This window comes from Harpegnathos saltator, unplaced genomic scaffold (assembly GCF_003227715.2).
Source record: "Harpegnathos saltator strain DR-91 unplaced genomic scaffold, Hsal_v8.6 scaffold45, whole genome shotgun sequence".
Classification (NCBI taxonomy): Eukaryota; Metazoa; Arthropoda; class Insecta; order Hymenoptera; family Formicidae; genus Harpegnathos; species Harpegnathos saltator.
This window is the reverse complement of record NW_020230261.1, coordinates 1168212-1456569: the sequence shown is the minus strand read 5'-3', so window position 1 is coordinate 1456569 and position 288358 is coordinate 1168212. Positions and strand designations below refer to the sequence as shown.

Below are 288358 nucleotides of genomic sequence, written 5' to 3'. Positions count from 1 at the left end.
GCGGCGTTGGGGCAGGGAGGGGGGGGGGCGAACACGCGCGCGCGCGCGCGAAATCTTTTTCCTTCTCGATTAATAACAACAATAATAACGTTTCGTCGAGTATCGCCGACGTCGGCCCTCCGATACCGGCGACCGTGGAAAGTGTCATTTATTTGTAATCGTTCGACGAATGAGAGCGCGAATCTTCTCCCGCAGCACCCTCGAGATAAGACCGACCGTCGGCGTCGCGGCGACCCTTCACCCTCAACGTATCGGTGATACATGTTCGCCGCGTGGTCGTCTTCCTTCTTCGACTTTACACGGGGCAATTCTGCACGGTGGTCTCCCTTTTTCTACCTCTCTCTTTCTTTCTCTCCATGTGCCGGATCCGCAGATCGAACGATGCATTATTTATCCGGAATCAGAAGCGAGAGTAATCAGCCGCGTCGGGGAATCGCGCGCGAGAGCATTCCGAGGGAAGAAAACGATTTCCGCAAATCGGAGCCTCCGTTGCATGTGCGTGTTTGCTAGTGAGTGTGTGTGTGTGTGTGTGTGTGGTCTCGCGCGATCGTGTTCAGGAACGAAGGTCCGGACGGAAAACGGAGAACGGAATTCCCGGCTCGGTATTGTTCGATCGATCGCTTGAGAATTACAAAGCACCCTCGCGTCGCGTATCATAATCCACGCGATAAGTATTATACGCGCGAGTTGCGCCTCGGGTATACGCTGCAATTCGCCGTTTAATGGAAGAACGAAGCTGAAGGGCGATGGGCGAGAAGGAACGGCGATTGTTTCGATATCGCCGCTCCACGGCGTCGCCGTGGCGATTCTGTGTGTCGCGAAAGATTGAAAATAGACGAATGTTTGCGAGTGGAAACATCCATAACGTGTAGATCGTATTATTAGCTTTATTTGATGAGGGAATTTATGAAGTGAAATGTCAGTTTCGCGGCTTGTATGTGTCATGCTTTTCACAACTTTGACTTTTTATAAAAAAGGAAAGATAGGAGAGAGAGAGAGAGAGAGAGAGAGAGAGAGAGAGAGAGAGAGAGAGAGAGAGAGAGAGAGAGAGAATCTGCGAACTATTTCCACGGTATTTCCACGGTAATTCTGCGCTACTTTACACAAGCATAGAATATTTGGTGACGGACGTTTTATCTCTCTCGAATATAGCGTCGATGATATTAGAATCTCCGATTATACGAAAACGCGAGAATACGCGCGATGTTATTGCTGTATTTTATCCGCGACATAAATTGGCTGTAAAATACGGTGAAACGACCCGGATGTTCGTCCGTGCTTTATGCGTTCCAATAGGAAGCGCTTCGAACTTTCCGAAGATACTTCGACGGTCGAATAATGCCGCGCGATCTCTTTCTCCTCGGAAGAAGCTTATCGAACGATGAATCGAATCGACGCATGATTCCATGCGAAGTACAAGCGGGCTGTTTTATTCTCTAACGAGCGACTATACCTGTCCTGTCGCTTCACGAAATCTCGCATTTCAAGATTCCTTTCTCGAAATCACCGTTCCGAACGAACATCTCGGGCATCTCTGGCATCTTTTACGCATTCCCATATTACTCGTTCCGGTCGCGTCTTCGCCGTTAGAACCGTAATTTGGTATAAAGTCTCTCACCGACACACGGAAAGTTCTCTCTTTCTCTTTCGGACTCAAAGTCCTTTCGTGTCCCTTCATGTCCTTTCGTGTTTACCGAACGAAAATACAACACGCGAAAGAACGAAATTCGAATATCGTTCGTAGAATATTGATAAAGCAGAAATATATAACTCATTGTTAAAACGTTGCACCAGAATCAATGGAACATTCATTCGAGAGATTTAGCGCTTTAATATTGCAAGATAAAAATATATCAGCATACATCTCATTAATCTCCCAAACGTGATAACGAAGTTATGTTTATCCGCGACTTAATTAACATCATTAAAAGTCACGTTGTGAAATAATGACGAAATCGATTGTTCAAATATACGAGAAGTATCGTCTCTCTCACATCTCTCGTCTACCTCGAGACTCGGAAAAATTGAAATCATTTCTCAAGCTTTGTACTTTATGACTCATAGATTATTAAAATAGAGTAAGTTACATATATTAGAAGTCGGTGCGATAGACACTCTCTCTCTCTCTCTCTCTCCTCTTCCTCTCTCCCTGCTTTTAAATGAAGACAAAATGATGCGTTTTTCCACTGCAGAAATCCCCTACAAATCTCGCTGAAAATAAAGAAAGAGAAAAAAAAGAAGCGTATATGGGCAACACACGTACATTCGACACTTTTCTAAAAATATATACGTTTATATATTTTTATAAGGATGTCGTGATCAAATTTTCAACAGCGGGTCTACTTGGGCTCGTAAATACAATTTTCACGGAGTTTGGTGAAACATTAAAGAGAGCCCTTTTATTTCTCCCTGGAAAGGGCAAACTCCGGCGACGGCAGGCGCGAGCTTAAGCCAGCCGTGCCGAGCTTCCGGGCTACACGGAGGGTATCAGCGCGGCTTATATTCCCTAGGCAGATACAAATTCATATGGATGACGAAGTAGGGGCCCATTACGTACTCGCGCGGCCTAACGCGCTTTCGCTCGCTTTCTAACCGAAAGCCGGCGCGAATCTTTTCATCTGCATGTTTACGGCGGCTCGTATTTATCGTTCGACAAAAAGTTCGCGCGGCTGCTATCACCCCCGGGGACGGTCGAGGGGTAGCTTGGCACTCCGGCGATGCCGATGAGGGGTGAGGATGAGTGGGGGACGCATTTATTATCGCGTGACACGGGACAAACGATTGGTTGATTACAGGTGCATTGTACGCGCGATGACCCGCGCAGCGCGGCGAATTTCACGTAAACGTTGTTCGAGCGCCGCGCCCGATTTATGCGTTTGTATTAAAAATTTTCATTGTGACAATCCACGCGCAAACGAATCGGGGAAACGTGCAACAAAGTTTCGCGATACGTCCAATCTTGATTTTAACCGGGAGACTTTCATGCCGACCTTCGCTGTTCGAGTTTCTTGTAATCAGAAATGCCGAAGAGCATTTTTGAATTATGAAAACGAGTAATTGATATGAAGCTTCTCGTGAATCGGGCCTTCAGAATGAGAAAGCGCCGACGCGATACCATCCGTTCATTAAAATTCAAGTAGGTTTTATTCCTGCCGGATTAGAATATAATCTATTTGCGTGCTGTTGATAATGAGCTTCTTCTACCTGAATATAACGAAACTTTTAACAGCGTGAATTCTAACTGAATTCTGTGACCGATTATAGATATTGTATCACAATTTATTCTTAAGTTATTAATTATTCTTAAGTTATTACTACTATATTATATATTTTCATCGATTTGTCATTTATTTTTAATGCATATACCTCGGGCGCGAGCAGAGTCTTTCTTCCTTTCTCTCTCTCTCTCTCTCTCTGTATAATATTTAGTACATGATATATATTTTCCCGAAGAATCCCCGAAGAATATCTAAGCCACATTGAATACCCGCGTAATTGCTTGTCAATACTGTAACATCGCAAGGACACAACGATGCGTCCGGCGATACGTGGACGTGACATCGTCATGCGGCGGATTAAAGCGTTATTGTACGGGGCATAAATTCCTGTGGATATTACGAAATTTCCCGTCGTAAGAGAAAACTGCGACGGCGTTTTCTCGCATCTCACGTGCGTCGCGATACATTTTACATTTAGCGCTCCTTAGCGAGTGTCTTACCGAGTCGTGAGGAGAAAAGAAGACCAAACCGAAGCGCGCTAAACGCAATTATACGATACAAAGTCAGTTTTCCCGGAATATTTAGGCGCCGCGGCTGAAACCGGAAATTATCTCGATCGGACTGGCCAGTTAATTACAAAATCCAGCGCTCTCACGCGCCGTCGGGCGCGTTTTTCGTTTGCCTTTATTACTGGCTTATCGACTACGATCTAGAAAATCCGGCGGCGCATCTGTTCCCGAAAAAAGCGCGACCAGGCGCTTCCCGGAGGCGAGGAGAGAGCGAGGAGAGCGATTCACGCAATCCGAAGCACGCACGGTTCATTTGGGAAGGTGCAATCTGGTGGACCAATCGCGACGTCGAGTCCGATGATTCCTCTCTTCGTTCGCTCTCTTCTCTCTCTCTCTCTCTCTCTCTCTCTCTCTTTCTCGTCGTGAGCGCGCTCGGGAAAAATTCTATCAAGTCTATATGGCTCTATGCGGAGAAAATGAGAGAGAAGAAGAGAAAAAGAGAGAGAGAGAGAGAGAGACAGAGAGAGAGAGATGGCGGGTAAGAGGATCGTCGGTTATCGAGCGGTTCGATCTACCAAATGCTGGTTATCGATCGGATCGATCCGCCGTCCGCGCCTTGGCGCTTGTTGCGGGATCGGGGGAAGCCGGTGTTCTCGGTGCCTCGAACAAGATAAAACGAGCTCTGCTTTTGTGCACGAGCGAGTTTTGTATGTATGTGTGTGTGTGTATGTACATGTGCACGTACCGCGCGTAACTTCCTCCCTTCGTTCGTCTATTGATGCGTCTCTCGCGAGTTAAATAATCTCCCAAACGAAGAGTCTCGCCCTTTCGACGAACGTACGACACGTCGTTGTCTCTTGCGCTCTCCTGATCTCTTATCGCCCATACATATTCCCTTAAAGTGAATCAGTGAAAAGGTTTCCGAGCGAGTCAGCAGTAACGGCAGCATTTCACCGATAATTAACGAATATATTCTATAATTCTTGTAAAAACACTCGCAGCCGAGGCAGCAGCTCGGCTCGTATAAGCGTAGCACTCCATCCAGCGATAGAAAAACAGCGATTTTATTGCGATCCTTAGAGAGCAACGCCCCTCGCCTAAACCGACGATAACTTGCACGGTATTTCATTAACGTAAGGTTACGTCAGCAGACCCGCGACGCGCGTAACGTTCCGCGCGCCGGTTGTGAGAAAACGTTGCAAATTGGCGAAATAACAAACTCGCACAGTTTTAAACCTTAATCTGATTAACTAACGTCATTAGCTACGGCAAATGGCTACGTCGTACACGCGTAAAGAGGAATCCCCGTCTCGCCTTCGGGAATATCCTTGTTTCCTCGGAACGGGAGAATCCTTGTTTTTCATCGCGCCGGCCAGGAGAGAGCGAATTAAATAAAACGACCTTTCGGCGAAACCAATAGCAGCCGCGCGACATCGTGCATACGTCTAATTAGCTCAAGTTTCGCCGTGATAAAATTGTCACGGTTCTCGTCGTCGCAGGGTCCTGGCCATGCGAGTGAACGCGTTATCAAATATTCCCGCGTCCCTTTTATACACGAACGTGCAACGCGGAACCGGGGCGAGCGTGCTCGTATTATTATTCCGGCGTCTCTCACGACTTTCTCTCTTTCTCTCTCTCTCTCTCTCTCTCTCTCTCTCTCTCTCTCTCTCTCTCTCTCTCTCTCTCTCTCTCTCTCTCTCATTCTCTCTCTCCCCATCTCGTTCTCTCTTCTCTCTCGGGTCGATACGTTCTCATGCCGGCGAAGGGAAGGCACGCGTATTTATTATCGTTTAACCGGGCGTTTCGATCTGAAAGCGACCGGGAACGATCGGCCATTATCAGCGCCGTGGCGCGGTAAAATTGGGACCGTAATACGAAAAAAATGGAAAAGGCGAAAAAGAAAAAAAGAGGAGGCGAGAGCGGAACGTCTGAAACAGCCGCTGGGTTATTTACTCATCCGGTTCGCGCGTTTAGGGCGCCGCGTATATAAAATCACGCTCGCGTCCTTGTCGTCGGCGCGTCGAGTAAAAACGAATCTTATTTTCCGCCTAAATGGCGGAGACAGAGAGAAAAGCGAATGAGACCGGCCGACCGCGGCTGGCCGGCCGGCGCGGCGCGGCGCGGCGATCCGGTCATCGTTACCGCACTGGATATAATGCACTGCGACGCCACAGACTTTTTACGACGAAGCGTACGAAATTTATGTGCAATATGTGGCGCGTCCCGTCCCGTCCCGTCCCGCTCTTTCCGACCTGAGGAGGGCGGGGAAAAAATCGTGGTGCGGGGCAAGTCGTACAGGGTCCTGTATAATATCGTCGACGAGAACATTTGGGGGGAGAAGAGGGAAGAAAAAAAAAACGAAAAGGAAAAGAAAGAACAGCGGGAGCGAAACCGAATTATTGCGACTGTCGGGATTTATGCGGCGGTAAATAGATCCGCGGACGCGCTCGTACACTTAATTGGATCCTTCCCGTGCGGCCATGTCGAATTACATCGCCGATTTTACGCTGATAACTCGCGCGTAACGAGCCTGCCGTCAGATCTGTCGATCGTTTCGCCGAAAATGTTCTTATCTCATCGTCGCCAGCGATTATTTAGATAGAGGATTCCGTTCGGAAACGGCGGGAGAAACCGCGCGAGGAGAGAGATAGGATCGAGAATTAATGTCTGCCGCAGCGCGTACGACAGCCACGTCTCGTATACTCTCGAGTCGAAGTGTCTTACTTCTGCATTAACATGTGCGAAAAGTCGAGTATTAAATAATTCTTGAGTAAGTCACCCTTTTGGGCGAACTCTCGGAACAGTAGTAAGTGACAATTAGTGGCATCGAGCGATAACAGATCTCGAGCTGCTTCTCCATTGGCTCTTGAGGCTCTTGATAAAATTCGCGGCGTTAATATGTAGAACGAAAATTTCAACTCACGCTTTTATCACCATGTATAAATTTTGCACGAAGAATCTTTATTTAAATCAGAGAGAAGCGGGAATGCCCTTTACATATTCGCGAGGTAATTGCAATTAGAGCCGCGGTAAAGATAATGTAATTACGTCGTCAGGAGGAGCGCTAAAGCGCGGTACAATCTGCGAGTAGTTTTTACCTACGATGGAAAATATATACATATAATGCGGAGTCCGTGCGTTGTGTAAATTTAACGCGTATAAATTTAACGTGCCCCCGCCCCCGCCCCCGTCCGTAGCCGGCGCGGCGCGCTGGAGTATGCAATAGACGATGCCGGGGATAAGAATCAAATCATAGCGGGATAAGGAACGACGTACGTATCTCTGGGTATCGAGAGACGCCCCGGCGTACCGATATCATTCCGAGATACTACAGTCCGCTACAGTCGAAAATCCGGATCCCGAAGACAAAGTCCTAAAAGCGCTCGTAAGCACAGACGGTGCGCGGCCTTGTGTACCGTCCGCACGTACGCGGGGACGGCTATTTGCACGTGTATACACGCACAGCTCGCACATCCACCCTCGAGACAGTCGTGTACGAGCCGCAGTCGACGGGGGATAATATTATCGCGCGAGGAGCTACGTTTTTCGACGCGGAGCGGAAAATGTCCCGGTGTCACGTAGCGCATCGCGCGCGCACGGCTCCTCCGTATTTCTTTTTTTAAATCGCGCCAGTTATCTTTTTCTTCTTTTTTCTTTTAAGCACATCGGAGAGAGAGAGAGAGAGAGAGAGAGAGAGAGAGAGAGAGACAGGGTTAAAACGAGGTCTCTTTTGTTTTATCGAGCGGCGGTCTTTTGTTTCATCCTCCTCGTCGTCGCGCGATTCGAGCGTCGGCGTCGCCGTCGCGAGGTATCCGATTCGCGGAGGAGGTCTGGAAGTCGCGCGAGGATATTAATTGTCCTCAGCGCTAAACGTTCTCTCAATATCGATGCGATGCAGTTCCGGCGAGAAAGATTCACGATTCTCCCGTGGAATTCTCGTGGAATACGTGTCTCGGCGCGAGCAAGAGCCGAGCCACGCGGTCGGCTCTTGCTCGTCTTATTTTATTTAATTCTCTCGACTCCCCCCCCCTCCGAAAGGACCGTTCGGAAGTCGCCGTGACGTTATTCGGAGATCGTTGCCGTCCTCCCGTACGCAAAAGAGAGACTCCGTCTGTCGTTATATTGACTCGGGGTAGGCACTCGCTGCCTCGCGCACCCTCTCGTTCATTCCGCCGTCTCTCTTTCCGCCGGTCTTTCGCTAGAGCAGTTCCGAGGATCGGGATTGCGGCTCAGCTGTTACTTCCCAGGCAGAACAAACAGCCATAGCGACCGTGCCATGACTTCCCCTAAACCCCATCTACCGATAGTTAATTCCCGGGGTGCGGAATATTTGCCTGGCTTTTTACATCGTCGATCTCTCTTCGTGACTGACGCGAAGCGGTCGGTTCGTGTCGGCGCGCGATCGATCCTCGTGTTCGTGGGGCCACGTGTGGTCAAGTCGCGCGGAGAATGCGCGAGGGGCATCGAAACCCCGTTCATTAACGAGAACGTTATTAATGAGCGACGGCGATCAGCCGGTCTGAAACGCGCGAAGCAACCCAGCGATTTGTCGCGTCGCGTCTCGCGTCATCGATCCTCGAACTACGTAATAACCACGCGCACTAATCTCGCCCCCGAATATTTATTTCTCTCTCGCTCCGCTTTGGAGAATTCAATGCCGTCCGGGGGGGGCGGCAACTCAAACGAGTCGAAAAATCGTCAGCCAGCCCGAAAGAGAAAGGGAGGGAATGACCGATGGAAATATCACTTAAACGTCGAGAGCAATATGCCGACAAAAATGGTTTATCAAGCGAGCTACGTGCAGAAGAGAGGATGTGCAAATGTTTGTCGGATCACAGAGACCGCACGTCACCGGTTAAGGGTTCCGCTCTCCGAGAGAGTGGAGAAAAAACATATACACACACTCACACAGGTGGAGGAGAGGGAAGGCGGTTGGCGGAAAAAGGAAGAAAAATATGCGCGTAATATAGCTCGAAATTGCGCGGGCGAACATGCATATTCTATATGCAGTTTGGAGCGTATACGCGAATACGTCATACATTACTTGAATATGCGAGCTTTGAACGCGGTTCTCTCACACGTTATATATGCATATTCGACATTTCTGCGGTTACACGGCGCATGTACCACCGCGACTATTATACATGCAGTTTATATACGCGCGACATTCTTCTCGAACGCGGAAAAATACGTCCGGCGTCTTGTTCGACGACGACGACGACAACGACGACAACGACGAGGAGAATGACGACGGTAGCGGCGACGGGAGGATTTGTCGAAAATGGTGTGCGTTTCATTTTGCAGCAGCGCTGCAACGTTTTGTTTGTACGACGATGCGGCGAGATGATGTTTATCGAGAGCGAAAGGGCCGCATTATAATGGAATAACGTGCCGCGAATAAATCGCCGCGGAGAGATATACTTCCGAGCAGCTTGCTTGCTCTCGTTTACCCGGGTGCGGTGTGCGTTCGCGAATTTATCTCGGATTCCTTTTAACCTGGAGGATACCTTTCGCCTTGCCTCTCGCTTCGCCGCTCTCCCGATCGATCGCACGGCACGGTTCCGACGTTTTTCGGGCCCGCGCGTTTGTAGGCCTCGTAGGCCTAAATTAGCCAGCTCCTTCTCCTCCTCCTTCCTGCCCTTTTTTCTCTCTCTCTCTCTCTCTCTCTCTCTCTCTCTGTCCATTTTATTGGATCGGCGAAAGGAATTTTTTTTTCCGGCCGGCCGATGGGAATATCATTGACATTTTGGTAGCCGCGCGAATCTCATGAGTTTAGTTATTTACGACACGATTTATTTTACAGCGGCATAAGTGGTACAAGCATATCGAATACTCGAGGAATACCCGCGACTTAAATTTAACAAGGGCGGAACGAGCGACTCCGAGGGAACCGCGCTCAAGTACTGATTTGTCGAATATGTGCGACCTGGGAAATAAATAAGCGATCGCGAAGATGCGTTTAACCGTCCGGAGCAACGCTTTGATTTGATTCTACGATAATCGTTCGAAAATTATTAAAAAGAATCAGCACCGTCCTCCCCTAAGCTTCTTGATTATTACCTAGTTGTGGAGAAAAAATTAGTTTCGACTGACGAAGAAAAATACTGAGAGATATAAATTATTCGCATACAATTTTCCGGAGAGATATCATTACATATGTAAAGTGAAAAATATACATTCAGTTTGGCGGATAATAAGTTTGAACAATATAAAAGAGATATAAGAAAAATTTATTATAAAAAACATTCCGGATCGGAATTTTTCACGCTCTTCGAAATTCCGTCCAATTTGAAGGAAAACTCATCCTTGGCTCATCAAACAACCATTAAAATCGAAGACGTTCCTTATAATAAAATTTTTCACGTACCTGGAAGTATACGACACGTCGCTTTCCGCGTCTCGGTGTCCTGCGTTTTCAGTTCTGGCTCTCCAATGTAGTGTCCATCGTGGCACTAATACTCGCGCAAGCACGATGATTCGATCAGAGAAACACGTTAATGAACACGACGCCGACGAGTGTTCGCTTAAATATCTCAAAAGTCGCGACGGAATAATTGAAAAAAAAATCATAACATAGCGCGTCGATGCACGTATTTCGCGTCACGATATCGTTCGTCTGCTTGAATGATTCGATTGTGGACAAATGCGCGACCTCTATATTTGGCATCTTTGTCATCTCATTCTCACCGGGTAATATTACAATAAACAATATTTTGTCAGATGCTTTGAAGCTACGTAGGCAGTCTGAAAATTTCTCGGCCTAACAATGAAAGAAAATTTCTTTTGCCGTGAAATATGTTTTATTTTTCAATATAATCTTCTGAAACTTCAATACATTTATTCCAATGTTGTTCCAATAATTCAATATCATTATTAAAGTATGATTCCGGAAGGTCTGCAAAATATCCATCCACGGCTGCAATAGTTCGTCATTTGATGTAAAACGCTTTCCAGCCAGGAATTTTCTCAAGTTTGGAAACAGATAATAGTCAGAGGGAACCAAATCTGGTGAATACGCTGGATGTTCAAGCAATTCGTACTTTAATTCGTTGAATTTTGCCATTGTCAAAACACTTGTGTGAACACGTGCATTGTCTTGATGGAAAACGATTCTTTTCTTCTTTAAAGCAGGTCTTTTCTCACGAACTTTTGCATCCAATAGATCCAAAAGGTTACAATAATATTCAGAGTTAATTGTTTTACCTTTCTGAAGATAATCGATCAACAAAACACCTTTGTAATCCCAAAAAACTGTTGCCATAACCTTTCCCGCTGATGGAACCGTCTTTGTCTTCTTTGGTGCACTTCTACCGGCTTCAATCCATTTCGACTTTTCGACTGTTCTTTTCGCTCTGGTGGATCCAAGTTTCATCAACAGTTATGAGAGGGCGCTTGAAATCCATTTTATTTTGCTTAAAACGATCCAAACACGCTTGAGAAATACGCATCAAATGCGTTTTTGGTCAATTGTTAGCAAATGCGGCAAATGCCCATCTTGCACAAAGCTTTGTGCAATTCTGTGCAATATGTAATTCTTCATGCAAAATATTTTCAATTCGTTCTTTTGAGATGCCTATGGCCTCAGCTATTTCACGCATTTTCACTCGCCGATCATCTAACACCATATCATGGACTTGTTGAATGTTTTGTGGTGTTGTAGCAGTTTTTGGACGACCTTCGCGTGGATCATCTTCGAGACTTATACGACCAGATTTAAAAACAGTAGCCCATTTTTTCACAGTGGAAAGTGAAGGTGATGTATCCTTATACACTTTTAACAATTTCGGAATTGAATTTCTGTTGGTGTTAAACCATCCAAAACAAAAAATTTAATCACTACACTACTATATTCAATTTTTTCCATTTTAAAAAAGACAATGACACGTCAATATTAAACTGGTGCTACTACTCGAATGACTTGACAGATCGAAATAAAATTTTACATGGGTTTATATCAGGGATGCCACTTTCCAATACAATTATAGTTTGACAGTTTCTAATGTCATCTATGTGTCAGGCCGAGAAGTTTCCAGTCTACCCTCGTACCGACCTCTCGTCAGCAGCGCGCTATTTAATATGCGTTTACTGGTCGAATTTTCGGTCGTCTCTATGCTAATGATGGGCGATCTCGCTTCGATCTTCAGAAAATCTTTTCCTCCAAAAATCGATTTTTTTAATCGAACAGAAGAAAATCGATTTCAAAAGATCGGTTTTGGGAAGAAAAAGATTGATTTTCTGAAAATCAAATCGAGATCGCTCGTGATTAGTCTACGCTAGTTTTAGTGTTAGTGTTAGCCGGAAGTAAGGATCTCTCGGGAAACCAGGATGGAGAAAACACAGGACACTGCGATACATTATAAATTTCCAGGTGAATCGAATCATTTATTACACGAGAGATTTCAATTGACGTTTGACGAACTCACCGAGAGTAAAGAGATAGCCGAGTCGAAATGCAAACCGATATTCATTGTCCATTATTTGATAGACAATTATAGTTCCATTAATCTTCGATTATTCGCGAGAATGTACAAAATTCTGAAATCTGCAAGTTAAATTGAAATTAACTGTGAAATTTCTAAAATTTAAAATTTTTATTCGGATTAATTCTAAAATTTACGTGACGCGAAAGCGGCAGTAAATGATCATTTGCAGCATCAAGCTTGGAGTTAATAGTCCATGCGGTGTTGTATCTCGAAATGCTGCACTGAAATAAAATCCCACATTGTTTTTGCAATTTCGCAGCGGAATTTGCTAGTTCAATGTAAAACTAAAATTTTGATTTAGGTCTACATTGTGAAGCTAAACGAAAAAAAGATTCCTGATTGATAGCTGCGCGACATATAAATTTCGGTTCTACCGTGAACACGTCCCAGCACCGCGAAACATGAGTATGATCATTTTTACTATTAGCACGTTATATTATTCAACAAAAATTCTCGCCACCCGTGTACCAGCAGTAACGTAAAACGTTATTTTATCTTGTACCAAAATATCCTACGGTGATATACATCCAGGAGCGGTGTAGTAATGGCAGAGGTAGATGATAACGCGAAAGCACGTTATTATTTACAAATAGAGACACGCGCGCGCGCGTGTGTGTAGTATCACAGTCGCACTTAGCGCGCAGGTCGTGCGTCAGTTATCACCGCTAATTCCTTAATCACACACACACACACGCTGAGTGAAATAGAGACGCGTTACATAAATCGAAATTGGCGTTGGCGTTAAGAATCCGATAGAGGATAATTTACGTCGCGGCGCACGGTTATTTTATTTCACACACACACACACACACGGCGGCGCCCGACCGGCTGTGCGAAGGCGAACGTTAGCGGAATAAATTGGACACCTTTAAAATTAACAAGCCGGCGCGATAAGCTTTCGTTCGGGAAAATGAGATATTTACGATCGAGCGGCGCACACGCGGCTGGTCGCGCGCGCGGATGTCCTGCTCTCGCCGAGATTCGGTGTCCTAAACGGGTTTGAGAAACGTCAGATCAGACGCCAGATAAAAAACATCGTCGTCGTCGTCGTCGTCGTCTTCTTCTTCGGTCAGCGGTACCCGGGCCGAATCGGCGCGAGTAATACGACGAGTCACGACGAGTCGCTCGGTGCCGCGACGCGGAATAGCTAGACTCGCGAACCCGAGAACCGGTTTTTATCGAGGCGGTAACGGGGCACCCCTTAACAATCCATTCGCATGGAAATGTTTTATCGCGGCCGGATTTGGGAGGATACCGACAACGCGTATTGACGGCCCACCGACGGCGGTTATCCTCCTCGACGCGTACACGTCGGATAATTAACCCTCCGTAACCTGACGTAAATTCTCGATGTAGCGTATCAATCATAACGTATCCGACGAAATCTCTCTCCTCTCGTTCCTTTTTTCACTTCCCCTTTTCTCCCCTTTTTTCGCCTCGACGTCGCGAGAGGGATCATTAATTAAGGGACTCGATATCGCGCGAGCGTGTCTTCTTCAGTGTCTTCTCACGAAGACATCGCCATCGCGTCGTCTCGCGTGTAAAGGACGAAGATAATAATGCTCGTCCGCGAGTCATCATCGTTAGCGCCCGCTACACCGATCGGATTATAATAAAAAATCAGCCGTGTCTACGACCTGACGACGTCCCGGTCGATTCACGGGAAAGAGGATCTGTCGGCCTTTTCCTCCGCTGGACGCACACTCGTCTGTTTACTTCGCGCTTGTCTCGTCTTAAGTAACAGACTCCGCGTGCGGTAACCGTATCCCGCTGTCACAGAAACGACGATCCGGAGACCCTCACGTGCAGACGCCCCGGGTCTCTTGGGTGGGCCCACGAATAGAGGTGAATAGAGGTAAAGAATGGGACGAGGAAGAATACTGTGTGCGTTGCGAACGCGCGTCGTCACTGCACGTCATGCGTTTTCCAGCCATTTCGTAACGCCGAGCGGAACGTTTCTGCTAGTTGTCCCGTTGTCGGACTCTTCGACAACGGGACCGTTCTCAAGGTAGAGCGAACCGAAGCGAGAACTTCAGAGGCGCGTTGTGCTAGGAAAATGAGAAGGCAGAGAGAGAGAGAGAGAGAGAGAGAGAGAGAGGTAGAGGGAAAAGCAGCGATGAATTCGCGGACATAACGGGTCGGGTCGTTGATGATCAATTTCGTGCGGAGAGATACGCTCCATTGAGCGGGCCGATCGCGAGCAAAATGTCTCTAAACACCGCCGAGAGCCGGCGTTGCGCTTCCTCGGCTTTTATGAAATTCAAATCGCTCCACGGAGCAGCCGGAGGTCCCTTGGGCGCGCGCGCTCCCGTGGGAAGCGCTTGTTATTATTTACGTTCGACCGAGAGACAGAAGTATAAGAGACGCGCGACAGCCTGTAATCAGCGACGTATCACTTACCTGGAAATTGCACACGGTCCAAGCGCGGATTGAAGGGCGGGGGAGCGCTATCGCGAGGCCCGATAGGAGCCCGCGCGAGCCTCGCGAGCCGTAATGAGCACTTGCGGCGAGTTCGCCGCGGATGAATTATCGAATGATCACCATGGGCTTTTTATCGCGAGATCCTACCGCGACCGGCGGAGGAATCCTCCCTCCTCCCCTCATCGTTCTCCTCGAGATACCCCCGAAAGGTTATTCGTAAATTGATCATCTCTCGTCGAGCCTGCGAGGCAGGCGTACGCTTCGAGCAACTCGAACTAATTCCGTCGCTCGTTAAACCGGTATGTTCTCGTTGTAGGATTTTCACCGTCGCCAACTCTCGAGCAACGCAACAATGCGATCTCGCTGTTTCGTGTACACCGCGCGACACCACGGAAATTTCTGCCAAGCCGAAAACTTGCAGCGAGGAAAAAGTTAACGAGGGAAGAGACGCGCGTAGAGGGAAGTAGGACGCGCGAAATTTATTCGCTCTTTGTCAAGATTTGGCAGCAAACCGTGAGGAGTTTTCGTAGCTTACCGTAACTTAACTAGGAGCTACCCTCGAGTCTAAGCATTACGAGCTTCTCTAGAACAAGGCTCGCTCTTGTTCTGATTCGAGCGATCGAAGCGATATCGAGCCGCGTACGATTCGCAGATTCGCAATTAAATTTTCGCGGCACAGCGGATCCTTCCGCCAGCTCTGCTCGATATGATACATTCAAAATATGATAAGAGTGTCATCGTTAGGTATATCGTTCGTTGCAAGTTCACGGGCGCGTGATCGGCGTTGCCTCGCTTCTCCAGACCAGACATGTCGTCGGCCGATTGATCGCCGACATGCCGCTCTCGAGAGCGACTCTCGAGAGCGTGGAGGACGGAAGAGTTCATTTTTTCCCTTTCCCTTTCCTCTCTTCTCGTTCCCGAGCCACTCGCGTGTGTCGATGTCCTCTCTCTTTTTAACGCGGCGAATATCCTCGCGTCGCACAGTGGGGGTGTAGCCGGCCCCGTAGCCGTTCACAATAAATGCTAAATTCAACGTTCCTTCCTTGCTTGCCGCGCGGCGAAGCATCACGGCGCGATTCGGATACCGTGCGCGGGAAGATAGTCAGATACGGGTGCATAAAGGAGAAGGAATCGCCTACAATGAGCTAACAATGAAGCATTCGTGCACCCCGCTGCCTGTCAACCGCCGGTCTTCTCCGTCTCCTGTGGGGGGAAACCCATTTATATATTTTTCCTAACGTACCTGACTCCGCGCGCGATCACAGAGTTTCTCAAGCTCGCTCCTCCCTCGTGGCCGCTCGTGAGAAAGCCATAACTCTAAAACGTGCGTATCTCTCACGCGAAACGCGAAAGTTCGTATCTCCCCGGCACGACACGCTACGCATAAACTGCTCCAAGTGCAGCGCGATTGCGTTATTTATTCGGCGCGTACGCGCGCATCGGGGGAATTATCATACCAAATCAAAAAATCCCTCGCGCACGCGAACGATATAACGATCGGAGCGCGACCAATAGTAGACGACAGTTGGCGCGGGAATATTTTCGACTGGAATTGTCCTCGCCGTGTCGTTGGAGCGCGCTCACTTCCCGCGCGATCCTTTCGAGTGCGCTCGGCCAACGGCGAGTCACAATCGTCAAGGATGCATTAATTACGCCGGCACCGCAATCATATTATCGAGCGAAGAGAGCCGCTTGTCGTTCGCCGACAGAATGAGCATCCCTGGGAATGTTTCTTGAGCGGCACAATACGGAATAATAGGATTACATAAACAACGGCAACAAGGTATTGTGGCCGGGTAGGTAGGTAGGTGGGTAGAAAGGTGGGTAGGTAGGTAGGTAGGTAGGTAGATAGGTTGGTTGGTTGGTTGGTTGGTTGGTTGCTTGCTCGCTTGGTAGGTAGGTAGATAGTTTGGTAGAGAGAAGATAGTCGCCTTAGGTGCCAGTTCAGAGGTGCAGTTGGCCGGGAGACATTTGCCAGATTGCATTCCGCATTGAGCTGATACTTTGTGGATTTCGGACAATAAAACTATCCCACCACCGACACCACCACCACCACCACCACCGCCACCGCCACCGCCGCCGCCGCCGCCGATGACGACGACGACGACGACGACGACGACGACGACAACGACGACGACAACGACGACGACGACATCAAGCACGTTGTCGCGGGGACTCGCACGACCCTCCACCGTGTGCGGTTTCATTCAAACGGCGACATGACGTTTCCCCCAAAGGGAAGAGCGTTACCAACAGCATTACGCGCACGCCAGCCACCCCTCGCGAGGATCCATACGGTGGCTGCGTCCTTGCGGACCCCGGCCTGACGTCAATGGCCGCTGCATTGTCAAAATATTGCTGGCGATCGGATTGTGCTCCGGCTTTTGTATCCCGTCTCGTGCCCCGGGCTGACTTTTTGTAAAAGACGCGCGGGACCCGCCGCAATTTTCCGAGGAGCTTTCTACGTGCAGGAAGGACCAAGTGTGCGCGCTCACACAACGCGGCTTTTCGTGGTCTGCGGTCTGCGGCTCGCCGCTACTATCTCCCTTACTTTACCTTACCTTGGCTCACTCATCGTGTGGCTGAAGGATGCGCCGGCGCTTTTTCAATTTCACCCCGTGAACCCTCGTCCATTCGAGGATCGGCGAATGCGCGATCTCGCGCGACAATGGCTACTCGGGGCACCGCGCCGGTCGTACGCGCACCGGCAAAATGTGAATATGCCACGACGGCAATCGCGATCAAATATTATGCGGAGCGTGAGAATACACGCGAGAGGGAACCGAACGGTGGTCCGTAGCAACTTTGCCCGATGCGCGATGTGTTCTCGCGAGAATCGAAACCGCAGATCGCGAACGACGTCGGTGGTTCTCGACGTGCGCGTAATAAAATTTCCGTGCCAATAGGCACGGGCACATTTTCCCCCCTTTTGCAAAATTTGCGCATGTCACAGTTTAAAGGAATTTTGCGGAAAACGATCTCTCTCTCTCTCTCTCTCTCTCTCTCTCTCTCTCTCTCTCTCTTTCTACTGTTATCACTCGCGATGAAAAGAGTTGCGCCTCGGTTAGTTTTCCAGTTTAATACGCGATGCGTGTAATAAAAGATTCCGGCGCAATGGCCGAAATAGCCGCGCGTATTTATTTTCGAAATTCATATATATGCAATCATATATGAAAAATACAGAAATGGAAAATAAATAAACCGATAAAACGGCACGAGGAATTCCCCAAATTCGGGAGCGCAAGGCGCCTCGTCGCGTGTCCCTGGGATCGATGTACGCAAATATTGGTGCGCTAGCATTTACAAAATTTGCACTCGTTCGCGGCGTTGTTGCTCCTTCAAGCGAGATAATCCTTCTCGTCGAATTCGCGTTCTCCGGAGCTTTGATACGCACTGCAAATACTCCCGTTTTATTGACCGACGGATTGTATCCTCGCCGCAGGAACGCGTGGTCTGTCAATCAAACGCATATCATATTTATTTAACGCCTACACATTTTCGCGCACGAACACTACACGCGAGAGACGCGCGACTTTTATTCGATCGTTTATCTATGTATTTATTTTCAATACTACGATGTATACAAAAGAGGGAGGTGTGGAGGGGGGAGCGAATGTTGGCTGTCGAAACTAGATGGTACTCTTTTTATTCACCGTTTGAAAATTGTATGTGCGAGAAGTAGTACGAAACTCTCCGCGGCGTTGATAGAAGCGCTGTAGAAATATTTAAGAAACGACGTTAAGAAACGATGAGAGAGAGAGAGAGAGAGAGAGAGAGAGAGAGAAAGAGAGAGAGCTTCCGGGAGAGATTTCACGCCAGAAACGTAAAGACGAATCGAACGTTGAAATAAATCGCCGAGGCACACACAACGTATCCCTCAGCTCTTTCGATCTTTCTTCTGAAAAGACAGGCTTTCGAAAAAGCGTCAAATCACGCATCGGCTTCACCTGCCGGTTATGCATCGCGGCGTTATCGCGGTTCCGCGATCCTTAGAGTTCAAAGCGGCGAGACGTCGTCGCCGCCGTCGTCGTCCTCCTCCTCGTCCTCTTCGGATACATACGCGTTAAAAAAAGCAACATAGAGTCGCTCTTATCGTCGATCGTCGAGCGACGTCCTCCGGCGAACCGCAAACTACCCGACCATAACCGCGTACGCGATACGGGCACTTTTGAAAAACGCGCCGGCGAAGAAGCTGAGCACTCTATCTGGAATAGGCATTCCTCCAGCCTGCGCGGGCTGGATAATCACACGCATCAATTACCCGCGAATTATGATGCGCATCTGCGGCAGCGGCGGGCGGCAGCGAGCGATTTATGATGAAAATTGGACGTGCGCTTTATCTGCGAGCCATCTTGCATGGTCTCCCATTTTTTACGCGCTGTAGACCTAACTCATCGTTTTTAACGGATATTCATTGCAAAAATGTCCGTAAATGCCCGCACGAGTAAGGGAGAGAGAGAGAGAGAGAGAGAGAGAGAGAGAGAGGGGGGGGGGGGGGGAGAGAGAGAGAGAGATATCATCTTGCGCTTCTTTTTCTCTCACACGTTATTCCATAATCATGAACGTTGCGTGTCTCTCTCTCTCTCTCTCTCTCTCTCTCTCTCTCTCTCTCTCTGTGTGTGTGTGTGTGTGTGTGTGTGTGTGCGCAAACGCGTAATTTACACGAAAAATGCGCCGCACGTGCATCGTCCAAATTGCCTTAATTGACAAGCAAAGTGGGCGAAGTTAAAAAGCGGTTCGAGTGCTCGAAATGTGCAAAATAACAGTTGAAAAATGTTATATATTCCCGTCGTCATATTTATCGACCCATTTTCGTCCCTACCATCTCGTTGCCGATAATTTCGTAAAGCTTTCATAAAAAATTGTTCCGATGCGTGGCACGTGGTGAAAAAGAGAGAGAGGAGAGCGAGAGAGAGAGAGAGAGAGAGAGAGAGAGAGAGAGAGAGAGAGAGAGAGAGCGGTAATGACGAATCCTTTCGCTTCTCGGCCGTTATCGCGGCCAGAATACATGTTTTATCTCTCTCGCACGTGATGCAAAGTTACCTCCGTAGGAGCGAAGTAACGCCGCATTACGGTGTCATATGGGACGCGGGGTGTCTCGGGAGAATACGAACCTGTTTTTGGTTTGACTCTCTTCGGTCGTTGTCCCTTTAGAAACTTCCGAAACCCTCCCTCCTACACCGCCCGGCCGCTTCCGCGGAAGTTCACACCGGGTAGCCGTTTGCGCGCGGAATGTCTTAATTATGAAGGCTAATTTCGCGCGGGTCGCGCCTCGCGACGCCACTTACGAATTGAATAATCATGGAATGATTCGCGAGACCGTGGTCATCTGCGCGAGCCTGCAAAGTGTCCTTGCTTTTGCGTCCTTGCGTGGACGAACGCGACTCGTTGCGAGAGAGCGGCGGTGCGCCGGATCGGCTCGGCTTATTAATGAGCGACGAGGCGTTTAATTGGCTTCGCGAGCCGCAGCGCGTCTAACAATAAGCGCTTGCTCGGTATCGTGAGGCCAGACGAGGCAAAGGGCTCTCTCTCTCTCTCTCTCTCTCTCTCTCTCTCTCTCTGTCTCTCAGTCTGTCTCTCCCTTCGACGTCGATCGTGGTGCTCTTCGCCGATCCTCGATACTAAGCGGCTTCTCGGCGCTAAACGCGCGCGTGTCCGCCCCGTTTGCCGAGAGTATTAGCAGCATTAAGAGCGGTTTCGTAAGCGGTCTCATCTGCATGAACATCTGACATACGGCGTGCACAAGCGATCGCTGCTCCCATCTGCTGTCCTTTGTACCCCGTTCCTGTCTCTTGAACGTTCTCGAGTACACGCGTACGCGAGCATTGCGCGACGAAACCCCTCGTGGCTCTCTTCTGTCGTAGCGCTGCCTTCGGATACATCGGGTCATCTCAGGAGCACAATGTTGTTTCTCGAAAGAGTAAAATATTTACACTTGCATTTCCTCTTCAGTTTGATGTGAGTAGCAGGTACAATATTCTTATATGTATAGCAGCGTAAGGGAAAATTAGCGTATTGTCACTTTTCCTCAATAATCCCGTCAAATTTTCGTCGTCAGATTGTCCCGACGTCCGGCGACTAACGAGATTAGGCTCATTTTTCTTCTTCTTCTTTTGTTCCCCGGCCATTGTCGCGTGAAAAATGTCGCTGCGTGAGATTTCCTTCGCGTCCGGTCTGTCGAAATCGCAGGGAGGAAAGTTTCCAAATGTGTCCCCGCGCGACACGGTCGAAGAGCGCGAGGCTCCAAGCGCGCTCTCATCGAAACGCCGTTTTCGACGAAAGCGGGGCAAGGGGGAGAGAGGCGGGGTGGTATCGTCAGATACCGAGATGATACAAGTATACGAGATATGATGAAATATATACTAGTCGTCCTCGCCTACGAGGGTCCGTTCCCTTGACTCTACGGCGAACTTAAGCGCCCCGGGGGATGCGCGACACATCCGAAGGAGGTGTCCTGCTTCTCCTCGGACTCGCCACACGCGCAGATCCTCGTGCTTCTTTGTTCGTGGGAGATACATACGTATGAGAAGCGTGACAAAACGCCGCGGACTCGAGAAAGTCTACGCGCTCTGTCACGCGGCCACATTCGTCGGTGCCGACATTCGTGGCAAACGAGTCGTGACGAACGACGAAGACGAAGATGACGACGACGACGACGACGACGACGACGACGACGAGGACGAGGACGAGGACGAGGACGACGACGACGGCGGCAGCGGCGACGACTCCGAGACCAATTCCCGCGTTGAAAAGAATATTCACAATGGGGCACATTCCGGTCGAGACGGCCGTGCCTTTATTTTTCTCCGGTGTTCTCACCGCGAGCCTCTGTGAATCAGCCGGTCTACTTACCAAAGACATACGCGCGGCGCGACGCGATAACGAATTATTGTGCGGCGGCCGAGCGCGCTGTAACGCGCTGTAAAGCGCGTAACCGGCGAGCTGCGATTCGTTTCCATCGTCCGTGACTTTGTGCTTTGTCGCTCGAGAAGGTGCATCACCGGGCCACGGTGATGTAACACGGACGGGTGACGCTGACATCACACACACACACACACACACACACACACACACACACACACGTGGTGTGTCGCGCGCTTAATCTTCGCGTAACGAAAGAGTAATAACAGAGCGCGACGCGACGATACCACACGCGCCCGTGTACGCTCGTTGCGGCCGGATGTTCGAATTACGCGCGACAATCTTGGAATCTCGCGCGGAAAAAGCGCGCGACGCGACTAATTGTTCGTCGATTTCGTCGTAATGAATAATGAATGCGTACGAATGCGCGAGTGTTGTGCGAGAATAGGATTACGCTCGCGATTATTATACTCGATTAGTTGAGTCGTATGATTTAATCATTCCGATCGCGCATGCAAATATATGCGACAGAAATTTGCGGACGTTTTAGAAATTATACGTGACAATGGTATAATGGCGGTATAATCGCATAATCGAATGACCGAATGGGGGACGTGCACGCACACGCCGCCACGCGCGCCGCACCGGTCGGGCGTGGTTTCAACGATGCGCGAGCCGAGCGCGAGGTAAAAAGTACTCGCGGAACAAATGTCCGACTAATTTTCGTCCGTGACATAAGGTCGATGATACGCAGTGTGTATGTCGGGGCCGCGTGTGCTCGGTGCACCAAACGTTAAACAAGTAGCAACCCTTGGAGCAGCGGCTCGAGCACACCCCACCACCGCGGTGGCTCCCTTTTTTCGCCCCCCCCTCGACCCTTCAATTTAATCAGCTTCATTCAGTCTACCGCGAAACAACCTGCCACATGGTGGCCATTGTAACGCACTGGATATATATTAACGGCGGTGCGCTCCGAGAAAAAGAGAGAGAGAGAGAGAGAGAGAGAGAGAGCGAGAGCGGATCGTTCTCTTTCCACACCGCGCCGCTATCACCGACGTGAATAAACACGGACGACGGGCCATATGCACTCGTATACCGCTCCTTCTCTCCTTTTCTCTCCTCTCACGTGCGCCTCCTTTGTCGGCGCGCGGTTATCGTCATTTATCACACGACAATTTCTCGCCCGCCCGTCGGCGCGGACGAGATACGCCGCGGAGAATGGAATCGTTTTCTCGGCCTCTCTTCCGCTCCCGCCCCTCCCCTCCCACTCTCTCTCTCTCTCTCTCTCTCTCTCTCTTGTCGTTCTAACGACGCGTCGATAATGTGATTCGCGGTGGGGCAATGCAAATCGCTCTCGTCTATATATATCGTACGGGGCGCGAAAACCGCGATCCCTCGGCGATATGAGAAAATTTGATCGCTTTCTCGCCGTAAATATATATCCTCGTGGCCCGTTACAAGCCCGCGCCTCCGTGCGTTCTCGTTGAAAGTACCAGTCTCTCTCTCTCTCTCTCTCTCTCTCTCTCTCTCTCTCTCTCTCTCTCTCTCTCTGTCTGGCCTGGCGAAGGGCCAAAGACGCGCGGAGATCCCCGACGCGCCCTTCGCGCGCCGAGCGAAAGTGGGGCAGAACTTAGCAAAGCGCCGGGTACTTCGATAAAACTTGCCTCACTTCGATAATGGATTTTCGCTGTGTCCCAGAAATTTCCTGGAAATAAATGCGCTGCATATTTAAATCGGCCCCGTCTTGCCGTTCGTTCAGTGGATAGACGGCTCCCTCTTCGGTAATTAAAAAGGATAAACCGCGCGCGCGACAGCGCGCGGTTTATCGATCGTTCGGATTTATGAGGTCTCGATTTAAGAATTCTCGCACTTGCGTCAACATTGGGTCCCCGAGCGTCTCAGGACAGCTCTTCGTCTTTATTTTCAGCAGAGTTTGTTCTCCTCCGTTTTTATATAACTATACTCTCGTAACAATGTCTCGCGCGAAAAGACGCTCCTCTCGAACTTTGACGAAACTCGTCATTTTAACGACTCGAGAGCGCAATTCCCTCGACTATCGGTCGCACAAACTGTTATTGGTTATTCTAGCTACAAACGTTAAAATCAATCGGAAAATAGCCGCGAAACGACGGCGAAATACTCGCACAATCGGCCGGGTGAATTATTCTTAAATTTTGCTCACGTTAGATATCAGAAAAAAAAAAAAGAGAGAAAAAGAGAAGGACCGTCGAGACGATCGGCGGACACGCTGAATGAGACGCATAATGACGGGAATCTTGACGAGGCCCTTTACGAACCTGATTGAAGCCACGGCCGAATATTGAATTCGGCAGAATGCAGCGCTCAAAATCGACGAGTCTATCGAGCCATTCGAGGCAGACAGCACGCCCGCGATAATGACGCGAGATGACTGTGGCAGTTTCAATGATTAACGACCATCGACCGCCGCTCGATTGAATTCGATTTGTCTTCCCGGACGCCTCCAGGTAAAGCTATCCCCTTAATCGTCCCGCCGCGCCGGCGTTCTCGATCCAAGTAATGAGGTTTACGCGGCGACCGACTCGGATTTTATGCGAGAGAGCGTAGGGATTGCGGGGGGGGGGGAAGAAGAGTAGTAACGCCTAACTCGATCGTGATCGATGAATCGCGGGAGGAGGGCATCTATAAAGACATCATCGCGTCGCCGGTAAAAAGCGAGCGGGTCGGGACGAGAGAGAGAGAGAGAGAGAGAGAGAGAGAGAGAGAGAGAGAGAGACGCCAAGTCGCCGGCTGATTAGTCGGTAATGCGGTTTTATTGCGCGCCCGTCGCGATAATCGCCGCCTTTTCATCGCGTGTGTACGGACAGTTGAGAATCCCAGAATTCGTACTCCCGTTACGAAAAAGGGAGAGAACGTATGAATTCGCGTCCGCGGGATTTTACGCGCGTTGCGCATTCGCGCTGGCGCTTAGCGCGTCAGTCGCGGAGCGGCCTTTATCCCGTCGCATCGAGCTCCTAAAGCAAAGTCTTATAGCGTCCGATAAAAAACGTGAATCGATCATTTTGACTACCGGTGGTTACCGGCCCGCGCGCGCCGCGCCGCGTGGCGGGTATATCGATCAGTCAGCCGCGGAGACTTTTATCGCGGCCCGGCGCGATGGCGCGTGGTTGTTCGAACGGAAGCGAGGCAAATAAAAGAGGAAAACCGAAGGAGAAAAGGACAAAATTTATTTCACAATCGCCGGCGCGTCCGCCATCTCGCGGCCGTTAACTTTCACGGGACGCAGTTCCGGAATGTTAATGTCAGATACATGTCCCCGTGCGCCTAGGAGGCAAGTCCTCGTGCCGTGTAGTCGAAACGCTTACACGACGACTGGAAATTGTAAATACTCACGATCGAGCGTACTTTATCGCTCGGTATAAATCAATTTAACGATTTACCGTAACCGCGCGCCGCGACGCGCCGCGCCGGTCTGTCCGAGTCATACGCTCGGCACGTCCCCGGTGTCCCCGAAAATACGTCCAGCCGTGACGAGACTCTTTGATCCACGCTCTGGCTTGACTCTTGTTGGCCCGCGATTCAAACGTTTCCCTTCGCGGGGACCTTTGCTTTTCTCGTGCCGCACGTATAATCGCAGCTGCCAGATATCTCGTTTGATAATCAGATTTTAAATCGCCAGGACAATGGGAAATCGCCGTTCGATCGAGGCCAGATATTTATCTCGATATCGGCTCCATTCTCCACTGGTTTCGCTACTTATAATTCCTCCGTTACGCTTTTATTTACCTCTCTCTGGGCAGTTCGTCGGTGAAGCTTCTAATTAAATGTTTCATTCACCGGGGGCTAAAAAAGAGAGAGAGAGAGAGAGAGAGAGAGAGAGAGAAACGGGATCGTTTGGCAATCGTATAAAGGGTAAAGCGCGCAGCGACTCTCTATATTTTTAAAACATTTATGTCACAGTGTTTTTTTTTTTCGGACCTCGATTTTCGCGGATCGGACGATATTGCGGCGGTGGTGGCGGCGGCGACGGCGGCGATGGCGAGCAGACGGCCGGGCGGGCGCGCACGCGAGAATCGATTAAGCGCCGATACGATTTCAGGGGGAAAAAAATGGTAATGTATTCCTGAAGGCGATTGGACGGTGGCCCACATCTCCCAGCGAAACTGCATTTCCACGCGCAACAACCGCCGGCCGGTCAGCCGGCCAGCCGTCTTTCGCTCGACTTCGGCTCCGAAAATAGAGCGCATTCCACCCGCGCGGAGTTTATAACTGCACGGATATAAACCGGAGGAATCGATCTCTCGCCAGGTAAACACGTACGCGCTCATATCCGGCCCGGTGTATCCTCCTAAATTCGGCTTTGTGTTATCGGAGAGCCGGAGAGAGAGAGAGAGAGAGAGAGAGAGAGAGAGAGAGAGAGAGAGAGAGAGAGAGAGAGCTATATTGCAATATTCCGGCCGCGGCGAGGGGCAGAGCGAACGTGGGCGGGCGATAAAAAAGATGGTAATGTATTCCAGAAAATGCAATAGCGCTCGCACACGCGCGCGGCGCATTAACTGGGACATTCGGCGTCGTCCGCGAAGGAAACGACAGCACCGCGCGTGACCGCGACCCGGGGGTTCACGCGCGCGCTCTCGAAAGGGGACGTCGACGTCGACGACGACAGTTGGTGCTCTCTCTCTCTCTCTCTCTCTCTCTCTCTCTCTCTCTCTCTCTCTCTATCTCCCTGTCGTTGGGGTTGCACGCTGAAGAAAACGACAGGGAAAGAGAGAGAAAGGGAGAGATCGGGGAACCGTCGCGATACCACGTTCGACACGTTCACCGTCGCTGTTTGTCGGTGAACCTCGCCTCGAAGACGAGCCGCGGGACGCCGTGTATCCCGCGGCGGAACATCGGCTTCCCGCCGCTACTCCTCGTGCGCTCCACAGTCCGGGACAGACTTTGAAACACGCGGAAACTCTTGTACTACCTTACACATACGGCGTGACTCCGATTCCGGGGCAGGGTGACGTTCTCTTCTCTCCTCTCTCCTCTCTCTCTCTCTCTCTCTCGTGATGGATCGGGTCGGTCGATACGCAAACACGGCGCGCGTATACGCACATACGCGGGTTTAGGACCCGGGCTCGACAGGAATCCCGAGGTCCTCCGTCTGTCTTGCTCATCTCGTCGTCGAGCGACGGGTCAATGTCGCGGGTCTACATGGTCGCGAATTCGACTGCTCGTTGCGAGCGGCAATTTTTCTGGATGCTGATCCGACGTGTGTCGTCGCGCTCGGACATGGATACGGGTCATCCGACTCGCTCCCCGGACACGCACAGTCGGGCACACGAGTAGCGTAATGCGCGCTCACAATTAACGCGTAATTCGATTTAAAACAAAGGGGCGATAACTGAAAGTTGAAATATACCGGTGAATTCCTCGTTACAAGTCAATGCAATTAATTTGCCGTGAACGAATAAATTAATGAAATTTCGCCGAACGAGTGGGAGCTGCGAACGGCGAGCTCCGTTGTTGCGACTAATTAATATATACATGTATACGCGTGTACATATATCACGACGACGAATTTACTAATTAAATTATCCGAAATTGCCGCGCGTGTGTGTACGCAATTAGTTCCGAGTGCTTTACTTTTCGCACGAGCGCGCGCGCGCGCGCTCACGCGCGGAAACGAATTCGCGATGATAGAACGATCGTCGGGGCGATCGTAAAACTTAATTTGTATAATGCGACCGCATCTTCGGTAATGTCGCCCATCGCGCCGGGCACGCTCGCCCGTTGTTATTATATAATATACACGTGAGCGGATAACACACTCAATGGGAAATATCGCGATACGCCATCGATTTCTCGCTGCGTTTAGGACATTTTATCTTAATTACGAGCCCGCGCGCGGTCCGTTCGCCGGTGTATTATTAGCTCGTTAATACGTTTTATAGGCCGCCTCTAACGAGCCTTTGTCGTTTACAATGCGAATTTACAGATTAAACTTAATTAAAATCTCGCCAGGATCGTTACAATTATTTTCATAATCATTCCGCCATTGCTCTAATTATCGTGCGCCGTATGCGCGCGCTCGCGACGCGCGCAATACGCCGGAATGTAATTTTGCCCGCTCGCTCCCTCGCTCGGCTGTCATCGAGAAATTTGCATTTTGCAGGTAACAATTGCGCACGGTTTGCAAAACGCATTCGGCCGCGAACCATCGATCTCTCCGGACGGCGTGCGTCGCCGTCGCGTCCGTCCGGTGTTCTCAGATTTTTTCAAAATGACACACGCCGTGACGTGGCGTCGATTCTCGAAATCGCGCGATCGAGATTAAAAGCGGCAAGTGCGATGACAAATTCACACGATGCGGGCGGCTCTCTGTTCTAAGAAGAAAAAGAGATAAAAAAGATAATAAGGATATCAATAAATAAAAACGTCGCGGCGCGAGGTGTCCTTCCGAACTCCACTCGAGCCTCGTGGAGAAAACACCAGCTCGTCGCTTCGTATCGAACGCGGTATTTAGTCGAATTCCTCGGATATTTCGCATAGCCTACGAGTCTTGGGAAGGTCGCGTAGCATGGACGGCGGTCGTTTGCGAGGACTGACCCCTAAGCGAAAGATACGAATCAGTAAACGCTAACATCGCCGTCGACAAGCGTCGGATTGCGAAATGCCATACCGGGTGGCGGATTAATGGCATCCACCCTATCGCCGGGAGGGTACGGGAGGGTACGGTCTCGCCCTGCACCCCGTCGTCATCTTGGCCGTCGTCATTGGTGCGGCGGAGGGGTGCGGGTCTCGCTTTGATTCGCGGAGGGAGACGCGAAATTCGTCGCGATACTCTCCCGGGGGGATCGCGCGCGTCCAATGCGAATCCGCGCCGCGCTGCGCCGCGTGTTACATACAAATCCACAACGGAGATTTAAGTGTCGCGCGCGCACACATTGTATGTCGACGAAAGGGGAGAGGTCGAGCGGCCGGGATTTCGACAGAAATCCCGGCCATGAAAACGCCTATTCCGGAGGGCCGACGCTCCATCGCGATTACACACTCCCACCGGATTCGCACGTGTGTGTGTGTGTGTGTGTGTGTGTGCGTGTATTCATCGACCCTGCGGGATCCCGCGGATATCCGCGATACGCGATCGCAAGCAGCTATCGCGGATATCTGATCGACTTCTCGCGGTGTCCTGTCAAATGGTCAGGACGTAACCGGGTATCTCGTGCGTCAAAGCTATCCGCAGATATATCCGAAATGGCGCTCCTCGTGCGCCGGCGAGACGGCTGAATATCGAGGGAAGAACCGTAGCAATTACAGTAATTCCCTCGAGCGAGACACGAGAGAGAGAGAGAGAGAGAGAGAGAGAGAGAGAGAGAGAGAGAGAGAGAGAGCGGCAGACCACACGGCGGCAATTTAGGAAATTCGCGTGTCACCGCGCTCGCGACGTCTCGTCAATCTTCGTAAATTAGAAATCATCGATTCCGTCCGCGCTCGCGTGCTCGCTGTTGTCCTTCGCGCGAAAGATCGCGGCGAGAAATTTGCTCTCCCGGTGTCCTTGAGTCTCATTAGCCTCGGGCGGCCGGGATATTCGCTGATAGAGGATAGCTGCTGGCGACTATACGCGATAGGAGATTTACTTTCGGGCACGCCAGGAATTTCTGAGATTACCTGAAATTTTCAAATATCCCGGAACATTCTGGAAGTCCGCCGCGCTGCGCCGCGCGCGCGGGCCAGATCTCGCAATCGATTGGCGGCAAGTCGCCGTGGGCTAAGGCGGTCTTCAAAATCAATTCATAATACCCTCCGAGGTATACTCTGCGTTCTGCGGTCGTGATCTCATTATAACTGGCGAAGATTCAGTTACCAATATCCGACTATAACTTCTGCCGGCTGAAGGAGATCTTATATTTGCAGCTGCTCTCTTGTCCGCGCGATCTCTCTCTCTCTCTCTCTCTCTCTCTCTCTCTCTCTTTCTCGCGTTCTCTCTGCTGCTACCGAGCATTCCAGTCTTGATCGCGGATATTTTGTGTTGCGTAAGACTATATTGAGACGTCGCAGCGGAGATCGAAGGAAGACGGAAACGGGCGCGAGAAACGCGCAAAGATGAAGTCCGAAGCCGGCGGTTGTGCAATCGGACGACGAACGCGCCGAGTCTGAGGGATGATTCCAGCGCTTGCCCCGGGCGAGAAAACGCTCCGCGTGTTCTTCCTTTCGTTTTCTCTCGCGTAGATTTGAATGTGCGCTTTCCAGTGCGTTCCCATTAATCCTCGCTACGATACGGCCCGACCGGGCGATTACGCCGCGCGAGTTCGCGAATCAAGAATATAATTCATGACAACTCATCCGTTGCATGCATCTTCATATGTAAACTAGTTACAGTGACAATTAATCCGGCGAATTGGTTGCGAACATAATGCGAAATTAAAATCCTGTCCCCCGTGCCACGGGCGCGAATCGAGACGAATAATTCAACGCGTGAATAATTCAACGCAACACAATTTATGTAAATAATTCGCATCTGACGGGGAAACAGCGACAGGTATCAATCGCCTCGATAATTGACCGACAGCCTCGCGACAGGTGAGACATTATCGCGATGAGAGATGCTCGAGTTCCGGATGGTTCAAGAGAAACGGAAGAAAAAAAGCCCGCGTTTTATCTCTTGCGAGAAGAAAAAATCCCCTCGAGACAGACGTCGCCGAAGTGTCGCTCGACAAGTTCGCCGTGCGCGCGACACTTGACTTGGTATATTTTTAAGCGCGCTCCGGGTATCCCGCCGAGCCGAGTACTTCCGCAGCCGACGGACCCGGCGAATCTCGCGCGCGCGAAATCTCATTCAAGTCGTCCATTCCGCAAATCCGTCGGCGACTACTACGCCACGGAACTCCTCTCCTTGCTGTGTCGCGGACGTCACGCGGCCGTGGATTTCTGCGGGGGAAATCGTCATCGCGCTCTCGTATACGTTCGCTCGTTCCCTCGTTCTTTCGGCTCGGCGGACCACTGCGAGCGGCAAACGCGACCGTTGACCGTTCACCGTGTGGCAGCCGGTAACACGTTAACCGCCATCCGGGAGCGCGCGTTTATTCGCAGACCTTCTTGCACGCCACATTGACGACGATGAAACGAAACACACAGGGGCGGTCTGCAGGCGGTCTTTCCAGCGCGAAAGCTCCGCCTGCGAAGCCGGCCTACGGTGCATGCACGAGAAACGTCAACTTCTTCGTGGCACCTACCTACCTACCTACCTATCCGCCAACCTCTTCGTCTTCCCATCCGTCCATCCGTACGTACGTATGTACGTATGTACGTCCGTCCGTCCGTCCGTCCGTTCGTCCGCTCGTTCGAGCGCGACCGGCGAAGGTACGCGCGAAGGTGCGCGCCCTTCGGTCGTATGCTAATGCACACGGCGTTTCGTGACGCGATACAGTTTTCGTCGTTAACCCCGGCTAACCTCTCGTCGCCGAGCCGTCGAGTGAAAGTACACGCGGCCGGGTCTTTTCGACGGCCGCGGAACTCGCCGATCGATCCCGGCCGCCGCACCGTCGCCGTCTTCCACCACGACGACGAGACGGAAATCTTTGTGACCGATGTCGTTCGCACTCCTGAGAAGGAATACGACTCGCCATCATGCCGCCCGGCCGCGGATTCGATTATCGGTTTTACGAGCGGCTCGTCCGGTACTCTCTCTCTCTCTCTCTCTCTCTCTCTCTCTCTTTCTCGCCCCGAGTCCTCCCGGTGCGTCGAACGGGATTCACCGCGGACGTCCCGCCGCTCTCCCTCTTTGCGAGCGCGCGCGTTGTGTGGCTGGGACTTTTTGCATTTGCGAATGTCGCAAGACGACGGAATGTATACGAATTTCCCATCGGCCGTGCGAATAGCGCCTCTCTTTCGTTCTCGCGTTCTCGGCGGACGCTTCATCAGCGCCGAGCGGATAATTGATAAGACACGTACGGTGGAATCCTACAGTAGGAAAAAAAATTTAGTATCTCTAACAAAACTGTTTAGTTGAGACATTTTTTAATAGCAACCAAATATCTTGTTTCATATAATAAAATATTTTGTTGTCTCAACTAAATATATTTTTCTGCCTTGTTCTCTGGACCAAATGATTTTGTTCTTAGGCTTCATGTACAAAAATTGAGCATTTTAGTTATTTTACCCATAAGAATTACATAATAACGAAATATTATCTTATATAAACTAAAATAATGCCCAATCGGTACTATTTTGTCTTTCTGTGCTACACTAAAAGATTTTATATATTAAGAAAAAATTATAGTATTTTTAACAAAATTCATATGGTTAAAGCTTTTTGGTTGCTATAACAAAAGTATTACGTTATACGAACAAACCGTAACCAAACAAGATATTTGTTTACGACAAAATTTTGGTTCACGCAACAATACATTTTTCCTAGTGTACGATGAATGCTGAAACACCACAGCTTCACCGAGCTCGTATGCAGCTGATTGCGTCCGGATGAGACGAGATTGTACAAGTTGGTGGAGAGGGAAATCTTATTGTCGAGTAATCGCGTGAAGCCTGTATTTATAGTCGCTGTTCCAGACTCGAGTGAGATATTTAAAATTTCAGCCTTTCGCTTGAGTTACGATCGCAAATGAAACGCCGTGTATATCAAAGCAACTCTCTTGAAATATGTCTATTGTGAATCGTCGCGTCTCTCTCAAAATAGATCTCAGCTGACTCTTCGGTCGAAACGCGGCTGTAAATAACAGTTTGACTGTGAAATCTATTACGAAGAGCTTGTCTCTGCTGTAATGCAAAGACAAGCAGAGTGTTCACTCTCGCTCGTAACGTTCTCGTGACTGTGATTCTCTCTCTCTCTCTCTCTCTCTCCGTTCTCTCTAGTCGACTTCGATTATTCAGATAAAAGAGCGACACGCACATACATATTTCGGTGATAGGCTTAGAATTTCGAGGCTACACAGCGTACCTTTGATCCGCGAACGATAACGAGTGATAATTTATGCACCAATGCCGCTTCATCGCCGACACTCTCCCAAAGACATGTCTTTTTCGAAATCGAGTCCTCCACGGTCCACGTCCAACGGCCGACCGTTTCATCCTCCGACAGTGAAACGAATTCTTTCTTTCTTTCTCTTTCTCCCTCACTCTCTCTCTCTCTCTCTCTCTCTCTCTCTCTCTCTCTCTCTTTCTTTCGCATGTGATACCGTACACGAGAAAAAATACTTATTCAAATAAGAGAGCGCAAGCCATATTCAAAGGAGCCCCGGGACCCGCGCTCCTCCTCGTGTATTCGTGCATGGAACTGGCGCGAGCATAAATTTCAACAGATAGTACGCGCACGCCACTAAAAACGTAAAAGACTCTCCGGATTTTTCTACGAACGCCTGCGCGCGCGCGGCGTTACTTAGGTCTTTCATTCTCCCGCGGACAACTGAAGGACTTTGTGTCGTCCATCGTCTAAATTATTTCCCCGGTATTTCCTCGAGCAGGAGAGGGAGGGGGGAGGGGCGATAGCGAGCGAGAGAATAAAAGGGCGTTCATTTACATAATCATGAATTTTTCCTCGGCAGGGGAAGATACGTCGTTCGTAGATACTCTCTTTCCTCACCGGTGGCTAATGTCACGTCGTTCCCCCCGTTGTCACCCCTCCCTCCCGTGACCTCCCGCGATCCGATCCTGTGAATTTCGTGTTCCCCGCAAGACCGAGAAATCCGGCCTGTGGAACCTCAAAGAGACCGCCCGGCCGCGGAAATTCGTGTGTGACGAAAGTTCGCGCGCGGCGATAACGATACGTACGCGCGGGCGTATACCGGTCGGTGTAGCTCCCTCCCTCCCTCCCTCCTCCCCGCGGCACGCAGCGCCGCTGGTGCACTTAGTCACACTGATAAAATATTCCAATTGCAACGCGAGGCGGTTAAGCGCCTCGGCAAAAGTGACGCGGGAATGATATCACGCCGACAAGCCGTAAATACATAATGAAGCGCGGAAACCCCCGGTATGCTCGAATCCATGAACGCCTCCATCCGTCATCGCGTGAGCGCACACACGCGCCCGCGACTTCGAATTTATAATCCCGTATCCCTCATCTAGTGTGCTCGCGTGATTCATCATTCTTACACACGGTCGCTCGCAGCTCGGAATATAAATCCAAAAGGAGAAGGTAGCTAGAGGTAGCCGCCGAGGCAGATGCAATTAGCGTTGTGCGCGTCGCAATATTGATCGTTCAATTAGCCAATCTCTCTCTCTCCCTCTCTCTCTCTCTCTCTCGCGCGCGTGCGCGCGCGCGCGCGCGCGCTGGATCTCTCGATCCAGACGATATTCTTCTTGTTGTTGTTATCAATGAGATCGAGATCATTACTTTGTTACGGGCTTGTAACGCTGTGAGAGCTTCAGGGGGAGTCCGAGCGCCAATCTCTGGCGATTCTAAATACCTCGGAGTGATCGAGAAACATCTCGTCTGCGTTTTGCAGCAACGTGCATTGGGCAATCGGCAAAGCTTGAGGACTTGGAACTGTCGAAATTTGTTGAAGGGATTGAAAAACGCTCAACTGACGAATGTCAGGCTTCACTTTTCGCCTGATTGTTACTCACACGGACAAATTTCGCACGCCCGTGCGGGGATACGGTAGATTTGTCAAGAGGAAGAGAAAGAGAGGAATCAGCTGGATCGTCGCGTACGGCTGTAAAACGTGCATGCACGGATATACGGTCGTTGTGACGATAAAATCAAAATTCTTGCGACGTCCATTCTTCAACACAGCGGAGGGATCCCTAAAACCTAAACAAGGAGATTACTATTACTCTCTCTAAAAACCCGTTTCAGTTCTCCAGCTCATGCGTAGATGACGTTGAAAGTCCCATCCACTTTCAAGGGGTAGCTGGTCGCCGGCGAAGGTGATGGATACTGCAAATGATGTCGCAAAATTGGCGCAGATCATTCAAACAAGTCAGACGGGTCGTCCTAGAAACGTAAACATATCGATGAAAAGTTTCCTTCCTTACAACCTCCGACGTATGGAATTCCGAGTCTTTCATCTAGTTTGCAAATCCACCGTAACATTTTCATAATCTGCTTCGTGTTATTCGTGGAAAAAGGTAATTTCTATCATCGAGGCATTTAAATGTTCCGACGATGTAACCTACTTTCTTTCAACTTTGCGCTGTCACATCTCGCAATTAGGATTGTCGCAATACGTCGTCTGTCATACGCGCGCATGCCACACGCCATGCGTTTATCGCTATTGTCGGGGGAAAAAAGAGAACGAATAAAACGAGAGAAAGCAAGCAAGCAAGCAAGCAAGCAACAAAGTACAATACATCGCGAGTTATTCATCCCGCATCTGCGAACGATGCAATCGAGAACGCGGCGTCGTCGAGCGCGCAAGAAACGCACCAGCGCATACAAATAGGCGGACTCGGTCGGAAAATAGCCGAATATCGAACATATCTGTCCCGGAGTTTCCGCGACAAGAAAACCCGCTCACGTTCGATTCGCGGCAACGCGAGAACGAAACAAATTCTCTCTCGGGCCACGCGCCCGGTTTTTCGAGGAGGGGCGGAGAGGCAAAGAAGAGAGAGAGAGAGAGAGGGAGAGAGAGAGGGAGGAGAGGGAGGAGGAGGGAGGGAGGGAGAGGCACAGAGAGAGGAGGAGGGAGAGGGGGAGGGAGGGGGAGAGAGAGAGAGAGAGAGAGAGAGAGAGAGAGAGAGAGAGAGAGAGAGGCCGGGGCCGCGGGAGCGGACGGCGATCGAAGATTCAAAGCGCAGAGTAACGGCAACAAATCACGCGCGGCGAGAACGAGTGTTTATTCTGCAAAAGTTCGCCGACGGGCGCTGTGGGACACCGCGCGTCGCCTATTAGACCGACGGTCGAGGACGGTACGCGCCCGGGGGCGAAGGATCTCTCGGCGTGAAGGAAACGCGGTAGGAAAAGAACGCTCGTTCTCTCTCTCCGGTTGAAAGAGAGGGAGAGAGGAGTCACTTGATAAATGCGTGCCGGTGCGTCTAGGAACCAGTTTGGTGTTTACCTAGTAAGTAGCGTTGTCAGTCAGCTGGTTTGTTGCATCTTCGGGGTAGGCAGGCAAGCAGGCAAGCAGAGGCAGGCAGGCAGGCAGGCAGGTAGGCAGGCAGGCAGCAGGCAGGCAGGCAGGCACGCAGGCAGGTAGGCAGGCAGGCCAGGCAGGCAGGCAGGCATCAGCCGCCTGTGGCATGCAACGTTGAGCGAGAGAGAGAGAGAGAGAGAGAGAGAGAGAAAGAGAGAACACGCACAAGAGTGCGGCTGTATTGCGTGCGCGTGTGTGATATCCGTGTACGCCAGTGTGGGACAGCGCTTCGGCCACGGTGGAGGGAGCGCATCCTGCCGGTGGTGGGGCCAACGTCACGGTGGTGGAGGTCGCGCGGCAGCCAGAGTGGGGGTGGCAGCCGCCGCACGGCGCACGCTGGCAGTTACGCAGGGTGCTCCGTGCATCGTCGATAGAACGGTGGTTCCGTCGCGCAGTCAGTTGCATTCCGGCCGCCGCGGTGGGATGTCGTCTCGTCGCGTCCGGGCCGCAAGTGACACGTTGCCAGCCGCATTCGTGGTGATACCGAGTCGTCACGCTGGTGCATCCTCCTCCGCGGTGATACTACGCTCGGCGGTGTACTAGCTAGTGATATCCGCGCGCCGTGAACGGAGCGAGAACGCGAGCTCGCTAGAGCGCGCGCGCGCGCGCGCGCATCCGTCCGTTGGCCTGCTGCTGCCCGCGTCTGGTCTGGCTTTGTGCGCGCTGGTTTATCACTCCTCCGCGGGATCGCCTCATTGGATATGAACGATCGGCGCACGAGCGATCCGCGGGAACGGACGACCACGGGGTCGAGGGTCGTGGTGATCGCCGTCGCGTCAGTGCCGGTGTTGTCGGTGTGAGAGAGCCGCATCCGCCGGGATACGGCGGGAGAGAGTACGGCGCGCGGCGCGGTTCGCTTCCCTCTCTCTCTCTCTCTCTGCATCTATCTTGCAATCGCGCATTCTCTCTCCGTATCTCTTTTCTACTCTCTGTACGTGGCATGGAACGGAGTGTGCACAACAGTTGAACAACGGAGCAATGCCGTGGCTATGAGTGCGTGACGGCTCCTCGAGCGTTCTCGAGCAGCCGCGCTGCGAGAGTATCTTCCGGCCAAGGAACGCGTCTCATGGGAGAACGATGATGTCGTCGTTGGGAATAATGCAAGCGTGTCATCATCATCGTCGTCGTCGTCGTCGTCGTCCTCGTGTTGACGGTGTTGACGTACGTGCGTCATCGTCGTCGTCGTCGTCGCCGTCGTGGTGGTGGTGGTGGTGGTGGTCGTCGCCGCGTTGGCCGACCTTGGTCGTACTGTGCTCGTTCTTGTTGTCGTTGGATCGTCGCTCGTCGGTTTACGGACGCAGCATCACGAGTCTCGAGGCGCCGAACGGTTGCGAATGGCGAAAGGACGACGAGGACGGCGAGCAGGCGTTGGCCTGCAGAGTGAGGACGATCGCGAGCGTGCCCGGGCTGATCGGCAACCTCTCGACGATACAAGCGGACACGGTGACGTCGTTGGGATTGGAGTGCAGCGACGTGCTGTTCTTCGAGAGTCAGCTCTCGAACGGGCCGCACGGCTTCCTGTCGCCGTTGCCGCGGCTGGCCAAGCTGCGCGTCGATTACTGCAAGATCCCGAGCCTGCCGGGCGGCGCGTTCGCCGCCGTGCACAATCTACGCAGTCTGTCGGTGCGGACGCACAACGGCGACTGGTCGGCTATGACCCTGGAGCTGGACCGGGACGCGTTGCGCGGCCTCACGAGTCTGCGGCACCTCGACCTCGCCGACAACAATCTGCTGACGCTGCCGCCGGAGCTGCTCTGCCCGGTGCAGAGCCTCGCGAGTTTGAACCTGACGCGCAACAAGTTACAGGACATCGACTGGATCGAGTTTTGCACGGCCGGCCTGGAGACGCTCGACATGAGTAACAACGACCTCAGTAGCTTGCCCGACCGCGCGCTCAGCGGCTTGCGCGCGCTCAGCGTGCTGAAGATACAGGAGAACGCGATCGCCGCCGTCGGCGACCACGCGCTCTTCGGTCTCGCGTCCCTGCAGGTGCTCAACATGTCCAGCAACCGGCTGGTCGCACTGCCACCCGAGGTCTTCTCCAGGACGAAGGAGCTGCGGGAACTGATACTCAGCAACAACTCAATCTCGGTGCTGGCGCCCGGGCTGCTGGACAGCCTGGAGGAGCTCCAGCTGTTGGACATGAGCGGTAACGAGCTGACGAGCCATTGGGTGAGCCGCGACACGTTCGCGCGGCTGGTCCGCCTCGTCGTCCTCGACCTGTCGTTCAACGCGCTCGCGAGGATCGACGCGCACGTCTTCAAGGGCCTGTACAGCCTGCAGATCCTCAAGCTCGAGCACAACGATATCGAAACGCTCGCCGACGGCTGCTTCGCCTCACTCGCGAGCCTGCACACCCTCACGCTGTCGAGCAACAAGATCGCGAGATTCGACGCGGCGCACACGACCGGCCTCGGTCAGCTCGGGCAGCTCTTCTTGGACAGCAACAGGCTGCGCGCCGTGCCCAAGCGTGTGTTCGCCAATCTCACCGAGCTGCAGGACCTGGCGCTCAGCGGAAACTCGTTGACGGAGGTGCCGAGCGCGGTGCGCCTGCTGCACTCGCTCAAGACCCTCGACCTGGGCAACAATCACGTGACGAGGGTCGACAACGAGTCGTTCGCCGGGCTCAACGAGCTCTACGGCCTGCGCCTGGTCGACAACAAATTGGAGAACGTGTCGCGCGAGGCGTTCGCCTCGTTGCCGGCGTTGCAGGTGTTGAACCTGGCGAACAATCTCATCCGTCACGTGGAGCAGAGCGCGTTCGCGAGCAATCCGGTGTTGCGGGCCATCCGCTTGGACGGCAATCAGCTGACGGAGATCCGCGGCGCCTTCACCAGCCTGTCGACTCTCGTCTGGCTCAACGTGTCCGACAACAAGCTGCTGTGGTTCGACTACAGCCATCTGCCGACGAGCATCGAGTGGCTCGACATACACGCCAATCAGATCGGCGAGCTCGGCAATTATTACAACGTGCGCGGTAACCTGCGGATCAAGATGCTGGACGCCAGTTACAACCTCATCACCGAGATCACGGACGTCAATGTGCCGGACAGCGTGGAGACGCTCTACCTCAACGACAACAAGATACGCGCCGTCGCGGCCGGCACGTTCCAGCAGAAGGCCAGCTTGGACAAGGTGGTGCTCTACGGCAACGAGATCCGCAATCTGGAAGTGGCCGCGCTCGGTCTGCAGACCGTGCCGGACAATCGGGAGCTACCGACCTTCTACATCGGCGACAATCCCATCCTCTGCGACTGCACCATGGAGTGGCTGCCGAAGATCAACGAGCGCGCCCGCCAGCGCCAGCACCCGCGCGTCATGGACCTGGACGCCGTAATGTGCGACATGGTGCACGTCCGCGCGACGCCGCGGCGCAAGCTGCTGTCGCTCAAGTCGAAGGACTTTCTCTGCCGGTACGACGCGCACTGCTTCGCCCTCTGTCACTGTTGCGACTTCGACGCGTGCGACTGCGAGATGACCTGCCCGGACAATTGCTCGTGCTACCACGACCACAGCTGGTCCAGCAACGTCGTCGACTGCTCAAACGCCGGCTACAAGCGCGTGCCCGAGCAGATACCGATGGACGCCACGGAGATCTACCTGGACGGCAACGAGCTCGGCGACCTCGGCAGCCACGTGTTCATCGGCAAGCGCCGGCTGGAGGTGCTCTACCTGAACAACAGCGGCATCGCCGCGATCCACAATCGCACGTTCAACGACGTCGAGGCGCTGCGCGTCCTCCATCTGGAGGACAACGCGCTGCGCGAGCTCCGCGGCTTCGAGTTCGAGGAGCTGGAGCTCATGTCCGAGCTGTACCTCGACCACAACGCCATCGTCACCGTCGGCAACACGACCTTCAAGAAGATGCGGAACCTCGAGGTGCTGCGGCTCGATAGCAACCGCATCGTCGACTTCCGACCGTGGGAGGCCCTGCCGAGCGGCCTCGGCGGCAGCGCCAAGGTCGCGCTCGAGGGTAACGCCTGGAGCTGCGAATGCGGCAACGCGGTCCGGCTGCGCGCCTGGCTGGCCGAGCACCGCGGCGACCCGGACAAGATGTACTGCCGCGACGGCGTCGAGACGCTCGCCCAGGCGATGGAGCGCTGCGGCGACCCGTCCACGGAAGCCGTCAGCCGCGGCATCCAGGAGATCCCGCTGTTGGGCGGCAATTTCGTGCCGCTCCTCGCCGGCGCGCTCGTCGCCGTAATCGCCGTCTGCCTGTTCGTCGCCCTGGCCTTCGCCTTCCGCCAGGACGTGCGACTGTGGGCCCACGCGCGCTACGGCCTGCGACTCGGCAAGATGGCCGCGCCGCCCGACGAGGAACGGGACCGGCTCTACGACGGCTACATCGTTTACAGCGAGCGCGACGAGGACTTTGTCTCGCGGTTCCTCGCGGCCGAGTTGGAACAGGCCGGCCTAGCCCTCTGCCTGCATTGGCGGGACTTACCGCCGGCGAGGCCGCAGGAGGCGCTGCCGCCGGCCGCCGCGGCCGCCCGGCGCATCGTCATCATCTTCTCGCCGGTGTTTCTGGCGAACGAGTGGCAGCACGCCGAGTTCCGCGCCGCTCTGAGGACCGCGCTCGAGAACATCAGGCCTACCTCGCGGAAACGCCGCGTCGTCGTGCTCCTGGCCACCGAGGCGCCGGCGCGCGACCCCGAGATGCAGCTTTTGCTGCAGACGTGCACGGTGGTGGTCTGGGGCGAGAAGAGGTTCTGGGAGAAGCTGCGCTTCGCGATGCCGGACTCGGTGGACAAACGACGCGATAGCAGTAACAACGCCGGCGGCGGCGGCGGCGGCGGCGGCGGCGGCGGCGCCGGCGCCGGCGGTAGCGGCAGCGGCAAGAAGGTCAACGACCGTAATCGCACCAGCACGCGCTACACCGCGGCGCCCTCCGCCGTCGTGGACGTCTGGACCAAGCCGAACGGGGTTTTGGTCGCACCGGTGCACGCGCCCACGCCCACGCCCACGCAGTCCACCTACGTGAGCTCGGCGTCCAGCAGGACCGAGGACGAGGACAGCGGCGCCGAGCACCAGCACCACCAGCACCAGCATCAACACCATCCGCACCCGCACCAGCACGGCTACAGCGCGCTGCACACCACCGCCGCCAACGGCCGTCCGGCCAGCCTGTCGTCCAGGGGCAGTCACCTCTACAGCACCATACCGGAGCCGCCGGTGCCGACGGCGCCGCAGTTGTCCGGCGAGACTCTCGCGCATCCCGGCAACCCGCGTACTTACTTCGTCTAGCACAGAAGGGCGGCGATCGTACTGCGATCCGCCAAGAGATAGACCAGAGACTCCAACTGCCTCCAACCATGCCTCGAGCCCTCTTGCGGCCGCGTTCACGGCCGGCGTGATCGCCCGCGATTCGTCGTCGTCGTCGTCGTCGTCGTCGTCGTCGTCGTCGTCGTCGTCGTCGTCGTCGTCGCGGCTACCGCCTGTACAGTTCTCCCCCAGCTCCGCGCGACGCATCGACCAACCAACCTACCCTGGCAGACTGAAACGCGCTTTTAGCTCTTCCACAAGGGAAAGCCCCGCTCGCCCCCTCCCCCCGTCCCTGCGTTCCCGCGACTGACTCTCCCCGTTCGGGCTGTTTGACGCGTTGTTCCCTTCGCGATTATCGGGAACTAACCGACGAAGAACGCGACACGCACACTTGCGCGCGCGCGCGCGTATTCTTAGTATCGCGTTGTACGCGCGGAGTCGATTCGCGATGCCTTGGCGCTTGTTATCGGTATTGATACACACACGTACACACACACATACATACATACACACACAAACGTTGAGTCCTTCAACTCGGGCGGACTTTGGTTCTTCCTTTTTTCTTTTCATCTTTCCTTCCTTTCTGCCTTCCTTGCTCAAGTGTAATTTCAAGAATCGTGACTCCTCTCGTTCTTCTTTCCTCTCTGCGTTCGATACATACATTCTCTCTTCTCGTCGACTTGTCGCCACAGAGCGTCACGTTCTTCCAAACCACCAACGACCAAATACATACGTAATCACTCGTCGGTTTCAAACACCGAAAGCGCGAAACGCGAGTGTCGGCGGCCCTTTTCTCTCTTTTCCCTCCCTCTCTCTCTCTCTCTCTCTCTCTCTCTCTCTCTCTCTCTCTCTCTCTCTCTCTCTCTCTGTCTCTCTCTCTCTCTCTCTCTCTCTCTCTCTCTCTGTCTGTCTCTCTCTCTCTCTCTCTCTCTCTGTCGACCGCGTTTGAATCACGCGACATCTCCTCGAATCCGCTGCTGATTCCGTCGTCGAATTCGTGCGCGCAGTTCGACTCGCTCGCAATGCGCGATATGGTCGCATTGAGACGATTGAGAATCGACGTCGATTCGCTCGTGCGACATGTATTCCCGCTTTCGCGCGAAATCCCCGCAAGTCTCCTCGCCGGCGGCCGTCGCGATCGCGACGGAAAGCCGCTTTTCGGCGCTTCGCCGTCCTCGCCGCGCCCGTCGTCGGGCGACTTCCTTTTAATTGCCAGTCGCTCGCCGCCGCTTCGATTTGCATTAATTGGCGCAACTGTCGGCGCACTCAATCATCAATATGATTATTTGCGGTTTGAATGTACGATATTACGAACGGTGAATAACAACGGTAATACCTAAATATGCACTGCCGGCGAGCGCGCAACGCGATCCTTTTACGAATGCTAATTAGATGACTCGCCGCCAATTTGCGTTTCCCGATGCCTCTCTTCCTCGCGCAGAGGCAAAAGCCGGGACAAGAGCGCGCGACGAAAGCGTAGCAAGTACGCGAAAGTACGACAAGTGTTCTTTATAGGTAATTTATTTTCTAGAGACGCGCCTAGAGACCGACGATGCATTTATCTTCTATTTAGTCTGTATTGCGTATTTAACGACTTAATTGCGAATATATTCGTACACATATACATATATACATATAAATATAAATATATATATATATACATATATATATATATACATGTATATATATATACATACATGTATGTCTCTTTCGATGCGACTCGTGCGATCGCACGAGCGAGAGCAACGGTGATATTTACACACGCCTGTGTACGAGTATTAACATCGCGAGTCGCTTTCCCGCGCTCGTCCAGTTCGTCTCTCGGAATAAGCGTCGACATATTAAGGAGGACGCGAAAGGACAACTAGAGTAAAGTGAAATAAATTATTTTCATAGCACAGAGGCGAACGCGCGCTCGTGATCATTTCCGATCTGGCTCCGAGGGCCAACAAACGAGAGAGTTATCGGTACGAGTAATACCTTTTCTTTTGTGTGTGTTACGCTAAATCTCACGATAAAGTTCCTCTCTCTCTCTCTCTCTCTCTCTCTCTCTCTCTCGCGCGCGCACCGACACACTTTTGGGACCCGAAGCGCATCCCTCTCCCGTCCCCCGCGCTCCCATCCCCGCCTCCCCCCCAGCCCCCGTCCAGCCCCTTTGTCATTCCTGTCGTTTGCTCGTCGATGATTCAACCACGACGGCCAACGGACAAGTATCGTCTACGTTATAGCGTGTTAAAAATGACATGGAAGACTAAAGACAGACGTCTCGTGAGAGCTTGTTCCTAAGAAAAAAAAAGAAGAAAAAGATGAATAAAAGATTGACACGACTGTCTTGATGAGAAGTTACGGTCGCATAACGCTTATTAGTACGTAAGTGAACTCTCCTGTAAATATTGTATCTAATTTTTGTAAATACTCGTGGGCGCGCGCACACACATACACACACACACACACACACACACACACACACATCTTTCCGGATGGAAAGCCTCGACGACCAGCGGGCGCGCGCACGCAGCGTGGACGTGACCATCGCGCTGGTCGCGCGGCCTACGTCTTAATTGTACTTGCGTTTAGGAGCGCAAACGACTCCGATCGTATTGTATTATTACTGTAAATACCGCTCGTCGCGAATCACGCATTGTATTCACAGTCTGTTAAATACGTATTAAATTAATTGCCACTTTCCATTTCAGCAAGGAACCATGAAAATAAACACGTTTGTTTTATAAAAAAAAGGAAAGAAAGAAATGAGAGTGCAACAGATGAAAAGAGAGCAAGTGTCTTTCGCGCCCGTCCCGTCAACTCCGCAGTCTCTCTCACACCCGATCCAATCCTTGCGTTTTCTCGAATTTACGTACGAATTATCGGACGTAACGTCGCTCGACCGCCAACGCTCGTCGCGATGAATAGTACCGATCGAGAGATCGATATATTCGCTCTCCCTCTTTTTTTTTTTTTTTAATATCACGATGATATATCGAGAGACCAGAGAGAGAGAGAGAGAGAGCGAGAGGGAAGAGAAAGATTCTCGAGCGTCGATGCGAGAGTGTGTAATGTACGTCGCATTTGTACGATTAAACGCTCGATATCGCTGATAATGGACTCTCGCAGGATGTATCGCCGTATCAGCATCGGCGGTGTATGTGTAGACGCGTGCAAGACGCCAAGTGGACTCGAGATTCAATTATAACAGGTCGACGATATTGGGCGAACAGCACACACGCACACGTATTCTCGGAGAATGCTATATTTGTCCGAAGGATTCGCGCTTTGGTCGGCGCGATTAGAGTGCGCGATTACAGCCGCCGGATTTGATCTCGCTCTTGATTTCTCGCGGAAAGGAGAGAAAGAGGAGGAGGAAACCCCGGTGAGACATCGCAGCGTCTTTCCGATTACCTCGCGGATTCGCGACCGTGCGAGTCGGGCTGAACGACGACGACGGTAATTCGAGAGGATGGGAGGCGCAAATGAAAGGAAAATAAGGGAGACAGACGAATACGAGAAGGTGGGGAATAATTTATCGTGTAATTCTTATCCCGCGGAACACTGGAATGAAGCTGTTGGCGGCGACGTGGCGGTGCATACGAGCGAATAAAACGCGAAGAGTTGGACGTCGCGCGCGCGCGCGCTTTGGGTCGTAAGACCGACGGAAGTAAGAGGGAAGCGTCGCGTAAATAATCCATCGTCAACGAAACCATCTCGGATCGCCAGAGCAAGCAGCGCGCTGCTGAAAAAACAGCGCGCCAAATGCCGCCGTCAATTCGACGAAAGGTACATCGACCGGTGAACTTGGCGACAAGTTTGACAGATCGCCCTCGTCGAGTCACTCGACGAGCCGAATATCGTGACAATCATCCGCTTCTCACTTTTCACGCGTGACTTTATAATACAAGTCTGAGACGGAGAGTGAGGGAGAGGAGGAGAGGAGACCATCCTTGAATAGAGACATGCGCCGCCGCGAGCATCTCCGCTCTCGCCGCTTTATCACGCCGGTCCACTGAACGTTCTTGGCATCTTTTCTACGGGATATTCGTGATAACGACTCGGCAACGCCCGTCCCTCGAGAGCGAGAAAAGAGAGGGAGAGAAAGAGAGTGTCACGGTCCGCCGTCGCGCCGCCGCGCCCGTCCGCGCCGTTACCGGCGGTATATCCGGCGACGAAAAATATTAACACCGTCCCCGGGCATTATCGCTTCCGGGCTCTGCGCCGGGGAGAAAAAGCTGTTCGAGATTTCCTCCGGTCTCTCTCGGCCTCGCATTACCGCGCCAGGTCACGCGCGCGAGCGAGATTCGGTGACATAAGTTAGAGCCCGCTCCTCCGTCGGGAGCGCTGCGAATTGCCTCTTTAAAGGGAGAAAAAGAAGGGCCGAGAGGGGAAAAAGGAGCGAAAACGGACGGGGAGAGAAAGAAGAAGGATCGCGGCGAATCGCGCGAGAGCACCGGCGCGGCGCAACCTCACGTAGCGCGTAATAGCGTTATCGCAGATAACGCACGGCGCGGCCTCGTCGGGAAATATCGCACGCCGAGCGTACGTAGCGGACGAGTGCTGCGAGTGCTGCGAGCAACGCTACATCACGCACGCATACTGCTCGAACGTTTGAATGCCCGCCGGGGCCACGAATGCCAGAAAAGAGCGGCGCGCCGCGCCGCGCCGCGCGACTAATGACATTACGACTTTAGGACGCTCTCGGGCAAATTACATTCGCCGGAACAGCCAGCCAGCCAGCCAGCCAGAGCTAGTTTGCGCGCCGACGAATGATATAATAATACGACTCGTTGATATCGAATGAAATTGCGGAGCGCGCGCGTAGACGCGTTTAATAATTAAAGTAGCGGTGCGTGCGCGCGCGCTAAGTGGATCGATAATTTAGTGCTCTACGCGGAGCGCGCTCCGTCGCCCTTCGCGTCCAACGCTACACCGTTTTTTCTCGCTTTTCGACGACTCGCGGTGTCGTTTTAAGGGAATTAGAGCACGCGCACGCCTTTGTCGCGACTCCCGTCCCGGCCCGGCCGGGGCCTACTGACGTTTGCAGGACGATAGAGAGAGAGAGAGAGAGAGAGAGAGAGAGGATATTTGCGAGACGTTTTAACGCGCAGCGTTCCGCAATTACGCCCAAGTTTCCGGCCGAAATATTTTAGCGGGCCGTCTCGCCGAGAGCGACGACGAACTCGCGCGTTCTCCTCTTCTCCGGACTTTTTCCACGCTCGTTCCCGCACGCCGCGTTGCATTCTCTCTTTCTCTTTTTCTCGCGGTGTTTTCCTCTCAGTCATCGCGGGTCGCACCTGCGGCGCGGCGGGTCGCCGATCTCGCGCGCGCGCGTGTGCGACTCCGCGCGCTCGAGATAATTCCGCTTGCAACGCGGTTGATTCAAGACACCCACAATGGGATCGATTCTGAGAGTGTTTGCGCGCGGCTCTCGTTGTTCGTCCGCGATCTAAAGGGATTCGACACGGTCGACGGGGCGAATGGAGAGGTGCTTACGAGGGCGATGATGGAGATTGAAGCGCAGCGCGACGAGAAATCGAGTCGTTGTCGCGCCGCTCTTGTCTCGTTGCTCGTGATCGGCTTGTCGCTGGCATTTTTCGGGCGCGTGCTCGGTTTATTAACACGTCGCCCGTCGCTTGGCAACTGATCTCCCTGTTTCTCCGCTTTAGAAATCACGTCCCGAATTTTTTTCCTTTTCTGCCCGCTGACCCTGCAGATTCCAACGAATCTCACGCAGCCATGAAGAATCTCGGGGCGCGACATTGTACGGGCTATTCGATGTTAGAAACGGTTAATTCACGTAGTTGCGTTAATGAATCGTCGACGCTCGACGAAGCGTTTATTTGAGAAACTTTTAATATTTGCCCATCTCACAATGGTCTCTTTAGCTGCACCTCATCTTTATTCCCAGTTCCAACGACACGTACATTAATTATGGAAATTACTTGACCGCAGGTGAAGCATGCGCGATAAGCAATATTAGATAATTGAAATCAAAGTTGGTGGGTAGGCGGGTAAATAAAAATGGTCGTTCTTGCAATCTCTTTATTATTACTTTCCATTGGCGTTATAGAAGTCCCGGTAAGACTGGAGGACGCGAAGGAAAAAAGACTTCGCGAGTCTCGTCGCCTGCTGCGTCGCCTCCTGCGTTCTCTAACCCGGCATGGCATCAGTGCTGGCAGGACGAGGTTCTCGCAATGGTCCTGCGCAGAAAAGGAATTCGGATCAGTCGAAAACGCTAAATCATCGAGCGCAACGAGCGACTCTTTCGACATATACACCGACCTGTGTTCTGCTGATTAAATCATTCTCTGTTAATCGGACAACTTGGCAGTCTTCAAAATCCGGAATATCTGAATGGGTAATCGTTGATTGCTCAGCCATTGAGTACGCTCGTCATTGTTCGGCGAGCGCCACAATAATTCGCAATTGCTGGGAGACGGCTGTCCTTTCGCAAGGTGTCGATTGTTTTGTTTACATCCGCGTGCCTGCGTTCAGCCGCGAATCGTAATCATTACGTCTCGAGCCGGCCGGAGCGGCGCACATGTCGCGACGAGCTGCGCTGCTCACAAATCACGCGCGCGCGGCCGATCGAGATATCTCGTGACCTGCCTGAAGTGTTTACAATCGGACTGTCGTCGATGTCGCGTTGGTTCACGCGCACGTTTCGAATCGTCATTACGCGAGTGTCGGCGTGAGTGTCCAGTGCGAGCGAGTGTTCTGCACGACGAAGCAGCCGGGAGCGGAATTCTGGATCGGGAAGGCAGGACGTAGGAGCTCGAGACGAGCCAGGACGTGGGCGTGAGACACTTCGTGTAGTTCCAGGTGTGCCAAAATATTAATTACACGTTTTCACACGTTGATCGCCGTGACCAGTCTTGCGATCACTATCGCGACTCATTGAATCTCGCGCAGAGTATAATTAATCTCGTTTGGAGGATTTATTGTACGGCCAACGGAAAGCCGATGAAGCTTGGATAAGAGATATATGCTTTCTTAATTGCCGTATTTATTTACCGTATCTGCGGCGATTCAGTTAATTACGCTGTTGCTCAGTCCGTGGAAATTAACGCGGCAGTCAACGTGTTGTGACGGACGTATGAAAAAACTCACCGACAACAAAGAGATATATCCGAGTCGAAATTTAGAATTTCTAAGGCTGACGTTCGTAGTCTATTATTGCTTGATACCTCCTAACCGTATGAATCTCTGATTATTCGTCAACTTGTAACATTTGTTTATTTTGTAACATTCATCACTATAATTTTGTACAACACAAGAAATACCAAACAGTCGAATACGGATTCGTATTTATGCGGTCAACAAAAAAATCGTAATTAATTTGCAACTACGAAAGCCGGCCTGAACCTCGCAAATGCCGAGATTTTTTACTCTAACAATTTTCCTTAGTACGCGTATTTAGCCTGGAGTTTTTTCTGGATTGTTTTTCTTTCTTTCTTTCTTTCTTTCTTTTTTTTTTTGTGGTTATTTTTACACAGCCTTGTCGAACTGAGATCGAACGCAACTCGGATCTTTATTAATGTTTACACAATTGTTATTTTTGGCGTTACAACTTTACTCTTTCCCTCTCACCTCTTGGATCCTCTAATCTAACCAAAAATCCTCCAACGTCAAACAAGAAAAAGAGATAATTGCGAGTAAAGAAAGTGTGTACAGTTTTATTTACCCAACCCCAATAAATTATTGGAAATTCGGTGGTCTCGTATGCTCAATCTGCAGTCCAGTGACACACAATCAGTACGCTGTTTGTCGATTAAGAATAAAGATGGAAAACAGAGACAAAACTGCGCAGTTGACAGAATTAATATACAATTAAAACCAAAGCTGGAGCGCAGACTGAGGCATACTGAGATAATCGAATATTAAATAATTGTTCGACGAAGCTGCTTCGCCGCTGCCGATTGCAAGCGCAATCTCGACGGTGCTTCGGCAGACTTCGACGCGAAGAAGAGAACGGCAGTAAATAAGCATCGCTGGATAATCGACAGGTAACAGCCGATACCCTGTGTGTAGCATTGCATCTGGAGAGATTCTCCGTCGATCTTTCAAATTCTACGTCGGAATTTGCAGGATCGACGTAGCGAGAAATTTCGACTCTGGTATATCATCGCGAATTTCAGCGTGACGAATCGAAAGTTGCGCGCATCCGGAAACGCATCATGGACACTCTCGAGTCCGGTGCGTGTCTCCGGGGCGTTCGTCGTCGTCTGCGACGACGGAGCCGGCGAAGACGCCGGTGCGTCAATCAGCCCTCTCGAAGGGGGGCGGGGGGAGCCGCTAATTACGGCGGCCACTGTATCTTGATCAATCGAACGCGGGGCGTTGGAATTAATTAGGACGATGACGTGCTCGCTCAGGACGGGGCAATATAGCGCGCGCGGTCGCGATAGGAGAGTCCGTCGCCGATGACTCGTTGTGCGAGGCGCAGATAGCCTATCTTAAGTGAGTAGTTTCCTTTCGCTCGTGATCAAAAATGAGGAACGAGCCGGCCGAGAGAGATAGGGCCGAGCGAATTGCCTCGGCGACCGTGCGAGAGACAAACTGCTCTCCGCCGCCGCGGAGGGCCGTGCCGTCGGTATTCCGAGTCGCGACTCCGAAAAGGTAAGTCTTGCGGCGATTTACTCTCTTGATAATTAATTGGCTTGGTGATCGATTTGCTTCGCCTTGTTCTTTTCCATCTCTTTGCGATCGTGAGAGCAAGGGAATAGTCCTGTAAATAAATAAATAAATAAATAACTAAATAAGTAAAATAATTGAGAAGGAAGACGCACTCGCACTCGCGGCGAGAACGAGCGATAGCTAATTTGACCGTATTTATGCGGCGACGTTTGCGAGCTAATCCGCGATAGCGGACGGCGGAGCGGTGTCTTAATTTTCGAGAGCGGCCTCGCGAAATATCGCGGAGACGCGTCATAATGACGCGACTCGCCGCCGTTGCTCCCGGTGATCTCGGTAATGAGACAGGAATAACGAGATAACGCGTCGTTTAGTTACCTCCGCTCTGCGACACAGAGTGTGCTCTCGAGCTCGGCGCGAGGCGGACGCGAGGACGGAAGGGATGATGCGGCGAGAAAAGGAGAGAGATACACGACGGCGAAAAGTCCGATGAGCTCTCGGATCTCTCTCGGCGGATTATCTAAATTTGTTTTCTATTTGTACAGTCTATCCCCTCGTGAGATAAGATCTGGCGGAAATTAATCAAGCTGCCGTCGAAAATAATAAACTCGTCCACTCGCGGAGTGCTCGTCGCTATGAGATTAATTACGAACACGCACACCGAACGCGGCCGAACACGACGACGGTGATCATCGGCGAGCCGATGGTCGTTCCTGCTGTGCCAAAAGTCTATTACTTTTTGAACGATACTTTTTAGCGGCGCGATCGGTTGGCCGCAAACTGTCCGTATAGATGGATAGATAATTTTCGATAATATAGATAGATAATGTTCGATGATTTATAACACGGCGACAGGGGCGCGCGCGGCGTTTAGAGAGAGAGAGAGAGAGAGAGAGGAGGGAGGGGGAGCAGGAAGGGGGAGACAGAGGAAGAGAGTCATCGTTCGTTAAAGGTACACGCAACACTAAATAACATCGATGGATGATAACGAGCAAAAAATAAATAATAATGTCGTCGCGAATGCAGCCCCGCTTTGATTAAAAAATGCAAACGAGCCCGTTCGCGCGGCGTGTACCTGTGTCAACTTCTTGGCGATTACACCGCCGGGAGATCTCCGCCACGCCGGTTTTCGACAGTCATTGTCGTGTCACGCCATGGAATCACGAGTTATTCCGTATTAAGTGCCCATTCTGTAACCCCACGTCGTCTTTCTCCATCTCGCTCATCCTTCTTCCCTCCCTCTCTTTCTCTCCCGCGCGCCTTATTCGGCCTGATTGCACCATAACGGCGATCAGGCATTGAGTACGGCCTGGTACGACTCCGTCACTTCCAAATCCCGACAAGACGAAGTGCATTGTAACACGGCCGCCAAAAGGAGAATCTTATCGTGCAATATCGTGTTTTCGGGGAACGGGGGGCGTAACGTTCAACGTTCAGGCCTTCTTAACGCGTGTCGTAACGCGCGTCTCGTACACTGCCATGACACCACCGTGTCGGACGACCACCGTGTCATGGCGATTTCGAAGTTTTCTATAATTATCGATAGTATCGACAACACGACACGCGTTCGCTGACACGGCGACTACAGAGCTCTCGCGTTGAAATACATGAAGCAAATATAACCGACGATTCTAGAGAACTGAGAGAAGCCTCGTGGGATTCAATTTTCAAAATGTTAGATTTCTGCAATAATTACATTTGCGGGGAATTAAATTTTAAATCGAACGAGCTCGCGCACACTCATCATATGCGTGTATGCACTCGTCGAAACTTGTACGCATAATTGGAAAAAATTCCATCGTTGTTACACACAACGGATATATACAGGGTGTATAAAAAGTACCGAGACGGCGAAATACCTCGAAAACTAAGCACTTTAGAAAATAATGTTTCGGACAAAAATTGTAGTGTGGTTTCAAGAGAGACATAAAACTGAATATTGAATATAAAATATTGAAAAAATTATCAAGTTTTCCTTAAATATCTCAAAAAATATTAGGCAAATAAAAAGATATTTCAGACAAAAGTTGACAGAATTAATTGGTAGAAAAGGATGATGTAATAAAAAGTTGGGGTTTCCACTTAAAAGATAAGTAATGATCAGTGAATATCTCAGTGAAAGTGGCGCCATCCGTAAACAAAACGATATCGTTTTGTTTAATGTCCCCTTCGAAACCATACAACTCCCGTCTGAAACGTATTTCTCTAAAATGCCTAGTTTTCGAGATATTTCACCGTCCCGGTACTTTTTATACACTCTGTATAAAATATCGCTTTGCAAGGGCACTCCTCTTCTGAGATGCCGATTCTCGATTCAATTACGAAATGTTTATATCGAGTCATGGGTTATATTCCAATTAGCTTACGCAGAGTGTTGATCCGTGTTCTCACACTCGTACGACGCATGACATTACGACTGCAATTGGAGTTCACGGGCGTCAGGGGTTGCGGAGATGTGGGATAATGCAATGACCCCTCCCGAAAATGTTCTTCACAATGGGGACAGCGAATGACGCGGAAAATCAATGCTGCAAGATAAACAAGCGATAAATGCGAACCGTTCCATGGGTTATTACTCGTGCCTGTCAACGACAGGCAGAAATCGCTCGCGATGGAACTAAGTGGCTGTGCCAATTAATAATACCGCCCTCGGGGGCGCGACAGACGAGACGCGGCGCGTTTGTATTACGACACGGTAAAATTCGCCCGATGCGGGTGCAAACAACCTTTGCTCGCAGCTCGTCGCGCATCGGACGAGCAAGTTAAAACTGTATCGTAATTTAATTATAGATCGAAGCGCGTCGGGAGGAGGGCGCGAAGGGAACGTACGTAAAAGCACGTGGGTGGGTCTCGAGTCACTCGAAATTAAGGTTCGACGAACCCCAATGACCGTATTTATGAGAACCGCGTAATTGGCTCATTGTTAATTAGCTCATTGTTAACGCAAGAGAATTTTGTTAAAGCACGGCGAACACCCTGTGATTGTATCTAACAAGAAATGAAAACTGTAGAATCAGCTGGCCGTTGGAAAGTTTCGTCGAGCTCGCGCCTCCTTCTTCGCAAACGGAAAGGAGAGTGCAGTTTTTCTGCAATTGCGCGATTCGGTGGAGCCACCCCCGGTGATTCCAACCCCGCGACCTTTTAACCGCTCCTTAAATTCGCCGACGCCGAGGCGGCCGGGCGGACGCGCGGAGGGGCGGAGAGGCGCGGGATGAGCCGGCGGGTAATGTCGGGAAATTACACACGCACACACGTATGCACGCGACGTAAGTAGGGTATCTATATACGATGGCTTAATAAAGACGAGTGACGACGCTTAATTAGCGCTAGCTCAAAAGATACCTGCTCGTAGCGGCCGCTATACGAGTGCGTTAAACCGTAAGCACTGACAATAAATGTCCCGGAGAATTTAGTTGTCAGAGATAAAGGATGCTAATGGCGTGCGCGCTCTCGCAACATTTATGCAGGCAATGATATCAACCGCGTTCCGAGTGGTTTATTATTATGGCATGTTCGTATTGCACTTTCCGCCGTTAAAACCGCCGGCCGCTGGCGGAGGAGGAGGAGGAGGAGGAGGAGGAGGAGGAGGAGGAGGAGGAGGAGGAGGAGGAGGAGCAGGAGCAGGAGCCGCGGAGCCGGAGCGAGTGGGAAAAACAACGAATTTTTCCGAGCTCGGCTTTTTACAGGTGCCATTCACTTTTCCACTGGAGAATTTATGGCGTCGGCTATACCGCTAATAGCGCCCCGAAAATGAGAGAGAGAGAGAGAGAGAGAGAGGGAGACGCAACGTTTAATTAAAAGTTCGAATAGCACGCGCGCGCGTGCAATGTACAGGATCGATGGTATAAATTTGGGTGAGCCTCTCGTTACGCGATCGGATCGATACGCGCGACTGCAATAAGTAATTTAATTACTATCGATGACGTTAACAGGGAAACGTGTAAACACGTGGTCGTCGTTCTCGCGACATGTGTGCGCTAAGCGTCGCTAATGCCCGGTCACTCATCGGATCAGGATTATTAAAAATTTTCAATCACACGCATCATGTTTACACATTATCGTGATCTGTCGGAAAATCTGCGGAAAATTAAAGCACAGTTTCGACAGGCGCAGAGAGAGAGAGAGGCAGATCGAAAGAGAGATAAATACACCGTTCGTGTCGCGCGACGGATGGAACGTGACGGCGACGCTTAATTCGCAAAAAAGCTCTCTCTCGTCTCCGCCTACAGACGTATTCCAGTCGAGTATACTCTGCGAGAATAAGAGAGAGAGAGAGAAACAGAGAGAGAAAGAGGGAGGAGAGAGGCATCTTCGCGAGGTATCGCGGCAATTGTGAGAGACAAAGGGCGTGAGGGGTGAATCGAAGGTGAAGGACCGACGGGATGCTCTCTGAATAAAACGGTCCATTTGCCAAGGGCTAAGGGTAAGGGCACGGGCGAAGGGTAAATATGCAAGAGCCCTCGTTTCAACGTTTCGAGGGTGAGCAAGAAAGGCAGAGAGAGAGAGAGAGAGAGAGAGAGAGAGGGGGGGAGGTAGGGGCACAGTTGGAACGTGGCGAAACTTACTTCCGAGGCTTACGGCTCCACCCGCGGTTGTGTTATTGCAGGCAGTCTCGACCTACTCAGGAAATATCACCGACGGCGCGTACATTCTTCGAAATTACTCGAGTCGCGGCGAATTTCGTCCTGGGACTCGGCCGGACACGCTGCGGCACTGCCGATATTGCTCCTTAAATCTCCGACGATTCTTCGCGCACGTGAGTTTTTAAAAAGTGCGATTTCTCTCTCTCTCTCTCTCTCTCTCGAGAGAGAGAGAGAGAGAGAGAGAGAGAGAGAGAAAGAGAGAGAGATCGCATTATCGTTACGTTAAAAGTTTGTCTACTTTCGCGGGAAAGCGCGGAAAGCGTGCTCCTCGAGTTTCGGAGTCTACCTTCCCCCCTCCCCCTCCCCACCACTGTTGCCGCTCCGCGGTTAAATGGGTGGTAAACGATAAGTATCGCAAACTCGCGTATTATTAGCCGACTCTTTCAACTCTCGTTCGAATATCGTTTGCGAAGGAGCTCGTGTAATTATTGGGGCGCTCCTTTCTCGCGGTAAATTTCGTTATACCTTACAACTGTGCCGCCGCCCATGTGTACAAGCAAGTTTTCATTAAATATACGGATTATCCGCGCTTAGTTTATACGCGGATAGTTTCGCAAATATGGCCGCTCGACTCTCTCGCCCGTCGTCGGGCGTCTGATTGGGTAGCGTCGATTTTTGCAATTAGCCACCACTGAACTCCGCTTATTTTTTTTTTTCGCGCGCTCCGGACCCTTCAATTGAATATGTAAAACTGTATCTCGTACAAGTGTATATATGTTGCAGTAACGTCCACATATTTAACGTGTGACACGGCAAGTGGGGGACGGCTTGATTTTGATTTCGCACGCAAGATCGCACTTGGCGCGAGTGAAGATGGAGAGAGAGTGAGGGAGAGAGGGGGGGAGGGGAGAACCGTCGAAGGAAAAGTGCGTAAACGCGGAGTTTTACACAGTTCGTGTTTCACGCTTATCGCCGGTCACCGTCTTTCACGCGCGTGACCTCGATGTTGACTTCGAGCCACGTGTACTATAAATCGGTTAAACATCGCTGCCACTACTTTAGCGTCGAATCGCAATTTTATTACCAACGAGCACGCACGCCGTGAAAAACCGCCGTTACCTTCCATCCCTCTCCCAAAACAACTCTCCAAAGACAAGCTTCAACGTCGAGCATTGTGCCGGACAACAAAACACGTTTTTCTATGGCCGTTTTGTACACAGTCGTGTGCAGGTTCGGCGGCTGTGCGCTTTTTCTGTTCCACGCGGACAGAAAGGGATTCGATTTCATACGAGACGCGAATTGTCCGCGATTTTAAACGAATCATGACATTCAATTTGTCCTGTGTACGAAAAACAGAAAAAAAGAGACACATACAGAATGCACTCGGCAGCGCGACGTTTTCCGTCGGCGTGAGCAAAAATCGAAGCCAAAGCCAAAGCGATCTCGCGGCCTCTCTCTCTCTCTCTCTCTCTCTCTCTCTCTCTCCCTCTCTCTCTCTCTCTCTCTAGTCGCTCCGCAAGAATCTTCTACCTCACTCTTTCGCTCCTTCTTCGGAGGAATCCGGCATTCCCTGTGAGCAAAGTGAATCCTGCGAAATGCACGAAGGGCACGTTTTCTTTGCCATTCTGCAAAGCCTTGACCCATTAACGAGGAGAAAAGAAAAGCCGGATATAGTAGCCGAACTGTTCTCGTTTGAGAGACATGTGTACTTTATCCTCGTTATATAGACTGGAAACTAAACTCAGTCGAAGGAAACGCATTTATCGAAAGCGGAATAGCACAGCTCCTCCGTTCGCCCGTGTAACATTATTATTCTTCCAAATGTTATTCTTTTGATATTTCACTTCGTAACGCGATAACGTCAGATATCATTGATAGTTGTTTTACGACAGCATCGATATATTTCCGACGATAGCCGCTATCACGGTAACCGAAAATAAACGCGATCTTCGCGAGCATCGCGTGAATATTTTTTTCACCCCGGCTTTACGAGAGCTCCGACGAGAGCTCGTCGAACGGAACTTTAACGCCGCGTTACAAACTTTAATTCACTCCGTCAACTTGTTCAATTGGATTATTTAATTCCCCGAAGTCTACGCATAGCGAGGCTGCACGCGCTTGCAATTGCCCCAAGAACGTCAAAGGAGACACTGCCGGACCGTCGGATATTTTATAATACAATAATAATAATAATAATAATAATAATAATAATAAGAATAAGAATAATAACGGCCCGCGCGCATAAATGCACAAAACATTACGCCGCTCTTCGCGAGCGGCGGCGACTGCCGCGTTTTTTCCGCGGCGTGCAATTTCGACCGAGCGCGCCGGAGAGCGTCCGCCTAACGGAACTCCGGATCCGTTCAAAGAGCTCGTCATCGACGTGGACGCAGCCAGCAGCCGATGTATCCACTCGAGGAGAGTCCCACAGACGTAATGGGAGCCGAAAAGCGAGCGGCCGGATGGCGCGCAGCCCCCCGTAGCCCGTGTCTAATCCAAGTTCGTCTCGCCCGCTCACGGGGCATCTCGCTCCCATGTAGGTTGCTTGTCCTTTTGCCTGCTCATCCTGGCTCTCGCAGGAGCCTCGCGCTCTCGTGAATCGCTCGAGGTTTCGGCGTCGACGTCGTCGCCGCTGCCGCCGCCGCTGATTCTACCGATGTTTCCTCACCGCGCATCGAGGAATCGCGCCGACAAAGGCCGCGCAGCTGCCGATCTCTCGTCGATGATCTATCGGGGACGCATGGGCGCGCATGGCTGGCCAAAGTGCATCCCCGAGGGAGAGACGGAGAGGGAGGGAGGGAGGGCAAGAGGCGCGCACCGTACACAGAGAGAAACGTAAACAGTGAGCGCGCATCGAAAGCAATTACACAGCCGAGCATTTCAAGTAGTCCCGCTCATTCCCGACTGTGATTGACCGTTTCGCTCTCGCTACTCGCGTTCGCCCGTGTGCGGCGACCCGGAAGTGTCTTGCTCGGCGCGCGCGCGCGCGCGCGCGTTTGTCTTCCGCCGAGGATTCGCATTTCCTTCGGACCAAAACGCTCGCCCGCGTTTTTGTTAGCTGGTGAACTTAATTCCTGCCGCTCGCTGCTAGAGAGTGCCGGCTCCAACGCCGGCGAGTTTCCACGGTGAAGTCGCGTGTTTGTCGTAGTTTAGTTGCTGAAAGTGATTCACTCCTCACAGGTGAGATCTCTCGACGCTAAAGAGATCTTCCAATCGATCGAAAATGAACCGCGTTAAGCTGTTTTTCCGACATGTGCTTCTTCAGGTGCTACCTTCGACCTCGAGAAAACCCCAGCTGTTTCAGCATCGCTTATTATCCGAAGTGTATGGTGATGAAATTCTATCGGAAAGAACGTGTAGAGCTTGGTTTGAACGCTTTCGAAACGATGATTTCGACGTGAGAGACAAAGAACGTCCCGCACAGCGGGAAAAATTTGAAGATGTCGAGCTGCAAGAATTGCTCGATGAGAATCCAGCTTCAGAGAATCAAACGCTTTAGAGTTGTCAAAAGTGTTAAATGTTACTCCAATTGGCGTCTCAAAACGCTTGCAAAATGCCATGGGAAAGTTTCATAAGGAAGGGATGGTGGCTACGACTTGAGTTGAGTCAGAAAATGCCATTTTGAATCGTTTGTCCATCGCGACTTCTTTACTTGCCAGGCAAAGAAAAAAAAGAGTTTGTTGTGGCGTATCGCGACTGGCGATGAAAAGTGGATTCATTTTGATAATCCCAAGCGGAGGAAATCATGGGTGCACCCCGGCTAACCATCCACTTCAACGCCGAAGAGGAACATTCACGGACATAAGACCTTGCTCTGCATTTGAAGATGGGACCTTTGAAGGTGTGTGCTGTATTGCGAGCTCTTGCGTCCAAATGAAACCGTTACAGCTAACCGACAGTATTTATGCCGATTGAGTGACGAGTTGACGCAAAAAAAGAAAACCATCCGTAGCCAACAATCGACGCAAAGTCACTCTTTCGCGCGATAAGCTCGACAGCATGTTGCGAAAAGCGTAAAACAGACGCTTCTGGAGCTTGAATGGAAAGCCCGCATCCAGCGTACTCTCCAGACTTGGCACTGTCGGATTACCATCTCTTCTGGTGGATGCAACACGCACTTACGGATACATACTTCTCCGGTTGCGAAGAAGTCGAAAAATCGGTGGATGAATGGATCGCCTCGAAAGACATCGCGTGGGTTCTACCGTGGGATTGTCCTGTTGCCAGAGAGATGGGAGAAAATAATAGAAAAGAAGGATATTACTTTGACGAAGGTTCACTCATCTCCCCTTCGAAACAAATCAATTTTGGAGACGGACAAACGGGAAGCAGGAATCAAGTTTTTACCAGCTACACTGAGAAAAAATTGTATTAAAATTAAATAAATAATTCAAGAAAAAAGTTTACATTCAGAGAGAACCTCTGTAGTCCATCTTAGAAGTTAGTCGCTCAATTTGAACAGATGTCAGATTCACAGTCATATTCGAAGAAATATCTATTTAATTTTCATGCAATCTCTTCTCAGTGTAACACACGAGCGGCCGAGCGCGTTCTCTCCGTGACTGATGCGAGTTGACTGAGGGCCGGTTGTGCCAAGCTTCTTGCTAAGTTAACTGATACTTAAATCATATGTCTGTCTTCGTTTAAATTGAAGGAAAAACAAAGATAAACACATGATCTAACTATCAGTTTTACTTACCGAGAAGTTGGAAGGTCGTTCCAAAGGCCCAGGCTTTCGTGTCACACACGAGCGGGGTTCCAACCGATTTATGAATTTCCCCCGAGTCTCGTGCAGCGCGGCTGACCCGAGGAAGAAGCCGAGAGGCCAAGAGGAAAACGCTGTGTGGCACCTGGATAACGTTGTTCGCCGCGAACGTTGATACCGCTCGCGAAAATTTATTCCGTGGCACGTATCCGCGCGTGTTCCCGATACCGCCTGTGACGAGCTCTTTCTCTCTCGCGCGCGAGATACGACGGGCGGTCCCGAACTGAACGCGATCCTCCCCCACCCCTCTCGTCTCTCTCTTTCTCTCTCTCTCTCTCTCTCGACATGCTTAACGGCGGCCCTTTATCTCCGATATCGCTAATGAGAAAGAGAAGCGAGCCGGAGGGAGGCGCAAATGAATTTTGTCATCGGCACGGCGCTCGCGCGCGATCGATAACCACCTCGAGGACGAGGGCAAATACGTTCTTGAGCACACACACACACACACACACACACACACACGCGTAAAAAGTACGAAGGGACCCCAATGGGCTAGGGGGCGAGGGGGCAGGGGCGCTCGCTCGCGGCGGGCGTCAAGCCCGACAAGTCGGTTTCGAAGAGACCGCGCGCAATCGACTGACGCTGAAGGAATCCCTCGTGCAAACAGACGGACGCGACTGCAAGACGTGGAGGACGCCGTCGCGCAGCGCGCGGCGGTCGTGTTAGCACGACTCGCGCGACCCCCTTTCCCGCGGCTGCGAGAGCACCGTAAGATCCATATCTTTAGAAAATATTTGGTCAACGCCGTGGAGCCTCCTCCGGCGATATTTGCTCGCCGCTTAATTCCACACGCCGCTCGACGAGCGTGGAAATCGCCGTTCTCCCTTGCCGAGCGTGCGCGCGAATCCTCCGGCTTCCGCGTCGACGTCTCGTCGACGTCGTGGAGAAGAACGAGCGAGCGAGCGAGCGAGCGAGCGGGCGGGTCGAATAGATGCTCTGTGGGAAAAACGTGGCGCGATTCGTCGCAGGGATTGAGACGCAGTACGCACACGTGTTCCCGTGCCGTGACCAATTTAACCGGATACCACGGGGCCCTACGAGGACCGTCGTCTTCGACGAGAACCACCCTCTGCCTCGAGAACGAAGGAACGTCAGATGCACGGGTGCATCTGCATTATTGTCGGCGAGTCGCTCCGACTGGAGGAGGAAATCGCGTCTCGAAATCCGGGCACCGTGACGTTACACGCTGCTCCTGCGGATCTTCGTGTCGTCGCCCTCGTTCTTCTCATCCCCCTCCCCCTCGTTCTCCTCGTCGGCGACGTGAATTCGATCAGAACTCGGTGACCCATCTCCAATAGGCGCGCGCGCGAGACGTATCAATATATTGGCGAATATTGCGCCAAATCTCTCGCGTTGATTTCGACTCGCGATACCTCTTTCGTTCGACTAATTCCAAGCGTCAATTCTATTTGATGCTTGGAGAGCGCTTTCTCTCTCTCTCTCTCTCTCTCTCTCTCTCTCTCTCGTGAGCAAGGAGAGAACATTCGACGGCTGCCGAGAGGCACTCGTCGCGACTCGTTTGTTTGAAACCACCTCGCGGCTTGTCGGCCGACCTTTTCCGGAGGGAAAATCAGCTCTGATGGAATTTTCATTCGAGCTCGCTTCTCGAGACACGCTTTACGATCGACCGCGGTCCTTCCATTTTTTCCTTGGCGCTCCGCCCCCCCCCCCGTCCCGCAATATAAATATGCATTTTCTCTGGAAATAGCTTCTTCGAACATGGCGACTCCAAATACTCGTTACACTCGTCGTCGGTTATCTAAAGATACTCTAAACACGTCGCACTGCGCGACTCTCGACGGTCGTGCGACGTGACGTTTTATGAAAACAGCGACAGGGTGCACGTGCCCCCGCTCGCCTGATGTTCCCTCCTCCGGAGGAAGCACGCTCCCGCGGCCGATCTGCCGCAGTTTTTAGATACGCCTGAAGCGGCCGTGACGAATCGCGCGGACGCTTCCGCGCATAGACAACGTTATCCGCCGACGACGACGGAAATCGTCGTCATTCGAAAGTGTCGAAACGACCCGAGATCGCTCGGCGGCTGGCTGGACGTGAGAAAAAAGCGGCCGCGGCCGCGGTGCTTATTCTACGGAACGTTTCGCTACTCGAAACGACGAGCACTCGACGGTCCGCAACGACGACGGCCGGCTCGTAAACTTTGATTTCATAAGCGCACTCGGCCGCTATCGCGTCGTCCGCTCTGATTTAATGGAGGCTAATGGATAGGGGTGGGTGGTCCGCCGCCTGGCCCGGTGGTCTTGTCGCGGGACTTTGTTTAATTATGACGTATGACCGCCCGCGGGCGGGCGCGGGTGCGCCTTTCCCGCGGCCGATTCGGCCGCTGCGCGTCAGGAACACGCGGCGTCCGGAGGGCTCTTCGAGCGCGTCCCCGTCTGCCTGGGAAGTAGGGATGCCGATTTTTAATCGATTTAATCGAAAATCGATTAATCGGAGCCTAAAAGATCGAGTTCAAATCGATTCTCTGGAACTGAATCGATTCAAGGATCGATCTGTAAATTCTGGTAAACCGCCAACACGATTTTTTCAGTTTCTACTAGTAATATAATTTTTTTTTAATTCTTTTTAGTTGTAATATTTGAACTCACTTAATGGCTGCACGATGCACATTTGCTGAGTTGCCTCTAGGCCGATGTCCCGTGGGCGAAAATTTTCAACGGAACGGGACGCGCGAACCAATCGCAGCCACTCCATATAATAGTATATATTATATACATACATATATATATATATATATATGCATATAATAGTAAACGCGATTTCTTATTTAATAAACCCTTTAAACCCTTTAAAAACCCTTGATTGATGTTTAATCAAACTAATTAGATCCTTAGCATAAAGATTTAAGATCTTTTTCTATCTTGTTGTGGCCATACACAACACAACCAAAAGAGTACCATCTGTTTAATTTCTTCAATTCATATTAAAGATCAAAAAGATTTTATATGAATTACACGAGGTCTTTACACTTTAGAGTGTAGAAATTTGACAGATAATATACCTTGAGTGGTTCACTTTACATGCATACCGATTCAAATCGATTTTCCGAAATCGATTCTTTACAAACGGATTTTTTAAAGATCGATTTTTTTCTTCGTTATTCGAATCGATCTTTAAATCGATCTGTTTGAAAAGAAACCGGCATCCCTGGGAAGTCCGTCGCTTCGATGCGACAACCCCGAGCGTCCAGTCGCCCGGTCGGTGTCAACAACCGGGCGGGCGAATGGAAAAGAGGAGGAGGGAGAGTAAAAAAACGCGCGCGCGCGCACCCCCGCTCGATGGCCGAAAAAGTACACGAAAGAATACATGCAGATTAAGAGGGACAACGCTTGCTGTGCTTTTTTTTTGCGGGCGCGCATTCTTTCTGTTTTGCCGTTAGGCTGGCGGATTACACAGTCAGGAGAGGAGAGAGAGAGAGAGAGAGAGGGGCGGTCGCGGAATCGCGGCTTAAAAGTCGTCGTAACGCCGCGAAATCCGAGAAATATTTAGGCGCATTCCCGTGTCTAATTGTAACTGTCGGCTGATTCACTGACAGTAAATCGATTTGGCGGCTAAGCACTTCCCGCGTCAAGCCAATCACGGCTTCGTTTCCGTTGAAAACTGCCCCGGTAACAGGTTCGTCATAGTACATTTATCCGACGTGTAAGCCCCGTCACCGATTAAATCGCCACAATGGCGGTGATTTCGCGTCCGCCAACTCGTTACAATCTCATCGTCGGCCTCGGTAGCCTCGTAAAGTGGCAGAAAAAATTCCCGGTTACATCGAGAGGAAAGGAGTGTGTACGCCTGCGTGTGTGTGTGTGTGTGTGTGTGTGTCTGTGTGTGTGTCTGTGTGTGTGTCTGTGTGTCTGTGTGTCTGCCTGCCTGCGCTACGACGCCCTCTTGTTAATCGCGCCGAAAAAATCGCTCATTAGAAAGCGCGGTAAAAGAACACGACGACCACCGTAATGGGAGATGTTTCAGGTGACGTACCTTTGGCTGATGCGTACTTGGCAAGGTCTCAGGTTAAATCCGTAGCTGCCCTTTCGCTCGCATATCCGACACGCTGGAAAAAGGAATCGGATGTTAACGCGGCGACGAGCGAATTACGCGTGTTTTCGTTAAAGAGGACAGAGTCTCTCGGGGAACAAAACTCTCTCGAATTGTGCAAGAGACAGAAATTCTGCTTCCTTCGATCGACATGCGCGCGTTCGGCTCGTTCGTTCAGTGTCGCGTCGGTCCGGCCGTTCTTCTCCGTGCATAATGAGCGGCGATTTGCACGTACGTTTGCAAGCATGGCGAAAGTGTCTCTGACGGACGCGGCAGGAAAAGCCGAGGCTGCCACAAAGGTTCGTACGGCCGACCGAAACTGTCGGTGGAGAAATTCGTGGTATGCCTGAAGACGCGTGATGCGGAGCAAATCGCGAGCCGGTGCGGACACCCTCGAAACCGTGACGATTAGGGCCCCGGGTGGCTTGAGAAAAGCGGAAAGAGAGGCAAGCTGCGTTTTGGAGAAACGCCGGCAAATACGCGTGACAGCCCTCGGTCACCCGACGTCGTTGTCATCGCTGTGACGAGCGACAAAGGTATCGTGGTTTTACGAAAGCACCACAAGGCAGTTTGTAAAAATGGTTCGACCGGGAACGACGGTCGTGCCGCTCGCCGACGAAAAGCGGCCACAGTGACGAGAGGCTATCGAGAGGTATCGCTCTCGTTTTCCGCTCTCGTTTTCCGCTCTCGTTTTCCGCTCTCGGCGGAGCCACGCGAGAATTCGCTGGGTCTCTGCTTTTGCAAGAGCAAAAATCGAGCGAGCGACGCGACGCTGTTTGTACATACAAAGATCCAGATCATCCACTCGATGATTCGATTACCAGAGACGCGGCGAGCGAATGAAATTCGAGGCTGCTGTAGGGTTGCCAATCCAAAATTGTGAAAATTACCGGACATTTCTTCTTTGGTAACAAACCCAAACCGGACCCAAACGTTACATTAAATACAAAATATGACAAGAATTTATTTATAATATGAATTTCCAGACAATTTTATAAGCAAGATTTGATTGAATAAAATAATAAACTATTACTTCTTTAATATATATGGAATGATGGATCGGCAGATGATCTACTAGATGGCTTCTAGTGGCACTCGATCGTTTGTAAGCGCTCGAAACGGAGAAACGTTGCTAAAATCTGAACTCTCATTCCATTGATTGGATGTAACTTAAAAGCCGGATACATGACTTGTTAACCGGACCCTGGACAAGACTTCTGAAAACCGGACCGGAGTTGGCAACCCTAGGCACCTTCGTTGCAACGTCGTCGTTTCGTCGCTTCTCCGTCGGTGGTACAGCTAATTTTTCCATGATTCGCACCTTCAGCGTCGACTTCGTCGGACGTGTTAATGAATGAACGTCGCCGGCGAACCTGTGAACCCTCTCTTCTCAGTCTCCCGGCCGACAGACGGCGATGCCGACGAGACACAAAGCAGAGCCGATGTCGCGGTCGCGCCACGGAAGCGTGACGCTTCGCAGCTGGACCGCGGAGGGACGGCTTGATCGAGAGATCGGGCGGTAAGAAAGCGTGCGTCGACCCGACGGGGGGTCTCGCGACAGCAATCGCCGTGATATCAAGCTCAAGGGTCCGAAACGCAAACCAGAGACCGTGAGCGTCCTGGGAAGCCTCGGCGGAGCGTTTTCTCCGATTTGAGGGAATGACAGGCACAACGCTCGATCGGCCCCGACAAAAACCACCTTCACGCCCGCTTAATACCGCTGGCGCAGAAACGAGCGTTCTCAGGACGCTGACGCCGCCGACGACGACGACGGCGACAACAACGTCTCGTCCATCCGTCGCGACTCGGAGCGCGCGAGAGACAGAGACAGAGAGAGAGAGAGAGAGAGAGAGAGAGAGAGAGAAGAGAGAAGAGAAAAGAGAAAAGAGAAGATAACACAGAGGAGAGGCGTAGATGAGCCTCCGGTGCTCCAGCGGAGCGGGAAAAAGCGGGGAGGGGGGCGGATGAAATCTTAACCGGGATCTCGGGATCCTGGCGCGCGCGCGCGCAAGCGAGCGAGCGAGCGAGCGGCTTGATTGCGCCGGCAGGAAGCCGAAGAAAAGACCGTCGCGCCGTAATAAAGTGACATATTGTTCCCGCCGAAGAACAAACGGGATCTCGCGGCTTGGCGCGCGAGCTTTTTATTAAAACGAAAGTCTCCCGGAATTCTCGTCTGTTTCCGGCTAAATTGGTACTTTCGCATCGCAACGCCGAATCGGCGCTCCGTGTTGCCGCGACAACGCGCCGTTTTCTTCTCGTGTCCGGCTTCTCTCTCTCTCTCTCTCTCTCTCTCTCTCTCTATCTATCTCTCTATCTCTTCCTCTCTCCCTCGCGTATCGTCAGAGGGACGTTCGACCTGTTTCTCTTCGCGGCGCGCCGTTTTTCGAGGTAAATGTCGCGACGCCTGCACGCGCCTGCCTCCCGCCGCGACATATCCAGCCGTGACGGCTTCGTCATTATCGATGTTGTCACGTATACATAACGTCACCGCGACGTAATGCGTACGAGCGAGATTTACGCGTCGTATGCCGCTCTTTAAAATGTCCGCTCGTCCGATATTCAATTACGATCGCTCGTCTCGCGTACGCGACGCTCATAGTCCTTCGCCGCGATCGACTCGCTCATTTCGTCATTTTGCGGTTTCGTGAAAGGCCCGTGGCTCGTTTCGGACTGAAATCGCAGCTAAATCATCTCTCCCCCCCCCCTCCTCTCTCTCTCTCTCTCTCTCTCTGTCAGTCAATATTAAAAACACATTAAAGAGTCGAGACCGTTGCTGGCTGCTGACTCGTGGTCGGCGAGCCGACCTTTTGACGACACGTGTCCGGTCGATAATGACATCGAGATAATGAACGGTCGCGAAAGAAGTTGTTCCCGCGTCGGAATGAAGCCACGCATCGCTTATCTTTGCGCGACCGACGACATTTTCACGCTACCGTGCGCTCAATCAATTTTTCCCCGTTGTCCGTGGACGCGCGCGCGCGCGCGCCTCGACACGAGAATTCCTCGGGACTCTCTCGCGGAGAGAGCCGAGAGAGCCGAGAGAGCCGAGAGAGCTGAGAGAGCCGAGAGAGCCGAGAGAGCCGAGAGAGCCGAGAGAGCCGAGCGAGTCAGTAAAGAAGGTATCCTACGAACGGAGTAAAAACGCGCGAGGTACCTGCGATCTACCTATGCCGCAGGGGACCACCCGCACGCAACCTGCGTCACCTTCTTTTCTTTGCCTCCCACCTTCTCCTCCCCCTTTTTCCTCCGGCCCGTCCGCCGGAGCTCTCGCCAGTTTCCTCGCCTCTCGTCGCTCGGTCTCGGCCCACTGCCCCCTTTGCGGCCCGCGGATCAAAGCCGCGCGGATTTATGAGCCGACCGGGCTTTACAAATGGACGAGGTATCCTTGTTCCTTTCCGGAGCGCGACGTCGCGCGTGGTCATCGTCGTCGTCGTCGTCGTCGTCGTCTCCGCGAGAGGGTCATCCGACGCTCCAGCTCGGTGAAAAATCGTCGCGGCACGTCGGACTCGAGGCCGGACGATGTTCGCGTGAAATGAAACGCATTTGTTCGCCGCGTGTCGCGGTAAGCGCGAGTCCTCCGTGTTTCTCCTCCTCCTTTTCTTCCTTTCTCTTTATTCTTTTTCCTTTTTGCCTCGTTTCGCAGTAGGACGGGCGAAGGCGGACAAACGTCGGCGACGATGGGGTTAAATGACACCGCGCTGGCTCCGGCTCTGGAGACCCGTCGACGATTCGAGGCGCGTTTTTAGTCTCGTGTCGTCTAATTTGGCTTTGATCTGCTTGGGACTGCGCTTGGTCCCCTCCGGGGACCTGACGACCGCGTATCGAGATGATCGACTTGCTTGGGATTGATGCATGATATAGGTTAGGTAATAAATGTCCCAGTAACCGGACGTTTGAGCGTAGGTCGTCACAAAAAATGCAATATATAATATTACGAATAGTTTTGATATAAACATTTGCATCTATTTGGAAACTTAAGATTCATTTAAGTAGAGAAAAATGATTTAAACCAATGTATATATGTGTATATATATATATATATATATTATTAATAAAATATTTTTTTTATATATGCACAAGTAATGAAGCACAATTAATGTATCAGTGACCAAACTTGGTTGAAATAGATTATGGCCCAATGTTCCGATATAATTTGTCCCAGTGTCTGAGCGCAATTAGAAAATTAGTAAATTAGTGTTAACGGGAAATAATATAAATATAAATGTTATCTCTTAATGATGAATTTATTAACGATTGACTATTATTTTGCCAAATCATAGGGATGCATACTTATTTAATTAATCTTTACTTTAATACAAAAGTATCGAATTGGATATATTTTTTTCCAACTAATCGTCAGATATTGGAGTTTCTTTTACAATAATTATTACTTTCGTTCATTATTGTTAAAATAAATAGTAAATATTCTTTTTTCCAAAGTGGTCGGATAGTGGAACGTGTTTACCTTACATTTTAAGTATCGTCGCGGAAATACCGCCGGTCTCTTTGGTTTCGTTTCGCGACGTGTTAAAATAAATGTATCGAAATTAACGCGACGTTAAGATAATGACGAGCGTGACGAGCTGCGCGGGAGTTATTTCCGATCGTTACAATTTCGCGGAGCTTTAATTTCACGCCCGGCCCAACAAATGTCCATGGCACAGCTGTTTTTGACAAATCCGGTATAATCATATTTCATCCCCCGATATTCTCGGGGGCCGACCATCTACCGCGAGTATTCAACGTTTCCGAACGACAGGGACATATTTTTGCGCGGCAAATTTCAGCGACGATTTTTTTCAGCACGAACGCATCCGCGCGCGCGCCCACGTCCGCAGGTCGCGTTCCCCCCTGCTCTCCCGCCGTTTTCCTCACTCTCTTTTTTTTCCACACGATGTCCCACCTCCGCGCGACAATACGAGCGAAACGAGGGAGCAGTCGCGCGTTAACCTCGTTAGTATTCCCGATAGTAAACGGAAGTTCCGCGAGGACGACGCTATCCGAAACCCCGAGCGTCCTTTGTTAAGATTTAAGCAAGTAGCTAGCGACGGCGTGATAAATTTTGATTACGTGGTTGAGGCTTCCGAAGAGGGGTTCAGAGGGAGTCGAGAGAGTCGAGGGGGAGAGAGAGAGAGAGAGAGAGAGAGAGAGAGAGCGCGAGCAAACGAGAGAGAATACCCGCGTGCGCACGTTCTCCTGGCTGCACACGGTAGCCGGAATAATTAGGATCGAAGGAGGAAAATATCCGAAGCCCGTCACGTAACTGTCGCCTAACCCAACCTGATCCGTGCCGCAGTCAAAGGAGTCGCGCTTACGGCAGGAGCGTTCGCAGCGGGGGTGGTCCGAGGAGAGCGAGCGTGCGGTTCCGGACGGCGGCGTGGAGTCAAAAGGCATTACCACACAAGCCCCGAAGAAGGATCCTTTCGAAGCCGTGTCTCTCTGCCGCTTACAATTAGAAAGCGGATTAGTATAATGAGTTTTCCCGGCTTCCTGTGCCGGGCTGCGCCCGGCCGTGGACGCTTCTCGAGCCTGCCAATATGGCGGCCGCACGTAGAGAGACGTGTACGTACGTATGTACGTGCGACGAATCTCACTCTCCCGTGAACGGGAATGACTTCGGACTGGCCGGACTTACTACGATTCCCGGAACGAGCGCCCATAAAGGTCGAGCGTTACTTACGTTCGCTCGGTTTGCGCGCATCGCGATAAGACAGCGCCGTGTGTTATTGCGCCTCCGCGCGCCACTACTCCGCCGGCTACTCCTTCGTGAGCGGAAGTATGGGCGAGAGAGGTGGAGGGTTTTTCCGTGTGGAAAATGGCGCACGTCGGGAACGTCGCGTAACGGCTGAGTGACCGATCCTCGTGCTACGAGCTACAAATGAGGGTGAATCTCTCTGTTTGATATTGCCCGAGAGAGAGAGAGAGAGAGAGAGAGAGAGAGAGAGTGGGGGGGGAAGGGGAGAGAGAGGAGAGGCGAAATTGGATTGAAATTTTATAGCCCCTGTACTGGCAGTCCGTAGCACCGCTTACGGGAGAAACGGAAATTTGCAGCTTGACTCGAATTTTTCTCCATGGATTCCACTCGGCGGCTGCCGACGTCGACGGTAAAAATGTCGTTAACAAGACCTCGATGTGTGACATTTGGAAACATAGTGTATGTGCGCAGCGTGTGCGCGCTTTTAGCGGCGCTTCGAATCGCCGAAGAGTGACTCTCGGCAATTTGAGGTTAAGAGAGGGTAAGAGAGCGCGATGAAAAGAGCCCGCAAGGGCAACACGACCGGTGCATTGCGCGCTGCAGAGAGTCACCGTCGAGTAAAACAAATCCCATCCGGCCGGGAACGTGTAATATTCAACTTTCGTAACTTCGACGTGAATTAATTTCGCGGAGAAAGAATTCTCTCTCTCTCTCTCTCTCGCTCTCGCTCTCGCTCTCGCTCTCGCTCTGTCTCGTGTCGTGTTCTCCCCCGTCCCCTCTCACGGTCATTCGGGGAATACTTTCTTCAACGGTCTCCCGTCTCGCGTCCGAGGGAGATGTTATGATATTCTGTCCCTGGCGGATCACCTTGTACGGTAACAATGGTATCTTTCTTTGTCGTGCGACTTAAATGGAGAGAATATCAAAGATCACAGAACGGAAAAGAGCGAGAGCGAGAAGGAGAGGGAGAGAGAGAGAGAGAGAGAGAGAGAGAGAGAGAGAGGGAGGGAGGGAGAGAGACAGAGAAAGAGGAGGCATGCTCCGCCGGGACGCAAAACTAACACACACCCCGGGAGAAAACCTCTTCGGGATCGAGAGCGCGTCGTCAAAGTCCACGCCGTCACGGCGCGGCGCGGCGCAAAGAAAATTAATTAACACTCTTTGAATCCCTGAGCGTTCGCTTTCAACGGAACACTCGCTCTTTGCCCGCGTTCGCCGAGGCGGCGGCAGCGGCGGCGGCGGCGGCGGCGGCGACGACGGTGGCGATGACGATGGCGGCAGCTGCAGCTGCAGCGGCAACGGCGGCAGCGAGACCAAGACGTGCTTTTGCCGGTCGCTCGTGGCGCGGGTGTGAGCGTTTTAAAGCGGAGGGAATCACCGTCGGAAAAATATTCGTCCCTCGGAACGGTCGAGAGAGCGGCGGTTTCGTTTGCTGGGATGGGAAGGGAGAGAGAAAGAAGAGGAGAATGGTCTCGGATTAATCACTCATCTTCGCTCGCGCGAGACGATGAACGACGACGACGACGATGACGACGACGACGACGACGACGACGACGACGACGACGACGACGGCCGTCGCCGCCGCTGCTGGCATTGCCGTAACAACGTGAACGAGTCTCTCTCTCTCTCTCTCTCTCTCCTCTCTCTCTCCTCCTCTCTCTCTCTCGGTGTTTCTCCACGGCCGAGATCGATCGGCACCGGCCTTTGGGTCGCCGAACTTTCGTTTTCTATCGAGCGTAGTCGCTCGTCTCTCGTTTTTCCGCGCCGTTGAGAGTCGAACGCCCGCCAAAGTCCCGAGGATACGAGCTCGGGGGGTCCTTCGTCCTCGGTACCAGCCGAGGAAAGACGCCGGCTGCTGATCACCAGCCATTTTCTCCCCGCCTCGACGAGCCATTCCGCTCCCGGCGTTGCGACTATAACAGCGATCTCCGCTATGTGTTTTTTACCTTCTTCCTTTCCCCCTCTTGCTCCTTTTTTTATCATACCGGACCAACCGCGTCGGTCCCCGGAGCGTCGTATGCGCTCGAGAATGAGAAGCGACACGGAAGCGCGGTCACGTGCGAAACATCGTCGAGCGTTCCTTTCTCTCGCTCGTGAATAGCTCGTGAAACGAATTTTCCCGCCGCGCCCCGATCGTAAGAACGTGGAAAAGATGACGAGACATTGCGCTACCGAAGAATCCTTACCGCAGACGAGTCGAGGGAAAAAAGGAAGAGTTTCACCTAACGGAGAGAAGCGTTCTCCCGCTCGCTCGCTCGCGGCGCTGATCGCGCGGTTCTGACTTGGAGAAAAAGAAGGAGAGAGAGAGAGAGAGAGAGAGAGAGAGAGAGAGAGAGAGAGCTGGGGCATCTCGTGAACCCGTAGAATTCCGCGAAGGCAGCAATTACAGATCGAGGGCGGCCAATCGAAGACGGCGAACCGCGGAACGCAGGCGAAGTGCAGCCGCCGTGCAGGCCGCTCGCGATGTTCGCGGGGCGCGGCGGCGGTATGCACGGAAGAATGGTAAAAGGGTGAGCGCGGCGACGGCGGCGGGTGGACGAGGACGGACTCTCGCCGGTCGCCCCGGGCCACGGGCGCCATATTTTATTACTTAAACGGCATGCCGGGGAGACTGTTTGTTGGTTAAACAAGGAATTAATGCCTCGGTAATCTGTCATTACGGATACTCCTCCGTGCACGAGGATTCGCCATTGCATGATGCCGTTCTCTCTGTCTCTCTCTCTCTCTCTCTGTCTCTCTCTCTCTCTCTCCCTCCCTCCCTCCCTCCCTCCCTCCCTCCCTCCCTCCCTCCCTCCCTCCCTCTATCTCGCATACCTCGTCATCTCGTTTTCCGCATCGCCTACTCTCTTTCGTCCGGCAAACTTCCCTCTTCTTCAGCGACAGGGATTTATGCGGAGTCTAAAAAAATTTAACGCACTGCACGGTCGTCGGGAAGTCAGGTTTTGTAGAATGATCTTTTTGGGAAAACGTTGGTTAGCTTTTTTTTCACTCTGCGTATAGCGCATAGAGAAAGCGAGAGGCACGTTCTCCTCGGCACTGTTCCTTTACCTTCCTTTCTTTTTTTCTCATGGTTGCCCGTTCACTTCTGTAAAAATGATTAGCAACCTACAAGATGCAGCCTGCATTTTTCAATCCCTTTGAACTCTTGACTTTCCCTCTCGCCCCCTCGCTGTGAGAGCAACCGGTCCAGTGGGAAACGTTATTTTACAACCGACGTCATTCTTTTCACGCTTCGAATGAATCGCCGCGCGGTTCCTCCGAAACTCGGCACGAGCGACCCACCCTTTCGGTAATTGCGCGCTGTCTCTTGCAATATTTTAATCCTCCCGCCATGATATCAGCGGTTCGGGATAATTTTTCAAAATGTTCGACAGACGATTACCGGACAAGGACTCGGTTTAGAACGACGCTGTCGAACATAGCCTTGAGCACTCACCCCCTTCTCGCCATTGTGGCCGTTGCAACTGTCGATTAGTTGGTGGAAAAAAATGATGAGCAAACGAGGCGAGGCGCGGCGGGGCGGGGCGGGGCGAGAGATGTCGGGAGCCGCTGTCGAATGTACCTCTGCGCGAAATACGCGCGAGAGCGCGAGGCGTGTCATTCGATCGCGCGACGCCATCGGCAATCTATCATCGAAAACGTCAGGGATGAATAATGGGCGAATCAACGTCGCGGGCCGAAGCCGCGAGAGCCGCCGGCGCCTCCGGATGACTGCCGCGGACTCCCAGGAGCAGCCACGAAATTTACGGGCCGTACGTGCGCGCGTACGTAAGTACGCGCGGCGCGAGACGCGCGAGAGCGCGCAAATTTATGACGGTGATCGCAGCGGCGATCCATCCGGATGCAATCGCTCGGAGCGACGAGAGCGCGTCGCGCGCGATCATCGCGAGATCAGCGGGAGGCGTCGTCCTCGCTCCTCGTCGCCGTACGGAGGATTACAGTGGTGTCAATATCCGGGTGCACCCTCGGCCACCCTCCCGGCCGCTGGCCAGATAGCCCCGGCTCTTTCTGCTGTTGTTTGGGTACCCGCTTATTGCGCAAATTACCCGGATATTCCAGCGCCGTCGCGGTTGGGTGCTCGTAGTGGCCTAAAAAAACAGAAGGACGAAAGTCGGAAACAGCTGATGCTGAAATCGGATTACATCGGGGTTATCGGCGGCCGAATTCAATGCCTCTCCTCGTGTTCGCGATGCTTTGGAGTGATCGCGATTGGTGATCATAGTTTTTTTTTTTTTTTTTTTCCGAGAGAGAGAGAGAGAGAGAGAGAGAGAGAGAGAGAGAGAGAAACGAGACAGGAAATCAGCTGATCCGCGGAGTCAGCTGCCGTGAAGATCGATAGCAGATAACAGGTGGCTCGTGCCCCAGTATCAGCCGAGTTTTTTGGCCCCACGTGTCCGGGTGTACACTCGAGTATCGGCGGATTAGCGTGTCCGTGGTGCTTCAGACTCGCGAACGTCAAAATCAGCTGATCTGCGGAAATCCAGCGGCGATAACACATGGACGTTGTCGAGTGTGTGTGCGCGCGCGCGCGCGTTGTGTTAGCCGCGAGTTTTCAGCCGCACGCGCTCGGCGCGTGCTCGATTATTTCTGAGCGAAAGCTCGATGGCCGAGCGATAGCTGTGAGTTTGAGTGGCCGAGCGGACACCCGGCTATAGAAACTAGCCGGTTTATACCGGCAGCGCCAGCCAGCAGGTTACAGCCGCAGCTGCGGGACGGTGGCGCGCACAAAAAGCTTTTACCCGTTAAAGCGTCCGCGCGCTCTCTAAAAAATACACCCGCCCCGCGCCCGCGGAAATACCTCGGGATGCACTTTGGACAATGGCGGTCGATTTTGAAGACGCAGTGCGGCACGGACGGGGGCGGAGGGGAGAGAAGGGACGAGATTCGCTGGGGATTTTCGCGAGCGAGCGAGCGAGCGAGAGAGAGAGAGAGAGAGAGAGAGAGAGAGAGAGAGAGAGAGAGAGAGAGACGACCGGTTGACACTTACGTCATTCGTCTTTACATTATTGCAACCGATGCGTCGAGCGTGAAAACGCGCTGAGAAGCGTGCTGGGCTTTCTCTCTCTCTCTCTCTCTCTCTCTTTCTCTGTCGAAGAGCTTTTAACGGTCGGTCGAGACTGCGGGGAGGAAGCGCCTTGTCTGTCACAGCCCGGCGCCGCACCCAGGTCGATCGCCACGAAATCGCAGCTCGTTTAATAGCGGGCACGGAATAAAAAGTCATTCCCCGCGCGCCTGAAGGGAAAATAATAATTTGGTTTTGAGGGCGCGCCTCGTTACGCGTCAACATATCTCGGCCCGAAACCGTCCGCATCCGGTCCACGCGTCACGCCTCATAGAGCGATTTTTACCGTGCCGGACGACGCTGCACGACGCGACGCGACGCGACGCGACGCGACGCGACGCCACGCTACGAATGTAGCTTCGCCGACGTCACGGGGAGTCTCTACTTTCTCCCTCTCTCTTTCTCTCTCTCTCTTTTTTTTCTCTCTTTCCCTCTGGAACGAGACGTCTCCCTCGAGTTATCGTCGATGTTACGATAACATCGAGGCGGGTCCTGGCCGAGCTGGCCTCCTCTTCGTCCGTCGGCTAATTGCGCCGGACATCGACGACTCGATCTGCCGCGAATGCACGAAATAACGCGTCTCACCGCGCCGCGCCCCGGACTGTCGTCGCGTTACAGGAGGCAACGGGAGATGAGTAGGTATAACGAAGGTGGTCGGATCGTCGGACCAGACAATTTAATTGTTCGAACTTAAATGGAGAGCAGCTGCCTTCTACCGCCTAACAAGGCGGTAATAACCCGGTTCTAAGGTCTTCTTCTGCTCTCTTCGAGAGCCCTCGTTTCTCCCTCCGTTCTCTCTCTCTCTCTCTCTCTCTCTCTCTCTCACTCTCTCTCTCTCTCACCCTTCTTCTCTCTCGCTCTATCGTATTCGCTCCTCTCGCGTCCCATCCACCGTTCTCCGTGGCTTCGCTCGAGCCGCTAAGCACTAACCATGACGCCCATGACCCTGGTTGGCGTGCTGGATTTATAAACGCGAGGGACTATCCGTGAAACAGCAGGTGCTTCCGTTGCGCCGGACGCGGTCCGAAAAAAATAAAAGCACGACCGAGCCACGCTTCTCTTCCTAATTCCGTCTTAATCGTCGAGATCGTTTAACTTGGAGCCTCCCGCGTGGAGAAGACTTTGGCTTATTCTTACGTCTCGTCCGCTGCCGCAAACCGCAAGGCCACTCTCTTTTTCGTCGCGCAGCATTTTATTTCTCTCTCTCTCTCTCTCTCTTTTTTTTTCTTCTCTCTCTCTCTCTCTCTCTCTCTCTCTCTCTCTCTCTGTTTCTCGCTTATCGCGACTTTCGAAAACATCGTCGAAACGGTTCCCGAAATGTATTCGCATTCGTGTTACGAATCGTTTCGTCGGATTAGATTACACGTGCGTTCGCATCCCGTCCCGTCGTTCTGCTGAACGTCCACTGGTGATAACGAAGAGACGTGTAGCGCGCGCATTGGTGTCAAATGCGTAGTCGGTGGAGGGTTAACAGGGTGACTTTCGAGATAGACGCGACTCGGGACAGGCGGGAGATCGCCCGGTGCAACGGAGAAGCTCAAAGCAGCGCGAAACACAGCTTTTCTCGTGTTCCTCGTTAACAAGCAGCTGTGATTAACGAACATGGAATATGTAAAATATTCCACCTCTCTTCTGTATCGTATTTTAGCACGGTTGTTTTAAAAGCGGTTTTAAAAGCATGCACTTTTGAACGTTGATAAATCCAACGATAGAGCTGAATGCAAAAATACTTCGACCGAGTTAGTTGCAGTGAAAAGTCAAAAGTATCAGTTCCAAAAAATATACGGGGTGTCTGAGATGTCTTCTGGAAATGAAAAATTATAAAGATTAATCACATCGAACTGAGAAGCAAGGTCAAGTACTATTTTGCAAAAATCGCAATAGTTATTAAGTCATTAATGATTGAAAATTACCACATCTAGAGGCTCTTTTAATTGATATCTTGAAAATTTGCATACTTATTTGCAAAATGCGACAGGTTCAAGATTCAGGGTTCAAAATTCAATATATATCGGCTAGACACAATATATAGTACGTCATATACCATACACAGTCTGTCCCAGATCCAATGAGACTGGTCTAGAAAAAATACAAAGCGTTTATTATTTTGATTTTTTATTCTTGTTTATTCAAAATAGTCTCCTTCTGAGTCAATACAGCGCTGGAAACGTTCGACAAATTTTTCGAAACATTTTTTATACTCATCGGCTGGAGAATGGCCTTTAGTATGGCGGTCGAAGTCTTTTGGATGACCGGGATGGGATCGAAACGATTTCCTTTCATCGCCAATTTCAGTTTGGGAAATAGCCAGAAGTCGCACGAAACCAAATCAGGTGAATACGGTGGATGATCGATAACAATGATGCCTTTTTCGGTCAAGAATTCACGTACCATGATGGCTTTGTGCGATGACGCATTATCGTGCAACAAAAACCAACTGCCTGGCTCTCGATATTCCGGTCGAACTCTGGCCCACAATCGTTGTAGAACTCCCAGATAATATCTGGGCAGACACACAGCGGTCGCTTCGAAGAATTTCTTTGACTTTCTCGATGTTTTCTTCATTGCGAGTGGTTTTTGGCGGCGGTGCTCGGTCATCGTCTGCAAGGTCCTCACGACCGTCACGGAATCGGCCAAACCAACGGAAAACCTGTGCACGGGACATGCGTTCATCCCCGTACACATTTTTTAGCGTTTCGTACGTTTCTGCACCACTTTTACCCAATTTAAAAGTTGGTTTTTCGACCGACGTACACAAAGTGACTTTACATAAAATGTCAAACCACAGTGAAGTATCAACCGAATTCGCTCAAATTTTGAGGTTAAGTAGATGAAGGGTAGAACATTCACCTACCATCATTTACTCATAGATATCGCTGCGCTAGAGAACTTTGATGGAACCAGTCTCATCGTATCTGGGACAGACTGTGTAATTGTAGATTAGGTCACTCTGAACAAAAAAAGTTCTTTACCATTTTGCAGATAAGTACCCAAGTTTTCAAGTTCAATCAATTAGAAGAGCCTCTGGATGTGGTTATTTTCAATCATTAATAACTTAATAACTATTGCGATTTTTGACAAAATAATATTTGACTTTTCTTCTCAGTTTGATCTGATTAATCTTCACAATTTCTCATTTCCGAAAGATCCCAGACATCCTATAATATATAATTTATTACATTTATTGCATGACACACATGATTTCTTCAACGCAACGATTGCGTAGAGAAGAATCCAATTCCATATGACTTTTTTCTCAATGTACATCTTCCGTTGGAATTTCGTATTCCGAAGCAACAAAAGGTGACGCAATTATTTGAGGTTCATGCTTCAATGCGACCCGGACACAAACAAATGTGTTTCAGGCCTCCGGTTTGATTCTACCTTGAAAGTTACTTGGCTGTCGGATCGGTGTCATGTCGTTCATGGATTTGCCTCATGGATGTTTCGTAGACATCTCGCTTCTTCAGGGAAAGGAAAGACCTCTCTTGGAACTTCTTATCGTCGTGACAATGAAATTTTCACCTAGGAAATTCCGATGGAGCCCAATTTAGATTAGAGGCGCAGGTCGATTAAGTAAACTACACCGGTTTATCTCAAAGTTGAGTCAACTCGGTTTCAGGAAGTCAAGTTTGTTTGTTTAACGCGAAGTTATACGATAACAAAAATCGAGATAAGCGCGTAGCAGATATTTCCCGGCCGTCAGATTATTACGTGCAAGGCTGATTTTACTCGCACATTAAGTCTCTCCTCCTCCTCCTCCTCGATCTCTTGCCAATGCGCAATGAGCACTTTGCGCGTCCGCGCGAACAGGAGAGAAGCCAAATCTTCATTTATTTGTAACACATAGAACGAGGAGATAAACTCCAACAACATAAATTTAGAGATAAGCAAGAAGTAGCGTGCTGCAAAACTCGCCGCGTACGGAGCATCCGCGAGGGAAAACTTGAACAATGCGTTCGCAGGTCAGAAGTTCACTCGGTGCGTGCCAACGACACTCGGTGCTTTCATTAGAAAAAAATACACCCGATACGATCGCGCATCACCACGTGTTATTCGCGCGTGTAATAAACTTATTTACCAAAGTCGATTTATCGCGATACGACGAGAGCACGGTGCATGCTGTGTGTGTGTGTGTGTGTGTGTGTGTGTGTTTGTGTGTGCGCGCGCGTATGTGTGTATCCTCCTTTTTCTATCGTACATATTTCAGAGGTTAACAAGCTATGTAGTCTCACGCAGCGGCGGGCTGCGCGATAGAAGGGCTGCCGTATATATAATAATAGCGGGTCCCGGGATCGTTTCCACGGGCAGCATTAATACTACTTATCTTGCGCGCGGTACACCACGTGGTAATTATCGTCCAATCTCCGTAGGACCACCGGGACTCTAGAATATAATTCTTCCGAGTTCGCTACTTAAAAGCGCGCGTATTTCGTTTTTGGATACCCTCGCTGGTGGTGGTGCTGGCCGGAGCCTTGTTCTTGCCCCCCCCCCTCTCTCTCTCTCTCTCTCTTTCTCTCTCTCTCTCTCTCTCTCTCTCTCTCTCTCTCTCTCTCCTCCTCCACCTCTCTGTCTCCCGCTCTCTTTCCCTCGCATAGCCGCGCAACACGCGCCGTCGGGATTTTAAATTTAATTTAACGCATTCACGTTCCGCGTGGCACGATAACGAGCTACTGACAGCCGATTATAATAATTATCGTAGGAGGAAAGCGACCCGGGAGACGTCGAGCGACCACGCGTGGACTCGTAAAGTCCGGTCCGATCGGCGCCGCTTCGGAAAGAGCTGTAAAGCCCGAGAGATTAACCCGTCAACGTTTCCCGTTACTCGCCAGCGTTGCTTGTAATTTACACGCGGCTTTTTGCATGAGAACGGGGGATTGTCCGGAAGGTGTACACGCGGAAATAATTATTAGAGCCAACTGATGTGTAATTAAATATTTATTAACGCCGCGAGTCGCGTCTCTGCGGCTTTGAGATAGTTATCGCCTCGGCGCGCGGTAGCCCTTTTCAACCCGCCCTTACTGCCTCGTGAGGTCGCGGGCCGAATTCGGAAGGTCTTCTTCTTCTTCTTCTTCTTCTTCTTCTTCTTCTTCTTCTCCTCTTCCTTCATTGCTCTCTCTCTCTCTCTCTCTCTCTCTCTCTCTCTCGCTCGCTCGCTCGCTCGTAAGGTTAAGACGTGCACGACTGGAACGTGTATTTTTTCCTCGCGTCCCTCCAGAGTGCGAGAATTAGCAGGGTCGCGGCCCTGACGACAAATTCGAACAGCAGCTCGACCGAACCACCGACTTCCCGCGCGGAACAATATTTGAGTCGGGCAAACCTCTTTCACAAATCATCCCGAAGGGCAGGCTAACTTGCCGGGACGACTACCAGCTGCCGGCAGGTACGGGCAAAAAATTTGGCACCGTGCGACTTCCCGAAGGAGGACGACGCTCGGAAACGACGCTTTCCGTCTCGGGGAAAGGTTGCCGGGCGTCGGGTTCTGCGGAGTGTTGTAGGCTGTAATGGGAACGACGGGATTTACAATGGTCTCTTCGCGGGCTAATGGGATATTTATTGCTTGCTTAGGACGCGCGCGGGACTCGCCGGCGATGTCCGGCCGAGGAGTTCGGTTACATTCGGATTGTATCTCTGAGCGGTCGCGAACGCGTCGGGCGTCGGGCGGCGTCGCCAACTAGACAGACGAACGCCATAAAGTCATAATGGACGGTCTTAAAGTCACTCGACCGCCATCGGGATTAAGTGTCGCCTGTAAAAATGACGGACCAACAGGCATAGGCCGGTCGTAGCGCGATACAACGATAACAAGCGGCCATTGTGTCGCTCGCGCGCGCGCGCGAATAACCTAACCTCCGTGAACGAGGCAGAGCGCGAGGGTGCTGAAAGAGTCTCGCGCTTCTCTCTCCTTCTCTGTCCCTCTCGCGTCTCCGCGTTAGAGAAGTTCATTAGGCAGCCTCCCTTTTGGGGGACGATGATCATTCGTTTGGCCGCGTCGCGCGAAGCGTTTCGACTCGAGTGCCGAGAGAACAGCTTGAAATCGTCCTCGTAATCAACGGCAACGAGGTGTCAAGTGTATCCATTTACCGCGTGTCAACGCGCGTCGCGATACTCTAAACGCAGCGTGTAGGGATTGGGTTACTCAACTGCGTAACAGCGGAAAGTCTCTCTCTCTCTCTCTCTCTCTCTCTCTCTCTCTCTCTCTCTCTCTCTCTCTCTCTCTCTCTCTCTCTCTCCTCTCTCTCTCGTTCTCGGTGGTGGCAGTCGCGCTTGAGGGTGTGAAGTGGCACGACGGCTCGTCGGAAGGTGCAGAGCCGCTCGGGAGGGCGATGATCGGCGGCAGATGTCAGCGGCGCTTTCGAATCAACTCGAGGACTCGCCGGAAACTTGTTAACGGGATGGACGACGACAAGGTGGAGGCGTGGACGCGGCCGGGGAGGGCCGGAGGACTCGAAGAGAGTTTGGGAGTTGCTCTCTGATGAAAGTCGACGCGACGAGTTAGCGTGAGAAATGATATCGGCGGAGAGTATCAGCGTCGCGTGAAAGAGAGGATGATAGATTCGGCTTTCTTTTTCCGTAGATTCCCCCCGACTCGTCAATCCTCGTGGCGAGCGTGTCGCGTGCACGTGGATGGTATGTGTCTATGTGTGTGTGTGTGTGTGTCGAATGTTCGGCTATTTGACACGAGACATTCTCGCTGTCGACGCGCGATGGCTGTCGATACGCGTGAGATTTTTGCGCGCGGTGGAAATGGTCCGAATCCAGCGGGTGGTGGTGCTTGACTCTTCTTGACGGCGTAACAAGTGTTCATTATGGATCGGAAGCATGCGCGCACTCGGTTGGTAAGGAAGAAGCGATGGAAAAAAGGCGGAGAATAGAGAGAGAGAGAGAGAGAGAGAGAGAGAGAGAGAGAGAGAGAGAGAGAGAGAGAGAGTTACACGTTCCGTATACGGTGCCGCTCGCTCGGCCGGCGAGAGCCGGTAGCGCTCGATGGTCCATATACGGCAGCACATCCGGCCGTAAAGGGTTAAAATTATTCCGTATCAGAAAAAGCCTGGCGTCAGGTCGAGCTCTCGGTGCACGCTTCTCGACACTCCTCTCCTCTCCGCTCCTCTCTCCTCGCGCCATCCTCCTCCGTCCTCCATCTTGCATCGGGAGAATTTCCATCTCCGCTCATCTTGCCGCGTTTGTACGTGACACACAAAGGGCGGCCGCGCGAAAGCTCCGCAATCGACATTTTTCACATTTTTCACATTCCCGGAAAACTATCCTCTCCGCGCATCCGCCCATCTATCCGTCCGTCCGTCCGTCCGTCCCGGGTCGCGCGCGAGCGCGCCGAAAAATACGGAGACGACCCGACGAGAGTCGTCTCGAATTCTGATGGTCAGGTAGACGGCTCGCGGAGCACCGATTCCGACGAAGAAGGAAACGATAAGGCAGAGGCAGTCCTCCGACCCCTCCGGCTCCGAGAGCCGGCGCATCAGCATCTCCTCTGTCTCTCTCTCTCTCTCGCTCTCTCTCTCTCTCTCTCTCTCTCTCTCTCTCTCTCTCTCTCTCTCTCTCTCTCTCTCTCTCTCTCTCTCTCTCTCTCTCTCTCTCTCGCTCGCTCGCTCCGGCCGGGGTTCTTCGAGAGCTGGTCTCAAGTGGGCCAATGTGAATGCGGCTTTGTGATGGCATAACGAGCGTGGAGAGCCTCTCCCATGCCCCGTGTAATCTGGTCTTCAGGTAATTGTATGTTATACGTCCGGGGAGCCTAGCGAGAAAGCGAGCGAGCGACTGAGCGAGAAAGGGATAGTAGTAGACTGTGCGAGCGTGAGGGCGAGGAAGGGGCGAAGGGGAGGGTTTGCGAAAAATCGCGGCTCATTCGGGTACAGGCAGAAGCCTCTCTCCTCCTTCCCCCTCTCCCCCCCGCTCCTCTCTCTCTCTCTCTCTCTCTCTTTCTTTCTCATGATGGTCGAGGAAGAAAAGAAGCAAGAGGAAGAGACGAGGATGAGGTGGAGGACGATGACGACGACGATGTGGAAGAGGCGAGGGAAAAGGAGTAGGAGCGAGAGAAGAGGTGAGAGAAGAGGAGCCGAGGAAGGCAGGGATGGGGGAAAAGGACGCGGTAGTGGAAGGGCGGCGAGAGGCTGAAGGTAGCGGTCGGCGGAGGTGGAGGAAAAGGACAGAGAGAGAGAGAGAGAGAGAGAGAGAGAGAGAGAGAGAGAGGAGAGTATGTGTGTGAGAATGCTATCAGCGGACTCCTCTCGACCCGAGGACCACACGGCGAGACCACCGTGCGTGGCTTCGGCCCTCTTTGCCAATATATCCGCGATCAAACATCGGGCCGAGTGAGTAAATGCGTGAGTTACTTCGATCGTACTACTTTTCTTGCCCGACGTTTCTCGTCTTGTCCCGACCACGCGAATCACGAACGTCGTTCTCCCTCTCCCTCTCCCTCTCTCTCTCTCTCTCTCGCACGCGCGCGCGCGCGCGCGCACGCTTGCTCCAGCTTGTTGCTTCTTTCGTCGTGATGCCCGAGCGTCCGTATTTCCGGCCAGAAGACGGCGACGGCCCGTCACTCGTCAGTCGCAACGGAATTGCCGTAATCGATGTACTGTTGCGCGTATAGCCGCGATTATCCGCGATCGCTTCCCACCGGCCGCGTAATTATCAATCCACGCTCTCTTATGTAATTACGGGAAGCGCTTGTTCGACGTCATCGTCGTCGTCGTCGTTGTTGTCGTTGACGAGACCGCGGCGGTTCCGCTGCAGCATCGCGGAATCTCACCCGTCGCTGCTGCCGCGTCGTCGCGTGTGCCGCGCGAGTGTGATTAAAACTGTCGGATATTTCTTGTCGGAAATTCCGCCGGCCGACGCTGTGGTAGCGACATCTAAGCGACGACGAGTCGACAACGACTGGGGAAACGTTCACATTAATGTCTCGTCGATGCAAATAACGAAAGCAAGGAGCTCCCTTTGTCGAGAGGAAGCACCCTCGTTATATCTCCACATTATCGAGATATCGCAATCGATTCTTGGCGAAGACTCGGAAACCGAATCATCGTCGCTCACACAGCCGTGTTCCTCCCGTTCCCCATCGCTCGCTCAGGCTTCACCGTTATCCCGAAGCCCACGGGCGCTCCTCCGGGCTGATAAAGCTCGTCGCGCGCCTCGCTCCGAGCGCAAATTGGAGCGGTTGAGCGGGTTCGCGTGCGTGACGTCGTGCAGCGGCCAATCGCCGAAATGCCGGGCCGGCGGTGTTCGTTAGAACATTGTAGCACGCAGGTGTTGTTACCGGCGAGAGCGCGCGTTCCTTTTTTCGGTAGCGTAATCGTTGATTGACAGTCGTTGTCGAATTATCGTGACTGGCCCGTCGCTCGAGGGTAGCGTAGCTCGGAAGGGAAGAATCTCTCGACGATGCTGGGGAACGATAAACAAGGTGAGAGAGAGAGAGAGAGAGAGAGAGAGAGAGAGAGAAGCGGGAGGTAAGGAAAACGAAACAGAGAGAGAGAGAGAGAGAGAGAGAGAGAGGGGGGAGGATTGAGAATTAACAAATCGCTGCTGGAAGTATTGCGCGACGAAGGGTTACAAAAGTCGCTCGGCCGGAAGCGTCCTGCTCGAAAACGTAACGCGATGGGGAACGACGGACCTCTCGAGAGGGGCAGAAGTACAGTCGAGTCCTTCGCGTAATTGAAGTCTGTGATAAAGGGACGTAATTTGCCATTCGTAATTGTCGCGTAATTATTTCTCGCAATTAACGTCCGGAGTACATACGGAGTCGGCGACGCAGGAGCGGTTGGAGGAACGAGGGGGCGGGAGGGGGGGGGAGGGAGAGGACGACGGCCGGAGAAGAGGAGACGCCGCGCGGTGTGTCGGCAGGTCACTCTGAAGTCGCGTTATTACCGGCGCGCGCCAGGATTAAATATTGGAGCGCCGCGGCGCACTCACACGTACACGTATTATCGCGCGCGCGCGCTCTCGTGTTTTTTATGCCACTTTAACTTTGCCGCTAGAGCTCTTGGCGGGCAATGAGCAGTGCGTGTGACAGCGTTTAAATCGGGTAAACGATAAACGCGCCCGGCAAGCGCGCGGCAGCGCTTTAACCGAATCAATTTTTCGCGCTCGGCGCGTCCCGCTCCGCTAAATTTGCCGCGCCGACGTCGCGGCCGCGGCAAATTGCTACGCGTACGCCGATGGTGGCGGCGCGGCGCGGCGGTCAGCTGCGTTAATTGAAATCGCCGTCGCGCACCGCGTCTTCCCCGCGACCGAATCGCTCGACCGATCGGCGACCGTTGAGCGTTTTAAGAGGCAGACGCCTAGAGGCGATTATGCATTCCCAGGCTATAAGGAGGAAATGGTCGTCGCTCAAGCGGCTGATATCGAGATATCGGTCTTTCTCGATATCGATATCTACCGATTGATTACGGATCGGCGACGACGCGTGGAACTTGCTTGCTGTCGCGCGTGGACTCGTCCTCTCCGAGCGTCATCATCTCGGCAGCGGCCGGCCGACGACTCGACGAGTCAATTAGGCCATTCGGGCGGCCACGGGGCAGAGCAAGGGGCAGAGAGGAAGGAGGGGGAGCGCCGTAACTTTAGTCAGCCGCGGAATAGCAGTTAGTCGACGCGGAATTTGCACGCTCGCGATGCGACTCCCGCAGTGCGTACGCACATTCTGCGAGGAGCGCGATAACAAAGGAAAACAACACGTCCGTTTCATGTCAATTCCCCACGGAGCCCCGCGCGCGCGCGCGGGAAGTTGCACGTTGCGTCCTCCCCCGATACCGCGCTAGCTATTACTCACTTATCGCGAATCGTTGCCGAGTCGTCTCTCGCCTCTCGTCGTGGAGGCCGGCCGCGACGCTCGAGGAGGAATTCCGCCACGAGAGGCGCGGCGGAAACGCGACGACGCGGTTAAAAGGGAGGGAGGGAGGGAGGAAAAATTGCGCGCGGCGCGCCGTGCCGTACTCGCGTTACGCCGCCGTCGCCATCGGAGCGTCTCTTAATAAATACACCGTTACGAGGAAACATAAAGGTCCCTATCTGTTCTTAGAGCGAACGAGCGAGCGAGCGAGCGAGCGAGAGAGAGAGAGAGAGAGCGAGCCCCACGAACTCTCTTAACAACGTAATGGGGGCTCGACGCGACCGATCCACGTCGCGGCCCTCTTATTTCCCGACGAGAACCGCTCGTCCAATTACTGATTAACGATCTCACCTCCACGGAAATAATTATAAAACTTCCGAGAATGTGCCACTTAACCCCGAGGGCGCAACCGCGCGCGACAGTCCGGCCGGCTAGAGAACAAGCGGCAGAGATAGACGAGAGAATGAGAGAGAGGGAGGGAGGGAGAGAGGGAGGGAGGGAGAGAGAGAGAGAGAGAGAGAGAGAGAGAGAAAGCTTTAGTCGCGCGCGACGACGGCGAGCGAAAACGAGCAAAGGGCGAGCAAAGGGCGACCTTAGACCCGCCACAAGGCAGGTAGGCGCAGCGGCAGCCGATGTAGCTCGTCTCTCGCCGTTGCTTTCGATCGACGGCCCGTGAAAGCGATAAATCGCGTCGTAGCGCCGCCAACGTCGTCGCCAACCGCGTCGTTCTGTATTTCGATGGAAATCCGTCATGGCCGCAGCGAACATCGGCGCGTGCCCGATTTCGACTCCAGGTCGTTCCGTTTTTCTCACGCGAGCGCGAGCGTGTAGAATGTTGTATTTCGACAGCTCGACAATCGGAGATTGTCGTGTTCAGCGGCCGATTAGCTCGTCCAGGGTAAAAGTCGCTCCCCCTGTCTCTTGGACTCGGTTCGAACAGGTCTCCGTATCCTTGGGGTGACCCGTGGCGAGACTGGACAGGGAGGAAGGGAGAGAGCGCGACACAAACACATCCCCCTCCCTGCCGCTACCTTCTCTCGCAAGCCGCCGATTAATTGACCGCGATCTCGACGCGGCCTCGGCCCGTTTCCGGGATGCTGCGCGTTCGCGGTATTCGCGCGCGTCCGCTCGACACGTGCTAAATCATAGCGGCGCAGCGCGCGAGACACGCCGCGCACCGTCATACCTCGCGCGATCGCCATTCATCGGCGGCGCGTCTATGCTCACCTATGCGCCGTCGTGCACGCTCCGAGATCGGCGCGTCTTGGTCGTGCGCGCGCGCGAACTTCCGATCGCGATGACACACGCGCGTTTCGCGATCCGACGGATCGCGCGCCGCTCAGCTCAGCGCGTCGGACACGCGGCTGGGGGATGCTTACGTGAGATACCGGGGATTCTTCGCGTACGTCGTACGCGTGTGGGGGTCGTGGTGTCTGTTACGCTTATCGGCTTATTGACGCTAATTTTGCGATACGCCGTCCGTTGCTTTCCAACCCCTTCTCCCCGGCCCGGCCCGCTCGCAGGTGTCGGGCTGTTGAGGTGCGGGGGAAGTTGCGGAGGGTGGTGGTGCGGAGATGCCGTCGTGTGTGTCTTTTCGCGAGAATCGACCGGCCGCGCGTGTATTTTCGGATCGCCCCGGCGCTTTGAAGCCGCAGCCGAGACCGGTCTCGCGACATTTTTCAGGCGGCGGGAGGATTTACTCGCGCGCGTTTATTCCTCCTGGAGCTTGATTCGCGGGAAGTCTCAATTTTTCAGCGCTTGTTACTCGGACACCTTTGACTGCGCGCGACATCAAAGAAGCGCGCGCGCGCTTTTTAGTTTATCTCTCGGCGTCTCTCTCTCTCTCTCTCTCTCTCTCTCGCTCGCTCTCTCTCTCTCTCTCTCTCTCTCTCTCTCTCTCTCTCGCTCTCTCTCTCTCTCTCTCTCTCTCTCTCTCTCTCTCTCTCTCTCTCTCTCTCTCTCCCTCCCTCCCTCGAGCTCAAAGGCGGGAGCAGGGCGGCGGGAGAGTCCGGTAGAAATCTTCGCGCGCCTCTCGGCACAGGTCTCCTCTTTTTCTTTCCTCTTCTTCTTCCTCTCTTTGGACTCGTGTCATTACTAAATAGCTCATTAATTATAACGGGTAACGAGATTTACGAAGCAACGGCTGAAACGGTTAATCCAACGCGCCGAGAGAGAAGGAGGATCGAAGAGTCTCGTGAAATCCGCCCTGAAAAAGGGCGAATGTGCATCCGGTGACCTCCGACTTGAAATTTCGATTCCACGTTAATCCCGCAACCTCCTGTGGAACCTGGAAGACCGATGGAGAGTCTTGAGACGTCACATTACGCAGGCTATTGTCCTTTGAGCATCGAGAGGATCGATGAACATCAGCGCGATCAATGAAGATCGAAAGTCCGATCGCCTCGGTGGAACCTCGAGATTCTCCAGCGTGTCTACCTTCCAGCTTCGGTGGAATTTACGGGGCTGGTAAAGAGAACCGAAATGTCGACAAATTGCTTCTTCCCTTCGACGCACGTCCGGCGGCCGGAAAAAGAATCGCTCGGCAAGACCTATCTCTCTCGGGAAGCAGCAGGCGAGCGGCCGCGAATTTCCCTGCCGGCCGAGACTCGTCGGGAGCAAGAAGCGTCCCACACGAGCGCTTCCGATTTTCGCTTCGCCGCTCGGCTGCGAAAACCGCGAGAGCGCGCGAGTCTTCTCACGCGGCTGCGCGCGCGTCGCGTCATACGCTCCGTACGGATTAACCCTCAAAGGCTATCATGGGTGAAATTTCACCCTGTGCGAATTTTTCGATCTTGGTGAAAGAACGCAATCGCACTGACAATGCTAACTTTATAGGTAGGGTAAGTCCCCGGGATAGACGTAGATGGACATGGTTTTCTTAATTATGGCAATAACACATCTTTATTATTGCAATAAATGATCGACGACATATTAACACACTTAGTAGTAGAGGATAATGTTTAAGATGTAGAAGAATTTTTGTGAAAAAAATGCACAGGACGCCAATAATAACAAAATATTAAAAGTATTCTGTGAGGGATAGATGGTCATGTGAAGAGACAATTGGGCGTGCCTATAATAGTGTAGAAATTTGTTTATCTTTATTTTTTTAGTATTTTACATCCTTTTATTAATTATTAACCTTTTTATTAATCTTTTTAGTAATTATTAATAGAATGAAACATTTCCACAAGTTTCTTATAAAAACCGAAGAACAACATTGGAGAAAAGGCTGAAAAACGTACAACACAGTAAAAGCTTTTATGGGAAAACATTGTTTATTAAAGAGAGAAAAGAGAAAGAAATCTATTCGGCATCTTTAAACGAAACATGAAGCTGTTTCAAATGGACTGAAGTTTTTAATGTTAGGTATCTGGGGAAAAATGATAGTCGAACAGATATCGGACCGACGTCTTTTATACGTCTAAAGCCTTTGGAAAACGTAGATCCGATGTCCATTGCTTGCTATTTCTCGTTCAGCAGGCTGCCCATCTACCCTGATAAAAATGATCTAACCCTGATAAAAATGAACCATTTATCCCGTTTGGAGAGTTCGCGTAAGGATGCGTGTATCGCGTGAAAGATAATCTCGGTGACGAATTTTGAGGTTAATCCATTAATACTGGCTGGGACAGAAATTTCGCGTTGACTTCAATGTTATGAATTTTTATGAAAATATTGGAAAATTTTAATCCAAAGTATATGACTAGGGGTTTTCGAGGTCGCTCTTTCCGAATCCGCTGCAAGAATCACAACAAAATGAGTGTTTGTATTGATTTGTGACGGTTTTTTCCCAAAAAATGCGATTTTTTCTCGTTAATTTTTTTTTAAATCATGGATTTCATCTTGACAAAAATGTTGAATATTACTGCAAAGTACTCCAATCGTGTCCTCGAGACTTGTAATTTCAAAAATACATATCTGGACGTAAAATTTTCTGTACTTTTCAAATCTGTAATAAAAAATATAAGTTTCGCACCAAAAAATCAACGTTGGGCCCCGTTAGGGCCCAAAAAGTACATCGGACCCAAATTTGGGGCCTACCACGTGAAAGAACTCGATCAACAGGACAACTTTTATTTTGGATAATTTTTTACAAAAATGCACTCATAACGAGATATTCGACCGAGTTCTTTTAAAGATCCGGCGATATCTATGGTGATACATGCATATGGTCGCCATATTGAAATTACTAAATTGCAAAAAATTTTAGAACCACATATATTTTAAGTACAAGTCTCGAGGACACGATTCGAGTATTTTTCAGTAATATTCAATATTTTTATCAAGATGAAATCCATGATTTGAAAAAAAATTGATGAGAAAAAATCGTATTTTTTGGAAAAGAAAACCGTTGTAAACACTCATTTTTCGACGATTCTCGCAACGGATTCGGAAAGAGCGACCTCAAAAACTGCCAGTAATGTACTTTGGATTAAAATTTTCAAGTATTTTCATAAAAATTCATAACATTGAGAACAATGCGAAATTTCTGTCTCAGGCGTTAAATACGCAAATACGATGTTTTTTTAAGTCGTTCAAGCCCAAGTCTAATGTTGTGTAAACCCAAAATAAACCGGTATTTTTCTGACGTGTGAAACATTTTGGAGGTTATAATAGAAACATGAGACACTTATTTACTCACAATAACAGTGTTTTTGCGCATCGGGAAGAGACACACCTGCTCGTGGTACATCCAAGTCACAGCTGACCGATCAGCGCTGACACCTAGCATATTAACATACACCAGGTGTTTTGTTAATACAAAATTATTAGCAATTGACCATCTATCCCCTATCCCCATCTGTCCCGGATTTATCCTATTTATTCGCAATAGCGACAACATTGTGGCAAAACTCTCGCATATTAATCCCCGCATATACTTTGCTATAAACAATAACAAGAGAAGAAAATTGCGAATTGATACTTGATGGCAGCTTTTAAGAGTCAATTATCCGCCGCGCTGCACCCGCGCAACCCCGGCGCGGCTCCCGACCCTCTCTCTCGGTTTGCCGTCATTTTTCGGATTCGCCGATGATACCACAGCGAGATGGTCTCACGCAGATAACGCGACTTCCACGCCAGGTGATGGCCGCGGTGATGCTTCCACGGTTCAGCCTCGGGTTGGTAGCGGCGGAAAGGGCCGCTGCGCGGAATTGAGCCCGGCGGGGGGGAAGCGGTTAATGTGAGTTGCGGGTGGAGAGGACGACCGACGTCGGGACGAGAGGGTCGGCGGGAAAGAGAGAGAGAGAGAGAGAGAGAGGGGGGTTGGATGCGAGGGGAGAAAGACAACGACCACGGCACCAGTCCGTATCCCTTTGTTCGACGCGTGGCAAGATAAATTCAGCTAATAAATGACCGGGGGCTATTTACCGTGGCGGTAGCGTCTCGTTATCCGGCTCGGACCTCGCGTACGTGTGCATGTGTGTGTGTGTGTGTGTGTGTGTACGTGGTGCTCTCTCTCACACGTGAGCGAGTGCGCGAGCGCGGCAGCAGCGCGACGGTGTGTTTTGCAGCATTTTGAGCATGGCTCAGTATCGGTAAGAGGCCGATAAATCTCGGCGCGCTCGACTCCTCGAGGCGCACCGGAGAGTTTATCCCGCTCTCCTCCGCGACGACGTTGGCTACGTGTGTGGGTGGCGGGGGATGTATGTGTGTGCGTGTGTGTCCTCTCTGTCCCGCTGCGTGGCTCTTCATCGCCATCGTGGTGGCTACCAGGAGAAGAGCGTTAGAGCGGCAAGAAGCGCGAGAGAACGAGAGCGAGGGGCAAAGAGGAGGGGGGAGAAGGTGGGAACACAGGTACGAGGCATGATGCAAGGTAAATGTGCCAATCTGTGGTCGGCTAAGAGCGCGCTATGAGAGAGAATGTTACATAAGATGCCTTTTTGCGCACTTGACGTGTCCACCAAAGACTGGGACTATTTCTCGGAATTCTCCGAAGGAATCACTTGAATACATATTGCCTCTCGCAACGTATTCCAGGCGACAAAACTTCACAAAGCGAGCGCGCACAGACTCCCGTCTCGCACAATGAATTTTTCCCAGAGCCAACCAAGCACGAGGAAAAAAAAACGCACCCTTTGCATTAAATTTTGCTGAAAAAATCTCTCGTTTAAAATGATTGATGATGACAATTTGAAAGGGCTCGATTCATTTGATAGTTTAGCATCCGCTTGTTGCGCCTGCGAATAAAGTAACAATTCGTTCCACGAAGAGGACACGAGTGTCGCAAGCCCGGAACTTGAGAACGCAGGAGAAAAGTGTCGTACGACTTGACCTCCTCCACTCCTCTGGATCGCGGATCCGGTTATTATCATCCGAACGATTCCAGCGACAAAGGAGTGTCCAGCCATCGATGCTTTCACCTTACGTGCACTCGCTCGCTCGTGTGCAAGCGGGTACAGTTAGGTCCTCTCTGTAGGTGCTTATGAGAGGGCGGGTGGGTCCTCGTCGTGAGGACTTAGCCGCTATCGTTAGCGGAATCAGCGTCCGTCTTAATTATCGCCCTCGGTCTCTTCCTCTCTCCCTCCGCACCGCCCGCGCAGATCCCCGCCTACGCCCACCCGCCCGGCACGCACGCGGGCTTTCTCTCGTCCGCGAGCTTTTTCGCCGCGGCGATATCCCAGGCGCTACTTAGGAGCGTTTTACCTCGTGGATGCCTCGAGTGCCGGTCGCGGCCGGTTAACCGAGTTCGCGATCTAGCCTCGATCAGTACGAGCGTGAACCTTATTACACGGCGCGCGGCTCGAGCGGCCGGTGTTTAAGGTAAACGTCCCGCGAATGGTTCTTGCTAAATGGTAAATGGACACGTTCCAGAGCACTTTGAAAGAAACATTCACTATTTGCCTTAACAATAATGAATGAAAGTAATAATTATTGTAAAAAAAAAACTCCAATATTTGGACGATTAGTTGGGAAAAATATACCTAATTTGATACTTTTGCATTAAAATAGAAATTAATTAAATAAGTATGCACTCGTGGATTGGCGCGAATAATGACCAATCGTTGGTCAAATAAATTCATTAAGAGATAGCATCTAGCTAGTATAGTATAAAAATAGATATTTACTTATATATTTGTGAATAAATAACTGAATATTTAGTTTTAAAAATTAGAAACTCGCTTTGATGAAATCCACTATAAAAATCACAAACCAAATTTCTGGACGAGAGATTGGTAGATTAAAAATATCAGTGATCCCAATCTCCGTGCGATCCCAAGCTGTCGGAAAATATGAGGTTAGATTTTTGTGGTATGTATAATAGCTGCATTGTTTGTATAAGACACAATTGTTTGCATGTGAGACTTTCTAAAACTATTAATCGACGATTGATCTTCGTTTACAGATATACAAATGTCTATATTTATATTATTTCCAGTTAGCACGTACTAATTTTCTAATTGTGCGGCCAGACACTGGGACAAATTATGTTCGAACATTGGGACATAACTTACCTCGACTGTCCGGTCACACATTAATGCGCTTCACATTATCTGTATAAATATTTCATTAATAATAGCTATATACATTGGTTTAAATCATTTTTCTCTACTTGGGAAGGAATCTTAAGTTTTCGAATAAATGCAAATATTTATATCAAAACTATTCTTAATATTATACATTGTATTTTTTGTGACGACCCACGCTTGAGCGTTCGGTTACTGGCACATTTACCTTATACCGCGGTCGTTTCAGCTCGTGTACACACCCTGGAACTCCTGATTGAAACGATGCATCGTCGAGCTTTGCCTCGCCGTATCGTTGAGATAAACCAAGACGCCGAGACGATTCCTAATATTTCGCAAGTGCTGAAAAGAAACGCGCAGGAAATACAGTGTGTAATTGTTGGAGCATATTGGCGGGAAAATCACAACAGCGTTAACGAGGCTCATGAAGGAGCGAGAGGGAGAGAGAGAGAGAGAGAGAGAGAGAGAGGAGGGCGAGCTAGAAATTTTCGCATTCGAGAGGTCACACCTCACACCCCTTATGACGTGGACCTCGCACGCGACAATGGAGGGCGGTTGCACTAACGACCGTCGCATGGCGCGGCAGGATCGAGAGGAGAAATGCACCGCAGAAACTGCAGCTTCGAACAATAGGACGTCGCCGTCGTCGTCGCTGCGGGAGGGCCGGTTTCATTTCTGCCGCCTTTCGGACGGCCAAAGGATATGGCTGAAATAATAGGCGAAAGAGAGCCGCGCTGTGCCCTCTCTCTCTCTCTCTCTCTCTCTCTCTCTCTCTCTCTCTCTCTCTCTCTCTCTCCCTCTCTCCTTCTCTCTCTCGCGCGCGCGGGGCGTGAGAATTTCAACGTTTCGACTGTTCCCGGCGAGGACACGGCGCGAGCGTGGTTTCGCGGTTCAGCTCATTCCGCGCGGTCATTTCGTGACTTTAAGTGCTGCGCGCGATGCATCCCGGCTGCGCTCACGACTCTCGACTCTCGGAGACGCCGCGCCGGCGATGGCGGATCCTCCGGGGCCGTCGGATGGACGTTTTGCGTTTTTAGACGTTCACTCGTCGCGCGGACTCGCCGAGGAGGACAACGACGATCGACCGGCGCGGCGGCCATTTCTCGCCCCGCTAATTGAAGGAAGCGACAACTTTTATACTCGGCGGATCACACGATAAGCTTCGTTGACCGAGCCAGGCAACGGGAGCGGGATTCGGTCGCGGCTTGCACAATAGCGTGTGACTTTGTTCCTCGATCTCCTCTCTCTCCTTGCTCGCCAGCCTGCCTCGCGCCGAACCGACCGAACACTCGCCGCGCGCGCGACCATATCTTGCTTCCGCTCACTTCCGCAAACACTCGCGGAAGATCGCGCCCCTTTTTCGGAGCGGGAAAGGATCTCCTTCCCCGCGGCAACTTTGGCAACCGAAACTCGAGTGCCGCGACTTGAGGGGCAGGGGGGAGGGCGGAAGGGAGGAAAGTTACGGTTTGAAACTCGTCGAGAGGCGAGTATCCTTTTTCCTTTTTTGTCAGGGCGGGGTGAGGAGGCGAGAGCGCATCGAAAAAGCGCGTGCGTTCCTCCCCGGCGGCGCGATATCCGGCGCGACATTGGTTCTGCATTAGCGCTCATTCAATTGCGACTTATTATTTCAATTAGTGCTCGCGAGACACACTTGAAAATGCGCGCGCATCTCCCCGATGAGGGATATCCCGCCGCGAGGGAGCGGCGGAGTAAACTGCACGCGGCGCAAATTGCGCCCGCGATGGAGCTGTCCCTCCGGAAATTATTTTAACACGCGCTTGAAAATTTTACATCGCCCGGCAAAATGGCGGAGAGCAGCGCGCTGAAGTTTTCATCGGCCAACCTCTCCAATTCCCCGGACAAAGATATCTCGCCCCGCGTCAACTGTCTTAATTCGCGCGCGACCGGCCCACGTGTCGTCGTTATTGTCTTCCTCCTGCTCTCCTCCTCCTCCTCCTCCTCCTCCTCCTCTTCCTCTTCCTCTTCCTTTCCCTCTCCCTCGTCGTTGTTCATTTGTCATTCCGCCTTGAAGTCAAAGACCTGAGACACGCGCCCCATTAATCGACCGTATCGCGGCGCGCTCGCCGCTCGGAAACGCACACTCGGTGACGCGGTCGAACAAATTGGAGAAACAAAAATAGCCCAGGCTCGGCTGCAATTAACGTAGACGAGTAAATCACGAGCGCGAAAGCGACGAGAGCGGGGGGAGCGGGGGGAGAGCGGGATTCGAACGCGCAAGAGAGCAGATGTTCGGTCCCGAACAAACCGCGTTCTTTGATCAATATAATCCGAGCGCGCACGCGTCAACGCATTCCTCTGTCGGATTAATAGCTCGATTCGAGCTCCAACAACGCTGCCACACGTAATAGCCGTGATAACAAAAGCACCGTCGTCGTTAAACGACTGCCGTTTGTAATAAATGCTTACAGTTTGTCGGGCAACAGGAGATTATCGGACAAAAGCTTCCTGACCCGTGGATCGCATGGATACACGATAAATAAAATCGCCGGGTAACAAAACAAAAAGAAGAGCGAGTGAGCGAGGACAGACAGAGAGAGAGAGAGAGAGAGAGAGAGAGAGAGAGAGAGAGAGAGAGAGAGAGAGGGCAAGGGAAAGAAGAAAATACAGCATTCCGACGCGCGGATTCCCACGCATTTTCATAAATACCCGGAGCCACGCGTGCGCGCTTATTTCCCTTCCCCTCCCTCCCTGCTGCCCTTCCCGCCTATTCTGTCTTCCTCTCACCCGTCTCAATGCATGGGCGAATTTATTTTTATCCCGATCCGATATTTCCGCGTCGATTGTTTTTAATTCAGTGTAATAATCGATCGTGCGTTCCGTCGAGATTACTGGATTTCTCACTGATACGTTAATGAAATCACATGCGGGTGACGTGTTCGTTAATAGCGTTTTATAATCGAGCGTGTATGCGCCCGTGTGAGTGGTAGAGAGCGAGAGGGAGGGAGGGAGAGAGAGAGAGAGAGAGAGAGAGAGAGGGGGGCAGACAGAGAGAGGGAAGGGAGGATGGGGAGAAAATTCATTTGCAATTTCAATTTTGCATTTACCACTTTGACCGTTTGTTCGATTCGCCGTTAAAGTAGAAAACCGTATAGAGGGACTTAATCCGACTGTGTGATCACCGCGTTTTGTCGCGATTCACCGTTGCGTCAAATACACTTGCTACGACAATATCTGAAAGCCCGACGACGACGACGACGACGACGACGACGACGACGACGACGATGATGATGACAACGACGACGACGACGACGACGACGACGATGAGGACGACAAGAACGAGCATGACTGGGAACGGCTTCGGTATTTCAGTCGGTCATTCGGCGGCTTTTAATCCCTCGCGGGGCGAGCGCACAGTGTGCGCTTCTCTCCGGTCATCCGTAAAAAGAAAAATAGCCGCTTGTAATTCCGGAACTTTCCAGACTGCCGGGAAACGCGCGGGAGAGATGAGTTCGAGACAGTTTCGCAAAGCCGATACCCGGCAAGAGAGGAATTATGGTACGCGATTTGGAGTGGCCTCACGTAGACGCGTCCCGTCGAACCCTGTCCCCCTCGCCTCTCCCCTCGCCCCCTCCGCCCCTCCCGTACGATTAAATCTAAGCCTCCGCAACTTATTTCGAGCAAATAATTACTCTTCCGGCGAGCACGAGCGGCTACACGCGATATACGTGTGCGAACTTTATTCGAGTGGCGGTGGGCGTAAGGAGGGGGTGGGGCGGGGGGTGATGCGCCCCTGCAATGAATTTCATGTTTCGCGTTCCTCTTCCATTTCTTCGACGGGAACGGCGTTATCTTCGAGTTTTCCGAGAGAAGGAGAACGGAAAAGTGCGAGAGACGGCAAATCGCCGCGATATCGCGGCGCGGCGCGAATTGAGCGTTCGCGAAACGAGTCGCGAGGAACAGCGGTGACACCATAAGTATACGGTAAATCGCGATGCTACGGCGGATATACGGCGGCGTCGCCGTATAAAAAATGCAAATTTCCTGGCGGGATTAAATGCTCGGAGTAAGTTGGCGAGCGATTGCCAAGTTCCCGCGCGATATGTCAGTATACGTTAACGACTATAATATGCTAATGCGCGGCGTTTCGAGAGGAGAAAACTGTGTATCGCACGAACTCTCGAGGTCGTCGTCTACGTGTTGGATTTTGCATATACCGCAAACGGTATATATTGCGGCTATAATAACACATGTACAGGCTGAGTGCTTACAGCCGAAGCGAGCAAGTTGCGAAATAAAGCGCGTAATTCCGCCGCTGCATCCTTTCCTTTCGCGCGTCTCGACGCGCGGCGCCGTCGCCGTCGCCGTCGCCGGAAAAGCGCGATTTCCAGGCGAGCCGCGCGAACGCGAGAGAGAGAGAGAGCAAGTAAGCAAGCAAGCAAGCAAGCAAGCAAGCAAGCAAGTTTTCCTCTCTACCTGTCTCTCCATTTCCAACCGGGGACACGCATCGGGCGAGATCAGATCTCGATGCCACGGCGAAGGGGGCCAAGGGATACAGGACGTTTCACAATATTGTACGTCCCCGGGCCCGTGGCTTACGGAAGCGCGTGGAACATGGGGTTGTCGAGGGTCGGGGGTGAGGAGGGAAAGAGGACGGGAGGCAGGCTTCGAACCCTTGTCACCGCAAAACTCTGCTGGAATCGAATTCTCAGGGCATCGAATGACAATTTAGCTCGGGTCGTGTCGGGAGCCGAGAGGGAGACGAGAGCGAATAGAGCACGCTAGAGCGAGCGGGATGAGCCATAGGCCAGCGGAGGGGGGGGGGAGAGGGGGTGGCATGGCAGGAAGAGAGAGAGAGAGAGAGAGAGAGAGGTTAGATAGGATTTCGTACGAGCGAGGGAGAAGGGAAAGGGAGAAAGCGGGCGAGCGTGAGGAGGACGGGCAACGGAACGGACGAGGCAGAAAAAGTGTAGGAAGAAGAAGAAAACGAGGAGCGATGTCGCCCAGTGTTCCAGAGATGTTATCATCGCGGAGGAGGTTATACCACCACAGGGACGTAAGCGATGAAAAGGTGCCCGGGACTAACCAGGCCCTAACAATCGTGTCGTGCATTCTTCTCCGAGCGGACGATCCGCTCGCTCCGATAGTTTCGACAGAGTTGCAATTTGCTCGATGCGGTTGCCTCTCGGCAACCTTCTCCTCCTCCTCCTCTTGGTCGACCCTAAAGGCTCCTCCACACCGGCGCCGCGACAATAAGATCCTTATCGTAGCCGGTACGTTTCTTCTTCTTCTTCTTCTTCTTCTTCCGTTTCGAGGGCAACAACAGCTGCCGCGGCCGCTGCTGCTGCTGCTCGGCGTGAATCCGTACACGAAGAGACGCGTATGTCGCCACGCGTGTGCCCTCTCGAGAGGTCGCGGGGGAACATCGGCTATCGGCTAGTCAACTGATAGCCCTCCAAGTCCCGCAACTTCTCCGGTCGGTCCAGAAGCAGAAGCAGTCGGAGGGAATCTCGCGGAAGACCAAGGCTCGTTCTTCGCGGCCGGCGTGTCCTTCCTTCATCTTCAGCGTGGCGAGCAATTCGCGCTCGGGTCGGCGAATTCGGAAGGCGATTCTCGCTCGATCAGCAAGGTTTGAGCACCAGCGAGACGGGCGTTATCAACGGCTCTCGGTTTAATCGCATCTCGCCGTTTCCGCGACGCGCACCCCCCGGCTCGAGCTGATCGGCCGAGTCGTCGTCGCGGGGCTTCCTCGCGCAGAGCGGCACCATCGGGACGACAATAAGAGCCTTATCAGATCGGGGTAGGTTCTTTCTCGGCTACCACCAGCTGCTGTTTCCCCTTGCAGGGCGCGCGGATCACAAGCACAGGCTCGGGTCGCGCACAGATACCGGGCTGCGCGCGTGTAACCGATCTTTCTCTCGCTGTATCTATTTCTTCCTCTCCGGCTTCCTCTCCGGTCCCGGCAAGTTTTCCCGGCGACCCGAGAGAGCGAACGAGCCGCTCTCCTCCCCGTCTCCGGGAGAAGACGGACAGAGAAACTATCCGCCCGATAAAAAGAATGGATCTTTAATAAATAATGGGTCGAGTCGTCATTGAGACAGGAGCCCATTGTAAAGCGTTTCTTTCGGTTCGCTTGAAACCAGCCGAGGAGGAACGAGAAGTTGAGGGCGCTTTCGGCGGGAGTTTCGGCTTTTATACGATTCGTACGGTTTTTCCTTTTTTTTTTTCCGCCAACCTCTTTTGTGCGGCGATTCTCGGCAGAACGCGCGCGCGCGCGCGCTCGCGGGGATGGGCGTTACTTTTTAAGATGACGTCGGTCGATACGATTTCCTCCGAAATTCACTACGACCAGGCGCAAAAGCTCTCTCCTCTCTCTTTCTCTTACCAAGGGACCAAGGGCTCGAGCAAAAACCGCTAACCGCCGTTCTCCAAGTATCCGCGAAATTCCCCGACTCTCCCCGAGGAACATTCGCGGCGTGCAGTCGCGTCGACATTAACGGCGACGCGATAATAACGCTCGTCAGCGTCGAAAGCAGATTCCGGTTCGATGTGACAAATATCACTATTGCGTATTCACAACAACGACCGCGCGCGAAAGTAGCCGAGAGTGCGAACGGGGATAATACGCTTTTCGCGTGTGGGAAAACGTAATCCGCTTGCGTAATAACGCGAGCCGAGCCGAGGTACTCGATGATGCGTGCGCAAATTCGACGCAGGCGGCCGATAATGCAAGTCGCGGATCGCGCTGGAATCGAAATGACGATGTAACGTCCGCGACGGCCGATTTATCAAATTTTATTAGCATATTACCCGCTCGCGAGAGCGAGACGCAGACAGAGGGGGGAGCACGCGCGGCTGCATAATTCTGTGTAACTTTGGATCGAGGGCCGCGACGGATTATTAAATTTTCCCAATGCGATCTTAATTAAGGCGGCCGCTGGATTGGCGGCCTTAATTAATAGCGGATGAGTTCCGCGGAACGACGACGACGACGACGACGACGACGGCGACGGCGACGGCGACGGCGATGGCGGACGCGGCATTGTCGAGCGGCCGTAATTGAAACTGGACAGGCGGGCGGGCGACAGGGGGAGCGACGGCGGAGGGGGGAGGGGAGGGGAGGGGAGGGGCATAATTGAGAAGGGGCAGGTGGACGAAAGTGTTGGCTCGTGTTTAAAGTAATTCGCGGCGTGCGGAAGGCGCCAGGAGCAGCAGGGGGAGGAGAGAGGGCTCCGGCTAAGACCTCCGGAGCCGGTCAACTTTTTCCCGGCTTCGTCGGAACTTTAAAGGCCCGCGCGCGCGCGAGACACGCTTGAGATACGCTGCCGTACGATATTCGTTATAGAGGAACAAATTTACGGTACACTCTCGCGCGGAGACCCGGTAAGTGCATCGTAACGCCGCGCGTCCACTAGCAGCTCTCGCGCGCCAGACGAGCCTCTCGCTCTCCCGACGACGACGACGACGACGCGCCGCGCGCGCCGTTTCGCCTTCGCCGCCGAGGGAGGTTCTTCACGAGGAAATTTCGCCACGTGTCCCGCGGTACACCGTCCACGTCGTCACGTATCGATACGCGAGAACGAGATCACGACGTGACGGGAATCCGGCTGGCTCGCGGACCGACCTGGAGGAGGAATCCGTCGACTCGTGTATCTCGTATATGAATTTCCGTCTATGAGGTCGTCTCACGGTCACGCGCGGTTGAGGCTCGTCGAGTGAGCATTGAAAAGTCGTGTCCAAGAGGAGAGCGAGCGAGCGAGAGAGCGACAGAGAGAGAGAGAGAGAGAGAGAGAGAGAGAGGGAGAGAGAGAGAGAGAGAGAGAGAGAAGAAACGTCTGGTCTGAGAAAGACAAGCTGACCTCGAATTCGTCGTGACGCCCGCGATGAGACGCTTTCGCTCGCGCGCGGAGGCGCGCTTGCAATTTTTCACGAAAATGAGGGAATTTTTCATACTCGCACGAATCCGAGAAATTTCACGCCCGTCCCATCACGCCGCGCACCATCCGACTCCGATTGCAAGGCGCGATCGCCGTGTGTCCTGAATTCGGCGAAATTACGAAAACTTGGTCCCACATATCTCCGCGCTCGACCGGCGAGCGATTCTCGATCTAAATCCGCGCGGCTCTCGGAAGATTGATTAAAATTGAACGAGTTAACTTTAACCTACTTTAAGAGGAGCATCGATCACTTGTGACACCGTGACGTTCTCGGCGGACACGGCGGCGCGTAGGGGAGGTCGAACGTTCCTCCGGAACGTCGCGCGAGGCTCCCGAGCGGAGCTGTCTCTCCATTTGTACGTACCAGCCGCGAAGAGAGCGGCCGCGCTCTCTCGGCCCCCCCCCCCTGCACGGTCATAATTTTCCGCGGAGCGATCGTCCGAGCCGAGCCGTCGGCCGCAGCCGACGGTCCCCCGGCTTTTACAGCGGCCTCGAGCCGGCCCCCCCCCTCCCCCCCCCGGTTAGTACACGAGGAAGGCGCATCTATCTCCGTATCGTTTCGCCGATCGAGTCAATTTTCGACGAAGCTGTTTCTCCATGCCGGTCGCCTGCGCGGGACAAAAAGAGCGGAGGGAAAGAGACATGGCGAGCGCGCAGGAGGCAGCGAGAGAGAGAGAGAGAGAGAGAGAGAGAGAGAGAGAGAGAGCGCCTGGTCCCTCGGTCTCTCGTAAATCACAGGCGGGTCACATTCCGTGGGACACCATTAATGCGGTTATCTGTACAGTAGGCGACACGTACTAGGTGCCGTGGATCAGATAGCGCGAGGACCCATTGATTCCGTGGAACCAGTTTCACTCGACAGTTACGCTCCGGATTCCGATTTATACATATAGGAGATAGTCACGGCGAGCCGGGCGCGCGCGTGTGTGCGCAGCCACGCACACTTGGTCCCGCAGCGCGCCACACACACACACACACACACACACACACACGGCCGGGAGTTGGAGGTCGCGCGCGCAATGACGCGATCTCCGACGCGGGCTCGGAGAACACGCGCCAAGGACACACAGTGGATAGAAGCCGCGGAAATGGCGAGATGGGGCGCGAGTAATTTCCACGTAAATATCGGCGTTCGCTCGCGCGCTCGCGCTATCGCTTTGTCTGCTGGAAATCTCTCTTTGTCGCCCATCGCGGCGTCGCGACGACGCCACGACGAGAGACGTCTCTCCCCCTCCTCCTCCTCCTCCTCCTCCTTCTCCTCCTCCTCCTCCTCCTCCTCCTCCTCCTCCTTCTCCTCCTCCTCCTTGAGTCTTCGCCTTCATTTCGCGATACTCTCCGACACTTGCGTATCGATTATTTGGAAATGTCGCGACGAGAGGTAGATGGAGAGGCAGACAAAGAGAGAGAAAGACAGAGAGAGAGAGAGAGAGAGAGCGGCGCATTTCCGCCGGTATCTTTTACAAGCGGGAGACGATCGTCGGCGGCGTTATCGCGACGATCGGCAGGTAATTTCCGTCGGGCGAAAGATCCCGGCATCGTCGCGATCGCGAAGAAGCGAAGAACGTTTCGCGACGCTCCGGCCTCTTCGCGAGGAAGCCGCGTGCCACCCCCTGTCGTCGTCGGGATAATAAGAGCCGAAGCTATCGGAGGATTGCGGGGTTAACGAGAGAGAAGCCTGGCCGGTCGCGCGAATCGAGGTCTCGGACCTAAAAATCGCTCTATGTAGCCGGGGATTATCCCTACGATTGACCGCGCGTACTTGGTTGATCGCTCACTCGCCCTCTCGCCCCTCCCGCGCCGTCCGCACGTCCCCGCCGGATGATGACCTCGCGCCCTCGTTATCGTCCTCACGTCGTTCGCGCCTCCTCCTCTCCGCCGATTTTATTTGAATTCTATTTTATTGAATCGATTTTCGTTTCTCTTTGTTTTGTTAATTTCGTTTCATCCGTGTTGTCGTTTTATTAGCTCCGCGTCACTCATTTTCGCCGCGTTCCACAGGATTTACTCGCAGATTTCTCTACTCTCGCCTGATGATAAACGAGGCTCTCTCTTTCGCTCGCTTTTCACCTTTTCTCTTTATCGCTTTTTTCATCGTCTTCGTTCCTACGATTTGCCCAATCGCGAAAACGCACCCCCGAGTATCGCGAGGTAGTCGCGTCTACCTGTGGGCGAGCGGTCGCGTCCGACTTTCGGGGAAATTTATTGCCGATAAATTACAGTGTTTCGACAACTCGCCCGGTCCTGGCACGCCGACACAGTCGACCACGCTTGCCCGCCTCGGCTACGAGTTAATCGCGCTCGCGGTCGTAAAGAGGACGCGTTAACGCGAACTTTACGTCAGCTGGAAACAAAGATTCCAGTTACCGCGCGACCGCGTAGAGACGTACGGCTCTATGTAGCAATGAGAGTCAAGCAACGTGTCACACCTTTGAGAGAGAGAGAGAGAGAGAGAGAGAGAGAGAGAGAGAGAGAGAGAGAGAGAGATCGAAGAAGCGCGCGAGGTAAATGCACTTCCGCCGCCGGCGCCGTCGACACGTAGAACGCGCTTTTTATGGCTCGTTTCTCCGCGATCGGCCGCCATCCATCCGTATGATTCGCCGCGCGTTTCCTCCTTTTCACATCACTCCGACATTCATGAGAGGCGTTCGACGGCGAAGATAAATCGAAGCCATTGAGAAAAATCGCTGGCCCAGCCAGCCGGCCGGCCGGCCGGCGTCGGCGTCGCCGTCGCCGTAGCCGTCGCCGTCGCAGCCCCGCCGGGCATCCCCGGCGAATTTTATCTGGCCTGTCCGAGCCGCACGAATACCGCGCGGCGCTCGACCTCCATCTCCCTCGCCGCTAATGAAACCAATCTCGTTAGCGACTCCTTTTATCGGCCCTTTCTCCCCGCTGACAGCGCATGTGGCCCTACGGGCTCCCTGATGGAGTTCGCGCCGAGAAATAATACAGTTTCCGACATGGATTTCACGCCGACCGCGCAGGATCACCTCTTTGTAATCGAATACCGCGCGAGGAGCGCTGCGAGGGAAACGACACGCTCGTGTAATCGAAAAGAAGCCTGCGAAGGAGCTCACGTGTCCGGGAGGAAGAGGAGGAGGAGGAGGAGGAGGAGGAGGAGGAGAGCAAAGGGTGACGCAAAGGCGCTCCGCGCGCGTGTTTCGTCGCGTGGAACTTTCTGCGACAAAATTGGCCGCTGGCCGTCGGAGAAGAGCACGGCGCGGATTGAAAGCGATGACACACTGAAGCGAGACGCGGGCGCTGACGTTGCGCGGCGGAAAGCCGCGAATAAATTCAATTACGCGCGCATGCGCCGACGCGCGCGCACAGACGGCCGAGAGATAAGGGCTTATCATCGCGCGCGTTCCGACGAGGACGCTACAAGGTTCCGTGAGATTAATGCTGCGAACGCCGGAAAAAATACATCTTCGGCCATCGGCCGTCGCGTATTTTTGTCTCTCTCCCCCCTCCCCTCTCTCTAGCTTTGCGTCGAACGAAAGCGGAATGCGCTATCAGCCGCCTACGACGCGCGCGCGCGCGCGAAACGCGGATCGAATCTCGCTGTCGGTCTTTGAAACTCCCGTTTGGTATCCCGAAGCGTCGGGGGCGTAGAGGAGGGATGCCACGAGGGGCGTGCGAGGGATGAAGATATCGCGTGACCACCTCCGCCACCTCCGACGACGACAACGACGGCGGGGCCGAGCGAGTGAGACGTCTCCTCCGAGGGAGACAAGTTTCCCAACGCGCGACATTTTCCCGAACATCGTTCCCTCGCCACCCTGACCTCGGCCGGAGACGCTAATTACGTTTTCACCCGTGCGCTGAATACCGGTCGCCCGGTTCAATACCGCCCACGCTGCCGGCGTGAAGTTGAAAGGACGACGGTTATCTCCCGGTGCTCGCGCGCGCGCGCGCGCGCCACGGCGTCCAAAGAACGTCTCTCCGCGCGCGTGAAAGAACTCCCTTAAATCACCCCCGCCGGAGCCGCGGAGGAGAGTCGAGCGTGGACGGGACGGGAACGCGTCGGGAGATATTACGTAGCCGCTCGCGAGAAGGAGCAGGAGGAGGGGGAACACCTCCCGGGAGGAGCGAAATCTCGCGCGCGCCGTATTAATGACGAATATCCGGAATTTAGTGCCGTCTGCACGTTACACCGCGCGCGCGTCGCGATAATTGGATTTAGTGCGAGTTGCGCCGCTCGCGCGCCTGGTTCCTCCGGCCGATCGGACTGGCCGGACGATAAATATACAGGTATTTTCATTATCGATTGTCGACAGCTAGCCGCTCGTAAAGTCTTCGCGGCGAACGAGATCCGATGATTTACGCGCTCTCGCCCCCGCCTCCCCCCCCGTCCGCCCTCCTGGCCAGCCTGGCCTGTTGCCCCGCTTGTTCCACGACGTTCCACCCTCGCAGCGAGCGCTTCTCTCTCTTTCTCTCTCTCTCTCTCTCTCTCTCTCTCTCTCTCTCTCTCGCTCGGGGAGAGAAGAGAGCCTCGTTACCCTGGCCCACTCGTGCACTACGCGCGCAACTCCGGCTATGAGTTCGGCCGTGTGCGCGCGCGCCTCGGCTCGCTTGTAAATTTGCCTAACAATACGAACGAATGTCTCGCGTCCGTCCGTGTATTCCTCGTTTAGAAGCGGGAGGGAGGGGGGGGGGCGGGCGGGCGGGCGAGAAATATATCGTGCGGTCGCATCGGGGGGTGCCCGGACACGCCTAACTTATTCTTCCCCGAGCCGCTGTCATTTCTCCGCAACCGCTCCCTCGTCCTCCTCCGCTGCCTTCGCCGCCTCTCCGCCGGGGCCAACGTTTCTAATTACAGGCCGCCGCGTTTCTCTTTGACCCGTCGTCGATGCGTTGCCGCGTCGGCGGGTGGTGGCTGGCTCTTCCGCCGGGGAGAAACAAAAATTACAGATTCCAGGCGCCACTTAATTTCCGAGCGCGTTCTGACGCAATTCTTCGAGCTAGTAAAGACAAGGGGGACGGGGAGAAAGAAAACAGAAGGAGGAGAGAGAGAGAGAGAGAGAGAGAGAGAGAGAGAGAGACAAAGAGAGGGAGCCGGATAAAGAGAAGCTACGCTTGCCGCTTCTCGCCGCGCTGTAATGCGCTTCCCCTCTTTGTTCCCGCGCTCTGCAATTTCGTCCAGAAATATATAGCGTTTTGAGATCAGTCGTTGGACGCGGTATGGTAGAAATGTTTTCACTAACGACGCGCTCTCTTTCTCTCTCTCTCTCTCTCTCTCTCTCTTTCTCTTCCTCTCCCTCCCTCCGTCCCTCTCTCTCTCTCTCTCTCTTAACCTATTTCGTTCGCCGCCGGTAGTATTTCGGACGGTGCTCTCTCCCCGAAAACACGGCCACCCGCGGGAAAACAGAGCGATCCGTGCTGCCGGTGTGCGCTGTTAAAAATAAATTAGAGGCGGCGAGCCATCTCGCGGAATTGCGCAAAGTTGTCTCCACAATCGCAGCCGCGAAATCGCAGCCGCGAGAGTGTCGCGCGATTAAAGCACAATTTTAATCGTCCGTCGGAGATCGATCTCTGACGGACTGCCGCTGGAAACGCAACTTATCGCCACCATTCGACATTGCGTTACACGCAAAGAGGGTGGAGGGTGAGGGGAAAGGGGGTGAGGGGGGCACCCGAGCCGCAGCACGTCGCACCTCGCGCGGTAAGTAGCCGCAAAATAAAATTCCTTTGAAATGTGATTCGTTTGCATGACTTTATTGGACGAGCTGCCGGCTCGGATATTGAATCGCATGAATATTTAAAGTGTACGTCCGCGTTCCGCGGATGTCGGGCGAATTTCCCCCTGAAATTATTATCCTTTTAGCTCCATTAAACGTACTTTTTAAACGGCCGCCCGAGTCGTCGCAACTTTCCTCGCTGCTTTTAAATAGCCCGCCTCTATTTATTATTCTCACTTCGCCGCTTGAAATTTTTCTCATTAATTATTCATCGGCGTTAATTCGGTCCGGCTACATCAAACACATCCTTCCCTCCACCGCTCTCGCCTTCCCTCCGCCTCTGCCGCCCACCACACTCTCTCTCTCTCTCTCTCTCTCTCTCTCTCGAGCAGAGGGGGGATCCGCCAGCGTGAGTGGGATGCCTTTAATCTCTTTTACACCGAAGCACTTTCGAACGTTAATTCGCGAACGACGAAACGAGTCGAACTCGGTTCGGCTTTATGGAAAAGAGTACTCTCGATTAATTCCCCCTTCTCTCCTCCTCCCCCCTGCCCGCCCCGTTTCTTCCTCCTCCATCGTCTCTCCCACCGACGTTGTAATTAGGGGACCGCGCGCGCCAACGACCGATCGGTGAGACGCACTACACGAACGGCGAGGGGACGGGAGATTGGCGGAATTTCTGGCGACGCGCATCTGGCGTAATTAACGAGCGTTATTAACGAGCCGCGATCCCGCGCGCACTTCGCGTCGTCATCCGCTTCGAAATAGATCCGGGACGAAGGTGGACGCCGAGCGGAGCGTTCGAGAGGGGCCACTTAAAAATATTATTCCCGCCCCGCCTAGATCCGTCCCAAGGATACTTAAGTATCCTGCCTCCTGTCTGTCTGCCTGCCTGCCTGCCTGCCTGCCTGCCTGCCTTCCTGCCTGCCTCGTCGAGCCGCGGTCGTCCGTACTTAAAGCGCCATGAGCCGTTTAGTCTAGCCGCAAGAGAAGAGGGCTGCCTCGCCTCTCTTAAGTAGTCTGCTTGCCCCGGTCATCGTGGCAGCGTATGTGTCCATCTTTTTTCGTTAATTGCGGCGGCCGGGCGAGCACGCTTCTCACCTGTTGCAAAGAAATAAATATTGCAGTCCGTTGCTCGGCGATTCACCCAGTCCCATAAAGCACGGAGAGATAACCATCGCGTTAGTCGCGCCCGCTCTGTTTCCCGGCGTCGGAGAGAGAGAGAGAGAGAGAGAGAGAGAGAGAGAGAGAGAGAGAGGGGGAGCGGGCGGAAGGGAGAGAGAGATCCTTCGGAAAATGGAAATGAGCGCATCGCGGCACGCATGGCAGGAACAAAAGCACCCCGCGTTCGTTTCAATATCGATCGGCCCGGCGAGTGCGCGGCGATCGTCAGCAACGCGCGCGAAACTCGAGCGATATTTATATTCGATCCACACTCGATCGGTATTCGATCCGATCGTATTCCTAAAATGTTCACACTATTGAATCACTCATCGATCCGCTCTCGGTTCTATCCCACACGATCAGTGTAGGTTTCTGCCAAAACATTAATTTCCCTTGAACATCGGCGTCAGCTCTCTTATTTGCTGTCTTTTGTAAGAAACATTAATATTTTGTCATATTTTCCTATATATGTTCATAATTAATTTCTAATTATAACGCGATATACGTACTTTTTTCAAATGACCACAATTTTCCTTTATTCATATTTTCTTATTCTTATTATTATTATTTGATACTGCTTGAGAGCTGCACGAGACTGCGAGAACTGCGAGTCTGCGAAAACTGACGGTGGATTGATCGGGAGTCTGTTTACATTATCGGTACGACTCCGGACAACTTCGATCACGCTTCGGCAAAATATTCTTTCGAAGGATCGTTACTGGAGCGAGATCGGACCGAAGCCGTTGAGCGTTACCGATAATACGAATACGTACGTTGTAAACAGTGGAAACATATTTGAACGTGAGCGGATCGGTAGTGTGGATCGAGCCTTAATCAACGCGGGTACGTTATCGTCTCGCGCGCGATTGCGACGCGGGGAGATGGATGCTCGGCGGCTCCCGGCCGTTTGGAAGTGATTTCGAAAGTGATACTTGGGAGAGAGGTCGAGAAAAGCGCCGTGACGTCAGATCGATCGGATTTATGCCGGTAAAAGCAGGAGGCACGAGTCGGGCGAGGAAACCGCTTTGTGTAAACCGCGTTCCCCGCGAAATTTACAGGTCTAACAGATCCCCCCAGGAACGCGCGAGTTCCCCCGCGAAACAGTCAGCTTGTAGACATCCGTTCCTTCGCCGTGGACACACACTTCGGCGTGTATTTCCCCCGCGGTGGCGAAGTTGTCGCCGTCGCGTATTATTAATGGACGATCGGACGAGAGCTTTCCGTTTGTCCGACGATGTCCTCGTCGTATATCGAATAACGACACTAAAAACGTGTCTCCCGCTGCGAAAACGCCCACGCCGCGTCGACGAATACACCCGAAAGGAAGCATTAAATTCTCAGGCACGCTCCCGCAATTGGAACAACGCCGTCGGGACATCCCGATTATTTATCGGCGCGCCCGCTTATTTATCCAGCGACCGGCGACGAAAGCTCATCGCTTTCGTCGCAGCGATCGCGCTTCCAAGAGATCCCTCCCCCCCCTTGCCTGTTGTCTCCTACCCGTCGCTCCTGACGTTCCTACGTTGACACTGGTCGTTCGTATCGTGTCGGACGATCGAATTCGTTTCGAGGAATGCGCGATTAATAGCATCGGGAGAGAATAAATGTGTTCGTTGGGTCTCGCCTGGGAAATTAATTCGAAATATATTTCCAAGATGTTTTTCAGGGGATTTATATTTCGAGGATATTTAGGAGAGATTTAGGAAAAGGAGTCTCGCTCGTTTACGACCTTTCCGTCTCGTTAAAGGCCAATCCTTCTCTCCTGCCTTTGCACCTTCGCTCAAACCGCGCAGCTCACGTTTCTTCTTCTCTCTCGTCTCCCCCCCTTCCCCGTCTCTCTCTCTCGCACGCAGCTCGATCCGTCTGCCCACCGCTGCGTCTACCATTACCTCCTGTGCGCGTCTCTCCGTCTCCCTCGGCCGGATGGGTGTATCAGATTTCCGATGGCCGCGGCACACGTACTCGGCCGAAGGTAGATTAGATTTTAATAATGCAATTTGGGTTTACGGCGGCATATACAGCGGTGGCGGAGAGGGGGCGCGCGCGCGCCCCGTTCGACTGTAAAACGAGCCGGTTTTCGCCCCGAGGAGGTAAACCAAACCCGGATTGTGCGGACTGGTAATTGTTGCAATTTGATTGGACCGGGACGCGGCTCGGATCGGTCGAGCGTGTGCAGTCCGCCGCCGCCGCCGCTCGCTTACGCTTACGCTTACGCTTACGCTTACGCTTACGCACACGCACGCACGCACGCACACGCATGTACGTTTCGTCTGGCCGGCCGGCTATTCGCGGCCTCCGTGAATCGCGAGCGATCGCGATCACCAATTCGCCAGCTTTCTCGGACAAATTGATAGCTGGCCGCGGTGGCAGTTGCGATCGATGAAGAGCGGCGCAGGGCTGGCTGGCTGGTCCCTTTTGTCTCGGACGAAACGCGCCGGGGAATCGGAAATCGCGGTCGGCACGACTCCAACAGCACTGCTATCGGCGCCACCGGCACCGGCTTTGAAATCCGTCACCTGAGGCAGAATGTGATACGCGGCAATTGATGGTTCGACTTTGGCCGCGGCCGTCCTTCCTGCGACGTCTCCCTGCGAGGTCCAAGTGGAAGCTCCTTCCTACTCGAGCTACGTTACTTTAGATTAGGCTGATCGATTCAGCCGGTCTGGGCACGCCGGTGTGGCCAAAGCCGACCCAGGCCGAGCCGCGGCCTGGCAGATAACTTTTTATACGCGCGGCAGCTACATCACAAGGGAAATCATTGAATCAGTAAATGTGTAGTGATTGGTACAAAAAGTTCCCAGCGGGCCGTAAGAAATAGTGTCGATTCAGTCGAGCCGGGTCTAAACGCTCTCGCGTCGGCGATCGGGGAGTAGATTTATCAGGGTTAATTCGCCCGGCGACGTCAATTTTCATTCGCTCGGCTGGCCGGTCGCCGCGAGTGAAATTGAGCTATCGGTAGGTTAGCAAAAAATAGCTGGGTCTTTCGATCGAAATAATTCGAGAACGCGAAAGTTGCTGCATGCGGCGGGGAGAGGTATTTTCGGCTCTCGGCTGATTCGGATCGAAGTTTGGCTTCTTTGTTTTTTTTACTTTTTTCCATTTCTTCCCGTATTAATCTCGGTCTCTCTCTCTCTCTCTCTCTCTCTCTCTCTCTCTCTCTCTCTCTCATGGTGTCTCCTCATATTTAAAGATCTAAAATTATGGAAAAGCGTATTAAATACTGATATTTCAGTACGAACGGCTGTCTCGACACTTGGCGACAAAACGAGAAACTCTCTCTCTCTCTCTCTCTCTCTCTCTCTCTCCCTCTTTCTCTTTCCCTTTTCAGCTTTTCTCGCTGGCGGTATATTCGAATATGCGCGGCATTGGGTTTCATACCGGTGGCCCGACAATTTGTCAAGCCTCTCGCAATTGAAACCTTAAATAAATGTCCATCTTCGCCCGGCGCATACGACGGATGGAAAACACAACCCGATACCGTCGATAATCACGTAGGCAGTGACGGAAAGGGAGGCGTTACAATTTTCTGCCGATAGCCTCCGGGATCCTTGTCCGCGCGTCGACAAACAAAAGCTCCGTTGTCGCGATATCATTACGGAATTATTAGCCCGCGCCGTTGCCCGCGTTATCGCTCGCTAACAACAACGGCAGCTCGCAATCATCAGATATCAAAGTTAGAAAATCGCGAAGTCGCGCGCGCGTGTGTGTGTGTGTGTGTGTGTGTGTTTCTTCATCGGGGCGGAAATGTCCCGCGTCTCGCGGCAACACACATCGCCTCGTTGAAGCTACGCAATCCGTGATTGGCGCGACGTAACATTACGCGATATTATATGGCAGTGTGTTGTGCATGCAGGCGTTTGCGTGTGCTGCGAGAGAGAGAGAGAGAGAGAGAGAGAGAGAGAGAGAGAGAGAGAGAGAGAGAGAGAGAGAGAGAGAGAGAGAGAGAGAGAGAGAGAGAGAGGGAACTCGCCTCGCGCGAACAAAACACACGCCGGCGAGAATCCATTAGCCGCATAATTGGCTCCGTTTGAGATAACAAGCGAGACGACAGGAGCAGACTCCCAGACACACAGCAAGCGGCGTGCCTGCGCAGCCCGCGCGCTCGCACAGTCAGCATCGGCGAGAGAGAGAGAGAGAGAGAGAGAGAGAGAGAGAGAGAGAGAGAGAGAAGAGAGAGAGAGAGAGAGAGAGAGAGAGAGAGAGAGAGAGAGAGAGAGAGCCAAGGCGCGACTCGTCCTGCGCGCCGTCGTCCGTAATTGATACGTCACGTACTCGAAAGTAATCCGCCCGACGTCGCCGGCGTCGTCATCCCCGATACGCTGGAAGCGCACCGACCGCTGAGTAACGAAGTCTTCGAGGAAAGCATTCGACACCTGACGGCTGCGGGAATGCGCGCACGCCGCGTCGGACGCACACGCGTAATAGATATCTCGCGCGCAAACAGAGCGACGCCGCCCGCGTCCGCCCGCCGCGAGGGAAGGTAAGCGCGCGCGCGCGCGAGCCGCCAGGTAATCCGAGCGCGACGTAAAAATAGACGCCGGCAATCGGGAGACGGTGAGTGAGCGATCCGCTGGGAACATACTTCCTTCCTCTTAGCGCGGCTTAGCGGAACTCGCGCGTTAGCCGAGATCGAGGAGCCGGTATCGCAGAGTGCTGCGGGTTTTGCGGTGGACTTGTTACTGCCGGAGAGAGAGAGAGAGAGAGAGAGAGAGAGAGAGGGGCTAAAGAGAGAAGGTAAGGAGACGAGGGGACGGGAGGAGCGGAACGAGTTAGAACGGAGGAAAAAGGTCGCGCGCGTGTGGGAGAACGAGAGAGGGACGGAGCGAGTGGGAGATAAAGAGAGAGAAGCGCAAGTGCGGTAGCACCATCGGCCGGATAATTTATTATAGCATTACTCACCGGCGGACACCTCAATGGCCAATGGGGAAGCCACGTGTGTGCAGCCGGTGCGCCCCGGTGCGCCTCCTCGCATAGTTGATATTATTTAGTCCTTCGCGAGCGAGCGAGAGAGAGAGAGAGAGAGAGGGAGAGAGGGAGAGGGAGAGGAGGAGCGCGCACCGCGTCGGCGAGAGGTGGACGCGTCGCGCAGCTCCTCGGCACCCTCGCGCCGAGCTTCGGCACACCGTGTAGATGAGCCGAGCCCGATAGACCGGTTTCGTGTCACGGCGCGATTCGTCCCGGCGAATTCGAGGTCGCGAGGATGAACCCTCGAGAGAGGACCGCGGGTCCGACGGGTCAGCCGTGTTCCCGCGGCTCGCGGCTGCTCCCGGCAGACTCTCGTCGATCTGGACGTTCTCGCGCGAGGTCGTGAGACGCGAGGTCTTTGGTAGCGCGGAGTGCCCGGAGACGGACGACGAGCAACGGATGCCGACGGCAACGGAGTCTGCCAGGAGCCGCGAAGGCTCCCTCGTGCTGAGTAGCGCGCGATTCGCCGCGCCGAGACACACGAGTGCCAAGAGCGAGCGGACGAGAGTGCTCTCCAAAGTGAAGAGATTTAAAACGGCGTCGGATTGAATGGGATTTGATTTTACAAACTGAGGACATTGGCACAAAGCAGAGTTGATTAGTTTGACTTCCGACGGCTCAATTGTGCAGCTCGTGCAGGGGTCGCGTGCGGGGGGAGCTGAACTTTCGACTGCGTCGGCCGAGGACGAGGAGAAACGACGCTCTCGTCGATGCAGAAGTAAGACGAGTACGACCGTCTTAAGGTGGGTCCAGACTTGCGTCGCATCACCATCGTGCTTCCTTCCCTTCCTCTTCGATAAATAGTGGAGAAAAATGTAGTTGCCGCTACAGCAGCTAACCGTTGAGAAAGAGACGTTATCTCTACGGGAGATAACATGGAACTAAAGATACGAACGCGTGCTAGGTGCTGGGAAAACTAAGAGCAAAATACTGACTCCAAGCAGTCGAATCGCACCTGCGACGTATCACCTTGATACGCAGGTACGATATATACAAACGATACATAGTGTCCCGCAGAGATGTGCGAATGAAGAATTTTTATGTCGAATCGAATCATAAAAAAATTCAACATGACTATTAAACATGCGAACAATGATGGAAGATTTTAATATGAAAGGGAATATTGATGTTGTAATATCATCCGAAAGCAAAATATATATTTAAATATTTTAAGTAATTTATAATTAAGTTATTAATTATAAGTTAAGTTAATTACAAGTTAAGCGTAAGGGCTCAAACATGCAAGCCCAGATGGCCCGTTTTTGTAGCTGATGCACGCAAACGATAATATAGTTGATTCCTACTCGAATTATTCGGATTCGAATGATAGGGATTTGGAGTCGAATCGAGTCGAATTAGATCCGATTCGAATTCGAATAGTTCGCACACATCTCTAGTGCTCCGTCCACACTTGGCCGATTACGATACGCGATCGTGATGCGATACGGTGATGCGACACAAGTCTGGAGCTACCTTTGGGCTTTCTGTAGGTATCAGCCATAGACATACCGAGGACGCGGGCGAGCGAAACTTTTGAACCCTTTCGATACGGCTATGTCCCTCGCGAGTAGCGAGTGCTTCCGCTGTACTCGAGTCGCCAATAACATTCTATCGTACGGGCCAGTTACAACGTACGTACATTTCACCGTGGAGTAGGTACGATGTTTGATATTTGGTAGAATAATGTAAATTTACAGATAAATTGTTCATAAAGGACGAGATACTGCAATGTGATATATTTTAAATCATTCAGATTTCAGAAATTGTTTAATAATATAATTTCGACGGTGGTCGACCACAGTCACCCGTAGTTGTCGAAGGTGTTGATGCGCGAGCACCTCTTGCGGAGGAGGATACGACAGCGAGAACGACCCGAAGCCGTAGCCTTTCCGCTCGTTACTTACGGGAGCGTTAAAACGCGTACTCGCGTGGTACACGGGCGATCGATCGCGACGGAATGAGCCGCATCGTGTCGGGAATATAACGATCTTCAGCCCGCGCCGGGCAGAGCGCACGCGCGCGAGGAGCAGGCGGCGGTTTACGATCGGCCGGGCGATTTTTCTATTTGTTTGTAAAAAGGGCAAAAGAGCGCGAGAAGAGAGAGAGAGAGAGAGAGAGAGAGACTCGTAAAAGGCAGCCATTCGTTCGCCGCCGTAAAGCGGCCAGTCGCGAAGGGCTGAAAGGGAGGGTTACACGGGCCATCAAGGTTGCACAATCTGTCATACAAGTTTGGTGGGGCGGCAACCTGTTGCTTCATTGTTACTCCGAGAATGTGCACACGGTGCCGCGTATATAAACCACCTTTCTCCAGCGCCTCCACACGAGCTCTCGCGCCCGCTGTAACGCCGCCGTCGTGCTACGGCGCGAGTTGCGCGTTTCGTGCGGGACTCGTTTTCGGCCGGCCGGCGCGATACGTCACGCGCCGCGCCGCGATAGACCGCCGTTTGTCATCGCCGCGCGGGCCAAGTCCGGCTGATTGTCTCGTTAACGTGGAATTTGTTGAAAATTACGGAGAAATATTGGCAAGTGCCCGGCGCCGATTTCTTCCGCCGTGTCTCGCATATGTTGCGACGCGGTGCAAGATAAAGAACGCGTGTTCCTTATTTCTTTTTCTTCCTTCTATATTCCTCTCTCTCTCTCTCTCTCTCTCTCTCTCTTTCATATTTCAAGGCCGAAATCTTCATATGGACGAGTCATTGATTAGCAAGCGACACGACATACCGCGATAGGCAGCACGTGCTTCGACACGTTAGTTATCATTGCCGTCGGCTGTTGAAAAGATATTTGCTCGGATTCTCGCCGGCATCGCGTTCATTAACACGCGTTTCTCCGATCGAGTCGTATCTATGCGAGTATCAATGCCGCCGGCGAGTATCCGGTGGTGTCGGAACGAAGCAACCGAGAGCAGAGACGCTGGATCAAAGAGCACAGGCGTTGCAGGATGCATAACGCAGAGAGATGCGCAGATTCACAGCTCGTTATTTGATAGTTAGTTATAGCTTCGTGAATTTTTCATCATTCCCCAATCTATTCGGTTATACGACAAATTTTTATTCATAAAACTAACGTGCGCGGGTTCACGAACATAAATCTGTAATTCGTTATACTCTTAATAAAAAATTGTGATAAATTTGCTATAAATACTGCCCTTAGAATTTAATTTAAGATTTGTATTTTTCGTTTAAGCGTATAATATGCATATATGTATATAATTTATATTAAGTAAATTTATATTAAATTAACTTATAAATGCACATATTTCAGTGATATATTTGTTATTTTTAATTATCGTTATAACAGATATGCGTGTGTGTACGTAATATTATTTGTAATATTATTTATAAAATACGTAAAATGTATCTTTATTGTGAATAAAAACTTACTTATTACACACACCACTTGATTTTATTATTTTATTTCCCTATTATTCTTGCTTTCCAATTAACCTTCAAAAACTGAGAAAAATTTACAAATATTTAAATTTTCCACCGGAAATTGTGCTACCTCTTGGCTCATTATATTCTCCTGATATCAAATTATGAAAATCGAGAGATTTGCAAATTTCCTCGATTTTCGCATTTTGATATCAGGAGAATATAATGAACGAAGAGGTATTTCGAATTCTGGCGGGAAATTTAAAAATTACAGAATTTTCTCAATTCTCCCATTTTCGATTTTGGTATCAGGAAAATATAATATGCGAAGAGTATTTCGAAATTCTGGCGGGAAATTTAAAAATTTGCGTTCTACCTCCACAATCATTTTATTATCCTGTTACAAAGTCACAGAATTGGAGAAATTCTCGATTTTCGCATTTTGGTATCAGGAGAATATAATGAGCGAAGAGGTATTTCGAATTCTGGCGGGAAATTTAAAGATTATTGAATTTTCTCAGTCTTCTCATTTTCGCATTTTGGTATCAGGAGAATATAATGAGCGAAGAGGTATTTCGAATTCTGGCGGGAAATTTAAAGATTACTGAATTTTCTCAGTTTTCTCATTTCCGCATTTTGGTATCAGGAGAATATAATGAGCGAAGAGGTATTTCGAATTCTGGCGGGAAATTTAAAAATTATTAAATTTTCTCAGTTTTCCCATTTTCGCACTTTGGTATCAGGAGAATATAATGAGCGAAGAGGAAGTTCGAATTCTGGCGGGAAACTTAAAAATTACTGAATTTTCTCAGTTCTCCCATTTTCACTTTTTAGAATCAGGAAAATATAGTATGCGAAGAGTATTCCGAAATTCTGGCGGGAAATTTAAAAATTTGCGTTCTACCTCCACAATCATTATATTATCCTGTTACAAAGTCACAGAATTGGAGAAATTTTCGATTTTCGCAATTTAGTATTAGGAGAATATAATGAGCGGAGAGGTATTTCGAATTCTGGCGGGAAATTTAAAGATTACTGAATTTTCTCAGTTTTCTCATTTCCGCATTATGATATCAGGAGAATATAATGAGCGAAGAGGTATTTCGAATTCTGGCGGGAAATTTAAAGATTACTGAATTTTCTCAGTTTTCTCATTTCCGCATTTTGGTATCAGGAGAATATAATGAGCGAAGAGGTATTTCGAATTCTGGCGGGAAATTTAAAAAGTACTGAATTTTCTCAGTTCTCCCATTTTCGCTTTTTGGTATCAGGAAAATATAATATGCGAAGAGTATTCCGAAATTCTGGCGGGAAATTTAAAAATTATTAAATTTTCTCAGTTTTCCCATTTTCGCACTTTGGTATCAGGAGAATATAATGAGCGAAGAGGAAGTTCGAATTCTGGCGGGAAATTTAAAGATTACTGAATTTTCTCAGTTTTCTCATTTCCGCATTTTGGTATAAGGAGAATATAATGAGCGAAAAGGTATTTCGAATTCTGGCGGGAAATTTAAAGATTACTGAATTTTCTCAGTTTTCTCATTTCCGCATTATGATATCAGGAGAATATAATGAGCGAAGAGGTATTTCGAATTCTGGCGGGAAATTTTAAAATTAGGGATTTTCTCAGTTCTCCAATTTTCGCATTTTGGTATAAGGAGAATATAATGAGCAAAGAGGTATTTCGAATTCCGGCGGGAAATTTAAAGATTACTGAATTTTCTCAATTCTCCCATTTTCGCTTTTTGGTATCAGGAGAATATAATGTGCGAAGAGATATCCTGAAATTCTGGCGGGAAATTTAAAAATTTGCGTTCTACCTCCACAATCATTATATTATCCTGTTACAAAGTCACAGAATTGGAGAAATTCTCGATTTTCGCAATTTAGTATTAGGAAAATATAATGAGCGGAGAGTTATTTCGAATTCTGGCGGGAAATTTGAAGATTACTGAATTTTCTCAGTCTTCTCATTTTCGCATTTTGGTATCAGGAGAATATAATGAGCGAAGAGGTATTTCGAATTCTGGCGGGAAATTTAAAGATTACTGAATTTTCTCAGTTTTCTCATTTCCGCATTATGATATCAGGAGAATATAATGAGCGAAGAGGTATTTCGAATTCTGGCGGGAAATTTTAAAATTATTGAATTTTCTCAGTTCACCAATTCTCGCATTTTGGTATAAGGAGAATATAATGAGCGAAGATTTCCAATTCTGGCGGGAAATTTAAAGATTACTGAATTTTCTCAATTCTCCCATTTTCGCTTTTTGGTATCAGGAGAATATAATGTGCGAAGAGATATCCTGAAATTCTGGCGGGAAATTTAAAAATTTGCCTTCTACCTCCTCAATCATTATATTATCTTGTTACAAAGTCACAGAATTGGAGAAATTCTCGATTTTCGCAATTTAGTATTAGGAGAATATAATGAGCGGAGAGGTATTTCGAATTCTGGCGGGAAATTTAAAGATTACTGAATTTTCTCAGTTTTCTCATTTCCGCATTTTGGTATAAGGAGAATATAATGAGCGAAGAGGTATTTCGAATTCTGGCAGGAAATTTGAAGATTACTGAATTTTCTCAATTTTCCCATTTTCGCTTTTTGGTAACAGGAGAATATAATGTGCGAAGAGATATCCTGAAATTCTGGCGGGAAATTTAAAAATTTGTGTTCTACCTCCTCGATCATTATATTATCCTGTTACAAGGTCACAGAATTGGAGAAATTCTCGATTTTCGCAATTTAGTATTAGGAAAATATAATGAGCGGAGAGGTATTTCGAATTCTGGCGGGAAATTTAAAGATTACTGAATTTTCTCAGTCTTCTCATTTTCGCATTTTGGTATCAGGAGAATATAATGAGCGAAGAGGTATTTCGAATTCTGGCGGGAAATTTAAAGATTACTGAATTTTCTCAGTCTTCTCCTTTTCGCATTTTGGTATAAGGAGAATATAATGAGCGAAGAGGTATTTCGAATTCTGGCGGGAAATTTTAAAATTATTGAATTTTCTCAGTTCTCCAATTTTCGCATTTTGGTATAAGGAGAATATAATGAGCGAAGAGGTATTTCGAATTCTGGCGGGAAATTTAAAGATTACTGAATTTTCTCAATTCTCCCATTTTCGCTTTTTGGTATCAGGAGAATATAATGTGCGAAGAGATATCCTGAAATTCTGGTGGGAAATTTAAAAATTTGCGTTCTACCTCCTCAATCATTATATTATCCTGTTACAAAGTCACAGAATTGGAGAAATTCTCGATCTTCGCAATTTAGTATTAGGAGAATATAATGAGCGGAGAGGTATTTCGAATTCTGGCGGGAAATTTAAAGATTACTGAATTTTCTCAGTTTTCTCATTTCCACATTCTGATATCAGGAGAATATAATGAGCGAAGAGGTATTTCGAATTCTGGCGGGAAATTTTAAAATTATTGAATTTTCTCAGTTCTCCAATTCTCGCATTTTGGTATAAGGAGAATATAATGAGCGAAGAGGTATTTCGAATTCTGGCGGGAAATTTAAAAAGTACTGAATTTTCTCAGTTCTCCCATTTTCGCTTTTTGGTATCAGGAAAATATAATATGCGAAGAGTATTCCGAAATTCTGGCGGGAAATTTAAAAATTATTGAATTTTCTCAGTTTTTCCATTTTCGCACTTTGGTATCAGGAGAATATAATTGGCGAAGAGGAAGTTCGAATTCTGGCGGGAAATTTAAAAATTACTGAATTTTCTCAGTTCTCCCATTTTCGCTTTTTAGTATCAGGAAAATATAGTATGCGAAGAGTATTCCGAAATTCTGGCGGGAAATTTAAAAATTTGCGTTCTACCACCACAATCATTATATTATCCTGTTACAAAGTCACAGAATTAGAGAAATTCTCGATTTTCGCAATTTAGTATTAGGAGAATATAATGAGCGGAGAGGTATTTCGAATTATGGCGGGAAATTTAAAAAGTACTGAATTTTCTCAGTTCTCCCATTTTCGCTTTTTGGTATCAGGAAAATATAATATGCGAAGAGGTATTTCGAATTCTGGCGGGAGATTTTAAAATTATTGAATTTTCTCAGTTCTCCAATTTTCGCATTTTGGTATAAGGAGAATATAATGAGCAAAGAGGTATTTCGAATTCTGGCGGGAAATTTAAAGATTACTGAATTTTCTCAATTCTCCCATTTTCGCTTTTTGGTATCAGGAGAATATAATGTGCGAAGAGATATCCTGAAATTCTGGCGGGAAATTTAAAAATTTGCGTTCTACCTCCACAATCATTATATTATCCTGTTACAAAGTCACAGAATTGGAGAAATTCTCGATTTTCGCAATTTAGTATTAGGAAAATATAATGAGCGGAGAGTTATTTCGAATTCTGGCGGGAAATTTGAAGATTACTGAATTTTCTCAGTCTTCTCATTTTCGCATTTTGGTATCAGGAGAATATAATGAGCGAAGAGGTATTTCGAATTCTGGCGGGAAATTTAAAGATTACTGAATTTTCTCAGTCTTCTCATTTTCGCATTTTGGTATCAGGAGAATATAATGAGCGAAGAGGTATTTCGAATTCTGGCGGGAAATTTAAAGATTACTGAATTTTCTCAGTCTTCTCATTTTCGCATTTTGGTATAAGGAGAATATAATGAGCGAAGAGGTATTTCGAATTCTGGCGGGAAATTTTAAAATTATTGAATTTTTTCAGTTCTCCAATTTTCGCATTTTGGTATAAGGAGAATATAATGAGCGAAGAGGTATTTCGAATTCTGGCAGGAAATTTGAAGATTACTGAATTTTCTCAATTCTCCCATTTTCGCTTTTTGGTATCAGGAGAATATAATGTGCGAAGAGATATCATGAAATTCTGGTGGGAAATTTAAAAATTTGCGTTCTACCTCCTCAATCATTATATTATCCTGTTACAAGGTCACAGAATTGAAGAAATTCTCGATTTTCGCAATTTAGTATTAGGAAAATATAATGAGCGGAGAGGTATTTCGAATTCTGGCGGGAAATTTGAAGATTACTGAATTTTCTCAGTTCTCCAATTCTCGTATTTTGGTATAAGGAGAATTTAATGAGCGAAGAGGTATTTCGTATTCTGGCGGGAAATTTAAAGATTACTGAATTTTCTCAGTTTTCCCATTTTTGCATTTTGGTATCAGGAGAATATAATGAGCGAAGAGGTATTTCGAATTCTGGCGGGAAATTAAAAAGTTTGCAAAGTTTTTTTCACTTTTCCAAATTTTTAGTATTGGAAATATTGACAACACGTAAGGAATGGAGGAGAGAGTAATATAGATAAAAAGAAAGCTATCTACCACTTAAAAATCCATTTTAATCTGTATTTCATACAATACAATATAATACAATATATATAAAATGCTTGAAATACAATAAATATAATATGATATGTAGTAAAATATATAATATGTTTTAGAAGATAATACAATACACATGATATATAAAATAGTCTATAAAACTAGTACTCATAGTTATAAGTTATTTATAGTCTAGACTATAATTAACTTGCAAATTTCTATCTGTGAATTTCTAGTTAACAAATTGGAATAATATTTCTTATACGGCATAATTACTTGACGAATAATCGTGAAGATATACATAAAATGCTATGATTATTTATCAAATAATGATAAATATTTATCAAACAATGCTATCAATATTGACTTAAACCGCTCTAAAACATTCTAATGAATCTATCGCAATGTGTAATATTTGTGCAGTACAATGCAATGTAACAATATAATGTAACACACTATTATGAATTATGTCATCTGAATGTACAAATTCAGTACAAACTCTCTACAATTTCATCTATAATTTCAATAGCGCAAACAATTAAGAAAAATTATATAATCTAACAATTAACTAACAAAAAAAAATATATATATATATTATTGAAGTTAAGTCTCGAAACAGAATCTATCACACGAATATACACATTGTATTGCACACGCGTTAACAAACATTACATATTTGATAAAAATTTCGCACTCGCGCGAGATACTCGACGGTGACAGCCATCGTTTTAATCGCGCTTATTGCAACGCTTTGTGTATCATTCGCACGTGTTACATTAAAAATCGTGGCCACAATCGGCGCCTCGCGCCGAATGCACGCGCGAACGATGCCCGGACGATGGGGCCGATTGTTTTCACGCCAGCTATCGATCTATGCGCCCAGCATGCCGCTTAAATTTATAAAACTGGTAATGCGGGTTCAAACTTGTGAAACCGTGATAACGCGGATTCAAATTCAGAAAACTAACAACTAACAATAATACGCCGAGGCAGAGATTTTGGCGAAATCGGAATGCGGGGTAATAATAAATCGCGCGAAGTACAGCAAACACATTTTTTCACCGGCTCGAATTCTCGAATTTCGAAGGTGCTTCTTCCTCTCCTCGCAGAATCCAACTTCTCGGCAGCGTCGTCGGCAGCGGGACGATTATTTCCATCCCGCCGGCGCGGCGATCCGGCCTCGTTTCGAGATGCGCGAGACCCTCGACCGACTTTCCGTCGTGCTGTATTTTTCGGCTCAGCGTCGACGACGCGAGCGCGACATCATCCCTCGTCGGCTAAGAGGCGAGAGCCTCGCGACGCTCTTGGATTACACCACCCCCGTCGCAGCGGACGAGTCTAATTTTGCAACTTTGATATCGGATCCCATCGTCGCGTGTGCTCCTACAGCGACTCGCTCTCTACGGCATCCAGGAAGATAGCCCGATAATTCGAATACTTTGATTAAACATTACACTCAGACGGGTGAAAGTAGCCAATTTCATGGTGCGCTGAGCCCGATAAGCAAGCCGCGATATAACCCGCTACGAAGGAGCCGCGGCCGGCTACTCACGTACGACACGATTTTTCGAGTCACTTTTACGAGTCCATTTCTACGGATAACTAACGGCTCGTTACGCTCAGACACGTAGATTGCCTGAAATCGCGCGCGCATCGAAAGGGATAAACGTTTAATCCGCTCGCCGCTCGGCCTTCCGCCCGTCCGCATTTACGAAGGAGAGAAGGAAACATTCGTACAACTAATTTTCCGTCGATCCTACGTCGGGAGCATCGAACCGTGAATCCTTACCAAATTGGCTCCCAGGAGTCTAAGACTTTAATCAGGGGGTGCGCGTCGAGCTCCGACGAGCTCGCGCGGGGCGACCGAGTTCCGCGAGCGGCCGATTATTCCGTCGATTAAATCGGGGGGTATCGATCGCCACGGCTTCGGCCTTGCCTCTCGCGCCGGCGATTTCTCGTTGCCGGCGCGCGCCACTGAATTACCGAGTTCGCCGACTTTTCGCTCATCGCTCGTAATGCATCTACCTCGCGCGATACACGCGAGAAACATCCGAGAAACACCGCTCTGTCGAGACGCCGCGCGCGCTCAACCCCCTTGGTATCCGCTCGGAACCGCTTGGTGTCTGCTCTCTGCTGCCGGAACTGAAACAACGCGAATCAAGCGTCTCGATTAATTAACTCCTCGCGAAGACCTCGCAATTTTTTGACACGCGCTCGCCGCGCCCCGAGGAAAGGGCTGCGCAAGGTAAATTCAAGCGAAGCAAAATTTTTCGTCCTCCCATATACGCGACGCTGCGAGCGAGAATACGTGTAAAGAGGAAGAGGGGAGGGATGGGGGGGTGGGGAGGAGACAGTTCGCCGCACGAGGACGCAACATAGCGGCTTCGTATGATCGCGAGGGCTTGCGGAGGGAGCTCGCGCTTGCAACTCTGATCTTGCAAAGAGCAGCCCTTGAGAAATTCGCCCTCTCCCGCTGCGCCTCCCTTACTCGCGCTACTCCTCGTAGCGTCGCTTAAGAATTTAATAAACGATATCGCCGCCGGTCTGCCAAACACACGGGAGCCTCGAGACCGGGTTATTGCCCGCGTATGCCCGTCTAGGCTGAAGCTAAGCGGCGGAGTTTCAGGACTTCTGCCATTAACCGTAAGTCGACGGGCTTTCGGCTTTCACGGGGCTTGCTTACGGGGCAGGTCGGAGGACGGAGGGAAGGCAAGGGGAGGCGAGGGCGCAGCCGAAAAGGGCCCTGATATTCACATAATTTAGACCCAGTTAACACACGATTGCCTTCTCGAGAACTCGCCCGACTTCTTCCTTCCTACCTGCCTGCCTGCCTGCCTGCCTGCCTGCCTGCCTGCCTGCCTGCTTGCCTTCCCATTTCCTGTACTAACGACCTTCGTCAACTCCTCCACTACCTGGGCTGCAGCCGATTGGGAACGCGCTAGTCGGCTAGAATCGCGTCGATTTGTCCGTCGCACGCGCGACCGCTCTGCGACAGTTGTTATCGATAGCGTTTTGTTTAGTTTACGCCACCGCTCGACACCCCCCACAGCCCCCTCGCGGAACGAGCTTCGTCGAGCGGGCCGCACTTTTTCGAAATTGCGACGGTTTGCGATGCTCTGAATTGTTGTGTCGAGTGCAAACGCGAGCACGGCCGTACGGGACAGCGGAAATATATAAAAATATACAGAAAAGGGGAAAAAGAGGTGGGAGGATGAAAACAGGTGCGGGCGAATCTATTCAAGCGGAAAGATTGGTTCGGAGAGAGGGTTTCTGGATGCGTCGTTTTGGATGACCAATTAGATATTGGAGCGGAAGAATCGTGGAGCGGAGCGGTTAGCAGGGGGGACAAAGCGAGGTAGAGATCGACATTGGTTACATCAGCAGGGAAAACTGCTTTGCAACTGTTGTAAAATTCGTCAATCTAATTGGCGTATGCTCTTAAATCTGGCTGGAATCCGGAAGCATGTACCGATCAGATTCACGAATTTTACGACAGTTAAGGTAAACGTCCCAATGTCCGGACACATCCTAATACCCGATCACTTTGTAAAAATTATATTTACTATTTATTTTAACAATAATGAATGAAAGTGATAATTATTGTAAAAGAATTCCAATATTTGACGATTAGTTGGAAAAAATATACCCAATTTGACACTTTTGTATTAAAATGAAAATTAATTAAATAAGTATGCACTCCTATGATTTGGAAATAATGGTCAATCGTTAATAGATTCGTTAAGAGGTAACATTTATATTTATATTATTTCCCGTTAGCACATACTAATTTTACTAATTGCGCGCAGATACTGGGACAAATTATATCCGAACATTGGGCCATAATCTATTTCAACTGTCCGGGCACTGGTACATTAATGCGCTTCATTACTTGTGTAAATATTTTATTAATAATATATAATATATATACAAGATGTATCTAAAAATATGTTACAAATTTTAAGAGCGTATTCTAAGGATCAAAATAAGAAAAAAAGTTCCTATAAACATGAGTCCGAAAATGCCTTCCCTCCGAGTTATAGCCCCCTAAAGTTGGGGGGAAAAAGATCGTCGAAATTTTGCACAGCGTAATAATTAATAGCGACTTCGATAGTGACCTTCATTTTTATGTAGTTTTGACAATTTAGTCCGATATTGAGGGGGAGATATGGAGAGGGGTACTAATTTTCAAATAACCATATTTTTTTATTTTTCGTCGTATCGAAATATGGCCATTTGAAAATTAACATCCCCCTCCATATCTCCCCCTCAAAATTGGACCAAGTTGTCAAAACCATACAAAAATGAAGGTCACTATTAATTACTAATTATTACGCTGTGCAAAATTTCGATGATTTATAACTCGGAAGGAATGCAGTTTTGGACTCATGTTTATAGGGACTTTTCTTCTTATTTTGACCTCTAGAATACGTCTTTAAAATTTGTAATAACATATATATATATATATATATATAATAACATATTTGTATAATAATATAATAACATATTTGTAATAACATATTTTTAGATACACCCTGTATATATATATATACAGGGTATATCTAAAAATATGTTATTACAAATATGTTATTATATTATTATACAAATATGTTATTTGTTATTTTCGTTATTTTTTCTCTACTTAAAAGAATCTTAAGTTTTCGAATAAATACAAATGTTTATATGAAAACTATTCTTAATATTATATATTGCATTTTTTGTAGCGACCTACGTTTAAATGTCCGGTTACTGGGGCATTTACCTTACAAAGCAGCTTTCTCCGCTGAATGTAGCAATTGACACACGGCGCATCGACGCTAATTTGCGCGCGAGACGCGCTCCTCTGGAACCGCGCGCAACATACGGAACGCACAGCCGCCGCTGGCTAGCTGGCGAGCCGTCTTTGGCGATTTGCTCGAGCGCTGAGGCAATCTGCGGGAATCAGCGCGGCGACCAATGCGCTAATCAATTCGTCAAATTTTCATCCGCAATTCGCGATCGCGCGCGCACAATCCTCTATATCTCCGCTAGAGCCGAGCCCGACGCGCAGCTTAGCTGGGCTTCACGACCGCCGCCGGTCGACGAGCAGGTTACGCGCGGGCGCGGCGCGTTTCGCCAGCGGAAGGCTTCCACGTGCAAGTCCGCGGGACTTGTTGTTTATTAAGGGATCCGTCGGGAGGGCGAGAAGCGACGCGCGATAACATCTAAATGTGGAACGACGCGCTGCCCGGCGGAACGCGTCGGCGGGAACGCGTATAAAGGCCGATTCGCGCCGCCAGATCGAGGGGCGGCAGGAAAATTCGGTTATGCGCGACGAACCGAGTCCGTTCCCAATTGCGCTCATCCCCTCGCGAGGCGGCTCCCTTCCGGGTGTTCTTGCCGAGCGAATATCCGCTCGTCTGTTTATTTTCTCCCTCTCTCTCTCTCTCTCTTTCTCTCGCTGCCGGCCGCGTCTTCACGTCGCCTCAGCGTGTTCTCTCTCTCTCTCTCTCTCTCTCTCTCGTGTCTTTCCTCATCACGACAGTGTGAAAGCGCTTTAAGCTGAGGTAACGAGCGCAACCGGGCTGCTTCGTCTACGAGGAGAGCGCGCTGCGCTTGAATTTGCAGCTGCGGCGTCGAGAGTGTATCGCTACCGCGACCGCATCGTACAATCTTGTCGTACAAAGCCCCGCCCGGCGCATATCGGCTTCGTTTCGACGCCCTGGCGAAAGCTTCGCGGTCGCACCGCGTCTCGATTTTACGCGCGGACCGCGGAGTTAATTGCGGCTGATTTTAATTGGGAAAGCAGCACCTCCGCGCGAGCGGGCGCGCCTCCTCCTCTCGGGAGTTACTACGCGAGACACGCGCGTGGACACGCACGCGATTTATTTATATGTAGCGCAACAACTTGGTGAAAGCGGCAAAGTCATTCGCGACCGAACGGGGCAAAAGTAGTGAGGTGAAGTTGCAGTCCGAAGTATTACATTATTATGAAGTAGAAACGTCTTCTCCCGATGGAGAGCTCCTCGCGTCTCCAGCGCGAGCTGGGCGAGTGAATTTTGCACGGTGTGTCGCGTTGTCAACGGCTCTGCTAACGAGACATCAATTGCGCGAGAGGAAAACCGCCTCGGTCTCGGCGGTCTCTCGGCGGCGTTTGTTGCGTATAGAGGCACTCATTTGTGACTTACACATTATTATTCCCTTCGCTACAACGAGCGTCGACTGATAGAGTCTCGTTGCGTCGACGTAATGAAATCGAAAAAGTTTGCTCCTCACGGAGAACAGAACACCCCCCGCGGAATTTTAACGATCTCTCGTTGCGTGCTTCCCTCCTCGAAATAGTACGCATTCGCATTTTCCGAGCATAAGATTGAGAAATCTTTCACGTCACCGCGTTATATCCCGGTTCGCGTGTCCGCGGAGGACATTTCGTTCACGTCGGAAATAAGGCGCCATGAACGACATTATCGACGTTAACGTACTTACATCCACTCGTTTTGCAATTACACCGAATAATAGCCGGCAAATTAATTATAACGCGCGCACGCGCGCACATATTCATCAGAGCGGCGCGAGCCGCAGCGGGAACTGCCGTGTTTACCGTATGATTTAATTTCTCGTCGTTACGCCGCAACGTGCGCGCTTCCGTATTCTCTAAATGCGCGAGCTTATGTCGTTTACTTTACCGCTCGTTGAATAAAAATGGGAAAGAGCGGCGAATTACCGTGAATTCCGCGGGAACGATATTACGTTTAAACAAGTGGCGACGGAGAGGAAGAGAGAGAGAGAGAGAGAGAGAGAGAGAGAGAGAGAGAGAGAGAGAGAACACTCGTTTGAGAATACTATGTATGGGTGGATGTGTGTGTGTGTGTGTGTGTGTGTGTGTGTGTGTTGAAAATTGTGGCTTATGGAAACGAAAAAACGCAGAGACCGTTCCGTGATTTCACTCATTCCACTCGTTCTTAATGCGCACCGCGTCGCGTCGATAACGCGGATAAAGGGATTATCGCGGATTAACGCGATATCGCGAGAGAGCGAGCGCGCGCACGCGCGGGGGGGGCGGGGGCGGACGGGCGCGAGCGAGCGGCGTAAAAATGCGTGATTTCGCAATTTCACTTTGACCGGTCGAAATTAATAACTGTTGATAATGTAATCGAAGTCGTGTTTACAACTCCATGACGCCAATTCCCGCGAGACAATAAAATCCGCTCGCGTCGTGCCGGCCGCCCTTCCGCGAGCTCGCCGCCCGCTCGCTCGCTCGCTCGCTCGCTCGCTCGCCCTCGCGCGCGTGCGTGCTAAAGCCTCCGTAAATAACAATTTTTCAGCCAAGTGCTGCAAAAGGGCAGTAGCGTGTCGAGGCGAGTATTGATCCGGCGCGCGGCGTGGCCCAATTACAATATTTTATTGAACTATAACCACGAGAGAGAGAGAGAGAGAGAGAGAGATAGAGAGGGGGGAAGAGAGGGGGGGAAGAGAGAGAGAGAGGGGGGAGCAGAATTTTTCATTATTATTGGCGCGATTAAACGCGACGGAGGAGGCATCGAGCGGGGCTGCCTTGATGCACGAGCGCGTGTCTTATCACCGATGCCCCCGGCGGCCGTTATCATTGTCTGGACGAGCAACTACTAACACTCGCTCGCTGGCCGAAACATTTCTCGCCTAAGCTGACTAATGACCCGATAGTTGAGATAGCGAGACACAGCGAACAAGCATTACTCGTTAGACACACGACGATAGCGGGACCGAGAATGAAGAAGAGAGGCAGAGGGGGAGGGGGAGGGGGGAGAAAGAGAGCTCGTCAGCCGGAAATCTGTGTGAGTGAGAAGCGACGGGTCTCTTCATTATCCCGGCGATCGATCTCTCGAGCTGTCCACGCCGCGCCGCGGCCGGGAGGAATGCCTCTTTGAACTTGATACAGCAGTGTCCTCCGCTAATAAAACAGAGACTGACGGGGTTGGGGGAGGTGGACGACGAGGAAAAGGAGGATGAGGAGGAGGGGGAGGAGACAGGACAAAGTCGCCGCGGTCCCGCGCGCGCGAGAGCGTTTATCGCGACCGGCTGCTTGCTGTGCCGGCACGTGAGTCTTCGTCGTCGCGATCACAACCCCCGGCGGGCGGAGGGCGAGGAGACCGCGCACGCGGCCGAACGAACTGCGCGGGGCTTTTTCGCCGCGCCTCGCCCCCGGCGGAAGCGAGAGGCGGATGGCCCGGTGATATACGGCGGCTCTCAGCAAATTAAATGAGGGTGGTTTGCAGTGCTGACACGTACACCCGTTCGTCACACCCTAACCACACGAGCCATCCTCTACTTGCGCCGAGAGAGACGAAGAGAGAGAGAGAGAGAGAGAGAGAGAGAGAAAGAGAGGGAGGGAGGGAGGCGGAAGGAAGAGTCAGAGGTACTGAGAAAGAGAGGGAAGAGAAGATAGGAGAGGAGAGACTCGGGCGCACCCCCGTCAATCCGGCCGGACGTCGAAATTGAACTGCGGAGCATCGATGATAATGGCGATCCATACTTCAGCTGCAGCGGCCGAAAAGAGGCCACCTCGAGATCCTTCAGTGGTGATCCAACCGGTTCCGAGACGTGAGCGGCTTGAGACTTCCCGAAGAGTCATCGCCGGGGCGAGTCGGCCGGCCCTCGTTAAAAATGCAAGAGCGTCCTGAGAAACTCCTCGCGCGCGCTTTTTTGTCGGCCGCGGTCGCGGCCGGCGCGCCAGGGAGACGAAGGAATGTGTTGTCGCGTGCGGCTTTATTCGTCCCTTCTCGCTGCGAAGCGGAAGCGGAAGGGAGACGGAAGGACGTCGGTGTGAAATATTCAGGCGCTCCGCGTCTCGCGCGACGGAGATCGAGCGCCTCCGTGATTTCGTCATTCCATTGCCGCTTTCGTTGTTGCGAATGACGTACGTACGCGCCATCAACATCGTTATTCGGCCCCCTGCTCCCTGCCCCTCTGCCCGTCCTCTCCTTCAACTCCGTCCTTTTCTCTCGTTCTCTTGAGCATGAGAGTCGACGGGAGATCTCGGACGATGGACAGTGAAGGATACAAAGGATAACTGATGATGTAACGAATGAGTTTCCTTTCGGTGCGGCGGGCACTTGGCAACGTCTTACGAAAGTTCATCATTTTTTCATTATTACGTTGCGTTAAAGGGGATGCGCCGCGTTCGCTGTCGAAATGTCTGGCTCTCGTCTGCTTAGCGACCGCTCGCCAGATAATTGCGTGATTATCTGATGGGAGACTACCCCCAGAGATAATCGTTATAATTTTATTCCGCGGCTTCTAAAGCGACGTGTCCGTCGAGCCGATCTTCGGCGAGCCGTCGACAAACTTCTGGTATGATAAGCGAAGTTGCCCTCCCCCCCCTCGGCAATTTTGTATCATCGGGCGACAAAACGTAGCGCTGTCCCGTCGCAATCGAAGCAGCCCATTTGAAATTTGTATAAATGTGCAGCCAACTCCGTGTGGAGCAACACAAATCACACTTGAAATATATTTCATGCGAGATACGCGGGGAGGTCGTACTTAATAATGCAGGAGCATAGGAAATTGCGCAAATTCCGTGGCCGCCAAGAATTCTCTAGTGTTACGTGATTCCTTGGGGGAAGAAAAAGGAAGACGAAGGAAGAGGAAGGCAGACAGGTAAGCCAGCAGGCAGGCAGGCAGGAAGGCAGAAAGACAGCAGCAAGGAAGGAAGCAGGAAGTTGCGCGAGTTGTTGATTCATTGATTTACCCGAAATGAGTTGAAGCGGACTCGCGTGATCGGCAAATTCTCGCGCCGCTACTCGCAAGTTGTCGAACGACAGGCGAATCGACTCGAACAACCGCTTCGTCCTTCATCTTCTCGCCGCGCACTCGCGACAGCCTCATCGGCGCGCGGCGCGAGTCCCACGCGCGGAGACAATCAACGTACACGGGAATTTGTTACTCCACTCCGCTCGGGACGTGTAACATTCGGCGAATGAAATCGCGTTGGACGTATTTCGTTTAACGCGTCGCTCGCAAACTTCCGATTCAATTTCCCGCCGCCATTCCGCCGGCCGGCCCCGCCGAGCTGTGAATATCGCGCCCCAGCTCGCCTTAAATTCAAGGCGCGTCCGAACTCGCAAACTTGCGAAACGTAATTTGCCGCTTTAAAAGTAACATCGCCAATAATCCGGTAATACGTAAGAGTTGCATTATCGCCGTTATCCTCCTCACCGTTCGCGCCGTGCGTCGTCGCGCTACTTCCGCTGCGAGAGCTAATTCATTTGCGCGGAAATGTTGGTGAACAATGTTCAGAGACATACAACGTGTCCCAAAAGTAACGGGCCACCCTAATAACTCTTTTGTATTGAAATTTTAAGGAAATTTTAAGGAAAATGATCTGAATAAAAGTTGTAGGGTAGTTTAATTGAGCTACCTTACGGTGACCTTAGCTTTGACCTTGACCTCTATTTTTAAGGTCATTTGAAGATCAACTTGCGTTTTTTAAATGAGAATCTCCATTTTTTGTTACACTATTTGTTTCTACCAATTAATACGAACAACGTTTGTTTAAAACATTTTTTCATTTGCCTAATATTTTTTGAGATATTTGTGAAAAACTTGATAACTTTTTCAATATCGAACTTATGATATCTCGCAAACTATTTGTCAGAAGTGGTACTAGACTTTCTTGCTTTATTTAGTCTAAAGAATATATTGTTAGAATAGTGCCCTAACTTTTGTTAATTTGATAATTTTGAAATTTCCAAAAGTCAATGAGTTAACAAAAGTCAGGGCGTTATTGTCAAAATATATTCTTGAAAGTAAATAGAGTAAAAATGTCTAGTATATACCACTTTTTCTTCCGACAAATAGTTAGCGAGATATCGTAAGTTCAGTATTGAAGAAGTTATCATAGTCTTCCTCAAATATCTAAAAAAATATTAGGCAAATAAAAAAATGTTTTAGACAAAAGTTGTTCAAATTAATTGGTAGAAAAAAATAGTGTAATAAAAAATAGAGGTTCTCATTTAAAAAACGTAAGTTGACTCTCAAATAACCTTGAAAATAGAGATCGAGGTCAAAGTCAAGGTCATCATACGGTAGCTTACTTAAATCTCTACGCCTTTTTTCAAATCACTTTCCTTGAAACTTCAATACTGAAGAGTTATTAGGGTGGTCCGTTACTTTTGGGACACGTGGTATACATACACACGCATACCAAAAGCCGCCTGTACAACCCATCACCCAAAAAAAAAGTATTTTATCTGTAAAATGATTTTTCCCATAGTCTCATATTCTAAGCGCAGCCTTTTACAGAAAGAGAAGAAAGAGAGAGAGAGAGAGAGAGAGAGAGAGAGAGATTCTTCGTTCGATAAAGCGACTAAAGTGAATCATTCATCTAAAATTTATTAGATATTATTCTAACTGTTTTCCTCTTATTTCAAGAGGATTTCCTCTTATATCAATTAATTTTCCTCTTACATGAAGAGGAATATGTTGATTTGAATGTCTCTTCGGCTTCTTTTGTTCAATCATGCTCTATTTCCAGACAAGAACGGAAAAATAACCATATGCTCATGGGTCAGAATATTTGGAACGCTCTTTAAGAAAAATGTGTGTTGCTGTAACACATAACGAAGATAATTTACCCATATTTGGTCAAATACAATTTATAATATATTGCAAGAAGTTGAATAATATATTATTTCTTTTAGCTATGTTTCATACAATTGGTTATGATGAACATCTTTGTAGCTATAAAATCTATAACAAAACTTATTGGAAATTTATTTGTTATGATGATTTTAGTTCATTCGTTCCTACTTATTGTAGAACAGGAGCCAGAAGTACATCTATATCTATATTAATTTATTACTTTTCGCTATACATTATAATAATTTTTCAAATTAACCAGTATAACCGGTAAGAATAAAGCATAATAAGAATAAATAATAATCCTCTTAAAGAAAGATTAAATAATTTGTGTAAAAGAGGAAATTATATTAAAATCAATAACATTGCATTATATATATATATATATATATATATATATATAAGATATAATCCCTCCAACTTTAGAAATAATATGTTTATAATATTTTCCTCTTAATTTTTTAGAGGAATCTGCTTGAGGCCATATATAAGAATAAAATCCTCTAAAATTTAGATGATTCCGCTTGTCCTAAAATTACTTCTTTTTAGATGATTCGAAAAATCGTCTCGTAAACCAAATCTACTGCGATGCATTCGAGGTTCATGGAAATCGACGCGACGGGGTTTTCCCGGTGTCTGCGGAAAAACCGCGAGCCGACTCACGCGAGCGTCATACGATCGCGCAGGACGACCCGGCGTCTCGCCGCTGCGACTGCGAAGGATCTCTTCAAAAGGCAAGATCCCCCGAGGTCGTGGACGCGTAAGGTCGCGCGGGCCACCATCGCGAGCACGTAACCGTATTGCGAAAGCATCCGCGGGTACGCTTCATGCATGCGAAGCGCAATAATTCGCGAATATTCGCGGCGATACGTTCATATCGCCGCGCGACGAGCGGAAGAAGAGGAGCGGGAGGAAATCGCGGCTAGGTGGAGGCGAAAACAACAAGACCTCGCGATCGTACAGACGAGGAAACGTACAGGCGGCTCGGCTCGGCTCGGCGCCGTAATTACTCGCGGCGTTTAAGCCGGCTGGCCGGGCGCCGTCGTTATCGAGTCGTCAGCTTTGAAACACCGGAACCTTATCGCGCGCCGTCGCCCCTACGTCCAAGCCGAGGATACACCGAGGCGGCTTACGTGAAGGCCCCGCCTTCACATTATATAAACGTCCCGCCGCGACTAATTTCGTGAAATTACGGCGATCTCGCCAGCTGCCGGTAACGCCGCAGTCGCGGAAACGCGGCCATTAATATCGAGCGCGCGCGTTTCAGCCACTGAAGCCACTTCAGGGCTCCGCCGCGGGCTTTTCTTATCGCGCCCACGACCACGCGGGGTCTCGAAGCCTCCAGTTTCGTGCGCGAGCCGCGCCCGGATGCGACGGCGATCAAGTTGCTCGAACCTGCCAGCTGATACCGTCGCCGATAACACGCGCGCGAACTTACGCTTTCGCGGCCCGCAATCTCTCCTTTCCTGCCGCCGCGCCGCCGTCGCGACGCGGCGGCAGGCGCGTCCCTCAGAAGGGCGGAAGGAAATCGCTCGGCATATAATATCGCGCGACGTTGGTGGTCAGAGGGTGAGAGAGGCAAGGCGACGCGCGACGCCTTATTTATGCGGCCAAGGGCCGCGGCTTAAGTGCAACAAATCGATTAGCACGCGGCTTTATCCCTTCCTTCCGCGCATTCCGACCTTTCTCTCACCCTTGCTCCATCGCTCTCTCTCTCTCTCTCTCTCTCTCTCCCCCTCCCCCTCTCTTTTCTGAAACACCGTCGGAACATGAAAGCGTCGCGCGAGGGAGTTTTCACCCCCCCGGGACTCTCGTTCCGTCCCGCACGAGCTCGGAAACGGGGCCGCGCTCGACTTTCAAATACAGTTAAGCGCAAAATATGGTAAACGACGGGGGTTGGGAACGCGATTGCCCCCTCCCCCTCCCCCCTTCGTCGTTACCGTCGCGATTTTGCCGGAGAGCGCGAGCGGGATATGGGACTATCGGTTTTAAGTTGACCGTGTGCGTCGGATATTACGAGGAGGCGGCTGTGCCGCCGCCGTCCCTGTCGAGCTTGGTGAATTTTCGCCCGGAAGGAAGGAAGGAAGGAAGGAAGGAAGGAAGGAAGGAAGGAAGGAACTCCCGCTCGGACGTGTCGTTTTCCCAAAAGTCCGATACCTCGCACCGCCGATCGATGCGCGGCGCGCCGCCCACGTGCTTATACGGCTCGACACATAATTCCGTACGTAATATCGCGGCGAGGCACGCAGCTACTAAATTCGGAAACTTTGGCAACTTGCAACTTCGCCGTTCTCCCGCGCCCGAGAAGCCCCGATCTTTCGCCAGGCGTTACGGACACGTCGGCGTCTTAGGTGACGACGACGCTCTCGTCGTCCACGATAATAGTAAGTATCGGAAAGCACGGTCACTTCACCCTTCCCTCCCTTTTCAGTCTCCGTTTCTTCCCCACTCTTCTCCCTCCCTTATTCATTCACTCACTCACTCACTCACTCTCTCTCTCTCTCTCTCTCTCTCTTCCCTTCGCCCCTTTGCTGTGTTCGTGTCGGGTTACCTGTCAAAACCCATTCTCGCCAGATTACCTTATGCCCGTTATTTCGCCGGGTAGCTAATATTCATTGTTCTCTCTCTCTCTCTCTCTCTGTCTCTCCCCCTGTCGCTCCTCTCCTCACGGTTACCGAAATCATTATTTCATACCTGCGACTACGGAACGAACTGCAGAGAGGAGCGAGCATGGACGTCATCTGGATCGATAAACTCGGCATCCGGAATAATGTACCTGTCGATTGACGACGCTTCGGCTTGGCGAGGGCGCGCTTTCATCTTGCCAGATGAGATCTCGGGAATTCATGTCGGACGGTAGACATCGTTTGGAACGACGTTGCCGTATCGACGCCGATAACCGACGCGCAGAGCGCGGGGCGCGTGTTGTATTATTATACATTTCTCCTGGGCGATATATATATATATATATAAACGTCACGCGGAAAACTATCTCCGCGTCTCCCGTCGTGGCTCGCGACCTCGCGTGTCTCACGCCGGCCCTCGTTGAATGCGAGTCGATCGATCTCGAATCGAATCTGAATTTAGTCTCGCGTTCGTTCGTTCGTTCGTTCGTTCGTTCGTTCGCTCGAGCGCGAGCGGCAGAGAGAAATTATCCCCGACGTCGTCGCGCGATAAATGTCGTTTCCATCGCAAGGAACAAAGTGCGCGGTGCGACCGATACAAAACGCCCGGGCCTTCGAGCGCGGGTAACGCCTGGCACATTTTTTTCTACGCGGCGAACTCGAAACTCGCTTTTATAATATGCCGTTCTCTCTCTCTCTCTCTCTCTCTCTCTCTCTCTCTCTCTCCCTCTCTCTCTCTCTCTCTCTTTCTCTCTCTCTCCCTCCCTCCCTCTCCGACTTTCTAATGCTTTTTACGTGGCCTGCACGCGGCGCTATCAGCGTTAACAGCGAGTTATGAATACGAACCTCGGCTTCTAAGTGCATTAAGTATGCGGCTCTGATAAGGGCGCGAGGAGATTAAGAGGGCATAATACGTGGCAGGGAGGGCTGGCTATGTGATAACACGTTTTATGGGCCGACACTAACGATTTCAAACGAGGCGAAATACACGAGGAAGACCGCGCGCGCCCGCGAATATTGTCCCCCTCGCGGCTGAACACGACGGATTAAGCGGCGCGTGTACGTTCCTACCCGGCTGGGGATTCCCGATTTATCACGCACATACACACACATACACACGAGCGATTCGCGAATCCTCGCTGCGTACGGAAAGTCGCGCACGCGAGACCTCGTTTCACGGATTGTCGCCGGGACAAGCGGTCGCCTCATCGCGAACAACGGCGGCGTTCATCGCCGTGCGCGAAATGCTTTCGGCCGGAACGTCGACCGGGCATCGTTAATGAGAGAAAAAGAGAGAGAGAGAGAGAGAGAGAAAAGTGCGGAGCAAAAAAAAGGAAGAGGAAGGCAGGGCGGAGGGAAGCGAGGTGGATCAAGACAACAAATCGCTTCATTCGCCGGACGTCGCTCGACGGCGATGAGCTGCAATCAACTCGATAGCCCTCGACAGCGGAACAATCATAAAGAAAAAAAAAAAGAAAGGAGAAGAGAGAGAGAGAGAGAGAGAGAGAGAGAGAGAGAGAGAAGGAAGGGGTGCAGGGAGGGGGAAGAAGGAGGGAAGGAAAAACAATGGCGAAGCTCGCGGAGCTTTACAATTCACGGAGCCGGGCGAAAGTTGGCGCCTGAACGCGCCCTGTCGTCGTCGTCGTCGTCGTCGTCGTCGTCGTCGTCGTCGTCGTCGTCGTCGATGCGACAGCGAATCGAACTGTCATTAGCCGTTCTACGTCGTTAGCTGCGCGAACGCTTGGCGCTATGTGTGTATCCGAAATTGCCGAAGGGTGCCTGGGAACAAACTCCTCGCGTGGGCGGTCGCTTTCCTCGCGGTTGGAAAAACACATCGATAACCGTCAACGCGGCCGTCCGCGCAGGACTTCGCCGTCGCGATGAATATTTAAGGCGAGACACTTTCTACAACTCTTCGCTCCTGCCCGAACGCTTCGAGCTCTCCTTTGCCGTCGTTTCGTGACGAAACTAGTCATCTCTCTCTCTCTCTCTCTCTCTCTCTCTCTCTCTCTCTCTCTCTCTCTCCTCTCTCTCTCTCTCTCTCTCTCTCTCTCTCTCTCTCTCTCTCTCTCTCTCTCTCTCTCTCTCTCTCTCTCTCCCTCGTCTTGACGAGACCGCCGCGTCGCGAGAATGCGAGAGGCGAGGCGGCAGAAAGTAGCAAATTGGCCGTTTGATTCTCGATCAATCAAGACCGAAGCAGAGCCGTTCGCGACGATAACTGTGCCGAGAGTCGGTTCTTATTCCCATCACGAACCGCGAACGCCACAGCCGGCGGAATGCTGATCCGTGTGCGGAATTCGCGTGGGATTGCGAGTCCCGGGGACCGAAGCAGCCGGAGGGAGGAGAGCGCACAGCCGCGGGCCGTGCAGCTAACGCAAGTAACACGGGCGAGTGATATTTGTAAAGACAAACGAGCGAAAGGACGAGAGCCATAAGATGGGCGAGGGCTGGCGGGAGGATGAAAGGGTTAAACGCGGGAAAAACTCAGCGCAGCCGTGTCTCTGAATTCAATAACTTTCCGGCTTACCCGCGTCGACGCGATGTCCATGGCCGGCCGACTTCTTCTTCAAAAGGCTGAAGAGGGTGGAAAGAGAGAGAGAGAGAGAGAGAGAGAGAGAGAGAGAGAGAGAGGGAGAAAGAGGGAAAGGCAGGGAGGGAGAAGGAGAGAAATCGCGGAATCTGACGACGAGTGGCTTTTCGGAAAAACCAGACTCAGCATGTAGGACACTTCCGAGCGGCCGGAGAAGTCCTTGAACCGCTCGGAGGAGTCCGCGGGAGTCGTAAAGTGCCGTCGCGCGCGCGTTCGCGTCCCCTTCTCGAGGAGAACGTGGAGAGAAGTTAAGATGGTACAACGTGGAGATAAAACATGTACTTCCGACCGCAAGCGACGACGTGCCTTTTGATCTCTCGACGGTCATCTTCAAAGAAAGAGAGAGAGAGAGAGAGAGAGAGAGGGAAGGGGGAGAAAGAAGACTCTCAGCGCACACTGCCGCTCGCTCCGATGATTCTTTCACGCAAATGTACTTCGCTTACGTGCTTCCATGTGCGTCTCGGAGGTCACGGCGAGAAACCGAGACTCGTGCGATCGGGTTAATCACCCGCTCGCGTTGGAACAACACAAGTCTCGCAAAAGTCGCGCGAGCCAAGCGTGGTCAATCACCCACACACAGACAGGCAAGCCTGACTCACAATCTTATCTTCGAGGCGCTCGCGGCGCAGCGAAACGCTCGATTCGTCCCTCCGGCTTGGCAACCGAGTGTTCCAGGCTGTTCCTCTCTCCGCTCGAGCGAGTGAATTGGAATGTTCGCGAAACGACGGAGACGGAGCCGGCGCGGTGCCGAGCCGGGCGCCAAGTCAAGCCGGCTCCGTTTTATTATTTCGTACAACGACGAGCCTGAAAAAATTCTGCGCGACTGGCAGAGGTCGAGTGCTCGCGACGCGCGTCCGTGTTCTCGCCGAGCGCGATCTCGGGTGCCCGCGAGATCGCCGGGTAAGCGCCAAACGCAAAAAGGGCTGAGCCTTAGGACGCGCGACGCCTCATTTTCGCGCGTTACGACGGGAACGAATGAGGGCGCCTGAGGGAGCGCTGTTCGCGCACGGTGGAGGCGTTTCGTTACAGGTGCTCGTTGGCACCGTCCGCGTGCTAAGGCTGAAGGAAATTGCACCTCGACCGCGATACCGACCATATATCGAGAGGGGGGCAGCTTAGCAGAAGGTTGTCGCTTACCCGGCGAGATTTTCGTCCGGCGCTCGCTCGACGAAAATCACTCGGGCTCGTTCGCGATTCTATCGCGATTGTGTCGCGTTGACCGCCGCGCGACAGCGAAACGAGTTATTCTGCGTATTTATTTAGCTCCGCGCGGGTAAAAATGGAGAAGCGACACCCGTTAGCCGTCTCGCTCGCGCGCGCGCGCGTTCCCGGACAGATTAATTCGGATTATTCGTTAAATTAATTGCGGGGAATGCTGCCGAGCGGCGTCGGATCGCGATTTCTCGCCGGAGAAGGGAGAAGGAGAGCAAAGGGGGGCGCGGCGGGCATAAACGCGGGCGAATTTGCACAGCCCGTTAATTACCCGGGTATCGGATAAATGGCACACCGGCGGGGTTGATTCGCGCCCGCGAATGAGGCTCGCGATGGCGCGGGTGTGCAGGTGCGCGAGCGGCGTGTGTAAATCGATCACGCGAATCACACAGATTCGTAACTCGTGTAAACTTTAGCGTTTAGCGCGCCGCGCCCGCTCGTAGACGGGCGTCGAAATTCTCGCGTCGTAATATCGCGGAAACGACGCGTCTGATACCGCGGCAAGCCAGCTGCCGGGACGCCTCCCCCCCCCCCTCCCGCCATTCAAGGCCGATCGCTTAATCTCGCGCGATGCGTCACCCTCTCTCGTTATCTCTCTCGCGCGCCTATCGCTGCTCTCTCTCTCTCTCTCTCTCTCTCTCTCTCTTGCTCGTGCGTCGCGACACGTCGCGCCGGAGAAATCCGCGCGGCGGGCGAAAATAAAGAGGCGAACTCTCTCGCTCGCTTGCTCGCGCGCGCGCTTGGCTCGGCTCGGCTCGGCCTGCAACTTCCCGCCGGCGGTGCTCGTTAAAGGCTCTAAAACGTTTACGGCCGCCGTGTTTCACCGGACAGCGATGTGAAACAGTTACACAATTATCGAAAAACCATTACGCCGACGTCGGCGCCGTTAACGGCGCGCGGCTGCGGGCGGATATGTAGGCGAGCGGGCGAGCGAGTTTCGCGCCGACGTGCGCGTACGCACTTTACGCGTTCTCTCTCTCTCTCTCTCTGGTGCGCGTCCATGCGTATGTTGGTTCGTTCGGCGTCCCGAGCCGGGCCAGGTTGCGGGCGAGGAACACACTCGTAAGCGTAAGCAGACGAATCTGTGATTTATATCCGCCGGCTCCTCGTAAATACACGCGCGACGATATATCTCCCGAACTCGCGTCGCGCACTCTTCGAACGAGAGTTGCTGCCCCCTCCCCTGCTGCCATCCGTTCGACGCCCGCCCGTCTACTAACCACCCTCCTTTCGCCCCCCTCCTGCCCCTGAGGCCCTTCGCTGCTTCTCTGCTACTATGTCCGTCACCTTTTTTTCGCCCCTTTTTGCCTTCTTCTTTCTTCGCCGGCGCACGATCGCGCGATGACGAATGGAGCGGGGAGGACCGATCGAGTTTACGATCCTCGTAAAATAAATCAATAAGCGCTGTTTTAAGGGCCTACCGAACGTTACGACGTCGGGCCTGCCTGCCTGCCTGCCTGCATGCACATGCCTGCCCACCGCACACACGCGAGCTGGGAAAATTATTTCTTTCTCCGACCTCGCGGCGGCATCGATGCCTCCGCGGGGAGGTCCGATTTTTAAAGGGGCCGCGCCGTGACTCGTTTCGTACATCGTAACGACACCCTGGCGAATGAGGGCGTGAGGGTCGTCGGGAGACGTCCCGTGCAGCCGGGATGCAGTGCGCGTCGCCCCGGAGAATCGCAGAGCCCGGCCGATTCCCGAAATCCGGCCGGTGCGTCGCCGCGATAAATACGATTTTGCGGACACGATATCTCAAAACGGCGATACGTTCGACGTGGCCTCGCGCAGGCTCCCGGCAGGGAGGAGGGAGGGAGCGGCAGAAGCAGCGGAGGGGCCAGAGAGACTCGGCCAATTCGGCGGACTACCTTGTTACACGGGAATTTGCCCAGAATTAAAGCGAACAGGCGAGCGCGCGAGGGCGGCTTATTTACGGCGGCCAGCCGTAAATCGAGACGAGCTCTCTCTCTCTCTCTCTCTCTCTCTCTCTCTCTCTCTCTCTCTCTCTCTCTCTCGCGATACGATACACGTCGCCGCAGAGTAAATAAAAGCGCTCGGAACCGGCGCGCCGGAGCTGCCGCATGCGTGCAGCGCTCTCCTCCGTCGTCGATAAATATTTATAACCGCGTTATAAGGGCCCAACAAAGTATATTGCATTTTGTCGAAGTCGGAAAGGCGCCCTCCCTCCCTCCCTCCTGCCTGACCCTAGTTACATATTTGAGCGCTACGCGCGCAACGCCCGGGCCACAATGGTTATACGACGTTGTAAATCTTAATTCTCGTTGCATCTCCCCGGCGTACATCATCTAGAAGTCCCTCCGCTCCCTCCCTCTCTCGCTCTCTCTCTCTCTCTCTCTCTCTCTCTCTCTCTCTCTCTCTCGACTTATCTTTACTGCCGCGGCATAAAAATGTCCCGCGCGCGAAGGTGTTTCCGAGACGGTGCGCGCGCCCTTCGAAATTCAACTGGGCTTCCCTTTGTCACCGTCGCACCTCTTTCTCCCTTTTATCTCGCGACAATAACTCACGCCACGCGAGCGTAGATGCGTTACATAAATTCGAGGGGCGAGGCGCGGCCGATGTATACACTGGCGATACACGAAATGTATTGTATTAAGCGGCGGCGAGCGGTGCGCGCGCGCGCGCGTGCAAGAAACGTCAGCCCGCTCCGGAGCGCATTCTTAATACGTGGGAAACGCCTCGGGAACGTCACGGCGAGCGACGTCTGCGGTGTCCGAGAGGAGGGATAATTCTTTTTAAACACCCTTCCCACCGACCGTAGCTTACTTCACTCGGTGCTGCTCGCAACGTCGCGACGCCAGCCGCGAGAAATCGCCGTTTAACGCCGAGTCGAGGGGCCGAGCTGATCGGCGAATTCACACCGAGACGCGGCAGATGGGCTTCATCTCTCAAGCGTCACGCTTTCACGAAAACAAGCTTGCCGGCGCAGGAGGCGATTAGAAAACAAAGCTCGCTAAGTGTGCAAATTGCCGTCGCAGTGTTTGCAAGACGCTCGCTTTCCGAACGGTCACGTGTTGAGGCACCGGGGACGAAGAGCGAGACGATGACCGAGTTTTCGGTCGAGTGACGCGTGAGAGAAAGAGAGCCACGCGCTTTGCAATTCCCCTCCCCCTCCCTCCTTCTCCGTTCCCCGCGGCCGCGGCGTACGTCAAAGAGTTGAAGCCGACTCTTGCGATCGGTATTGAAGCACGGCCGAGACGCAGCTGTCGCTCGGCCGGCCCGGCCGGGAATATCTATCTATCTCGTCGCGGCCGCACTGTCGCTCGCATCCTGTCGCCAGCAATTTACAACGTGTGCGTGCGCAACACCACGGCGAATAACAGCGTCCAATTACGGCACCTCGTTCCGAGACGAGTGTTAACGCTTCCATAAAATATGCGAGCCCGATAATCACGGCCGCGGCGACGGCACGAGTTATAGCGACAAGGACGAGTGGCGGCGGCGGCGGCGGCGGCGGCGACGCCTGAGAACGCACTCGGAAACAAAATAATCCCACCTGGTCAGACGGAACAACGGTGTAACGATCGAAGCGAAGGGAGAGAGAGAGAGAGAGAGAGAGAGAGAGAGAGAGAGTGAGAGAGGCACGCGCTCGCCTGTGAAACGATAATCGACCGCGCACACTCTCGCGTCCGTCCGTCTGTTCGTCCGTACGTACTCCGGCCGATACATACCTGTTGCGCTAATATTTTGCGAGCCCCGCGAATTAAACTCGATACCGCGAGCATTAATCGACGACGCGTTAGATTTTAACGAATGCCCTCCCGCCCCACCGCGCGCACGTTTTCACGCTCTCCGTGGCGGCTCTTCCTTGAAGCGAGGCCGCTTTGACGGCTGCGCTATCGCGCTGTTTCACTTTGTCAGCGGTTCTCGCCTCTCGCAAAGATATATACAAGTTTTCCAAAAGTAACGGATCCCCGCTCCCTTATCTCAGAATCTATACATTATAGGGAAAAATGACCCGAACAAAAGTTTCAGGGCTCATAAAAGGCTCCGTTTTTTTGTGACCTCAAATTTGACCTTGACTTCGACCTTGAAGGTCATTTGAAGGTCAACTTGCGTTTTTTAAATGGGAACTCCTATTTTTTTTTATTACGCTGTTTTTTTCTTTTAATTAAATTCCAATTGATTTGAACAACTGTTGTCTAAAACTCCTTTTTATTCGCCTAATATTTTTTCAGATATTTGAGGAAAACTTGATAACTTTCTCAATATATTTAACTTACGATATCTCGCTAATTATTTGTCGGAAGAAAAAGTGGTGCTAGACTTTCTTGCTTGTATTTAGTCTCAAGAATATATTGTTACAATAGCGCCCTGACTTTTGTTAACTTATTGATTTTTGGAAATTCCAAAATCATCAAATTAATAAAAATCAGGACACTATTGCAACAATGTATTCTTGAGACTAAATAAAGCAAGAAAGTCTAGTACCCTTTTTTCTTCCGACAAATAGCGAGATATCGTAAGTTAAATATTAAAAACGCTGTCAAGTTTTCCTCAAATATCTCAAAAAATATTAGGCAAATAAAAAAATGTCTTGGACAACAGTTGTTCAAATTAATTGGTAGAAAAAAAACAGCGTAATAAAAAAACAGAGGTTCTCATTTAAAAAACGTAAGTTGACCTTCAAATGACCTTCAAGATCGAGGTCAAGGTCAAATTTGAGGTCACAGAAAAACAGAACCTTACGAATCCTAAAACCTTTGTTCGGGTCATTTTCCTCTATAATTCATAGATTCTGAGATAGGGGGCGGGGGGTCCGTTACTTTTGGAAAACTTGGTATATTCGTCGATGATAATGGCTGACAATTGTAATGCTGCGAGTGCGCTGCGGGACGAACTGGTACACATCAGCGTAATCAAGAACACGGATTTGTGTACGAGGAGGATGTTTGTTCGGCTCAAGGAAGTTGGCTCTTCGAAATCAAAAGGGTTACTAGCGAGGCGCCACGGACGAACAGACTATGCGGGTCTCTTCTGAAATCACTGTTTAAAACATCTGCGTCTAATTTCTTCTCGCGACTCGCTCTCGGAGGGCGAAGCCCCAGGGAGCGATAATAAACGCGTCTATCTATCTAGCCGTGAAACGCGAGCGGTCGACTCGACCGCGTATTTTCGCGTCCCTTAGCGCATCTCCATTGGCGCACGCCGGGAGGAGCACCGGCTGCGCTAATTTATGCCGTGTCTCCTTCTCCCATCTGCAATACGCGAATTTAATTAAAAGTGCAAAGCGTAATTAATAGAGTGAAACCGTATTTATGATGCTTCTCCGGCGCGCACCGACTTTCGCGGCGCGCGCTGCACCTCCCTTCTCCCTCCCTCTCTCTCTCCCTTTCTCTCTCTCTCTCTCTCTCTCTCTCTCTCTCTCTGTAATTAATTAATATTATATTCCCTTCATTCAATTTTAATTCGTTCCCCTGGCCGCCGCCGCCACCACTAACATCCCGTCTCCATTGCTCCAGCGATCATTATGGAAATATTCTCGCGGGCTCTCGCGGCGCCATGTCGCGTTGGATGCAAAATTAACGTCCTTCCGGGCCGTAAATATCGCCCGATCGATTAAGATTTCATTGTTTCCGTCAGCTGATGCGCCGCTACAGCAACGGTACCTGAAATGTCGGACTCGGCGCTCCCGAGCTCCGGATTGCTATTTTAAGTTGCGCACACGCGTCAATAATTGATCGCCAAGCGACGTGAGTACGCGACGCTCTCGCCGTAGCCGAGTGAAATCGATCGTCGCCGGCCGGTGAATGAAATTTCGCGTTTGTAAATCATGCGGGATTTAATATCGACGCGGCGGCGGAGGCGAGAGGAGGAGGAGGGGGGGGGTGACGGTGGCCGCGTCGCAGCGCGCGGTACGCGGCAAATAAGCCCCCTTTTTCGTTCGCATCTCCGAGCAGCTCGTTCCCAGCGCCCATCGCTCCCTCCCCTTTCCCCTCCTCCCTCCCGCCCGCCATCGCCAGACGTACGAACACCCTCGCGTTCGCATGCACCTTTCACGACGGGCTGTGATCGGCTTGATTCCGACGAACCGAATTTTCAGCGCGAACGATACACGGAAATGAACTTTACGCCGCGCCGGAATGGCGTTATTCCGCTTCCATTAAGTCAATCTTCGCCGTCACGCGGCGAAAGCCGGAAGCGTATGGAAATCTGTCTCGCACCGGAGCGCTCTCCAGGTTCCATCGAGTCCTTGCATTGGCCCTCCCCCCTCTCGCTCTCAAGCGCGCGCGTCGTTTGCATCGCGTACGCATATGTGTGCATATATTTTTATATCCCGTCTGATATATACGTCTTCGATCGCAGGTGCATCTTCCGCGCGTCGCAGGATATCACGTTCCCCGTACGCGATCGCGTGATGCAGTCGATGTGTGAACGCTTCGTCCTTTCTTCCTCGCGCCCCATTTATCCCGAGAAATCGCGACGACGCGGGAGATACTCGGCGCGCGACTCGCGCCTCGCGCCTCCGTGTGAGGCGCAAAGTCGAAGACGGAGAGCCGTTTGTACAGATAAGATTAGAAGATCGAAGGACGAGGAGCCGATCGAATCGAAGGTACATATTATGGCGGACGGGTCCGCCGGTGAGACTGAAAGTTCCGCCGAGGCTCCGATTGAGAACCGCTGAGCCTCGTTCGTCGCGTATGTGCCTCGTCCATTCTCTCCACGGCTATACGCCATTATCCCGTGCCGTGACAAAACGAAATAAGACACGTACGTAGTCACCTACCATCGCGGTTGAAAGCTGGAGCTTCTGACCTTCAAGGTTAACGGCTCGGCGAAAAATGTAACGACGCCGCTAAACGACGCGCGCTTTGGATGGTTTCATATTGGTGACCTCGCCTCTTCCTCTTCTTCTTCTTCTTCTTCTTCTTCTTCTTCCTCTGTCGCATCTACCCGCTACTTTTTTGTCGGTCAGTTAAAAGCGCGGTCGGAGATCTCGACCATAAGACCGTGGTCCGATGAAGGGCGATGAAGGGCATGGTGGAGTTTCGAGTGACGCGAGACAGTCGCGTATTGTCTTCGCTTCGGTAATAAAGGGTATCCCAAAATTCACGCAAGAAGTAATTTTGATAGAAAACACAGGTTTATGATTAAAAATTGTAAATTTTTTATTGATTCGTAAAGTATAGGGTTATGTATGGAATAGCATATCGGGTAAATGGCCTCCACGGCTTTGCTGGCACATATGCACTCTTTTGTTGAAATCTCCCATGCGTGGGTGGTCGTGGGCTTGTTGGCATGAACCTTAGACTTCAAAAAACCCCAAAGAAAAAAGTCCAACGGCGTTAAATCGCATGATCTGGACGGCCAAATCTGATCAGCAAAACGGGAAATTACACGACCAGGAAATGACTGATGCAGTAATTGAATTGTTTCTCGGGCTGTATGGCATGTGGCACCGTCTTGTTGAAACCACACGTCGTCCACATCCACATCTTGCAATTTAGGCACAGAAAACTGGTTTATCATGTCGCGATAGCGAGCACCATTAACTGTTATTGCCTGACCAGCCGCATTTTCTTCCGAAGAATGATCCGATGATGCCTCCAGCCCAAAATCCGCACCAAACAGTGACACGTTGTGGATGCATTTGTTTCTCAACAATCACTCGTGGATTTTCTGAACCCCTGAAGTGCGACAATTTTGTCGATTAACCAAACCATCAAGATGAAAATGAGCCTCATCGCTGAAGATGATTTTGTTCGAAAAATCAGCATCCACTTGTTGTTGTTCCATAATCCATTTCAACGAACTCTCTTCGCTGTGCGCGGTCAGTTTAAAAACCCTAAACTGTCAGCTGTCACGCTGTCTTTTCTTTTTCGTTGGCAACACTTTACCGCACAAATGGCGCAAAATTCGAATCTTGCGTGAATTTTGGGACACCCTTTGCATACAGAGGAAAGTTGGATAACGCGACGCGATAACGCGACGTGATAATTGAAGCGTGTGACAGGAAAACATCGATGACGATCTTGGACTCGAAATCTCGCCTGCACATTAATTTTGCAAATTCCGCGCGACTTGGAGCATCAGTACGGGGCTCGAGAATTTTCGAATGTTTCATCGACTAAATGAGCCAATTGGCAATCAAGACAGCAATCGACAGCTCGGGAAGGCTTCTTAAAGTCATCTTCCGCTAATCACGAACCGCCGCCGGTTTCCAAACAGCGACGAGCCGCTCGGTGGCTGTCGGAAATCGCACCACCTTTGAGGTGGTTTTCAATCTACTAAATTGTCAAATTAACGGGATACGCACACGACACACATCGAGTGTGACGATTATTATCTGCGAACGCGTACGACCATCAATCGTCATTAGCGCTGAGCTTTCAATCGACTCGTATCTTTTTGTGCAGGTTGAGCGCATGTCCACGACGACGACGATGACGACGACGATGACCAAGAGTTGACTCCTGGAGTACAGGTCGCAGGATGCAGCGACGGCGAGACTTTTTTTCTCACCTGTATCGAATATTCGAAGTCCTATCGAGTTTCGAACGCAAATAGCGAATCATAACGAAGAGATTATATGAGAGAAGAAAGAGCTGGCTGTTGTCCATTTTGACCCACTTTGGCCCGGTAATCTTCATTAAATTATTTCATATTCGCACACGAGCGTTATCTGCAGTTGAATAAGTTACATAATTCCAGTTATTTCGACTAATTCCGCTTATTCCGAGTAATTCCGCGTTCGCGGCGTGATGACGTAGAAAATGAACATTAGAGAGCGTCTAAACGTACACGCGCGAGTGATCGCCGGGTTTACTCACACGCGTGAACGACGTTAATCACGTCAGTGGTGCGATGTATTATAAATATTAAACAAATTTTGTCGTAAACGCAGGTTGTGGAGCGTTCTAAGTGGCATTATATCGCATTCATACGCCACAAGTTGTTTGCTGCAACAATTTGCCGCTCGCAATTAACCGCCGGCGAAAAATCGTAGGCGACAAAGTTTCGCAGCTTTGCGAGACTGCTTTCTTGTTTTCTTTTTTCCCCGCGCGAGTATTTAATTAAAACGGGGCATATCTGCATAAAAATTCCAGACTAAAGCGTGGCCCGTATATTCACGAAAAATGGCTATCGCTATTCAATTGATTAAAAAACTTTTTCGTTACTAAATGGTGCGAGGCTATTCGCGCTGCGCTCGCGCGCGTACACGTGTGTATGTACGTGTGTGTGTGTATGTGTGTGTGTGTGTGTGTGTGTGTGTGTGTGTGTGTGTGTGTGTGTGTGTGTGTGTATCGCACAACGGGTGTCCTGCGTAATAATATATGTTCAAATGAAAGAGAAACCACCGGTCTATTGAATAAAAGGTCATTTCTGAATAAAGCTAGTGCTGAATAAATAAAAGAGATCGCGTTGCTGGATTCAGTGGATTTTCGGCTTTTGGGCGCCATAAATCCTGCATTAACTAGATTCGCGTCGAGATAAATCCGGTCTGTCGGGACGAGAAAGAGGGAAAAGATAACCAAATATACTTGTATATTATTTCGTTGTAATATTAAGAGAGAGAGAGAGAGAGATAGATAGATAGATAGATAGATAGATAGATAGATAGATAGATAGATAGATAGATAGATAGATAGATAGAGAGAGAGAGAGAGAGAGAGAGAGAGAGAGAGAGAGAGAGAGAGAGAAAGAGAGAGAGAGAGGGAGGGAGGGAGGGAAGGAGGGAGGAGAGAAAGAGGGAGAGACGTAAACTATACACTCGCCTGTCACAACGATCTATCGTCCTGCCAAGACGCCACACGGGAAATTTCCGGCGCGATTTTACTCAACTACCGACACCGTTAATTATTGCGCAAGCAGCAATTAGGATTCAGATCGTACGCGCTCGATAGACCGCTCGCGATCGCTTTGCACTTGCGTGCAGTGCGTAAGCCCATTTGTATTTATAGCAGCTGCACGCCTCACTGAGCACTATTGTCGCGGACAATGAAACCAGTTCGTACGGACGATGGAAAGGAACTGGACGCTCTTCTGCAGATAACAGCGCGACTCCGTAAAGTACAAACGAGCCAAGAAAATTGTCTTCAGTGTGAGGGAAGGAAAGAAAGATAGAGAGACAGAGAGAGAGAGAGAGAGAGAGAGAGAGAGAGAGAGAGAGAGAGAGAGAAAAAGAGAGAGAGAGAGAGTAAGCAAAGACGTGGGAGAACAAGAGGATGAGAGAAAAAGAGAACGACCGTTGAGAGGGGGGCGAGAGGCGGACGTCGCATGATTAAACGGCGTTATATCGTCGCGATAAAATCGACGGTTACATCGATACAGATCGCGTGTGCGTAACCGACGGTGTATTATTAACGAAACAGCGTAATATGCTCGGGCACCGTAATTGGCGCGGCGCGGACATCTGACAAATGGCTTTTAACGTTGCGCGTATTTGTATACTGTAATTTATTATATTTCCGTTGCACACGAGAGACGAGAACGCGCTCGCACGGTGCAACGCGCAACCCGCTAATAGAACGAGGACGGAAAAAAGGAGGGAGGGGGGGGGGAAGAAAAAAAGAGGAAGAAACATTATACTTTCCGCTCGCTATTGGCCGTGTTGTAATTTACAGCGAGCTGTTCGCGCGCGCGGGCGGGCGGGCGGGCGCGTCCGTTCGCTTCATCGTGACGGCCGTAAATTTCAATTTAAATGCGCGCGGCGTCGTTCTCGCGCTCGCGTTGATTCGCGCCGACTTCTAATTCGTATTTAAATCACGACAAATCGCGTATGCGCGAGCGGCAACCGAACGGCAAATCGGACGTGATGGTTTTGCGCGCGACAGCCGACACGGGGCGCGCGCACGAACGAGATCCGTCTTACGACGTTATATTTATCCGCTTCATTTGCAGCTCGCGCGTCTCCGTGTCTCCGCGCGAATGTTTCAATCGCGCACACCAACGGCCGCCTGGCCGCCCTCCTCGTCGTGGCCCGCTTCGCCGCGGAAGCGCGCGTCGCGTCATGATTGTCTCGCGATTAAAAAGCAATCGAGACGCTCATCGATTATACGGATCGCTGAACGTGACTTACCCCGGTAAGTGCGGAATCAGCCCGGAAGTCAGCGATTCTCCGGAACCAAGCCTCGGAGAGAGAGAGAGAGAGAGAGGTGCCCTCTGGAACCAATAAAAAAAAGAGATTAATAACTCTCAGATTATAAGAGTTGAGCGATTTCAATGCATCGACTCGAAGCGATCAATTCCCCGCGCGCTGGGAATCGTGCGAAGGAAAGGCGAACCGAGCCCCTCTTGAGACTCGCGTCAAACTCGGGACTCGGGACTAGTGATGGGCAAATATCGATCGATGAAACAAGCCAATCGATTTTTATTTTCTTGAAAAATCGATCAGCAGACCGATATTTTTGGGGCCGATTATACCCTAGATCGATTATTTTTTTCGTCGATTATATTACTAGATTTGTTACTAAGTTTTTATCACTAGGGAATTTGTTTACTACTATTAAGGCCCGTCTGCAATAGCTGCGAAAATAAAGCTGTAGCAGTAAACAGTAAAAAATAAAGCAACACAACAGTCGACTATTATAAGAAGAACCGACTTTAATTGGTTTATTTCTTGTAGCTTACGCTTATAGCCTTATTCTTGTACAAGCTTATGCTTGCAGCCATTGTGAAAGGATCTTTAAGGTTTTAATAATATATTAATTTATTGTTGCAGCATGTAACTCTTCACATTAATTTAAAATAAACTTAATTAATAATGAACTTAATTGAAAATAAACTTAATTAATAATAAACTCAAAAATAAATACTTTATTAAAATTATAAATAAAGGGAAACATCGATTATTATCGATATTCTTAAGAAAATATCGATTATGCAAAAACGATTTTTTTGATAATCGATTAAATCGAAGACGATGCTTTTTTTGACGAAGCCCATCCCTACTCGGGACTAAACGCGCGCGCTCGGAACACGGATCGCACACGGCCGATGAGTCGGCGCGTTGAGGCGCTCAATGAGCCAGCCCGGCCGCGGCGGTTGACGATTTTCAGCAGCTCTCTCCCGCGAGCGAGAGCGCGCGTGTTGGAATCGCTCTCCGCCAGCGAACGCGCGCGCGCTCCCGGGGCGTGTGAGTGCTGACTCTGCGCGTTTCAAACGATGAATGCGCTCATTGTTGTCCCCCGCCATTCACGGCGATACGCACACGCGTGGCGCGCGAGAGCGAGAGCGAGAGCGAGAGCGCGCGAGAGCGAGAGCGAGAGCGAGAGCGCGCGACAGAAGTTCGGGGAAGCGAGCTTCTCGCTTCTCTCGTACGGTGAATCGACGTATTCGATCGCGCGACGATAACGACACGGCCGATCGCTTCCTCGCCTTCGCTCGCGACTCGGCGGTTTTGCCGCTCGCGAGATTCGAGGGACACCCACACTAGGAAAAATGTATTGTTGCGTGAACCAAAATTTTGTTGTAACAACAAAATAATTTGGTTAAAATATGCCCAACAAAACTGTCTAGTTCCTGTAAACAAATATCTTGTTTGATTACGGTTTGTTCGTGTAACGTAATACTTTTGTTATAGCAACCAAAAAGCTTCAACTATATGAATTTTGTTAAAAATACTATAATTTTTTCTTAATATATAAAATCTGAATTTTAGTGCACAGAAAGACACAGGAATAGTATCCATTGGGCATTATTTTAGTTTATGTAAAATAATATTTCGTCATTATGTAATTTTTATGGATAAATTAACTAAAATGCTTAATTTTTATATATGAAGTCTAGAAGAACAAAATCATTTGGTCCAGAGAACAAAGCAGAAAAATATATTTAGTTGAGACAACTAAATGTTTTGTTATATAAAACAAGATATTTGGTTGCTATTAAAAAATGCCTCAACTAAACGGTTTTGTTAGAGAGACTAAAATTTTTTTTTCCTAGTGCACTCGTGGGAGTTCGAGCGGTTCGAAATATTTCAAGGACGGGTGTCTGTATTTTTTTTTCGTCCTTTTTTGTCCTCCGACGGGACTCTTGCCCGCCTTAACAATGTTTCTACAGTGTCGTACAGCGGTTTCACGAGCGCGATACTCCGAAAGGATGACGCGCGTCCGGAGATCATGAGTGGGCAAGGACAATGTCGCGCGCGATACGTCTCGAGCGAGAGACGAAATGAGCGACTACTAATGACGACGACGACGGCGATCGATTGACGCTCGCCGGAGCAGCGATTCCGCGCGGGGTGTACATTTTTTCTGGTCATTGCGCAAATTTATAACGGCAGAAGTCATAAATCCACGCTGCACAATGCGTTCGATCCTCAGATTATTAATGGCGCCGAACTTTGTATTTTTCAGATCGGCACGCGCGTGTTCCTCCGCCGGTGGCCGGATTCCGACGTGTTAGTACACACACACATACACACACGCACGCCATTATTTATAACGCGCGTAACGCGGAATTATTTATCGCTCAATTGCGAGAGCCGGCCAAGCCAAGGTTCGCGGACGCGGCCGGCGCGGCGCGGCGCGGCGGGGCGGGGCGGGGCAGAAGGTGTCGGTGCGTACCTGGTTTAACCTGGAAATTCCTGGAAATTCAATCGCGTTTCATGAACTTTTATTCGTTTTCACGGCTCGTCCGCGGCGTATCTTACCGTTTCTACGCACAGCTCCCATTACCGGCGATTTATCACGCGCCGAGTGAAATGTTAAGTCCGCCGTCCCCGTGCCGTCCACGTCCGGGTCGCGCGCCACGCCGATGCTCCTCGTACGGTTTCTCCGATCGTCCGTATGTCCCGACTAGAAATGTTCATCAGGTACGCCTGATATTGACGAGGGCCTAATAGGACCAACGGAAGTCAATTCTAATCAAGTCAGACTTTATAATGTCCTGATGATGATTGAGTAAGGAAGACATCAGCGAGGTTACAATGATTGGATCTTAACGTAACAACTTAGTGTATCATATAAGGGCCGTGAAAAAGAGTAAAGTCAACGGGGGTGGGGGTGGGGGTGGGAGGGGGATGCTCCGAAGTCCGAAGGAATCACGAAAGTGCGATTCGAGTGTTCGAGCACGACGCGTCTTTTCGGCGAGTCGACGCTCACTCCATGCGCGCGCGCGCTCGCCGAGTCTGCCGATGTAATTCGCGGGGAAATGTTTACGGTACACTCGATGCAGTAAACAGTACTATTCCTCACGCAATTTGATTTTAACTGCGCCCCGAGTTTCCGCGGGATAAGAGCGCGCCGCCCGAAGTTAACCCCCGAGGCAGTTTCGAAACTGAGTTTCCATATTCTTGCTCGCTCGCTCGCTCGCCCGTTCGCTCGCTCGCTCGCTCGCGCTGTGCAATTTGAAGGAGTGGACGAGCGTTGTTTATAAAGTCCGGACAAACGTGCCACGATATTACACCGTCTGAGAACCCGGGCGTCCGGACAACGGCTCTGAATCGTCCGAATCGTGCGGATTTCGGCAATTTCGCCGAAATTTCGCGGGCCGCTCGTAATAACTCGCACAGAGGAGAATCTCTGTCCCGGAGCGTCTAATTAGCTCCGATTTCCTGACTGGACGAATTCCAGACTCGGGCTGAGAAATCAGATTCGTGCCGATTTTACGCGGCAAAAAGTCTCCGCGTTATTTCTCTCCCCGTCTCGGGGCAGAAGGCTGCCATTATCGCGCGATTTAGCAATTCTTTGCTTACGCTCTCCAGCTCCTGACCCCCCCTCCCCGCTTTCCCCTCTCCCCTCTGCCCCCTCACTCCCTGCGCTGCAAACTTAGCTACCGCGAAAATCAGCTGTTTTTTGCGCAGCGCAGGCCGCGCGATCGCCGTTAATTAATTCAGGCGGGAAGCCAAACCGAGTATGGACATCGGTCCGCACACTCCAGTGACATATAAAGCGAGAGAGAGAGAGAGAGAGAGAGAGAGAGAGAGCCGGGACAATTAATTAACCAAAATGGCTCCGGTGAGGCTCAGAGGTGCATTGTTGCAGTCGGCGGCGTACATCGGCCATTGTTAGTCGCGGGCCGACTCGAAAGCGCGTCCTTGTTTCCGCGTCCTTGCACCGATACAGATTTCCTGCGAGCCTGCCGAATACTCTCCAACGTCTCGGCGCGGAGGAGCAGAAGGAAGAGGAGGAGGAAGAGGAAGAAGAGAGGAAGCTTCTTGAGCGGTGCGACGAGCGTTCTCGCGCACGACATTGCGAAGCGGTGAGGCTGAGCTATCAATTACGCGATTATTCTCGTGATTTGCCGGCCGCGGTGTAATTGTTGTGTCTTACGGCGGCCCAGGTGAATTACAACGCGACGAATTGCACCGCGAGGACGCGCGGGCGATTTGCGATAATTATCCGCCCGCTCGTCCGTCGTTCGCGTCCGATCGTGACCGGCGAGGTGTGAGCGTCGACAGCGTCGACGCGAGCGATTGACGACGGCGAGGATTGCGCCGAGGTGGAAATTGGGAATATCAACGAGGACTCGAATGACGACACGGGCGGCTCGATTGCGTCGACCGTTGCACATTCTGTTTGTGTCGCTCCTAAGCTTTCGGTTAATTCGTCCGTTAACGGGGCGAGATTCGCTCGCGCGGCGGCAACTTTTCCCCGAGGGATGCTGTCGAGATCGAAGACCTCCTGCTTTCAAGCGTAAGACTGAATGTCGAAAGAATCCGCAAGCGAGTATGAGACTGAAAGACGATATCTTTCCTAGATCATCTCCGTATATTCCCGAGACCTAATTTTCGTTGATTTCGAGATGCCACAATCTTGAGCCCGCTTTTAAGACGTCGGTTTGAAGAATCGACGTTTGATTCGGCTCACTGCAATCGAGCACACTCCCCCCTCCGAGATGCACTGCTCTGTGTACGTGAAATTTCCAGGCTTTTCCCACCGAGATCGAAAGGAAAACGTGCGCGCGTGCAAGAGAGAGAGAGAGAGAGAGAAAGAGAGGTGAGAAAACGGCAATTCGAACGCGCATTTCCAGCGCCGGCAATTTAATCAGCGATATCGCGCAACCTCTCAACCTCTTTCTCTCTTTCCCTCGACAACGCCTGTTCGCTACGAACGAACGAATTCGGCGAATTACGCCAGCGGAATAATTTGAAAACTCCATCGGATCCAAAACGAAGTGCAGGAGGAGGAATCGGGCAGGGTGCCGGCCGGAAACTCCCGGAGAAATCCGTTTTCGCGCTTAGGTAAAGATGCGCACGACACGATTTTGCCGGGAGCCAGGCAAAAAGTCTCGCGAGCGCGGAAAAAGGTCTCGAAATCGGGAAGGGAGATTCGGATTCGAGCGGAACGCGGCCGGAAGAGAAACGGAGGGAAAAGAGGGGCGGGAGTGAAACGGGGCAGGAAGAGGAAGAGGAAGAGGAGGCGGAGGAGGAGAGGCGTGAGGATTCTCGCTCGCGCGTTCGCTCGCTCCTTTTTTTGCCATCGAAATGAGATCTCCCGCTAATGCAACCGGGGGAACGCGCGCGCGCGCGCGCGCCTGTGCCTGCGCCGCGGGAGGGAAGGGCGGTGGGTGAAGGTGAAAAAAATGTAATTACAGCGGGGAATGATAATGAAGTTTACATTTTAATAACCCGCCCGTGTCGCCAGATGGTCCCGAATGCAATATTAATACCCTCCCTCCCTTCCTCCCTCCCTCCCTCCCTGCGCCGCGTTTACAGCTACTATATATATACGTGGCTGCTGAGGGTCCAGCGCGAACACGGAGCACGGAACGGATGCGCAGGTGTGCGTGTGAAAGCAGCACGCGCGTGCGTTTGCTCGCGAAGACGGAGGACGAAGGAGCCGGACCGAAGGCGAGAGAGAGAGAGAGAGAGAGAGAGAGAGAGAGAGAGAGGGAGAGAAAGAAGAAGACTACGCGCGCGAGCGAACGAACGAAGAGGTGTTATTGCGTTTCGCGAAGAATGCTGACCGCGGCGTCATAATATATATTTGCGAGGCCGCTCTCGCGGACCTCGGGCTACACGTCGACACGTCGACGCGTCGACGCGCGGCCGCGCTTCCCCGTGCCGTCGACGACATGAATCTAATTTATAAGTTATGAGTCTGTCCGGGCCCGACGATTGTCCCTCCGCATTCTTTTCTCTCTCTTTCTCTCTCTTTTTTTTTTTTTTTTTTTTTTTTTTTTTTTTTTTCTTCTTTTCTCTCTCTTTCTCTCTCTCTCTCTCTCTCTCACCGAACCATCGTCGTGTGGTCGGAAGGGTCGCCGAGTCGCCGGGCCTTCTCGGCCGAGTTTCAATTTGCAACTGTATCCTGGCTACGAGTCGTTGCCTCGCAGTAACGAGGCGAGCAGCCACACCGACAACGAAGACGAAGCTCGTGGCCCAATCAGTTTTTGCATAGGTGAGAGAGTAAGAAACGGAGAAGAAAGAGGGGAGACAGAGTGAGAGAGGGAGAGGAAGGGTCGGGGCGAAAATGTTTAGAAGACAGCCGCAATTAGAGGCTTCTTTCCGGGATGATATATCGGGCCAAGTCGACGCTCTCTCGCTTATTATTTACAACAACGATATCTCCGTTTGCCAATTACCGCGGCGTAATGTCGTGCTTTTTCTTCAGCCTGCGACTTGCGGTAGGGTGCTCTCTAAATTTCTCCGAGCGAAATCTCAGTCGACGCGATAATGGACACACTGTCGCTCGAAGAGCGGGAATGAATATCCGAAGCGAAATCTTCACGTAAATTCTTCATCCATACGAGTGTGAATATTTTAATCGATTAAAGCGAATCTGTCCCGGATTATGTCGGATTCGCTGTTCAATCTCGATCGACGATTTCCTGCGGAGAATTCCCCCTCCCCTCTGTGTGTAAGTGAAAAGTCACTCCAATTCGAGTGACTCGGTTATCGCTTCACCTTCCGAACGGAATTTCACTCCGAGGGTTTCAGCGAGCCGGACGTCTTCGATTCTCTCTCTCTCTCTTCGCCGCGCGACGCGCGCCAAAGCCGCCAATTAATAAATTAAATAATAAATCCGCCAATGTGTGTCTCTGGGGCCGCGAGACGTGGAACTCGACTGAGATTACGCCGCGAGGTACGGTAATAATAACGCGGACGAAAGAGCGACGACTTTCCCAGCAACGGGCGTTATTCCGCAAGAAAGAGGAAAAGAAGCAAACAAACTGCGAACACGGCACGCGGATATGCAAATCCTCTTTGGAAACCGCTCGCGATCGCCACTCAGCGATGTCCAGTCGCCCCCCTCGAGATCGATCCCCTACAACCCTTGCAGCCTCCGCGGCCGGCCTGCGCGGGCGAGCTGAAAAAAGGCAGCTGCACGCGATCCGGAGCGCGCGCACGTGGAGATCCCACACGTAGGTGTCCTCCCGCTGGATTTTCTCGTAATTATCGAATCTCGCTCGTGAGTAGCGACGGCGGCGGCGGCGGCGGCGGCGACAACGATGACAGCGGGACAGCGGGGAAAAAAGGGGTAGCGCGCGGGGCCGATGAACGGCGGGAGCGGGGTGGAACAAGAAGCGCTAGTTGCGAAAGTAAATGGCTGACGGCAAGAAGTAAGTGCCCGGAATGATTAGAGGAGCCGGAGTGGAAGATACCGTTCATTAAGTCATTTTGCACAGTCGAACCTCCGCCCACTAACGGGAGGGCCGACGAGGCCGAGGGCAGGCGAGCAAAGCAAACTGGCTGCCAACTGCCTTTAGTAAAAAGTAACATTAGCTCTCTCTGTCTCTCTCTCTCTCTCTCTCCTTCTCCTCCCTGCCTGCCTCCCCTCCCTCTCCCTCTCCTATCTGTCTCTCTTGGTCGACGAGCCTTAGAGCGCGCGGAGGCGAATGCGCTCTCGCGTGCACCCGTGGGGCCCGATTCGAGCACGACACGACTATCTTCGAATCGCGTCTAGAAGCTGGTCTCTCTCTCTCTCTCTCTCTCTCTCTCTCTCTCGCGGAGAGACAGCGAAATGGCGTATATATCGTGTGTAAGCCATCGGGAGAGCGACTAAACGTCGGCCCGATGCTGAAAGATCTCGGATGGAATTATGCGTTATTGCACCTGCCGGCGGGTACGCGATATTTAAGCCGGCCGGACGATAAGATCGTTCTATACCGCGGAGAGCGAGATCGCCGGGCGGAAAGCCGCTCTCGAGAATATTGATCGATGCCAATGTAATCTTAATTATCTGAGATATCTGTCTTCGCGCGCGCGCGCGCGCACCGCCGGGGGATATTCAAATCGTTTCGCCTGCTCGGCGAGAGCGAGAGCGCGGCCAATTTTTTCGGGGAATTTCAATCTCGTCGACGTCAGCTTATGGATTCGTGCGCGAGATGAGAGAGAGAGAGAGAGAGAGAGAGAGGGAGGGAGGGAGAGGAACGAAAACGCGCAGACACCGTCTGCGTCGACGCACAACGCCGCGCATATCCCCGTCCGCGTTTCCAGTTTGCTTGGGCCCTTCGGCTTTTTTCCGCGCCAACTGCCGCGAATTTATTCCAGAACTGACGGAGAGCCCTTCCCGCCACCGCGGCGGCGACTCTGTTGACGCTAATTAAACGGGTACTCGAAAGTTGACTAACCGTCGATTGCAGCTCGCCGTATTGAGAGCCGCAGTCCCTTTCTCGACGTCCGGCCGAATGAGAATGAACGCGACTCGAGCCCGTAATTATCATTCGAAAGTGGGGAAAAAGTGCCAGGCACTCGACAACGAAGGCGAAGGCTCTTCATTCTGACGGCGCCGTAAACGTCGATAAAGAACTGTCGCGAGCATCTTCGAGCGAGTGTCGATATACCGGGGTCGACTCGGCTTTCTCTCCTATCTGAAGATATTAATAACCTTAACAATGTACTCGGTCAGCAGCGGTTGGCACCCAGTTATTGTTTCAAGAGTCCTCCCATCCCCCCTCTCCCCCCTGCCCCTCGGATTCGCTCGTTATTGATTAAAGCCGACAGCGCTGTACGTATCACGGCAATTGAAAAGTTATGGGCCGAGAACTAGAATATACATCGCGCGCTTCTGCCTTTACGTCACGTTACACATCTATTCTCTCTCCACTTCACCGTAATCGAGCTAACGGATAAAACGGCTGCGCTCTTGTGCGCGAGCGTGTCTCCGATAGCCGATATAATTTCCCACAATTAACGTAGCGTCATGTTCCTATCAAGTCGCATAAATCGCAGACCAAGTAACAACGACCCGACGAATAACGCACGCTAATGAAACTAATGAAACGACACAATCGCGGTCGCTCAGACGCTACTTAACGGGTGTCGGAAAATCACGTTGGTGTATCGGTCGACTAAAAGCTCGACGATCGACGGAGATCGGTTTCGGGGTGGTCAACGGGAATGACCTCGACAGGCTCGGCACGAAGGTATCGTAATTATCTGTCGTTAGACAACGCCACGTTAATCGGCAGCCCGGTTAATCACGCGTGACTCTCCCGGGTGAGAAATTCGGCCAGCGACTCATCTTTCGACATAAAGTGTGTTGCACACAGCCGTGTAACGCGACGGACGGGCGAGCGCGCGCACGCGCGGCGGCGGCGACTCCACGGCAGGAGACGTTCGGCAATTTCGCCAGCTCGATAGCTATTATCATATTCCGCACATATCATATCAAATTTATGGCTAATAAAGGCCGATCGGGTAACAGGCCCGTGGGCCCGGCGTGAGGCCCGCAGGTAGACCGACGCGACCGCGCGCGCGAGGCTGGACCCGCTCGTTTCCATTCTCTCTCTTCCTCGTCCGATCCCGCCAACGTCCGCCGGCATCGGCCGTAGTTGGCTGGCTTTATAGTCATGGCAGTTGGCAGTAGTGGCAATTGATATGCGCGCCATTGATATATGGGGGCATATTTCACGAAGTTGGCAGACCTGCGAGAGAGCTCTCCGGGTTTGTTATCTCGCCCTCCTCGGTCCTCTCTCCTCCTCTCCTCCTTTTGCTTTCTCCTCTTTCCTCCCTCGCGCTACACGAGCCTCTCTATCTCTCTCTCTCTCTCTCTCTCTCTCTCTCTCTCTCTATCCATCCATCTATCTTTCTCTCCTCTTCTCTCGGACGATTCTTCGTCTCGCTCCTTCTCTCGTTTACTCTCCTCTCTCTATCGGACCGAGCCTGACCGGCCGGCCGAGCTGAGCCGAGCCGAGTCGAGCAGAGCTGAGCTGAGCCACGATCGGGCTACCAATGCGCGCGGTGAATTATGCTTACCCTTTGTTAAGATCTTTGGCATGTCTTTGATTGGAACGAGCGGGGGTTACCCGGGGGGGAAGAGACGAGCGCGAGGGAAAAGCGAGTCCGAGCGAGAGTGCGCGAGAGAGAGAGAGAGAGAGAGAGAGAGAGAGAGAGAGAGAGAGAGAGAGAGAGAGTGCACGAAGAAGATACGGGGAACCTTTGACCGCAGGACGCACGTGGTCGGCCAACATCTCGCGATGACCACATGGTGGCGCGCATGCGGCGAAATTTAGCTTCTAAGCGGTCGCAAAGTCGCGCTCGCGCACAAAACCGGCGGTCGCGGCTACTTTAGCGGGGGGCTCTTTATCGGCCTGTTGGTCCAACGTCGACGCGAAACGCCCGCCGGCCGGAAGAGTTACGACGGGCTGCTGCTGCTACATCTGTTTGTATTGTTTTCCGCAACGACAGCTGAGCCTCGGCTGAGAGAGACGAGAGAAAGGAAGAGAGATAAAGCCGCGCGTCGCATCCTTGACCCCTGACCCGTGCAAATGGATCTCAACTTTCTCGCGAGTACAACAACGAGGGCAGCGCCCGATCCGGCTGGGAAGACCGACAGGCGGCGGCGGTCGGGCGGGCGGAGGGGAGGCAGCGAGAGAAGGGAGACGGTGAGTTTGAAAGCCGTCGAGAGAGCGCGAGCTTCTTCTTACGTAACGGCGCAAGCGTAGCGCATAAGCGCCGCGCGATCCGTGATACGCCCACTCTCTCGACCTGTGTGAAGTTAGCCGCGCGCGTTTTTCGAACGCCACGTTTTCGTTCCACCGCTCTTTCATTCGTGATTTCTCTTTCGTCTTCTTCAACAGCGCTTTGAGCCGCTGCGGACTCGCGGCTTTTGCGGCGTCATACGCACAAACGGCGCAAACGCGCTGCCACAAATGCGTTGCGCAACAAACAGAAATGTAGAATTCGAAAACGGCTAACTTCGCCCCCCCCTCCCTCCGCCCCTCCGCTCTACGCTTACGCGGCCGAAAACTCTCTCCGTCAGCTCGTTCCCTCTTCTCACGAGAACGCGAGTCGGCGAATCGTCGATCCGCACTGATCGATAACACGCGCTATCGAGATTCCCCACCGAGAGTGCGGTCGGCGTCGATGACGCCAGGTGTACGCGCGCGGGAAATCCTCGGACCCTGGTTTTTAAGCCTCACACGTGCGCTCGCAGCGGCGGCGGTGTCGCGCGAGTGAGTTCGTTTGCGCGGCTTGATATATCACCGCGCTTCAATGCCGAGAAGATAATTCGATCACAATGAGATACGGTGGACGTTTTATCGGAATTGCTAACCTACCTACCGAAACGTCGCTCGCGCGCGGCCACGTTGAATAAATTCATGAGTTATACACAATCGCCGATAAATTATGTTTTCACTTGGTTGAGGCCGGTGACGTATGTTTGAGCCGAGAGCGAGAGCGAGAGCGAGAGCGAGAGAGGGGAGAGGAGGGAGAGGGAGAGGTGTCCATTGTTTGATGAAAAATTACCGAGCGGCGATTTTATCAGGCGGCACCGCGGTCGGCCGCCTGATAGCGGGCTCGATTTACACCGAACAATGGAGATGCTCGGGTAAAACGTCTGTTATAACGCCAGTCAGCCCGGCATTTATTTTCTTTTTTCGACTGTAATTTTCACTCGTGACGCCGCCGGCGTAAAATGGCGCCGGCCCTCAATCGCGTGATAGATCAAATAACGAGCCGATATTAATAGCTCTACTTTACTAATTAGGCGGCGACCTATCTGCTCATCTGCCTCGTCCCGCGTTCGTCCGTGCGAATCGCGCGTCCCCCCCCCCGCTCCCCTGTCGCTCCGACATCGCACGAATTCGCGTAGAAAGGGAAATATACTCGATGTCTTCTTCGTGCCACGAGACGTGCAGATCCGTCCGTGCGCACGGGAAAAAAATGTCGGCGAACGTCACGCATTCACGGAAGGCGCTTATCACCGGTCCGGACTTAATTGTAATTGCCGTTCTGTGTTCACAGGCCGACCGCGATAACACACATTTCCGTATTCGTGGTATCGTCGCCGTACGAACGCCAGCCGAGCTTAGATAACCCCGCGAGAGCGGAAGGGGAGCAGGGCGGAAGGAGAGAAGGAGAGCGGAGAGATCGAAGAGAATTATTCCAAATGAATGTGGTAACTCGCGCGGTGAAAAGCTCGCGCGTTTTATGCGCGCCGCCCGCATCCCGCGGACGTGTGCGTGTCTTCGCACGCACTTGCTGCAGGCACACGACGCCCGCGCCCGCACACGCGTACGTCACTCGATAATTGTGCACCCACCGGCGGCTGTCACACGAAATAATGAGGCACGTGTGCACGTTTTCTACGAAACGCGAATTTAATTAACGAAATGGCCGCGGCGCGCTCGCGCCGCGGCGGAAAATATAAATTTGCTAAAAATCAGGCGAATCCACGATTGCGTTGTCAAATGCAATTTCGGACGCTTTTGTCCAATCGCTTTCACACTGAAATTATTTGCTCTTTCATTTGCACGATAGACGAAAGCAAATGTAGTTATTAAATGCTAAATTGTTACTTTCTGTGCGTGCGTGTGTGTGTGTGTGTGTGTGTGTGGGTGTGTGTCTGGCATTTTTCATTCTCTTTTTTTTTGGTTTCATTTCCCACCCATTCGACGCGGCACTATCGAATTCGATTAATAAGGCGAATATCTCGGCGCGTTATTGATCGTGCTCGCTTCTCTCCCTAACGAGAATTTATTTCGGGATTAATCGAGGGCGTGCGATTTATCATATCGACATCTATACTCATTTGTAGCATCGCGCTACAGTTCGCTCCTCGCGTGCGCGCTATTTTTATCACCCACGTTTATACCGTCGTAATAATTGGCGTCCTAAAGGCACATACGGGATCCTAAGGGATCGCCCTCGGAAACATAAAATTCCCCGTTGAGTACATAAGACAACATTGACAACGGCCGCAAAAGCGCGCCAAGATTTATCCCAAATTATTACGGAAAAGCGAGCCCGCGAGCTCGACGCCTCCAATTCGCGCTCGAGGTCAAATAAATCGACTAGACGACGCCCATACCCCTCGGAGTGACAATCGAGACTTTGTCCTCCAGCCTGGAACGCAGGAGACGGAGATGTAGCGAGAGTTTTGATAAAAGAATTTACGACTCTGTAACTCACTATTCGACTAATGGAGATAACAATGCGCGCGCGACGCGCACGGGCAACCACAGGGGGAAGAGAGAGAGAGAGAGAGAGAGAGAGAGAGAGAGAGAAGGAGAGCGATGTTCACCGCGGTGGCGGCATGCGCAAAGATATCTCGGTCGCGCGGCTCACTTAAAACTTTGACGTGGTTTTCGCGAGAGGGCGGGAGACGAGAAGGGGAACATGAGCCCTTACATCGAAGGCCGATAGCGGTGCGATAGCGCATAGAGGTCATTTATGGGATGAACTCGGATCGAAGTTGGCGAAGAGAGAAGACCGGGAGACAGAGAGTGAGTAGTAGGAAGGCAAAGGTGAAGGGGCTGGTAGACAGCGGGGAAGGAGAGCTTAGGGGGCGAGGGGACGGAGTGGTTTGATGTGGCGTTTAAACCGCGACCGGAGGTGCAGCCATTAAATCAGCGGATGGCTCCTCTCTCTCTCTCTCTCTCTCTCTCTCTCTCTCTTGCTCTCTCTCTCTCTCTCTCTCTCTCTCTCTCTCTCCCTCTTCCTATCTGTCTCTCTTGCTCCCTCTTTCTCTGTCTCTCTCTCTCTCTCTCTCTCTCTCTCTCTCTCTCTCTCTCTCGGGCGCCTTTGCGGCGAAGAAACTTCAAAAGACGTTTTTGCACGCACGCGGCTTTTATGAATCCAAAGCATTCGCGGGGCGGTCGTGATCAGCGAGGCCGGCCTCATTCGGTGATTGCCTGGTCGCTTTAAAAGTAAAACGCGGAAAGGAAAGCCTGCGCGCCAGAGAGGGATTCGCAAGGATCGTAGGAGGCGAGCCGCGGCGACGAGGATGCGCGCGGATGAAGGTAGACAGCGGTCGCGCACTCGAGCGAGTCGTTCGTCGTTGCTCGAGAAAATAGAAACGGAGAGGCGAGAGAGGATCGAGAGCGAAAGCGCCGGCCGTGCGGAACCCTCTTTCTCTCCCTGCCTGCCTGCCTGCCTGCCTGCCCGTCCTGTCTCTTTCTCTGGCGGTTCGCGTCGGATGGGATTATCGGGAGCAGAGATTTCCTGACAGAGTGTGTCGATTCGAGGCGGCGCGGCGCTCGGTCGAGTCTCCCACGGAAATCGGTCAATGAGCGCGACGATGACGACGGCGACAAAGAGCGACGACAAAGCGGGAGACTCGGCTCTCGTTCAAGATCGCGCGCTCGGCAGCGATTAATTCGGCTGTTATTACGCGCGTACTAATCATACTTCGCAACGGTCGCGGCGCGCACGGGTGGTTGCGAGATGCTTGATAAATCATTGGAACGAGCGCCGGGGCCCCGGTAATTTGCCACACGGACTGTCATTACACACTCGCCGCACGAAAGTATGAATCACCCGCGCGCGCGACCCCTTCTCGCCCTCTCACTCTGTCTCGCTCTCTCTCTCTCTCTCTCTCTCTCTCTCTCTCTCTCTCTCCTCTCTCTCTCTCTCTCTCTCTCTCTCTCTCTCTCTTTCGTCCGCGACTCGAATGCGTATCGGCTCGCCGTCGCCGCCGCGCGTCGACAAAGAAGAGCGAAAAGAGGAAAACGAGAAAGAAGGAAGGGGAGAAAGATTTAAAGTTTCAGCATGCGCCGGTAGGTCGGTCGGTCTCTCCTTCTGTCTCTCCCTCCCGCTTTCTCGCCCGCTCGATCGGCCGAGCAACAATTTGTCGTGACGCGGGCGGCAGGAATCTTACATATCCCTCGAATGCCGGCTATCCGTGGACCGGAGGCGGCATGTGCGTGCGGTGTGTGGCGACTGCGACACGCGCGCGAGGAGTACAGACGACGATGACGACGACGACGACGACGACGACGACGAGAAGGAGGAGGAGGAAGAGGAGGAGGACGACGTCGCGTATACCCCGATTTGTCCGCCATCCGGCATCCGGGGAGAGAAAACGAAGTGGCTGTCTGGCGCTGGCTTTTCGCCATACGCCCACGCACCCTCTGCCCGTCACCCAAACGTGTCCCGAGCGTAGAACAACGTCGCCACACTAATCCCCATGGATATCCACCGGCAGACGCAGCGAGGAGGAGTGATTCCTCCCTGCGCTTCCGCCGTCGTTTCCTCCGCGTTGCCTTCTCCATCTCCTCATCCTCCTCCTCCTCCTCGACTTCGCCGCCGACTTCTTTCTACGTACATAACGTGGATTAAGAGGCGTCGCGGGGGAGAAACAAATACGCGGCTTTCTCGGAAGTGCGTGTTTTTACGTATCGATTAGGTCGTTTCGCCGTCGCTCGTCGCCTCGCTCGTCCCAATATGTCTGCCGTTTTAATCCGGACCGGATCGAGTGACTCGTCAGTCAAATGACGCGGAAGGAAAAAAATGACTCAAAGTACAACGAGCTCGTTGAACTCGCGCACGCGCGCGCGCGCGCGCGCGCGAGCCGAAGTGAGTCATTCTCTAAACATCTCGGCTATGATTTAAGAAGATTAAAGCAATTTCTCACGATGGAACGGCTTCCAGATCGCTAAGTATGACGGGGCGAATTGCGTGCACTTTCGCCAGATTCGTGACGGGACGGGAGAGCCGTGCTTTCCCGCCGAATACCGCCGCGCTGTGATATCGCAAACGCGAATTCGTTCCATCGCAAACGGTGTGTCTCCATTTTTACACGAGCGTCCATTTATTTTTCTTGTTCGCGCTAGTTAAAAAATAGTCGTTTGCTTCTCGATTTGTCAAAGCCGAACGAAAGGAAAACCAGCCGCCGCCATCGTCACTGTGTTGTTGCCATTCTCTCTCTCTCTCTCTCTCTCTCTCTCTCTCTCTCTCTCTCTCTTTCTCTCTCCCTCCCTCTCCCTCTCCCTCTCCCTCTCCCTGTCCCTCTGTCTCGGCAAGAGAGTGCTTTATCGTGATGTCCGACGAATCCGAGAAATATGCTGGGAACGAAGAACAACGCCGCCATGTTAATCTCGGATCTCAAGAAGTCCGCGCACCGGGGGGATGATTTTTTACAGTTTAACGCGAGCGCTCTTGCTGGTGGATTAAGGAGTGGTAATTTATGCCGTAGGGACGAAGAAAGAGCCGCGAATAACGCTTCGGAAGCGAGCGCAACTGGCGCGTGGAGATAATCCGAGAGCTTAAGCGGGCTGTCTGGGAAGAAGACGAGAAGACGTTTTATACGGCCCTTGTCAACTTTGACACGCGGCTACGACCGCGCTACAGCCACGCGGTCTGCGTATATATTTGTTATTCTCCGAAAGTTTATTTTCCGACAGCACGTTGGGCAGGAGTGGAGCTGGGCAGCTACGGGGGGGGGAGCTGGAACCATCGCGGATTAGTCGCGGGGAACCCTTCTGCTCGATCGCTGACGCGATTCAAGGCCGCGACGTCATACTCGGCCGCGTGATAAATGGAGATGTATACCGTGGATCCGCTCGCATTTTCCGAACGATTGCGCGATCATCCTGACGCCGCGTAATTGCGAGAGGGAGATCGAGATGTCGTAAATAAGCTCCTCCTGTCTGTGTGCAATCGTAACGCGCTCCATAAAAAGTCTTACGGTTCATCGGCGCGATTACGTCGTGAAGGAATATTCAGTCGTGCTAATTGAGTGTGAGAGAGTAAGAAAGAAAGAAAGAGAGAAAGAGAGAGAGAGAGAGAGAGAGAGGGCCGGTCAAGGATACGTCTTTATAAACGTTGAAAGAAGAGCGCATGCAATTGGACGTTATCCTTCTGCTTAAAAAAACCTGGAAAAAAACACCCGGTATCAAAGTTATCGAGCAACCCCTGCGTACTGGCGCGAAACCAAATCGACACTGTAGTCGAATGAGCCTTCTCTATTTTGCGAGGGACGTTCCGCCTCTGCGGAGCGACGAAATGGGGAACGGGTGCCGAAATATTATCCTATTTTGCTAATGGGTTACACGGCGGTCTGGCGGTCCGGAGTAACTGACGGTGAAGTGAGTGGTAGAAGAGGATATGAGACTGAGCGGGAGAGAGAGAGAGAGAGGGGACGGGTGGGTCGAAGGGGACGCGGATGAAAATGCAGAAGGCCCTTAATTTGATTTAATGTAATCGACTCGGTGAGCGCGCGCGGTCGGTTCAGGGAGGCTTTTAAGAAATAATTTAGCCGTTCCTTCATATTCATTCCCGGAGTAATGGTTTATTATAATATCGTCTCTCAGTCTACGCCCACCTCTCTCTTTTCATCTTCGCCCTTAAGCTCTGTAAATTCGGGCGGGATCGATCGCGCGCGCGCACGCGCGCGCAAATGATCGCGAGAGACCGCGGAGAGATCTATCAGTGTCTCGACGCGCGATTGGATTCACGTGGGGGACACGTCCGGGGACAACGATTTCTCGCCGCCGCGCCGCGTCGACTCGCTCGCCATCGTGCGTACGCTAAAAGAAACGACGGGATTCTCGTCTTCGACGGAGAGACTTCGCGGCCGAAGATGAGGTCTCGCGTCGGGGCGAGCTTTCGGGCCATTTCAATTGCCGTCGTCATCGAACGACCCGTCGCTCCCAGGCCTGCCGATTCGCTCCGCGAGCGACCCATCGCGGGCGCGCATTACCAGGGGGAGAGGCGCATAGACGGAACAATGCAAATAAGCCAATTACGTCAATCCTGAGAAATCGTCGAGAGCGGGCGGACGGAGAGCCGCTCGCGCGACGGGGCGACGGCAGCGGGGAGGAAGGCTTCCCTCGCAGCACTACTGGGAGCGGCTGGGAAGGAAGAGGAAGAGGAAGAGGGAGAGGGAGAGGGAGAGGGAAAGAGACCGGAGAGGCCGGCCAAGTGGCCGCGGAGAGTATCGCGAGGCCGAGAGAGCCTCGGCACCATGGCCACGGCGAGCGCATGCGGCACGAATGCATGCGCGGCGCATTAGGTAATGATATCGGCATTATGGCCGAGCACGGAACGAACGAAATGACGAACGGGCCGACGGATTGGAACCGGGGCCCCATCGGGGCCCCATCGAAGGAGGGCCACGGGGTAATTATACAAGCAAACAAGGGGCGGTCCCACCAAGATTATAGGGTTCCTCGCGCTGCGCCCCGCTCGCCCCTGCCCCTCGTCCCACCGCCCCCTCTCGCGCGGTCTCCTTGCCCCCTGTTTGCCCGTAATTACAGGGCCGAACTGTTCTTCTGCCCGTCTCTCTCTCTCTCTCTCTCTCTCTCTCTCTCTCTCTCTCTCTCTCTCTTACGTTCCGCTCCGTCGTAGCCATCCCCTTCTATCTGCCGGGCCTCGCTCGTCCTTTAAGATGCCACCCGCTAGTCTCCTTTACGTCTCCTTCGTTCCTTCCCTCCGTCCGACAACGCCGTCCCTCCTTCACCCTTTCCCTCCCGCTTACCGCTCTGCCTCCTGCGCCCTGCCACCCCGAACGCTGTTGTCGATGCCCGTCGATCATCCTCTCCGACTCGCTTTATCGATAAATCTCTGGCGGACTACGTTTTACCAATTTTTAAATACAGCCTGTCTCTCGAGAAACTGTCTACCGAGATAATAGCCTCGGAATAGATTCCTTCGATGGGAAATTTCCTTCTCTCTCCTTTTTTCTTCTTGCTCCGAATGTTCTATTAGCACGAGCTTCTATCGTATTCGTATTACATACTGCTCGCGGTCACGATCGCGTCGCAAATTTTCGACGACTTTGCAAACGGGACCAGGAGGTACGCGGAGAATAATCTGGAAGGTTATGCGACTGTTATTATATATCAAGCGATAAGAAACACCCCCTCCCGCATGGAAAATGCGGTCTGCACTTCCTCTCCCCCGCACGCTCGTCACCGTCCGTAATTTCGCTCGCCCTTTCCGCGTCCATAATTACAAAGCGCGGAACTTCTGACAGCTTCCGCGTCGGCTCTTATTTTCCTTTCCGGCAGCGTTCGCCGTTGGTTTACACATTTTTCCCGGCGATGCCTGATTCTCCTTTGCCTCGCGCACGCGCGTCGATCGTTCGTCGCCGACGTCGCCGGATCCGTCCTAAAGTCCGGGATACATGGACATAGTTTTTTTTAATTGCATATAACACATCTGTATTGATGCAACAAATATTGAATCAACAACATATTAACACATTCAGTAGAGGATAATGTTTAAGGTACAGAAGATTTTCTGTGAAAAAAAATTCATGGGACGCCAATAATAACGAAATATTAAAAATATTCGGTGAGGGATAGATGGTCACAGGTGTTCAGATTAGATGGTCACATGTCAAAGTATAGTTGGGCATACGTCATCTCGGTAATGAATTTTTAGGTTAAATACCATGTTTTTTAGTCGTTCAAGCCCAGGTTTAATGTTGCAACTCAAAATAAGTCGTATTCGCAAGGTATTATTCCGACGTGTGAAACATTTTGGAGGTTGATAGAAACATAAAACATTTATTTACTCATAATAACAGTGTTTTTGTGTATCAGGAAGAAACACCTATTTGTGATACATCCAACTCCGATTGACCGATCGCTGTTGACAAGTTTGACATTTAATGTTAGGTACCAGGGTAAAATGACATTCGAATAGATATATATATATATATATATATACAGGGTGCTAAATTTCAAACGTAACAGGTAAAAAATCTCGAAAACTGTGAAAGATATTAAAAAAAGCTAAAACACATGTTCCATGATTTCGAAGGGGAAAGAGAATGGTATCAGTTTTTTATTTGGAGGACATTTTCAAGGCCAGTTGAAGGTTAACTTAATTTTTTAAAATAGAAAGCTCAATTTTTTATCATATCTTTTTTTTCTACCAATTAATTTTAACAACTTTTTCTTTGTCTGAAATATTTTTTTATTTGCCTAATATTCTTTAAAATGTTTAAGGAAAACTTGGTAACTTTCTCAACATTTAACTTACGATATCTCGTTAACTATTTGTCGAAAGAAAAAATAGTATTAGACTTTTTTACTTTATTTACTATCAAGAATATATCACTATAATAGTGCCTTAACTTTTGTTAACTTAATTTTGTTAACAAATAAAAAACTGATAATGCCATTCTCTTTCCCCTTCGAAATCATGGAACATGTGTTTTAGCTTTTTTTAATATCTTTCATAGTATTTTAGATTTTTTAAAGCGAAAGTTAAAATGAGACACCCTATATATATATATATATATATCTCTCTCTCTCTCTAGAAAATGTCGATCCGATATGTGTCCATTGTTTGCTATTCCTCGCTAAGTAGGCTGCCCATCTAACCCTGAAAAAAATGAATCATCCATCCCCGTTTGGAGAGTTTGCATAAAAATGCATATACCGCGTGAAACGTAATCTCGGTGACGAATTTCGAGGTTAAATGTGAAAATACAATGTTTTTTAGTTGTTTAAGCCCAGGTCTAATGTTGCGACTCAAAATAAATCGCATTCGCAAGGTATTTTTCCGATGTGTGAAACATTTTGGAGCTTGATAGAGCTTGATAGAAACATTTATTTAAAAAATATTTATTTACTCGCAATAGCAGTGTGTTTCTAGGTATCAGGATGAAACACACTTACTCGTGGTACATCCAACTCACAACTGACCGATCAGCGCTGACGCCTAGCACATATTAACAAAATTATAGCAATTGACCATTTATCCCGGACTTACCCTATTTCCTGATGATACAGCGCCGGCGAGGCGAAATTTATGAGGAAGCGTGCTGCGATTATGAAATCGGCGGACTGGCCGCGTGACAAAGTTGTATACGCGCCTCGCGCCCTCTCCTCCCCCTTCCCCGCCCCGTGGTAATTACTCGCGCAACAGCGAATAATTTCACGTCGTTTCTTCGCGGTTATCCCGCCGGCGGATAACCGCGCCGTTGCGACGCGTTAATTCCGCGCCGCCGCGACGTTTCTTCTGATCGGTCGTACGCGCGCTGCGACGCGAATCCAAAGCGATGAGACCCCGCCTTGTGAACCGAGGCTGCGCTTCGGAATGTGCCAAGGCAGCGACGACCGCTGAGATCGATGCGTCCGAGTCGTTGAAAAATTGCCAATAAGCGGAAACGCCGCTGGAGAACAAATCGGGACGCGCGCGCGCATTAACGCGCAAACGTCGGCGTCGGTCAGCGAGAGACGCGACTTTGCGATCTTTCATTCTTTATTTTCCTCTGCGACTTTGCTCCCTTTTCGCCGAGCGATTGCGAGCATTCGAGAGCGGCGCTCGACGCTATTTCCGAAAGGTGTCTTGATAAGTTTACGAAGGCGCCGATAAGCGCCGGTATGCCGAGCTCGCGTTTATATCGCGGAGGAGACGAACCGCGGATCGTGATGTTATATTCGCCAAGTTACGGGAGAACTAGCTAATGTAAGCAATATCCATCGGCTGACAATATCAATGCCACCTGCAACTGAAATTTAGCGGAGCGGAGAGGACAAACTTCGTTGCAGCCCTACATCATCTTGACGGTTTCTGTTAAGACTTCCACCTCGTTCACTTTGCGGTATACTTCGACCTACTTTCGGCTGTAGCGGTGCCTGCCGCTCGCGAGTGCCGCGGCAGTCACGGAACTCGGGAGGGTAAAATTTTAATATTTTATACGCGCTAACCGAACGCGCACTTGAAGAGAGAAGAAAGGAGGAGAGAAAAGGAAGAAAATTCAGTGATTTGGCAAACTCACGCGCTCGGGAGAAATACTAATTGCCCGAGAAAGAAAGCGGACACGAAGCCGGGGGCAACGACAAGTGTCGCGGACGTTCTCAACAGCGCCGGGCGACGTCGGCCGAATTAGAAATCGCTCGGAAATGCGAGGATACAAAAGTCCTGCCGACTCGTGTGAAATCAACGATGGAAACTCAACGCGCAACGAGTCTACGGGTAGATTAGCGCAAAGCAGAAGAGCGATGAGCGAAAATACGCCACTCAAAAAAAATTCGTATTCTATTGTATTCTATTTGTAAAGTGATTTTTTCCATCATCTCATATTCTAAGCGAGGCCTTTCACAGGAAAAAAATTCCTCTTTCGAGTTTAGATTAGAGAAACGATTAGAGTGAACCATTCGTCTAAAATTTATTAGATATTATTCTAACTGTTTTCCTCTTATTTCAAGAGGATTTCTTCTTATATTAATTAATTTTCCTCTTATATCAAGAAAAACGCTTGTCGCCGTTTTTCCTCTTCCATCTACTCACACATACAGAAACATACATATATCCATCTATTATATCGCGTTGTACGTCACATTAAATGCCACTTAGAATATTTAAAATTACAAATTTATGTTTTCTCCTACTTTTTCAGCAGAAAGTCATAAAAATTTAACTAGAATTTTTTCTGGACAATTTCGTAATAATTTTCTCTCCTTTCCCTATAAAGGAATACTAGTACAACTCGTAGTATAACTAGTAAGAATAAAGTACAGTAAGAATAAATAATAATGCTTTTAAAAAACGATTAGATAATCTGTGTATAAGAGAAAATTTATATTATTATAAAATCAATAAGATTTGCACTATACATATAACATCTAATTCCTCTAACTTTAAGAATGATAATATTTTCCTCTTAATTTTAGAGGAATCCTTTTGAGGCCATATATAAGAGTAAAATTTAAACTCTAAAATTTAGATAATTCCGCTTCTTCTAAAATTACTTTTTTTGAGGTGCGGCGATTCGTCCCGTTCGATGAATCCCGTCCGATCCAACTGACGTTTCTCGTTGCGACAGTGCGCGACATCCTTCTCCCCGAAATTGTCCCTTTAATAAAAGCCAGCGTATCGCGCGAACTGTACGCTACATGCTAAATATCTTGGAACCTTGCTTCGAATATTTCGCTTGGCACAGTTAGCTGGCAAGTAACTTAGCCAAGGGACGTTTATTTTTGCACTTCATAGCGCGATAACTCACGGCCGGCACAGTGCCACGGCGCAATTTACCCCGCATAAGCGCAAACGCCGCCCGGCGGAATCGTCGTTCGTGATCTTGCTCGCGCGCGCGCGCGCGCGCGATAAATCGCGTAACGCGCATTGTCCGTTTCGGCTGCGAAAGCGAACTTAGCGCGAAAGCGCATCCGCGCGCGCGCGATTTATTCGCGAGAGCACGAAGGGGGCGCTGTCGTCCGTCGACCGGCGCGGCGTTCCCTCTCCCACGGAAAATCAATCCCGTCGCGAGAGGATCGCGCGCCGGGAACTGCGAAATTAAAAATTTAGATGCCGAGGGAACGCCCGTGAGTTTTTTTCGTTAAAGAAAAATTCCTGTCTACGATGAGAAAACGAGCTACTAAATTCACGTAGTTACGAAGCGAGAGATTGGACGCGGATGGCAAGCGGACGGCAGGCGGCGCGGGCGGGGCGTGTGTATGGAAAAGTTCCGACCGAAAATATTGACCGTCGTAATTAAGGATTAAATCTCCAAAGAGTGGACTCGCTCAGAGTCGAGATAACAAAATAGATAAGAACGATGTGTCGCGAAAGGAGGAGGAGGAGGAGGAGGGAAAGCCGTCTCTCCGTCGGAGTTTGTGCCGAAATTCGGCTCGTCTGTTTCCACGAGGGACTTTATGCCGCGATAGCACAGACTATTTAATGCAATTTGCGAGCGATCTTACACGTGGAGGAGGGCACGTAACCGGGTCCTGGATCCGTTACGAAAGGTATACATTTTCCGAAATGTACCTTCCTCTCATGCTCTCATGCAGGCCGCATCTCCTCGATTATCGTGGAAAATTTGAGCGTTGACGGAAACGCAGACGCAAAAGGGGGACAGCAAGATTCCAATTTAAATTTCTATTACAGCAGCCGCGACTTGGGAGCAACCAAAAAATTTTGTTTGCCCGCAAAACAAAAGCCCCTCGTATTTCTATTTCGCTCATTTGCATCTCCGCAATCCCGTTCGCAAAGGAAAGAGAGGAGATGCTATTTATTTTCGATGTTGCTACTCTCGCAAACAGTCCCCTCTGAAAATATTTTCTCTGTAGACAAATCGATTTAAACCCGTCAAAAGATCCGCGCCTGGGATTTTTAATTTTTCGCTAGGTTCCCAACGGACGTGCCTCTTCCCGTGCGCGTCGTGTGCGCTGAAAACTCTTGGTGGAAATCCGACGAGAAACAGAGGCACGACATTGCATTCAATTGTCTCAAGATTCACCGAACGCCCTCGACTTTTTCGCTCGCGATTCCTCGCCCATGGCGGGCGGAATCGGCGGCGGAGCGGCCGATGAGTAAGAGGATCCTTCCGAGTTTCAGAGGGGAATCCTCGAGCGCGTAACACGAAACGTCACGCGACCACGCCGTGCACCGACCGGCGTCGACTAGCCGGGCGGTGGTGAATCGCCGAATTACAAGTCTCTTATTTGAATAAACATACCGCGCGGCAGGGGAAAAAATGACGCGGACTGACAGCCAGAGGGAGGCGCTAGACGACATTGTGAAAGGTCACGTGTAAATAAAAGAAGGAAACGACAGGAAGACACATATACGGCGTGGCTCGACTCCGATACTCGTCTCACCGCCAGGAGGCACCCTTTCGCCTTTCGCGGGGTAATATAAATAGGTCGGGCGGGGTCGTCCCGAATGCGCGACGTCGGACCTCGCTTTTGTCTCTCGCCCGTAAACTTAGCGCGACTTGAAAACATCCATCCCCGAAATTTCACTCACCTGCATCCGCCAGTCGCGCAGCCGCCGCGCCAAAGCCGGCCGAATTGGATCTGAATTCGAAAGATCCTACGAAGGGAGGGAGAGGGGCAAAATTACGGGGATCGAGGGTAGTGAGCGAAGGCGCGAAGAGGGATGAATGTGCACGGGATCTGACGGCATCTGACACGCAGTTCGGGTCGACCCGAGAAGAGAAATTTCGGGTGACGGCCGCTCATTCGCGAATCCGCTCGTCTCCTAATGAAGATTAGAAACCGGCGGCACTAGCCCGTCCGCGATGCTTTCCTGAGCTGGCACGTCAACGTTCACCAAAGTTCTCACGCGTGCTCTCGTCTCGCATTTTTATTATATTTGCGAATAATTTTCATTCGCGAAAGTTTATCGATACCTGCGCGAGGAAAGTTTCCGATTCATAATGGCTGCCTGTTTGTACTTTGTAAGAACGGCATCGAGCAAATTTGTTTGCGTAAATATTGATCTAATTTAAGTAATGATACTCCCCTCTCTTTCTATTCCCCCTCACACAGACACGCACACACGCACACGGCGCCGTATCGGTATTGGGTCGACGATTGAAGCTCAAAAGTTACGGCCCCGTGCGACCGGATTCCCGCCGCTCTCGACCGCCAACGAGCTTGTCTTTCGAGTTCGGCCGGGGAAACTTAAACGAATAAAAATATCGATAGCTTTTCTTAAGTGGCCATCCATAGTCGTGGTGTGTACGTATCTCCGGACCGACCTCGTTGAGAGTTTCTCCCCTCGTTGCAACGCGGTGATCGGCCGCTATCGCGACTCGGCAGCGGCTTCTTACTAATTTCCGTTACGGTCCCTACCTCGTCGAACTCTCCGCGAGCGGAATTCCAACGGCCAATCACGGCCACCACCACCACCACCACCGCCACCGTCGTCGTCGCTTCTTACCGCGACGGCGGCGGCGGCGGCGAAGAGTCGCCCGCAACCGAGAAACGCGAATAAACGCGCGCGGCAATTTCCTTGGACGCGGCTTACGACTCTCTGGGAAAGCAACCCGCGCGGCTAAAATCGGCGTTGGCAGAAATTTTACGACGTTACGGGGCGCAGAAGAGCATTTATTATTTGCGGTCTTAGAGGCGATCCTCGTTATCCTCGTTACCCGTGGCGTCGGGGCCGTCGGTCAGGGTGGACCGACGAGAAAAGGAAGAAGGTGTAGTTGGCCCGCTGCGTTCGTACGATCAACGAAGAGGAACGACGAGCGAGACGGAGGCAACGGATGAGCGGAGGGGTACACGAGGGGAGAAGAACGAAGGAGAAGGAGAAAACAATAAGACGAGCGGCGCGAAGCTGCGGAATGAGGTGGTGGAGGAAGAGAGTAGGCGAGCCGGAGAGAAGGACCGAGAGGAGATAGGCACTGGCGGCGGAGTAATAACGGACTGCTCGCCATGATTATAGAGCACGGGGCAGCCGGTACGTTGCTTAAATCAACAGAGAACAGAGCCGGAGGTTTCACCTGCCGAATCAATTTTTACCTCGTTTCGAGTCTTCCTCCTCGCCCACTCCTCCGCTCCGTTTCTCTCCGCGCGCGCGCGCGAGCGCGCCGACCGGTTTTCCCGGAGATCGGCTGTTTTTCCCATCTACCGCCCTCCCTGTCTTCTTCCGTGTTCCTTCCGCGCCGAGGTTTGCTGAGGTGCCGGCTATAGCGAGTGCACGAATGCGAAAGTTCCAGCGTACGCTTCTTTTCGCATAGGCGGTATTTTTATTTATAGCGTCTCTCTCTCTCTCTCTCTCTCTCTCTCTCTCTTTTTCGATCGCAGCGGCATATTCTGTTTCACATTATTACGTCTCAAGCGTCGACGCTCGGCTGCGCTATCGCGGCGGAAACGTCGATTCTAAAGATACACACACGGCAGTACTGCTACATAAACGAGTCTCGCTATATATAAATGAGAGATAACGATATTGTCGATATTGCGAGCGAGCGAGCGAGCGAGCGCCCGCCCGCCCGCGCCGAATCGAAATTAAATTCCTTCGACAACGAGCGGGATTATAGCAAACGCTGTACATACGTATAGTTTTTAATTCAATTAGCCCGCCGTCTCGAGCCCCCGGACCGTTCAGTTCGGCAGTAGCTTCTGCTCTAGCTTTTCGCTTTGCGTCCGATTCCTGGCCGGCTGTACGGCATCGAGCACTTTTCATGTGCCTTCTGAGTTCCGGCGGAACACAGAGGTAGGCTGCTTCTTATTGGATTCGCAATTAAAGCGCTGGCCTTTCGACGCTCCGCGCGAGACGGATTAACGTCGACGAGGGATCTCATTCGTTTGTCGCGTCCTTTCGGCTGCGACGCCGTCGTGTTATTCGGATCAGCCGGACAACTTCTGGCCCCAGCCAGATGGATGTTAAAATTCTATGGATCGCCGAAGATTCCGCCGACGTGCTACCCGGAGATAACCCGGGCGGAAGAAAAGGCGCGAAAGAATACCGTGAAGGTAGAGCTTACACGGACAGCTTATCGGCAGGGAAACTTACACGTCGTCGTCGTCGTCGAGCCGGTGTGAATAATCATTGACGATTCGCCGTGGCTGTTATCCAACACCGACGGCAACCGTAAACGGGACTCTCTTCGCGGAGACCTCGTTTCTCCGGTTTCTTTACTTCCTCGTGCGGCGTTTCGAAGAGTCTAGCACGCCCGTGCACGCAACACAGCCCGGCGGAAAGCACAGTACGTCTCCGCGGTCATTTTCAAATTTACGAACGATTACATTATTCACAGGACCGAGGAGGAAGAGGAGGAGGAAACGGAGGAGGCTCGGCGGATGCAGACAGCGAGTTTTCCTGCTGCTTCGTGGAACGACCATGGGAAAGAGATCGATGTCTTCCGGTTTTCCGCGCGTCTATCTCGCGCGTTCGCCGTGTGTGTAGAGAGAGAGAGAGAGAGAGAGAGAGAGAGAGGGAGGGAGAGGGGGAGAGGCTGTACGACCGTGGCCGGGTTTATGCGAGAACATCAAACCAGTCTGGGACCGGATATCGACGACTTTACAGAGACCGACGGCAACGCCGGAGTTTCGTGTCCCGGCGAGTGGAAGACGTTCTCCCCGCCGCGCCATGAATTTCGCCTATATACGCGGTTTATTACAGCGCAGGGTGGTTGCCGACGGTGGCGGAACAACGATGCTTTTCACGTGCCACCGGCGATGGGAGTATCCGCGGCCTGCCCGTATCAAGTACGTACTTGACGCGACTTCGCCTTGTCGTTTCGTCATCGGGCGCCTGCGCTCCACGAGTGCTCCAGTTTCGCAGGGTGAACCGAGATACTGTCCTTCTTATTTCACTCATCCCCCCTTGCGTTCTCCTGCTCCCCTCACTATCAATCTCACTGGTAGTCCCAAAGACGCAGATACGGCGAGTTCGAGAGACCAATCGTCGTCTCGCGAATGTCTCGTCTTACGTCGACGATCCTCGCAACGCCGCCGGGCTGCTTAACTACGGCGCTGCTCAGTTCGCGAAAACGGAGATTGCATCTTGATAAGATCCCAAAGGACATGCAAAAAAAAGTAATTTCAGAACAAGCGAAATCACTTAAATTTTAGAGGATTGTACTCTTACATACGGCCTCGAGAGGATTCTTCTAAAATTAAGAGGAAAATAATATAAACACATTATTCTTAAAGTTAGAGGAATTACATATATGATGATGCAAATCTGATTGATTTTAATATAAATTTCCTCTTACACACAGATTATTTAATCCTTTTTTAAGAGGATTATTATTATTATTATTTATTGTTACAGTATTATTATTATTATTATTATTTATTATTACAGTATTATTATTACTTCTCATTCTTATAGTATTTTAATTTTATACAAATAATATACAATATGCATACTCTAAATGGCATTTAATGCAGTGTACAACGCGATATGATAAATGGATATATTAGGTAAATCGGAAAGTTCCATCCGTTTTCTTGCAAAACGTATGGCTTTATTATTTAAGAAACAAACTGATAAAGTACATCAATCAAAGTATTGTCCATCGTTAGCGATGACTTTTTCCCATCTTTCGGTCAGCAAGCGAATTCCGCGAAAGAATGATTCATCTTTGGAGGCTATCCCCAGTCAGAGACCCATTTTTCGACGTTTTCATAAGAATCGAAGCATTCCTCAGCGAGTACGTGTGCCATCGACCGAAACAAGTGGACCGAAATAAGTCGGAAGGGGCACAATCTGGTGAATAAGCCGCATGGGGTAACACTTCCCAGTGCAAGTGCTTCTAACGTTTCTTTGACAGCAGATTTTGTGACGTGAGGCCGAGCGTTGTCATGAAGCAAAATCACTTTATGCTATCTCGTTTCATATTCTCGTCGTTTTTCGTGCTCGGCTCGGCTCAAACGGATCACTTGTTCTCTGTAGAAATCCCCTGCGACTGTTTGACCACTTTTCAACAGCTCATGGTACCCTTCTGCACACCCTTCTGATCCAGCCACCAAACACAGAACATTGCCTTCTTTCCGTGAATATTCCGTTTTGGCGTCGATGGCTTGGCCGGGATCGCGAATAGTTTTTCGACGTTTAAGGTGGTCAAAATAAATCCATCTTTCATTCCCAGTGATGATACGATGTAAAAACCCCTTTCTTTGTTGCCTAGCAAGCAGAATTTCGCAGGTGGTTTTTCGCCTTTCAATGTCTCTTGGCTTCAGTTCATATGGGATCCATTTTCCTTCCTTGTAAACCTTTCTTAAGGCTTTCAAACGATCGGAAATGACAGATTGAGCATAATTTAATGTTTCTGCAAGTTGCTTTTGCATTTGACATGGGTCTTCGTCCACCAATGCCTGCAATTCTTCGTCTTCGAATACTCTTGGCCGTCTAGAACGCTCTTTGTCCTTTACATCAAAATCACCAATTTTAAAGCGTCGAAACCATTCTCTGTATGTTTTATCGGAAGGAGCATTATCACCATAAACTTCCACAAGCATTCGGTGAGCTTCAGCTGCAGTTTTCTCCCAATTGAAGCAAAAGATTAACACTTGGCGCAAATAACGCTTATTTGGCTCAAATTTCGACATTTTCAATGCAGTGAAAAACAATGTTATTGATGCAAACGTATACTTTTATGTACTGAATGTTATTGACAGCTGTCAAAACAAACTATTAAGCTTCGTTTAGACATTAGAGGTTAACGACAGTTCTAGCTATAGCTACTTGTCGTTAAACGGACGGAACTTTCCGATTTACCTAATATGTATGTATTTGTGCTGAAATATGGGCCAGTATGTCTTTAAGTTGATTTTCTCCAAAAATTCTTGAACCTTGTTTATGACGAAACAACCGGGAGAAACAATATACAATTGAATAACTGAATCTCTTTTCGTTTTTCCTTTGTTCTAGACGTCGCCCATAAAATAAATGTCGCGACGATCGTCATATGCACAGAGAGAGAGAGAGAGAGAGAGAGAGAGAGTGTGTGTGTCTCTGTGTGAATAGATGGAAGAGGAAAAACGGCGACAAGCGTTTTTCTTGATATAAGAGAAAAATTAATTGATATAAGAGAAAATCTTCTGGAGATAAGAGGAAAACAGTTAAAACAATATCTAATAAATCTTAGACGAATCCTTTTCGCTTGGAGCTTTGCTTCGCTTAGAAAATGAGAGATTATGGGAAAAATCACTTTACAAATAGGATACTTTTTTCGGAGTGAGGATTGTCAAGGGAGAAGCATACTGACCTACGGACGGCTGAATGTTCGAAAGATGTTCAACCAAAAAATCCAAAACGATCCAAACGATAAAGAGACGCTAGAAATCTACGGAACGCCGGAGACGTTACGGACATTCAATACCGCGCGCATAATCATCCACATTGTTGCGTCCGTCTGCGTCCAGGCGTGTGTTTCGCCAACGGGCATGATCAACAACGGAATGCTCTGCGGCGCGGTATGGCCCTCGGTAAGCCCTTGTAGGGACAAGCGAGCGCGGAATCGCGCGCCGTGCGCGTCCCTAATTTTGCTCACGAAGATGATAATTAAACGAGTTAGACACGCTCTACAAAGCAGAGCGTTTCCGCGCCAGTGTTGATCCAAACCCCCCCCCCTCCTCCCTCCTTCTATGATCATCGTCGCTGATCGTCCACGTTCGACGGACGTGACAAGCGAGTCTCCTCGCGGATTCTCCTCCCTCGTTATATCACGTAACGACACGGCGTTGAGCCTGCTAACAGCTGATTCTCGGGCGAACTGTCGTTTAAACGAACGAGTTAGCTTCGTGCTATCTCCCTTTCTCGGCCTCTCCAGCTCTCTTTCTCTCGGGTGGCGCCGATATCAGCCGACCTCGGCCGTAAGCGCATTCGCGAGCGATTCGATTCGATCCGCTCGCAGCTGCTGATCCGTTTGTGACGGGCATGTGCGCCGAACGGCTTAAGTGATTAAAACGCGAGCCGCGAATCTGCTCCGGATCGGCGCCGCGAATTGATCCCCGTTACGAGCGGTGTGTACGCGAGCGAGCGAGCGAGCGATCTAGCTAGCGCGTGCTGAGCCTCTCCCGAAAATTCGTTTTCGTTGATACGCGGCGACGGCGGCGGCGGCGGCGGCGGCAGCGGCGAGATAACGATGGACGGGGGGTGGTGGTGGTGGTGGTGGTTTCCCTCGTTTGTCCCTGCAACGTAGATCGCCGGGCTCGCAAATATTGCGCAAGCCGCTGATTAAAACTGCCGTATACTATTACCGCGCCACATCGAGGATTCCGAGCACAGGCGTGGACTAATATCGGATATTAATTTCGGCCAATTGTTATAATTGAAACGTTCATTTTAAAAGCGAAAGATTCAGCAATTTCGGGATATTACGAGTTATACAGCGGGCCGTATTGATTGAATCCCCGGCCGAATGCGGAACGTATCGCGCTCCGGCAAGATTGGAAAATGAAATTATGCCCGATTTCCAAGTGCGCGATTTAATCCATCGGGAGAACTGCTAACATCGCGCGCGGCGATGTTTGCATTGTCTCAGCAATACACGTGTATCTCGAAGAAGACTTTATAATTCCGGCTCAACGGCGGAATTGATTTCGGTAGTGCGTCGTGCATCTCTCGCGGCCACGATTCTCACGGCCCGAAATTCTCGGCTCAAGCGATACACGTTGTATAAGCGCGGAATAATTTATTACTCGAGCTTCTGACCGGGCAGGAAATTCTCGCCGGTGTAAAAACAAAGCACACGCGTGTACGTGTAAGGAACTCTGACATTTCCGAAGCTCAAGAGCACACGAATGAAAGAAAAAAGAAAAAAAGGGCCGGAGATGCGGGTATTATCGTTAAGTGCGTTCGCCGCTTTAGTATTTCAATTCCTCAGTTTCCAATTCACACGGCCGCAGAGCGGCTCGTTCTTATTCCAGCGGATTGTATTAAGATCGAGCAGAGAGAAGTTCGCGCGAAAGGGGAAGGAGGATTTATTTAGCATTCCTTTCTGCATAAATTCTCACAGGAATGCGAAAAGTCGTAACAGTATAGTCTGTGAAAAGTTAAAGGTTGCTCGGGCGCGCGCGCGCACGTGTGCACGTACGTGTGTCTTTCGCAAAGCGCCGCTGACACCTCCGTGGAGGACACCTCCGTAAACGCATGCGCATGTCGCGCTTCGTCGTGGAAACTCGAAAACAGGTGGAACGTGAAGTAAAAGTTCAATAGGGCGCGGGGTCGCGCGGCGAGGCGCACCGATCGCGCACCGTAAGAGAAAATCTCCCGATAATCCGAGGACTCGGCGGATGCGAGCGCAGGCGAGCAGCAGCCTTTTAAGCGGCAAGAGGTCGCCGGCCGGGGGAGATATACCCGGGAAAGGATCGCGCGCGCGCCAAAGGGCGGCTCCGAGGGGACAGGAGCGGGGCGCGAGACGTGCCGCGCGCGAGGCGAGAGAAAAAGAGAGAAAGGGAGGAAGGACAGAAGGAGGGAAAAAGGGAAACGCGTATTATGTATGCGACGCGCCATGCCACCGCCACGGGGAATTCGAGCGCGGATATTCGCTAATTCGCGCGGCACGCCCGCGATTTTCTTCACGGTATGCCGCGAAGGATGCGCAGGTCGCGTCGGAGGGCGAAGTACACGGGCCATTATGAATTGACCGCTCGGTCACTCTCTCCGTCCGTGTCTCTCCTCGCTCGCCCGTTTCTTCCCACTCCCGTTTCGCTCACCCTTTATCGAGAGACGGTCGAAGGGAACGGGCGACGGAGAGAGAGAGAGAGAGAGAGAGAGAGAGAGAGAGAGAGGGAGAATGGAAATTAATCGCGAATGCCACCGGGACAAAGCTGCCGAATCTATTATCCCCGGACGGAACGGGTCCCTAATTAGTCGCGCGGATGCTCCGATGCGGAGGACTTTGTTCTTTCGGGCAGCAGCGTGATATAATGGCGATCGCGCGGCACACGGTTCGGTAATTGGAGAGGCATCGCTATCTGGAGACAACGCGCGAACGGATTCCTTTTGCGACTATGGAAATTCTTATTCTTTCCCCCTGCCCCCGTTCTTTCCGCCTGCGCCTGCGAGCCCAAGTTTGTTTTTGCGGAGCGCAGCGCGTTTCTTCCTCGCGGGAGGAAGGAATCTCCTCGCGCGCATGTGTGTGTGAATTAATATACGCATTCCTCGCAACGCACGGCCCTCCGCCCCCCCCCCCCCCCCCTCGATGAAGCAGGTGTATTTACGGGAATACTCGCACTCTGCGCGTCGCGCTGCTATTGCGCGCGCGCACGTGGATCGCATTACAATAACACGCGCCATTAAACAGCGGCATCAGTCCGACGGACGTAACGCGGCCGGTAGTTACGCGTGGTTTTGTACAAGCGAGTACATTTATAGCAATTTGGTACGTAACTAATAATTAAGCGAATCAGAGAGGCCATTATGGTCACGCACGGCGGCTCCGAGTGTAATCAAGTCACGAGGTCAATATGACGATCGTAGCGCGAATTACGCTCATGACTCTCCGCGCGTTGGGTCGAACGAAAGGACGCGAGTAAAATCGAGATCGACGGTGAAATTCTCGCGACGTGACTAGAAAAACCTAGAAAGAAATGGCTGATATAATCAACGCGCTGGTTACGTAGAGAGTTATGCGCGAAATAACGTCGCATCGCGCGAATTGGCTCCCCCCTCCTCACCCCCCCTGAATAACTTTCATCGATCGCGCACGAGATCATTAATAGTAATTCGGTCAATCCTACGCGCCTGGATAATGGGATTAATCATCGATAATCAGGTTGGAAACCATTACACCTATGTGTATACGCTTGTTCGATCGTTACTTGAGTTAACGTAACAATATGAGAGCTGGTGGATACATAGGTCGATTGGAGACAATCTCGCTGCAGGCACGCAATCGGCGAAACCGAAGTCGATTCGCGTCGATAAGCCGTATATACATATATCGTTTCTTGAAAACTTGGAAACTCGGTGCATGTAGACGTGTATAAATCAGAAATGTGCGAACTCCTATTCGAATCCGAGTAATTCGAATAGGAATCATTTATATTATCGTTTGCGTGCATCAGCTACAAAACGGGCCTGTATGTTTGAACCCTTAACTTGTAATTAACTTAACTTATAATTAATAACTTAATTATAAATTACTTTAATTATTTAAATATATATTTTACTTTAAGATGATATTACAATATCAATATTCCCTTTCGTATTAAAATCTTCCATCATTATTTGCATGTTTAATAGTCATGTTGAATTTTTTTATGATTCGATTCGGCTTAATTCGATTCGACTCGAATTCGAGTGAAATTTCATAGATTTGATTCGATTCGAATTCGAATTTAAAAAATGAGATTCGATTCGATTCGATTCGACATAAAAATTCTTGATTCGCACATCTCTAGTATAAATGTAGGAAGATTAATAATACGGATATAAACAAATATACATATATATGTATAAATTTAAAAAATTATTTAATCTTCACTTAAATAAAAATATAGTGATGCTATACTTTTTATTTTTTATTTTTTATTTTTTAATTTATAAAGTTTATAATTTTATAAATTTTTTATCAATCAAAATGGGAAATTTTATTAATTTCTCAGTTTTTTTTATATCTATTCATTGATATAATTTAATTACAATTATTCATTTAATACAATAAAAGTAATAAATTTTATATAAGTAATAAATATATATTTATTAATAAAATATTTAATAATATATAGATATTTATTATCCGTCATTCTTAAAATAATTATTACTGATTTTAAAAAAGTATAAATAATACATGTATGAATAATACAGATATAGACAAATAATATATATGGACTAACTTCGTCGAATTATAACAAAAGAGAACAGACATTTTTACATACTTCTTGAAACTTTATTCTTTCATATCTGCCAAACTTATTATTCGGTGATTCAAGTTCAATCTGCACCTGATAGTCACTCGGATATGATCCTACAATGTACCATCGAAATATCGTATCCGAACAGCGGCGTGAATCTAATCGTTTCCCTGAATCGCAAAATACTCACTTGTTTGCAACGGTGAACGCCGCGGTGAATGCTAATGTTCGTGCGCGGCCACGGAGGTGCATTTTATAGCCTCGCCGGCCGGCGCACAAATCAACGCATAAAACGAGCCCGCGAATTTGTTTAACTAACCGCGGGCGGCCGGCGCGCACATTCTCGGCGGTGTCAATTTTACATTGCAGCGCTGCCCGCGGCGGTGCAAATACGATTGATAATTAGTTAGATTAGAAGTCATTAATTCGCGTATCCGCCCGTACGATTCAGGCTGGGCGCGATCGGGACCACAAGGCCAATATGACGACGTGAGAACGCCCGGTTGGCGGTCGGCGTCAATCACGTTACATTTGTAATTGTTCAGCGATATCGGTCAAATTGCGGCCGAATCCGAAATGCGTCGACAGGTATGTGTATGTGTGTGTGTGTGTGTGTGTGTGTGTGTGTGTGTGTGTGTGTGTGCGCGTGTGTGTGTGCGTACGTGTGTGTGTGTGTATGAGTGGCTTCGCGATCGGCGTCGCGGCGACGCGGATTGAAATCAAACTAATTGCGCAGCGGCGGCGGCGGCGGCGGCGGCGGCCGAGTGACTGCTGCTGCGGATCTCGACATGCGCCCGCTCGTAATCGCCAATAAAATCGAGCACGTAACACCTGGCGAACTTGGCGTGTGCCAGCGCGCTTGTTCGACGTCCTATAGAAATCCTCGCAGACGTAATCGCGGCTGTTGCGCAAGCTCGACGCGAATCGAGTGCGGTCCCGATACCAAAATGCCTCAATGAATTAATTGCTCATAATTAATCGGTAATTGCAGTAGAGGAAGAGAGAGAGAGAGAGAGAGAGAGAGAGAGAGAGAGAGAGAGAGAGAGAAGGAAACTTTGTTTCATTCCGCCGTGATTTAACAATTGTTTTAAACACGTTTCCTTGTTCAAAGGCAACATTTCACGCGGATCCTGCGGCAATTTTTAATTTGCAGCCTGTGAATATTATGTTTTACGCGGTGAAGCCTCGGAAAACACGACAAAGTAGGCAAGCTATACTTGCCCCGACACTGAAACTCAAACTAAACTAAACCAAACTAGATGAAAATCAGATGGGGAACAAATCTGCTTTTGATAGACTCGCAGCTGACTTTGCTAAATTCGCAGCGCCGTTCCATAATTATGCGAACGTTCATGTGGAGTGACGCATGTTCGCGGACTACCACAGCACAGGTTAGACAGATATCTTAGATCACGAGATAAAGAGCCAGCTAATTACTATCAACTCGCGTCGAGCGAATTCACGACGATGTTTATCGTTGCGTTAGACAAACGCAATTCGTTTAGCGACTAACTGCTCTGCTTAAATATGCTCGAGCACGAGCCGAGACAATAGAAAGCGTGAGACGAAGAGAGATGAAGAGAGAGAGAGAGAGAGAGAGAGAGAGAGAGAGAGAGAGAGAGAGAAGGGGGTAGAGGAGGAAAGGAAGGAAGAAAGAAAAAGAAAGAAAAGTAATGCGAGCGAGGTAAGAGCATATAAGGAAGAATTGTCCCCCGACACGCTCTGTCGTAAGGCGAAACAGCGGCATTTTGTTCGAATGTCATCGAGTTAACGACCGGAGCGGTATTATGCAAAGTAGAGAGCGAGCACGTCGGCGGCGGCGGCGACGACGGCGGCGCGATGCATTCTTCAGACGGTACTTCGCCTCCTTCGCCATCTTGGTGCGCATCTCGCGCGCGCCTTCCGTTTATCTCGCGCTCCTGATAAATTTTTTTATGCAAAAAAACATTTTTTGTGCAACCCTTACCTCCGCCCTAACCTATGCCTCTCCCTCTCCCTCTCCCTTCTCTCTCTCTCTCTCTCTCTCTCTGTCTCTCTCTCTCTCTCTCTGTCTCTCTTCTTTGCTTCTTTATTTTGATAAAAATGATATATCCCCACACTTACCCCGGCCGCGTGCGCGTCGACCGTCGAGTCACAAACATCCCTCTCGCGGTGACGATATTTATGCTTGTACGTCATGGGAGAAATATCGCGCAATGAAAATCTCGCGAGTTTCTTCGCGCACGCGCGCCGCCTTCCTTATATGTACGTGTGCGTGCGTGTATTTGTACACGGCATGCGACGCCCGTGTGTATACTAAGCGTCATTAATGGCTGGTGGTTTATTGGTTTTGGGACCGTCAAAAGAGAGTCGCCAGTTAGGTGTAGCCGCGTCTGCGGCAACGACATGCGAAATATCTCTCCTCCTTTTATGCGTGATTTTCCGCTTGACGTTACAAGTGTCACCCTTCACGAGTGACACTCGAGACATCCTTGACGTTTGCTCGGATAATCAATGCTCGCGATGCGCAAGTATCCAGAAAGGATACTCGTGTAAAACATGTCTAATGAATCCAATGAGGGTGCTACCAGGTATCAATGACGCTTAGTGTACCGGCCGACCGTTCTCGCGGCCTGAGTAGTGGCGCGTGTTTTTGCTCTCGCGCGTTAATTAAACTCCAACTTGAGCAACCGACTGCACAACAGGCCAGACGTAATTTTCCAGCGTGACCTCGCGCTCTTTGATGCACCACGACGAGAGCGTTTAACCCTCGTCCCGTCGCGGTAACCACGTGTCGCCGCAGTTGGTATCGCGATTCCGACTTCGTCGGAGCCGACTACTTCGCGCGCTTATCACCGTGCCTTTTTACTCATGCCGTCGTCTTATCAGGTCACACCGGATGTGACGAATTTAACTCCTTCCGAATGATTTTGTGATGTTCGACATAGCAAGCCGTATTCTCCCCCTGCTGCCGTGTGTTTAAAATTAAATATAGCTATAAGCGGTCTATTCGTCTCGTACGAAGGTCGGATAATATGTCGTTTCGTCTGAGGAATCAGATGTCCATGTATTAACGCCAAACGTTTTAACAAGGACCGATCGATTTTAATCGCAGCTCGATGGTAGTAACAGACATTTTCAATATCTACGGTTTTAATAGTCTCGTAGGGTGCTCTCGTAAGGCATAAATCTGACACGATGGAACCGAGACGCCGTGCTCGCTCTCTGTGCCCGAGAATCGATAAAATCTTCATCCCACTTTAAATCGCAGATGTGCGATATTAAATTACGACATTCAAATAATCCTCCTCATCAAAACGCGAGATAATTACTTCCGTCATTATTCATGATTAATTCGCCAATTTTACGGACAGGCTGGCCGTGGGACACGCGCTTGGCAAATAACGCGGATCTTTTTCTCCCCGTCCTCACAGCGTGCCGACATTGCGTCAGGCTAGAACTATTTATATCAGCGCGGCTTCTGCCTCCTATGTTAATAGCTCAATTTGTATTCTGCAAACAGGGAAAACAAAACGCGTCATCTACAATTTGTCTTGATTCCCGAGACATCTCGAGAGCGCCGTCCCGATTTCGCGGTAGCCGGGGAACCCGAAGTATAAACGGCCGAATCGCTTAGCAGTCGAATATACCGCGGAATGGGAAGCGTCTTTATTTATGGCCGAGCCGGAGATAATCATAAATAATTTAACGCCACGTCGCACCGTGCCGCGCGCGCGCGCGCGCGCGGGCGTGCCGCGGCGCGCAAAAGTAGACGGCATTGTCAACGCGGATTTTCCTCAAGGCCCGCCCCGTCGCTCGGGGCTGGCACGTTCGCGCTCAGATTCACCGGATAGACGTAGCACAGCACTCGCGGATAAGGTAAGCGAGCATCTCTCAGTGCCGTCGCGAGCGACCATAATCGATCAGCTGGATGCTGAAAAGCGGTCGGAACAATTTCGCGCGGGCTTTGCATACTGGGTGTCTGGCTGGGTTTCGCGTCGCTAGTTTCACGACGGATTCCTCGCGGAACGTTCGAGTAATTAGCGAAGGTTCCTCGCGAGGTTTAATCGGGCGCAATTAGCGGGCGCAATCGAGACACACACACACACACACACACACACAGTTATGTGAGACTGACACGAGCTTCTCTGCTCGTATTTGTTCGAACGGTGCTGGTATCTCGCACAAATCGATCTATCGATTTGCTTAAAACAACCGCATCTATTCGCAATTGGCTCGAAATGGGAATTTATGTCGCGATTTAATCCCCGAGGAATTACGCACGCTGCTGGAAATTTGAAAACGACAAGAAACAATAATTTTGCGCGAATGTTCCCCGGACGGGAAGTTGCCGCGGATTTGTCGCAGGCGGCTGTCATTGACAGCTGACGCGCTAGGAAATGAACACCCCGTATACAACTCGACCCACCGTTACCGGAGGAGGAGCGAGAGAAGGAGGAGACGAGGGAGAGAGCCGAACTTACGCCGTCGGATAACCGGTAAAATGCAGAAACGGTATCATATTTTACGTTGCTCGGGGGACGAGTAAACAACGTATCTGGGCCAGCTGAAAAATCGCGTATTCGCGATATCACGCGAGAGTGACGGCGAACGATGTCTCCCTCAGCGGGCGTGACGTTCGCATCAGCACGTCGTTTATTTACGCGGATTATTAAAAAAAGGACCCGACCGATCGAGCGGCTAGAGCGCGGACGCGCTCGCGAAAGAAACACCACGGACATTCCGCTCGTGAAAACAAATTCGAATGTCCGGGCGTCGATAGAGGCGAGATAAGGGGATCGTCCTGATCCTGTCCGAGGCCCCGGGGATCGAACGAAGGGAGCCTGTGGCGGTCGCGGGTGGGAAGAGTAAGCAAGCAACATTTCTCACAGGTACCACACCACGGCCGACGGAGCCATAATCAATCCGGTGGATGTTGAAAAGAGGCGCGAGCTATCTCGCCCAGGGATCCAGGATGGTTCCCCGCTCTCTCAGCGGGTAGTCCGCGCCCGCCGCCGCGCGTACCGCTGTACGGCGCCGAGTCCAGAAAATTGCACAAAGCCATCGCCGTAATCCGAGTTTCATAACTTTTACGCCGGCGAAAGCTTCTCCATTTCCGGAAATATCGCGCGGGCTCGCGCGCGCGTGCGAACGCGCTCCGCACGATGCGGTGACATAATGCGATACGAAAATGTATTCCGCGAGCTTGTCGCTCGTTCAGACCGCTAATGCGGTAAAGAGGAGCGACGCGCCTGATCGTCGGTAAGCAAGGAGAAATGTAAATTGGACACGAAATTGATGCCGGGAGAAACGAACTGTGTTTTCGCGAGGGCTTTTATGTAAGCACGCAGCGGGCGCACCGCCGCGCCGCGCGGCCCTCTTTTTCGCCTTCATATTGTTATATTCTCTCGCGGAATAAATAACCTCCAGGCCCGACCAGCGCTGCTCCTCAGCGCGAGTCCCTCCGCCCGCGCCGTCCGATCGAATCGATCTAGTCCGAGTTTCGCGCGGATTAAGGAAACGGCCTCGTAAATTCACAAAGGGATTCGAAGGATGTTATATAAGGAGCGGCGGGTGAGCCGTGAGGTGGAATGGATGGGTGGGAGGGAGGAGGTCGGTGGAGGAGAAAAAGGAGAAACAAAGGAACGGGAGAAGGAAATGACGAGAACTCGCGGGGAAAGAGAGAGAGAGAGAGAGAGAGAGAGTTACGCGGCTAAGGCGAGGGGAGAGCCATAATCGATCCGGCGCGCGCTGAAAGAAAGGAGGCGCGAGCTATCTCGCGCTCGTGAGCTGAAAAGAATGAGGAGAGGGAACACGGTGTGTCCAAGGCCTTCGGTGTGTGTTGGAGGATGGTGTTTGCCGGCTCTCTCGCTCACAGCGGGAAGTCCGAAGTTCGTGCAGAAGGGACTGTGTCGGCGTCGTTCCCGGTTAACTAGATGCCAGCCGAGATTCCACGGTGAAGGGTTGGACGGACGGACGGACGGACGGACGGACGGACTTGGCGGAGGTAATCATAAAGCCACGATGAGAAGAGGGAGGGAGAGGGAGCGAGAGAGAAAGGGGGAAGAGAGAGAGAGAGGGAAAGGGGGGGCAGGGAGGGAGAGGGAGAGAGAGAGAAAGAGGGGGGGAGAGGCGGACGAGGCGGAGGAAGAAAACGGCGGGACTTCGGCCCCGGGGCTGCCAGTGCGGCCTGGAAGCGTGTCAGTAAATTTAACCTAACCGAATGCCGGGGCGTGCAGCCCCACACCCCGCTCCTCTGCCTCCCGCGCCGCACTACGCTGCATCGCGGCCACCTACTCTGCATCCTCTCCGGAGTCGAGACGGTCGAGGAGAGTATATGGCTCTCTCGCGGGCAGAAATGCCGGCCGGTGCCATTCCGTCGATTTCGAAAAAGCCGCGGACGCGCTCGAAGTCGCGTGAGAACGACGTTTTCTCTCTCTCTCTCTCTCTTCCTTTTTTCCACCAAGCCCCGAATAATACAGAAAATATTATTTCCGTGCGGAGAGGTCGCGCACTTCCTCAAAGTGACAAATTCCGGCCAGAATCCGCCATTTCTCGCGGCGGCGAAGCTCGCTCCGTGTCGCGCCGAGCGCGCGATTCTATCGGGATTCTCCTGTCGGGTTGCAACGAAGGGTTCACGAGTCTGCCGTGAAACGGCAGAATTTCATCGCGACGCTTGCGCGCAGGATGGTCGTCGTTTTTCTTTCTTTTCTCCTAATTACCTCCGTTTCTGTAACTTTTAATGAAGGGGCGCGCTACTCTCTTTCTCTTCTCGCTCGATCCATTGACTCCCTCGTCGTTCGAGATTACATTCGGCCGATGCGCAGGTCACGCACACTACGAAGCAGAGATGATCGAAGAAGAAGAAGGAAAAGAAGATGATGATGAAAAAGAAGCAGATGAAGAAGAAGAAGAAGAGGAGGAAGAAGAAGAAGAAGAAGAAGAAGAAGAAGAAGGAGAAGAAGAAGAAGAAGAAGAGGAAGAAGAAGAAGAAGAAGAAGAAGAGGAAAACGAAGACAAGCGGGAAAAAGTAAAAGAGGAGAAGGAGAAAGAGGAGGAGAAGGAGGAGGAAGAAGAAGAAGAAGACCAAGCAGCCCGAATTACACACCGACTCCGAAGCGAGCCTCCTCCTCGCTCGCTCGCTTGCTCGCTTCGGAGATCCTTATCGGCTCTACCTGGATGCTTCATCGACGACCTACGACGGAGGAAAGAGCGCTCTCGGCTCTCTGCGTCGAGGGTCGGAGGTTGAGCGTTGCTCGATCGACAGCTGCCATGAAGCCGCCCTCACCCCTCTCGCGTAGGTGAGATTCTTTCGCGGCTCTTTCTCCGCGCTCGTTATTTATTTGCCCCCTTCGAATCGGGAGATGTCTGCTGATAGCGAGCAAATCTACGCTCACGCGCCCGCGAGCGGAAAGGGCGACTTGACGGAGCCAAAACCGACGACAACGACGACGACGACGACGACGCGTTGTGTCTACGTGTAACGTAGACAGGGTAAAACGGGATTTCTCTTACGAATTTTCGAACGCGACGGCGACGCGTGGCAACTACATGTAGCATGGAAATACGTCTCTCGCACACGTATCCCCCTTAAATCGCGTCGCTTGGTTCGTCGTTCCGACTCGTTGAGACACGTCGAAAGAATGATGGATGACCGAACAGACTGAGGGAATTAATGCGGGTTTATAGACACGTGCGTTGTCGAGATGAGACCCTCGGTCCCTGGAAGAGCTCTCTAAATCGGGTGGAACTCGGCGCACAATGCAAACCGCAATACAACATCGCAGAAATTTCGGACAGTTTTTACATGTTCTTTAGAAATATGAAGAGAGAGAGAGAGAGAGAGAGAGAGAGGGGATATTCTCTTTGTACAAAAAGAGAGCAGAAAAGGGGAACAAGGGCCACCGAATTAATAGCCGGACAAGAATATTAATGACGATATGTTTCATAATCAAGCGTATGCGAGCGCGAGCGCGGATCCGGGAGTGCGCCGCGCTGAAAAAAGGAAAATAATCGCACTCGCCCCCGACGCGGCGAATAAAGTGCTCGAACACTCCGTCGCGGACGCTCTAAATAACGCAGTAAGCCGCGCGCGCAAAGAGCCGCGGATAATTATATGACCCGGCGAGAGAAACAGAGTCCGGAAAGCATTTACCGTTAATCCACTCGTATATCGGCCCGCTCCAGCGGACCGATGCGATGCGCCCGCGAAATAAAGATCAACGATAATGGCGAGGTCGTTCGGCGGAAGAAGAAAGGGCGCGAGGTGTGCGCGCGCGCGCACACGCGGCCACAAATTTCGCGTGCTTTTAATTACGTCCCGTTAACTCGCGAGGTCTATCGATTTCCGTCCCGCGGTAAATGGGCTTTCTCTCTCTTTTTCTCTCTTTCTCTCTGTCTTTCTGTTTCATTTTCTATCTCTCGTCCTTCGCATCTTCGCAAACTATAGCAAACTGCAGGCGCCTTTTGGCGCTTGCCTTCTCCTCCTCTTCCATCCCCTGCTCGTCCCACCTCCTCTCTCTCTCTCTCTCTCTCTCTCTTCTTCCTGTCCATTTTTTTTCTATCCTTTTAAACTGCCCGAAGAAATGGGGTTTGCGGTTTGGCGTGTTTGCTAAATAAACGGGACGCGCCCGCCTCTTTTGATGGTCCCGCAGAAAGACAGCACACATCCGTGGTCCGTACATCGCGGCCCATTAAGCGGCTAATAAGTGGATAGAGGCGGGTTACCAGCTACACGCGCTCAACTCCTTCCTCTCCCAACGCTCCGGCTCGCGTCTTCCTTCTCTCCGATACTCCGCGCTTCCCTTCTCCTCTCTTCCCCTCGCGAACCACCGGACCAACTACTCTCATTGCCTTTCTCGCTCTTTCTCTCGCTCGTTCTTCAGATTACACTTCTCTCTCTCTCTCTCTCTCTCTCTCTCTCTCTCTCTCTCTCTCTCTCTCTCTCTCTTTCTCTCTCCCTCTCTCTCCCTCCCTCTTTCTCTCTTTTTTCCTTTATCCCCCCTCTCATTTCACGCACCTTTCGCAGTACGCGGCTGCTGATTAGCGCAGCGTATGCGCGTACACTCGCGCTGTTTCTTACGCGATACCGCGGCATCACAGATTAGGGAGAAAGAAGAGTCAGAGCGGAGAACGAAGGGCCGTGCGGAGAAGGGAACGAGAGCGAAAGCCGCCGGTACTGCTGCGAGCTACGAGATCGTGTTCGAGAGAGAGAGAGAGAGAGGGAGAGAGAGAGAGAGAGACGGAGTAGCGCGGCCCTTACCGAAGTTTGTAACTCCTTTTGCATCCAATTAAGTCCCGCGCTATAACTTAGGCTATACCGAACAACGATGGGGTTCCCATGCTCTGCCCGCCCTCCCCCCTCTCCTCCTTTTCCTCTGCTCCTGGAGGTTCCCGCGCGGTCACCCTCCCTCCACCCGGTTTGGGAGTACATAACAATGTATACGACGTCTTCAAATTACGACGCACCGGTCGAAATTTATACCGTACGGTCGGCACCGAAATTCCGCGTCGTGCGACCGAAGTTTCCGCGCCGCGAACGCGCACGTCGACGACGAGGAGATACGGAATCGCGGCAAAAGTTCGCGGCAGAGCGGAAAGTTCCTCGACGTGTTCCTACGCGAGGAGCCAAGGGCCAGATGACTCTCCGTCGCGTCGGTGCGATATTATGTACAGCTGGTAGTCGCTCGTAACCATCCAACTCCGTTGACTCGCTTTACATCCAATTAAGCGGCGCGCAATAAAGTTAGAACAGGTATACGCGAAACGCCAATAGCAGAGGGACCGGCCGGTGCGTCCACCGCCGGCCGCCGGATAATTCGTGTTTCGATTTCGGAGTTCGATACACAAGTTGCCGATGAAGTTCGCGGGACGGTTATTGACACCGTCGCGCTTTCTCTCTCCCCCGGTAACTGCCGGGGTAGTTTAACACCTCGGTATATATATATATATATGTATATGTACATTCCTCCACGCCGTAAATTAACTCAACCAAACCGAAATTGGCTCTTAAAATCGAGCAGCGACGTTAATGCATATCAAGTATTTATTCATTAGCCGTCTGCTTGCCGCGAATTCGATCGAAATATCGCGTTCATCGCGTTGTTACGGTTATCAGGGCTGTGGAAAAGTCAATTGCCCAAAAAGAGGGTTGATTTTGTGAGTGGCAGTTGCATCCCCCACAAGAGACAAGAGCGAGACCCGCCCATAAAAATAAAGGCCTTGCCGAAGTACCATAAAGGCCGAATTCTCGAGTGGACCAATTAATTTCGGACTCGTAAAAAGGAGAAAGAAATACCGCGAGAATCTCAGATTTTCTGACGCAGCGAGTATAGCCTCGGCGAAAAAAGAGAAAAATAAAACGCAGGGGCGGGAAGGGGGGGGAGGGGCGCAGCTGGACATCCTCGGCCGTTGTAGCGCCCGCGTCAAGTCGGATACAGACGAGAGCGCGAAATATCGCAGCTACGCCGCGCCGTGCAGGTACGCGCTGATTACGAAGTAAAGATAGTAGGTCAGTTATCGGCACCTCTGGCCCCGCTATTATCACAAAGTACCGACATAGTTTCAGAGGTCCCACGCGCAGTCAAGTCTTGTGCAATAATTTAGGGTACGCCGGATACCGATACTAGCACGAGAGACTAACTCCTACTTGCCCCGAGAACAATATGCGCTAACTCCTCCGAATCTTAGCCTTAATGCCGAGCTTAATATGCACCGGCTTATACAGATCTCGTTGATCGAGTTCGCCTACCCCGCCGCCGCCGCCGCGCGCCCTCTTATTCACCCCGCATACGCCGTAATCCCACAAATTCACGAGAGGTTTAATTAAACGATCCTTTATCCATAGAGCAACGCGCGCCGGGCAAAACCGATTTAATGACGGTGAAAAATACTTGAAGGGTGGGAGAGAGTGGGGGGAGGGGGCAGGGGAGAGGGAGGACGAGATTTTTCAAAGTTTCATCGACTAAGCCAGATAATCGCCGGCGCTCTTCCCAACTAATTTCTTTTACCCCGTCCAGCACGTTTTATTAATTATTATATCTGGCGGAGCGACCCTCAAAGAGAGAGTGAGCGGCCGACCGTGAGTGAGTGAAAGAGGGCGGTACGAGGGAGAGAGATGAGTTATAAATATATAAAGAGACCGAGGTTGAAGGATGGCGCGACACACACACACGCGAATCTTTCTTTTTTTTCTTTTCAGGGCGACGTGCGGCGCGACGCGAGCATCGCGTCCGTAATACGAAACGTTATTAGCGTCGATGAGCGGCCAACGGCTTAGCCCGATTCTCCTTTCTTTTTTCGTCGTCAATAAAGCGCGACAATGAGAGGCAACGAACCGGGGGCAGGACTCGCGCAGCCGTGGCTACTGACCGCGGAATTGACCTCACTTTAGAGAGGAATGCGTGCTCGCTGCTCTCGCCGGTGGCACTTCGCGTTACGTACGTATTAACCGCGACGGCCGTCCACGAAACTCGTTTAAATTGGGACAGATTGGCGTGACGTGCAGCGGAAAGAAAATAAATATCGCGCCCGCAACTGAGCACACGCGTCGTTCAGCCGCCGCCGCCGCCGCTGACGCTTTTATTGGCTCGTCCGCGAATCGTGTCAGTCGTCAAATAAATCACGCGCTAGTAGATGCGCGCGCGCGCGCGCCCGCGATCGGTAAACCCGAGCGAATACGAGTATTTCGCGTGTCCGTCGATGTTTGACATTGTCGAGAGATGCGTTCTCCTGGGAAAAAATCTCTCGAGCGTCCGCGCGTTACATCTGCCTGCGTCCTCCGGAACAAAAATCGTGCCGCTCTTTAGCTTTTATTCGAGCTCTTTGTTCGTTTCGATAGTGAACAAGTCGAGAGAGAGAGAGAGAGAGAGAGAGAGAGAGAGGGGGGGAAGAGATGGTGACACTAAAATTACAATTAGGATTTTTATTGATTGACAATAATTAAGATTTTTATTGATTCGCCAACGTGCAAATGCGAGCGCGACTCTTTCAACGTAGATTCTATTCTGAGCGGAAGAAAGCGCGATTGCGAAGCGAGAACTGATTAGTTTTTATCACTCACTCAGGCTGACCGGTGAATGTCTAACGATAAACGTCGAGGTGAAACTGGTTAGCAATTTGCAACAATGTTACCGAGCATTGGCGTGGGAACGTAAGTGTAAGTCGTTACGAGGAGAATGACGGGTCAACGGACGCGAAAAAAACTGATCTCGCAGGGCGAAAACCGATTAGGTTTTATTATTTAGACTTTATCGGGCGTCTAACGATCAACGTCAAGATAAAGCTCCTCGGTTATTGGCAACAATGTTGCCGAGCGGAGCGACCCGCAGAATGAGAGTGTAAGTCATTACGGGCAGAACGATCTAATTGACATTAAAATTAATGCAGTCAGGGGCAATTTATTTACCACTTACTCCGAAGCTCCTGCTGACACCGGGGCGAGTTACAATTCGTTATTGGAGGCAGATACGATAATGATTAATGCGAAAACCGGTTTCAGGAAGCCGCGCGTTAGGAAAAAGTGGCCGAATATGGCCACTTTGTGCCACTCGAGCGCGATTCGAATTACGCTTGGCCGCGGGTGCTTTTGGGATTGCTCCGAGTCATCCTGTGCAACACTGTGATTTCGTCGTTAATTACTTCCTGGTGCCGAGCACGACGGCGACCGGCCGTCGATACGTATCGATCGATCGATCGATCGACCGACCGACCGACCGACCGACCGACCGACCGACCGACCGACCGACGGCCGAAGAAATCTTGACGGATGACTCGTTCGCGTCGCGATCGAAACGAGATCGGACCATTTGCATACGAACTGTAACGCGCAAACGTGCGCGGACGGCGATCCCGGAAAAACGTGTCCGCAAATGAATCAGTTTACGCAACAACGGCACGTTAATTATCCGACGGGATAACGAGCCGATCTCTCTCCCCTGCTCCTCGTCGCCTCTCTCTCTCTCTCTCTCTCTCTCTCTCTCTCTCTCTCTCTCTCTCTCTCTCTCGCTCGCCCGCCCTCTCTCTCTCTCTCTCTCTCTCTCTCTCACACTCTCGCTCTTTCCCTCGTTTAGTCGGACAGCAAACCGTGCTATTTGCGCTCGTAAATACGAGCGACGGGAAACTCTTGGAACCAACTTGCAAACGAGTCGCGTCGTCCCAATCGTCGCCCTCTCTCTCTTTCTCTCTCTCTCTCTCTCTCTTGTTTTTACGAGTGTCTACTTCACGAGCGTGAATATCACGACGAGAACGACACATTGACCGCTCGATCGTCGCCGTTTCACCCGTGTAGAAAATGTTGGTTTAACACGTCGAACGCATCGGTAACAGCCGCGTCGGCGATTAGCGCGCCACTGCATCTCATTAAGTAACGTATAAATTATAATTAATTGCGTCTGAAAAATCGATCGCACGGCCGGCAATAGGTACGGCCAATGAAACGAGAGGTGAAAGATGCGAGGTGATGTCTCGAATTACAATTATCCATCGTATCTTTGGTAACTCAATTGTCAGTTGAGTCTACTAATTAGGAGGCAATAGCTATCGTACGTGTTATTAGTTGCACACAGTGTCGATTGCCCAATTAATTTGACCGCCAACGTGATATTTTCGGCCAATCGTCAGACAGTTACCGTCCGGTCAAGTAAACTCCGTCCGACTTCCTCCTTGTTTATTCCGAATATTTCCCGTTCGGGACACTTTGCGAGACGCAAAAGCCTGCCGGTAAATCCGCAGGCGGCCAGCCTTGCCTTGGGAATGCAACGCCGGCGGCGGCGGGGCGAAACGGGGTGAAGAGTAGAGAAGCGCGTTTTTCGGCTGATGCCATTAACGCAGATCGACGTCGCTCATTATCGAGATTCCCGGCGATACGGAACGACTAACATCTACTTAGCACCGGTCGGCTCGGTATTCCCGGCGCGATAATTTAATAACAACACACACATACACACACATACACACACACACACACACACATACACATACACACACACACACACACACACTCGGCCGTTGCGCCGTCGCCGCTGATGCGTCACGGAAAGAAGCGCGCGGACAGTTTCCGTGTTAATTACAAAAGCCATTCTACGAAAGGGCTTTTAACGCACTCGCGATGCGCGCTGTCGGAGATAGAAACGTCAGATGGAGAACGTCGGCCAATCCATCAAGAAGAAGCGCTCGCCTCTTCCATACAGTGTGCATGCGTGTATGCGTGTATGCGTCCATGCGCCGCGTGTGTGCGCGCGTGTGTGTATATATATTCGACTACGATTAGTCGCGCCATAGGGATTTATCAAGGAGACCCCATCCATGTCCTGAGCTTTCTAATTGAAGAGCGTGTTAGGAGAGCTACATCGGTACCTGATATGCATAACGAGGCCATTCGGTTAAATACGGACAAAACAGCCGGGGCGCTCGCTTCCGCTCCGCGAGCCGCCCGGCAAGAAAGCACCCGCTGTTTTGCATCGAAATTATCCGCGAGCCCGCTCGCTGCTCACTGCTCTCTCGCCGGCTCGCCGGCTCCGACCCACCTGAGGAAATGTTGCAAAATAGTTTTGCTTTTTAGGTCGAGGTGAACGACGCCTGCGCCCGCGCTCGCGTTCGCTCGACAATTCACCGTACTCGCCGTCGTACCGGCTCCCTCCCCCTGCCCGCTGTCCGCTGCCCACTGCCCGCTGCCCGGTCGTCTGACAATTTCGCGTATTACTGGAGCCATTCGTAACACCGACGCGCGGTTATAACTAGTATTAAGATAACGTACGGTCGTGCTAATAATCACGCTGCGATGGCGATTAATGCGATTAATGCGACGCTGCGGCTTCGGTTGACGAAGAGATGATACGCGTATTCGGACGCGGATAAAGTAAGGCTCGATCCACACTATCGATCCGCTCACGCTCGAAGTTGTCCGGAGTCGTGCCGATAATGTAAACAGACTTTCGATCAATCCACCGTCAGTTTTCGCAGACTCGCAGCTCTCAAGCAGTATCAAATAATAATAATAAGAATAAGAAAATATGAATAAAGAAAAATTGTGGTCATTTGAAAAAGGTACGTATGTCGCGTTATAATTAGAAATTAATTATGAACATATATAGGAAAATATGACAAAATATTAATGTTTCTTACAAAAGACAGCAAATAAGAGAGCTGACGCCGATGTTCAAGGGAAATTAATGTTTTGGCAGAAACCTACACTGATCGTGTGGGATAGAACCGAGAGCGGATCGATGAGTGATTCAATAGTGTGAACATTCTAGGAATACGATCGGATCGTGAACGAACCGATAGTGTGGATCGAGCCTAAATCTCTCACTAACCGGACGTTTAAGCGTAACAGTCGTCACGAAAAAAAATACAATGTATAATATTAAGAATAGTTTTGATATAAATATTTGCATTTATTCGAAAACTTAAGATTCCTTCCCAAGTAGAGAAAAATGATTTAAACCAATGTATATAGCTATTATTAATGAAATATTTACACAAGTAACGAAGCGTATTAATGTATCAGTGACCGGACAGTTGAAATAGGTTATGGCCCAATGTTCGGACGTAATTTCGGTCATAGATATTTGTAAATAAAAATATATGTATTTGTAAATGTATTTGTATTTATATTTATATAGTTTGTATTTATAAATAATGTATTTGTAAATAAACATAAATCGTCGATTAATAATTTAAAAAAGTTTCACATGCAAACAATTTTGTCTTACAAACAATGCAAATATACATACCACAAAAATCCGTTCACGTTCACGCGTTCAAAGGCGACAATAACTTAACTTTTTTTTGTGACAGCTTAGGATTACGCATGCGTCCGACGATTGGTCGACCACTGACATTTTTAATATACCAATTTCTCGTCCACTTAGAAATATCAATTCAATTGCGATTTTTATAATGAATTTCGTCAAAACGAGTTTCTAACTAATTTTCAAAACTAAATACTCAGTTATTTATTCACAAATATAAATAAATATCTATTTTTATATTATTAGCTAGATGCTATCTCTTAATGAATTTATTAACAATTGACTATTATTTATTATTTTAATACAAAAGTATCAAATTGGGTATATTTTTTTCCAACTAATCGTCAAATATTGGAGTTTTTTTTTACAATAATTATTACTTTCGCTCATTATTGTTAAAATAAATAGTAAATATTTTTTTTCAAAGCAATGGGATACATGTCCGGCCATTGAGATGTTTACCTCAACTCGTTTGACGGACGGTGAGCGGTAAAATAGCGCCGGCCAGAGGCGTAGAAGGGAAAGATGCAAAATTTCATCCTGATAGTCCGTAAAATAGAACGTTGTGAAAGAACGGGTAAAATATAAATCTCCATTCTTCTCCTCGGCGACGAGATAACATCCGAACCGTCCGCGGCGCGACGTTCCTTCCTTCGTCATTTTTGCCTAGCGCGCGCGCATTATCTCCCGCGAGCATCGGAATCAACATATTTTTCTCTCGCGTGCCGATTGTATTTCGCGATATCGACGAGAGGACGCTAAAGAGACTAAAGTAAGCAAAGAGAGAGACTCCTCGATGTGTGGCCACCTGCTAATCTTTAATCAGTCGTAGCGCATTCCGGCCGCGCGCGCGCGCGCCTTCTCGTAAAACTCGACGCCGCCGTCGCGTCGTGCGACGGGAATTACTACCGCGGCGAAACTACGTAGACACAAATCCCGACGTGACTCCGCGGACGCACCCGTCGCACGTACGCGATCCCGTTCTCTTTCCCCGCGCTCGCGCGGGTGTCGATGAATCATGCGAGCCATAAATACGTCGCCCGGCTCCGCCTACAGCCCGTTTATCCCGCTGGATAAACTCGCGACAATGAAACCGGCTGATCTGCCACTCACTTTTCGCCTGGACTTTTGGAAACGTAAACAAGGAGATAAAGACCGAGCTCGGCTGCGTAAACAAGGGGAGACGCTGCCCCCTCGTCGTGTCGCGCGAAGACACCCCGACCGATTCGCGGCCAGTGCTGACATCCCCTTTGAAAGGGGATGATCAGCGCGGACCGCTCAAGACGCCGGAAATTTGGAGAGATTTTTCGGTTACTCTTGCAGCGATCTTGATCAAGTTTCCACAGGGGCGACAGGATCACTCCCTTGAATCTAATCAATTTCGCAAAGAAACCTACCCCTCCCGCGGCTCGCCACGATGCTCCGAGTGGCTGCGAACGGCGGATTTCGCGGCCCATAGGCGCGCGTTCGCAAATTTCTCCCGGCGATCGCGCCCCACGGGGGCCACTCCGCGCGCCGAACGGCAATGCATTTTGATGGCCCATTGTTAAAGTAGCGCGACGCGGCGGCGGCGGCGGCGGCGGCGGCGGCTGCGGTGGTGGTGGCGGCGACGGTGGCGGTGAGACGTACGCGAGGAGACCGTCGAAAACTTTCGAGAGGGCGTTTCGAAATAGAGACATAACATCGGAGTTTGCCTTATTCATGAGTTGCCATGGGACGCCGGCTGCTATAACTGATGGAAGACGCGGGGTTGTAAGGCTATGATGGCCGTGTACCGAAGTTGTATCAACGAACGGCCTCGGTCCTCGCCGCGTAACGATGATAATACGCTACGTGCCTCGTGTCTGAAACGACAACTACCCGAACTGAATACACAGCCTCCCGTAATCATACGTCCCCTCCCCTGCCCCGCCGAACCCTCTCTCCGCGCGATCCCTCATCGTCGGCCGCGTCGCGACCCTTCCCTGTCCCTCCTCGCTCCGCTCTTCTCCCACGCGTCACCCACACCGTACGAATCTTCTTCTTCGTGACGCGACCTTTTACGAAGCCGCAACGTCGTGTCGTCTGTCGCGTCTATCGCCCTCCCTCTATCAGTCCTCGCGAGCGAACGACGAGCGACGCTGTCGGGGTCCCCTCGGCTGATCTTTAACGATGTATCGAGTGCTTGAAAGCACTCGCGTAAATGTATCGACGGCGCGGGCGTTCGCCCGCGTGTCAACTAGCGTGACTATTACGAGCGCTCGCGGTCCACTGCGAGAGAGAGAGAGAAAGCGATTTCAGGAATGCCACTCTTTAAGCGCCGTGCGCGCTGTCGGGCTCGTCCTTGAGCGTCGGTCGGTGGAAAAGTCCCGCTCGAATCATTCGACTGAAATGTCGCTTTATCGCACTCGACGCGAATGAATTATTCGCGGGAGCGGGTAATCGCCGCGTCGCGATCATCTCCTTTCGTGACTGCTGCTTCTGCTCATTGTTTATGATGCTTCGCCGATGTTCCGCCAGCGGAATATGATCGCGGTATTGTTGTCTATATTACACATGTACGACGTCATTTACCGAAAATCAATGCGACTGCTTTTCGACTGACGCTGATGCGCAAGCTGTACTCGTCCGAAATATCCGCTCTAATGACATCCCGCTGGCCGCGCGCGGCCGCCCGGCCGCCGACGCGACGGATTGAAATCCCACGAATATTTTATATGCCCGTTCGCGGCAATGAGGTCTCTTTCGCCGGGGGAGGACGCGAAGGGGGAGGACGAGCAAAATGCACGATAAAAGGAGCAACGTTCGGCTCGCGAGGGGGAGAGGGGGCAGAGAGCGAGAGAGAGAGAGAGGGAGAGAACGAGTCGCGGAAATAAAAATATTTAGCGCGAACGTAGCCTGTCGTATCACCCTTTATAATCCGCGCTGCAAGAAGCGCGCGTATCTGACAGGCGGGATCTCGCGGCGAATTGATTAAACGCCTGGTGAAGCCGATCTGTCGCACGGAAAGGACTGTCGCCGGCGCAAAACGGCCCGGCTAAACGGTACATCGTGCCAAATCGGATCGGTTATCGTTTTAATTAAACGGTACTCCGTCGGCTAAGTGTGTTTCAGCGCCGCTGGCTATAAATAGGGTCAGCCGAAAGGAAAATTCGAGCTGCGCTATTAGCCAAATGCATCATTTGTTTCGGGCGGTCAGCGGGAATATGTGTATATATACGCGTATATAGATAGATATATACGCGATATAACGTATATCGGATAAACGGAATTTTAATTACTCCGATCGAATGCGCGCGCGCGCGCGCGCGCAAAATAGCGTGTAAGTGATTGCACAACAGTGCGCACGCGGCGCAGCTGCCGATATAAATCAGCGCAGTCGAGGGCTTAAACGCGCGTGTTATAATTGCGCAGCGTTCAGAACGCATATCCGTGCGAGCAATCGGGTCGGCGGAAATTACAACGAATCACTTATTAGCCCGATAACGCCCCCCGCGGATCGCAAAAAGTTCTCTCTCTCTCTCTCTCTCTCTCTCTCTCTCTCTCTCTCTCTCGGCATTAGAAAAATAGCGGGCGGCGGGCGGTGTGTGTCACCGAGAGCGCGTTTACGTATACGTGGGCAACCTTCGTTACCGGTTGTAACACACGTCAGCTCTCTGTGACGTTAGATTCTTGCCAATCGATGCATAAAGCCTATTCGACCGGACGCGCGCGTTCACAGGAGGAAAGGAATTCGTGAAAGGCGAGCGATCGACTAACAGTCGGGGCGACCGTAACGACCGGTCGTGACGTGTCGCCTCGGATTTTCGATCTCTCCTCGGGAACGCTCCGCTGTGGTGCGATCCTGTAACTCGTTATCGGAGTTAACTTCCGTTATCGATGCGCATCGATTTTGTATACCGTCGAGAAACTGTCGTTAACTCCAATAACGAGTTAAAGAATCGCGGCACCACTGCCGCGCCGAGTGCACGTGACAATGTAACGTCGCTCCATAATGTGAGCCAATGATAACGTGCCATTAGGACACGATTGGATATTCGGAGAAAGTATGCGGGGAGGGGCGGGAAATTTGTAAAAAGCTTCTGGAGACAAGTGCGGGATGGTAATCAACGACGACGACGACGACGACGACGACGGATAAGACTCGCTCAGATGAGCGCACACGGGCCGATACACCTACACGCGCGCGTCGTTAGCTGTCTCCGGGCTAAATCCTCCGTGGTTGACTTCTTGAGACATCGGGGCGGAAACTCGAGACGTATAAGCGTGGGCTCCGGGGCGCGAGAGAGGCGAGTTAATCCCTCGAGACAACTGGGAGCCGCGGCGCGGAATGGCAATGCCGGGGGAAACCCGGCGTGCGCGCGCGCGGTGTATTCTCACTCACTCGCTGCGCTAACCGACAATGTTATTATTACGTTCCCCTGTCCGCATTACGCGGATAATTTATGTCGTTCTTTACGCGCGCGCACACGTTGCGAGTTGTTTCAGCGTACGTATTTACGAGCGTGCCTACACCGACCGGTGTAGCGCGGCGGATACGCGGCGCGCGAGAGTCTGCATGAGGAGAGCGCGCGCGCGCTTCGTCTTGTACACACAATCGGCATCTTACACAAATAACTAGCGCGCTATTGTCCGATGATGAACGACCGGCTGAGTTACTGCCTGCCGGCGCGATATTAATTTCGCGCCGCGACGCTGCGCGCGCGCGCGCGCAGTTCGAAGGATCGGTGTCGTTCGGAACGCGCGAAAGTGACGCACGGAGCTGCGTGAAAGCGGAGCGTGGCCAACGCGACATTGCACAGCGGGCTACTGTAACGATCGCGATCACCCGTCGTGCCGGGGAACTGAGCGATAAAAAATTGCGGGCTGCTTACCGCGGGTAATCGCGTAATATCGCGTCATTCCCGCAAATCGAAAAGCGCTGTCTGTAGAATTGCGGTGGCGTGTTACGCGCGCTAAATTTTAATTAATTTAATTAATATTACGTTATCATTTCCCGCGTAATTTCAATTTAAATGACTCGATGAAATGATTTTTTAAATAACTGAATTTAAATGGCTGCCTACGGGACGCGCTGAATCGCGCGCGCGCGCTTAGTTATCAACGGAACGGAGAATTAATCGGGAGAATTTCTCGTTACATAAATATCTTTTCGCCACTGAAGGCTGCATGTAAATGAGCAACTGCCTGATGCAACTCTAACGTTTCCACTGAGTATTCAAACGAGAGGAAGAAAAAATCGCACAAACAGAAGGTGAGATTAAGGGAGAAAGATGCGTAACGCAACGCATGCGGAAGTCTCCCCAGCTCGCGCGATACAATTGCAAACGCAGTCGAGTTATTTGACGATCGATTAGCAGGGTTCGCCACGCGATCCTGGCGATCCCGGCGAGCGGTGCGGGGACCCTCGGGGTGTGTGTAATTCAGTCCAGATCCGCGCCACGCGCGTGGAATTCGCGAGCGATTAAGTGCGATAAATGATTAATTCTCGTCGCTCAACAGCCGCTTATCCCCGCCCGGCTTTGATCCATATTGCGCGGATAATTTATGTCGTCGCTCACGCACACGTAGTACACGGCCGCTTTCGCTCGCGTCGTTGCCTGAGCACGCGGCGCGCACACTCGCACTCGCTAGCGGAGCGTGTAATGATCCTTATCCGTGCGGCGAGGTCCGCTCTACGCGATTTCGTTTCACGTGCTTAGACTTTCGCGACTTTCGCGAACAACGAGATCCTGGCCGGGATCCTGGCGACACCGCGGATACGAGTCGAATTTCACCGACTCGTCGTCATCGTCGTCGTCGTCGTCGTCGTCGTCGTTGCTGTCGCCGGCATCAAGAGGCGAGACCAGACGCGCGAGTGTTCCGGCGCGGACTAGGCGAATTGCAAATATTTCAAGCCGCCTGGGAGTAACGACTTTTCTTCGGAAAGCAAACACGTTTTTACAAGCGACCGGTCGCGAAGCGGGCAGAGCGAGCGCGGGGGTGAACGACGACCGACCGACGACTGGCCGGCCGGTGCTTTTTGCAGTCGCATAATTTTCCCATGCTGAATGTAAATTTATCCCCGTGGGTAGCGCCGTATAGCGTCGTCCACGCCACTGTTCTCGCGTGACTATGTCCGTGGCGGTGTGCCGCCACTCGAATTTATATCGCGACCACGAAAACGTGACAACGACCGCCGACGACCGTTGATGACTTCTCGCAGGGAGCCGACACGGGCGGAACGCGAGCCTTAAATTCACATTAAATATTCATCGGGATAGATCTCGTTGGCAACCGGCCGATGAAACGGAGATACCCGCGTTCCCCCGATCGAGCTAATGCGATACTGGAAACTGGCCGAGGACTCGACACAGGTCGAGGTCCTTTTCTCGCACCACTCCGCCGCGCCGCAACGTCGCGTACAGTTCCGTCGACGCGACGGAAAGCTAACGGCGACGGATCAACGAGATATCGCACAGATCGAGCTTTCATTTCTCTCTCACAAAGCAAAGTTCTCTCGCGATACCTTGCCATCTCGGTTTTGCCAAGATCCACTTCTCGATTTCTGCCAATCGATGTGTGTACGTCGTCTCTCGGGCTAATAATTTCATTGTGAATTGTAGATATTAATTTTAATTTAGCCGGTGATCCGTCACGTGTGTGTGCATGGGATCAAACGCTCCTTCGTCACGGCAGCGGTCGCGAAATGCGCGCGGAAATTGAGCGCAGAAGGGGTTCCTATCGATGCCGGCTATGCAAATGAAACTCGACGACGAAGCTAATGAACGCCTATGCCTATCGCGATCCCGACGCGCTCTCGAGGACGGGACATTCGAATCGCGCAGTCTCGATGACGATTATTATTAAGTTACGCTCGCTCTCTCCCGCCGCGAGTATCGCGAGACGCTGTCGATGCCGTAATGATCGACCTCGGGACGGCGCGGCGCTCGAAACGACCGCGCAAACAGACGTCGGCCGTGGTATCGTAACGGAAATTAACGCTAGGACTCGTGTAATAATTTGCATGCCGCTACGAGAAAGATCGCGGTGGAGGCAAAGAAAGACGGCGAGTGAGGGCAGGGGGGGCGAGAGGGCGCGGAAGGCAAAGATGAAGAGCGGTTGAAGGCAGTAGAAGAGAGTAATAACGCAAAAACGCAAGACGAAGGCGGAGGGAAAGACGCGGCGAATATTACGGGAAACAAGAGCACGAAGGAAGTTAACGGGGCGAAGTGAGAAGAGCGTGTCTCAAATGGATAAACTCGTTGCACAGATCGTTTAGCCATCGCCTCGGGCTTTTTCTGATTGCTTCTCTGCCCTCTCGCGATATTATACGAAGCAATTGAATTTCTTATGCCCCGCTACTTTCTCCCCGCCGCCCGCGCCACTCCTCGCGCGATTCGCGCCTTCTGCTATTCCTTCTCTCTTGGATTTATCCAACCGAATCGGAATTTCGAGGGGGGCGATCGCGCGGATTCGCGCGATAATCGGTGTCCATCTGGATCGACCGGTCCTCTCGGCGCGGTGTTGAAAAACTCGAGCGAACCTCCCCGCGGAGATCGAAGGAAAGATTTATAAATATCTTACAAGCGCGAACCTGAAAACTCTCTCTCGATGATTCTCTCGACTTCGATGCGTAGATCATAAGAAAATCGCTGCGCGTAGACTCCGCGTATCTCTCGGTCTCAAAGACCGAAATAATATCGCGATATATTTCGGGATAAGATGCAAAGGGCTAAATTTAAAGGTTGCTCGCCTCGAATTAAGAGGGCGCCGTCGGTTGCCGGGGATCGACGACTCGCGCGGAGAGCGAGCTTTCAACTAACCCGAAAAGCGCGCTGCCGATGCAGCTTAGCCCGGATCCGAGAGCGTAAATAGTCCCACGCCCGATTACCTTGAACTTAGAGACAGGGAGCGGAGCCAGGATATAGCGGACGTGTTTCGTTGGCAAACGAGCGAGTGAGCGAGTAGCGTACGGGCGATGACTACTTTTAGCGGCAAAATAAATAGGCCGTGTATCGCGCGCGAAGCGAGACACTTTCAAAAATAGTCCCCGAGGGAGTTTCTGCCGCGCGCGGCCCTTCCTCTCGTCCTATACTTCATCCCTCCGTCCCACCGTCGTCGTCCCGGAGAGCGATATCCGCGTATCCCGCCGCCGGCTACCGATGAACGCGCTCGTTAACTTCGAGGAAAGGACTAATTAAAAAGCCGTAAGGGAAGTGACGCGTGTGCGCCCCTCGAAAATGGATGCGCGGCCGCTCAACAGGGGAATCCGTCCCGGCTTCGCGGAAGACTTTCTTTTTTCAAGCGAATACCGTGGGGCGCTTGACGGAGCCCGATGGGAGGGCGTCGTCGACTAAAAGCGTCGATAAGTGCGATCGGCAGAAGGGAAAAGAACGTGGAGGACGCACACGCACGTATACGGGGATTTTCACACGCAATGTCGTGCGTCCGTCGTACTTCCGTCGTAGATCGGAATTTTATTCCGGGACTCGACAGTGCTCTCTCTTTCTCCCCTCTGTCTCTCTCTCTCTCTCTCTCTCTCTCTCTCTCTCTCTCTTTCTTACACTGTCCACCTGACGGAGAGATCTCTTTCACCTATAGCCTGCTCTTATTAATTGGGAATCCTACAACAGAATCAACATTGTTCTAGCCTAGTTGCTGTCAACGTCAATTACGATGTCGTCGTTTCCCGGCAATTTTCCGACAAACAACCGCATCGAATAGTCGCGACACCTTTCTTAATTACCGCGCGTTCCAGGGAGCGTTCCAGTCGCGTGTCCCCGCGCCACCTCGACGGACAATTAAGTCGGGATGCTACATCACCCTACGGCTGTCTCTTTCGCGACGTGCGACATGGAAGAGCGATGAGAACGAGAAAGAGAGAGAGAGAGAGAGAGAGAGAGAGAGAGAGAGAGAGAGAGAGAGAGAGAGAGAATGAAGTGTGCGCGCACGACCTCGAAGCGAATGCGAGCGTATTTTTAGGTGGCTCCTAAATTTTCGGAACGGGTCCACCTCGCGCGCGATTAACAGCACATCGCGGCCGATTTATCGGCGCTTTTGGGCCGTGAGAACGCGGGCGAGAGGACGACGTTATTTCTGTCGCATTCCTTTGCCGCGTGTGTCCCGAAGGGTATCCAATGGTGACGAGACAGAAACAGCTCGAGGGCGTTTTGTTACGATACCCAGAACAACATTATAGAACGCGCGTCCCTCCGGCGAGACGATCAGAACCGCGGGTTATTTCCGCGGAGTATTTACGCTTACGGGGTAATTCGCGGAGAGACTTGAATTTTCAGCAATGTCAAGCGACTCGATAATTATCGGGGCTTGACTTTTCTCCGGGAAATATCAGAGCAAAATTCATGAAACGATTCCCGCGGTTCGATGTAAAGAGCAAACCCTTGCTCATAAATCACCGTGAACTTAATATTCGCTTCAACGATCCTCTTTCATATGCTACACATAGCACCGTAGTGTCTTGTGGCAGTCTCTATTTTCCTCTGCTACTACCTTAAGACGCTCCGATAACACCATATGAATCATTTCGAATGAGGAGATCCATTCCGACGACGGCGTCTTTTCAGACGGGGTGGCTCGTGTAGGCGAAGAGGCGTCACGAGACGATGATCTATTCCGCTGCGATGACCATGCATGCCCGCCACATGTCATCGTGATCGGGGACAGCCGTGAGTGAAGAAAATTCGAATAGAATATGGCTTTCATCGTTAAAACTAACAGGATGACAAATGATAACCAGTGACGTGGCGTAAAGTCGCTAATTGGATGTGCGTCACTAATAAAATAGGGCGAGATGTTCGTCTAATATGCCGAAGACGGCGCAAGACTTTCGCACATATCTTACTGAAGTCTTTCGCGTTAAATATTTGTAGGTCGACTTGATTCATTTATTTCAACAAGATATACACAGAATGTTCGGGATATCGGAAACGAAAATTGTGTGAAGATTAATCTGATCAAACTAAGAAGTAAAGTCAAGTACTGTTTTGCAAAAATCACAATATTAATCCCATATTAAGTTATTAATTGAAGTTAGTAATTGAAAATGACCACATTTAGAAGCTCGTTTAATTGATTGATTTGAAAACTTGCGTACTTATTTGCAAAATGGTAAAGGACGATAAAGTTTTTTATTCAGAATGACCTAATCTACTAATTATAAGACGGCTATTATGCTTAGCGACAAGTTCAAGATTCAGGGTTCAAAGTTCAATACATTCATATCTATCGCTTACTATTTTGCAAATAAGTACGCAAATTTTCAAGTTATCAATTAAAAGATCCTCTAGATGTGGTTATTTTCAATCAGTAATAACTTAATAACTATTGCGATCTTATGACTTTTCTTCTCAGTAACATCTAATTGATCCTCACAATCTTTGTTTCCGAAAGATCCTGGACACCCTGCATATATCTTTTTTCCACTAACAGAATTTATTGTTAATAATGAGTCAGGCGCGGAGTTTATAGTTGTATTACGAAACAATGTGGGAAATTGTAGGTCCGATTTTAAATCCGAAACAAAATGACTCGTGTCGAATGGACCAAATTTCCAATACATCTTGCTATTTTTATACGGATCATTGGAGTCTCGCTGATGCGTGTAAGCGCGTCGTCGAATTTTCCCGTGGCTTTTATGCGCGTCCGAGGATACCGAGTTCCTATTATTCACAACGGACAAGCAAGAGAGTACACGAGCGAATTTTTTTCGCATACACGTGGACGCGTAGTTCGATGTATGACTATGGTGGATGCGCCATTTCGGTCACGCCTAATAAACGTCGGCCATCGCCCGTCGCGTGCGTTCTCGGTATTTCAGGCCGCGATGTTGAGGGGATTCTTCGATTCTCGGTCTCTTCTTCGTGGGTCGTAACGGTTCCAGCTTTGGCGATTCTCGGAGAAGCGGCGACAAAAATGACACGGCGAACAACAACGGCAACGGCGACGACGGAAGGGGAAACACGAAACGACACAGGATGTTGTGGCGATAAAGCGAGGAACCCTACCCGAGGAGGCCAGGGGGACGACGGAAGGACGAAGGATCCCCCGACAGAAATTGTCTGAAGTCCTCCGACAGAGTGTGTAGGACGGAGGGAGAAAAAGAGCGGGGGAGAAAGGAGGAAGAAGGGGGTCTGATTCGTGTCGGTCATTTAGGTGTGAAAGAAAAGATAAGGCCTGCTTAGTTCTCGTTCGAGGTCGTAAATTTTTACGACAAGTACTCGCTGGTTCACGAAGTCTCCCCCGAGCTCGGGCCAAAAAATCCAATGGCCCTCCTTCACGATGTGGTATCACGCGTTACTTTTTCCGTTTGCATCGTTATTGCCACGATGACATAATTAGCTCGTTTTACCGCTCTGATAGCAGTTAATAACGCAACGGCAAACTTTACGACTTCGTGATGAATGCAAAGACGTTTACGAAAGGAAGAAAGAACAGCCACGAGAGACTACCCGTTTAGGCGCGACCGATATGCGATGTCGGGACGATAAAAAGTCGACTCTTTATCTACTTATCGGCCCGACGGAGTTTCCGGGTCGAAAATTATGATCCCTCCTGTAGAACCGAGAGAAACCGAGAGAAACCGGCACAGTCGCGCCGCTAATTAAAACGAAATTTACACACACGCGCGAGAAGAAAAACACAGCGTGTGCGGAACCACGATTTTCCGCGCGGGAAATCCTCCATTTGCTGCGCAATTGCAGAAACAATTACCGCGAACGTGGAAGCCCGCGCACGATCCGTGTTATTCCGGTCGAGTCGCGGCAGAAAAGGAGGACAATGTCACACACGTGATCCAGACGAAGATCTCATTTTCGACGATGTACGTACGTACATCTTCTCCCCGGGCTGTGCGCCTTGTGGGTGGATCTTGGCCGGAAGATTGCGCGATCGTATGGTATAAAAATACTAGACCGACTAGTATTATTGGGCAAGACGAAGTTATTTGGGTTAGGTCAAGTCGGGCTGCGTTATTGTCTGTCCGGTTCAAACTAGCGCACGTAATCATAGAGCAAAGCTCCTGATCCTCCTAGCCACGTATATATATACGTAAGACGCAAAATGGTACGTTTCCTTTCGCGAGAAAGGTGGCTTTTCCTCCTACCGCCGGATGAAATTGAAAAATGAAATTGATTCCGCACGGCTTTCGCGCGCGACCCTATACGGGTTCTTATTAAATATATATTTCTCTCGATAGAGACACAGAGAAACAGAGAGAAAGAAAAAGAGAGAGAAAGAGGAAGGGGGGAGGGGGGAGAGAGAGAGAGAGAGAGAGAGAGAGAGAGAGAGAGAGAGAGAGAGAGAGAGAGAGAGAGATGGCACAAAGAGAGCAAATGATAGAGCAGGATGCGATGTTAATCCGATGCACTCGTCTGCCTCGAAAACATTGCCGCAGAATTCGGTTCCGATAACGAATTAACCTAACCTAACTTAACCTAACCTAACCAAATCTAACCTAATCTGATCTAACATTCAGCAGTTCTTCCACTTCTTTAATCAGAACTGAATAAACTAGTATGTTGATCCATGTCAAGAAAACATTATTCAGTGAGCGAAGAATTAATTCACGTTATTCGAACGAGAAAGAGCAGAGGCGTTCGACAAAAATACGAGTTTACCGAGGAATCGCAGCGCGACAGCGAGACACAATGTCATTCTCGCAAAAAAAAAAAAGAAAAAAAACAATTCGGAACGAAGCGTCCCTTGGCACCGGCACAAATGTCCCCTAAAAAAGACGAAGTATAACGGACAACGGGCGATGAACATGGCAACAATTTATTAAGGTATCCTTTTCCATCGAGTCTGACGGGTACCGGACAAATTGAGCGTGCGTTAGCTCGATGGATGAATACATTCCGCTTGATGCGACTGAACGATTCAGTGACTCTCAGTCGGCATTTAATAAAGAACCTTCCGTTTGAATTCAACTAGAAGCGACGAGAGAGAGAGAGAGAGACAGAGAGAGAGAGAGGTGGGGGACGAGAAGTAAAGAGACAAAGACGGAGAAAAAGAACAAGAAAGGACGGAGAGAACGGTCCGCTCTTATCTTTCGACACTTTCGACATACGTTTCTCAGATATTACGCTCGTAAAACGACCCACATAACACATCTTCAAAGGCGCGCACGAGATTATGATGCACTACGCGACGCTGGTGATCCGCGCCGGATCTTAAGTGACGGTAGTCGCCCTCCTACGCCCGAGTATCTCGCCGCATAGTCTGGCCGTTTAATCACTCCCATAAACGAGAAGCAGAAGGTCGCGATAAATCGTCAAGTACCTCTCTGAGCCGAAATGTCGACAGAAAAACGGTCGAGTCGTGAAAACTCAAGAGAGAGAGAGAGAGAGAGAGAGAGAGAGAAGCGAGAGGGTGGGCGAGGGGGAGGGAGCAGGCGCCAGAAATCGTTCCTCGACATCTGGGGCCGGTGCTCGTGATGCGTCCGAGGCCGCGCGCGATCGGTGAAAACATCTGTCCTCCTTCGCGCGAGTCCTGTCCGAAGATCGGTAGGACGCGGTGGCCATATTTATTTCGGCGATTCCCTTTCGACGAGGGTCTAAAAATTGAATGCCGCCATAAATCATCACTGATAAGAGAACGAGTTCTTAATGTGAGGACATCGCCGCTACCAGGAGAACTCTTCTCTCTCTCTCTCTCTCTCTCTCTCTCTCTCTCTCTCTCTCTCTCTCTCTCTCTCTCTCGCTTTCGCTTTTTCCTTCTCTCTCGCCGTCGCTGCCGCCACCCCCGTGCCCGAGAATCTCTCCTCCAGCTCGAGGGAGTCGGAATCGTTCGGCGGTGTCGCACCTTAACCCTTTTCCGCTTTAGCTCGCTCCGATCCTCCTCGGGGGCTCTCGTCGCTCCCCTCTCCAGCTCGGTCGACTGTATCGCTACGTAGCATCTACTACACCTCTCGTCGCCCCGCACCCCCGTCCCGTGCTCGCCGGTTTGTGTTTCTTGTGTATCCTTCGCCGCGCGATCAGATAAAAAGGTAAAAGAGGAGTGGGAAGAGCGAGCGGAGGGATCTCGGTTTAGTTTGTCACCATCGCTTAACCGCGGATGAGGGAGAACACGCGGGGTGGCGGACAGGGCGCGCTGGAGGACCCGCGCTGGATTTATTGGACTTGTCTCGGAGAAGAATCAAGACTCGTTGTTGCTTGCCATGAGGCCGAGTCCGCTACGAGAAAGCCAATTAAATCGGTCGACAGTCCCAAAAGATTCCGAGTCCACCGGCTTCCACTGCACCTTTATTCCCCCCTCGTCTGCCCCTCCCCGCCCTCCACCCACACCTCCCGCTACACCTACCTCGCCTACGTCCTCCCCCGCTTGCCCGTCTCTTGACCTTTAATCCACCTCTCGCGCTTCCTTTTTCGCGAACTTGAATCGGACATCTTATCTCGGGACGCGATACGACATGCCTCGCGACTAATGTCCGGCCGGTCGAGAGCGCTCGAGAGAGCGGATTTCGTACGCTCGAGAGAACGCCGGGATAACTGTCCGCATTTTCGAGAGATTGATCGGCATCCGGGTAAAAAGGCGCGATCTCCGCGGAGAGCTCTAAGGCGGGAAGCCTCCCTCGCGTCCTCCGTCAGCCACGGAACGGCTCACTCGGGAGAAAGGCAAAAAAGATAAAAAGGAAGAAAAGAAAAAGAGGAGCGAGAGAAGAGAGGCGAGGCAAAGCGAGGCAAAGCGAGGCAAGGCGAGGCGAGGCGAAGCGAGGCGAGGCGAGGCGAGGCGAGGCGAGGCGAGGCAAGGCGAGGCGAGGCGAGGCGAGGCAAGGCGAGGCGAGGCGAGGGACGGAACGTTGCGGGGCGGAGGAAGCATAAGTTGCGACTTAGATCGCGGCTTCGTGTCCACGCGCGGATTTCCGTTAACCGAGCGGGCATTACGAGATAAAGTTCCCGACGCGCTAATCGGCGCGCAAACAGCAGTTGAAGAAACTAACGCCGTTGGGGCGACGCAGCAAAGCGGTAAACGAGCGCTCGTGCAAACCGTTAGCGGTTTGTAAGCGAGTCCCCGGCGTGAGAATGACGATCGCCGCAACAATAGCGCAAATCGCCAATGTCCGAACGAACACGCGTGCGACGAGCCGACCACGACCGACCGACCGTGTTGGTGAGCGCATTCGCAGGACCCGCGCGTCGAACAAAACCTTTCGATGCTGTCGCCACGAAAGGCATCGACTGAGAAGCGGCAGGCTCGCGCTGCTATTAAAGAGTTCTGCAATTTTCGGCTCCAGCTGTCTCTAACGGCTGCAACCGCATTCACGAGCCGACCAACAGATTTACTTCTGGCTCTTCTTCTGATCTTACTATAACGGAAAACTAACGAGGACAGCTTCTACAAGAGCCGTTTGCAAAGACAACAGGTTAGGCGAGGAAGTTAACATTAACCCAAAAAATGCCTCGGCGACAATCTATCTTAAACGATTCGTTAGCGAAAAAGGAAACGATCGAAGTAACCGGAAATGAGGGAGGATCCCACGCATTATCTAATATGGTATAGTTAAACCTTTTTCTATGTTACAATTAGGTAGTAAATTAACATGTATAATTATATATTGTAATTATACACAATTAATTATACACTATGTATAATTAATATATAATTAATTGAACTTGCAGAATTCTGGGTACATCACTGACAGATTAGTGATAGCACGCACGGAATACGAGTGCGCATAGAATACGTATGTACATGCGTGTGTGTGTGTGTGCTTAAAATTTTGTATTTATGCATGTATATAAAACAAAGGCAGAGGGATGAGAGAGGGAGTGAAAGAGCAAGGAGAAAAGAAAATGGAGAAGGAGAGGGAAGCTCTTCTTGAGAAGGCATTGTGCTTGAACTTGAATTAAACATCACCCCCTTGACTGCGAGGCTGCGCCTCTTGGCGACGTCGTGACTAGGAGCTCTTGGATAAAGGAGGATCAATAGGGTGCGCGCAGGAAGTAGGGTCGCTACTATACAAACTGGAAAGTTATGCCGTATATATATAGGTACCTGCGAGTACGTATCCCGCGGGATACGTACCCGCCGGTACGTAACGAGACAGTGTGGTTTGATATTCGAGTCCGTAGATTATCCGGCGAGATCGATTTCTACCACCGGACGCGTATCGATTCACGAGCGGAAAGAGTTTTGAGGACGGAGACGGGGAGAAGGCTCGGGAAAATTCATTATATCGGCGACGGAAAATAACGGCTGCGGGGAAGTGTTCTTCGGCAAATCGCTCAGACCGCCTTTCGGTTTCAGGTTACACTCAACCCTTAGTTATTTCGCTGCTTTCATGGTGTATTATTATCTCCCTCGTATATACGACGTTAAGGAAAATCGCGTGATGTAAAATTCTCTAATTACAAACTCCAGATACGGCACGTGTGTACGTGTATACGTGTTGCGTCCCGCCCTGGATGTTTTCTAATTTATTATTTCAATGTGAGAGAGAGAGAGAGAGAGAGAGAGAGAGAGAGAGAGAGAGAGAGAGAGAGAGAGAGAGAGAGAGAGAGAGAGAGAGCTAGGCTCCTTACGTGACAGACGGCAGGTTACCGCTACTAATTGTGTGCGATCGGGCAAAATTGGCGGCTCATTAGCATCTCGGATTGCACCGGCGCGGCGCGGGCGACGCGCAAGCGACGGCATGTGAAGGCACGTGGCGGCGCATGCCGTTATCCATTGTGCTCGCACGACAACGTCATGTGGCAATCGCGATGCCACGATCTTACGGGCACGTAAGTAACAAGTGAACGCGCCGTGCGCAAGTCCAGCGAACGAGCCGATCGTCATGATGAGATTCTAGCGCGGCGACCGAGCCATCTGCCCGAGCTAAAGAGCGCAGCTTGAGGACATCTTGGGTTTCACTTGAACGACCCTTTCGAGTAATTTAAGGTTGGCCCTTTCGGCGCGCCTCAATTTTTTTACGCGCCGCAGGCGCACCCTCGCCGGGAGGGCAGAGCGCGGCGGCGGCGACTGTCGCCGTTGATGCATCGCGCGCTCGCAGCTCGTGTACGAGCTCATCGCCCATAATAACGATTTCCGGCCGAGGAAGAACCGCGCGACGAACCACCCGCAATTTCCGACCGCCCCAATCGCAATCGTAATAAATAACCGACGCGGCGGCGCGAGAGAGAAAGCAAGCCACCCTGAGAACGCTAATCTCTACGAGGTGCTGCGTGGAACAGAAAGGGGAGAAAGGGCGAGAGGAAGAGCTGACACTTTTCATAGTATCGGAACGACTAGTCCTGCCGGGAGGCAGGAGGGAAGAAAGGAGCGCTCCTGAAATAATATTTGACCGATTCCTCGTCCGATGGTGTGCGAGAGAGGAGAAACCATCTTGTACGAACAAATGACTAACAAATATGTATACGAGTCGCTTCTTAAACTTTTGCGCCGGCGACGGTAGCAGCAGCAGCTGCTGCTGCTACCGCGGGTCGTTCCCTCCTACGCTCGGCATCCAACTCGGCAGCGTATAATAAGTTTCGTCTTACACTGGCCGGAGTCAACCGTGTATCGATTACATCCGAATCGCGGCAGCGTCCGACTCGTGACGAGGCGCAGAACGTCGATGACGATCGTTCTTTCGCCGCCGACGGTTCGTGTCCGACGGTGCCTTCCTCTTTGACGGCCAGCAGGACGCGCATAAAGAGACGGGGCTTACCGCGTGTATGCATTAACGCGCGCATGCTAATTGCTCAATTACGGGCCAAGTGCTCCTCCGACGCTCCTCCTTAAGCATTCTTCGCGCAGCGAACGTGATTCCTCGCCATATTGCATTCTGCAGCGCACGGGCCGCGACTTTTACGAGTTGCGGAGGATGACGTGTAATGGTGTGTAGTTTGTTAATTCCCAAGTTAGAGCCACGCCAATTCGGCAAAATACATAGGTTAAAATCCGGGGAAATAAGTAAGTTCGTAGGTAGGTAACTAGGTAGGCAGGTAGGTAGGTAGAATCACGCCCAGGGCACCTCGGATATGGCCCGAAGGCCCTTTACTTTCCGGAGAACTTTGTTTTCTCACCAAAATTCCGTCTAACAGCTGCAACAACAACAGAGCGCGCGCTAGCTAGCTAGCTAGCTAGTTGGATGGCTGGCTGGCTGGCTGCGCCTATCCTTTCGCTGCAACTTTACCTGCATAAACCGAGTGGAAGTTCGGGGGACATAGAGGCCGCGGCACAATAACGGACCAGATATAGAATCTGTACTCTATAGAACGCGGCGAAACGCGTCGCGCCGTTTTTTATTGTTACAAGCTTAGCGCGAGACCCTCGCGCGCAGGGAAGAAAACTTGGGAGAAGTTTACTTTCGTCGTTGCAACTTGGGGAGGATATATTATACTTATAGAGCAGTGTCGCGGAATATGTAAGAGTAAAGTATGCTCGCGCGCGTCGCGACCGTCGCGTGTCAGTCGGTCATCCGGTGTTAAGAAGGACAAACGCATCTCGTCGCTAAGTCGTAAACTCATTCTTTGAAATAATGCGAAAAAGCGTAATTGCATAATTTTGTCGAGCGAGCAGGTCTCATTATTTCACGAAAATGTGTGAAACGTCGGAGCGCGGGTAAAAGTATCGCCGATTAGCGAAGACGCGGACAGAAAACCTATCTAGGAAGGCTATCTACCTAGGCTTCTTCCCCCACCCGAATAGTGAGCCGAGTGATCAATTAAATTTCTTCGCACGTTGGCAAAGACTGAAAAGCGTCCGTTGGTAATGCCCGCGAGTAAGCCCGCAGAGTGTGCGCGCAAATAATCAAACACCGCGCTCGGCTAAATATGGCAATCCCACGGCGAAGTGAGAATACGCAATAGCGAGATTAAGACGATCCCGGGGTTAGGAGAGCCCGCAAGTGTAACCGCGTCTTATGCAATTACACGTCGATACATGGAACGATTGTTTGGAGAACTTTCGACGCGGCGCGTCGAGAGGATTTACCTTCCCGATCAAATATTTGCCGCGGCGCGGCGACGCGGCGGCGGGCCTACGCGGAGAGCGATTTTAACATTTCGAACACACACGCGCGCGCGCGCGCGCGCGCGCGAGTGAGCAAGCGAGAGAACTAGTCGCGCGCTATGATGAGGGCCTTTTTATTTGAAAAACCTTGTAACCATTGTGTACTCAAGCATGGTCTACGAGCGGCGTGCATTGGGCGGACGACGGACGGATGGCCGTCCATTGTTTCTATTGTTTGTCTATGAGCTGTTTCCACTTGGTCTCGGCGGCATACCTTAATTCAAGGTGCCGCATTTCCATACGGACGACGAGGAGATCCCCGAAGAGGTTCCCGGGCCTCTCGTCGCCCCGACCGATACTTTCGAGCGCAACTTTCTCGTCCGACCGAGAGAGCCGCGCTCGTTCACGCTGGCCGCTCCGTTTGTTCTTGCGCAACATATGCCGGGCTTGTCTATGCAGATGCATTTTTCTAATCACCATCGCGTACGCGTCGTCTCCGTGATATCCGGATGTCAGTGTAGAGGAGCGCCGGGCGCACCGATAAGCTCGCGCCGTGTGGTTACAACGACATCGTCCGTATGTTACACGGGGCATATTTTAACATGGAAATTGAGCGAAATTGCTGCTTCGCCGGTAAACCTCCGACTCCGGCCGAGATTAATAAAAGAAAGTGAGATACGAGTCGGCCCGAAGTCGGCGCGCATGTCCGAGAAGGAACGGTGAATGAAATAGATCGCGGAGAAACGATCGAAACGGGAGAGATCACTCCGAGTGCGAGGAATTGAGATTGAATAACGCATTACGGTCGTCGCGCGATTTTAATTGCAGGCCGGCAAGGGTAAAAAGTGCTCGTCACATGGCGCATTTCCACGGCCTATACGAGCCGAGATGCACTGTTAATATCACGCTTTATTAGCGCGCTAATTAGTAAAGGGGTGCAGGGTCGAGACAATCTGAACAATCGACGCAATCAACGATGCACGTGGTCTCTATTGCAATGCGCGGGGTGGAAAAGCTCGTTGAAGCTCGCACGCTCACTCGCTCGCTCGGCACCCTAAACGCCGGCTATTATCGCCGCAGGGGTGGTAGTGTGGGTCCGGTAATGATGTACGCGGGAGATATTCGGACAGCGGCGACGACGACGACGACGACGACGACGACGATGACGTCGAGTCGGTGAAAGGCGCTCGTCTCGCGTTTGGGGGTTGGTGAAGGTAGAAAAGGTTAAACGGAGAGGCGGCGGACAGGCAGAAGGCGGAAAGGATGCGAGTCGTAGGGCTGTGCAGCGGGCGAGGGCGTAACAACGAGCATCATAAATTATCGAGATGTAACAATAGGACGAGGCCATTCCGGCTCGTGTATGCGGCGACACAGAGAGTGTCTCTCCTCTTCCCTCCTCTTTGCTCTTCCCCCTCACCGCGTGCGCATCCCCGCCGCACAAGGCACCCTAAATATTTACACTAGCCGGTGGCAAAACTCAAAAGTAATAGATTCGAGATGACTTTTCATTTAGCTAAGCACAAAAGCGAGAGACCGGTACGCCCCGACAACGCTCGCGCCCACCCGCTGGTTTGCGGCTTCCCCGTCCCCACAATGTCCTTTCTTTCCCCCTTCCCCGTCCCCTGTCCGAGCCCCGACACCGGGGCTCACGGACGATTTCCATGGACCATCCGGCGACGTCGCGAAATATCGCTTTGTGAGCCACCGTTTGTCATCCCGTGGCCACGCACGACCGGTAATTGTTATATTGCGCGCTAATTTCCAGAATATCACGAATTCGCTCAGGGTGGTATGGTTTGTTGGGGGATCGGCGATCTGATGGGCGATCCCATCCCATCTGCGATCTCACGTCCGACAAATCGGTTCCCTAGACTCGCCCGCCGCGAGAGGCTTTTACGTTGTGCGACATCGCGTATGTGAGCGTAATATTATCGTGAGACGACAAAAGCAGGAGGAGTAAAAACTCGATCGATGTGACTGACGGGTTATCAAACGATCGACGGTCAAACCCAGCGTAGTGTGTGTTTAATTTTTAATATGCTTAATTTTTTATGTAGTCAGTTAAAACGGATGTACGTGCTAATATTGATCCGAACAAGTCGAGTCTTACGATAACTTTCGTGTCTCCGGAATTCCGGTCATGCCGGAAATTACGTCCAATTTAATTTCTATCAGTGATCAAGCGATATCGATCAAGTCGATCAAATGCATAAAAATCATCAAATGTCAAAAATCAAAATCAAATGTCAAATCAAATCATTGAATTATTAAATGCAAGATTACAAAGTAACGACTTCTATGTGGTGAATACTCTTCGTCGGAAATCAATGCGATTTACGTTTACGCATGCATACTATACAGTGTAATGTCGTGTATTTCGAGTGTTTAGGTTGTACGCTCACCATCAGCATGTTGATTCCAGCGACGTTCAGTCGCTCACCGTCCATCGTCCATTGTCAAGCGACCTGCAGCCATCTCTGATCCATTGATAAACTCGCCGCTGCATCCTGACTGCGTCGCTCCGCATTCGCTTATGTGTTCAGCCTCTATACGTTGCGTTACACTCGCGATATTTTTTACGAAAACTTGACGAAAAGTACGCGATAATGTTCAGTGTATCGACGAGAATATACTCGTACGAGTCGCGAATCTTGTGTAAAATGTCGAAGATCACGGCATTGCTGACGAGATCGAGAGGATCGAAAAAAGTGACGCGAAAAGTCGATCGAGAAAAGTGATCAATTATCAAGATACCGCAATAAGATTGTCACGAGACTCTATATGGATACGGAAATTCTTAAATCGCAAAGGTTTTAATTTTAGGAAAAATGAGAAATAATATGCATAGAATTGACCGCCCATTTCAATCACGAAAAATTAAAAAAATTCAATAATCACGACGGTTGTAGAATTCGTCGCGCGCGAATTTCACACGCAGTGGCGCATCTTGGATGCGCATTTTGTGCTGCTTGAATCGATTGGGGGATCACTGTTCATTCAAAACGAATGTCTTCGAAAAAGAGGAATGTGTGACAATTCGAATATCTATTGAATAATATAAGCTGCCAAAAGAACACGATTCCCCGGTCGTTTTGTGCAGTGTATTTTGATGAACGTAATGAAACAGACATGCAAAAGTCCACAGACTAAGTAAATCGCATTGGCTCCAACAAATTCTACAAACACCTACAACCTTTCATTTTTCATAATTATCTTTTTTGCAACTTACGGGAATACTAGAAGATCAGGGTCGACCGCGTTACGCCGCAGATCTGCAACAAAAGACAAGATTCCGTCGATTAGGTCAACGAGAGATGATAACGAGAAAAGTGCTCGTAGATATGAGCGTGTCGAAACTTTTCACGATCGCTGTGACTCGACGATTTTAATATCGCCTGCTGCGTTGCTCAGTTTCCGGTCACAAATAGCTTAATGTAAGAGTGCGGAAATGTCTGTAAACATACCTTCGAGCCGACCCTGCTTGGCCCGAACCGGATCCTACGGTGCGGCATCCTCGAGTCCCACGGAAACTGCACCCCCGGGGAAGTACGTCCACCGTTCGGCGGCCATGAACCTTCAGGAAGGTCTGAAACAAAAAGTAAGTTTTCTGATTAGTTACGGCGATAGACGTCAACGCTATATTTTCGTTTATTCAATCACTATTCCTCCATGTCATTATTGAACGATTAGCGATGGAGAGCAGGCAACGCCTCCCGAATTTACACGCCTTTTTTCCAAGCAGATACAAGAACGAATAATATGGAAAAATATGGATCTCACCTCGATATTGTTTAATTGCAAAAATTGTAAGAGACATGTAGATGGTTTCCTATAGCGCGGCACCACACGCGTATACGTGATATATAATCGCCGTGCGGGACTGGCAGCACGTAATTTTAATCGGAGCTTTTTATCAGTGCGGGAGACTCGATATACCGGTATTCGCGGGATTCCGAAGGCTTCCGCTTCGTACAAAAACACCTCGTGCCATTTGTTAATGTAGCAAATGGCAAAGCCGTCGAGCGTGCGGCAATTTAACGTAACGTTCGCCGGTTCGAGAGATTAAAAGCGAGTCGGGGAAATATTTACGTTCGACGGCGAGAGGCATCGCGGGAGGCTTCTCTGTGAGCCGAGTATTTACCGCGGTAAAGTGCCGTTTGATTACGTCACTTTCGTTGTTATCAAGCCTTTACACATGCTACGGAGCTAAATAAACTTGTTTATGAACTACCGGCAAACGATAACGCTCACTGTCAACTTACCGACACCACAGCAAGCATTGTCTGTCCGTGTGCATTGATCAAAGGATCCCCGCCGCAAAGGACAATGGAGCGTGCGCGATCTCTCCACGGAGTTGGACTCTTTGCAAGGGGGATCCTTTGTGGACCATTCTTACAAAGAGAAACGCTAATTATTAGCGTTTGCTAATTTCCCAAATGTCACGGGCTTTGTCGGGATGTCAAGCAGGCAGGAAGAAGGGATGGAGTGCAGAGGGACACAAACACAGAGATACGGCTATATTATATTATATCTACGCGCCTAATTACACACAGTCGAAAGTGGATCGGACGAGTAATCAAAAAGATGATACAACGAGCAAGTGATGCCGCCACATCGCAATGATCGCAACGAAGCAACGAGATTAATTTAATCTTTAAAACGAGGATGTCAAGGCTCCGTGTCCGTTTAGAGGAGATTTAAGGGTACGTTAGAGAAAAAAATTGGGGGCATGCCCCCTGAGCGGAACAGCTGCCCTTGACATTGAACATACAGCGTTATGTGCGACACATCCGGTCAATGAGAGAAGAACGCGGAAAGGCGCAGCTGTGACTTCTCGAGAGAAGTTCAACCTCTCTCTGCGGCCTCGTGTCGTCATGTCGTCATCGATATTTTTTCGCGCCTTGGACTTGAAGCACCACTTGAGGTACTACAAACCGACTCGCGCTTCCCCGACCTACCACACTCGCGACTCGAAGCCGCGTTCCTCGTGGCAACAATAACATATCAACGTAATAATAATTATCGCGAATTCCGTCGGCGGTAAATTTCACAAACACACGCGGCGGTCTCGGAAATTAATAATAACCGATGAAAATCTCGGTTAAGAAATTATTTCCCTGTAAATTGGACGCGCAATTAAACGCAATAATTACGCGAAAATCACCGCAACAACAGCTGCCGCCTCGTCTCGTTTATTCTTGCAGAGCAAAAGCCGTTAGCGGCTGCAATTGTTGGCGGATACAAATTACAATTTTACATCGGGTGAATTAATTTAATTACAATCGCGCGAACTACTTATTGAGGCGTATGCCAACCCGAGAACAAGAGAGGGAGAGAGAGAGGGAGGGAGGGAGGGAGGGAGGGAGGGAGGGAGAGAGAGAGAGAGAGAGAGAGAAAAGGAGAGAAAGGGAGAGAGCGAAAAAGAGAGAGTTCGAGCGAAATAAAGGCGACGTAATCGCGACGCGGGCGAGGAACGTTGCGACGGTGCAATCAACGGTGTGCGCCGCCGCGTCCTGGAATCTCATGATCCGTGGGAAAAAGCATTTTCCTCGGACGCTTTACGGCGCACATCCCGGGAAGTTTATCGTTCCATACTTCCACGGAATATCTACGAAGCATATACCGCGCTTTTGTACACTCGACTCGTCCCGACCCGTCGTCCGTACAGTCCTAAGACGAAGGTGAAGGAGATCCTGCTCTCTAAGGATCAAATTCCTACGGACGAAGTGTTTGTACAGGCCACCTCCACCGGTGCGGTGCCGTTGTGCTAATGGCTCTCCGTTCGTTAGATCGAAGAGAGATCGACCGCGGCCACGCGATGCCTCGCTATCGGCGTATAGAGATAAACGCACATACACGCTTCGACAATTCTCCCGAGTGACACGAAGAAAAGTCCCCTCCGCCCCCCCGTCCCCCGGTTTCGAGAATGTCGCGAGAGTTAGACAGGGGAGAAAAGAAAAAATTCAGTAAGTCGAGCCTCCATTTGAACGCAGCCGAAAGGCCAACTCGTTCGACTGTCACTGCTAAGAGTAATCGGTTCCAGATATAAGCGCGCTCACCTGCGAGGTAAAAATCTACCCGAGTGAAATTAAAGGCGCACGAGCGCGTTAGCGCGAGCAGCTGGGAAAGTGGCAGCCGTGCCTGAGTGTCTTATCGTGTGCGTGTAATGAAACGTCATTTATTTCTGGCGGCGAATATTTCCCGCCGCGCGCAGCGGCGGCTGTCGCGTAATCGTGGAGATATGAGACGTTATCCGTGCGCGATTTGTTACGGAAACTTTGTGTTATTTGCGCGAGCCGATACTCGAGGGTAAATACACGAGAGGGTGAGAGAGAGAGAGAGAGAGAGAGAGAGAGAGAGAGAGAGAGAGAGAGAGAGAGAGAGAAATGTCTATTAACCGTCTGTTCCCGGGGATCGATTCCCGAGTATCATACGACACACATACGACGCGTGCATGACTGATATCCAACGTAAGGGTAGACCCTAGTCGTCGCACAGTGTGCACAGTTACGTAACATTGTTACATGTGCGCACCGTGCCGCGAATCATCGTCGGGTATTAATGCGATACCTAATAATAACAAGATTCAGCACCGGCTGGTTAATTCCGCACGACGCGCATGTACATAGACCGCCCCGCCCGATATCCCCGTGTGTATCCTCGTGATTCCACGGATAGCTCGACGGAGCGGAGGAGGCTTTATATAGGTCGGTCGCGCTATATACGACGCATGATGGCGAACTTTGATCGTCGCGTTACAGCGTGTGGCGAACCGTCGATGGAGTCGAGGCCGGATAATCCCCTTTCGAGTAGCGAGAGAGAGAGAGAGAGAGAGAGAGAAGGGGGGGAGCGAAGGGTACTATCCGCTTCTCCCGTGGTCGGATTCTCGCCTCTCGACGTTCCTTTTCTTCCCGCATCGGGTCACGAGGGCTTCCAATCGCGCGACTCCCCGCGACGAGCTTTTTATTCCCGTTAACCGTAGCTTCGAATTAAACGAACCACCGCCACCGCCGGCGGCGCCGTCCCGGCGGGCTCTCGCGGAAATGCAATTTTCTCGCGGTGCGGAAATCGGCCGATCCTCCCTCTGCGAGTGCGCCGCGAGTGCGAGTCTCGAGTTTCTCCTTTTGTCACAAAGCATGCGACGGAATTATCGCGCGTGCTAACGTTACATAGCCGGCGCATCGAGACGACGCCGACGGCCTCGCGCAGGGTAACGCGTAACATCTCGTCTCGCGAATGACAAGAGTAGTTTCGCGGTCGAACAAGCGTATTTTACACGGCGTGACATCCGCAGGGAAGCCGCGTGTAACGTCTCGTAAATCGCCTCGGGAGCCGGCTGCGCGCAGACACGCACTGTGCACTCGTGTGTGCAACACACTTTTGTCAGTAACCGAGCTCGCCTCAGGCGCGACGACGCGGGATCGGCTCCTTCGCTCTTAGGTCGAAAGACGAGCCGCGCTCGGTACACCCGCTTTACATCGCCGCGTTACACTGTGGCTAACCGTCGATACACGGAGAAACAGATAATCCGCCGTTCGCGAACGGTTGAAACGCTCCGCGGCTGAGAGAGTCCGCGAGCGTCGAGCTTCACCTCGAGGCGGGCAGGTGTGCTCGTCTCCGACGAGCGATACGATGCGGCGTTCTTCGCCGCGCGACGTTACTCTCGCCTCGAGACACGCGGCTGAGATGTGTTCCTCCCGGTGACATTGTTGACCCTCCGCCACATGGCGCTTCGCATATGGCGCACGATCCCGTGCTTGCTTATTTTTATATACTTCGTAGATGAAATTCGGTACTAAGGGGGTTAGAGGGTAGAGAGCGAGCGCACTGGCTGCGCGTCTCTCCCGGGCGTCGACAGATTGAGACCACGGTTTGTCACTCGCGAGATACACCTGCCCGCGATTTAGCCGGACCTCGAGCGGACGCGAGCCGACATTTCGGAGCTCGTTTGGATCAATCTTTTTCTTTTTTATGTATAAAATAAGTGCACTCGGTTTCGCGAGTGCCGCATCATCGCATGTATTGACAGTTATTATTCGTGAAAATACGATTATCTCAGATTATTCAGATATAGCAGAGCTCGGCAAACTTTACAACTTTCGGCCGATTTTCGGAAGCTACGCCTTCTACCTCCCCTTACCGCGCGGCGGATCCAGCAACTGACGATCGCGACTCGCGACCTCAGGACCGTTGAAATCATAAGGCGCATCTAAGTGGTTTAAAAAAAAAACGCGTCGGCAATAGCATCTCATGGGTGACGAGGAAACCTATTATGTTACCTTCTAATTATAAAAATATAAGAAAAATATATATATATATTTATACAAGTATATATTTGTACATGTTTGTACGAAATATTGTACATATAGTTGTATCGATACATTTATTTGTCAGTCTTTGAGGTGCGTTAAAGGAGCGCGTTGTCAACGTCGACACGTTATTCTGTCTTTATCGCTCATTACATGTACAAGGATTGAATGACGCGTTAGCGCTGATCGAACGCATCTTTAGTAGGCACCACATAGATGCGCCTTATGATCTCAACGGTCCTGAGGTCGCGAGCCGCGCGGTAAGAAGAGATAGAAGGCGTTAGCTTCCGAAAATCGGCCGAAAGTTGTAAACTTTGCCGAGCTCTGAGATATAGAGTATACATTTCTATTTGTAATGTGAAGCAGAAAATTGCATATAAAAAGTGTGACTGACAACGTCGATGTTATCTCTTTGTTAATTAACGCTTCGTTAATTAACATAGCACGTGAATAAGTAGATGCGTACGATGCGTCCGATTAAATAATTTTAATGATTCTTGGCCTGGGTAAATGTTAAGGTTGCGCTAATTTATATGTTCACTAATCGACAGGATAAGTTGCGTATTGAAATTATTTAGGCACCAATTATATAGGTGCAGAGAGAGAGAGAGAGAGAGAGAGAGAGAGAGAGAGAGAAATTTTGACGAGTAATAAAAAATTTACAAAACCACTAGAATTTGCGATTATTTGTCAAATAACGACGATCAATAATTCGTTACGACGAATTATAAATGCCAGTCTCTCTGAATTTTCGAGAGACGTTTGAACATCTCCTTATTCTCAGAAAATCCCTTATAGATAGGAAATCCACTGAAATAGAACATTTCGTTTATAACAAATAATTTTATATACCTCAATATACATAATGCATCGCTGACCACATCTCGGTGTCCTTCGTCCTGGCTTTTCGGGCCGGTATCCTGGCTCCCGGCTGCTCCGCTGTAGCACTCTGGATGTTCACTCGCGTAGATACAGTACGATCGAAGAAGCACATGGTAGTTAACGCGATACCAACGCGAGCTCGACTGGATACTTCAGAGCGTAACGAAATATTTTAATCGCCCGACGTGAATTACAGCTGACGCACCGAACACACGTGCTCCACGTCGCGGTATGTGCGTCGCTTCTTCTCTCGGCGCGAGATGTAAACAGTCGCACGAGAGACGTGCGAGACGCGCGAGAGTATGAAAACAATGAGCAAAAACAGCTACGTCACCGCATCGCTAACCGTAATCCCCCACCACTGGACGGCCGAGCATGATCAAACAATCGATGCTTCCAGAGTACCGCGCGAATCGTCAGAAAGGTCATGTGCTTGCTTTCGTACGTCTTCGCACTTTCACGTGGGGTGTTCACAGTGGCGCAGAGACTCCAACACGAGACACACGTGCATCGCTGCGTTATAATTAACCGATTTGCATTCGCAAGCGGAATAATCCGCACATAATGATTGTCACTTATCACCAGCCGCGAGAAATATTCCGCGAGCCACGACGTTCACTTATCACCAACCGCGGAATAATACGTTCACTTTTACAGGCCGACTCACTGTCAGTTGAAGTTGAGTCTCCGATTTCTAAAGTTAGTTGCGTATTTAAAGATGTGATGCAAATGGATTAAGATTAAAATATATTTTGTCGGCTTTTAAAATATCGATCTCTCATTGGTATCGCGTCGTCCACTAACGCACGTTCTTCGATCTACCGCACTGTGATTGTAACTAAGAAAATTAACATCATTAACGCATTGCTCGTCGAAATTTAGAATAAGGATTGAACGCGAAAATGGAACATTGAAATGGTGAAATATTAAATAATTATGAAATAAATTCTTCTCTGAGCGTATATATTAACATGGAACAGATGGTAGTTAATAAACATTTGGAGGTATCAAGATAAGATACACAATGCTTGCATAGTGTTATTCTCGAAATTCTCTACTAATTGCTCAAGTTTAACAGAGAACTTGCAGGGTCAACATAGAACCGAAATTCCGACTCGAGTCCACTCGACGTTCCGTTCAATTTTCACGAGCTCGCTAACACGAGACGATCTCTTTAAATACTCAATGACCCTCTGGGTGGATTCAAAGACCCTCGAATGCCGGTCGTGACGTGAAACAAGCAGGTGCTGCGCGCGCATGATAATAATATATATAAATAATAAAACATGCGCGACGGTAAAATCAAATGTCCGAATTCTTCTTTAATCGCCGCGAGCGTTCCCTCCGTATGCCGTAATAACGATCGCCGCGATTGTAATTATTCTTCCTCCCGATCCTATACGGTTGAGATAGTGATGTCGTGACGTAAACCGTTCATCGCGACAAATTGCATCGCGAAAGGCTTACGGGGACAGGCGAGCCGTAAAAGCGATCGTGCGCGGAGCGTGGAGCGTAAAGTGCGGTCCCACCGTGTGGTAATAGACGTAGTTTAATCAGAAAACTGCGGGGAAACGGTACGGGCGAATACCCTCCATTGCTAGAATGCGGGGGCATTTAAGTAGATGGAGGGTATAGACCCCTGTCTACTCCATTTGCCTTCGGCCCCGGGGGGACCTCGCCGATATATATCCCAATATTCCCCGTAACAATGATGAATCACTGCTGAGCACCTCTTGCGCAAGAAGTTGCACTTCCAATGCGCTCGTAAGGTCTCTCTCTCTCTCTCTCCCCTCTCTCTGTCTTCACTCTCGGGATACCGCGCGACGTCGCCGTCTTTACCGTCCGATACGTTTCTGCACTTTGCGCGGTTATGCAAACCTGACGTAAGTCACTCGTCCGGGCGAACACGCTTCCTCATTGTAACGAATTCGCGAACCGGCGATCACGCGGACGGCAATCGCTTTTGCTCCGTAATAACGCGTCGAGAGACGACGCGAATTTATTCCGCGTTACGGCGAACGACGTCGCGCCGCGAGAACGCGAGGCGCTCCGCGAATTAGAAGTAACGAATAAAACTGCGAGAGCAGGACAGCGTTACGCGATTCTCTCCTTTGCATGGAACGTTTCTTGTATTTCTCTATCTCAAGTAAACGCTGTTTTTTGATGTCTCTCTCGCTCTTTATTTCTCATTAGTATTTCTCAGTAACTTTATTTCGATAAATTATTCTCTAACACTCATTTTTTTTTCCAACTGACCGTACACAATTATGGATGAAAGATTGATAGCGACGACTAACCAGCATCGAACATTAAATATCCGTACGGCAGGACATACGTCATAATGACGAATCTGTCTGGTGCCGGGCTTGATTAGTCTTATTAATAAATTCTCTTCCCAAGCGAGAGAGAGAGAGAGAGAGAGAGAGAGAGAGAGGAAGAGAGAGAAACATACTATGAATCATTCGATAGGCAACAAGGGAGATCCTCTATTAGACTGATTGGTTTGCATCTACACGGTTGAATCTATGCCGATACATCTTTGTACCAAACCATGCGCAAAGTGCAACTGTCTCTTTTGATAAATATGATGCACTTTATAAAGAGCGCGCGACAAGGATTTATCAACGACTAACGATTGAATTGTGCCCGAAAGCGAAGCGAAATTTTCGAACCTTCTTGTCGCTTCCCCAACGTATCTTTGTTTTTTCATCTTTTTTCTCATTTCAACATGGATTACGCTATTCTCGTCTTTAACGCTCGCTTTTTGTCATGCCAGTTTCACGTTTCCGACATTTAATCCTCTTCCTAACCTAACCTAACCCTTTCCCTCGATCGGTTTCATTAAACCAACTCTCCAAATACGGCTAATCTGTAGAACTTTTTTGTACCCTCGAAGGAGTTAACAGCAGGATACAGACGACCACAACAAGCTAGCTTACGTTAAAAACGTACTACGTCCTAGATAGGATTAGCGCGCCCTAATTTATTGACTCTGCTGTTAGCTCTAACCCCTCCCCTCGTCGCCCAGCACGACATTAAAGGTTACCCCGAGGGGCGATCCTTCGTTGGGGAAGCACAGTCGAAGAATACATGTTATTATCTTTGTAATCAAGTCTGATGAAATATCTACACGTGGTGGGTTTGGTCTGCACAATCTGGTGAATTACAAAAAAGATGCGTCTAAAAACTTTCGAGAATGACTTACGTACGGTGCGTGTGTACAATAGCCACTAGCTTTGTGAAATTTGAACTATCTAACGATGATCTGTATATCCATCGTTTCGATGAGCTTGCGCCATCTTACAGGCATCTTGAGAATTTCATAGCAATCGTTATATTCGTAACGATAAATTTATCAGTATTATGAACGATTTTCCAGTCGTTTGCATATATATTAGCGATATATTCTTGCGAAAATATATTTCCAGTCGATAAATATTTATAGCGATCTGAGACAAAATCCACCAACAGGAGGTTATTAATCTATTATCTCGCGTTGAGAAGTTCGATATCATGTTCGATCGTAGGCTGAATGCTTGTACGAAAGTTTGCATCGAAATTAACGTTTTGTGTGATTAGAAGACGTGTATTTTAGTAAATAGTAAATAGCTTGCAAAAGGACGTCTACTCCGCTACGTCATACGTAGAGATATGTAAATTATACCTTGAAATAATAGTTGATTTGTGAGAGCTTATAAAGCGGGCTGCCTGGCGCCATTTCGCGCTGCATGAAAAGACTTGTTCCATCATGATAGGCTCGAGTATCGAATAAGTAACCACCATTTAGTTCCAAAACCTCCGCTGCAAGTCGCCACTTACCTAACTGAGAAAGTAAGCTCGTAAATTTATTTACAAAAGAAAATGTTTAGGATAACGGATAAAGTAGGCGTCGTTTCTGTTATTCACATACAATGTATACATTTTAAATAAAAAGAAGAAAAAAATTAAGGTCCCAATATAACTCCACGATAAGTCAGTTGACCCCTTATTGTTCTCAAGTAGTATGACTCAATGACCGGTGGTAGGTATGTTTTTATTATATGAAAATTGCCAAAATTTAACGAGCAATAATTTTGCCAAAAATTATGACAAGGGGCTTGAAGAACGTTTTAAGTTTGAAGCTTATATTTTTTGTACATATCGCAACTATAACGTTGATATCGTTTTTCACTAAAGTGTCAAGTTAAATGAGAAATAGCGATCGTTCGATTTGTAACACCTTTCGATTGAGTTTTTATATCGAAAAATTACTTGTATCAGAAATATAAATGCATTTTGAAAAATAGCTTTAAGCTTTCATTTAATTTTTAATGAACGTCGTGTATTGTTTCCTTCATCTTCGACATATTTCCAATAACGAAGATATGTAACATAAGATAATAGGTTATGTTACTTGTGTGTTTGCCGCGTCTGTCCTGTGTGCAGAAGTTATCCCACACTTGTAATTCGTGACGGAATATCATCTAAAATATAAGAAAAACTATGTCAAGAAAGAAGCACAATATATCATATATGAAACCGGATGAACCGAAATTCCTCCGGGAATTAAAGGAACAAATTGGATATAAAGAAGGTCCCAATGTCGACACAAAGGTAAGGTAATTGTAAAGTTCTTATAAATTTAACAACAAACAACTGTTTATTGTAATATTTCGTTTAACTTTCATCTTATAATATTATGTGATTAATTAATAACATTTTCATAAGAAGATAACTTGTATATAAAATATATACATATGAATATACTTGGTTAAAACACAGAGAGAAGCTTTACCAGAAGTCTCCGACGATGAAAAAGAAGATTCAACTGATGAGAAGCCTGTTGTTGTTGTACTGAATTCTGGTGACTTGACAGCAGAAGAAGCAGATGCTTTTAGAAAGCAAAAGGAAAAAGGTATACCAACAATAAATATGTTCTAAATTTAAATATATATTCTAAAATAATGAAATAAAATAATAAAATATAAGTTTAAATAAATATTCTAAATTTATGTTAGGTAGTCAGTATCATAAAATGGAGCACTGACAAATACAAAAGTAATTGTTGAGATATTAATGTATCTTTACATGTATCTTTTTATCTTTACATCAAAGTTATAAATTAATTACAGAAGAAAGTAACGCCCCTGCTGATCTATCTAAAAAGGTTATATTTCGCAAGACTAAACCAACAGAGACAGAATCTGATGTAAACACTACAGATAAGCCAGCAAAAAAGAAAGCTAAAAGGACAAAGCAGTCGCAGAAGATTATCTTGTCCTTTAATGCTGATGATGACGAAGACAATGTGGGATAGCATTAATTAAATATTATTGTTGAAATGTATATAATATCTATAAGAAATTTATATTGTACATAATAGATTATTTGAACTTAATACACAATATTACAAAAATCACATAAAAGATGAGTGATATTTCCAGAAAATAATTCCAAAGTAGTTTGGTGTAAATAAGAAACTGTATGACTGAATGTGAAAAGGTTTTGTAAAAAAATAAATATTTTTTGTAGTACTAGCATGTGTTAAATATTTCAACACATGCCTCTCTAATTCATACTTATTAATATGAAAATTAGTAACATTTTTGAGAGAAACAGATTGTACAGAAACACATCGAATATGTATTTTTTCAAGATGGACAAAGAATGAGAAATGAGAATTATTTGATTTGATAATGATCTCTCAAAATGAAACGTGTATGTTGTACCGTGAAGAATAAAACAGCGTCATAAGTAATATAAAGTTATTTAATGAAAAACTGCATAATGAGAATTCGCATTTATCAGTTAATGCTCGATATAGGCATCTATATGTATCGTTCGCAATATGCATAAAAAGTATCGATCGCAGAGTCGCAGTTTATCTGCAGCAAAAGAGGGAAACATTCGCCCTCGAATCCTCGGGAATCGTTCTTAAATTTTGAACAATCCCCATGACAAGGTACACACACCCTCATTGTCAACGCGGCATTATGAAAAGGGCGGATGCCCGGCGATCGCATCAACCCCGTTCACGCCGTCGCGATTGCAAATTGCCCTTCTTACTTTTCGGGAAGCACCTCTCCCATTGGACGTACACGTGCAGCCGGTCACGTGATCGCGTGCAACAAACGCCACTGGGCCATCCGACGGTCCCTTTAACATCCAGCGTAACGTCATGAACGTCGCAGGTCACGTGACAGGCGACGTGCGCCATCTTGGCAGTTTTCGACGACGGTAGTAAGAGGTGCGAGAGGATCGGTGACGTCGCGGCTGAAATAAACATCGGGTGCATGCGAACGGATCCCCACGGCTATCGTGCGATACGAACAGCGGCGTGTATCGTGGGCAACGTGGTAGCCGCGTGTACCGCCGCAGGTGTTCGCCGGTGCGCCCAACTGAACGGTCAGTGCGAATTTAAATTTGAGCGCGGCAATCGGACGCGTGTGTGCGATGCGATTCGATGTGATCGTCATCGTCCGGGGGGGCTGACGTGATCCGCGCCGAGTCGGCGGCAGCTGTTCGACGGGCACATAGCGGCCGTCACGCAGAAATGGCGGGAGCTCGCTGCTCGCTGCTGCTAGCGGTCGTGGCGTACGCTGAGCGTGGCTGATGGTGACGTGTGTGTGTGTGTGTGTGTGTAGAGTGAGCGAGCGAGAGAGAGAGAGAGAGAGAGAGAAAGAGAGAGGTACGAGAGATGAAAGCTTGTCATGGGACAAATGAGAGCAGATCCCGTGCGATCAGTACGTATCAATTGGTCCTTTGATTTTTGCATGCTCTCCTCTCACGAAGCAAACGTTTGCGACACGAAGCGTCGCTGAGCGGAGCATTGTGCAATCAGGGCTGTGCGCATTCATGGGGTGCCCCGCGTTCTTCTCTTATCTCCCTCCCTCGCAGCCGTGAGATTCATCCTGCCTCGCTCTTCTGTGCGAACGAACTCGCGTATGTGTACCAACCTCCTCTCATTGCTGCAAGGCCGTAACGACACGAACACTCTTGCATCGGTAAACAATGCCAGAAATCCTAAGTGGCGGCTAGGTAGGGAGTTTTGGTCGAAAACGTCAACAGTGGCGTCTTGCTGGCGCCCAAGACCCTGTGGCCCATCCGAAATTAATCCAAGGGTAGCTAACTATGTATATTATCGCTGTCAGTCGATAAAATTATCCGGAATTTCGTGAGTTGGTTGGTCGGTTGGTTTCAACGCGGTTATGACGAATGAAAAGGATACACGTAACTTTTCTTATGAGCAAAGAAAAACGATATTTTCGCGCGTGAATTTTCTGCTACCTTTTGACGGTTGTTTCGTAGCAACCTTTCCTCCCGATTTCCTCGTCAATTATTTATCCTGTGTAGTCGAAAAGAGATTACACTACTGACGTGATGGACTACTGGCGTTAAGATAGAAATTTTACGCGCGACGTCGCCGCAAGTTCCAAGCCCGCGGAGCCACGGTAAAAGTATAACGACGATTGAATTACGCGTGTTAAACAGATATGGTGAAATCGTGAGAAATACTGTTTCTTCCGACACGTCTCTGTTTCCTCCTCCGCGTTGCTTTTCGCCCCGAAGGATCGCGAACGCCATAAACGCGTCGCGCTCCTTCGTTGTTCTTCTTCTCCTTGCAGGAGGAGAATCTCGCCGTTGAAAGGGAAGAAATCAAGACGATTGATTCCGCATTGTGCCGATTAATCGGCGCCGATGTAGGACTCGTTTTTATGACAGGGAAGCGCCGCAGTAACGTAATTAGCTCTCGCATACGTGATGTGGCAGGGAAATAATTTTTCGCACAAACAAAACGATCGCGTAAAGACACGCGTAAATTAGTTGCGAGGGTATACATTATCGAGACTCGAGAACCTGCGATAATAACGACGACGGTATTTTCGTCAAGGCAAAATCAAATTGCTCAATCTATCGTTAAAATTGAGCGAGCGGTGAAACACTTCATTTCTCACATTTCTCACGGAGAGGATACGAATTTATTTCTCTTTTTCTTTTCGCAAGAAGGTCGCGTTATTCATCAAAGAGAGATCATGATGCTGCGATTGGATGCACAATCGTCAATTTCGAGACAGCGTTTCACTGTTGCGACGAAAGGATTGTTTCGCCTACCGGGATTCAAGGCACTTACTTACTAACGGTTTTATTATTACTTTTATTACGGCATTGATTTTACGTGTAAACTTGGCAACGCTGTATTGTACCACCACAGCGCACAGTAACGATTTCAACAGTTAAAACCGTCATGCCGACAAGACGAGAACCCGAAATTGATTTCAAACAAGTGCTCGCCCTCACGCACACGCAAACGCGCATCGCTCGCTGTCGAACATCAGGCACACGAAGAGATTCACGGAGTACCCGATATTCTTTGAAAAATGTACACGAGTCGAAGTTATTCCCCCCCGATGGGATCCAAATGATCGGAAAACATAGCTTTTAAAAAACTTTTAATATATACAACTAATAGACAGTTTTAATCAATTTTCCATACAGGACGAGAGCACGAAAGCTACTTAGGAGGATTTCACAGTGCAAAATGAATTTCCTGTTGGAATTACTTTCCTGTTAGATAAAAAAAACTCTGTAAAATTTATCGAGGGAAATTCACCTCTCCTTTTACGTCAATAATCCTTTCGAAAATAATACAAATAAATTATACTGTATTCTCAAGAAATTTCACATGTACCTTACTTCATATACAACCCCTCGTTATATTATTCCATTTAAGATAAAGGTGTTACATCTTGATGTATCTGGAATTAATCGCGGAGTATATTCTCCCCGTAAATCGGGGAAGTGGTTAATACACGGACAGACGCAACAGACGTATCCAGCAACGACCCCTCCTAAAAGCAACCTCTCTCTCAGCCTCCCTCTGCCCCTCAACCTCACCGCCTCACATCCTCCTCTTTCTCCTCGTTTCGTCGTCGCATCTCCTACAACGAAAAAAAAGTAAAGAGCCGCTGTAGGATCTAACGCGCGGGGGACGCCGCTCGCACAATTCTCGTATTACGGCCCTGGGCATAACTTTTTAACGCTTCCCACCCGTCGCTCCTGCCCTCTAGTGTGTGTGCCAATCGTCAGCGATGAATGTTCACTATTTACAGGTTTTGTGAATAAACCGCGTAATCGTGCTTCGCTTGTGCGTTCGAGTGCTGTCGGACTATCGTTACTACGTGCAGCAGCAACAGCAGAAACAGAGGATCGAACGACATCGTCTCTACCGAGGACGAGGATCATGTGTGCGAGGATGTCGCGCCGTCCGACGCTCGCGTAGGAGAGCCCTGTCGTCGTAGTTGCCGTCGTCGTCGTCGCCACTGCCGCCACCACCGCCGTCGTTGTCGTCGCCGTCTTCTCCTTGTTCTTCATCTCTAAGGTACGTGTACTGTACGTCGTGACAATGTCTGTCTTCATCGTGGGGTGAAATTGTCGCGTGCCGGTTCTAGAGCAACGATCGGGGACTTTTGAGAGAGAGAGAGAGAGAGAGAGAGAGAGAGAGAGAGAGAGAGAGAGAGAGAGAGAGAGAGAGAGAGAGAGAGAGAGAGAGAGAGAGAGAGAGAGAGAGAGAGACGTACGGACAGACAGACAGGGGGGTGGAGGGAAAGAGGGTGTGTGTGGTGTGGTAAGAGAGAAAAAGAGAGGGGAGAGGGCGAAAGAGAGAGAGAGAGAGAGAGAGAGAGAGAAAGAGAAGAGAGAATAGACGGATTCAATCTTGGAAAGGGCAGAAGATGAAAAGATTAACTTCAGAATTCAGCGGGAAAAACGAAACTGCGGTGGTTCCGCTCGCATCGTGTGCGTTTTTTTCATTTATATTCCTAGCCTTTGTGCGCTGGAGATGAGACAGACCTAGTGCACGACTCGACGGCTAGAGTATATAATGTGTGTGTGTGTGTGTGTGTGTGTGAGTGCGCGCGTGCGCACGTATATATGATATGTATGTGCGAGGGATATGCAAAAAGAAACATGCGATGCAAACTGCTCTCGATGACGGTCCCCTGGTTCCTCGTCTTGGCTACATTGCTGGCAACGTTCAAAGTGTATACATCGCGAAGCTATAGCCGGGCGTGCGTATGATCAGGACCTAAGTGGCACACGGCCGCGCGTCGTGGACGGGCTTTTACACGCGTCTCTCTCTCCCTACGCTTCTGCGCTCTACGGAGTGCGCGTCGTCGCTGCCCTCGGCGTGTCTCGAGTATGCGGTGGCTCGCTTAAAAAAAAAAAAAAAGAAACGAAAAAGGAAAGTGCATCTTCTCGACGAACCGCCTTTTCTCTCTCTCTCTCTCTCTCTCTCTCTTTCTCTCCCCCTCACACACAACCGACGACGCTTCGAATTCGCGCGAGTTTCTCGCCGCGAAACGAAACGTCACGACGCTCATGCCACAGAGAGCGCTCGTTCGCCCTTCACGAAGAAGACCCGGAGAGTCCCGTAGTCGGAATCCGGTGCCCTCACCGGCGGAATATAGACGCGACGACGATCGTCGACGCGGTGAACGGCGCCGGAAGGCTACACCTTTTGTACTTTCGTGTGCAATCGGTGCGGCTTGACATCGCGCGCGCGGCGAGGAGGAGGGCGCAAGGTGTAGGAGAGTGCAAGAGAGTGCACACGACGCGAGCGGTCTGACGATATCCTCGAGAGAGGGCCTCGACCTCCGCGACCGACTCCAGTTCGAGAGCGGGTGTTGTACCGTGGTGTTCCGGTGATACCGTCCGTGAGAACGCGAGCTCGCGTGCGAGTGGAGAACGTCGTCGTCGTCGTCGTCGTCGACAGTGAGACGACGAGTGAGACTTCGCGAAACACGCGTCTGTGAGTACCGCGTTGACGCGAAAGAGACCCGATCTTGACTGTCCCTCGACCGGCCGAATCCTTCGACACGGTGAGAACGCGCATTCTACGGCGCGCGTTCGTCGAATTCACATTGGCGAGTGAAAGGAGCCTCGAGTTTTCGAAAAGTCTTCTTCCCGGCTCGTCTCCTTCCAGATTCCGCTAAACCCTGAATACGTCGCGCGCACTATAACCTCTAAGCCGCGCGCACGTCGATGTCTCCGTAAGTCTGTTCGTTTTCGATGGACTTCTGGACTGATGCAATAAATTGGAATGAAACGAACGACATATTACTCTCTTTCACACTGATTTATCGCACCAATGCGCACCGGTTGAGAAGTTCCTCGTAAACGAACAGACCTCATATCGGTCACGGCTGAAACCCTCCGATGTCCCCTTTCTTCTTCCCCGCCCTCTCGCTCCGCATCTCCTCTCGTGCGGGAGATGACAAGCGAGCGAATAGCCGCGCGCACACGTTGCTTCTCTTCGCTTTCTTGCCTTGCGACGCCGACGCCGGGCTACGTCGCCCGAGAGGCTCACGAATGACGATGCGGTGACCCGGTAGCCGCATCGTCAACTTGTGAATTCAGTGATCTGTTCCTCACCACCATTGACGGATACGTTCTCGGGAGCGTGTGCTTGACTATATACTCGACATGTCATGTTCGTCGTTAATAATCTTCATCGTCGTCCTCTCGTCGGCGTAGCACCTCATCTTCATCATGTTCAACATGTACGGCATTTCGCTGGGAAGGTCTGCGCGCGAGCGCACCCGCTGCGTATATACGTATATGCATGCATACAGACGCATATGCGCGGTGGAGTCTTCAAGTGTAGGTGTAGGAGGTTGGTAGGTTGTGCGAAGGTTGAGAGAGGAGAGGCGCGCAAGGAGAATCGAGACCGATCAACTGGCTGGCTGGCTGGCTGGCTGGCTAGCAGCTAGCTAGCTGGCTAGCTGGCAAGCAAGCAAGCAAGCTGATCTCCGTCTGATTGACTGATGCTTGTGAATATCAAAACGGTGGCTAACTGAGCGCAGGTGACTGACTGGGAGACAACGCTAAACGTTTTCTAGCGCGAGTGAAATAGACTCCGAGCTAGGATAACCCATTGGTGCGTTCGTTCATTCGTTGATACGTCTGTGCGTCTGTCCGTCCGTCTATCCTGTCTGCTGTTCGGCCATCCGTCCGTTTGTCCATCCGACCGTTCGTCCGTTTGTCTGTCTGTTCATTCGTCCGTCGGTCTGTCCATCCATCCGTCGGTCTGTCCATCCATCCGTCCGTCCGTCCGTCCATTCTTCGTTCGTCCGTCTGTCCGTCCGTCCGTCCGTTCGTTCGTCGTTCGTCAGTTCGCGTGTGCGCGCGTGTAGCACAGTGAACCGTGTACTCCGCTCATACACTGAAGAGAGAGCGAAAGCGTAGCCTCAGACGACGCCGTAGTCGTCATCGTCGTCGTACTCGTTTGACGCGGTTCGGGCACGGTCTTCGAGAACCCTCATCACGCCGAGGACCCCTGTCGGAAGTTTGTTGGTTATGGGAGCGAGAGCGGAAGCAAGTGCGGAATTCGCAGCGCCATTTTGAAAAATTCGGCCCCGCTAAAAATTCCTTCCCTCCCGTTCGTCTGTGCCCCCTCGCTGTCCTAGGATAAAGAGCGTGCAACAGAACGCTTTACCATCTCTCTCGCTTTAAAGCTGCCGATTGTTATCAGTGTTGTCGTTAATTGTTTAGATCGACCGCGCGGCGAATCGTGGTGGACCCATGGAAGGTACTTTGGAAGACTCTCCTACTAAGGACTCTTCTCGGAGTAGTCCTGACAAGCATATGAAAGGTATGCACAGCCCTTTACTTTGGTAGTCGGATCTCGGTGTTAGCTTTTTATATAAATGGTTGTTGGAATGATTTCTTCTACTCGGGACTCTTCTCGGGATTAGAGATATTTTGTCATTGTATTATTTTGTCATAATGGTTCAATGGTAATAACATTGTAGACTAATTTATCACTGGCTGTGATAATTATAGGCGACATTGTGCTTTATTTGCATAGTATCAATTATTGATTTGAAAGTTTCTTGTAGAAAAAAATAGTTGAAGAAATTACATTTTTACCTCTGTATAATTTATATATGTGCACGCTCTCCTGGATTATAGTGATCTGTCTAGAGTAAAAATATATAGTATATATTTAGAATAGCAACTGTGTAGAAAATATATTAACATCTTGTGTTGCTTCATAATATAGCATATAGAGATTGTTATATGAGCTCTTTCAACTTGACATTTAAATATGAATGCAAGTATCACCAGTCAGTTTTATATTAAAATTATACAGAAATGTTATATCTTGAAAGTGATGAGACTTTAGAGATATTCTTGATAAAGTATAATTTGGAAGTTCAATTAAAATATATTTCTCTTTCTTATATTTCTTGATTTAAATATATTTATATAATAAATAATAACTACTTTTATTAAGAGTATTCCATAATTGCTTGCAGATGTAATTATACCAAACGGGGTCAATGGGAGCTATAGTGCTGACAACGAAGAATACATGGATACTAGTGATAATACAAACAAGACTGTGTCAAAAGAGATGGTTACAGAAGAGGAAGAAGAAGGTGATGAAGAAGAAGGTGATGAAGAAGAAGGTGATGAAGAAGAAGAAGATGATGATGATGATGATGATGATGGAGATGAAGAGGATGACGAGGATGATGATCGTGAAAGCGAAGAAGGAAAGAAAAAAGGTAGTGAGACAAAAGATGCAATAGATAATAGTAGTAAAGAGGGTGAAACGGTTGAGCCCAAAAATGACTTTAATGTAATGAAATCATCCGAGGGTGTCAGTGAGACGAACAATTCTAGTGAAGTGTCTAAAACTGAAGCTGAGTGTAAAACCACTACATCTTGTGATGAGGCTATAGAGGTGGACGAACAGAGTAACAATTCTGACGTAGAGTGTCTTGACGAGAGCATTACGGAAATACAATTGGATAATGATGATGTGTTCATTTCGAAGAAATCTGCTGAGAAGCAAGACAACAATGATATGTCAAGTAATAGCGATGTGCAACAGTTAAACGACAGTAGCGAAATGGCTGACAGTAGCTTCGAGACATCGGATGTCAAGCTCTGTGAGGAAAATGGTAGCTGCGATAGTCCCGATATTGAAGAGATAACCGACAATGCAAAGAATAATGGACATAATGTATCAGTAGAACGTACCGTTAAAGATCCTACGAAACAACGGAAACCACGAAAACAAATAGATCTTAGTAATATTACGCCAAGAAGAAGTTCACGTAACATTAAACGAACGAGCTATATAGAGAAAGAAATTGAGGAGGAAGTAGAAGACGATGGATCGGACATAGAGGAAATCAAGCCGGAAGATCCGTTAGCCGGTATCGATAGTAAGGACAAGGAGAATTCAAAACTGAAGTCACCGGTCAAGAATAGCAAAACAACCATCGTCGTGAACGATACCAAGCGTTTGGTGGAAATAGCCGCCGGTAGCAAATCCGTCAAAGGCGGAAAGAAGGAGCCCACATTAGTTATAATAGACACCAACTCCATTCTTTCGGGACGCGGTGGAGTGCCTGTAAGTAACAGCAAACCTCACCACTCTGTCTCCAATTCCAGTCCCTTCTCGGTAATGCCGATGGGTATGGGGCAAACGCAAACGATGTACCCCAATATGAGGACAACTATTACGCCGGTTCCCATGACTTCGAAAACGGCACAGTTGAGCCCCAAAACCAGTAGCAGTATGACCACGGTTACGCCGGCGGCACCTCCGATTTTGCCGACGCTGACTGACGATATGTTCGTGGTCGAGGCGCCATCCTTCATAGTACCTTACGTATATGAGAAACCGCCTCTGAAGCCGCTGAAAGAATTTGTCACTAAATTGGAAAAAAGCATCGAAGAAAGAGAAAGAGAAGAAAAACAGAAAAGAAACACTGACGGAAACAAAGATAGCGAAGAGCACAGGGAAGATTTTTCAGACACCTCTAAGAAAGGAAGCGAAAAGTCTGACGAGAGCGAAAATGAGGGAAAAAGCAAGAAGGACATTGACGACCGAGCAGTTGACAATTCAATAGACTTGACCGAGCACGGATTCAGTAGTTTAGGCGATAAGAACGATCATTTACGGCAAGATGACAGAAACAAAATACCGACATACTTTGACTTGCCGCTAGGCAAATTCTTCATACAAATCGGAACGAGCCTAGTTCAGGAGTATGTGCAAACCGATCTCTTACGAACTCAAAAGCGCAAACAAGGCAAGAGCAGCACGTCGGCCGAGACTCAATTAGCTATAAACTCGCTTATCAAGAATCTAGAATTTAGCAAAGAGAACAATGAACCATTCCATTTAGAGATGAAGAAATGCGAATTCTGTAGTTTTAAAACGGAATCGACCTTAGTCATGCAACATCATCTAGAGACACCGCATATGCGTAATTACGTTTACAAGTGCAACTTCTGCCCGATCGAGGTGCGCAGTCCTCACGATATCCTCTTTCACATGGAGGCGGAGCATAATACTCGCGGTAGATTGGAACGCGGTCCAGCCTTCCATCAATGCCCGAACTGTCCGTTCGAGGACAATCAGAAGGGCAAATTGACGCGGCACATTCTCGCCTGCACCAAAAAGTTCCGGCCAGAACGAAATCTAGAGCCAGCTGCGGATTGGGAGCCACCGGCGAAGATACCTAGACTGAATCGTGCGCGACCCGTCGGCCCGACTAATCCGAATGCGCTCGCAGCAATGGCAATGAGCGGTAAAGGTCCACAACCATTGTTACCGAAGTTGCTTCCCGCGCCGATCACCGGTCGTGGTAGGGGACGGCCGCCCATGCAACCGAGATACTCCGATCTGAAAACACTACGGCCAGGTGCCACTGCAATACGGCAAGGTGAGGCGAATAATTTTTAAGAGGTGAAGAGGGGAGAATAGCATAAGAATATAATGCAAACATTTGTTTTGTTTGCATTTGTTGTAGATCTTTACGTGTATCGACATGTACTGATGTAAGTTGTATTTCAGATAATGTTGCAGGAATGATGTATCGTCCCACATCTTCTGGCTTATTGGTACCCACGTCATACCAGTTTGGTAGTAACCAAATATTCCAGGTAAACAGCATTTATCTGTTTATTTTTTACGTAGGTGTTTGTATTCTCTGTGTGCACATGCAGACACTGACAATCTAGCGTGGTGAGCGTAATGGTACACGACGTATAATTCTTACTTTAGAGAAGCCGAAAAGATGCATTGCAACACGTCGAAATTCTTCATTTAAAATTCAATTCACGCTGTAAATCATGATATTTACTATAATGCTATGAAAGTTCCTCTCCTCCTCCCCCCTAAGAAAGCGTAATACACGTTGCACACACACACATACACACACGTATACACCCCTCATCCATACGTATACAGTTAACATTATAATTTGTAAACCTGCATATCTTTACATTTTTTTATCGCAAAATCGAAATATATGCTTATACTAACATATACAAGGGCGATGATAATTGTGAAAAGTCATGCCCTTCAAACTGGAAAAAAGAACTGCAATATCACACGCATCACACATAAAAATAGAATGAACTATATATACGACTTAAGTATTCAATGTATTCATATCAAACTGTGTCTGCATATTATTAAACTACACAATATATAATATTACTGTTGGTCGCATTTTCTTCATGGATGTGTATACCGTTACTTTATTTTGTTGTGAAATGGTATCTGTGCAATAATTATCGACAAAATATAGGCAGGATGGCGCAAGCTAAATGCTGAAAATAAAGCATAGTTATAAATGTGTAAAATTGGGTGAAGGCAAAACACAAGGGTGGACGAATTAATTTTTACTTATTAAATGTTTCGTCAGTATTGATATCATGAATCTTTTACATTAGGAAATTTGTACGCTAATTTGAGTAAAAATCATTTCTTCTGGATATTGGGAATAACTGAATTAATATATTTCTCGTACTGTCTCATATCTGTTGTAACAATGAAGAAGAGGATGTAAGTCACACCGATTTTTAGACTGTATGGGTTGTCTTATTTCTAGTAACGATGTTTACGAATGTGTGTACACACACTCGAAATATCACACTTTAAATAGACCGAAAGCTACGAGAACTAGTAAAAAAGATATATGGGTGGTGGCAGGTGGTGGGTGGCTCTGGGACTGTCATGTCGGCTGTCTCGGGAGTGAGTAGCAGTAGCGGCGGCAGTTCCGGTCAACCCACACCAATTGCACTTGTACCCAACGTAATCGACTCTCTGTCTAGGTTGTCCTCATCACAGGTAAATAAATATTGGAAAATACCAGTGGGAAAGAATATTCTGATCTCATGATATTTGTGGCCGCATGCGAGACGATGTGTTTTTTCGCATTCATAGCTTGTGTGTGCGTTCATAGCTTGTGAATCTTAACATCACGCACAACAGTATCAATTCCCCCCTGCCTAATTTACTTTTGCAGGCCAGTTGTTTCTTCGTAATTATATATGCACACACAACAACTAAAAAAGAAACGTTTACACATATGTGTCCAGTTTCTAATCTTTTTTGTATACCCTTTTATTCATTTATACACAACAGTACACTGCTACACATTTACAAAACAGCAAGCGCTAAATCTTTATCATTTAGTTTATATATAATCCTCTCATTAACACTGAAAACGTGAATATTTATCTTAATTCTTAAATAAAAGAATAAAGGAATATAAATATGCGTACAAATGTACACATGGACACGTTTACACATATGTGAGAATGAAAAACAATCTAACAAACGTGTACGGTTTTTATTTGAAGATGCAATTTTCAGGTGGATACTACTAATAAAAAATATTTATTGGTATATAATTTACAAAAATAACATGATTTATTCGATATATCTGTGTATTCTGAATAACGTAGGTACTTTGTATTTTTCAGAACACATCAACCAGCCCCAAGAACCCCACAGCGAAGTTATTAAGTCAGCCGAGTATATCTATTACTCCATTACCACGTACGACATCTCAAACCTCCATTCCAGGATCAGGCACTTCTTCAAAATCTGGAGGAAAGAGTTCGTTTGTTATATGTGAAATTTGTGACGGATACATTAAGGTAAGTGTAACAATAATACATTTATCAATTTTATGTTTTCCTCGTTTAAACGTTAACTGTACCCAGAATTACGCATACATATAAAAAAAAACTTATTTAATTGTATTTAATTTGTAAAAGTAATTTGTAAATTGTATTTAATTTGTAAAAGAAACTTTCATAAATTGTAATTTATAAATATATCATTATAGTTCGATTTCATCGTGTCCGTAACTTTAAGATTCTATCAATATTAGATCGTACGTAATAATACGTGAATTTCTTCAAAGAACTTGTACTGAATTCCATCATGTTTATTTTAGGATCTAGAACAACTACGAAATCACATGCAATGGATCCATAAAGTAAAAATACATCCAAAGATGATTTACAACAGACCTCCGTTAAACTGCCAGAAATGCCAATTTCGATTTTTCACAGATCAGGTAAAGAGACAATTGATAAGGTATCAATGAGCCCACACACAAATTAATTATGCAATGTAATTGGAAAATATAAGAATGTTAGAATGTTACTGCTTTCAGTACAATGTGTACACATGTTTATCGCTTGTCCTCAAAGATTAATATTGCGCTTTTTTTTACAGGGTTTGGAAAGACACTTATTGGGATCTCATGGGCTTGTTACGTCCAGCATGCAAGATGCAGCAAATAAAGGAAAAGATGCAGGTCGTTGTCCATCCTGTGGCAGAGTAAGTTTAGAGTTTATCTTTTTAATGTTGCAGTAGTTAATAACTCTGATCTCCTGAAGAAGGAGAAAACGAACGAAGAGGCGCCCCGCACGAATGATGGGACTTTATTGAGAGTTAACACACGTTGATTTTCCAGGTATATCAATGGAAATTATTAAATCACGTTGCCCGAGATCACGGAATGACATTAAAGCCAGCACACCTGTCGTATAAATGTACAGTTTGCACTGCCACATTCGGTATGTACAAGCAGTTTGAGAATCACGTGTATTCGGCACATAGTGTCGTGGCGAAGAGAGTGATGGACAAGAAAAATGCGCCGGCATCACCGTCGTCCAGATCCAACGATTCCCTTCTGAAGCCGTTGAAGATCAACGACGAGATCACGATTATCCCGCAGCCAGCGAAACCCACAACCAGATCCGGCGCGACTCAAGGCAGAGGAAAATAGCAATGATGAGCTTGAGTGATACTTGTGTCTCGTCTGATCGAATTTCGCATAACTCTGTGGTATTCTCCATGCCGATCGTCGTAAACGTATGGCGATCAACGTGCCGTGTACATGTGTATGTATACTATTGCTTAAGACGCAAATAACGACATCTAAAGGAAAAAAGAAAGGAAAAGAAATCATTTGCAACTACTCGCGACAAGAACTAGTTGACTTCGTAATAATATTCCATCAATGATTATACCGATATATTTATTTAAGAATTTTTATTGTTGTTATCGGACCTACATAAAAATAGACTGTAAAAACATTAAAGGGTGGCCTTCAGTCTAACTCCTTGGTTAATCCTTATATAGCAGCGTACTCCCGACCTGTGTAACGCCTATGTGTGTATAACGGACTCTCGTGAAATACCAAGTGTATCTACACACTCAATGTGTGACGCATAACATGTCACGCGTACAGTGCGGATTATTCTCTCTTTCTATTTCTCTTTTCTCTCTATCTCTCTCCTTTCTCTCTTTCTCTGTCTCTCTCTCTCTCTTTCTCTATCTCTATCTCTATCTCTATCTTTTACATAGTGAATTATCTATGATGTGCAAATTCTTTTTCTAAGATAAATATATTCGGATTTATTCTATTTTGTTATATTATAAACGCTAACTGTCCGGGACAATGGATTGAAAGCTGTCATCTTACTCCGATTTGATAAGTCGAGAAATATGTCTGCGAAACAGTTTCTGAACGATTTACGAAGTGACAAATTGTACTAATTGACCAGAGTGCCCTCGACTGTCTCGCGAATCTATAGTACACAGGTACTAACAACAAATGTATACTATCTATCTACTGTGTGGATCTTCCGATCGTATACATACTTTCATTTCGCCATCATACATGTCTTGATCAACAGTTAATGAAATTACTCTCATACTCTTATTTATGACACACTTTGTTATATGAAAAACAGATTAATTTATAGTGTACAACGCAAGCAATTCTTTTTTTTAAATCGGACTTGTAAATTGTATCTATTACATTAAGTTTGACCCTTTAGTCTCTCGCGTTATATACTAAGACAGAAAATATCCAGTTTTATTTTCTGCGCTCTTAATAAGAACAACAAAAATGTACATTAACATAGGATATAATATAAAGAAATATATCAATAAAATAGGATGGCACACACTCGTGTATACATTTTTTCTGATAAACGATAAACGTGAATATAAAACGGATAAAATTGGATTTAGCACACGTGACGTACGACTACGTATTTATATATGTATATATATAATATAACGTTCACGATATTATATATATAAATATGTAAAATTATAGAGTATAGCAATAGTGTATCACAAGAAGAAATTATTCATTTTATTTTCTTCTTGTATACACTCTGAAACGATAATAGGGTTACATCAATATGTAGATAGTCATTAAAAGAAGTAACGGGTTTAATTTAGTGTTTTCAATTTGTCCTGATCATTTTTGTACGTTATTGTAGGATATATAATTTTAGGAGGAATCGTGTAATCACCACAATGAAAAATGAGATAGTGCGTTTTTGCACTATATGGCTGTATTATTTAATTCTGCTACTTGCCAAACGCTTACGGCAAGCTATGTTGGTAAAACTAAGAAACATCGCTAGATATAATTACAGAAATATAGTTTATTGTAATAATTTGTACAATATATGATTACAAGAATAAAGTATACCAACATTGAATTAAGGTTTCTATAGTATGCGTTACACACTTTGAAACCTACCGCCGTTTGGTAGCAACAGAATTCGGCCTCAGTAAAAAAGCACAATCCCAAGTAAAAAGATAAGTAAAGTATGAACGAAAAACTGCAGTGACAATCAAAAGGAGATATAAAATTTTGTAAAAAAAAAATGAGTTTTAGCAAACATGTCAAAATATATATATATTTCATAAATATACAAGTGTAATATTTTGCAGTTTTAAATTCATACACATGATCAAAAGTGTTTTTCGCATTATTCTCATATCATAATTATGACAACTGAAACTTCTATCTGAAATACTGTATTTAGAACTTTAAAAACGTCGTTTGAAATTTAATAGACCAGTTGCGTTTCGAGCACAAACCGCTGCAGATTGAATTCTGGTTTGGAAAAAATGAATAGTCGTTGATAATTATAGCTTGGCCAGAAAATATATATTTCATAAATTTAATATTCAAAGTGAAAATCAAAATAAGACTGATCAAAGTTATTGATACGGATATATCCGTCTTCTCCGCCCGTAGAGTAACTGCGTCCGTTGGGATGAAATGCGAGGGAATTGATGGGACCAAAGTGCCCCTTCAAACGTGCGAATTCTTCTTCGAATACAAGATGGAAGAATCGCGAATCAAATTTACCCTGTCGTGCAGATGTCGTGGTTACGTCCATGGCGTCTTGACCACCACCAAGAACAACCTTATAAAGAGAATCAATAGAATTTAACATTATAGAAACACAAATCAACCTAGACAATAATACGATGGATACTTCCTCAGACTTACATGATCAAAAATCGGTGATATCGTAGCCGAATTCACAGGTCTTTCGGTTTTGAATGTCTTTAACAACATTAAAGAGTCACTATCGAAAAGTTTAGCTGTGTGATCCTTAGATGCAGTTACAAACATGGTACCATCTTTGTTAAATTGCATGTCATTTATTTGTGACTTGTGACCTTTCACATTGGACAACTTTTTTCCTGTCTGTACAAGCAAGAAACATTATTACTGACTCATGCTATTGCCATAATTATTGTTGCAGTGATTTAAATTTTTGTAAATACTTGCCCTCACGTCCCAGAGAGTGATGTCCCCATCTTCATGACCTGTAATGATTGTCTCATCCAGGGCACCCCATAATATAGCTGAAATTCTAGGACCATTAACTGAAATCCTAGAAATTGCATCATCTTGTGACAATGTAGAGTCAACATTTCGTATATCCATGATAAACATTTCGCACTGATGACCCAAGGCTTTATCAGTGGAGAATACAGCAAGATTTGCTGAATAACTGAAGCCACATGTTCGTACTGAGCTATTTGTATCCAGCTGCCCAATCTCCTTGCCTGAACAATATTATGTAAAAGATATGATTACACACTACATACAAAATATCTCAATGCATTTGCGCATGATTTTATTATACATACCAGTCTGGCAGTCCCAAACTCTCAAAGAATTGTCACCACTTCCAGATAACAACCGTGTTGTATCCCAGTTCACATCAATGCACCATACAGAACCATTATGGCCATTGAAAGTTCCAAGACGCTCTCCATTTAAAGAATACCAAACATTGGGTTGCTTATCTTTACTGGCAGAGAATACCAGATCTCCTTCCCTGTTATACTTGATTTTGGTGATGGCACGTTCGTGCCCATGCAACATTAAGGGTTTCTAAAATAGATAACTTTTTTAGCACTTGGAAAAGAATTACAAATATATTGTGAAAGACACATATGTATGTGTGTGTGGATATAATGTTAGTAAAAAAAAGATGTAAAGATAGGAAAAAAGTTATCCAGTATAGATAGACAAATCCTAAATAAACAATATGCAACTTAACAAGGATAGCATTATTTGCAACTGCATCTAATTACAAAATTTTTCAATAATGATTCTTTAATGTTCCTAAAGATGTATAAAACTGAAAGACCTGTACTTTTGGCTACAATACTAATTTTTAATCATATAGTATATCATAAACAATTTTGATCATATAAGTCTGAGGTAACATCTATTGTATTATTATCTTAGTTGATTAATGTTTCTATGATGTTATATCTATTGATATTTTACTTGCAACGTATTGCAAAAAAGTACAATTAATCATACAATTTCATATTTCGACGATTGGGGTTATTGTATGTTTTATTTATTTACACTGTACACGAACTTCGTTATAAAAGGAATAATAATCTTAGTTTTGATATAAGACTGACAAGACTTACCATTCTGTCACGTTTAGCTCGATAAAATCTTCAATTAAGGGACGAATCAATATAATTCTTTTTTATATATATGACACGAGGTTTAACAAAACTCACCACCACTTAAATTGCGTCAGAAAATGGAGGTAGGTATGAAGGCAGAAATTCAATTATGGCTGCGTTCCTACATCTACGGCCAGCACTGAAATTCTATAGTATATGTGACACAAACTATGTATTTTCAGTACTAGCAGTGAATTTCGGAACGCCACCAATATATAGTTTGTATCACATATACTGGCTGCGTTCCGAAATTCACTGTCAATACTGAAATATATAATTTGTGTCACGTATATTATAGAATTTCAGCAGTACTGGCAGTGAAATCGGAACGCAGTAAAAAATAAATACATGTGGTTTGTCCTTTTTAGCTGCACTGCGAAACTAGTGCAATAAGTTAGAATGAGATTATATTTTTTCTCACTTTAGCTTTTAGCAAACATTATATATATATATATATTTCATAAACATACAAGAGTAATATTTTGCAGTTTTAAATTCATGCACATGATCAAAAGTGTTTTTCGTATTATTCTCATATCATAATTATGACAACTGAAACTTCTATCTGAAATACTGTATTTAAAACTTTAAAAACTTCGTTTGAAATTTAATAGACCAGTTGCGTCTCGAGCACAAACTGCTGCAGATTGAATTTTGGTTTGGAAAAAATGAATAGTCGTTGATAATTATAGCTTGGCCAGAAAATATATATTTCATAAATTTAATATTCAAAGTGAAAATCAAAATAAGACTGATCAAAGTTATTGATACGGATATATCCGTCTTCTCCGCCCGTAGAGTAACTGCGTCCGTTGGGATGAAATGCGAGGGAATTGATGGGACCAAAGTGCCCCTTCAAACGTGCGAATTCTTCTTCGAATACAAGGTGGAAGAATCGCGAATCAAATTTACCCTGTCGTGCAGATGTCGTGGTTACGTCCATGGCGTCTTGACCACCACCAAGAACAACCTTATAAAGAGAATCAATAGAATTTAACATTATAGAAACACAAATCAACCTAGACAATAATATGATGGATACTTCCTCAGACTTACATGATCAAAAATCGGTGATATCGTAGCCGAATTCACAGGTCTTTCGGTTTTGAATGTCTTTAACAACATTAAAGAGTCACTATCGAAAAGTTTAGCTGTGTGATCCTTAGATGCAGTTACAAACATGGTACCATCTTTGTTAAATTGCATGTCGTTTATTTGTGACTTGTGACCTTTCACATTGGACAACTTTTTTCCTGTCTGTACAAGCAAGAAACATTATTACTGACTCATGCTATTGCCATAATTATTGTTGCAGTGATTTAAATTTTTGTAAATACTTGCCCTCACGTCCCAGAGAGTGATGTCCCCATCTTCATGACCTGTAATGATTGTCTCATCCAGGGCACCCCATAATATAGCTGAAATTCTAGGACCATTAACTGAAATCCTAGAAATTGCATCATCTTGTGACAATGTAGAGTCAACATTTCGTATATCCATGATAAACATTTCGCACTGATGACCCAAGGCTTTATCAGTGGAGAATACAGCAAGATTTGCTGAATAACTGAAGCCACATGTTCGTACTGAGCTATTTGTATCCAGCTGCCCAATCTCCTTGCCTGAACAATATTATATAAAAGATATGATTACACACTACATACGAAATATCTCAATGCATTTGCGCATGATTTTATTATACATACCAGTCTGGCAGTCCCAAACTCTCAAAGAATTGTCACCACTTCCAGATAACAACCGTGTTGTATCCCAGTTCACATCAATGCACCATACAGAACCATTATGGCCATTGAAAGTTCCAAGACGCTCTCCATTTAAAGAATACCAAACATTGGGTTGCTTATCTTTACTGGCAGAGAATACCAGATCTCCTTCCCTGTTATACTTGATTTTGGTAATGGCACGTTCGTGCCCATGCAACATTAAGGGTTTCTAAAATAGATAATTTTGTTAGCACTTGGAAAAGAATTACAAATGTATTGTGAAAGACATATATGTATGTGTGGATATAATATTAGTAAAAAAAAGATGTAGAGATAGGAAAAAAGTTATCCAGTATAGATAGACAAATCCTAAATAAACAATATGCAACTTAACAAGGATAGCATTATTTGCAACTGCATCTAAGAATTACAAAATTTTTCGATAATGATTCTTTAATGTTCCTAAAGATGTATAAAACTGAAAGACCTGTACTTTTGGCCACAATACTAATTTCTAATCATATAGTATATCATATACAATTTTGATCATATAAGTCTGAGATAACATCTATTGTATTATTATTTTAGTTGATTAATGTTTCTATGATGTTATATCTATTGATATTTTACTCGTACTTGCAACGTATTGCAAAAAAGTACAATTAATCATACAATTTCATATTTCGACGATTAGGGTTATTGTATGTTTTATTTATTTACACTATACACGAACTTTGTTATAAAAGAAATAATAATCTTAGTTTTGATATAAGACTGATAAGACTTACCATTCTGTCGCGTTTAGCTCGATAAAATCTTCAATTAAGGAAATGAATATAATTCTTTTTTATATATATAACACGTTTAACAGAACTCACCACCACTTAAATGCGTCAGAAAATGGAGATAGATATGAAGGTAGAAATTCGATTATGGCTACGTTCCGACATCTACTGGCAATATATAGTTTGTGTCACATATACTGGCTGCGTTCCGAAATTCACCGTCAGTACTGAAAATATATAATTTGTGTCACGTATATTGTAGAATTTCAATACTGGCAATGAAATCGGAACGCAGTAAAAAATAAATACATGTGATTTGTTCTTTTTAGCTGCACTGCGAAACTAGTGCAATAACTTAGAATGAGACAACTATATTTTTTCTCACTTTAACTTATTGCACTGGTTCAGTAGTGCAGCTAAAAAGAACAGACCAATGGTTTGTGTCACATAAATTATAAATTTTCAGTGCTGGCAGTGAATATCGAAACGCAGCCTAAATAGCGGAATTTGGTATTTAAAGCTAATATTAATGCGTCATACGTTTGTCGGACGTTTCGATTGAATGTCAGATAGAGAATTTCTAGGGTGCTTAATTTTTTCTCTAAAAACCCTCAAAAATTCTCTATTTATCAGCCAATCAGCATTCATCAAGCTTATATGACATATACAGGCTGTGTTCCAAAATTCACTGTCAGTACTGAAAATACATAGTTTGTGTCACGTATATTATAGATTTTCAGTGTTGGCAGTAAATATTGGAACGCAGCCGTAATATGTGGTCTGTTGTTTTTAGCTGCACTGCGGAACTAGTGTTAGTTAAAATGAGATAATTATATTTTTTCTCACTTTAACTTATTGCACCAGTTCAGTAGTGCAGCTAAAAAGAACAGACCAATCGGCTGCGGTCCGATATTCACTGCCAGTACTGAAAATCTATAGCATATGTGACACAAATCATGTATTTTCAATACTGGCAATGAATATCGGAACGCAGCCATTAATTTAACACATGGAGGATGACATGTGATGTCTGTTCTAAAATTCATCAAAGCCGTAGCCACGTGAAAACTAGCGCTTTTACAAGTAGAGTTGTCAATCTTACAAGATCACACGGCCACAGTCCTGTTCCGAGTTCCGTTCGTATACACAGCTGTCACGAAAAATTGGAAAGGAAACGAATTCGAAACGGCATGACAGACATCTCCGAACAGCACGAGGTCAACCAAGATGTTTCCTTCAAATGGGAGAATTATCAAAATCACTTGCCCGATGTTGTGCAGCAGCTCCTGCAGGAGGACTGTATGGTGGACGTTACTCTATGCGCAGCTGGTCACCGTATTCACGCGCATCGAATCGTATTGTGCGCCTGCAGCACCTTGTTTCAAGTAAACATTCTGTTCTGACAGAATTTAATTTTTCGTGTACAAGGGAAAACGAATGAATATGGATGAAATTTACTAGCATTATACGACTTGCAGGAAGTTCTTAGTCAAGTGACGGAGGAACATCCGACCATCATCCTCAGTGATGTATCTCTTCAGGATATAAAGTCGATTGTCGAATTTGCATATCATGGCGAGGTCCGAGTTCCTGTGGAAAATATTAGTAGCTTACTCGACACTGCACGGTCACTGAAAATAAGTGGGCTTATCGATGTTAGTATCAAATAATAAAAGTTATTTAGCTGGGATAGAACAGAAGTTTGTAGTTAAAAATTTATAGTTCAAAATTTCTATTAATTACAAAGTTCTCACAGTAATATTATGCTTAGCAATTTTAATCAATGAGTTTATGATTGTATAATGTCTCTTCACAACAGATTGATAAACTTGAGGAAAATGATAGTACTGTAAATACAGAAGACAATAATATCGATGAACATATGATTGAAATGAAACAAAGAAGGTCTGATTCTCCAGAAAAAGATTTACAAGATAATCAGAATGAAACTAGTCTCGAAGATAGTATCTCGTCTAAGAAAAGAAAACGCCGCCGTGATATCAAGAAAGAATATAATGATATTATGTTGGCATCTGCAATTGAAGATTTAAAATTAGGACAAACATTAGTAGAAGCTGCCACTAGACACAATATACCACGTTCAACATTGTACATGCGAGCAAAAGCATTAGGTATTCATTTAAATGCATCGAGGAACGAATATCCTGCAGAATCTATGAATGCAGCAATAACTTCTGTGATGGGTTAGTGTATTTTCTTTTCTTTTATATTTCTTTTATATTAAATTAAATTATCCTAGTGATATAGGATAATTCATGGTTATTTAATAATCAAGTAAAACATATGTCTCATGCTGATCTAATTATTACAGGTGGTTCAAGTTTGCAGCATGCGTCAGATTTGTACAAAATACCCAAAACTGTGTTGTGGAGGCGTATACAAAAAGAGGGTCACCAAGTCGTGCGTTCTGAAATAAAAAGAACATATGATGTGGACATGAGGGAGGCTGCTGTGAAAGCCTTGGAAAGAGGGGAGAATCTGACAAAAGTTTCATTAGAATTTAAAGTAAATTTTATTTTTATTACACTGTTAAAGCTATCTAATACTTTGATAATTAATTTAACGACGATCTTCCCTACTTACAGATACCAAAGACTACATTATTTAGGGACAAGGCACGATTAGTAGACCAGGGCAAGTTGCCGTTATCATTTTGGAAGAAACGCAAAACTCGGAACGAAGAGTCAAAGAAATCACGATTAGAAGAAGCAGTGGCTGCTTGCAAGGGTGGTAAGATGTCACAAGCTACTGCATCTTTGACGTATCGTATTCCAAAAACGACGATATGGCGAAGGCTTCAGCAGGATGGCAAGAAAACTAAGAGATCGTCGAATGTAAAGAAGCAGCAACGATTAATGGACACATCGCAGCAGAATTCTGAAACGAGAGCACATGAAAACTCTGATTTTGCTTATTGTGAGGTAATGTATATGACACAGTATGTCTGAAAATCTTATCTTTTTATAAAGAATTTGGTTTTCTGATAAAATCACTTTTTATATCAGAAATAAAAAAGTCTACTGAGATCAGTATTACATTAACTAATGAAAGATATATTTTATGATACAGGTTTCATCGGAGATTCCCATCACTTACATAGATGAGAACAACATACCCGAAGATTCCGTAATAATCTTAACGACGGAGGAGATGGAGGAACTGAATCTGGAAGAGGGGAGACAAATCATTGTAAATCCAGTACGTAAAACGTACGAGTTGTTACATGTACGGTGATAGATTTTCATCTTTAACCCACCTGTGTTCTCCTCAGGAACCTGGACAGGAGTACATTCCATGTTCAATAAATATCGGAGAAAACACAAATTATTCACAAGCTGAGAGTTAATGTTAGACATCATTATAATAAGACTTAAAACTAATTGTTGATATGTACAGATACATATAGATAGTGATATATCTAAAAAATTTTGTATCGCGCGCATTGCTTTCTCCTAGAGCAATATGAATCAAGCTTGAAAAATGATCTGTGTCGCATTTATACGTGTAGTATGTATATTTATAGATATCAATATAAATTGCACACACGGATAATATGACTACTCGTCAAAGGTTTTCGTATGCATTCCCCAATAATCGAATCTTCAATTTTATGAGATATAAAATTTATAAAATACCCGCGCTTGTGTATTTCGAGCAGAACGAGTGTTCTTGAAATCTTCTTTCGCGGGCCTTAGTAAGTTCCTACTCGTCGACCAATCGGCGTCCTCGAGAAGGCTAGTTAGCCTTGAATCTCGAGTAGCCTTGAGCACGCAAATTCGGAGCACTGGTACCGAACAAGATGGCTGTGGGTTATTTGACAGTTTACGACATGCACATCCTTCTATCGTAGTCGCGTTTGTTGCGATTGTACGTCACGTGTGATACGCGAGCGCGAGCTGCACGAACTGCGCAGGATAAAAGCGGGAGGAAGTAACTACGCAGAGGAGTACACCCGGGAAGGTGGAATTGCGTCACGAATTCTCTGCGGCGAACGGTTTTTCCCTCGACGACGTATCGCACGGTGCGATGTATCGTGAACAGAAGTGACGTTGCGTTGTCGTGATTCTTGAAGCTCCGTCGCGAACGCGCGTGTGATTTGGACTCTTCGCGGGGCCGAGCGAGGCCATACGATCGGAAAAATTGCGTACATCTCGCGGGAGGATATGCCGGACAGCGGCGCCGTTTACCAGCCGACCACGGTCGGTTATACATACGACAGCGGGGGCGATGGCACCGGAGGCGGCAGCGGTGGCCTGAGGCACGGCTTTTGGAGGATCATGTCTAGACACAAGCTCAGCTCCCGCAAATGGCTCGAATGGGTGTTACTGTCGGTCGGATTGTGCTTCTTCGTCGGTGGTCTCGCGACGATTCTCGTCAGCTTCGTCTGCACACCATCGCGAACAAACGTGTCGGAGGTGAGCCCCCGATTTAGCGATTTGACTTGTCCATTTTGTCTCACATCTATATACATCTATATATGGTTCTAACTGTATACAGAGAGAGAGAGAGAGAGAAAGTTCACCTTGATCTTAATGGTCTGTATAATTATTGAAGTTTTTATAACCTTTTTATTGAATTTTTTATCGGTGTATAATTATCCAAGCATCTGTTATAAACAGACAAGGAATGTATATAGAACTATATCTGTTTTGTACGAGCAACAGATCAGAGCAAAGTGGAAAAAATGTTGATAATCTGTTGTTTTCTTTAAAATTGTATGGTCACCTTGAGTTTTTTTTTTAAATAGAACTGTGTGATATATATTCTTAGGAATATCCTGTAGCACACTATGCATGTATATGTCTATATATACTTTATCCAAAAACATATACAAATAATATATTGAATAACATTATTACTTCGTTGAATATAAAAATGTTAGCTTTATACTTTTTTTGATATCTGTATCCTATTGATTTACATTAGGTTATAATTACAGGCCAAGCAAGAGGATCATACAACGGTAGTTCCAGATATAACACAGCAAGTGGAAGATGCAGAAGACAGCTCTGTAGCATTGGGCGCCTCCATGATGATAGTTGGTGTGTTACTCGGCTTAGCCTGGGGATGGCTGTACTTCTTCTGCCGTAACAAATCACCAAGGAATGGCATGACCAGCAGCAGTGGCCAGGTAGGCAAACAAGCTCCAGCCGCACAATATTTTGCGTCTGATTTTTACAGAGATGTGCGGATACTTGAAATCGCGCGGATACGCGGTCCTTGAGTTGCATTGATATTTTTGAATTTCTTCACGATGTCGGTACGTTTCCGGGTAAAATTAAAATCCCGAGTACCAAACTGTAATTGTGACATTGTGCTCTTATTGTTTCGAACTGACTCCAAAAAGGAGACATATCTCAGCTGATTTCTTCGAGAACCCGCACATCTCCGCTCTAATTTTATTTCACCGGAAGCCATCCGCTCTCTGGTCTGTACGTTCGTTTCTTTATCTTATGTACGCGTTGCTATGAGGAAAGATGTTGGGCGGTTTGAATCCATCGACTGACTTGCTGGTGGGTTCCACTTCGCAGTACGGGCCAGTACTCACGGAGGTACCGAGCCAGCTGAAGATGAAGCAAGCGGGCTCGCACGACACGCCGGCCTTGCCGCTTTCCGATCAAGAGGAAGAAACGCACACGCTAATGCAGGACTCTGCGAACCCGCCGGCCGTTTCCGTCGGATCCGGCGTCATCGTTAATCAGGTCCCAGGTTGAGTACGCAAATCGTTCGGTCGTTTTCCGCACGCTCGTTCGTAACGCGTGATGGACGAGAGATCGCTTTGGTTTTTTATAAATCTTCTACACACGTTGCTCTCCTGCGAGAAGAATTTACCACGACTTTCGCCAATCTCGCGGATCCTGTCTCATTTTACCTTCGGGACCCGGGGGGTATCGTCCCTGTTTTATTTTTCGGAGTCAATCGCACGTCTGTTCTCGAGGCCATCATGGCGACAATTTTGTGATTAATCGATTTTATGCCATTCAACGAAAAATTGCTTTATTATTCTTTGCCGTGTTTTTGTACGGTTCGCCTGACTCGTGTGACTTTTATTTTAATATTAAGCATAGACTTTTACTTTAATATGCACAATCGCAATTTAAGAGATCTCATTTATATACATATATATATATATACATATACATGTATACATTTAGACGCGTTGGTACTTATCCCTGTTTTTTGCCTACGCATTCCTCCACTCCGTCCATTGCCTCATCGTTGATATGTTAAGCGAGCATTGGATCCAGATAGAAAAAACGCATTTTACAGGTTATGTATGTTAAAGCAGTTGCGTTACGATCGTGTCGATTTCTATGTGATGAGTTTTATAATGATCTTTTTTATCGGAAACACATATTGAACTTGTCGCAAGATATTCTTTAACTTGTGTTTTCATCATTGAGGAATCACATTTGCTGTTATAAATACTTTGGACGAACCTACGCGCGGTCGAGCACTTCTCGAGACCTTGCCCTAATTGAACGTGCTCTCATGATATTTATATATTCTTGCGTACGTACTTTTAAGTATCGGATCTAAATTAGTACCCGTGGTGACAGCCCGTAGTCGTCATCGACTATGTATGTATAATGTAAATTGAGGGTCGCACATTGGAGCATGTACATCAATTCAGTCAATAACTGTCACTGTATTAGTACATGAACGATTATGTATATATTAGAATAATGTGTGTATAAGGCATATAAGACGAAATAACTGCAACTCGAAAGATGAATTTTAAAACGTTTTCACGAACGTGTTCTCTCTCGATCACGCCACCACAATGCACAATTTTCATTGTTCCGGTTTCTTTTTACACTTCCGTGTAAAATCTCTGATACTATTGTACAATCGTCATTTTATATTGCACGTGATTTTTTTACATACTGATCTATGATGGATATATTTGCCCTTCAATGGGATACTTATCGTGCTGGAGCATTTTCTATGAGTACACAATTAATTTAGTCCTCGAGTCGTATGCAAATATAATGTAAATGTAGAATCTAGTAGGGTATTTAACATTAAATAACGTTGCTTTCGGAGCAAAATATATGATATTGTATAAAACACCAATTCGAGCTAATTTTTATACATTTATTGTCATTGCTGAAGCTATGTGTTCAGTTTTATGATATGTGATAACGATTTTTGAGGAACTATCGAAGGACGGCCTGAAAATTCGTCTGAATTCAATGCTGTTGTAGATTCAAGCACATGTATAACATCACCAATTTTTAACATTTGCGTGAGGTTCTTATTTTACGTTCGTTATTGAACTGTATACTAATTTGTGTAAATGTTCTGGGATATGTAAGTCAAATAAACATACGATATAATCTATGCGATTCCTCTTTTCTCAATTGTTGGAAAAATATTTGTGCAATATATGATATATATTTCCTGTACCTTTCCTTATTTATGTGTTACAAAATTATGTGTATTTTTTCTAGGTATACAAAATGCACGTAGCATTTCTATTGATATTTAAATGGCACGCTCTTAACTCCCACGAAGACTATCGATCTCTCGACTTTGAAACAACTGCTGATATTCTTGGTCGCTTTGAATAGTCTAGAATTAAGAGTGCTCCATTTCTGAACATGCCTAATCAGTTAGGATTAATCGCTTCTCGTATTAAATAGTTATTTTTAATTTTTGCGAAATATGTTTCGTATTAATGGGCTATGTTTCATGTTAATGGATACGCAAATTATCTTTTCTTATCACGCGAAATGCAACCGATCGCGATAACAAACATATATATGAAAGTTGAAGTTGCGCGAGGTTATAGAGTCAGCGTTTGACAGGTGCGAACAGGTGTACTGAGTTGAGTAATTTGTCAACGTAATTGGTTTAAATTTAAGAAACTAATAGTAAAGACTAATAACCGTTGACAGTTTACCGATCGCTGTGTTCCACCGAACGCAGCCATTTCTATTTCAGCTGTCATAGATTCAATATGGCCGTCCGCAAGATGCAATCACTGCTGGAGAGCACCGGAGAAACGCCTACAATAGAGCGAGTGCAAAATTGGTAAATGTGACCGACGGACTCTGAACTGTAAATCACGAGATTATCTCCGCCTCGAAATGGCCGGCAACGGTGAAGTTCTGGAGGGATTTATATGTCCCATATGTATGACTGACTTTAAGACGCCCAACCACTTAACGAAACATTTCGAAGAAGTCCACAACGATGACCCGGAGATTTTAAAATCGCTAAAAGGTAATGGAATATTTTCTTTTGATTTATTCCTCGCTCCTGAAAAATCATGAGATTTTACTCGCGTCGTTCGCTGTAAGAGCTTTTGAAATGTATACAGGATGAATGTCACAGTTGATTTTGTTTTTCAGATCTGTTTGGCAAAGCCAAGAAGAAGATCTTGAAGCAGGATGATATGCCAGAAGCTTTTTCAGGTGCAATGGTACAGGATAAGAGGCAGAGTCCTGAAATTAATTGGGGACCACAAGAAATCGGTATCTATGCTTCATATACTTATTTGAACAATAATACTTTGCTTCCTGATTTATTTTTTTATATACATTAAGAATTTTGTTTGTAACTGTGATATAAATACAATTGTTTCATGGAATATCCTTGCTAACTTGGAAATTTTTCCAGGTGCATTTGTATCCCATACAAGGTATTTTAAAGATATAAGAAATGCCCGACTAGAAAGATATGCATATGAAACAAATAAACTTCTTATAAGACTAGATAAATTATTAAATAATTTACCATCTGATCCTGTCGATAGGAAAGGTAAAGTTGTATAAAAATTATCACGTGTACCTCTATGATGTATTTTCTACACTTTATACACAATAGAAACAGTGATTCGAATAAAATCTACTACAACAGCTCACGAACGTACTATTGTGCCATGGATCGACGAAAAAGATGTGAAACTATGCCCCAATTGTGCGAAGAGCTTTCACTTGGCAAGGAGAAAACATCACTGCAGGCTGTGCGGGGCAGTCATGTGCCATAATTGTACATTATTCTTATCTCTAGTTAACGCACGTACGTAACTTACACAATATCATCTGAGAAAAGACATTTCTGCCTCTGAAGTCATGTCTGGCAGAATATTTCTTCTTTTTCACAGGAAAAATGACCAGTCCCGTGTCTGTGCAGGATGATTCCGCTTTGCCACTCACGTCGGAACGAGCCCTTTCAGAGAGGATAGTACGCGCGGGCGTTGGCCTCACGAAACTGGCACGTTCGCCTTCCAGCGGTAGCTTAAATAGTGTTCTATCGTTGGTCAACGATTCAGCCAGCAGTGAGCAGCACTTTCGAGTTTGCATGCACTGCATGAATCTGCTGGATGCGCGGGAGATGCAGAAAGCGAAGCAGTTCGACAAACCGATCGTTTGTCAGTTCTATGAGAAGATGCGGGCATACATGGAGGAGGCCACGAAACACTTAGCGATGTACAATAAAATGTGGGAGTCGTTGAAGTACGTGAGTCTCCGCTGTACCTAAGAGAACATCGATCTGGTTCCAATTGCACGATGATATTGAGCGCACGTGAAAACTTCCAGAGAGGGGGAGACCATGTATGATCTGGAGGACGCTCAAACATTGCGACTGAAATTGGCGAAGCTGGGCGAGAACATAGACGCGACAAGTAAGAGGATTCTGATGCTTGGCGCGCCAAAAGACACAGAAGAGGCTGCTCCGCAGGGGCAAGAACAGAGGCTGTATCAGATGGTCAGAACGTCAGCGGTGATATTTTTGAAAGAAGAGTTGTTGACTCTGCAACCTTTACCCACCCCGGAGGAATATGCAGCTCTACAAGAGGAACGTCAGAAGAGGATAGAAGCTCGAATAGCGTACGAGCGACAGTTGGAAGAAGAACAGCGAGAGAAATCAAAGGAGCAACGCAAAAGAGAGACGTGGAACTTGGACAGCGGACCTTCTATGAAAATTACTCAGGTACGCGCTAGCTAAAGTGAATCATAATGTAAAGTTCGAATCTTACATTAGGCTAATATCGCAGAACCTAAAATCTAGTCTGATCATTATTTTGTCGTGAATTTCATTATGATACTATCTCTAAATTTTCAGGCACAGCCAGTGGTAACACAGTCTGAAGGCTGGGGCCCGTCCAGTGTTGCACCCATCATGTCTTCTTCTATGGATCCATTGATTGAACAAATGAGCAATCTTCATGCGTACATCAAGCAAGCCCGGGCAGATTGCAAGTACGACGAAGTCGCAACTTTAGAAAACAATCTACGAGAGCTTCAAAGTGCCTACTTTGCTATGAAACAGAGCACCAGTAGCGACAGCTAAGCACATACAGGCAGCACGCTTCTTACATATCACCTTATTGAGTGACATGTTCTTTAGCATAATAAAATATATTTCCTATTAATTTGCAAAGTAATACATCTTGTATGAGAATTTCAATGGATTACATAATACATAATACATGAATACAGATGAGCAGATAGCGAAAATCTATGTATATAGGTGAAATTATAATGTATGCATAAAGTCACGTGCCACTTATCTCGTGTACTTTGTACAGTAAATTTTTGTATTGCTCCGTTATTTGCGATAATAAAATATTTTACGTTTTAAGGCAAGCTAATTAAACCTCGAAAAATGTTGGTTATATACAAGGGGTGGACAAAGTAATGCGAACACCTGAATAATATACAATATTTGTTAATTAATAATGTGTAAGGCCACCGTTTGCTTTTAAGACAGCTGTAATTCGTCGCGGAATAGATTCGTAGAGTGTACGGATAGTATCCAACGAAATGTTGTCCCATTCTTCCACCAACATCTCCGCCAATTGCCTCAATGATGATGGAGGTGGAAATCTGCTCTTCACTTTCTGCTCCAAAACTCCCCATAACGACTCAATGATGTTGAGATATGGCGATTGTACTGATCAGGGCAGATGCTTGATAATATTCCGATGTTCCTCGAACCAAGACTGAATTTTTTTGGCCGTGTGTATGGGCGCATTATCGTCTTGGAATATGGCAGTGTTTGGCAATAATATACTGGTCATAGTAAGAACTTCATCATTGAGGATGTTTAGATATTCATTCGCAATAATACGGCCATTGAGGGTAATAATCGGACCAGCGGAATATCATGATATAGCCGCCCAAATCATCACGGAGCCGCCCCTGTGGTTGACTGCGGGTAGTAAGCAGTCCGGATCGTAGGCTTCTTTGGGGGTTCTCCATACATAAACCCGGCCGTTTGTAGGGATAAAAGTAAACGATGATTCATCAGACCATACTACATTCTTCCAATTATCAATCCAAGTCCAAGTTTTATGATTGTGGCACCACTACTTTCGCAGCTTTGCGTTGATATCCATTATAAGAAGTTTTGAAATTGCAGCCCTGCCATAAATGTTACTTTTGTGAAGCTCCCGCCGCACTGTTTTTGTCGAAACAGGATTGTTCAGGTGACTATTCAGTTCTGCTGTCACCTTTGCTGCAGTAGTTTTATGTTGCTTGGCCACAATTCTTTTTAATATTCGGCGGTCCCTGTCTGTTAACATTGTTTTGCGCCCACTCCTTCTCTTCGCAGATATTGTTTTGTCATGTTTTGTGTAGGCTGTCATCACAGTGGATACTATCACTCGTGAAACGTTAAACAGTTCAGCTGTTTTCGTCACAGATGCTCCTGCTAACCGAGCACCCACGATTTGTCCTCTTTCGAAGTCTGACAGGTCGCCCATTTCACCGTCTGATTGTTAACACCATCGCAGAATAAAATAAGCGAATAGTATACTGAAATATAAACTAGAACGGTTACTACGTAAAGTGCGCCATATATACGCGCCGCACCGTTCATACCTTGGCAGGGGGCTCAACATAAACAAATATATAATATTTAGCATGGTATTCACATTATTTTGTCCATCCCCTGTACTTTTGTCTCTGTTAAAATTGTAAAAATGTGTTTTGTGCTACCGATAAACCGATAAAACCGCTATTTTAGGCCCAGTTCCACAAAATCAAGTTTAAACCGTGATTACCTGAACTGACGTTACATTTAACGGCGTGGTTAAACTTATATCGCGCTCCACATCGTGTTTTTAATTGTAGTTTACTTAAACCTTAAATAGAGCACTTAAATAGAGTGCGTTCGGGGAGCGCGCTACCAATGCTACTGCATTGTTCCATCTTTATCGCTCTTTAAAAATATAATAAGGACAGATTGGGACAGATTGACGCGGTAGTGCTAAATAGTGCTAATCCTGAGCTCCCCGAACGCATCCATAGTCTGTATGAAGAAACTGTCAAAGATTTCTCTTTCTTTTCAAACGTAGAGTATGATTGGTTGTTGCTAAAAGTGAAAAGAGGGAAAATTGAAATAAGCTGGATGCTAAGACACCTAGTAGAGAACAATATATCTGTTTCGTATCAAGTAAACACTAACCAATATTAACATTTGCTCTATTTGTATACAAGTATTAATTTATTAAAAGGTGGAAGTCCAGTGTTAATAATAATCAATTAGTTCATATTATTGATTTGATTAAATTTATCATATAATATTTGACTTTTATATATAGTTACTACTCTGTTTTCGAATATAATCTGTCGAAGCAAAAAACCCAATATTTTAAATTAAATTTATATACTTACTGTTCTGTTTTATGAGAAATTTCATGCTCGATTTCTGCTAGAACTGCAATAAGACAGATTCTTTTGGTAATCTAAATCAGAGCTCGGCAAAGTTTACAACTTCCGACCGATTTTCGGAAGCTATCTCCCCTTACCGCGCGGCGGATCCAACAACTGACGGTCGCGACTCGCGACTTCAGGACCGTTGAGATCATAAGGCGCATCTATGTGGTGCCTACTAAAGATGCGTTCGGGGAGAGCGTCGATCAGCGTTAACGCGTCATTCAATCCTTGTACATGCAATGTACAAGGATTGAATGCGATAAAGACAGAATAACGTGTTAGCGCTGACAGCGCGCTCCTTTAACGCATCTCAAAGGCTGAAAAATAAATGTATCGGTACAACTATATGTATAATATTTCGTACAAACTTGTACAAATATATACTTGTATAAATATATATACAGGGTGCACGATTTATCTGAAGACATTGAAATATCTCGAGAACTATGCATTGGATAAAAAAATGTGGTTAATGAAAGTTGTTAGTCTCGAAGGGGGACATCCAATGATACCAAACTCGACTTCCCACCCCACCCCCTGGGGGTGGGGGTTGGGAGCAACTTTGAAACCTTAAATAGAAACCCCCATTTTTTATTGCAGATACGGATTCTACGCCACAAAATACGTAAATTTTGTCCGAAACTTTTTTTTTGATTCGTGATAGATGGCGCTGTAATCGCAAAAAATTATATTTTCCGCAATTCTCCAGAAATGATCATTGAATTGAGAAATAAAAAATACCTGTTCAATATTTTTAAAGAACATAATAAAAGTTATTCCCCCCCATCCTCTCGGGGTAGGGTGGGTGATAACGTCTCAAATGGGGACCCACATTTTTCATTGCAGAATTAGGTTTTACGTGAAATTTTTATTGAAACAATTTTTTTCATTCGTGATAGATAGCATTGCACTGCCTTTTATAATAAACCGTAGTTCGCCATACACCCACAATGGCGCGTCGAGCAGTTCCCTCTTCGATTCGGGTTCCCATTTGAGATTTGAATATTACCACCCATCCTACCCCGAGAGGATGGGGGGGAATAACTTTTATTATGTTCTTTAAAAATATTGAACAGGTATTTTTTATTTCTCAATTCAATGATCATTTCTGGAGAATTGCGGAAAATATAATTTTTTGCGATTACAGTCCATCTATCACGAATCAAAAAAAAAGTTTCAGACAAAATTTACGTATTTTGTGGCGTAGAATCCGTATCTGCAATAAAAAATGGGGGTTTCCATTTAAGATTTCAAAGTTGCCCCCAACCCCCATCCCCAGGGGGTGGGGTGGGAGGTCGAGTTTGGTATCATTGGATGTCCCCCTTCGAGACTAACAACTTTCATTAACCACTTTTTTTTATCCAATGCATAGTTCTCGAGATATTTCAATGTCTTCAGATAAATCGTGCACCCTGTATATATTTTTCTTACATTTTTATAATTAGAAGGTAACATAATAATAGGTTTCCTCGTCACCCATGAGGTACTATTGCCGACATGTTTTTTTTTAACCACATAGATGCGCCTTATGATCTCAACGGCCCTGAAGTCGCGAGCCGCGACCGTCAGTTGCTGGATCCGCCGTGCGGTAAGGGGAGATAGAAGGCGTAGCTTCCGAAAATCGGCCGAAAGTTGTAAACTTTGCCGAGCTCTGATTTAAATCGTGCATGAAAATCGATCCTGTCTGCACAGCATGGCAAGAATATGGTAAGTACGTCACTATGACGTCATTACGTTATAGCGACGTGCTTGCCACGTACGGTGCAGTCAGGGGACATTATTAAATTCTTCCAAATATGATGGTCGTCTTATTCTTATATTTCTTGTCCGTCGATAAATTAAGTTTTCAAAATCTTCATCTTCAGATGAAGATAATATGTATTCTAAAGCCATATCTCTTTGGCGTTCAAACGTTCAGAATATTTGTCAACTGAACTCCAAAAGCGGGATAGTCATAAATTTGTTTCTCAAATTAATGGTGCTGCAGTGTTAAACTTCGTTTAAATTCGTTAAACGCCCAAAGTTTTGGGTTTAACTTTAACTGTGAGAAATCAACGTTAACCATGGTTTAAAGCAGTTGTGGAACGCAATTTTTCGTCTAAACTAGGGTTAACGAGTTAAACTTCGTTTACAGTAAGTTGTGGAACCGGGCCTTATAGATTTAACATGGACACGCATCAAATAGCGATTTTATCGCTAGTGTCAGAAATAGGTGCAGTGAAATAGTCCCAACTGAGAAATGGATGCAGATGGCGCTTCAATCATGCAAAATAGTATAGGGACTCTGGCAAAAATGAATCGTTTTCAGTGTTCAGTTTTCGCTTTTTAGTCTTTTTTAGAGGGTTTAAACTCGCCGTATTGGGAAGTTTTTGCAATACCGTTTCTCAGATACGATAAACATAAATAATGAATGCTATTAGTCGCATACACTGCGACATTATTTTTGAGCGAATAATGTTCATGATTTACGTTTACCGTATCTGAAAGGTAATGGCTGCATTCAGCAGAACAAAGTGATCGGCGCTTAGTGATTATTGTCTGTGATTGGAGCATTCTTTTAGATTCTTCATAGACCCAGAAGTATTTACCAATCAGGAGCAAGAATTACTAAGCACACACTGATGTTCTTCTAGACTGCGTTCCGTTTCATGCATTATGCGCGCATTTTCTACAGTATATGTAACATGAACTATATATAAATGCGCGCATATGCGTGAAACGGAACGCGGCCCTAAACGCAGCCATTGCAAAAACTCCCTATTTTTTGGCTCCGACAGTTCAGTTCTGTCGGTCCAAACAGCTTCAAACGGCAGCACAGTCGATTCCCCTCTTTTCCTCTCTTTTACACTTGTCCTTAATTAAGCCAACGGCACACAGTGCTTGTTTTCGTGCTGCATTGCTTACTGGATGAAAATACTGCGTTCTGATTGGTGCATTTTCATCCATCTTCGGAAAAGTACCAATCAGAACGCAGTATTTTCATCCAGCAAGCAATCCAGCACGAAAACAAGCACCGTGTGCCACTGGCTTTAATTGTGACTCGCTGGCCGTCTTCCCTCCCTTCTGTCTGACCACGCGGAAAGTATTGTTGAGGAACAGACACGGATCTTTTATAATCGGCTCGTAAAACACGAACATGGCTGAGGTAGGTCTCTAAATTCGATGTTAAATCCAAAGAATTTTCACACATCCATCATATGAAACATAATTTTATGAGTCACGTGTTTTAATTATGTTTCGAATTATATTAGAAAAACTGTATAAACGCAGAACGATTTGTTTTATCGTATATCTCGAGGATAATGTATACATAACCTTTTCTTTACTTTCGACAGGCAGATGAGACCCAGAAGAAGAAGAGGACTTTCCGGAAGTTTACCTTCCGAGGAGTTGATCTGGATCAACTTCTGGACATGCCTAAGTAAGCGTCACATTGCAAATAATTCTATAACTATAATACAATGGTCTAATGCTTAACTTCATAAAATGCATGACAAATATTCATGAATTTTCTTTCTTAACAGCAGTTTAGATCAATCAATTTTTAAAATAGTAGTAAATTTTATATTGTGAAATTCCTAGGAATAATTAAACAGTAAATACGAACATAACTTTGATAAACAATATCAAAGATATCAAAGATAATTTTTCTTCTAGCGAACAATTGATGGATTTAATGCACGCAAGAGCACGTAGGCGCTTCTCTCATGGATTGAAGAGAAAACCAATGGCTCTTGTTAAGAAATTACGCAAAGCCAAAAAGGAAACACCACCAAACGAAAAGCCAGAGATTGTGAAGACTCATTTGCGTAATATGATCATTGTTCCAGAAATGGTCGGTTCCATTGTTGGTGTATACAATGGAAAAACTTTCAATCAAGTGGAAATTAAACCTGAGATGATTGGACATTATCTTGGGGAATTTTCTGTGACGTATAAACCTGTTAAACATGGTAGACCTGGTATTGGTGCTACCCATTCTTCAAGGTTTATACCTCTTAAGTAAAATGTATTTTATATCAATAAACGTATAAAAAAATATAACAAATGAGTTTATTTTGACGTTATTTCTCATAAGTAACATTGGCAACATGGCAGCAAGCATTCAATAATGGTAATAAAATGATTCAATATAAAAAACATCTTTGCAATTTTAGCAGAAATGAAAATGTATAACTGATATTTTTCGAGGTTTAATCAGCTTGCATTAGAGCGTTAGAAAAAAGATATTTTATTACCACAAATAATGCAGCAATATAAAAATTTATACAAAGTACACGAGATAAATGTAAGTATAAGAGATAAGATATGTGACTTTAGATATATACATTATAATCTTCCCTATATTCTCATATATTCTCATTCTTCTCTAGATTCTCACTATTTATGTGTATTCATGTGTTGTATATTCAGTAATCTATTGATATTCTCATGTAAGATTTATTAAATACTTTGCAAATTAATAAGAAATATATCTTATTATACTAAAGAGTATATCACTCGATAAGCTGACATGTAAAAAATATACTACCCATAGTACTTATCTATTATTATCATACTTTATTATGAAATAAAGTATGATAACAATAGCAGTATTAATAACCAAGTACACAAATAGTATATTTTCTATATATAGATGTCAGATTACTTATATAGTTCACATAATATGCGCGCAAGCGCACACACACACACACACACGTATACATATAACATGAAATATATAATCAAGCTGATTGAAAACTAAACTCTGAAAAAGACTCGGTTTTGCTTTTTAAAACGCTATTCATTTGGGACTCCCAACTAAATAACGGGTGGCGTTTTAAAGAAACTTACAAAACCGAGTCGTTTTCAATGTTCAGTTTTCGGTCTTTTTTTTTGGGCACATTTTGAAGCTCTCGAAGATTATTTTCTAAAGAGTCGCGATTTCGTCATATCAGAGAGGAAGCTAAAGCCAGCGGCACACGATGCTTGTTTTCGTGCTGGATTGCTTGCTGGAAATACTGCGTTCTGATTGGTGCATTTCCATCCATCTTCGGAAATGTACCAATCAGAACGCAGTATTTTCATCCAGCAAGCAATCCAGCACGAAACAAGCACCGTATGCCGCTGGCTTAAGAGCAACCAACACGGCGTTTTCGATGATACCGATTTCCGCACTCGGAAAGGGCGCCATCTGCATCCATTTTGAGAGGGGAACTACGATGCTACATCCACTTTCAGGTTTCGGCGGTAAAACCTATATGTGGCGGCAGATCGTGCTACATTCATTTTTAGGCGGTTTATATCCGTGCTACAACCATAATAGTGTACTTGACAAGCACGATCTCGCACATTGTCACACGTTTATAACATGAATTAACATGTTAACATGTGCAAAAAAAAGAATTGACATTGTGTATTGATTAATATCATGAAGATCATACGAAGTGTCCGGTAATTAGCTGCCAACCCGAAGTGTGAGGGTAGATTGGGACAAACATAAAAGTCCCATACCATTTTGCGAGATTCGCGATGATTATCGAGTTATTAATGACAGAAATCTGAGGAGTAAAAGCGCGCCGACATAGATGATTCGAAAAGCGTTGCAGCTGCTCGGGGCAGCGATCATGAATCTTTCCCTAGCGTGAACTAATAAAAAGTGAAAGACTTCTGTGAATCAGTGAAAAATGAAAAATTTTATATGAATTTGTGAAAATCGAAACGTTTCACACGACAATTGACTCGTTCAACATGGCAGTTGCGCGTTCTGGATAATTCAATGAATACCAAAGAAATCAAAATGATCAAAATAATAATGTCCGTGTAGTCCGAAGGATATTACACGGACACGCAAAATCCGTTTGATATAATATCCAAAGAAAATGTTTCAAAATATGTATGTACAGGTAATATAAACCTTATGCACCGACGAGATATACTACAAAGACTGAAGGCCTTACGGGATTTAGCGTACCAGAGAAATTTCCCTGGTGAGGCACCCGAGCGAAAGAGACCGTCTCGCATTTAGCGCAGTAAGATTTAATGGAAACTAATACTTTTCAATCCTTTTCCTCGAATCAAAAAGATTCAGAATTCAGACATATTCAAAATGTCAATACTTTTTAATACGTTTCAATACATTTTATACAGGGAAGCAGGACGAAGGAAATGATGGGATGCAGGCAACGATACATCATGCGTCTTCAGATGTATCAAATCGTTTATTATAGAGGAGAGTTTGATACGGCAACATGTATTCGAATATTTAATCGTCCCATGGACCACTTATATATAATAAAAAAGAAAAAAATTAACGCGAATAAATGAACGATTCGTATCAATTTTTCCTTTTCTTATAGAGCAATGAAAGAGTAAATCAGTATCGAAAATCGAATAGCGATTAATACCATAAATCAGTGTCAGAAAATTGTCCAATAACAATTTGTTCTCATTTTTCAGGTAATTACCGCTGTAATTTACACAACAAATTAACTCTATTAAACAAACGATCCGTATCAATTTTTCTTCTCTTATAAAGAAATGAGAGAATAAATCAGTACCGAAAACCGAATACCGATCAATACCTAATTTTTTCATCAAATTAACGAGGATTAATGAACGATTCGTATTAATTTTCTGTTTTCTTATAGAGAAATGAAAGAGTAAATCAGTACCGAAAACCGTAACCGAATATCGATTAATACCATAAATCAGTGTCAGAAAATTGTCCAAATGCAATGACAATTTGTTCTCATTTTTCAGGTACTTACCCCTCTAATTTACTGAACAAACTAACTCGGTTAAACAAACGATGCGTATCAATTTTTCTTTTCTTATAAAGAAATGACAGAATAAATCACTAACGAAAACCGAAGACCGATCAATACTTAATTTTTTCACCAAATTAACGCGGATAAATGAACGATTCGTATTAATTTTCTGTCTTCTTATAGAAAAATGAAAGAGAAAATCAATACTGAGAATCGAATATCGATTATTATCATAAATCAGTGTCAATAAATTGTCCAGGTGCAATGACAATTTGTCCTCATTTTTCAGGTACTTACCCCTCTAATCTTATTCAACAAATTAACTCGGATGAACGAACGATTCGTATCAATTTTTTGTCTTATAAAATTTTTTGTCTTATGAAACAATGAGAAAATAAATCAGTTCCGAAAATCGAAGGCCGTTCAATATCTATTTTTTCAGCAAATTAACGCAAATAAATGAATAATTTGTATTAATCTTTCTTTCTTTTATAGAATAAATCAAAGATTAAATCATTATCGAAAACCGGATATTGATTAATACTATAAATCAGCGTTAGAAAATTGTCTAAGTGCAATGACAAGTTGTTTTCATCTTGCAGGTACTTACCCCACTAGTTTACTCAACAAATTAAGTCGGATAAAAGAACGATTCGTATCAATTTTTATTTTCTTATAAAGAAATTAGAGAATCAGTCAGTACCGAAAATTGAAGATCGATCAATATTTAATTTATTCATCAAATTAACGTGGATTAATGAACGACTCGTATGAATTTTTTTTCTTATAGAGAAATGAAAGAGTAAATCAGTACCGAAAACCGAATTTCGATCAATACCGTAAATCAGTGTCAGAAAATTGTCCAAGTACAATGACAATTTGTTCTCATTTTTCAGGTATTTATCCCTCTAATTTACTCGACAAATTAACTCGAATAAACGAATGATTCGTATCAATTTTTATTCTCTTATAAAGAAATTAGAGAATCAGTCAGTAGCGAAAATTGAAGACTAATCAATATTTAATTTATTCATCAAATTAACGCGGATAAATGAACGATTCGTATTAATTTTCTGTTTTCTTATAGAGAATTGAAAGATTAAATCCGTACCGAAAATAGAATATCGAATAATACCGTAAATCAGTGTCAGAAATTTGTCCAAGTGCAATGACAATTTGTTCTTATTTTTCAGGTACTTACCCCTGTAATCTTATTCAACAAATTAACTCGGATAAACGAACGATTCGTATCAATTTTTTTGTCTTATAAAAAAATGAGAAAATAAATCAGTACCGAAAACCGAAGACTGATCAATACCATAAATCAGTGTCAAGAAAATTGTCCAAGTGCAATGACGAGTTGTTTTCATCTTGCAGGTACTTATCCCACTAATTTACTCAACAAATTAAGTCGGATAAAAGAACGATTCGTATCAATTTTTATTCTCTTATAAAGATATTAGAGAATCAGTCAGTAACGAAAATTGAAGACCGGTCAATATTTAATTTATTCATCAAATTAACGCGGATAAATGAACGATACGTATTAATTTTCTGTTTTCTTATAGAGAATTGAAAGATTAAATCCGTACCGAAAATAGAATATCGAATAATACCGTAAATCAGTGTCAGAAATTTGTCCAAGTGCAATGACAATTTGTTCTTATTTTTCAGGTACTTACCCCTCTAATCTTATTCAACAAATTAACTCGGATAAACGAACGATTCGTATCAATTTTTTTGTCTTATAAAAAAATGAGAAAATAATTCAGTACCGAAAACCGAAGACTGATCAATACTATAAATCAGTGTCAAGAAAATTGTCCAAGTGCAATGACGAGTTGTTTTCATCTTGCAGGTACTTATCCCACTAATTTACTCAACAAATTAAGTCGGATAAAAGAACGATTCGTATCAATTTTTATTCTCTTATAAAGATATTAGAGAATCAGTCAGTAACGAAAATTGAAGACCGGTCAATATTTAATTTATTCATCAAATTAATGTGGATAAATGAACGAGTCGTATCAATCTTTTTCTTGTAAAGAAATGAAAGAGTAAATCAGTATCGAAAATCGAATATCGATCAATATCGTAAATCAGTGTCAGAAAATTGTCCAAATGCAATGACAATTTGTTCTCATTTTTCAGGTATTTATCCCTCTAATTTACTCAACAAATTAACTCGAATAAACGAATGATTCGTACCAATTTTTCTCTTCTTATAAAGAAATGACAGAATAAATCAGTACCGAAAACCGAAGACCGATCGATACTTAATTTTTTCATCAAATTAACGTGGATAAACGAACGAGTTGTATCAATTTTTTTTCTTGTACAGAAATGAAAGAGTAAATCAGTACCGAAAATCGAATATCGATCAATACCAGAAATTATTGTTAGAAGATTGCAATGACAATTCGTTCTCACTTTTCAGGTACTTACCCCTCTAATTTATTCAACAAATTAACTCGGATATATAAACGAATGATTCGTATTAATTTTTTCTTCTCTCATAGAGAAATGAGGAAGTAAATCAGTACCGGAAATCGAATATCGATTAATATCGTAAATCAAAATTTATATTGCTGTTTAATTCCATCGTCGCAAAAGATTTGTCGTTTTCTCTATCCTAGTCCTAACTTGTAGAAAATTTGGTACTCATCTCTGTTTGACAAAAGTACGTCGGACTTTCTATTACTAACTAATATAAAAAAATTTTTTTCATTTTTATTTTTTCTACGTCTAATATTTTAATACCGAATCTGTCGAAATGAACCGGTCTGCAGAAATCCTGGCAAGACGTTTTCTCTCTTTCTCGCTCTCCTCTCTCTTCGTCTCTGAATCGCCGCTAACGGTCGAAAACCGCAAGCGGAAAGTAACGAAAATTTATTCATCCAACTAAAACGTTCTCCGTGTTATTTTTTAAGCGTTGGATAAATACCGATCCGGCGTTTTGTCAAATATCTAACAAAAGTATCTCTGTTTTTTTCTTGCCGACATTCAAATCGATAGTTTTCTACAAGTTAGAATTTGATAAAAAAAAAGTATTTCCCGAGTCGAAATATTAATTCTACATTGATCCTGCAAATTGCATCCAATTTGAAAAATCAATGCAGAATATCTAGATACGCAATAGTGAACAAGCTTTGTCCTACCTGAACGTTACATCTGGCTACTCTCGCAGTCTCGCCCATGATGAGTCTTCAACAGCGACGTATTCCGCAGTTATTTAATACTCCTTTATCTCGATAATGTATATGTACTTAATCCTTATATTCTTAATTTAAATGATTTTAAATTAATTTTTGTTGATGTTGATTATATATTCGCTTAACAGCGTAAGAAAGAGAACAAAGATAAAAACGTTAATAGAACTGCCTTTGTTAGAACTGCACGTGAAATAAATATATAAGGATTAAATAATCATATAAGAATTAGAGGAAATGGGGAGATGAAAAACACTTTTAATTCTCATCATTCTTAAAGTTCTTTTTTCCTTTTTTCTTCTCTTTTTTTTCTTTTCTTTTTTCTAATGAGAATGATGAGAATTGTAGCTCTCAAAAGAGCTGAAGCTGCAAAGGCAAAGACAACGGTTATGTCTAATAATGCTGTTTCACTAATAGAGATTTTAATTCAGATTCGGTACAATAAGAAAGATAAACAAGAATGAGAAACGGACATTCTAGCAGATTCTAAACGAAAACATTAATCTGAGCATTATTAGATGAATAAAAATCAATACTTGCAAAATTTATATCAGATTCTAAGATCATTATTCATAGTTTTCTAAATTATGTGCAATTTTTTATTGAGAACATAATTACAAATTTGTATTCATAAACCTTAGCTTGCCTCAGCAACCTTGCTTGAATAGACATTCATATTTTATGAGAAAAGAAAAGTAGAACTCGAATGTTACGTGAAGTTAAGTTAACGAATAATCAAATCTCAAGCTATTTTATTATTTTTCGGATGATAAACTATGAATGCTGATCTAATTTCGACTCGGGTGTGTCCTTACATCGAGTAAGGTCCGTTAAAATCAGAAAAATCCTGCGTAATAATAATGACTCGAGGTACCTCGAATACCATACATGATGTATCGCTGTCCACGTCTCTCGGCGCGCTCCAAGTCCTCTCTCCATCCTGACTTCTCGACTTCGATCCGACATCCTCCTTCTGGTTACTCCGTCGCAGCATCCCCGGATACTCCATCGTAGCACTGGCGACGACACTGACTCTAGCTCTAACACTCGCGCAAGTAAGATTCGGACAAAGAAACGCGTATTAACCGACACTCGTACTACTCTGCGTCGCGGTATGCGCGTCGTTCGTCGGCCCGAGGCGCAATGTCCTTTCCGCAATCACGGAGTCATGTATAAACGTACGAATCCAAACAATCGGGAAGGCACGGTTACCCCCCACCTTGCCGATCAGTGTTGATGCCTGCGTCGTCCGTTAGCTGAAAATGAAAACAACTCGTGTTTTCAAAGCATGCCTGTGAGAGACTCGCTTCAAACATCACAATACTTATTTACGTCTGTTCCAAGAATCATATTTTACGCCGAATTCAAACTGTCTCTATTGACATGACATACACGAGATCTGCGATCGCATCATTGATCTTTCTTGGACAAGAAAATCCTGAAAGGAACGCTGTTCGAGAATATCACATTTGTAACCTTCGGTATCTCCTAAACCGCTCAAGATACAGGAACGCGCTTTTGCCCCAATATAGTCCTGTATCAACCCTATTCTCACCATAAATCTCGACTCTCAATTCCCAGTAGAAGCGGAGATATGAACATTTAAATTCAAATTTCAATTAAAATTAACTTAAAATTTAAAAATGTAACCTTCGGTATCTCCTAAATGGCTCAAGATACAGGAACGCGCTTTTGCCTCAATATAGTCCTGTATCAACCCTATTCTCACCATAAATCTCGACTCTCAATTCCCAGCAGAAGCGGAGATATGAACATTTAAATTCAAATTTCAATTAAAATTAACTTAAAATTTAAAAATGTAACCTTCGGTATCTCCTAAACGGCTCAAGATACAGGAACGCGCTTTTGCCTCAATATAGTCCTGTATCAACCCTATTCTCACCATAAATCTCGACTCTCAATTCCCAGTAGAAGCGGAGATATGAACATTTAAATTCAAATTTCAATTAAAATTAACTTAAAATTAAAAATTGTAACCTTCGGTATCTCCTAAACGGCTCAAGATACAGGAACGCGCTTTTGCCTCAATATAGTCCTGTATCAACCCTATTCTCACCATAAATCTCGACTCTCAATTCCCAGTAGAAGCGGAGATATGAACATTTAAATTCAAATTTCAATTAAAATTAACTTAAAATTTAAAAATGTAACCTTCGGTATCTCCTAAACGGCTCAAGATACAGGAACGCGCTTTTGCCTCAATATAGTCCTGTATCAACCCTATTCTCACCATAAATCTCGACTCTCAATTCCCAGTAGAAGCGGAGATATGAACATTTAAATTCAAATTTCAATTAAAATTAACTTAAAATTAAAAAATGTAACCTTCGGTATCTCCTAAACGGCTCAAGATACAGGAACGCGCTTTTGCCTCAATATAGTCCTGTATCAACCCTATTCTCACCATAAATCTCGACTCTCAATTCCCAGTAGAAGCGGAGATATGAACATTTAAATTCAAATTTCAATTAAAATTAACTTAAAATTTAAAAATGTAACCTTCGGTATCTCCTAAATGGCTCAAGATACAGGAACGCGCTTTTGCCTCAATATAGTCCTGTATCAACCCTATTCTCACCATAAATCTCGACTCTCAATTCCCAGTAGAAGCGGAGATATGAACATTTAAATTCAAATTTCAATTAAAATTAACTTAAAATTTAAAAATGTAACCTTCGATATCTCCTAAACGGCTCAAGATACAGGAACGCGCTTTTGCCTCAATATAGTCCTGTATCAACCCTATTCTCACCATAAACCTCGACTCTCAATTCCCAGTAGAAGCGGAGATATGAACATTTAAATTCAAATTTCAATTAAAATTAACTTAAAATTTAAAAATGTAACCTTCGGTATCTCCTAAATGGCTCAAGATACAGGAACGCGCTTTTGCCTCAATATAGTCCTGTATCAACCCTATTCTCACCATAAATCTCGACTCTCAATTCCCAGCAGAAGCGGCGATATGAACATTTAAATTCAAATTTCAATTAAAATTAACTTAAAATTTAAAAATGTAACCTTCGGTATCTCCTAAACGGCTCAAGATACAGGAACGCGCTTTTGCCTCAATATAGTCCTGTATCAACCCTATTCTCACCATAAATCTCGACTCTCAATTCCCAGTAGAAGCGGAGATATGAACATTTAAATTCAAATTTCAATTAAAATTAACTTAAAATTAAAAATGTAACCTTCGGTATCTCCTAAACGGCTCAAGATAAAGGAACGCGCTTTTGCCTCAATATAGTCCTGTATCAACCCTATTCTCACCATAAATCTCGACTCTCAATTCCCAGTAGAAGCGGAGATATGAACATTTAAATTCAAATATCAATTAAAATTAACTTAAAATTAAAAAATGTAACCTTCGGTATCTCCTAAACGGCTCAAGATACAGGAACGCGCTTTTGCCTCAATATAGTCCTGCATCAACTCTATTCTCACCATAAATTTCGACTCTCAATTCCCAGTAGAAGCGGAGATATGAACATTTAAATTCAAATTTCAATTAAAATTAACTTAAAATTTAAAAATGTAACCTTCGGTATCTCCTAAACGGCTCAAGATACAGGAACGCGCTTTTGCCTCAATATAGTCCTGCATCAACCCTATTCTCACCATAAATTTCGACTCTCAATTCCCAGTAGAAGCGGAGATATGAACATTTAAATTCAAATTTCAATTAAAGTTAACTTAAAATTTAAAAATGTAACCTTCGGTATCTCCTAAACGGCTCAAGATACAGGAACGCGCTTTTGCCTCAATATAGTCCTGTATCAACCCTATTCTCACCATAAATCTCGACTCTCAATTCCCAGTAGAAGCGGAGATATGAACATTTAAATACAAATTTCAATTAAAATTGACTTAAAATTAATGTTTCATTTTATGTGCCTTGCAGATTATCCGATGTACAATAACAGATCAGGGAAAGTATGAATGCGTCGCTATGAATAACACCGTGGGCACGGTGTACTCCAAGTCAATCACGTTATACGTGAAACGTACGTATATTTAATATTATATAAAACTTACCTTTTTAAACAAAAAGGTAAAAAAAAGGCGCCAAGTTTGAATGCGGCGTAAAATATGATTCTTGGAACAGACGTAAATAAGTATTGTGAAGTTTGAAGCGAGTCTCTCACAGGCATGCTTTGAAAACACGAGTTGTTTTCATTTTCAGCTAACGGACGACGCAGGCATCAACACTGATCGGCAAGGTGGGGGGTAACCGTGCCTTCCCGATTGTTTGGATTCGTACGTTTATACATGACTCCGTGATTGCGGAAAGGACATTGCGCCTCGGGCCGACGAACGACGCGCATACCGCGACGCAGAGTAGTACGAGTGTCGGTTAATACGCGTTTCTTTGTCCGAATCTTACTTGCGCGAGTGTTAGAGCTAGAGTCAGTGTCGTCGCCAGTGCTACGATGGAGTATCCGGGGATGCTGCGACGGAGTAACCAGAAGGAGGATGTCGGATCGAAGTCGAGAAGTCAGGATGGAGAGAGGACTTGGAGCGCGCCGAGAGACGTGGACAGCGATACATCATGTATGGTATTCGAGGTACCTCGAGTCATTATTATTACGCAGGATTTTTCTGATTTTAACGGACCTTACTCGATGTAAGGACACACCCGAGTCGAAATTAGATCAGCATTCATAGTTTATCATCCGAAAAATAATAAAATAGCTTGAGATTTGATTATTCGTTAACTTAACTTCACGTAACATTCGAGTTCTACTTTTCTTTTCTCATAAAATATGAATGTCTATTCAAGCAAGGTTGCTGAGGCAAGCTAAGGTTTATGAATACAAATTTGTAATTATGTTCTCAATAAAAAATTGCACATAATTTAGAAAACTATGAATAATGATCTTAGAATCTGATATAAATTTTGCAAGTATTGATTTTTATTCATCTAATAATGCTCAGATTAATGTTTTCGTTTAGAATCTGCTAGAATGTCCGTTTCGCATTCTTGTTTATCTTTCTTATTGTACCGAATCTGAATTAAAATCTCTATTAGTGAAACAGCATTATTAGACATAACCGTTGTCTTTGCCTTTGCAGCTTCAGCTCTTTTGAGAGCTACAATTCTCATCATTCTCATTAGAAAAAAGAAAAGAAAAAAAAGAGAAGAAAAAAGGAAAAAAGAACTTTAAGAATGATGAGAATTAAAAGTGTTTTTCATCTCCCCATTTCCTCTAATTCTTATATGATTATTTAATCCTTATATATTTATTTCACGTGCAGTTCTAACAAAGGCAGTTCTATTAACGTTTTTATCTTTGTTCTCTTTCTTACGCTGTTAAGCGAATATATAATCAACATCAACAAAAATTAATTTAAAATCATTTAAATTAAGAATATAAGGATTAAGTACATATACATTATCGAGATAAAGGAGTATTAAATAACTGCGGAATACGTCGCTGTTGAAGACTCATCATGGGCGAGACTGCGAGAGTAGCCAGATGTAACGTTCAGGTAGGACAAAGCTTGTTCACTATTGCGCATCTAGATATTCTGCATTGATTTTTCAAATTGGATGCAATTTGCAGGATCAATGTAGAATTAATATTTCGACTCGGGAAATACTTTTTTTTTATCAAATTCTAACTTGTAGAAAACTATCGATTTGAATGTCGGCAAGAAAAAAACAGAGATACTTTTGTTAGATATTTGACAAAACGCCGGATCGGTATTTATCCAACGCTTAAAAAATAACACGGAGAACGTTTTAGTTGGAATAAATTTTGTTGAATAAATTTTCGTTACTTTCCGCTTGCGGTTTTCGATCGTCAGCGGCGATTCAGAGACGAAGAGAGAGGAGAGCGAGAAAGAGAGAGAAACGTCTTGCCAGGATTTCTGCAGGCCTGTTCATTTCGACAGATTCGGTATTAAAATATTAGACGTAGAGAAAATAAGAATGAAAAAAAATTTTTTATATTAATTAGTACAGAAAGTCCGACGTAATTTTGTCAAACAGAGATGAGTACCAAATTTTCTACAAGTTAAGACTAGGATAGAGAAAACGTCAAATCTTTTGCGACGATGGAATTAAACAGCAATATAAATTTTGATTTACGATATTAATCGATATTCGATTTCCGGTACCGATTTACTTCCTCATTTCTCTATAAGAGAAGAAAAAATTAATACGAATCGTTCGTTTATATCCGAGTTAATTTGCTGAATAAATTAAAGGGGTAAGTACCTGAAAAATGAGGGCGTATTGTCATTGCACTTGGACAATCTTCTGACACTGATTTCTGGTATTGATCGATATTCGATTTTCGGTACTGATTTACTCTTTCATTTCTTTACAAGAAAAAGATTGATACGACTCGTTCATTTATCCACGTTAATTTGATGAATAAATTAAATATTGACCGGTCTTCAATTTTCGTTACTGACTGATTCTCTAATATCTTCATAAGAGAATAAAAATTGATACGAATCGTTCTTTTATCCGACTTAATTTGTTGAGTAAATTAGTGGGATAAGTACCTGCAAGATGAAAACAACTCGTCATTGCACTTGGACAATTTTCTTGACACTGATTTATAGTATTGATCAGCCTTCGGTTTTCGGTACTGATTTATTTTCCCATTTTTTTATAAGACAAAAAAAATTGATACGAATCGTTCGTTTATCCGAGTTAATTTGTTGAATAAGATTAGAGGGGTAAGTACCTGAAAAATAAGAACAAATTGTCATTGCACGTGGGCAATTTTTTGACACTGATTTATGATATTAATTGATATTCGGTTTTCGGTACTGATTTACTCTTTCATTTGTCTGTAAGAAAACAGAAAATTAATATGAATGGTTCATTTATCCGCGTTAATTTGATGAAAAAATTAAGTATTTATCGGTCTTCGATTTTCGGTACTGATTTATTTTCTCATTTATTTAAAAGACGAAAAAAATTGATACGAATCGTTTGTTTATCCGAGTTAATTTGTAAATTTTAATTGAGTAAATTAGCGGGGTAAGTACCTGAAAAATGAGAACAAATTGTCATTGCACTTGGACAAATTTCTGACGCTGATTTACGGTATTATTCGATATTCTATTTTCGGTGCGGATTTAATCTTTCAATTCTCTATAAGAAAACAGAAAATTAATACGAATCGTTCATTTATCCGCGTTAATTTGATGAATAAATTAAATATTGATCAGTCTTCAATTTTCGCTACTGACTGATTCTCTAATTTCTTTATAAGAGAATAAAAATTGATACGAATCATTCGTTTATTCGAGTTAATTTGTCGAGTAAATTAGAGGGATAAATACCTGAAAAATGAGAACAAATTGTCATTGTACTTGGACAATTTTCTGACACTGATTTACGGTATTGATCGATATTCGGTTTTCGGTACTGATTTACTCTTTCATTTCTCTGTAAGAAAAAAAATTCATACGAGTCGTTCATTAATCCGCGTTAATTTGATGAATAAATTAAATATTGATCGATCTTCAATTTTCGGTACTGACTGATTCTCTAATTTCTTTATAAGAAAATAAAAATTGATACGAATCGTTCTTTTATCCGACTTAATTTGTTGAGTAAACTAGTGGGGTAAGTACCTGCAAGATGAAAACAACTTGTCATTGCACTTAGACAATTTTCTAACGCTGATTTATAGTATTAATCAATATCCGGTTTTCGATAATGATTTAGTCTTTGATTTATTCTATAAAAGAAAGAAAGATTAATACAAATTATTCATTTATTTGCGTTAATTTGCTGAAAAAATAGATATTGAACGGCCTTCGATTTTCGGAACTGATTTATTTTCTCATTGTTTCATAAGACAAAAAATTTTATAAGACAAAAAATTGATACGAATCGTTCGTTCATCCGAGTTAATTTGTTGAATAAGATTAGAGGGGTAAGTACCTGAAAAATGAGGACAAATTGTCATTGCACCTGGACAATTTATTGACACTGATTTATGATATTAATCGATATTCGATTTTCAGTATTGATTTTCTCTTTCATTTTTCTATAAGAAGACAGAAAATTAATACGAATCGTTCATTTATCCGCGGTAATTTGATGAAAAAATTAAGTATTGATCGGTCTTCGGTTTTCGTTAGTGATTTATTCTGTCATTTCTTTATAAGAAAAGAAAAATTGATACGCATCGTTTGTTTAACCGAGTTAGTTTGTTCAGTAAATTAGAGGGGTAAGTACCTGAAAAATGAGAACAAATTGTCATTGCATTTGGACAATTTTCTGACACTGATTTATGGTATTAATCGATATTCGGTTACGGTTTTCGGTACTGATTTACTCTTTCATTTCTCTATAAGAAAACAGAAAATTAATACGAATCGTTCATTAATCCTCGTTAATTTGATGAAAAAATTAGGTATTGATCGGTATTCGGTTTTCGGTACTGATTTATTCTCTCATTTCTTTATAAGAGAAGAAAAATTGATACGGATCGTTTGTTTAATAGAGTTAATTTATTGTGTAAATTACAGCGGTAATTACCTGAAAAATGAGAACAAATTGTCATTGGACAATTTTCTGACACTGATTTATGGTATTAATCGCTATTCGATTTTCGATACTGATTTACTCTTTCATTGCTCTATAAGAAAAGGAAAAATTGATACGAATCGTTCATTTATTCGCGTTAATTTTTTTCTTTTTTATTATATATAAGTGGTCCATGGGACGATTAAATATTCGAATACATGTTGCCGTATCAAACTCTCCTCTATAATAAACGATTTGATACATCTGAAGACGCATGATGTATCGTTGCCCGCATCCCATTCCCTTCGTCCTGCTTCCCTGTATAAAATGTATTGAAATGTATTAAAAAGTATTGACATTTTGAATATGTCTGAATTCTGAATCTTTTTGATTCGAGGAAAAGGATTGAAAAGTATTAGTTTCCATTAAATCTTACTGCGCTAAATGCGAGACGGTCTCTTTCGCTTGGGTGCCTCACCAGGGAAATTTCTCTGGCACGCTAAATCCCGTAAGGCCTTCAGTCTTTGTAGTATATCTCGTCGGTGCATAAGGTTTATATTACCTGTACATACATATTTTGAAACATTTTCTTTTGATATTATATCAAACGGATTTTGCGTGTCCGTGTAATATCCTTCGGACTACACGGACATTATTATTTTGATCATTTTGATTTCTTTGGTATTCATTGAATTATCCAGAACGCGCAACTGCCATGTTGAACGACTCAATTGTCGTGTGAAACGTTTCGATTTTCACAAATTCATATAAAATTTTTCATTTTTCACTGATTCACAGAAGTCTTTCACTTTTTATTAGTTCACGCTAGGGAAAGATTCATGATCGCTGCCCCGAGCAGCTGCAACGCTTTTCGAATCATCTATGTCGGCGCGCTTTTACTCCTCAGATTTCTGTCATTAATAACTCGATAATTATCGCGAATCTCGCAAAATGGTATGGGACTTTTATGTTTGTCCCAATCTACCCTCACACTTCGGGTTGGCAGCTAATTACCGGACACTTCGTATGATCTTCATGATATTAATCATACACAATGTCAATTCTTTTTTTTGCACATGTTAACATGTTAATTCATGTTATAAACGTGTGACAATGTGCGAGATCGTGCTTGTCAAGTACGCTATTATGGTTGTAGCACGGATATAAACCGCCTAAAAATGAATGTAGCACGATCTGCCGCCACATATAGGTTTTACCGCCGAAACCTGAAAGTGGATGTAGCATCGTAGTTCCCCTCTCAAAATGGATGCAGATGGCGCCCTTTCCCAGTGCAGAAAATCGGTATCGTCGAAAACACCGTGTTGGCCGCTCTTACGTTCCTCTCTGGTCATATTTGCAATCAGCCCGGGTTTGCTCCGGGTGATCATAGATTAAGGCTGCGTTCCAAAATTCACTGCCAGTACTGAAAATCTATAGTATACGTGACACAAATTATATATTTTCAGTACTGACAGTGAATTTCGGAACGCAGCCTATATAAATGCTAGATATATATGAATTAGGGCCGATTGTTCCAACTTCTTGGTAAGTTAACTGACAGTTAAATCATGTGTCTGTCTTTGTCCAAGTTGAAGGAAAAACAAAGACAAATATATGATTTAACTATCGGTTAATTTACCGAGAAGTTGAAACAACCGGCCCTTAAATTGCTTGCGCTGTTTTCACTAGAGCATTACGTCAAATAGGGAAATTTATTTTCTAACATGTTTATCGAAAAGTTGTGCATTTGTTTTAAACGCATCACATCTATTGGTCTGTTCTTTGTAGCTGCACTGTTGAACTGGTGCAATAAGTTAAAGTGAGACAAATATAGGTTTTATCATTCTAGCTTATTGCACTAGTTCAGCAGTGCAGCTGCAAACAACAGACCATAGATATTCATACATCATTATGATTATAAGTCAAAATTTTAAAATTATTTCTTCTAAAGTTACTGCAGATTGTAGTTCTATAAATTGATTAATTAATATTAGCGGCTTGGTAATATCGATTTACTTTAATTAAAATCTGTTTTTCTCAGTTGCATCTTCTGCACTTCCTTACGATCTCTCTTTTTTAACGTAAAAGCGTGACATAACCGTGTCATAACCTTAAGTCACTAAAGAGATTTGTACTGTATTAATGAGATTAATCAAATAGTACGGCAAATTACTTCAGCTACTTTTGTTACGGCGATGACAGTCAAGAATGAAAAGACAGAGGAAAAGAAACAAGATGACAGCAGTCCTGGAGAAAAAGTATCAGATAAATTACCTGTTGATCATGTATGGGGAGCTGATATGTATCCTGAGAGAAAAGGAACAAAACTGAAACAAAGCTGGATCAAAACAATGTTTGGTTTTGCAGAAAGAGAATCACTGGACAATGTCAGATGCGAAGCCAATGTATATCATTGTGTAAAAAATAGTGAGTAAATATGATAACCCCTACTTTGCAGTGTTTATTTTTTGGAAAAAGTTTCTTAAATTAATCAAATTATAATTGACTTATCCTTATTGTTTTTTATTTTGCAGGTCCTATAGTAAAACTCATGATGGCAGCATTGAAAAGTTCAGGATGGTTTGTAGCTTATTTTTTTCTTGCTTCCTGCAATCTAAAATCTACAATCAGTTGCTTTATCAAAATAAAAAGTTATTAATTATTAATATTTTAGTGAAATAGATATTCGAAGGCATATTTCCTGTGAAGTATGTAATACACTAGTAACGGGTGGATATGACTCAGAATTAAATCAGGTAAACATATTTATCAAAATTTACTTATTGTATAATATGTAATATGTTATAATAATAAAATTTGGTTATTGTAGGTTGTTATCTGCCAAAATTCAGCTGGTAGTAAAGGACTGGTACAGGCTGCTCTCCTACATGAAATGATTCATATGTTTGACTACTGCCGCAACAAATTGGACCTGAAGAATATTGATCATCTGGCCTGCACAGAAATTAGAGCAGCTAATATTGGTCATTGTAGTTTCATGGGTTCATGGTTTCAAGGATTTTCATCACCTATCAATATAAAAGCGACGCATCAGGTGAATAATTGAGAAATTAATTTATCGTGAAATGATAATTTCTAATATTTGCCACAACATAATCACCAACCTGCAATATTATTTGTGCAGAATTGTGTTAAGAATAAAGCTAAGATGTCAATAATGGCTGTGCACAAGGTAAAGCCAGAGGTAGCTGAAGCAGCCATAGAGAGAGTGTTCACCAAGTGCTACAATGATCTGGAGCCAGTTGGCAGAAGAATTCGTAGAAATTCGGAAGATATGATGAGAGCATACACGGAAGCGTATTTGTATGGGTATTCATAAATATA

At 48.4% G+C, this 288358-nt stretch overlaps 10 protein-coding genes and 1 long non-coding RNA gene across 22 annotated transcripts in view; 8 read left to right on the top strand and 3 right to left on the bottom strand.

Moving 5' to 3' along the window:
- The first annotated feature begins 35791 nt into the window (after nucleotides 1–35791).
- LOC105186625 (toll-like receptor Tollo) lies at nucleotides 35792–40968 on the top strand. The gene has a single exon (XM_025301798.1). It carries the CDS (start codon nucleotides 36624–36626, stop codon nucleotides 40788–40790), a length of 4167 nt encoding a protein of 1388 aa, XP_025157583.1. The 5' UTR covers nucleotides 35792–36623; the 3' UTR covers nucleotides 40791–40968.
- A 79902-nt stretch (nucleotides 40969–120870) lies between these two features.
- LOC105186619 (uncharacterized) lies at nucleotides 120871–229047 on the bottom strand. The gene is made up of 5 exons (XR_850027.2): nucleotides 228182–229047; nucleotides 222485–222606; nucleotides 222250–222292; nucleotides 149345–149427; nucleotides 120871–122430 (listed from the first exon to the last, which is right to left on the bottom strand). It is a non-coding gene; the product is annotated as an uncharacterized LOC105186619 (long non-coding RNA).
- Nucleotides 229048–232101: 3054 nt separating this feature from the next.
- LOC105186618 (uncharacterized protein KIAA1143 homolog) lies at nucleotides 232102–233609 on the top strand. 2 transcript variants are annotated; one of them, XM_011146954.3, is made up of 4 exons: nucleotides 232102–232232; nucleotides 232637–232804; nucleotides 232973–233105; nucleotides 233323–233609. In XM_011146954.3, exons 2-4 carry the CDS (start codon nucleotides 232694–232696, stop codon nucleotides 233505–233507), a joined length of 429 nt encoding a protein of 142 aa, XP_011145256.2. In that variant the 5' UTR covers nucleotides 232102–232232; nucleotides 232637–232693; the 3' UTR covers nucleotides 233508–233609. The 2 variants fall into 2 exon arrangements, with proteins under 2 accessions (XP_011145256.2, XP_025157597.1); XM_025301812.1 differs by lacking the exon at nucleotides 232102–232232 and having other exon boundaries at nucleotides 232443–232804.
- An 803-nt stretch (nucleotides 233610–234412) lies between these two features.
- MEP-1 (zinc finger protein MEP-1) lies at nucleotides 234413–247439 on the top strand. Of its 9 annotated transcripts, none has more exons than XM_011146950.3 (9): nucleotides 234413–234595; nucleotides 237301–237569; nucleotides 240740–240839; nucleotides 241507–243933; nucleotides 244065–244153; nucleotides 245984–246160; nucleotides 246463–246585; nucleotides 246747–246851; nucleotides 246988–247439. In XM_011146950.3, the coding sequence occupies exons 3-9, from the start codon at nucleotides 240770–240772 to the stop codon at nucleotides 247300–247302; spliced, it is 3306 nt and encodes a 1101-aa protein (XP_011145252.2). In that variant the 5' UTR covers nucleotides 234413–234595; nucleotides 237301–237569; nucleotides 240740–240769; the 3' UTR covers nucleotides 247303–247439. The 9 variants fall into 9 exon arrangements, with proteins under 9 accessions (XP_011145252.2, XP_011145251.2, XP_011145253.2 ...); XM_011146949.3 differs by having other exon boundaries at nucleotides 234413–234933; XM_011146951.3 differs by lacking the exons at nucleotides 234413–234595; nucleotides 237301–237569 and adding an exon at nucleotides 238041–238997.
- Nucleotides 247440–249473: 2034 nt separating this feature from the next.
- LOC105186616 (eukaryotic translation initiation factor 3 subunit I) lies at nucleotides 249474–251460 on the bottom strand. Its single transcript, XM_011146946.3, has 5 exons — nucleotides 251292–251460; nucleotides 250491–250737; nucleotides 250126–250406; nucleotides 249841–250041; nucleotides 249474–249754 (listed from the first exon to the last, which is right to left on the bottom strand). The coding sequence occupies exons 1-5, from the start codon at nucleotides 251292–251294 to the stop codon at nucleotides 249506–249508; spliced, it is 981 nt and encodes a 326-aa protein (XP_011145248.1). The 5' UTR covers nucleotides 251295–251460; the 3' UTR covers nucleotides 249474–249505.
- Nucleotides 251461–252022: 562 nt separating this feature from the next.
- On the bottom strand, nucleotides 252023–254003 carry eIF3i (eukaryotic translation initiation factor 3 subunit I). The gene is made up of 5 exons (XM_011146945.3): nucleotides 253846–254003; nucleotides 253040–253286; nucleotides 252675–252955; nucleotides 252390–252590; nucleotides 252023–252303 (listed from the first exon to the last, which is right to left on the bottom strand). The coding sequence occupies exons 1-5, from the start codon at nucleotides 253846–253848 to the stop codon at nucleotides 252055–252057; spliced, it is 981 nt and encodes a 326-aa protein (XP_011145247.1). The 5' UTR covers nucleotides 253849–254003; the 3' UTR covers nucleotides 252023–252054.
- Nucleotides 254004–254838: 835 nt separating this feature from the next.
- Nucleotides 254839–257347, top strand: LOC105186613 (uncharacterized). Its single transcript, XM_011146944.3, has 7 exons — nucleotides 254839–255227; nucleotides 255321–255497; nucleotides 255662–256046; nucleotides 256175–256368; nucleotides 256449–256784; nucleotides 256933–257061; nucleotides 257135–257347. The coding sequence occupies exons 1-7, from the start codon at nucleotides 254859–254861 to the stop codon at nucleotides 257207–257209; spliced, it is 1665 nt and encodes a 554-aa protein (XP_011145246.2). The 5' UTR covers nucleotides 254839–254858; the 3' UTR covers nucleotides 257210–257347.
- Nucleotides 257348–257687: 340 nt separating this feature from the next.
- LOC105186612 (uncharacterized) lies at nucleotides 257688–261207 on the top strand. 2 transcript variants are annotated; one of them, XM_011146942.3, is made up of 3 exons: nucleotides 257688–258278; nucleotides 258803–258994; nucleotides 259341–261207. In XM_011146942.3, exons 1-3 carry the CDS (start codon nucleotides 258027–258029, stop codon nucleotides 259575–259577), a joined length of 681 nt encoding a protein of 226 aa, XP_011145244.1. In that variant the 5' UTR covers nucleotides 257688–258026; the 3' UTR covers nucleotides 259578–261207. The 2 variants fall into 2 exon arrangements, with proteins under 2 accessions (XP_011145244.1, XP_011145245.1); XM_011146943.3 differs by having other exon boundaries at nucleotides 257694–258278; nucleotides 259395–261207.
- A 388-nt stretch (nucleotides 261208–261595) lies between these two features.
- Nucleotides 261596–264456, top strand: Rbsn-5 (Rabenosyn-5). 2 transcript variants are annotated; one of them, XM_025301803.1, is made up of 8 exons: nucleotides 261596–261693; nucleotides 261811–262092; nucleotides 262221–262343; nucleotides 262489–262629; nucleotides 262729–262890; nucleotides 262976–263327; nucleotides 263412–263805; nucleotides 263938–264456. In XM_025301803.1, the coding sequence occupies exons 2-8, from the start codon at nucleotides 261957–261959 to the stop codon at nucleotides 264163–264165; spliced, it is 1536 nt and encodes a 511-aa protein (XP_025157588.1). In that variant the 5' UTR covers nucleotides 261596–261693; nucleotides 261811–261956; the 3' UTR covers nucleotides 264166–264456. The 2 variants fall into 2 exon arrangements, with proteins under 2 accessions (XP_025157588.1, XP_011145242.1); XM_011146940.3 differs by lacking the exon at nucleotides 261596–261693 and having other exon boundaries at nucleotides 261769–262092.
- A 5050-nt stretch (nucleotides 264457–269506) lies between these two features.
- RpS15 (ribosomal protein S15) lies at nucleotides 269507–270575 on the top strand. The gene is made up of 3 exons (XM_011146939.3): nucleotides 269507–269679; nucleotides 269870–269955; nucleotides 270192–270575. Exons 1-3 carry the CDS (start codon nucleotides 269671–269673, stop codon nucleotides 270538–270540), a joined length of 444 nt encoding a protein of 147 aa, XP_011145241.1. The 5' UTR covers nucleotides 269507–269670; the 3' UTR covers nucleotides 270541–270575.
- A 16353-nt stretch (nucleotides 270576–286928) lies between these two features.
- The window catches only part of LOC105189840 (mitochondrial inner membrane protease ATP23 homolog), a 1445-nt gene continuing 15 nt past the window's right edge, over nucleotides 286929–288358 (top strand). The window contains exons 1-5 of the mRNA XM_011152196.3: nucleotides 286929–287440; nucleotides 287548–287593; nucleotides 287688–287769; nucleotides 287844–288068; nucleotides 288159–288358. The exon at nucleotides 288159–288358 is cut by the window's right edge and continues 15 nt beyond it. Of these exons, the coding sequence (XP_011150498.1) occupies nucleotides 287209–287440; nucleotides 287548–287593; nucleotides 287688–287769; nucleotides 287844–288068; nucleotides 288159–288353 (780 nt within the window). The 5' untranslated portion in view covers nucleotides 286929–287208 and the 3' untranslated portion in view covers nucleotides 288354–288358. The remainder of the gene's footprint in view (nucleotides 287441–287547; nucleotides 287594–287687; nucleotides 287770–287843; nucleotides 288069–288158) is intronic.

Excerpts from the sequence above, each read along its gene's own strand:
- LOC105186625 (XM_025301798.1), top strand. The coding sequence starts at position 36,624 with ATGATGTCGTCGTTGGGAATAATGCAAGCGTGTCATCATCATCGTCGT.
- LOC105186618 (XM_011146954.3), top strand. The coding sequence starts at position 232,694 with ATGTCAAGAAAGAAGCACAATATATCATATATGAAACCGGATGAACCG. Across the intron at positions 232,805-232,972 it reads GTCCCAATGTCGACACAAAG|AGAGAAGCTTTACCAGAAGT; the intron begins GTAAGGTAATTG and ends GTTAAAACACAG. Across the intron at positions 233,106-233,322 it reads TAGAAAGCAAAAGGAAAAAG|AAGAAAGTAACGCCCCTGCT; the intron begins GTATACCAACAA and ends AATTAATTACAG.
- MEP-1 (XM_025301763.1), top strand. The coding sequence starts at position 239,677 with ATGTTCGTCGTTAATAATCTTCATCGTCGTCCTCTCGTCGGCGTAGCA. Across the intron at positions 243,934-244,064 it reads TGCCACTGCAATACGGCAAG|ATAATGTTGCAGGAATGATG; the intron begins GTGAGGCGAATA and ends GTTGTATTTCAG. Across the intron at positions 246,161-246,462 it reads TTTGTGACGGATACATTAAG|GATCTAGAACAACTACGAAA; the intron begins GTAAGTGTAACA and ends TGTTTATTTTAG.
- LOC105186616 (XM_011146946.3), bottom strand. Across the intron at positions 250,407-250,490 it reads AGTTTGGGACTGCCAGACTG|GCAAGGAGATTGGGCAGCTG; the intron begins GTATGTATAATA and ends AATATTGTTCAG. Across the intron at positions 250,042-250,125 it reads TCACTCTCTGGGACGTGAGG|ACAGGAAAAAAGTTGTCCAA; the intron begins GCAAGTATTTAC and ends TTGCTTGTACAG.
- eIF3i (XM_011146945.3), bottom strand. Across the intron at positions 252,956-253,039 it reads AGTTTGGGACTGCCAGACTG|GCAAGGAGATTGGGCAGCTG; the intron begins GTATGTATAATA and ends AATATTGTTCAG. Across the intron at positions 252,591-252,674 it reads TCACTCTCTGGGACGTGAGG|ACAGGAAAAAAGTTGTCCAA; the intron begins GCAAGTATTTAC and ends TTGCTTGTACAG.
- LOC105186613 (XM_011146944.3), top strand. The coding sequence starts at position 254,859 with ATGACATGTGATGTCTGTTCTAAAATTCATCAAAGCCGTAGCCACGTG. Across the intron at positions 256,047-256,174 it reads AGCAATAACTTCTGTGATGG|GTGGTTCAAGTTTGCAGCAT; the intron begins GTTAGTGTATTT and ends TAATTATTACAG. Across the intron at positions 257,062-257,134 it reads GACAAATCATTGTAAATCCA|GAACCTGGACAGGAGTACAT; the intron begins GTACGTAAAACG and ends TGTTCTCCTCAG.
- LOC105186612 (XM_011146942.3), top strand. The coding sequence starts at position 258,027 with ATGCCGGACAGCGGCGCCGTTTACCAGCCGACCACGGTCGGTTATACA. Across the intron at positions 258,279-258,802 it reads CGCGAACAAACGTGTCGGAG|GCCAAGCAAGAGGATCATAC; the intron begins GTGAGCCCCCGA and ends TTATAATTACAG. Across the intron at positions 258,995-259,340 it reads TGACCAGCAGCAGTGGCCAG|ATGTTGGGCGGTTTGAATCC; the intron begins GTAGGCAAACAA and ends CTATGAGGAAAG.
- Rbsn-5 (XM_025301803.1), top strand. The coding sequence starts at position 261,957 with ATGGCCGGCAACGGTGAAGTTCTGGAGGGATTTATATGTCCCATATGT. Across the intron at positions 262,093-262,220 it reads GATTTTAAAATCGCTAAAAG|ATCTGTTTGGCAAAGCCAAG; the intron begins GTAATGGAATAT and ends TTTGTTTTTCAG. Across the intron at positions 263,806-263,937 it reads CTTCTATGAAAATTACTCAG|GCACAGCCAGTGGTAACACA; the intron begins GTACGCGCTAGC and ends CTAAATTTTCAG.
- RpS15 (XM_011146939.3), top strand. Across the intron at positions 269,956-270,191 it reads CAACTTCTGGACATGCCTAA|CGAACAATTGATGGATTTAA; the intron begins GTAAGCGTCACA and ends TTTTTCTTCTAG.